Genomic DNA, 253,224 nt, shown 5'->3' with positions numbered 1-253,224 from the left:
TCCTTAGAGCTGGAGGAGAGTGGTGGCCCTGTCAAGGTGACATTCAAAATCTTAACTTCATCTGTTCCCAAAAGGGAACTCGGGTTCCGTGCCACGTGGGGCCTGCTCGGGCACTCCCCTGTCTGATCCCCCAGGCCTGCTTGGAGCTGAACCACCATGCACCTGCCCTGATGGGTGTGTGTAGCCTGCTTCCCTTAAGGTGACAGCACCCTGGCATGCTGGCTGAGGGTGGGAGGAGCAGGGGAACCATCTGGGGGGTAAGTAATGAAGGCAGGGGTGACGGGGGGGGCTCTGTAAATTGCTCTGAGATCCTCTCAGTGAATGGGCACGGCACAGGGAGGGATGATTCCCTGCAGCATCTGTGCAAGCTGCTCTGTGGAGCTGTAAAAGTCTGCTTGGCTAGTCCTCCTGCTTCCTCTCCTTTGAAGAACATCAGCTTTCCCCCTGCCATCAGGCGAGTGCTGCACAGTATAAGGAGAGAGGCCTCTGCATTCACCAGATCTAGTGATAGGGAGCAGAGGAGCAAGGAAAGCCCCCCCGGCTCTTTACCTGCGGATTAGGCTGCCCTGCTCCTTCTGAGTTGTTGGATTTGGACCCTGCTGGATCTATGGGTGTGGGCGCAGTCCCCTGTGCACTGCTGTGTCACTGATTGCCCCGCAGGGCATGCGGATCTCCCTCGTGTCACCACGAACGCCTTTGTTCTTGCATGGAGCAGTTTGGTCTGAAGCAACAACCTCTATTCCCAACCCCGCTTAACATCCCAGGGAAACTCCTGCTTGTGCTTCCCAGGGCAAATCTCCTATGCATTAAGGACTCTGTCTGGACCACGGAGCACAGGCCTGCCCAGGGCACAAGGCAAATCCCACAGCAGGTTACCAGACTCGCAGTTCAAACATAGATTCTAATCACACAGGCTCGGCAGCAGGAGCGTGGTGAGACTCCAGGCATGGAGCACGCTCCCAGGCCACCCCATGTCTAAATAGAGCAGGGGAAGGCAAGTAATGTAGTGCAGTCAGCTATTCCGCCTGTGACTTGTCACCTGTGTGTCTCCGCTCCCCTCTGTAAGATGGGAGTGATACTGAGGCATGCTGCCGGGAGGCTTTTGGCACAGAGCAGCTACGTCTGTGCAAAGCAGCACTGTACCAGAAACAGGCTCTGGGTGTTTAAAACACTTCCCAGCAAGTGCCTTGTTGCTTTCTGTCATGTCACCCCTTGAGTAGAGAGGGGCTCCCCTGGACCATCCGTGAAGTCACTGTCATCCCACAAACACTCCTCTGCACTGATGCCTGCAGATCACTGGACAGTGGCCGGCCAACTGGTGAGCAGTGACTGGTGCTGACCTAGCCAGCACCGTTCCATTGTTTCCTTGCGTTCTCCTTGGCTGTTTGTAACCACCTGTTGTTTTCAGTCTTGTACCAGGACAGTAAGTGCTTTGGAGCAAAGACTGTCCTGTCACGTTTGTGCAGAGCCTGGCACAGTGGGCTGGGGCCTCTGGTTGCACCCCTGGAGGGAGAGACCTTCTGTCCTGCGGCTCTGATTCTGAAGGCCACAAAGTGTGGGAGGCTCTAGGCTCTTTCCCAGAAGCCGTGGGGCTTTTCCACACAGCCGTTTGCCACACAGCCTGTTGATGCCCCAGGCCCCGCTCTGCCCACTGCCTCCCCACCCCGCCTGCACGTTGCCTTGTTATTCACTTTGTTAAAAACAGCCCCTTGTTTGTCTGCTCTGGTTCCTCTTGTTCCTAACATGTTGTTGGCATCACTTGCTCAAGAGACTCGCTGGGGCTGCCCCAGGCTGCCTGCATGGCAGGGCTGCCGCAGGCTGCTGGCTCTTGTTTATTGGTCACTTCCTCTGACAATGGAAAATTTTTACTACTTCTTACTCTTGCCCCAGTTGTTTCTGAAGCAGAAGTTGTTTCTGAGGCTGAGCCCAGCTCTCAAGCATGTCTATGTATAAACACAAGGGCTCAGCAAGGCGGCTGCTTCGAGAATAACAAACCATGCAGGCCTTGGCGCTTGCTGGGGCAGGCATGCTGCTACCGTTCCCTCCATTTGGGGCCACGGTTTGTCCTTAGCAGAGGCCACCCCTAAATACACCAACTCCAGCTACATAGGGAGCCAGCGTCTCTTCGCTCAGTTGGAGTCAGGTCCGCCAGGCCCGGCGAGAGCCATAGACACGGTCTCAGTGGAGGATGAATAAATCTCTCCTGTCCCCACACAATGTCAGAGCGGGGCGGATCCTCCCGGGGAGGAAACCAGAGTGCACCGAGTGTTTTTATGTCTGGACTATTGGGCAGCTCTGGGACTGGGGATGGGAAAAGGAGCTTCTCCCCTCTGCCGTTTGGGGCAGGGACCCGTGTTGTGTTTGTGCGGTGCCTCGCCCTGTAAATATTAACAGGTGACTGAGCCAGCCCGAGGCCAATGCACTGCCAGCGTGCGTCGTGTGCAGGACATCGGAGCTCGGATCACAGGCAGGTACAACTGGGCCCTGGGATGGCCAGGGACAAATAACCCTGGAAGCTGTTTGCACTCGCCCTACAGGATCCCCCTGGTGATCCTCCTGGCAGAGCTGCCCCAGTTCTGGGGATCCATGTACACCAGTCGCCCATTACCATGGCTGGGCTGTGGAGAGGCAGGATTCAGAGAGAGTGAAGGCTCCCGCAGAGAGAGAGAGAGCAAAGGGCTCAGCCACGCTGCACTCTGTCTGCTATGGGGAATGAGTCTCACCAAAGCGCCTGTGGTCTCCTTGCTTGCTGGGTCCCTGTGCCCTGCTCTGTGGTGTCTGCGGGAGCCCTGAGGGCCTTGGCGCTAAGGAAGGCTCCATTTGCCTTGTGCAAGTTTTCTCGGCTCACTGGTCCCATTCAATTGGCTGCTGCAGAAAGCCAGGGCGTCTGGCACGAGTACGATGGGGCTTTGGTTGAACAAGGAGGCAAAGCTGTAGGAATCCAAGCAATTGGTTTGGAAACCACAGCCTGGGCCCACGAGCGGAGGTGCTGATCACCAGGATGGGTGAGGGCAAAGCTTGGCTGTCTGCAGCACGCTCGGTGCGGGCGACTGTGGGCCCCAAGGGACTTTATCTCCATACTGCTGGCCAGCAGATTTTCACATAGGGGAACTCCTGCTTCCCCATCTCCTCTGCTTCTCTTCCCTCCTCAATCCCTTTCCCCTCCCTCTGCTCTTCCCACACTGCAAGGTCCTTGTGAGCTAAATTAGCTCAAGTTTGCAAAGTGTTAGGAAAGGCCAAGACAACATGATGTGTTTCAATCTGTGAACCGAGCTGCTTATATAACCTGACACTGCCCAGAACTTTATTGTGTAGAAAGTCTTTCCACTCACAGAAATGACCAGTCTCGCCTGAGGGAGAACCAGAAATGGCACTTCTGGAGGAAAGTCGAGGAGCTGAGAGGGAGAAGATCCATAGTGTAGCTGTAAATAATGATAAGGATTTCAGAGAGCTGCAGTGAAATACCCTCTCTCCTGTTGTCTCAATGGAAGGGGAATATGGCTGAAAACCTGGCACCCATCGCAGTGGGTCTCAGTCGGGTGCTCTGACACTTCACGTGATGGAGCTGGCATTCAGCACACAGGGCAGGTGCAGATGTTGACAAGACACAGCACACCTTACGATGTAGCAACAGAGCCTCAAACTGGTGGGAAATGTTCATTGCCCCAAGGTAAACGTTTCCGAGTTTCTCACAAACACAGTGAGTTTAAAAAAATTCCAGAATCATCTGACTTAGGCACATGATGTGTTGACATATCAACAGAGCTGATGCCCTCGTTAGTCTGGGTGTGCTGGGAGGTCATCGATGGCTCCTGTGGAGAGGATGCGCCGTGCAGTAAAAACTACGCCAGAGGCTGCTGCCCTAACACTGAGGGCTCTGAGAACTAGAGTCGGCATGACCTTAGCCCCTCACTGTCCCTTTTATCGCTGTAAATATCCAGGGGCCCCCTGAGGGTTGATTAGTTGCTATTCGACAGGCCAGCTGCCCCGGGCAGGCCCCTGGCAACACTGTCACTCCATGCACTGGGAGCATTGCACAGTGACATTTCTTCTGGCTTGTATCGTTTGATGCCTTATTAACACCCCCAAGGATGTAACACTCAGGACGCCGGTGGGGTGGGGTGAGTCAGGCCTTTGGTTCCCCTCAGGGCCCCCAAAGACCTGCACACCCTGCTGCAGCACCCCAAACAGCGAGAGGATCCTGGATGTGGACTGGGTGGAGCAGGAGATCAGAGGTCATGCCCCAAAGCTTCTAGCTGTGGGTCTGTGAGGTGACAAGCTGTAATGTGGTTCTTCTGCCTGTCATGGGATGTGTGCTTGTGCTTAGTACACTGTCCGTTCACTGCCTCCCCTCAGTGTCAAGCCCTCCTAGGAACTGTGAGACCATCTCATTCCGTCCGTCTCTACTAAGCGAAAGATTAATGGGTCAATGGCAGGGGAGTCAGCTGCCATATCAGGCTTTAAGGACACCTGTGTGCAGCAGGGCTGGGTGAACAGCACAAACACCTTTCCAGTAATGGATCCCCATGGCCTCTGGGATGTGCCAGCTGGGCACCTCTCCACGCGATTGGTTTGAAACCCAAAGCTGCGAACTTTACCTGGCATCCCCAGTTTGCTTCAGCAGGCAAACAGACATTTCCAGTGGGGACCCAGAGGGATAGGAATTCTCTGCAGAGTCATTGCTCCACTTCTCCCACTAGAATGAGCCCCTCTGTCACTTTTGATCTGTACTCCCAGGGATCGGGTAGGACGTGGCATGAACACGCCCTACCCCTGCTACGACGAGCGCGGCATTAACCTGCCCAGTGGAGCTCACGCACTTACATAGCGTGAGTTGGGCCCAGCAACCCAATAACACCACAACAAACACATCCACCTGTTCCTCTGCCTTTCGAATAGAGCTGGGAGATCCTGGGATCATCCCACTGTGACTTTAGCTCATTAAAATATGACCATATAGATCATTGTTGCAACCACTGTTCTATATTTGCAGCAAATATTGTACAAAGGTTGTTGAGTGAGTTGTCCATGGAAAGGTTATGACTGGCTGGTTATGATGATGCCATCTGTCTGCACGTATCATTTTTGTATGTGAAGTTATAAGTATTGGCTCCATTCTTGGATTTCAAATGTTTTTTCCTGGGGTAACGCCCACAAAGTAATTAGCCAGCACATCTTGGAGGGCCTATTCAAATTGAGTGGCCCATCGAAAGAACATTTGTGGACCATGGGAGACGCCCATTTACACTTAATGAAATTTCTTGCTGTGACTAGGTGACACGCATGGACATGTGACTTGCCCATGTGACTCCAAACTCCATCTTGTTGCTGTAATTTCCACAGTAAAAACAATGGGATGCCCTCCACATGGCAAAAGCTATAAAGGGCCCTGGAAACCCCTCCACTTTGTCTTCAATCCTGCTTCTACCTCTGGAGGAACTTTGCTACAAACTGAAGCTCTGAACAAAGGACTGAAAGACCCATCCAAGCTGTGGATGTTCTCCAGAGACTTGACTTAGGCCAGCAGTTTATTCCATCACTGCTACAAACCTGAACCAAGAACTTTGCCATTACTGTAGGTAATTGATTCCTTTAACCAATTTTAACTCTCACCTTTCTTTCTTTTTGTAAATAAACCTTTAGATTTTAGATACTAAAGGATCAGCATCAGAGTGATTTTTGGGTAAGATCTATGTTATATATTGACCTGGGTGTGTGGCTGGTCCTTTGGGATCAGAAGGACCTATTATTTGATGAGACCGGTTGTAAAGAACAACTCCTCTCTGTATCCAGTCTTTTTGGTGGTGATATAAGAACTGGAATGCCTGAGGCAACTGCCTTTATGTTTTCTTGTTAGCCAGTGTGGTGAAACAGGAGTTTATTTTTGTGGTTGGTTTGGTATATCTTATAAAAGAATAACCACCAGTTTTGAGTTGTGTTTGCCCTGTTTCTCAGCAGTTTGTCCTGAATTTGGCATCCTCAGTTGTGACCCACTAAGGCCCGGTTACACCCACACTGGACTTTTCGATCAGTATGGTGAGCCAGCCCATCTGGGGGCTATTCTGGCAGGTCCATCGGAGGGGGGAAATCGCAGAGCATGGGGAGCCAGCAATCCTGGGCTTTAGTCCTCTCTCGGTGGCCAACTCAGTGTGGGGAAACTTTCAATTTTTGCAAAAAGAAAAGGAGTACTTGTGGCACCTTAGAGACTAACCAATTAGCTCACGAAAGCTTATGCTCAAATAAATTGGTTAGTCTCTAAGGTGCCACAAGTCCTCCTTTTCTTTTTGCGAATACAGACTAACACGGCTGTTACTCTGAAACCTTTCAATTTTTGGTGCCTCAGTTTCTCCATTACCATGGGGCTAATATTTGGGTTGGGGGTGAAGTTTAATGAGTGACTGTTTGTGAGGTCCTACCTAACCTTCAGTTGAAAATGCACAGTCCATGCAGGTAGCTGGCAGGAGCATCCCTGATGTGGATTAAACGTCGTTGCTGTCACTTGCAAGGTCTGTTTTTTCTGGCCACCAGCAAGAGCAACGCGGCATGTGGTGCTGGCCTTTAGGATCCAGCAGCCTGTTGTCCCAGCCTGAGCTGGGCGACACTAGGCTGCCTGTCGTATGCTGTGATTTGTCGCAGCTGGAGAGACCTGGGGACGAGCTCTCCTCTCTGGTGCTCAGTCGATACCAGCTGGTACCAGCTGTTCGTGTGTGAAGTGCGGCTGGTGCATGCTCCAAGCTCAACTCTCTAATTCTATTTGTATTTCTCGACTAGTTTCCAATGAAACCAAAAGGCTACCAGCGGATAACACTGCAGGCTGCCCCAGCAGACAGGCAACATTTCCTACGTGAAATCCAAGGCTGTGTTTATCTGGGCTCTGTTCAACTTTTGGGTGTTGCACAAACATGTATGGTAATGAGCAGAGGTTTGTCTAGTCTTGATCAGCCCTGGCAGTCACCAGAAGGGCTGGACTTTCCACAAGGGCTTGGAACCCAGAGGAGCGTGGTGGGGGTCACATGAGGCCTTTCCCCTCTTACCTTTGGGGATATGGGACAGTGAGTTTGATTTCAGCCCAGCTCTGACTGGGCTCACCGCCGACTCCTGACTGGCTGGCTGAGACCTGAGCAACCACGGGCCGGAAGAATGGGGGGCTGCAGGCCAGACTGAGGGGCACTGGCAGAGTTGGAGGGTGAGGGGGCTGCAGTTCAGAGCTATGGGGCATTGGCAGAGCCCAGAGGGCAGCAGGGCTGGAATAGTGGAGGTGCTGCAGGTCAATAGTGGGGGGCATCGTCAGAACAGAGATGGCTGCAGGTCCGTGTGGGGGCAGTGGCAGGACAGGGGGGCTGCAGGTCAGCAATGGGGGCATTGGCAGAACGGGAAGGCTATGGGTCAGTAGTTGGGGGCAGTGGCAGGATGGGGGGCTTGCGGGTCATTAGTGGGGGGCTGCGGGTCAGTAGTGGGGGGCCTCAGCAGAAGAATACTGTGGGGCAGTGGCACAGATGGGTGAGGGAAGCTGGCCCAGGACCAGCTTGCTGTACACTGGCTCTAGGCAGGGATATCAGTCCCTCAAGCCCCTCCTTTTCCCCACCATAAAGGGCTGTTTCTTCCTCCCTAGGGAAGAACCAGGTCAGTGACACAAGGTGCCAGCAAAGGCAGGAGTGGGCGGGAAGTTTGTCCCATGTCGAGCAAGAAGAACAGCCAGTGTGGGGCAGAGGAGTGCCGGGGTTCTGTGGGGGGGACAGGGAGATGGGGAAGGGGTTCATGCTGGGCCAGTGACCCACGGCGCTCAATGCTTGCTCGCCTGTCTCCATGCTGGGAGAGTGTGTTGGGTCTGTATGTAACCAGGGCAACCTAGGGGCTGTTCGATATCATTCCCCACCCATCTCCCAGGCAGTCACTAGTCTTCTCCTTTGGTTTTCTCTGCTGTCTCCCAGATGAGCTCACTGGTGGGAAGCACAAAAGCCCAGGTGCGAGCATGCAGTTTTCCCTCTCGTTTGTTATGGTGCGAGAACTGCTGCATATCCCTCCGGGGCTGGTGTTTCATAAATAAAGCTACCCAGACAATGAGCCTTCGCCTTCAAAAACATCTTGGCCTGGGGATGTAGGGGGTGGTGAAAAGATGCTGGTTGTATGTTACAGGTGGGGCTTTGCAGGAGGCAGGAGCTTAGAACCTAGGTCTTGGGAATCAGGAGATCTGGGATCCATATCTGGCTCAGCCACTGACACTTTGGGTAGGTCCCCATCACTCTGGCCTTAAGCTTTCCTACCTGTAACATGGGTATTCTAGCACCCACCTTTGTATGGAGCTTTGAGGCTGGCAGAGTACTCTTGCAGGCAAGCCACTCACCTGGGGAACGTTCCCCTTTCTCACAGGTTTTAGGGAACATTCGGTCACAGAGCGAGGCAGCCTCAAAAGTGTTCACTGATTTGTATTACTCTATGTCCTCAGTAGGCAAATTAGCCACTGTCTGGACTCAATGTGAAGAAAAAGGGGATCGTAGGGAATAGGCAGCATTTTACTGCTCAAAAGGAATTTACTCAGCCAGGCTAATGGTGAGAAAAAGTAAGCCCTTGTCTGTGTGTATCTGTCTGTCTTTCCATCTTCCCAGGCTGTCTTGTCAGAAGAAGAGGGTGAGAGGGAATGTTTGTGGATACTTTTGACCTCCTCCTGTCTGTCTCTTTGGGTTGCTGGGTGTTTTCCAGCCACACAGCTGTTTTACAAACAATGGAATGGTGCCGGATTGGAGCACTGAATCTGGTTGCCCAGTGTGAACCTTACAGGGGCTGGTGTGACAGGGTTGGGCCAGATGGCTATAGGAGAGTAATAGAAGGCAGATATATTAGCCCCAGGCTAAGCAGGTCCCTTTTCCCTGGGTAAGGTAACAGGGAAGGTTCCAGAACAATCAGGAATCTTCTGGAGACAATTAAGACAGGCTGATTAGAACACCTGCAGCCAATCAAGAAGCTGCTAGAAGCAATTAAGGCAGGCTAATCAGGGCACCTGGGTTTTAAAAAGGAGCTCACTTCAGTTTGTGCTGTGCGTGTGAGGAGCTGGGAGCAAGAGGCACTAGGAGCTGAGAGTGAGAACGCGGACTGTTGGAGGACTGAGGTGTACAAGCATTATCAGACACCAGGAGGAAGGTCCTATGGTGAGGATAAAGAAGGTGTTGGGAGGAGGCCATGGGGAAGTAGCCCAGGGAGTTGTAGCTGTCACACAGCTGTTCCAGGAGGCACTCTAGACAGCTGCATTCCACAGGGCCCTGGGCTGGAACCCGGAGTAGAGGGCGGGCCCAGGTTCCCCCCAAATCCTCCCAACTCCTGGTCAGACACAGGAGGAGAGAACCTGGACTGTGGGTTCAGAAAAATGGCCAAGCTGAGGGCTGCCATGAAGCTCCAAGGCGAGCAAATCCGCCAATAAGTACAAGACCCACCAAGGTAGAGCAGGAACTTTGTCACACTGGGTTAATGAGTTTCAGAGTAACAGCCGTGTTAGTCTGTATTCGCAGACTAATGAGTTAATGGGTTAATGATCACATTTAGAGTTGCATGGTATTCAGTGAAGGCTTATGCTGTGAACGCTTTCCCACCCTAACTCTTCTCCCTACAACCTTTCTCTGGAGACGTGTCTGCTCTCTGTATCAGGGTAATCACACAGAATGGCAACATTCAGGTCTCAGCATGATTTGGTGTGAACAGACTCCAGCTCCCTCACTAATGTGGAAGTCAGTAAAATGAGGGAGGCACAAATCAGTCATGTTGCTTAGACCTGAGCCCATTCTGTTAGCAATCCAGTGATCTCCATGCCTGAGTTAGCCTTTAGCGTTTTTCTGGCTCTCGGGGATGTGGACATTAATATATAACTGATTAAAAGCTGCTAATGTTAGTTTAATGGTGTTCTGCCAGCATTTCTCTGCCAGCCAGTTACTGTAGCTGGATTTAAAAAGAGTTGGCTGCTTTTATGACCAACAAAAATAGCATCTGTTGCCCTGTGAGCTAAGTGCTCCTGCTGCAGGCTGTCAGATCATGGCCACAGGGTTCAGGGCAGGGAAACTTTCCTCTCCTATGCAGTGTTGCACAGCTGGCCAGGTGCATGATGGTGAATTTCGCCTTCCTGCAAAACATCAAGTGTGACCCTATGGTCTGTTCTTAGCAGCTCTGTCCTAGTAGGATTGTGATTTTAGTTAAAATCATCCTCCGAGGGTTGTCTGTCTCTTATTGTCTGATGTTCCGGATGCAAACGGTCCTCTGCTTGGACACAGTTATATTGATAGGTTTCAGAGTAACAGCCGTGTTAGTCTGTATTCGCAAAAAGAAAAGGAATACTTGTGGCACCTTAGAGACTAACCAATTTATTTGAGCCTAAGCTTTCGTGAGCTACAGCTCACTTCAGCGGATGCATACTGTGGAAACTGCAGAAGACATTATATACACAGAAACCATGAAACAATACCTCCTCCCACCCCACTCTCCGGCTGGTAATAGCTTATCTAAAGTGGCCCACCTTGATTTTCATACACATTGTAAGGAGAGTGGTCACTTTGGATAAGCTATTACCAGCAGGAAAGTGAGTTTGTGTGTGTGGTTTTTGGAAAAAAAAGGGGGGGGGGTGAGAACCTGGATTTATGCTGGAAATGGCCCACCTTGATTATCATACACATTGTAAAGAGAGTGGTCACTTTGGATGGGCTATTACCAGCAGGAGAGTGAGTCTGTGGCGGGGGGACGGGGGACGGTGAGAAAACCTGGATTTGTGCTGGAAATGGCCCAACTTGATTATCATACACATTGTAAGGAGAGTGATCACTTTAGATAAGCTATTACCAGCAGGAGAGTGGGGTGGGAGGAGGTATTGTTTCATGGTCTCTGTGTATATAATGTCTTCTGCAGTTTCCACAGTATGCATCCGATGAAGTGAGCTGTAGCTCACGAAAGCTTATGCTCAAATAAATTGGTTAGTCTCTAAGGTGCCACAAGTACTCCTTTTCTTTCTCCTTACAATGTGTATGATAATCAAGGTGGGCCATTTCCAGCACAAATCCAGGTTTTCTCAGCCCCCCCCAAACCCCCCCCAAAAAACAAAAAAAAAAAACCGCACACACACAAACTCACTCTCCTGCTGGTAATGGCTTATCCAAAGTGACCACTCTCCCTACAATGTGCATGATAATCAAGGTGGGCCATTTCCAGCACAAATTATATTGATAATAAATCAATCAGTAATTAAACAGAAGAAAGATTTCAGAGACCAACAGTGTAACTTTCCCAGTCCTACTGGAGTAAAGACACGCTGGCTCTGAACAGTCGGGCCCCGTGGAGAGTGAGGAGATCACCACCTGCCCTCCGGCCTGGCTGGCCAGCTCTGTGGGATCCTACACAGTAATTCCCCATAAGCTGTATAAACTTCAACAAACGCTTCACATGACAAAGGCTTCTTATTTGCAGTTGCTCTCAGTTGTACCTGTGTAAAGCTGCATTACATACAGTTAAATCAGGTTTCAGAGTAACAGCCGTGTTAGTCTGTATTCACAAAAAGAAAAGGAGGACTTGTGGCACCTTAGAAACTAACCAATTTATTTGAGCATAAGCTTTGGTGAGCTACAGCTCACTTCATCGGATGCATCACGAAAGCTTATGCTCAAATAAATCTGTTAGTCTCTAAAGTGCCACAAGTCCTTCTTTACAGTTAAATCAGTGGAGTTACTCTGGGATTATACCAGTGTAACTGAGAGCAGAATCTAGCTCCAGAGAAACTGCCCCCAAGAGCCCTCAGTGCTCAGTATTTCTTAGCTCCCTGTTATCTTTGGAGGACATTTCATAGCAAACCTGAGGGGAAAAAAAAACCCTGGAAGTTTACAAGCAACAATTATGCCAAGTGTATAATTGTAGGAACATTATTGATGAATTAGAGGTAGCTGCTAGATATAGATTTATGCCATCAGAAGGTCTCTTCTCCAGTAGTCCTGGAGCACTGAGGGAAAAGGCTAGCTGGACTGGCATTTCTTGTCATGCTCCCTTCAGAATGGGGCCTAGCCCTACCTGACTGAAGTCCAAGTAGGAGTGTGAAAATTTAAGAACCTAGAATTTTAAAAAATTGAGATAAGCCAAACAGCAATTAACAATGGCTCTCTTCTTTAAGTGCCTTCCAGTGTTAAAGGGCTGGATGATGCCTTCAGAAGACAAAATGCTCAGAAAACCCCCCATATTCAGACTAGATTGTTTCAAGACAGTCATTGCGGGGAGGGGCAAAAGGTAATTAGTTCCTGCAGGCATGTCCTGGGTTGTATTGCCCTGTCAAACAGAAAAACTTGGGGGCTGTATTGTTGCTGAATGTTTCTCTAAACAAAAAGTTCTGTATTGTAACAGATAATGCGGTAACTTCCGGTGCTCTTATGACAATGAGCTGTAAAAGTACTCATAACTTTCTAATGAAACCATTAGTTTTAAAGAAACAGAACAGAAACAAATCCAGTAGTATGAGCTGGCTTTTTCTCTCCCATCCCTGCTAGAAACTATCACACTCCAGTCCTGAATAGCAGACACATCTCACCAAAGGAGCTCTCAATTCTATTTACTCTGATCAGGCTGGGAAGTGTTCACAGCCAGGGCCCAGCATTTGGACACGTCAGGAGCATAATGACATGGTACCTGTTGCGGGGTGGGTGGAGGATCCTTGTATCTATAGTCTGGGACGAAAGTGGGTGATGTGCTGAGGGAACAATGCCGCCCTTGCAGGAAGATGGACTAGACCATCTAGTGAATCTTTTCCAACTCTCTTGACATCTGAGGGAGGTACTAGGGAGCTGCAGGCTGCTGTTACTGCTTTTGGATTTCCTGTAATGGTTCTCGCTGCTCTTTTCAGCGTTCGGTTTGGCCATGGTGGGTCTTTCCAGCTGCCAGTTAGTCATTGACTCAGTCAGTGTCTTCCCTGCTACAGCGGAGAAGGGTAGTTTACTGTCAACCTACCCAAGGCACCCTGCCAGCAAGAATTGTCAGTACTTCTCGGGGATTTTGCTTAATTTCTTGTATGATTATCATCATCCTATTTCTACTGGTTATGCGCTGTCAGCGTGCCCCATGACAGGTCGCCTTAGTGAGGGTTCATTTTAACTTCCTATCTGGCTGCTGGGATGACGGCGGGGAGTGATCTTTTCAGAAAGGCAGCGGCTTTTCCCTGCTGTGCTCCATGGCCTTACTGTCTGGGCCATAAGTGATCCCTGCAATAGAAAGAAAGAAATGTCGTCAGAAGGAGTGAGTCATCCGCTGGCACTAATTCTGCATTGCAAGTTGTTTACTTTTAGCCAGGGAAGGGCTTGCTTTATAGAGCTCTTCAGGAGTCATGCAACATTTTCAGGCTGGGGAACTGGAATCCCTCCCTGTTCATATGGTAAATACAGAGATTCACAAGAGACCAGTTAGCTGTTTTCCCCCAAAATAGAATTGTTTGTTAAAGTCTGAGAAACATTTATGGGGCATGGCTGCAGGAAAAGCAGGGCATATGTATAGAATCTATCAGGCTGAGAATATTCAGGTGGAGCTGGGTTATTTTTCTTCATTAGCTAAGTTTTAGTTGTGCCCAGTTGCTTAGATTTTATTTTATGCCTTGTTGGGTCCTATCTTCTTTTCCTGGTAATTCTGTGTCTTTGGTTTTGTTACTGATGAATTCACTTAAAGGGCCAGATTTAGTCTTGATACAAGTGGTTATACCACCACTGAAGTCAGGCTGAATTTGTGCCAGATATCTTTTTAAATTAAATTTTATTTAAATTTTATTTTTTTCTGTATATATATATTTTAAATAAACTACATAAACTTCTTATTATCTATTAACTATTTGCTATCTAATTGTAGCTATATGTGAAATTTAATTTTGTTATATATATGAATGGTTAAAATATAAATACAATCAATTAATTGTGTTACACAATTCAGACTAACTAAATTAGTTTATAAAAATCCAATTAGCTAAAGAAAAAATTAAGATAATGTGAGAATAAAGGCCAAATTCAGAGGCGGGGAATAGAGATGGGAAGGGAAGGAAGTGGGTAGAGAGGAGGGGAAGGCAAGGGGGCCTTGTGTATTAATAGGATCATTTGTGTCCCATCTTAAACAAACTGAGGACTGTCTAAATTTCTCTTTGCTAAGATGTGTTTTAAAGCAGCCTCTGTATATTGGCAGGACCCTTCATTCTCACTGGTTCAAAGCCCAGGGCCGGCTTCTGAGCTGTGACTCTGTCCCTTTGCATTGCTCAGGTAGTGCAAAGGAGCCAGCACACCTCCGCATCTCCCTAACCGGGTATTGCCTGGAGGGAGGAGTCTCTAGCTGGCATGAAGCAGCATAGCCAGCTCCTCCATCCCTCACTGTAGCCGCTCTGATGTGGCTGGCACTCTGCTCCTCCTCCAGTGAGGAAGCTGCTGCTGACGTCTTTGTAGGCTTCTCCCCTTGGAATCCAGCCCCAGCACGGCTGACTCGCTCTGGCAGCGATGGGTCCATGTTTCATCTGTGTCCCATCTCCATTCGCCAGCTCCCTGTAGCCCAGAGCTGTAACTTTTATCTGGCATCGACTGGTGCTTGATCTGTGTGGCTCCTGGTGGCCGGAGTTCATGTGACCCCTTCTCTACAGTTTGACACTTTCTGTTCTGTTTGAAAACAAGGCACCTTCCAGCTGAAGATGCAGCTCTGCCGAGCAAAACTAGATGAGCCTCTAGTGTTACTCATCGCGCTGGATGGTCCCAGGCGGCCAGGCTCCCAACTGTGGCTCATTCTGAGAACTGGTCTGTGGGACTTGCTGTTAGCATGAAGGCGGGTGGGTTAGGGATGCCTCATGGCCAGGTGCAGCAGCAGCCGTCTGGTTTGCCAGAGGTCAGGTGTGAATGGTAAATACCCCATCCCCTTTCTCTGCTCTAACCCAGTCTCTGTATTTACCTACCCTCAGAGCACCACAGCTTTGAATCCCAGCAGCGTTAACCCAGCCCTTCCTCCTTCTAACGAGAGCTGTATGCAGCCGAGGCAGGTCCTTTCACTGATGTATCTCCCTCCCGCCCAGTAGCACCACGCTCTGCTTCAGTCCAAGGCCTCTCCTGAGCAGAGAGAGCTGATGGGGCGGAGCTGTACCACCACGTGACAGTGTTGTGATGTACAGTGTTAAAACAAAACTACAAACTACTGTAACTCAGCTCACTTTCCCACCAACGTCACGTCTCCAGAGATGAAAGCAGTAACTCGCTGTGCTGCTGAGCGATCACCTCTCTCGCTTGAGTGAGTGCAGTTGCTATCCATAGCAACTGCCTCCTGACAGATGGATCTCATGTCTCCTCGCATGCCAGGCCTCGGGCACTCTGAAGACCTACTGCCCACGTGGAACCTGTAGACTTGGGACTCTTCAGCAGGGCTGCATGTGCAGTGTCAATCCATGACTCATTCCTGTTCTGTATCCAGAAATTAACTTCTTCCTAGGCATGGCTTATTGGATCAGACCAGACAGAACCTCTCCTGGGGATTCTTGCATGGTCTCAGCCAGTTCTAAAAATGAAGGTGAAGAAAAAAAAGATGGTCCCTGCTCATACCATTTCAGTTTAAGACAAGAGGCAATAGATGGATACAGACGGATTATTAATGATAATAATAATATTAATGATAATAATTCCTTAGATATTTTTAAGGTCAGGCTTGACAAAGCCCTGGCTGGGATGATTTAGTTGGGGATTGGCCCTGCTTTGAGCAGGGGGTTGGACTAGATGACCTCCTGAGGTCCCTTCCAACCCTGATATTCTATGATTCTATGATCTGCTACCATCAATAATAATCAGTCTTTATAAAACAACAATACTTTTTCCTTCTATAGGACAATTATTATAAAGATCTCTAAGCAAAGGTCCAGGATTCTCAGTTAGGAAATAGACCCTTTCTGGCAGAACATAGAAAAGCCGCTCAAGAGACTGCCTGGGTCAGTGCACTCAGATACTAGTGTGGTGAGTGCAGACACTCATGGATAGACACGTTAATTCAAGCTGTGATAATCACTCTGGTTTTTTGTTTTTAAACAAAATTCTGAAATTCACTGGTTAATTCACCACTAAGACACAAAAAGCCAGGAAACTCCACATCCTCGTCCTACAGCCACAGTAACTTGGCCACAGTGTCGATATGGCTAAACACGGACATGTAACACCAGCACTGCATAAATGCAAGGGGTAAGATGCAGTTTCTTTGCTGAATTTCATTTGTTGACACTTGTAACCATGGTTCATTATTGCGGTTTCTGGCAATTCACTCACATACGCTCTTGTTATTAACCGAACCTGGACTGAGATATTGAGGAAACCACTAGTGCCACCTAAACATTTTCTTTCCTTCTCACTCAAAACTTCCTGACGTGTTTGGATGAGATTTAAATGAATTTCTTTGACCTCAGAAACGAGGCACTTTGCCAGCCAGTTGCAAACTCCTATGACAACTGCTGTATCTTTTGAAGGGGACCTGTTTAACAAGCTTCTCTCGTTGTACGGCCTCACAGACAATCCATCAGGAAATGCCCCATCATAGCCATGTTAAGTGCACAGTGCAGGGCCTAATTCACCCTCTGTGATCTTCTGCCCACATGGAGTCTGTAGAACGTGAAACCCTATGCCAGGGATTCTCAATCTTTTTCTTTCTGAGTCCCCCCCGCCCCCATGCTATAAAAACTCCAGGGCCCACCTGTGCCACAAGAACTGGTTTTCTGCATATAAAAGCCGGGGCTGGCGTTAGGGGGTCGCAATCAGGGCAATTGCTGGGGGCCTCATGCCACAGAAGCCCCCACACGCCAGGGGCCCCCGCAAAGCTACATTGCTCAGGCTTCAGCTTCAGCCCCATGTGGTGAGGCTCAGGACCCTGGGATTCGGCTTTCTACCCTGGGTCCCAGTGAGTCTAATGTTGGCCTGCTTGGTGGCCCTCCTGAAACCTGCTCGCAGCCCCCCAGGGGGCCCCTGATTGAGAACCACTGCCCTTTGCTGTGCCGACCTACAACATACTCCTTCCCATTCCCATAGCCATTATTTTCTTCCTAGGCGTTACTGGCTGTACAAGATGGACCCTCTCGTGAGGCCTCCTGCATGGTCAGTCATCCTGAGAACTCTAATTTCACCTGCTTACCATGAAGGTTGAGCAGCATCAAGAAAAAAAGAAGCACCAGGACCAGACATGCAAGGCCCCCCTGTATTATCACAGGCGGATGAGCTTAGACATTCAAAACTCCCTAGAGTGGCTTCTCTTCTCCAGAGAAATATCAAACTGATGAGGCTGGATTGCTTCTGAGGTCCACCAAGTCCAGCCCTCTGCCTCCGATAGTGGCTGGTCACAGATGCTTCAGAGGAAAAGGTCAGACGCCTCAGTGTAGCAGACATGGAGTAGTCTGTCCCTTCCTTAGGTCTCCTCCTAATCTCCAAGAGTTAGCGACTGGTGTCGTAAGCCCCAACGCATGAGGTTGAATATCCCTGCCGGACAACGTATTGTAATTATAACTCTGGCCATGGAATGGAATGGAAGTGAGCAGAGGAACGTTTGGGCTGGAAATCAGGAACACATTCCTAAAGGTGGTCTCTTGGCCTAGGGAATAGCTCCTTGACTGCCACTGATGTCTCTCAAACGGATTCTCTTTTCATCGTGGGCAAGGGACTTTGTTGGGAGCCTTATGGATGAAACTTAAACAATACAGAATCTCCAGCGGGACTGACTAGGCGGTGACACTCTGTGACTTGTTCCATTTTCACAGACATTCCCCCGAAATATTGCTATCCAGTTCACACCAGTACAAACCTCTCTGAGGCCTCCTGGACACCCACTGTTTTGGTCTCATGGCCAGTTCTTGCCGTAAAGGTGGGAGAAGTAAAGGGGAGAGGCCTGTCGCCCAGCCTGGAGCCATCACCCAGTTTATCTTTGGCACACGCCGGAGGCTCCTTGCATGAACGGAGGGGGAGGCACCAGGATGCGTGGCCTTTCGGAGCTATTAATAATGTTTTACATCCAGAACTAATCACAGCTTTTCTCACAGAAATGTCATTAGCTCTTGAATGGATGAAAGGCAAAATGGTCTTTCTGCGTGGCTGGTGCTAACTCTTCCCTCCTGGCATGGACCTGGGCTGCACTGACTGATTCCTTTCTGAGAATACAAGCACACGTGGTTAGAAAGCTCTCTTGACAGTAACAAGGCCCTCTCCCAGCTGAACAGTGGATGGGCCATGGAGGCTGCACAGACATGAGCCCAGCGGCATCACAGCTAGGCAGCCGCCTCCCTGGGGAGTTCTGGGCTTAGAGCACCACTGCCAACAAGGTCAGACGCTGAATGTCTGATTATTGGAGCTTTACTGGCCAGTTTCAAGCATCCCTTTCCTAGCACAGATGAGCTCTTGGCTGCGACCTGCAGCCCAAAGCACTAACCCCCTCCTGCCGGTTAACATCTAATGTGTACCGGTGGCATCTCCTGTTTCCTCTGGGGTGTGACTTCCACCTGCCGTTGTACCAGTGGCTCTCGGTGACTCAACCCTCAAATCCTCACAGCTGGGTCTTGAACCCTTCTTGCCTGCTGCAAGGCCTGCTCAGCTCTGCCCCGTCAGCTGGGTGCGGGGCCATCAGACAGCATGTGTGTGGTGCCGCTCCTCTCTGTACAGCCAGGGTGGTGAAGGGGCAGGGCCTAGGAGGCAGGCCAGGAGCAACAATAATGTGGTTTCCTCTGGCTGGGATGCCAAACTAGCAAGCAGAAGAGCAGGGGCAGGGGCTGAATCCCAGCGTGGTGCTCAGAGACAGCAGGAGCCAGGCCTGTGCAAGATGCTCGCAGGGAGACGGTGCTCACAGGAGCCCAGAGCCATGGCAGGCAGCGCTCCGAGGAAGTAGGGCGCGTGGTGGCCACATCCCATCACAGCGCTCAGAGGGACCAGGAGTTTGGAGGAGCCGAGGTTGGGTGTGGCACTCAGAGGGAGCGAAAGGTCCTAGGTGGGGAGCCGTGTCCCAACACAGAGCTCCAAGGAAGATCTCCCTTCGTTTCCTTGGGGTATTCTACATGGCCAAGGAAGCCTGGGAGAAATTCCCTTTGCACCCCATTCGCACCTCTGCTAACGGTATGGCTACTGAACATTGCAGTGCCATCCTCCAGGGCTGGCTGGTTCCCCTGCCAGGCATAGCCAGGTCCCCTCCCCAAAGCTGGTGTCCGTGTTAATCTGCCTTGAAATGTTTTGCCACCTTTGAACTGGGTGACATTTGTCTTCACTGCCTCTCTGCAATGAAACTAAGGTGAAAGCTTGGCCCTATTGGAATCCATGGAAGTTTGGCCAGTCACTTCACTGGGGCCAGGATGTCACCCTGGGTGTAATGGATTGTGTGCCAGGAATTCCGCAAACCAAAACACCCACTTTGTACCTTCTCTATTTTAATTTTGAACAAAACCAGAAGGAAAGAGATTCAGAACAGGTCTGATAGGAGACTGACAGCAGCCTTCTGTCATGTCTGCTCCTTATTTACACTCCCCAGGGTTGGCCCAGGGTTCCTACACCCTTCCTCAAATTCCCCCATCCCCATGTAGCGAGGAATCATCTTTCCCTGCCCGCTGGCGCCCTCTATGGGAGAGTTGGTTTAATAGGCCTTTATGGAGAGGGCTCCGTGTTATTTCATGTATGTGGGAATGATTAAACAACACACAAACGTCTGCATTTCGCAAACTACCACATTGATTAGGGTCTGGATTGTCCTTCACTGTGCTGGGATTTCTCACCCTCTGGTGCCGCCATCAGTCTCATGAGCAAAAAAAAAATGAAAAGTGAAAATGAGTTTCGCTGTTTCACAGAAACCTCTGAGTGGAAACCAAAACCCGCAGCCCTGCCTTGAAAGCACAAGCTGGCGCAGCCGTGCCGGAAGGAGCCGCATCTCTGTGCAGGGCATGTGGGGCAGCCCCCACAACCTTACTTCAGGAGAGGGAAGGGTGGGGTCAGAACTGGCTGCTCAAGGCCGAGAGCTTTGCCAAATAAATTTGGGCTGGATGTCTTGTCCCCCCCCCAACCTCGCTGCTGTCGGGTCAGAGTCTTGCATTCGGTCATTCCACAGCTTCTGTATTGTAATGTGGATTCTCTTCACACACACTGAATTTTTGTTTGTGTTACAATTTGTAACATCAGCGATCCAGTATTTTGGAACATTTCTGTTGCCTTTTAACACAAATTTTTGCAGAGGAGAATCTAATGTATATATTCGTTTTGCCGAAATGATGTTCCCACTTTTCAGGCATACGTTTTGAGTACCAGGAATTCATCTTCTGTGCTGAAGATCCTGGCTGGCTTTCCAAAAGGCTGCAGTTTGGTGTAAATCAGTCTATGCTCAGTATCTTCTCTCTGTCTCTGACATCCTCAGCACAAGCCATTTGCACTTTTGTTTTTATTGGCGTAATATACGGGAATAAGTTCTGTACAAAGGATGATTAGCTAGCTAACAGACAAATAACCACTGGCAATGTAAAATCATCTATTTGCTGTTAACAGAGAAAATCTTTGTTACAGCATGTGCTTTGGCCCATCACAATTTTAAACGGAGTTGCTTAAATATGTTCCTTAGCACTTTTACTTCTCATAGCACGGTGCAAACATTGACTAAGGTCGGTGCTATCCCCCATTTTACAGAGTGGGAAACTGAGGCACGGCAAGGGATGTGCCTTGTTCACAACTGTCGGGCCAGTCTCTGTCAGAGCAAGGATAAGAGCTCAGCATTTACTAGTTTCCAGGCTTGAGCTCAGCCAGACTTCCCTGCTCTATTAACTGATTGCTACTTGTTTTATAAGCACAAATGGCTGTGATAAAACCCTTCACCATTCCAGCAACCTGCAGGCGCCCTGGTGCTCCCAGGCCAAGGCTGGCCCTCTCATTGCACAGCCTATAGTGCCTTGTGCTGAGAAAGCCTTTGCACTGATGTAACTGAGCAGTGACCAAACAGGGTGCAGCAAAAATTCCTGCTCTGAAAGCAGCTTCTCCTTATTTGGGAGCAAAAGACACAGGAAAGATCTAGATGGGGTTAGCGATGTGTCTCCCTCCCTAGGAATCAGGATCACTTCCTGCCATTGCTGGGCTGCTGCAGTTACAGCACTTCCCATAAAATAACTCCTCAAAGTTGTCTTCCTACTGCAATTGACAGATGAAATCTCCTTCGTTCAGAAGCTCTTAGGAGCCCATATGAGGCAACAGTTCAGTAGGGGAGGCAGCTGCCAGGCAAAGGGCAGGGCAGAACATTCTGCATTCTGGATGCTGCTGCATCCTTATCTCGTGATGCTGTGAAAATACCAAGAAGCCATCACAGCACAAACTCGGGGGCAGCGTTGGCACAAGTCCATGGTGGGTAGCTGCCTACAGATATCACATCAGGGGCCATGGCAGCTGCTCCAGGACTTGACAGCTATACTTGACTCCCTGGGAGTGGGGTTCTGCTGGGGCAATCTCACTGCTGAATCCCTGTCACAAAGGTAGCTCTGGGGGTATGTGAGCTCTGGGGGATTTTGTTTCTTGTGGGGGTCTTTACTGTTTGTGGATGGTAAGTTCCCCATCCTAGCTCCTGGGCACCCACTAACTGCAAGGTCCCTTGCTCCTTATCTATACCTTGGGGGAAAAAAACCCTCTCGCTGCCCTGATGCATGTGCTTTGTGCCAGACTTTGCCATTACTCAGACTGGTTACTTACCACAGAAAAAGCACTGGGCTCAGGCAGCGAATGCTCCCCCTTTCCAGTCAATTTTACAGAAGTAGATTTGAACCTAGCACTGAGTTGTACTTGGCCTTTTCCCTTCTCCGGGTGCTGCTGGGAACTGGTTTGCAGCCCCTGGAGTCTGGCTTCAAGTTTGGGGTTCAGATTGATCCAAATACTCAAGTGAAACTTGATCAAAGCCTCTGAGTTTCATGTGAAACCACAGGAAATAGCCAGTTCGGGCTGGATCCAACAGGAACCCATAGGGGGTCCCTATGAGCTGGTAGTGAAATCTGACACCAGGTGTGGTGTCAGGGGCCTTTGCAATCTTGCAACAGGCTGCATGTGATTAGACCCTAACTGCTGCAGGGGACAAGAGGGGCTGTGTGACCTTTGCTGGGGCTGGGATTGCCTCTCCTCTTTTACCAAGATGGGGGCCAAAGGTCCATGGAGATGCAAATCTGGTCCTAAAACCTTTTAGAGACTCTTGGTGGGTGTGGAGAATTTTAAAAGGACTAGTGGGGGAGGGAATTATCTAGTGACAAGACTGGGTAAGTACAGCTGTTCTTGAGCCCAAGAGATGAGGAAATCTGATAGCTGATGGGAGAGGCTGGGATTTCCCCAGGTGAGTCCTGACAATCAGTGTTGAGAACTGGTTGAAAGCTACTGGAAGCGGTCGGGGTGGGTTGCAGCAGGGCAGTGCTGAGTGGAAAACAATGACCAGAGCAAGGAGTGCTGGGTGGACGTGAGAACAATCAAAGGGGTTTATTGCCCTTCTGCTGCACTTCAAGTCAGAGCAGTTTAGATATGATGGCGGGGTGGGGGGTGCCTGCCAGTCAGTTTTTCTGCTTCCTGAAGGATTTTAGTAACAAAACCGCCAGAAAAAATAATTGGCTACCAAAGAGCTAACAACAATTAAACAAATAACCCTCAGGTAGAGGATGTTTTGGGGAGAATGATGGAGCGTGTTCTTGCTACTAACCTTATTCGGGGATCATCTTCTGGGTTTCACTGACTGTAAGGTGCTTGCCAAGCAGTGTTTTCCCCAGGAATTGAAATGGGTGTGTGTGTGTTCGAATTTACAGGGGGGGTGTCAGGACCAATGAGGGGTGAGACCGTGAGGGTGAAGGTGGCTGTACGGCACCATAGTAAAAACTGAAAAATGTTTCATGACTATTTTATTAGATTTAACTCATGTTTTAAAATCATCACACAAATTAAAGTTGGCTGCTCAAGCCTTCTGTGACAGACCCAGACCAGAGGGGTACAGGAGTCTGGTCGAAGGCAAATATACTGGCCACTGGATGAATAGTTTTCTGTTCCCTGAGTGACCAGAGCAGGGGCTGCCCTAGAGCAATCGGGAACCTGCTAGAACCAATTAAGACAGGCAAGCTAATTAAGACACCTGGAGCCAATTAAGAACTTACTAGAATCAGTTATGGCAGGCAGGCTAATCAGGACACCTGGTTTAAAAAGGACCTCCCATCAGTTAGTGGAGGGGGTGCAAGGAGCAGGGAGTGAGAAGGCGTGCTGCTGGAGGACTGAAGAGTACAAGTGTGATCAGGCTTCAGGAGGAAGATCCTGTAGTGAGGATAAAGAAGGTCTTGGGGGAAGGCCATGGGGAAGTAGCCCAGGGAGTTGTAGCTATCACGCAGTAGGGGACATTTGTAGACAGCTGCTATCCGCAGGGCCCTGGGCTGGAACCCAGTGTAGAGGGTGGGCCCTGCTTCCCCCCCATCCTCCCAACTCCTGATCGGACACAGGAGGAATTGACCTGGTCTGTGAAAAACACCAGAAGGGAGGGTCTAATTTGGAAAGGGATCTGGCCTGTCCCCGACCCACTAGGTGGGACACAGATTGCGGGGATTGTTCTGTTTCCCCCATGCTGGCCAGTGGTGAGGTTAGCTGAATGAATGGCGGGTTTGAGCCTCTAGCAGAAGTGGCCAAACTGAGGGCTGCCGTGAACCTCTGAGGAGAGCAAATCTGCCAAAAAGCGCAGGACCCACCAAGGCAGAAGAGGAACTTGGTCACACTTCTATGAAGCACTACATCTACATCCTTCTTGGTTTCTTGTTATAATTTTGCACAACTCTGTCAATGAACTTCTTGAATGGAATGCATTCATCTTTGGTGGCTTCTCGTGTGTCCAGTGCTTCCATTCCTTCAGTTGATCTGCTCATTAGTTCATTCACATGATTAGGCAGAAGGCGACTTCTTTCAGAACACGAAATTCTATTCAATGATGAAAAAGAACACTCGAAGGTAGCTGTTGTGACTGGGAGTAGCAAGAGATTAATTCCTTCATCCGGGGAACAGCACAGAGATCGGGTCGAGCCACTGGTGATGATAAAAAAGAAGTTGAAATCAAATCTTCATTTGTTCGTCGTATGAAATTCCACTCTGTGTTCAAAGTCTCTGTTCTGTCCTGAGCGCACGGCAGCCCCATGGCTGACAGTGCCTCGCTCCACTCAGCTGTCGGTGTTTTATAGGGCAGGGATCTGTAAAAGCTACGTAGGGGTTGAGTAGAATCTAGAAGTTGCTGTAGTAGATTTTTAAGACTCAAGTCTATGTACTTTTTCAGGTGTCTTAACAAACACTTCTTGTCCTCTTCATTTAAGGATTCAATATAAACGCCTTCATTAGTCAACTTCTGGACTGAAGTATTTGCTTCTTCCAGTACTTTTTCAACAGATGGCTCTCTGGTTGATCCAAGTGTAGCTTCTATTGCTGGACAAAGATCTACTACTGTTGTTGCAGACCAAACAATCACTAAATTGGCAACACTGCATGTAACTAGTTCACAAGACGGGGGGGGGGGGGGTTGGAGAAATTCAGGAGGGGTGTAGGGAAATCCCTGGTGCTTGCACTCCTTCCTTGCAAAGTGTGCATCCATGACCTACTTACCATCTGATGCCCCCTCATTCAAACGTCTGTTGCAATGAGCCTGTGAGTAGAATTCCATCAGCAATGGCTGAGAGAAGCATAGCTGGTGATGTATGTAGCCTTTGACAGAGCTTTACAAACTCACTTATCAGAAACATGAGTGGGAGAAACTATAAGCCTGGTTAAGCTGCAGTACACCTAAGAAACAGGCAGGCCTTTCTTTTGAGAGCTCTTGGGACCCATTCAGTCCCTCTCCCTAGCAGCAAATATCACACTGCTCTGCTCAGTCTAATTCTAAACATGCCAAGTGCAGGCATCTGCTGCTCAGGTAGGGGTTTGTATCTGGTTGCTGCAGAGACCAGGGCTAGAGCACTCTGGAGACCAGGAGCAGCACTGTGTTGTCTGGCAGTGTTGTGGATGCAACATGCTCATCTTATGGGGGAAAATATCCCACACCCTTCAACCAACTGGAATGCTCAACGGGGCTGCTCTCTGTGGCTCTTCCAGAGGATGGGTTGGCAGCAGACAGGACCTTTCTGGAGTGATTACATCGGAGACGTAAGGGGTTTCTGGAGGACTTCTGACTACCAAAAATAAATTGAGCTGTTTTCTAATCACATGGAAAGTCAGAGTTTTAGAGGCAACTGTTGGACAGGCTGCTGCTCAGTGCTTGAATTCTGGGGGGGCTGAAGGGGGCTGGCTCTTCTTGCTACTGTTAGGGGCTACCTCACTTCTGTCACTGTTTTAAGGCCAGCCACTTCACAGTCAGGGGCCCCTTATTCTCCCCCCCCCCCCCCCAAAAAAAAAAAAAAAGTTCTGCAGTGCTCCTGCTCCTCCTGAAAGCCGGAAAGAGCTGTCCGAGGCTGGAAGGGCCCGATGTAATCTTAGCTAAACGGTGCTGCCAGGTAAGAGTGACAGGAGAGCCAGAAGCTCTCGCCTAATCTGTAGGAATGTGAATCCTCCTGCTGGGTGCATTTACATTGCAATTATGGTGATATTTGTAGGGGAAACATTTTCTATTGTTGTGTTAGTTTCCTGATCCAGCTGGTTCAGACTGACCCAGTCTCCATCTGGTTTTGTTTTCTTGGCCGAGCCACCTCTAGCAGCCCGGCGGCCGATGATCCAGGAATGTCTGTTGCTGTGGTCACTGCTCATACTTGACATGTATGAACCTTCCCCTGCTCAGCCTTTCTGGGAGTGGGAATGAGACACTGCGACTGGTCGCTGCATCCTGGTGGTACAGAGCTGGCTTTCCCCTTCCCTCACTGCATAAAACACCTACATCTTACTGTTGTCTGTGAAAATACTCTCCCCACTCTGCCCTCTAAAGCTATGTGTGTCCGTCTGTCTAGGTGTATATGACCCTCCCCACCACAGGATCTGAACTCCGGGTGGTTCATTATCCTTGTTTTCTCCCTTTGCTGCTGCCCCTAGGTAAAGTTTCAAACCGCATCCGTTAGGATAAGAAATTCAAGGAGAGAACATGTTAGAACAGGGTTGAATTAAGACAGGATTCTCTGGAGCTGGGCACATGGATATGTCATGGTAAGGGGCAGAGATACAGCTCCCTGCTGTGGGCTGGGACTGTCCCTTGCAGGGAGGGGCCTGAGAAACTTTACCTGGAGCAAAATCAAGGAATTGGGAGTGGGCAAAAGACAAATATCCATCAGGCAAGGGGAGGGGAGAGTAGAAGACAGAGTCTTGGGGCACAGGGGAGCTCAAAGTTTCAGGTCTTTTTAGCCTTAATCACCCCTGTTTAGCAGAGGGAGCAAAATATGTTATGGGGCAAACCTCTGGAAGCAGCCAGAGCCGAATCAACAGGCATGTGTGTGTGTTGATAGGGCAGCATGTCCTTTCCTGGGAGATAATCTGATAGCGAGAGTTGGTGAGAGACACTGTGAGCACCTCCTGGGACTTTCTTTGTTTTTGAGATGGGGAGTAGAAACTAGAGTCACAGCTGTTAGGGTCACGGCTGTTTCCATAAATAGCCACAGAAAGTCCCAGGAATAAACACCAAGGCAAGTCTGCCCCTCCTGTTTTCCCTGTGTGGAGGCAACTGCTTGGCTCACACACCCTTGTTTATAATGTAACAGCTCAGCTCAAGAAATCTCCTGCTTTCCACACTGTGAAACTACCTGCCAAAGCCCTGGCTGCAGGAGCCTGATCTGTGCAGCAGAGAGTGGCTGGCTGCAGAAACGTAACTAAGGGTATGTCTACACTACGGAATAAGGTCGAATTTATAGAAGTCCGTTTTTTAGAAATCGGTTTTATATATTCGAGTGTGTGTGTGTGTCCCCACAGAAAATGCTCTAAGTGCATTAAGTGCATTAACTCGGCGGAGCGCTTCCACAGTACGGAGGCTAGAGTCGACTTCCGGAGCGTTGCACTGTGGGTAGCTATCCCACAGTTCCCGCAGTCTCCGCTGCCCATTGGAATTCTGGGTTGAGGTCCCAATGCCTGATGGGGCTAAAACATTGTCGCGGGTGGTTCTGGGTACATATCGTCAGGCCCCCGTTCCCTCCCTCCCCCTGTGAAAGCAAGGGCAGACAATCGTTTTGCGCCTTTTTTCCTGAGTTACCTGTGCAGACGCCATACCACGGCAAGCATGGAGCCCGCTCAGGTAACAGTCACCCTATGTCTCCTGGGTGCTGGCAGACGCGGTACGGCATTGCTACACAGTAGCAGCAACCCTTGCCTTGTGGCAGCAGACAGTACAGTACGACTGGTAGCCGTCATCGTCATGTCCGAGGTGCTCCTGGTCGCCTCTGTGAGGTCGATCAGGAGCGCCTGGGCAGACATGGGCGCAGGGACTAAATTTGGAGTGACCTGACCAGGTCATTCTCTTTAGTCCTGCAGTCAGTCCTATTGAACCGTCTTATGGTGAGCGGGCAGGCGATACGGACTGCTAGCAGTCGTACTGTACCATCTTCTGCCGAGCAGCCATGAGATGTGGATGGCATGCAGTCCTTCTGCACCGTCTGCTGCCAGCCAAAGATCTAAAAGATAGATGGAGTGGATCAAAACAAGAAATAGACCAGATTTGTTTTGTACTCATTTGCTTCCCCCCCTCCCCTATCTAGGGGACTCATTCTTCTAGATCACACTGCAGTCACTCACAGAGAAGGTGCAGCGAGGTAAATCTAGCCATGTATCAATCAGAGGCCAGGCTAACCTTCTTGTTCCAATAAGGACAAAAACTTAGGTGCACCATTTCTTATTGGAACCCTCCGTGAAGTCCTGCCTGAAATGCTCCTTGATGTAAAGCCACCCCCTTTGTTGATTTTAGTTCCCTGAAGCCAACCCTGTAAGCGCCCCTCCCGGCGTCAGAGCAACGGCAAACAATCGAGCATCTGAGAGTGCTGTCCAGAGCAGTCACAATGGAGCACTCTGATGGGGCTAAAACATTGTCGCGGGTGGTTCTGGGTACGTATCGTCAGGCCCCGTTCCCTCCCTCCCTCCGTGAAAGCAAGGGCAGACAATCGTTTCGCGCCTTTTTTCCTGAGTTACCTGTGCAGACGCCATACCACGGCAAGCATGGAGCCCGCTCAGGTAACCATCACCCTATGTCTCCTGGGTGCTGGCAGATGCGGTACGGCTTTGCTGCACAGTAGCAGCAACCCATTGCCTTCTGGCAGCAGACGGTGCAGTACGACTGGTAGTCGTCCTCGTCGTGTCCGAGGTGCTCCTGGCCACGTCGGCTGGGAGCGCCTGGGCAGACATGGGCGCAGGGACTAAATTTGGAGTGACCTGACCAGGTCATTCTCTTTAGTCCTGCAGTCAGTCCTATTGAACCGTCTTATGGTGAGCAGGCAGGCGATACGGACTGCTAGCAGTCGTACTGTACCATCTTCTGCCAGGCAGGCGAGAGATGAGGATTGCTAGCAGTCGTATTGTACCATCTTCTGCCAGGCAGGCAAGAGATGAAGATGGCTAGCAGTTGTACTGTACCATCTTCTGCCGAGCAGCCATGAGATGTGGATGGCATGCAGTCCTTCTGCACCGTCTGCTGCCAGCCAAAGATGTAAAAGTTAGATGGAGTGGGTCAGAACAAGAAATAGACCAGATTTGTTTTGTACTCATTTGCCTCCTCCCCTGTCTAGGGGACTCATTCCTCTAGATCACACTGCAGTCACTCACAGAGAAGGTGCAGCGAGGTAAATCTAGCCATGTATCAATCAGAGGCCAGGCTAACCTCCTTGTTCCAATAAGAACGATAACTTAGGTGCACCATTTCTTATTGGAACCCTCCGTGCAGTCCTGCCTGAAATACTCCTTGATGTAAAGCCACCCCCATTGTTGATTTTAGCTCCCTGAAGCCAACCCTGTAAGCCGTGTCGTCAGTCGCCCCTCCCTCCGTCAGAGCAACGGCAGACAATCGTTCCGCACCTTTTTTCTGTGCGGACGCCATACCAAGGCAAGCATGGAGGCCGCTCAGCTCACTTTGGCAATTAGGAGCACATTAAACACCACACGCATTATCCAGCAGTATATGCAGTACCAGAACCTGGCAAAGCGATACCGGGCGAGGAGGCGACGTCAGCGCGGTCACGTGAGTGATCAGGACATGGACACAGATTTCTCTGAAAGCATGGGCCCTGCCAATGCATGCATCATGGTGCTAATGGGGCAGGTTCATGCTGTGGAATGCCGATTCTGGGCTCGGGAAACAAGCACAGACTGGTGGGACCGCATAGTGTTGCAGGTCTGGGACGATTCCCAGTGGCTGCGAAACTTTCGCATGCGTAAGGGCACTTTCATGGAACTTTGTGACTTGCTTTCCCCTGCCCTGAAGCGCATGAATACCAAGATGAGAGCAGCCCTCACAGTTGAGAAGCGAGTGGCGATAGCCCTGTGGAAGCTTGCAACGCCAGACAGCTACCGGTCAGTTGGGAATCAATTTGGAGTGGGCAAATCTACAGTGGGGGCTGCTGTGATGCAAGTAGCCCACGCAATCAAAGATCTGCTGATATCAAGGGTAGTGACCCTGGGAAATGTGCAGGTCATAGTGGATGGCTTTGCTGCAATGGGATTCCCTAACTGGGGTGGGGCTATAGACAGAACCCATATCCCTATCTTGGCACCGGAGCACCAAGCCGCCGAGTACATAAACCGCAAGGGGTACTTTTCGATAGTGCTGCAAGCTCTGGTGGATCACAAGGGACGTTTCACCAACATCAACGTGGGATGGCCGAGAAAGGTGCATGATGCTCGCATCTTCAGGAACTCTGGTCTGTTACAAAAGCTGCAGGAAGGGACTTTATTCCCAGACCAGAAAATAACTGTTGGGGATGTTGAAATGCCTATATGTATCCTTGGGGACCCAGCCTACCCCTTAACGCCATGGCTCATGAAGCCGTACACAGGCAGCCTGGACAGTAGTCAGGAGCTGTTCAACTACAGGCTGAGCAAGTGCAGAATGGTGGTAGAATGTGCATTTGGACGTTTAAAGGCGCGCTGGCGCAGTTTACTGACTCACTTAGACCTCAGCGAAACCAATATTCCCACTGTTATTACTGCTTGCTGTGTGCTCCACAATATCTGTGAGAGTAAGGGGGAGACGTTTATGGCGGGGTGGGAGGTTGAGGCAAATCGCCTGGCTGCTGGTTACGCGCAGCCAGACACCAGGGCGGTTAGAAGAGCACAGGAGGGCGCGGTACGCATCAGAGAAGCTTTGAAAACCAGTTTCATGACTGGCCAGGCTACGGTGCGAAAGTTCTGTTTGTTTCTCCTTGATGAAACCCCCTGCCCCTTGGTTCACTCTACTTCCCTGTAAGCTAACCACCCGCCCCTCCTCCCTTCAATCACCGCTTGCAGAGGCAATAAAGTCATTGTTGCTTCACATTCATGCATTCTTTATTCATTCATCACACAAATAGGGGGATGACTACCAAGGTAGCCCAGGAGGGGTGGTGGAGGAGGGAAGGAAAATGCCACACAGCACTTTAAGCACAGCACTTTAAAAGTTTACAACTTTAAAATTTATTGAATGACAGCCTTCTTTTTTTTGGGCAATCCTCTGTGGTGGAGTGGCTGGTTGGCCGGAGGCCCCCCCACCGCGTTCTTGGGCGTCTGGGTGTGGAGGCTATGTAACTTTGGGAGGAGGGCGGTTGGTTACAGAGGGGCAGCAGTGGCAGTCTGTGCTCCAGCTGCCTTTGCTGCAGCTCAACCATACACTGGAGCATACTGGTTTGGTCCTGCAGCAGCCTCAGCATTGAATCCTGCCTCCTCTCATCACGCTGCCGCCACATTTGAGCTTCAGCCCTGTCTTCAGCCCGCCACTTACTCTCTTCAGCCCGCCACCTCTCCTCCCGGTCATTTCGTGCTTTTCTGCACTCTGACATTATTTGCCTCCACGCATTCATCTGTGCTCTGTCAGTGTGGGAGGACAGCATGAGCTTGGAGAACATTTCATTGCAAGTGCGTTTTTCTTTCTTTCTAAGCTTCACTAGCCTCTGGGAAGGAGAAGATCCTGTGATCATTGAAACACATGCAGCTGGTGGAGGAAAAAAAAAGGGACAGCGGTATTTAAAAAGACACATTTTATAAAATAGTGGCTACACTCTTTCAGGGTAAACCTTGCTGTTAACATTACATACATAGCACATGTGCTTTCGTTACAAGGTCGCATTTTGCCTCCTCCCACCGCGTGACTACCCCCTCAACCTTCCCCCCTCCCTGTGGCTAACAGCGGGGAACATTTCTGTTTAGCCACAGGCAAACAGCCCAGCAGGAATGGGCTCCTCTGAGTGTCCCCTGAAGAAAAGCACTCTATTTCAACCAGGTGACCATGAATTATATCTCACTCTCCTGAGGATAACACAGAGAGATAAAGAACGGATGTTGTTTGAATGCCAGCAAACATACACTGCAATGCTTTGTTCTACAATGATTCCCGAGTACGTGTTACTGGCCTGGAGTGGTAAAGTGTCCTACCATGAAGGACGCAATAAGGCTGCCCTCCCCAGAAACCTTTTGCAAAGGCTTTAGGACTACATCTAGGAGAACCGCAAATGCCAGGGCAAAGTAATCCTTTCACATGCTTGCTTTTAAACCATGTATAGTATTTTAAAAGGTACACTCACCAGAGGTCCCTTCTCCGCCTGCTGGGTCCAGGAGGCAGCCTTGGGTGGGTTCGGGGGGGTACTGGCTCCAGGTCTAGGGTGAGAAACAGTTCCTGGCTGTCGGGAAAACCGGTTTCTCCGCTTGCTTGCTGTGAGCTATCTACAACCTCCTCCTCCTCATCATCTTCTTCGTCCCCAAAACCTGCTTCCGTATTGCCTCCATCTCCATTGAAGGAGTCAAACAACACGGCTGGGGTAGTGGTGACTGAACCCCCTAAAATGGCATGCAGCTCATCATAGAAGCAGCATGTTTGGGGCTCTGACCCAGAGCGGCTGTTCGCCTCTCTGGTTTTCTGGTAGGCTTGCCTCAGCTCCTTCAGTTTCACGCGGCACTGCTTCGGGTCCCTGTTATGGCCTCTGTCCTTCATGCCCTGGGAGATTTTCACAAAGGTTTTGGCATTTCGAAAACTGGAACGGAGTTCTGATAGCACGGATTCCTCTCCCCAAACAGCGATCAGATCCCGTACCTCCCGTTCGGTCCATGCTGGAGCTCTTTTGCAATTCTGGGACTCCATCATGGTCACCTGTGCTGATGAGCTCTGCATGGTCACCTGCAGCTTGCCACGCTGGCCAAACAGGAAATGAGATTCAAAAGTTCGCGGTTCTTTTCCTGTCTACCTGGCCAGTGCATCTGAGTTGAGAGTGCTGTCCAGAGCGGTCATAATGGAGCACTCTGGGATAGCTCCCGGAGGCCAATACCATCGAATTGTGTCCACAGTACCCCAAATTCAAGCCAGCAACGTCGATTTAAGCGCTAATCCACTTGTCAGGGGTGGAGTAAGGAAATCGATTTTAAGAGCCCTTTAAGTCGAAATAAAGGGCTTCATTGTGTGGACGGGTGCAAGTTTACATCGATTTAACGCTGCTAAATTCGACCTAACGTCCTAGTGTAGACCAGGGCTAAAACTGTAGTCCTGATACTGAACCTTCCTATTAGAAGTGAAGACTCCTGAAGCTCCTCACCCTAGGGCTCGTGTGTTTCATTCCATAGATGGGCAGGAGCAGTGTGAGAGGTATGGGGAGCAGGCCACCGAGTTATTTTGTCAGTGATGTGGAATTGGGGGTGAGCCGGGAGATGGCCAAATTTGCAGAGTGCCTCAAATTATTTTAAAAGCACGAGGAGTACTTGTGGCACCTTAGAGACTAACTTTATTTAGGGTGGTGAAAAGTGGGGAGGGCTGTGAGGTGCTGCAAAGGGCAGCTGGGGCCAGGCAAATGGCAGCCCCAGGGCAGGTGGGATTCAAGGCTGGCCAATGTCATGTCCTCTAAGCTGCTCAGCATCCCAAATTGCTCAGGACGCTGAGCAGCTCCCAAGCACCTGTGTGTCTCTATCTGGGGAGCAGAGGGCGACTGCAAACCATAAATACCCTTTGGAGTCTTCCAGGTCCAGCACGGCCCCTCCCCCACTGGTGGTGCTCTGGCTGGAACCCCGGGGCAGGGTGATGGACAGAGGCGTGCGATGCAGACAGGCCTCTAGCCCTTATGGCCAAGGCTGAGGAACATATTTGAAGCAGGGTCTCTGGTGAGGCCAGGAGGAGAGCCAGAGCTGAGATGGGTGGGCACAGCAGCACTCAGGATAAGAGGTTGGATGCCACGTTGAACGGCTCCATGGGAAGCTCAGCCCATTGGGGATCACAGAACAAGAAGTTGGGGTGAAGAAGGGACAGGGCAGAGAATAACATGGCAGTTGTTATAATGCAACTGGGCCCCCTCCACTGAGATAAAGTGGGGATGGATGCTTAGAAAGGAAAGGAATAAGAGGGTATTTTAGAGGTGTGCAGAAAAACGTTCTGTTAGAGAGAAGATAGGTCTGGAACCCTTACTCACCCTCCATAGAACATCCCTTCTGTCCTGAAACCTATGCAACTTGAGGGCAGCAAACTTAAAGCTGATAAACGGCCAGGCGTCCTACCAGCGGGCATTAATCACCCTGTGGGTTTGGACGCCACAGGATACCACTGACACCAAAAGCTTAGAGGGATTCAAGATAGGTTAAATGTCTGCATGGTAATAAGGGATATACACTGTCCTGCTTCAGGGCATAAACCAACCACGGGCTGCCATAGGCTCCAGAGGGGCTTCCCCTCGGGGCAGGATTAGATCAACACATGGCTAAAAACACCAGTGGCCATTATAAACTAACACTCCTACCGCTCACACCACTGATGCTCGAGAGACAAGGCGGGAGAGGTAACCTCTTTTATTGGATCATCTGCTGTCGAAAGAGACTAGCTTTCGAGTACACAGAGTTCTTCGGGTGCTAGACTAACCCCATTAGCTGTCACTCTGCAGCAGCATGCCAGGGCTAAAATCATCCCAGGGCCTTTGAAAACTGTCTGTTTTCAAAGTAAGGAAGAATCTTTCCCATCATTATTGCATGGCCAGACATTGAGATGCGGAGGGCCTGCTTCATGTAGCAATACGACATGGCAGGATATGGTTTTAATACAGTTCCATTGTCAGCACTCTATCAGAGCAGCTAGGTATGAATGACTGCATTGTAATCCACGCCCTGCAGGGCCCTGTTGCAATTATAAAATGTTCTTAGAGGAAATAAACACTAAATATGTACATATGTAAGTAACTTTCCATGAAAAGAATATAGACTTGTATGAAAACTAGTCAACATTTAGTTGAAAAAATTAATTGGTTCTCATTTGTTTTTTAGCCCAGTCAATGCTTGGGATTAGGTGACTGTATTTTCAAAATAAGAAACTAGGACATTGTGATGATGTCATTTTTTAGGGTTGCAAAATAGTGATAAAGTATGTTTTGAGTTGTAAATGCATGCTGCTGTGGGTATTGCCCAACTCTGAATCAGCAGCAACAGGTGTATTTCTCAGAGGGAAGGATTTTTTCTGATAACTCGGTGTTGTGGTGTTAACATTCACACTGAGCAAGAGAACGGCTTTCAATAGTGTCTCTGCTTCTCTGACTTTTCACTCCAAACACCGTTCATCACATTGAACAGTCAAGTTGCTGGACTGTTTCTAATAAACACGGAACAAATTCCATTCATGGGTCTTGAATAAACATAGTGTAGTTGATTAAAAACAAAACAAATTTTGACTAATGAAATAGAAAAATAGGATAATTTAGGGGTCCTGGGACACTGAGATATCTCATGAAAAACTGGCCCAAGTGGGCAATTTATCTTCAGATTAGACTTCATTTGGATGCCAGAGCAGGATGTGTCTGAGTTGCATTGTCTCTCTAGATTGTAAAGCCCTGGGAGCAAGGCTCATGCCTTCTTTGTGGGTCATAGGGGACCCAGCATACTGGGTGCTAAATGAATAACTTTCCTCTCTTCTTCTTTCATCCAGCTCTTATGAGCCTTGGAATATGGTGATGAGAATGTAGCTAAAGTATGCTGTGCTGAAAAATAATTGTTATGGCTTTTTGTAAAGCCAGTGTGACATTTTGCTTTGTATATGCAAAATATTAAACATACTGTTCTGCTGTTAAAGTGGCAGTCCTAAAAGGCTGCTTTAAAAAAAAAAAAATCCTAGGGATTGATTTGTTTTTCCAAAGATTAAGTCAAATTAACTCCTTTGTCAACATCTAATTCTCTCCTGAGCTGGTTACACAGTTTACTTCACTGGATTTGTGGCTCTTTGCCCAGCAGATAATCCTTTTCTGTGTTATAGCTTGTTTTCAAGTTAGTTACTCTTTCCAATAACTATCTGGCATCAGGCTGGTCTTTCCCCTCCACCATCCACTGGGCCTCAACATAATAATATTCACTTCTGCTTTCCTATGGCTTGGAGCTAAGGAAGGAAAAACATGCTACATCGTAGGAAAAAGTCCTTAACTGCAAAAGTAATTAGGTAATGGAATGGAGGGAGGCAGAAATAGCACTCTGCCTGCAAAAATACAAGAACAGGCTAGATCAGGTATTGGTGGGCATGAGGTAGGGAGAAACCCTGCAAAGTACCAGGAGATCAGATGGAATCATCCGGTCTGGTATTTTACTATCTCTGAGTTTTGTTCTAAAGCCTGGAGCGAAGAGCTGCTTGACCTTTTGGCTGAACTCACTTCCCCAAACTGGATGGAATCACTCCTCAGGCCTGTGGTCATCAACACTTTATCTGCATTTCTTGAAGCACTCTGCAGAGAGGAGAGAGCAGACTCTACCCTTCAGGGTAGATTCTTCTCCTGCGTGTGAGAGGTTCATGTGCTGGGGAGGGCATGCCAGCTCTCGAGAGTTCAGCCTGGTTTTGCCAACACAAGAGCAAAGGATGTGAGTGTGTTGTATACAAACTTCAAAACTTTTTGCAGCGTGCCAGGACTATTTAGGAGGTGAGATGATCAGAAGACCTAGAGCGGTTTAGTAGTATTTCTGTTATCCCCAACCAGCTGCCACCCCATTTGTGAGATGGGGTTTTATTGTATTTATTTATTTGGTAGTGGTAAGAATGCTACCTGCACAAGAATCCTTCTCTTTGCATACAGCCTGGCACCTGTGCCTGGCGTCTGCTGGAAGGGAGGGTGTGCCCTCAAGCACAGGTTACTTGCAGCCTGAGGGTTGATTTTCTTTTTATAGTCAAGAGATTAATATTATCATTAAAAACATGAATCCTTGCCACATCCTTGCCAGTAGGGTGCCATTATTCCCCATGAAGACACTGACGCTGAAAGGTTAAGGGTACATCTGCACTGCAAAAAAAACCAAACCCTTGCGGCACCAAGTCTCGGAGCCTGGATCAACTGACTTGGGCTCGCAGGGCTTGCGCTATAGAGTGAAAAGTGTCAGTGTAGACACGCCCACTTGGGCTGGAACCCAGGCTGTAAAACCCGGCGAGAGAGAGAGGGGTCTCAGAGCCCCAGGGGGAATGTCTGCAGGCACTGCTAGGTTTAGCCCCATTGCGTGTGTGAGCCTCAGTCAGTTTATCCAGGCTGTGAGACTGGCTGCTGCATGGGTCTGGGTTTTTTACAGTGTAGGCTTACCCTCAGTGACTTGCCCAGGGTCTGAACCAGCCTTTGAACTCAGGGGATCTGGATCCCTTTGTTGTGATCGGGCCATGATTGGACTGTCTATCTCGCAACAGATTTTATTGACTTCCAGCTCTGCCTTGCTGCTCTCTCCAGCAACGGGATGGGGAGCAGATCCCGTTTCTGTTTCCCTCCTCAGTGTTAAATCTGTGCTAATCTTTCCCTCCTATTCCTGAATGATTCCAGACTGTAATGTTGCAAAGAGATCCTTGCACGAGGGAGTTAAGCTATTCAATTTGGCTTCTATGTTTTTAAAGGCAGTTCATTTAGGAACTGAGTCACAGAGGGCAGGCTGCTGTCTGAGAACAGAGGAAGTCTCCAGCTCCGTGACTGATTCGCACACTCGCTAGGGGCATCTGCTTAAAGCCTGTGTTCATTGGCCTTGCTAAATATGGGCTGTTGCTAAGAGCATGGCTCAGTTGAGGCAGGGTTGGCAGTGGATATCTGCATTGCAACAGGCTCTTTAGTGTGGGGCTGTTATTATTTGCTTCTGCCAGGTGTCCTAGTTGCAAATCAAACTGTGAAAACGAACTTTATTGTACTTCCTGGTTCAGAAGGCTGTGGTAAGATACAGCCACCAGCAGAACCGACTGGCTGCTAACACTTTCTAGAGACCAGAAGCCCTTTCACTGCCTTCAACACACTGACCCACATTCTCCTTCTTTGCCTGAAACACCCCATCCATGTTCACATGTATTAAATTAAGAGCCCTGTTCTGGTAGAGAGGTGACGAGGTAGCAGCCGGGGTCTTGCTCTATTGGTGACAGAGCAGCAGCCAGAGCCTTGCTTTCATTGCTGCAGGGCTGGGCAGCATGGCTCTCGTCTATAGGCGGGAGCGGTTTTCTCTTTGATGTGTCTGTCTCTGAAGCAAGATTAAAGCTGCCTACTTGCTTGTCTCGGTGAATAAGAAACAATGTAAAGGGAAAGGAGTACTTGTGGCACCTTAGAGACTAACCAATTTATTAGAGCATAAGCTTTCGTGAGCTACAGCTCACTTCATCAGATGCATATCGTGGAAACTGCAGCAGACTTTATATATACACAGAGAATATGAAACAATACCTCCTCCCACCTCACTGTCCTGCTGGTAATAGCTTATCTAAAGTGATGTAAAGGGAGACACTAACTCACCCAGGCTGCCTGTGACTTATTGGGTAGCACTTGTCTCTGGTCCAGCATCCCACCGTCCCAGGGTGTAGGTGGCTCATGCCCATGTTGACAGTACAGGGCAGTACTGGGAAGCTGGGGGTTACCTGGCTATTTCTATTGTTTATCATTTGTACTCGTGTAATCCTCCCTGAGTACACTCTGTCCAAAGGGATACAAAGACACTGTCCCTGCCTCAAAGAATTTAGTGTTGTCACCCGGTTGGTCCCAGGATATTCGAGAGACAAGGTGGGTGAGGTAATATCTTGTATTGGACCATTTCCTCCTCGGTGAGAGTGAAGCTTTCACAGAGCTGCTCTTCGGGTTCAGAAGCAAGAAAGTCTTGCTGTTATCCCACAAGGCTCCCATACAACAACCCCCGGAAGAGTGAATGCTCCCCTCATTAGCTTGCACTGGACTTCAGTTACGCAGAATCACCAGGGAGATGAGCAAATCTTTGGGCACTGATGGCCATAGGAACAGTCCTATCCGTTTGAATTGCATGGTGCCTCCTTCCTAACCTGCTAGCGGAAATGTTAACAGACAAAAGTATGATTCAGGAAAGCACCAAAATAATATAGACTAGAGTAGCGGGATTTTCTGCAACACTGGACATTCCAGGGATCTCAAAGCCCTGGACAGGACAGGCAGCAGCAAACAGAGCAGTCACCAGGTACTCAGGAGTAACTCACGCAACTTGAGACATCAGGGCCATCCCCTGCTCTTAAGAACGTGGCCAGGCAGATCAGCCACATGCCATTTGTAGGCAGGCCCTTCGTACCCTCCCCTCCATAACTTTATCAAGCTCCAGCTCCAAGACAGTTCAGTTTTTTGCCCCCACTGCTCCCCTTGGGAGCCTGTTCCAGAACTTTACTCCTGCAATGGTTAGAAACCTTCACATAATTTCAAGCCTAAACTTGTTGATGGCCAGTTCATATCCATTTGTGCATTGCAGGTAGCTCAGAAGTAATTGACTTGCAAACTAATGCCTACTCATTATTGTTTGTGCAGTTCCCAGGGCACTTTGGCACACTGTGGTTCTGGGGCTTTGGAAATTGTTTCTATGGCTGTGCAATGTACAGTGTTAGTGCTAAGTGGGCAACAAGACTCTGGCGATGGAGACAGCTTTTGATTCTGGGAAAGTTTGGCTCTTCCTGAGGACCCCTCTGGAATCGGTTCCAAAGAGCTCGTTTGACTTGCTCTTGTTGTTTGATTTCCTCCAAGTTGGCAGGCTGTGGCCAGATGGATGGAAATCATTAGCCAATCTTGATATTGGGTAATGGACCCAGCGTTCGGTTTTGTTTACTGCGTGGCTCCGTGTCTAATTTCAAACACAAACACTAGGGAAGGAGTTTTAAACTCCCACTTACTAAACCCAGGGACATGTATAAACAACTGAGGAAACTGCAGCATTTCCACTGTTGTTTACAGTCCTGATTCTAAACTGATGGGGGAAGGACCCATTTAGCTGCCCCTCCCATAATCTGTGGGCAGAGAGGCAGTGAAACAGCAGAGCTGATCTCTCTCTCTCTCTTGCAGCATGTAAGGAAGCCTGGCTTCCTTGGCTCAGAAGTCAGACTGTGTGCGTGTGTTATGTGAGGAAGCTAGAACCAGTTTGTACTGGCAGAGACAGGCTAGGAGATTCCAGATAGAGCAATTTCCCAGAGTAGACCAGAACAATTCAGAGCTAGCAAACAGTGTCTCTGTTCGAAATCTTCCCCTACAGGGCCCTTTTACTGAGAAACTTGTAACTGGAATCCTTCAGGTGTGAAAATCCAATGTTTAATAACATTGCAGCGTCACTATCATCCGATTGGGTAGCTCTGGAGTAGCCCAAACTCACTGCATTCTTCCTTCACTGACTGAAGAACAGGAATTGATGCATTTTTGGCTCATTGCTAGGGCCATTAGTAACCATCTGTCTCCTTAAAAAGAAAAAAAAAGAAAAGAAAAGAAAAGGAGTACTTGTGGCACCTTAGAGACTGACAAATTTATTAGAGCATAAGCTTTCGTGAGCTACAGCTCACTTCATCGGATGTTCCAGGCAATGGAACCCAGCACATGTCCGGCCCTCGGCTCCAATTGAGCTTCATGCTCTTCCTTTTTCGAAGGAATTTGTGAAGAAGTCTGTCTTTTACCCTCCTCATTCGTTAGTTCTTTAATTTGGATGCCCCTCCAAAAAAGGTTAAAGATACTCTCCTGTACAGAGGGGGCAGGTGCCTTGCACCTGCTTCTACGGGACTTTTCAGCTTGGAAGAGATGACTAAGGGAGGATATGACAGAGGTCTATAAAATCATGAATGGTATAGAGAAAGTAAATAAGGAAGTGTTATTTACTCCTTCTCATAATACAAGAACAAGTGGCCACCAAATGAAATGAATAGGTAGCAGGTTTAAAACAAACATAAGAAAGTATTTTTTCATGGAACACACTGTCAACCTCTGGAACTCCTTGCCAGAGGGGGTTTTGAAGGTCAATATTATAACGGGGTTCAAAAGGGAGCTAGATAGATTCATGGAAGATAGGTCCATCAATGCCCATTAGCCAGGATGGGCAGGAATGGTGTCCCTAGCCTCTGTTTGCCAGAAGCTGGGATTGGGTGACAGGGCATGGATCACTTGATGATAATGGTCTGTTCATTCCCTTTGGGGCACCTGCCATTGGCCAGTGTCAGAGGACAGGATACTGGGCTTGATGGACCTTTGGTCTGACCCAGTATGGCCGTTCTTATGGCAGACTCAAAATCCTGTGGTTTTAAACACTGCCCCAGCCTGCAACAGACTCATCTGCCTGGTCAATGGGCCTGGTTGATGAAAAAGTGAAAGAAGTTAAAATTGCTGAATGGCACGTGCCAGGACAGGGACCCCTTCTTGGGCACAAAGCCTACTCATCTGCTTTGCTGCCATTCTGAGTAGCAAACTGTCAGGCACTGTTTGTAGAGTATAACTTCCTAGCATGGGAAAGGGTGACCCTTGGTGTTCTGTAGCATTCTTTACAGAAAGGGGAAGAGCTAAGGGAGATCATCACAGAAGGCCAAATGGTTGCTAGAAAAGTCCCGGAGGCAGTCATGGGTGCCACCAACACAGCCTGGATTTGGAATCTGGAGCCACTGGAACAGGGGAATGCCAAAAGTCCTTCCTCTCCAAGGAGTCAGCAACAGCTTAGCAGAATTCCTGAGCGGATAATCAGTGACCCACCATGAATAGTCCCTGCACAGAGCATCACAGAAGTGATATTCTGTCAGCAGGATTCCTCCCCAGGATAGAGTTATTGGCCACCAAGGACAATGCTAAATGCCAGAACTTTTGCATGAGAGGAGCCCTGAATCCAGGGTCACTACTCAACGCCTTTCCCCTGCAGTAGAAGAGAGGTTTGCTGTACGCATTCCCACCAGTTCTCCGATTCTAAGAGTGACTGCCAAGATCAAAAGGGACATGGTCATGATCATTCTGGTGGCTCTGTATTGGCTGAGGCAGTTCTGGCTGATGGATCTACCACAAATGGCCATTCAGCTTCCAAACCAGCTCCTGGACCACCTGGATCTGATCTCACGGCACGCTGGCCAGATACTCCATCCAGACCCACCACCCCTGAGTGCATAGCTCTTGGGTGCTGAGCACCATGGACAGGGGACTGTGTCAGGATTTCCAGGATCTGTTGGGAGCAAAGAAGGATAACATCCATCAGAAGAACATATTCTTCCAAATGTAAAAGTTCTTGGTGTGGGCAGCCCAATGAGGTCCATACGATGAATCTTCTGTTGGGCAACTTCACAATCTTTCCCAAAGGGAAACTAATTTCATCATTTCTCACCAAAAAAAGCTGTTTTGGGGGTAGAAATGTCTGTCTGTCCTTCCCCACCAGTTCCCTCTCTGTTTTTGCTTGTGTCTCAGGTTTGTGTGTGTGTGTGTGTGTGTGTGTGTGTGTGCCTGAACCATTGTGTGTGTGGCAGAGCGGCTTCATCAGAGAAGAGAGAAAACACAAACTAAGTCATTTGGTCAGTCCGCTATTGGGTGTATGCATGGGTGTTTCATTGCAGTTCTAGCACTTTGGCTAGTCCTTTTTTTTTTTAGTGTATCTAATGAAGAGGTTCCTATGTCTTCCCTTGGGAGACTCTTCCATAGCTTAATTCCTGATTTCCCTGTTCTTAATTTCACTCAGTGCTCCTAGTGTTATAGCCTTTGGTAGAACCTTACATAATTTGTCTCCCTCCTTGGAGATCAGCCTCTTCACATATTTGTAGACTTACCAAGTTCCCTTGCTCAGCTATTGCAAAGACAATTTATACATACTTATCTCTATCTTTACTGATTGATAGTCTCTCTAGCTCCCTAATTATTCTTATTGACTACATGGAATTTAATTCCAAGATATGAAACCTCTTTTGATGATGATATTCTGAAAGCTAAACACAGTATTTCAGGTGCATTTATCAGAGCTACTACTGGTCACACAGACAACTACTTGCCTCTCTTGTGATGTCATGTGCTTAGATATGACATTCTTCAGTCTATGGTAGGCACCAAATGAACACATTCCTCCTGCCAAGTATAAGCTGAGCTCCCCTGGCTCTCTGCTACTTTTGGGGTGGCTCTCAAATGAATCTTTTAGACCAATGCACAAAGATTCAGAATGGGTCTGCTCCTGACTGGGGGAAGCAAGCAGGTCGTGATAATAGCTGCACAATAGCCTTGGTTTGCTCCTTGTGCTGGGCTCCTTTTTGTGTTTGGCCTGTCAGCGGGCAGGCCAGGGAATTAATGTTTGTCTTGCAATGGGATTTGTAAATCATTTGCATCTGCAACCAAATGCCATGTACAGTTACCTTGCTATATATAACTCGGTAATTTCAGGAGCCATTTCAATGCCATTCTCCCCACACAGAAATGCCAGACAGTCCAGTTGAAGTGAGGTCAAGGGAGGACTCGCCCTCGCACTAAGCTGCGAATTGCTTTACTTGCTTCAGCAGACTCCTGTGTCATCAAGTCAGAGCTGTTCATGGGAGTTTCATCTGGGAAATATTTCTATGAAAAGCGAAGCCCTGAACCATCTATTTGCATTATTTTGCAGGCTGAATTACAGGGCAGCCTAATTAGATTGTTACTGCATGGGCTTGTGAGGTATTCCCTACTCAGAGCACATAATTCAGGAAACAATTGGAAGCTCATAGGGACAGTGCGTGCTACCAGCAGAGATCAAGTCAGGCACCCGATGTGGGTGAAAAAGGCATGTTTTGTAAATGTCAGAGCATTGCTCTGTCCTGTCCAATGCAAGTGGATAGGGGGCTTTCCAGGAAGGGCCAGAGTTATTCTGTGGAAGAGCGTAACGTGGGCCTAAATATTTTTCTAGTTTAATGCCACATCCTGTATGCACATTAGTCTCAACCTAGAGATAGTAAGCAAGGAAAACTTCCAGTGGCTCTCTGATCAGGGGTTTCAATTTGTGTTGGAGAAATTACAGTTTCTAAATAACTTTCCAGTTTGTTTTAAAGCAAGAATTAGAAACTGCCATCCTGGTTTAAACTTTCTGATCCTGTGTTGTTTACAGATCAATTTTATTCTCACTGCATCAGTGGCACTGAAAACAAGTGAAGTGTCTTTGTACTGAATGCTTTACACAAGACACGAAATATTTCAGGAACCAGCCAACTGTCTTGTACTGTAGTGGTCTTCAGTAGTCACTGTTATAGTTAGTTACAAAACTCTTTCATTTATAATGCCCAATTTTGACTTGCTCATAACTTTCTGGAAAAAAACCCTCTGTTTAAAAGAAGCTGAACTTTTCCACACCTGGTCTCTTCTCTCGACTCCTGGAAAATTTGAGCTAGTTGTGTTTGGCCATGTTTGAGGGTGAACCTCCACCCCTACCGATATTTGCTGTTCTGACCACCAGCTATTGTCAAGTAGGTAACTCAAAAGGAGCAGAATTCTGACTTCAAACCCGGGAAGAAATAAGCCCTCACTCATGGGTTTATAGTGCCCTTCTTAGGGTTTGAACAATTCTGGATTTGTGTTCTGTGTGAAAATACTGTTTGGCGCATTTGCTGTGGGGTGTAGGAAGCTCTTAAACCTGTGTACTTAATTTTTCATGATTGTTCAGAAGCACCAATCAAGACTTTGTATGCGGTGCCTGCAGGGTCGAGCCCATGGCTGTGATGCAATGGGGCAGAAACCCTCTACATTTTGGATCGTCAAGCCATGCCGGAAGGAAGACAGGAGGGAATGGATGTGGTTTGGTTAGCTCGCTGGCAGCTCTATTTACTTAAAATATCTGGGAATACCCAGGAATAAATTGTGCAGTGCAGGTCATCATCACCGCCTTAAGAATTTCCACATAATCCTACACCTTGGTCCCAGCCATCCCATTGTTGGGACCCTGCCATCCTTCCCTTGAATGAGGTAAAAGGGGGCTATAAAAGGACTGGGATCAGTGCCCTGTGTTTCAGTCATAGAAACCCCATATTCTTCTTCCTCAGCTCCCTTAAGGGGGGGTTAGAAAAAAGAGGGCAGGGTCTCCCTGCTGTTCCCATCATAGGAGCCCCGAACCCCCCTTACTTAGTTACCCTAAGGGATGCTTTCCTTCCCATCTGTGTTGTCCAATAACTATCCCTTCCATAACGAGTACACGCCCTGGATGTCTGCCACAAGTTTTACTTACTCGGTTGTGATTGTGATATTATAACCTAGCCTCCCTACCCCACTGGGTCCCAGACCTGCTGTGGTGAAGGCAAAAAACCCCACCCCACTTGGGCAATCTGACAGTGAGGGGAAAATTCTTTCCCAGTCCCCAAGGAAACCTGGTCCTTTTGCAAATAGCGTGGTGGGTGGGCGCTCTTGCCTGATCCAGGTAAGAGCAGGCTTCTCCAGTACTGCATGGGGTATAAATATCACTCCCCTTCCAGTCAGCAGGAAGAGCACCTGGCCCAAGTGCTTCCTTCTCGGGTGAGCCTTTTCCTCCAGTACCTGTTGTCATGGGGAGGGCACTCTTAAAAAGGCAAGAACTCCCTTTTCCTCCGACAAGCCACACAAGGACCCGCCACAATAGAAGCTGCAGTGAGCACAATATCCTGTCTTTGGGATGTTTGCCTCTTCAGCCTCAGTGTACCACGGATGCTAGATGTGCATTTAAAGATACAACGCTGCACTAATCAGAATTCAGCCAGAACCCTTCTAACTTGTTCTGTTTTTATAAGGTCCCCTGTACGCTTAGGTACACAACATTGTGAGCTAGTTATCCAATTTCTGGATCCTTATATAACACTAGCATGGAGTATGCAGGCCATCAGTCTGGCTGAACTGAAGTTGCCAGATCCCGAGGCTGTTAGCAGCATGAGAGAGGTTATACAAGTTCTTTTGCTGGCTGTCTCTTCCCTTATGTGACAGCTGCCTCTGGGTCAGAAAAACATAATCAAGAACTGTCTGATACATTTGACTCAAAACCCAATAGTTGTCAAATTTGGTCTTGGTTTGAATTCGATCTGTGTGTGAAATAGCAGTGATTCATTAGAACTTTGTGTGTGTGTCCCCACAAATGATCTGTCAGAGTCTGCCTCCATCTAGATCTCTAAGAAAGTACTGGGGCTGCTGTTCCCTGGAAAATTGTAAGTTCGCTTTGTTTGATGGAGTACGTTGCATAGCATCTTCCTATAGGAGTACTACTTCCACTTCTGGTAATAGCATATTTGCCTATGTAATTGCAATGAAAATGGTAAAATTGTTAATGATAACGATGCAGAAAAGGCAGAAGTGAACAATAAATATTCGTTTCGCGTTTGGAAAGAAGCATCATGATGTACTTGTATTATACGACAATGATGAAGTATTTTCCAATCCATTAATAACTAAGAAGAATATCAAGCAATGTCTACTAGGCATTAACATTTTTAAATCCGCATACTCTTATAACTTGTACCAAGAGTCCTAAAGGAATTGGCTGAGGAGCCCTCTAGCCCCTTGATAATTTTTAATGAATCTTGGAATATTGAGGAAATTCCAGAAGACTGAAAGAGTGCTAATGTCATGACAACATTAAAAAGGAGCAACCAGGATGACCCAAGGAACTGTAGGCCAGTTAGCCTGACATCCTGGGGAAAATAATGGGAAAGATTATGCAGAATTCAATTGATAAACAGTTAAAGGATATGCATATAATTAATGCCAGTCAACATGGTTTTATGGAAAACCTGTTTTTGTCAAACAAATCTGAGTTCGTTCGTTGAGATTACAAATTTGGTTGATAATGGTAACTGCATAGATGCAATAGAGTTTTGTAAGGAATTTGACTTAGTACTGCATGACATTCTGATTAAAAACTACACTATGCAATACCTGTGAAGCACATGATAAATGGATTAAGAACTGGCTAACTGATAGATCTCAAAAAGTAGTTGTCATGTTCCTAGTGGGATTCTGCAGGGTTTGGTACTAGGCCCAACGCTATTCAATATTTTCATCAATGATCTGGAAGTAAATATAAAATCACTGCTGATAAAATTTGTGGATGACACAAAGATCAGCAAAGTGATAAATACTGATGAGGACAGGGCAGTCATACAGAGCAATTTGGATTGTTTGGTAAACAGGGCCCATTTAAACAAAATGCCTTACAGTGAGAGACTGAAAGAGCTCGGTTGGTTTATCTCCTCAAACAGAAGACTGAGAGGTGACATGACTACAGTCCCATCTGGCCTTAAACTCTATGAATTAGTGAAAAGCAACCACAGAGGGACTGGGGTCAGTCAAACCCAGATACTTTTGACGTTCAGGGTCTACAAACCGATTTGCACACACAAAACGGTGAGTCCATTTTGAGCAGAAGGTACCAAGGTTTGAGCCTGGCAGCTTTTAATTCAGTTGCAAATTGGCTGAATCATCATAAATCCCCCCATAACGTGCTTTGCAGTAAGGGTCTCTTCCAGTTCCCTTGAGTAACTGCAGGATTGCTTTTGAAATCCAGCCAGAGATGCTCTGCTACACTTTTGTTAATGAGTCGCCTAATCAGCCATGGACTTGACTTTCTCCCTTTCAAAATCCCTTTCTCTTGTGGGAAGGGGGTTCTTTCACTTAGAACAGCTTTGTAGCAGATACTCTGGGTTCATCATTTCAGAGTCACTGTGCATTTCCCCAAGAGTAACCAGCCACTGACCTTACTAAAGCAGAGGCTGCTGTCCTGAGCAGGACAAGCCAGAACACATCAGCCTCTGGCCAAGGGATATTCTGAGCTGCTTGTGACTGGAGTATCATCTCTGCTTGACACTTTCTGTTTCCCAGCTGCCTGCTGAGTCATGGCTCCAGGAATGTGTTTATCTCTTAGTCTAGGCTCTCCCCAGGTGACCAAATTCGGCTGGAGATGCCCGGCTCTGAGCACCAGCTAGTAGTAAAATCCAGTAAAACTGTGGAGTTGCCATGTCAAACAGGTTTCAGAATAGCAGCCGTGTTAGTCTGTATTCACAAAAAGAAAAGGAGTACTTGTGGCACCTTAGAGACTAACCAATTTATTTGAGCATAAGCTTTCGTGAGCTACAGCTCACTTCATCGGATGCAAACAGGTGAGGGTGGGCTTATGCCTCCCCACAAAGGGATGTACCCCAATGCCTGAGATGCCTCTCTGCTCCTTCCCTGGGCTTCTCACTGCCATCTGAAAAAGCCTGGCACCAAATACATGTCTTGGTTTTCTTTTTAAATAAGAAAAATAATCCCTTCCCATACTAGAGCTGTCCAGTGACTCAGAACTGTCATCATTGTGGCCTGGCTGGCCTCCTTACCCCCCTCCACTCTGTGTCGTGGGTACAGCATCTGCTCCCAGGGACATCCCCAGAACTCCTGAGTCCTGGTATCCTAAGAAATCCATGCAAAGCCTGAGATGGAGCCGTCCCGGTGCAGGGTCAGGGCGAGGTACGAACAGGGGCTGCTCTGGGTGAAGTAAAGAGTGTCTCCTTGAATCCCCCCCATCTGACCCAGCTGCTCAGACGCCCCTTTCCTGATGAGTTTGTGTTTTGTTCAACAGCAGGTGCTCGGGTTGGAGCCGGCAGCCTGCCTCAGGGAATGCTGAGGCTTTGTGGTTTTAAGCCTAGAAAGCGCAGTGTGAGACTGGGCCCTGCCGGCTCCTCCCCTAATTACAGAGTTTAGGAGGCTGTAATCGGAAACTGACTGCCACAGTTTGTGTATAAACGCCTAATTACAGTGGCGGGTGTGTGCCACTGGGGCCTTTGTACAGCCTGAGCAGCGAGCCAGGTTGGTCAGACACTGGGAGCGGGAGCAGGGAAACCTCGGCCCGCTGCCTCGCCTCAGAGATTACATTACCTCAGGCAGCCCAGCGGCTCCCTGGCAGGGAGGAGGGAAAAGACCAATTTTACCTCAGGCTGTGGGGGTTTGTGGCCCGGATCTCTCCGGGGGGGCTTGACCCTTGATTCCACTAGGGGACCATGATACATCCCAGCTCGCCCACCCTCCAGACCCTGGGCTTTCCTGGGCCTCTCACTGACAGTCAGGGTGGATGGGGGACCCTGTCCACCATGGGGAATGTAGCTGCCACTTCTCAGCAAGTCAAAGTAGGGACAATGACATTGCTCCTTAATGCACTGAGCCTGTCGGTTCTCAGCTCCCCCCGCTGTGTGGGTGTGCCATGAACCGGGGACACAACAGAGTCCTGGAGGGCTCCTCAATGCTACAGTAATACAAATAATTGACATTAATAATACAAGCAGGGTGCAAGTGCGGCCCACCAGGTAGGAACATGGACTCCAACATTTCAGACCCATGTCTGAGAATCTTCTAGGGAGTGAACTAGTCCCACTCCAGATATTAAATCTGTCGAGCCTTTCCAGTTTAGTTTGTTCAAAATATTACTGAACACTTAAACCAGCAACAGTGCAGCAGAACCAGCTCTAGAATAGCAAAGAAAATCCAATGAGTGAGCAGAGGCATCCTGGAGCCAGGATGATGCCATTATTGTCATGCAGGACTTGGGCCAGAGCGGCCTCTGTGGTCTCATAGTCATAGGGGTGCGCGGACTCCAGATTCTCTCTGCAAGATCATGGGCAGATTATGTCACAACACTGAGTTCTTTGGGTTCATGCAGATGCTGTAAACTTGTCTCCGATGAATGAATGTGGAATGACCACTTGGTGGCTGCCACTGCAGGCTGAACCCGGGACCTTCAGGGCTAAGGGTATGAGCCTCTGGAGGCTGAGCTCAGCATCACCCATGTGCAGCCTTTTCTTGCTCCAGCAGATTGCAGTATGACTGGAAAAGCCCTCTGCTGCCACCAGCGACTTCCAGCAAATTTCTGGGAGCTTCAGTGCTTGTGCCGGTTTGATTTGATTGTGGATGTGTTCTGTTGTGTGCTTCAAAATGCACCAAAAGGAAAAGAGCCTTGATCGATGACTGTCCTAAAACTAGGAGAAAGCCCCAGATCATAGTTTCCTCCACAGGGCAATAGTGCAGCGTTCTCTCAGCCCCTCTTCAGTTACCATATCTGCACCCAGAAGTAGTTCTAAATAGTCTCAGGTGTGAGGCACATTCAGCAATGATACTATCACAGGGTCACCTCCTAAAAGAGACGATGTATCCCCTCCCAAGGAACAAGAAAGTGAACTGAAAGGCACCAGCAGCTTTCCTGGGCAGAGAGATCCAGAACTCCTCTTTGCAATCCTGACTGTTAATGGTGTCAAATGTACAGACAAACACTTCCAGTTCAGTGACAGCTGTTAGATCTGGAAGGAATGGCACAGGGTGGGTGGGACACTTGCTGACTTGCTGTCCTGTTCTGGGAATTCGTGGTGTTATAAACAAGATGATGACGCTATATTCTAGATAAAATTGAGGTCCTGACCCTTTGTCGTTAAAGATTCCAGGGTGCTTGTCACGAGTGTGGGATGTTAACCGGGTGTCCTGCCCAGATTCCAGTATGGGCAGTCCTGTTCGGCTTCCCTGAATTCCCCATGCCACCCCCAGAAGTACCATTTGGACCCAGTGTTCTTCACTTCCTCCTCCTAATGCATGCAGGGTTGCTGTGCAGTTTAAACACGCACACCTCCTCCCCCCGGAGGGAGCTGCTCTGCAATGGGGAGTCAGATGGTCTTGTTAAGCACTTTGGGACCTTTCAGAGTGAGGGGCAATGGGGAAATCTCATGGGCTAGCAGTGAGCTGCCAGGTGGCTCCCAGGTAACAACATAGGGTTTATATGGAGCTGGGGGCGTGGTCCCCTCCTCCCCTCACTGCCCTCAGGACTGGAGGTTCATGGGAACTCTGGACGCACAACTCAGCTGAATCAGTGGGAAGATCCCCTGGGGAATTTAACATGCAGAGCCTGCCTGCTGCAGTGGGCACAGTGTTCAGAATGTCCCGCACAAACACATTACAAAAGGGGTTTCAAACTTGTTTTGCTTTCTACAACTTTTGACTTCTCACTTTAACTGTGCTACAGGCCTGGCTGTCTTCCTAACAGATTGGCCTCAGCTGATCTCCCAGTTGCCAGGAGCCGTCCCCTCTCTGCACCACCATGGGCTTGCTGAGCAAGCAAGATTCATTTACTTCCTGGCTCCTCAATTGTCAAGGCTCAGTTCTAGTTCCCATTTGCCCAGTTATTCACCGGCTCATCACTTAGCCCAGCATATTCCTGCAGGGCTGGAGCGTGAGGAAAACATGAAGCCGAATTCAGTCCCATGTAACTCCACTGAGTTGGGATGAATTTGGCCCACTTGTGTCAGTGTGCTTTCCAGGAAAGAGGTTGCGTTGAGGGAAGGGGCTAGGCTCCAGCTTTCATAGTACAATGTGCTTTTGCTGCTACCCTGTGGCCTGCGGTAGGCATGTTATGGTATTTCCAGATCACTTTCATTGCTGTCCTTGTGTGGGTGTGTAAAATTAGCCCCTCAATCCCTTGCTCTTATTCTGGAAGAGAAAGCAACAGTCCTACTGTGCGGTGCATGCTGGGCATCTTGGGGCACGCCATTCTCCCCTTTAAGACATGGTCGTTCACAGTTTCCCTCCTGATTTTACTGATGTGTAGGCTAGTGGCCTGACCACAGCACTGGGGGCCAAGAACTCAAGACTTGGCTTAACACTGACTCCCTCTGTGGGCTTGGTTGTGTCATTTCATCTCTGCTTCAGCTCCCCCACCTAAAAACCAGGGGCAATAGTACTATCTCACCGGGACATCAAGAGGATCAGGTGCTGAATGCTTGAGGAGCACCAAGAAGCTTAAAAAAACCACAATGTTTTATTTTCACTGGTACGCTAGTAATGACAGTCTGTTAAATTAAAGCTAAGAAGGTGGAAATTAATAAGGGACTCATGCTCTCTGTTGCCAGCTGATGTTGTGAATGTTACACTAGGGGTGGTGACATCCAGCTCTCAACCACTGGAGATGCTGGACCAACAGAGAATGGATCCCACTCCATAGCTAACCCATTCAAGAACAGCTTTGATGGGCGGATTTCCCTGGACTGACGTGGGGATGTTGCTGGGCAGTATTCAAGACATTGTCAGGACTGAGAGGATGTTGGTTAATCTGTAAAGAGAGGAATCTGGTCTTGGATGCCATCATCTCGATTCTCCATATTTCTGTACATGCCTTCCAATGTCACGTAGCAGGATGTGCCCTCTGCCACCAGGTGGCAGGACAGGACACGTTTCATGCTAGAATTATCCCTCAGCACTTCAAGTAATGAGCAGCGCAAAAGCTGTGTGGTCAGTGCAGGGGCCTCTCTGGATGCAGCAGGCTATGTATTCTGCACTAAGAAATAGCCCATCGACGGCTTGGAATATTAGAGCTTCTTGCTGAGAGAGAATCGAGGTGTAAAATGCTGGCTCAAACCCACCCCCTGCTCACATCTCTTTCACGCTCCTCTCACCAGTTTGAAAAGTGCCCTGGAAATCATGTAGGAATGTAAGATTCACAGCCAGATCTAGTCAGGTATCCTGTTCCTGCAGTGACCTGAGGCTTTAGGGTGAAGATGAGGGGGAGGGATAAAAAAACACCAACCCAACCACAAACACAAATGTGCAACATTACTTGTGAGAGGAGGAATCACTAGATGACCTCCTGTGGTCCCTTCCAACCCTGATATTCTATGAATCTTTCCTGACTCCTCTGGCAATCTGCTTATACACTGAAGTATGAGGTTGGATTGCCCTGGTCTGAGCATGTTCAAATTCATCCCTGGTACAGACCAAAGGGGAGTTTTGTGGTCAAAATACCCATGTTTTCCATTGACCAAATGGCAGTAGCCAGCATGTAGAAGGACAGCCTTGTGGGTAAGGCACTGGACTAGGACTCAGGAGATCTGTGTTCCATTCCCAGCTTTACCACGGTCTCCCTGTGTGATGCTGGGCTAGCTGCTTACCCTCTCTGTGCTTCAGGTCCCATCTGTCAAACAGGGAGAATTCTCCTCCTCCTCCAGCCTTGTGTATGTCCTGTCTCTTTAGATTATAAGACTTTAGGAGCAGGGACCAGGACAATGGAGCCCCAGCCAAGACTGGGGCCTCTAAGTGCTACCATAACACAAAGAGAACCTGCCTAGATGGAAATTCATCCGTATGTGCAGGGCAGCAATTGATCTTACCTGTTTTGTAAAACGCTTAGAGCTACTGATGGAAAGCGCTCTGCAAGAGCGAGGTGTGGTATTGTTGCAAAGCACTGACTGCCCCCATAACACCAGACAAAGGGAGGCTACAATCATAAGAAAATGTAGCAGGTTCCAGGGTTGCCAGCTCCCAAGCTCAGCTCCCCTTCCCTAGCACAGATGCTTAGGAAAAGGGCAACAGGGGTTGCTGCTTTGGAAAAGTTGACCTCAGCCAGCATCCCAGATCCAGGCTGAATACAGGCTGGGGAATGCTCCGCTTATTCCTTCTTGCTTGTGTTGACTTATTCTGATTCCTTGTTGCAAACTGTTCGGGATGGGGAAGACCTTGCTGACTGCAGCTTTGTTTGGTATTTTTTTATGCAAAGTCCTTCCATCAGCTTAAAGAGGGTTATTGAAAGAAGTTATAAGTTCATGAGAAGGATGAAGACCTACAGCTCCAGCCTTCACAGAACAAATAGAACATAAAGATGTTTTAAAATGCTGGGCCAGATTCTCAGCTGGCCTAAATCAGCATAGTTCCATTCATGTAAGTGCTAACTTGCACCAGCTGAGGACCTGGTTCTCAAAGAATGTAATCCAGGGGAAGGAGCTACCAATTACACAGAAGCTAATACCGAAAACACACTTCAAAACCAGGCTATAATCAGGTTGCAAAGACCTGCAGTGGAAGCAAGATGAGAATCAGCCTTAGGTGCGTGGGGTAGATATTCTGCACGTTGGTTTAGCTGAGACTCACTTATTATTTTTATTCGTGTTGCGGTTCACTCACGTCAGCGATGCTTGATGTTTATCTCTTCATTAACATCAGTGATGTTTGGTTTCGATAGATTGCACAATCAGTACATATCACAGCATCTTCTCCAAATCCCTTAAGAGCTCTCCTGTGCAGCCTCTCTCCTTGACTGTGAGTGGGAATCGTCCCTGGAATGTCTGTTCCAGCCCTCAGTTGAAAGGACCAGCCCGCTTCTAAGGCAGAAGGGGGAATTTGATTCCAGACCCAAATTATTCACTCCTTCACCTCTGCTGAGACTACCAACAAAGGAGGCCCATTAGTGGTAAGCTGGTCAGGGACACACCAACGTGTTTCACCCAGGCCACCAACTACTGTCAGATGTGGCTTCTGCAGCTGTGCAGAATTCAGGCTACCGGAGACTAGACTCAAGGAGAGTCCTTAGCAGCATCTTGTGCTCGGACCCTGTCAGGTCCAACATTGCTGCGTGAGGATGGCCGGTACTCTGAAAAGAGACATACAACTAATGCCCAGGTACTGCAGGAAGTGGTGATGGTTGTTCCTTCCCTCTCAATTAGAATGAAAGAAGTGCCCCAGCATGGGGTTAGGAGACACTCTCCAACTAGAGAAAGAAAGATAAAGCTGGTCCGGCCCAGTGTGCTTATTAAAAATCTCATGGCACTTTTCACAAACGTGAATCCTGTTAATCCTGGTGCCTTTGCCAAATTCCAGCTCTGATCATTGCATTCCAGCTCCCTCTGTTTTCCTTGGTGTTTCAGTTGGATTGAATATTCACTTCATGCTCTAAACACTTGTACACCGTAGCTGAGTGTTGTGAAGCAGCTGTCGTGTTTCGTTCTGAAGTGGCAACATTTCATTGCTGGATGAAGTGATCCATGTGCCTTGTCTGTAAAGCACTTTGTCCTCACTCAGGATGAAAGGGGCTCCCAGTCTCTAAATAGCAGAGATTTTATTGCTGTACAACTTGGAATAGAAAAAAAAACAGGGCAGGTGACTATTGATGATGATAAGGTCAGTGTCTAAAATCCATGGAAAAGCAACAAGCAAGTGAGCAGAAGAGCTAGATGTCGCATCAGGAAGTGAGAGGATGATGCAGAGTGCTGATAGGTTTCTTAACTGGCCGCTACAGTTTCAGTGTTGGTGACTGGGTGAAGAACAGACTTACTTTCCATTGCCTGGTCTAAGTGGAAAGAGTTCTCCAGTTACTTTCAAGAAGCTCTGATGTAATGCTGTCTCCCCTAGTTGAGAGTATGCCCCCGTCAGGTCACAACAGCCCAGATAAGCCAGAGGCCAGGGCGTGACTGTGATAAACGATTATAAAGACTGAGGATGAAATCCTGGCCTTGTGGGAGCCAATGGCAAAACTCCCATCTCACCCTAAGTATAACTTGGCTAAATGATGCCTGCACTCAGAACCCCACCCTCTTGGCTTGGGGAGTGCGACAAAGCGGGGGGTAAGTTCATGCTGCCAGCAGGGTGGGAGTATTTTTTACTTCCACCTCTCTCTCTCTCTTTCTCTCTGTCGGTTAAAAAGCTTCGCCTGACAATGTAGTGACTGCACCCCTCCCAGCCACTGTTGCTCACTGTTGGATGAAACAGACCAACCAAGATCTGGCAAGTGTTATCCTTAGGGCTGTTCCTGATCTGGGCTTGTCTCCAAGGGAATTTGTGAGCAATGACTGTTGCCTGGATTGTAGTGTTCTTACATCTGCAGAGATCTCACCCTGAGGATTAGTTCTCCCTCCACCCCAGGAAAACCGTTCTGCTCTGTGCCTACAATCTCCTGGTTCTTTCTAGCAAAGCCCTTGTTTATGGGAATTCCGATGAGATTGGAGCAAAGCCACACTTGCGCTCACAGCACCCCGTGGACTCCAGGCAGTGCTAGGGACTGCTGGGATCACACATGGATTCTCGGGACACAATCCCATTCCTAACACGTTTGCTTGTTGTTTGTCTGTATTCCGGTAGCACCCAGAGGCCCAGTCGAGATCAGAGCACTGCACAAACCTAGAGTAGGAGACAGTCCCTGCCCAGAACAGTTTTCCATCTAACTAGACAGAGCAAGTGGGGGAGAAAGGGATGCAACATGCAAGCAGAATGATTGTTTGCACATTATGTTAGTACCACAGTATTTGTTGTAGTTGGATTTTGTTGATTGTTGGGGGGAGCTATCTATTTTACTCTGTGTGGGGTGTTAAATGTAATCTATGGCAGGAGTGAATGAGGAAGATAGGCAAAAAGAGATTCGCTAAAATCTGGCTCATTAATTATTTATTAATAATAAATTCACCCTACAAATTCCGATCACTTTGGAGTACAGTGATGATTGGAACTGTAGGAGCTGAGCAGCGCTGCACATGCATTAACCAGTGGCATTGGGACCAGATTCACCTTTTTAGGCAGCTGGTATCTTTGCAGGGTGAGGGACAAGGCAGCCCCGCAACTGTGTCTCAGGTGGCCATGTGCCCACTGAGCCTGATTCACATGCCGCTGACGGTTTTGTGCAAAGAAGGTTGCTGAGCATCAGGTTTTCCCTGTACTTTCCCGAGCTGCTAAATGTGTTTGAACATTCAGCACGCACTGAGACTGTCTCCGAGAAATGCATCATGTAGGCCAAACCACAAGTTAACCCTAAATGCTGATTCAACCTTGCCTTAAATAAGACACGAATTACCTGCAACAGCCTAAGCTTGAAACATGAAAGCTAGTCTCTGAGCTGCATCCACAGAGTGTGGCATACAGGTGCCCTCCATGCTTCCTACTATACAAACAACTGCTGTGTAATATTAAACATGCAGGGTCCATTGGCACAGCAGTGGAGTGAACTAGCCTCTGTTCTAAAGCCTTGGCTTCAAACCCGAGAACAAGTCTGAAAGGAAGATACGTTTGTTAGTCTCTAGCTGATCCGAGTCTTCTGTGCTTAGTGGGTGAACAGAGACTTGGATCTATAACCAGCTTGTCAATTTTAGCGACCAAAGTCTTTATCCAGGAATGATTTTGTTCAGCATTCCGTAAGGAAACTCCTGCCTGCAAAACCACGACCACCTGTTATTGCCACCGTACGGAATCTCAAACAAGGAAGTGGGCTCTGGAATAATAGGAGACCGTGGCTGGACTGTGGGACCTTTTCTCGCATATCAAAATATAGAGGATGTTCGAACAGTTCATTCTTCCTATTCACTATTTCATTGTGGGACTGGGACATGTATAATAAAAGACAGTCCCTGCCGCAAAGAGTTCACACACAAAATCTGAAAGAAGACCTAACAGTGCTGCAAGGCTGAGGTCGGAAGTCTCTCAGGAGACCTGCTGAGGCTCCTGTGTCCTGCACCATGGGATCTCTGCCCAGATGGGCCTGAGCACACGGTGCCTTGTCACTGCAGTGCTCTGTCTTCCCAGGCTGTCCCAAGCTGAACCCTCATGACAAGGCTCACTTATCATGTAAACGGTCAAAGCTGCCCCCATTCTTTATTATGACAGGCTTGTCTGAGAGCAGCAAGGAGAGCTGCATCAGAGGCCGAGAGAGCCCTGTCGGCTCCATGGCAGCACCCTCGTCTGGGTGGGGCTGAGAAGGGCCTGTGCCTGCTTCAGCAAGGTTATTCTGACCACAAACAGCAGCAAATTCTCTGAAATCATCTTCTTCCTGTTCCTCTTCCGCTGGGGTCAGAAGCACCTGCCTTCTATACTCAAATGGCAGGTCATTGTCAGAGCCTGCCTGCCCCTCCTTGGCCTGTAACATCTCTGCCGTTTCTTCAGTCTGGGTGTAGAGATGCAGCGAGTGAGTCTCTGTGTTCAGGTCAGGCTCCCCTTTGTCTGACGTGAATTCGGTCACTAGCGGTTCTGTGCCGCTGACTTTCTCTGACGGCTCCACAAAGTCTGGCCGCGGCTTCACCTGAAAAGGACAAAGCACGTATTCAGTGCAAAACAGCCTGATATGGGGCATGTGTGTGTCAGTCATCTGTGTGCTGAGTACAAACCATTGTGTCGACATGCCGAAGGCAGAACAGACCCTGGTGCATTTCAGGCAAGAAGCTATGCTATTCCAAGCTCTCAGACCCTTCCAGGGCCTGCCACCAGGCTGGGAGCCTGACGCTGCTGGGACACAGGTCACATGTGTAGCACACTGGATGAGGGACTACGATCGGATTCCCTCTAGCTACTGGCCACAGTGACTCTAGGAGCCTGCTACTTGTGGGGCGCTTCCTGAACTTAGATGGGAAGAAACCTGTGTTTCTGGGGCTGAGAGACCCAGTTTCAAATCCTGCTGCTGACTGTGGGTCTGTATATCTATGGCACCTGGTACAGACCTTTTCCTCCCTCCATATTAGCCCTTTTGGGGCAGAGTTTGGGGGTCAGGTGTGCTCAAATTAATATTTTATTGGCACATTTTGCAGCAATTACATGAGAGCTGCAAAGCCTGATTTGATCGCACCTCCCCATGCAGCTTTGCTCTCCCTCAGACAGTGTTCTGACTTGTATCCCATGAGTTATCTCCTTCCCCCAGCAGACCTCCTGGCCTGTAGCTTCTTCCCAGGGGTGAGAGTTCGGGGTCAGAGACTCACCTGGCTCATCTCCTCAGCTGGGAACTTGATTGCTTCGCTGTCCATGGGGTTGGGCAGAGGCGGGAACAGCACTTTCTTGGCCCTGGAGGACGTTGGCAGAGATTGGTTAATGTGCAGGAGAGCAAAAGGGCAGGGAGAACGGGAGCAAAGTCAGCGCATTCACCTCTTTTTGCTGAAGTGGCAAAACGCAGCCAGGATAGGGACGCCTAGGAATATACTGAGGTACCTGAGGTTGAGCTTCCACTCTGCAGGGTTGGGACCTAGGAGGAAACACAGCTCTGTCTTAGAGCCCCCTGGAACCGGCATCACAAGGGACAGGGAGAACCTGCGGGCTCTGTACCAGTGACCATCCCCACCCTGCCCCGGTCCCAGTGTCCGCGGGCAGCACTTGACATTCGTTCCCAGCCAAGAAGGCAGGGATCATAGAATCTCAGAGTGGGAAGGAACCTCAGGAGGTATCTAGTCCAACCCCCTGCTCAAAGCAGGATCAACCCCAATGTACCGCAGTGAAGGGACTAGGCTTGAGCCTCGAGGTGGCCACGCTGTGGCCATGAACGTGGGTAGTCTCCTTCCCCCAGCACAATCCCTGGATGTCCTGGTTGCTTTCCTTGGCATGCCACCCTTCCCAATAGAGGCGTGTGTTGGTGTCCTGTGATTGTCCCTTGTTTATGCTGGTAATGGCACCTATGTTTGAGGGAGCTAGTTAGGGAATGTCTACACTGCAGTGGGAAGTGAGCAGCCCCGGGGGAGAGAGTGGGGCTAGCAGGGGCTCGAGCTGGCCAACTACAAATAGCTGGGTGGACATGGCAGCTCAGGCTGCAGCTTGGATCTCAGGCTGGGCGGGGGTCAGCCCGAGTGCCAGCAGCACACGCCCAAGGAGTGCCAAGGCCGTGGGTTCCTTTCCCGAGGGGTGACTTGTTTCTGTGGGGGCTGGGTGTCAGCAGGTCTTTTACTAACACAGGGTTTGGCCTCTGTCTAGCTGCTCCTGTGGTGTGTAATGGCAGATTCCAGTCAGGGAGGCTGTGGGGAGGCCAGCCCAGGCCAGGGGACAGGGTCAGGGCTTCAGCCATTCCAGAAAAGATGGTTTTGTGGTTCAGGCAGCAGGCTAGGCCTCAGGGGGCTGGGGTTCAATTCCTGGCTGTGTCACAGACTCACTGTGTGACCTTGGATAGATCGCTTAATACCATTGCGCCTCAGCTCCCATCAGTAGAAGGGGGATCATAATCCTCCCCTTCCTGCCTTACCTATTTAGACTGTAAGGTCTTTCCCTGCTTGCTGGTACAGAGTCTAAGACAGCAGGCCCTGAGCTCTGCTGGGGCCTCTGGGAGCTGCCAAAATACAAATAGAAGTACACATTCCCATTGATCGTTGGACCCCTGGAGGAAGCACAGACTTTTCTGTTTTTCCTGGTTTTGCCTTTGTGAGCATCTTTGCCCTCGGCTTCTACAAAAGCTGCATCATTCTGTTTTCAGGAGAGAGAGAGATGCCGGTCCCCGGGAGAAGAGAAACTCCCGCGGGCAGAAAGAGCCTCTTCCGAGAATCTGAGCCTCCAAGCAGCTTCTGCAACATGGTCACGTCAGTCCCCTCCCTGGGCCAAGCAACATGGGGGGAAGGATCCAGTGGCTGTTACCGAGCTTCGTGGTCTTAAACAGGAGCTGGGGGCTGCAGGACCCATCTCTGTCTGCTGTGGCTGCCTGAATCCCAACTCTGTAGGAGGTGCCAGGCTGCAGGTCCTGTAGGGTGTAGTGGGTCGCTGAGGAATTCGCTTCCTGATCTGATTAGATGATGATGGATTAGTTGAGCTATCAGCAGCATGGAAACCCCTCCCAATTCTGCTTTCTTTCTGAAACCGCTTGTCCCAGTTTTAGCTCTTAAACTGCTTACCACACCCTCCGCCTGCAGAACAGGGGCCCATCAGTCCCGTTCCTTCCTCCCATCTCTCTCTCTCTCTCTCTCTCCCTGCTCTGCCCAGCTTTTCTCTGCTCCTCTGCCAAGCCCTCCTGCACTCCTATCCCTAAATCTATTTGGCACATAGACTCACTGGCCATTCTAGAGGCAGCGGGAGCAGGAGACCAAAGAATCAGGTGTGCTCACTGGCTGATTTCTGCCCCGCTCAGTTATGTGGACTGCCTGTCTGTGAGCCTGGACATGCTGCAGCCCACTGGGGTCGGTAACGCGCTGGAAGGGAGAAAGGCAAAGTCAAGTGTTTCACACTCACATGCCGTTCTGTTGTCCTGCTCACTTGTGTAGCAGATAATGTATTTCTTCAGAATGCCGGGGCATTGGGAGAGTGGTGACGGCTTCCACAGCAGGAAAGCAGAGTTTGCTGTGATGTTCTGGATGTGAATGGGCCCATCAAAAGAAGCTGTGAAAGGAGAAGTAGGAAAGAAAAGCAGTAATTGGCTGCATGCACGTGGATTCACAGCAAGAAAACAGACCAGGAACCCATGGATCTTCTCGCCCTGCCTTATTTCGTCGGCCCATAACCTGCAACCTTCAGTTCACTTGATCACTAGTGATGAACTAAGTGGTTTAGGGAAAATAAGAACTGACAATATGAGTCTTCAGCCTTTGCTTGAACACAAACCAAACCCTTAGAGGGCTGCCCCTAAAGAATTCCTGCCTCTGCAGAGTGTGGATTATACAGGCATCTTGCTTTCCCACGAATACAGACCAGTGCTCTGAAAAGCCACCCTGCAAGCCATGCGGGTTTGGGAAAGGCCCCTTATGTAGGGCTGGGGAGGACTTCCCCTTGCATCTGTTCTCGTCATGCACTTATTGTGTGACGTAAAACTGAGATGGTCCGTTCTGCAGGGCAGGGACTGTGGCTTTGCTTGTTTCTCTGAAGGGCCTAGCACATTTCACACAGGGCCATGGTGAATAATTTCTTGCTCCCTGGGTGAGGGCAGAAGGTTGCATGGAGGGAGGGGTGTTTCGGTTCTGGGAGGGGTTATTACTACGTGCAACTGGCCAATTTTTAGAACATGAGAAAAGAATCCCTCCGTACAACAATGTATTTAAAAAGAAATCATTCCACCATCAGCCCCCTCTTCTGAGATCACATGCCCTGCCTACTCCAGGTCATCTGTGAGTCACACTCTGCCCAGCACTTGCGTGATAAAAGCAAGTTTAGTGGGTCTTGCCCTTCCCCAGTGGAAACACACCATATGCAGACTTACTGTTAGTAGCAAAGTGGTACATGGAACCAAACGTCCAGTGCTTCTCTGGCCCCCCTCCGTGAATGGCAATTCTGTAACACTTCCTGGGTTTCACTGACCCTGGAGCATAAAATCAGGAGACGTCATCAAACGTCCCCACACGACTCCTCAGATAAGGGGATGAGAGAGAGACCTTTCTGTCCGAACTGCCTGGTCCCAAGGTGAGGGCCTGGCTGCGCCACGGTGTGACTAGGGCTGGGCCTTAGCAGGCACTGAGAAAGTGAGGCCGGCTGCATATCTCAGCTGATTTCCCGGCTTCGCCAAGTCGCGTGAGTTTCCAGCATAAGTAAAGGAACCTTGTGAGAGACCAAAACGTGCACAGGTCCCAAATGACAGCTGGACTCATCTGTAAATTGAACTTAGAAAGCATGGATGGCTTTGGCACCAGATGGTACCATGCACTTGCCTCACACTGACTCTTCCTGACTTTGGGCCATTGAAATTGATGCAGAGATTCATGCTGGCTGCAGTGGGTTTGGATAAAGCCAGCTGTTACCACATGGGCATTTAGTTTCCAAACAACTGGCAGAGGGAGGAGGGTCCCAGTAGGGAGGGGTGCTGGGAGAGGGAGGCTGAAGAAAGGTATGTTAAACAGGTGGGTTTTGTCCTTGTTACCTGTATTCACATTGCTGTCCTTTTCAAAGAATTGTTTGTGGCTGCATTCCTCTTGGTCCTCCTGGGGCTCTTCCAGGGGTTGCTTCTCAAAGCAGTAGAAGGTCCCATTGGTCTTTGCTGCCCACTGCACTGTCACATTGCTGCCATCCGAGGTGACGTTCAGAAAATTCATTTCTGGGAGGAAATATAAGGAGATATTTCAGCAGGAACACGGCACCAACGGCACGAAGACATGGCACCAAATTCACGGCATCCGGGGCAGGCAGCACTGGGGCAGGGGCACAGTCTAGTTCTCTGTTCGCCAGTTACCCAAAGCCCTGATCCTGCAGTTGCTCAGAGAGGGAGATGTGGGCTCTTGTCTCGCTTTGCAGAGGCCTTGCAACATTGAGAGCTTTGGGGATGCAGTTTGTTAAAATCCCAAAGAGGGAAATAACCCAGGGAAATGGCCGTGAGTCACTATGCCATGGAACTCAATGCTCTGCCTTCAGTCCCTGTCTGAGGCCACAGCAGCAAGGCCAGCAGTGGATGGGTCTGGTTCTTTCAGGAGGCTCGTTAGGGTAGCAGCTGTTTGGAGGGACCGCTGGTCTGAGGCATGGAGGGGAAGCTGAGGTCTCTGTACCTGTGCGATGTTCTGGAGGAATGTGATACGTCCGCACAGGACCTCTCCCTGCTGGGTTAGATGCGCTCATAGAAACGTGATACTCTGCCCCAGAGAGAGCCAAGATCAGCGTTGTCTCGTCCTTTTCAGGGACCTCCTTCTTCAGCACTGTGCACCTGCACGCTGGCATGTAGACAGCTAGCGTGTAATTGACTTTCCACTGCTCCTCATGGGCTTCCTGACAGGGGGTTGGAAGGGTGACACTAAGTGACAAGATCCTGGCTCCCCTGAAGCTGTGTGTGTGTGTGTGTATAACTTGGGCAGAATTAAGGAGCCTTGCATAAATGGTCATGCAGTCTGGGCTTGTTTATAGACCTCATGCAGTGGCCAGGAAGCTGCTGTCGCAGCTGCTGTATTACTGCGGCCGTAACCACCACCAGATTGAACACACCACAGACCCATCTGGACTCTGAATTAGGGAGGATGTTGGCCCTACAGCTTGCATCCTGATTGGACCAGAGGGTCCATAGCCCTGTCACAGGAGAGTTGAGACCCCATTCACGCTGCGCCCTGGAACTACATTGTGACAGGGTCCCCGGAAGTGATGGCGTGTCTGGTGGTGGAGCTGCACCCCATCCACACACTGCATTACCTGCCAATGGAACGTCACGTTTCTCTGCCCGTTCCTCCCGAGTCTCCCCACCGTGTAAGTCACCTCTGGAATTTCTGGAATGACAGCAGGGAATTCTGGCCACCTGTTTGTTTCTCTCTGCAAAGTCCTGCCCTCTAGCTTTCCTCCCCTCAGATGCCACTTAGAATCATAGAATCTCAGGGTTGGAAGGGACCTCAGGAGGTCATCTAGTCCAACCCCCTGCTCAAAGCAGGACCAATCCCCAATTTTTGCCCCGATCCCTAAATGGCCCCCTCAAGGATTGAACTCACAACCCTGGGTTTAGCAGGCCAATGCTCAAACCACTGAGCTATCCCTCCCCTGACTTTCACTTTCCTCCCCTCCCCCAAGTCAGCCTCTCTTCTAAGCCATTCAGCCCAGAGTGAACCATGTGGAATCTCGCACCCTCAGGAACAAAGATGGATTTGCTCCAGCCGCTCCAGTAGCTGCTCCAATGGGCCGTTCTGTGCCGAATCTGGACTTCACAGGCTGCTGTTGTTTCCAAGCTGCATATCACTAAAGCAAACCAAGACACCGGGGACTGAGTGACAGAATCCAGCAGGAGTTTTCAGCTTCATATGGGCACCATGCCCTTCTGGCTAGCTGGAGTCAGTTTCAGGGAGCCTGGGCCTGGGGTCAGAGGGGCTTGGGTCCCCTGAGCATCAGAACAGAATCATGGGACACTACTCTTACTCGCTGCTGCTGGAGCTTGAGGCCACATTCCTGTCGGATGAGAAATTACCTCCCAGCAAGAGAGTTAAGGAGCAGGTGGGTGTTTGAGTGACTGGCAGTGCATGGATTTGATCAGCAGCTGTAATTCTGAGTGCCTGGAAAGGAGCAGAGGGTGGAGAGACGAGGCAACCTGGCACTCCCCCAGCTGCAGTGTGTTTCACAGAACAGAGGTTTTGCCACCGCTTTCCTCTAACAACACCCACTCCCAGTTTCTCTACCTTCAAGGCAGCACAGGCCTGTGTATCCATTCCCCGGGCGCTTCCGAGGGGGTCTTTGTGGGATGTGGGGACTCAGCACAAGGGTTTATAGGCTGTGAGCAGCCGTACAAATCTGGTTCATACATAAACCAGAACTGGGCAATAGGGGTGTTGACTCGAGCCCTCTCAGCCTCCCTCTCCCAGGAACGTGCAGTGATATTGAGAGGAACTCTTGGGCAGAAGGTGCACGGAGGGTCCCCAGGCCTTCCCGGCAGGTGTTTTTCTCACTGTGCTGGGATCAAGAGCTTCAAATGGCATTGGCTGTATCTGTGAGGGTACAGTATAATAAGCTGACCTGTTATGTTGTTACGCTTGTATTCACCTCGTGTCTGACACTCCACCTAAAAGCAAACCGGACAAGGCTTATACAAAGGCAGTATTTCTTCACACAGCACCCAGTCACCCTGTGGAACTCATTGCCGGGATGTTGTGAAGGCCAAAAATATAACTGGGTTCAAAAAAGAATTAGATGAGTTCATGGAGGACAGGTCCAGCAATGGCTATTAGCCAAGATAGTCAGGGACACCACCCCTTGATCTGGGTGTCCCTAAACTTCTGACTGCCAGATGCTGGGACTGGGCGACAGGGGATGGATACTCGATAACTGCCCTGTTCTGTTCACTCCCTCTGGCACATCTGGCACTGGCCACTGTTGGAGGACAGGACACTGGGCTAGGCAGACCATTGGTCTGACCCAGTGTGGCCATTCACATGTTCTTGTAAAGTGCTTTGGTGGTGGGGAGCCCACCTCTTATGATCCTCATGCAAGGAGTTTTCTGCAAAACAAATACAGCAGGAGAGAAAGAGCCTGAGACCATCGGAGCAAAGCTGGCGCTTTCTCAGCAGGAGCAACTCCTGCAGCTTCATTGCTCTGCGAGAAAGCTCGAGGCACCTGCTCCATCCCAGAACAGTGTGGATTGCAGTGCTAAAAAATGAGAACTTGGGAGTAAGCATCCAAGTTTTGTCCCTCTGGCCTGGTCACTGTATGTAACCCCGGAAGAGGTGGATTAAAGTCCAACAGGACAACTCTCCAATGCTATCTCCAGATGGCGTTCAGCCCCAGCTCAGGGCTCTATGCCATGACACCAGTGGCTGGCAGGGGAACCTGGGCCCACCCTCTACATTGGTTCAAGCCCAGGAACCCCGCAACCAGCGATCAGGGCTGCTCAGTCCCAGTCCTTGCTGCTGTTTCCCTGGGCTCCTTCCTGCCCAGCCTTTCTCTCTCCTTGCTTGTTTCTGGGTTTGCCACTGGAGCTTCCTCTACTCCCTGTTGCTACCTCACCCCTGCCATGCCTCTTGCCAGAGTCCTTACTCCAGGGCAGGATCTCTGGGCTTACTCTGCCCTTGGAGTCTCTCCTTGTTCCTGACATTTCCCTCATCCCAGGGATCGTCTGCAGCCTCCTTCCCCAGCAGCCCCTTTCTGCTCTCAGCTGCTTGGCTCTCCAGTGCTGGGTTTCACTCTGTTAACCCTGGCCCTCCTGCTCAGGTGAGGCCAGGAGACTAACTGGCCTCTCAGGCCCTCACTAACCCCACCCCCCTAGCTCTGGTATGGGGTGCTGGGGCCTGGGTGCTGTTGGCCGGTGCAACGAAGGGGCAATTTGTATCACATCTTTGAGAACGACTTCATTGGAAACAAACTGCAGGATTTTATTATTATTATCTGGGTTTTTCCTCCTATCTAATCCCTGCAAACAAGCCCCAGATCCTGTCAAGGGAGACAGCATAATCCATCCCTGGTAAGGGAGGGGAGACTTTATTATACAATGAAACAGATGGAAGGAGCAGCTGGGCTGCGGGAAATACGTCACCAGGGCCCTGAGCTGCTCGGGCAGTGGGTGCACGAGACGTGCTTACAATGGTAACGACGATTAACGATCATCAGCTTCCACCATCAGCGTCCTCGCTGTGGGATTACTGGGAGGAGAAGTAGTGAGCCTGAGCAGGGCTGGGGTCACTCACCTTAGCGTCCCTGCCCCTTGGGCCTTCACTTTTCTGAGTGCTGGTCACTGTGTCTGTTCAACCCACCTGTGTCCATTCGGTGTCATTCCTCTGTCTGTACCGAGCTTCCCTTCGTAACGGCTCGTATCTGACCGTCCAGGAATCTAGCTGCTGCAGTGTAAGCGTCAGGGTACCGCTGGATTTAGAGAATGTGATTCGATGAGGCAGTGGCGGATCCAATTTGACTGGAATGACAATGTGACAGTAGGCGTCACTGGGGCTTGTAACAGGCGGGGCAGATGGGTGGAGGTGGTGTGTGATTTCAACAGGGCCAAGGGCACCTCAGACACCCATTGTGTGTGCGCACACACAAACACAGTGGTGTCCACATCACACAAAACACCAGCGCAGGTGCCTCCGGCTGCCATGTTGGCAGACCCAGCAGAAAGGCCCAGGGATGAATGGCTATGGAAACTGAGCTCCACAATTCTGCTAGCCCCATCTGGGGCAGAGCTGGGATACACGGTGGGGGGGGGGACATGTGGAGCCTCCCCTGCCACTGTCGTCCTGGGGGCAGGACGAGGATGCAGGTTCCAGGTTTGTCAGTCCAGCTGCTTTCACAAGCTGTAGATTTTGCATCACAGGAAAGCAGCTGTTTGCTTCCTAAGGAGGCTCATGTGGCCCCCTGCTAACCCAGCTGCAGCATCAAGGGAGCTGGCGTTAGCCCCCGCCCCAGCAAGGGCCAGTGCTATGAAGAAAGCATACTTCAGAGGGCTGCTTACTGGCGTTCTCCAGTTGCAAAGTGATGTTCTGGGTCCTCTCAACTCTGCCTCCACTGTGGGATTCCACCCAGGCGGTGAGGTTCTGTAGGACCCGCAGTGTCCGATAAGGAAAGCTGCAGTGAGTGGAGGACTCCGTCTTGAATTCCTTGCAGGGATAGGTGCTGTGATAACTGTGGAAGGAAGAAACCTGGTTGCTGCAGTGCCAGGCTGTCCCCGTTATTGGCTGTAGCGCGTCCGTGATGCAGTGCCAGTGTGCCGCTGTTGCCCATCCGCCCCCGGCCTACCCCTTGTTAGGCAGGCCTGGTGTTGCTCTAGCCAGCCTTGCCCAGGGACCGTGACTGAGAGGAAAGCTGGAACCCCCTGCTCTTGGCAAGGCTCATTTGCTGCTGAATCTACAGAGGATGCCTTATGCTAACCAGGCTAGATCCTGAGTGTGTCTGAGCGAGGCCTGCGCTGGCTGAGCCAGGCACAGCTCAGGGCAACATGGCCAGCAGCGGTGGAAGAAAGCGAGCCAATCTTCTTCCCTACTGCTTTTGCCCCTTACTCTTCCTGCTGCTGGCACCAGAGGGCCTAACGCGCACACTTTGCAGCCCCAGAGCTGAGTCTTATTCCTTTGGCTGCGTGCTCAGGCCGCCTGGAATTCAAATATCTTCACCCATCCACATGTACAAACTGTCTGCAGGGTTCTGCGCAGGAACTCTCGCTTGTTTCTAATGCTTTTGTATGGGGTCCTGGCTGAGAATTTAGGGAGATGGATGAATGCTAAGTTCCCCACCTCCCTGTCCAGATTCTACCTACCCCATCACCTTCACTGGCATTCGACTTACCCTCCCCTCCAGTGGATTTCTGTCTTTCCATCCCCTGTCACCTTCCCTGCCTTCTATCCATCATCCTTCTCCCCAGCGTCTTTATGCATACATTACCTGACATCCCAAAAACGTACTAGTGAGTTAGTTTTGTGTGCTTTGAGATGTGCCATGAATCCTTCTCCATCACCACCACCCACTCCCTGGTGCATGATGCAGGTGGGTTTTTATTCGCTTGATCTACCTATCCATCTCTATTGTTCCCATCACCGTAGTAGGCAGACAATGCCATCACGGCACAATCCTTCCCACTCACTTGGTCCCACTGTTGGGGCTTCCGACTCACCAAAACTTAAGAGTATAGGTGACATTTCCTGATGTGGGCTTAGCTCTCCAAGTGCAGATGAAATTGCATTGGGTGCAGTTCCTGTAGCAAACCAAATCAGGATCCTCGGCAGAGCCTGCGGCACACAAAGAAGCAGTTGGAGTTGTTCTTTCCTGTTCGATTGGCTTAGCAGAGGTGCAGTGTGTGTAGGGAGTAGCAGGAGGCTGGTGCGAGTGTCTGTACAGAGCCACTTAGGCTACAGAACCTTGGGGGTTTGCCACAGGGTTGTTTTCCTTTCCACCTGCCCACACAATGGGCTACAGGTTTTCACTCCCTGCCCAGCGACCCTGCCCTCTGGAGCTGGATTCAAGGTCCAGGGCAAAACGTTACCAGGATCCATAGGAACTACCCCACACTACAATGGGCTGTGCCTATGTCAAAGAGAGAGCACAATCCTGGCACCTTTCCAGGCCTGGCCTGTGGTTCTAGCCTTGGGCTGCCTGATCATGGTAATGGGCTAAACCCTAGCACAGGGCTGAGCATCTGCAGCATGCCTTCTTCCTCTGCTCGCAGCCCATGCTGCAGTGACCCCCAAGGCCAGCTCTTACCTCCACTTCTTTGTCTGTCTTCTGGGTTTTCAAGCCTTTAGAGATATGTTCCTGCCCCCCTCCCCTCCCCCAAGTGCAAGAAAGACTATGGGATCATCTGGGGCTCTGTGGGAAGCCTGCTCCTTACCCCATCTAACCCCGTCCCCATTAGCCACAGGCTGAAATGAAGCGAGCCCCGCAGGGCCACAGCAGATCTGCCCTTCTCTGCAGGAAGGGAAAGAAGGGTTTGATGCTTCCAAACTGTGGGTGTGTCTGTCTGTGCGGGGGGGGTATGTCCAAGGGTGTATGCGGGAGAGAGAGAGTGTGTGTGTGTGAGGGACTGTGACTGGTGCATCTGTGTGCACTAAAGAACATGTGCGGGCAGTGTATGAGTGGATGAGTTTGTATGGGGCAGAGGGAGAGATTGGAGAGGTGAGAGAGAGATTCTGTTTGCATATGGAGTAAGAGATAAAGTCTATGTGGCATTTGTGTTTGCATGAGGTGTGTGGGAGGGGGGAAGAATGTGTGTTGTTTACTCGGCTCGCTTGCAAGGCTTCTATTTCCTTCTGCTCAAAGTGTTGGTGAGTACAGATCCCCAGAGGAAAATCACCTCTGTCTGAAAGGCACTAAGTAGCTACAGCCCCTATGACTTACGGGGCCACAACTCCCCAGGTGTCTCAGTGGGATAGCCTGGGTGGAAGGATAATTTTCATTTGTAACATACAATGCAATTTTGTTTGTTCTTATTGCTTTTGTAACATTATCAGGCAGGTTGTGTAAAAAAGGCCAGTAGCTGCAGCCTGTGTCCTGCTGATAATAGCTTTCTTTGAAAGGGTAATAAGCCTTGTGAACAGGGTGGAAGCGGTAGATGTGGTAAGTGACTTTACTAAGACTTGACTTTACTAAATCTTTTGATACTGTCTCACATGACCTTCTCGTAAACAAACTAGGGAAATACAACCTCAGTGGAGCTACTATACAGTGGGTGCATAACTCGCTGGAAAACCGTTCCCAGACAGTGGTTCATAATCACGCTGGAAGGGCATATTGAGTGAGGTCCCGCAGGGTTCCCAGTTCTGTTCAATATCTTCATCAATGATTTAGATCAGGGGTTCTCAAACTGGGGGTCGGAACCCCTCAGGGGGTCACGAGGTTATTACATGGGGGGAGGGGTCACAAGCTGTCAACCTCCACCCCCAACCCCACTGTGCCTCCAGCATTTATAATGGTGTTAAATATATTAAAAAGTGTTCTTAATTTATAAGGGGGGTCGCACTCAGAGGCTTGCTATTTGAAAGGGGTCACCAGTAAAAAAGTTTGAGAGCCACTGATTTAGATAATGGCATAGAGAGTACACTGATAAAGTTTGCAATCAATAATAAGCTGGGAGGGTTGCAAGTGCTTTGGAGGACAGGATTAAAATTCAAAATGATCTGGACAAACTGGAGAAATGGTCTGAAATAAATAGGATGAAATTCAATAGGAACAAATGCAAAGTACTCCACTGAGGAAGGAACAATCAGTTGCACACGTACAAAATGGGAAATGACTGCCTAAGAAGGAGTACTGGGGTAGAGCAATCTAGGGATCATAGTGGATCACAAGCTACTTATGAGTCAACAGTGTAACACTGTTGCAAGAAAAGCAAACATCATTCTGGGATGTATTAGCAGGAGTGTTGTAAGCAAGACATGAGTAATAATTCTTCCACTCTACTCCACACTGATAAGGGCTCAACTGGAGTATTGTGTCCAGTTCTGGGGGCCACATTTCAGGAAAGATGTGGACAAACTGGAGAAAGTCCAGAGAAGAGCAACAAAAATGATTAAAGAAAACATGACCTGTGAGGGAAGATTGAAAAAAAAATGGTTTGTTTAGTCTGGAAAAGAGAAGACTGAGAGGGGACATAACAGTTTTCAAGTACATAAAAGGTTGTTACAAGGAGGAGGGAGATAAATTGTTCTTATTAACCTCTGAGGACAGGACAAGAAGCAATGGGGTTAAATTGCAGCAAGGGAGGTTAAGGTTGGACATTAGGAAAAACTTCTTAACTGTCAGGGTGGTTAAGCACTGGAATAAATTGCCCAGGGAGGTGGTGGAATCTCCATCATTGGAGATTTTTAAGAGCAGGTTAGACAAACACTTGTCACGGATACTTAGTCCTGCCTTGAGGGCAGAAACTGGACTAGATGACCTCTCGAGGTCCCTTCTAGTCCTACAGTTCTAGGATAAGGGTGACATAGGATCCAGGCAGCTGGGCATCTCCGACTCAATAAGGCTGGGTGCACGCACAGGCTAGGTGATGAGCAAAGGCCCTCTCCCCCTCTGCTCTCAGGGGACTGGAAGCTCATTTCTCACTGTAAATGATTGTGAAGAATTGGAGGCTTTCCCCCAGCCAGGAGCCAGGCCTGGCACTGCAGCACCTTTGAGTGTCCCCAGGACACGATGAATGAGACGTCCCTTGGGGGGGCCTGTGCCATTGTGGGGAGATTCAGGGCAGATGCCATTGTACTCTGACCCCCCCCCCCATTTTCAGCTTGGGAAGCTGGGGGAGAAGGTCCGAGGGGCTCCCTGGAAGCACTTGGGGGGCCAGTTTCTGTGAAAGGGGACTGTTTTGTATTCAGGACTACAAAAAGGAAGGGGGAAAGCAGGGATAGGAGTAAGGCGAGCTAATCGCCTTCAGGAACTGCAGCTCCCCCGACCAGTCACGCTGCCAGCTCAGCTCAGCTCTCTGCACTAGAGACACGCAGCCTAGGAATAACTCGCCCACACGTCGCTGCTTCAGGAATTCCGATGCAGGTCCAAACGTAACAGACGTTGGCCAGAAAATACGGACTCCTGAAAAGGAGGGTTCGTCTCCTCCCAGCTGAATCAGCCTCATACTCGTTCTGGAAAAGCTGCTCTAGAAGGGCTTCTGCCCGTGGCAGAACAGCCGAAACTTCCTGACGGGGAATCTGAACTCGACGTAAAGAGAACCCTGCTCCCTTTTGCCCAGGGCAGGTTCTCAGCACTGAGCCCTTGTAATGGAATCGTGACCCTTTTGCTGTTGCTTTAGAAATAATCCCCAACCCAAAACAGCAACAATTTACTGCCAAAACCCTGGTCTGTGAGAGTGAGAGTCTGTGGAGGGGAAGCCTCATTATCACCCAGCATCGCTCGTCTGATGGTTCTTTTAAAGATATCTCTGATCTCTGTACACCACAGAACCACTTACCGCTCAGTGCGAGCGCAGCCAGCAGCAGCAGCCAAGCCATTGTCAGTCCAGTTGCTCCCGCACCATAACCGAGGGGAGCAGCACGGAGGGCTCAGCGCTTGGTGACTTTACTCCGGGCACAGTGACTGGCTCTGCAGAGTGACCCTCCCGAGTCTCACAGAGCTCCTGGACCCAGAGCAACTCGGTGACAACTCATCTGGCACGCACGTTTCCGATAAAAGGTGACAAATTTCCCCATGCATACTAAAGGTGCTCACATATTGCAGCAGAAACTGAGGTGTCATTACACGCCTCGCTTTTACCAAAAGCAAAAGAGAAACAAAAAAAAACTATCCCACTTTGAGAGGTGCATCATTCTGTTCTGTCACTTCAGGGAAGCATCACCAAAACCACAAGATCACACCACACATAGAAAGCGGAGAGAGAAGAGCAAAGTAAGCAAAAGCATTGTGTTCTTATGAACCCCACACCGGAGTCCATCTCTATCACACAGGACTGAATCTGGAGTCTTTCAGACTCCAGTCCCTGTTACAGAGGGGCAAATCTGGAGTCATTCCACTGACGTCAGTTTAGTTACTGCAGATTTACACCAGCGTAACTGAGATGAGAATCTGCCTGACACATCCAGGCGTGCATGAGTGTGTGTGTTTGGACTTCTCTTATTTCCAGAGCATGACTCCCTATGTGTGTGCGTGCGCATGTTTGTAGGGATGTGTGAGTGTGTTTGCCGTGCATGAAGAAGCTTTTCTGATGAGGTTTTCCTAGTTTTTCTGATGCTGGCATTTCTGGGCAGGATTTTCCATCCCTGGTTTATTTAGGATTTCTTAGGCAAGGTTATTTCAGAGAAAAACTAATCTCTTTAAAGAGGGGCTTTCATTTTGAGGAGAACACAGAGCTATGATTCCTCCTCTGATGAAATTGTTCCCTTAAGCCCTAGCTTCCCCTTTGATCGGATCCTGGCATGGTCCCTTGCTTATGATATCACAGCCTGTTGTAGAAATAACTGTGACTGTAATAAATTCAGCACAGTGTCTTCACTGGAGGATCCACAAGAGGAGCAGATGGGCCAGGATAGGAAAACCTTTTTGTTTAAATAAAGAAATAATTAGCAAACTTGCCTGGGGAGAGGGCAAAGCCCTCAGGAAAGTTTACAAGAACCCAAGTTTTAAGTAAGATGTGTTTGAAATTTTTCCTTCATGCCAGTTCCCTGCGTCTAGACTTGAAGCGAGTGGCAGTTACTGCTGTTCACCCTAGAAGACTCTCTCCACTCTCCTGTCTACACTGCAATCAAACAGACAAACCCCACGACAGCACCTGTCTCAGAGCCCCGGTCAGCTGACTCAAGCTCATGCTACAGGGCTAGAACTTGAAGTGCAGACGTTCCTGTTCGGGCTCCAAAACCCAGCCAGAGGGCTGGGTCTCAGAGGCCAAGCTCCAGCCTGAGCATGAATGTCTACACTGCTATTTGTAGCCCTGCGAACCCAGAGTCAGTTGACCGGGGCTCTGAGACTCTGCCGCACTGTTGGTTTGTTTTGCAGGGTAGATGTACCCTTAGAGGCACCTTCCAGCCAAGGGTCTCAAGCCCTTTACAAACATCAGAGAATGAAACCTGCCACATCCTGGCCCAGAGAGGGCCCCGGGCCAAATGAGTGGTGGTGTGACCTGGTGCACAAGGTCACAGACCCACCCAGGTTTGGCCCAGCCACCCCACCTTCCCCAGCATGACGGGGGGGCCGGGCCAAACCAGAGTGGTGCTGTGACCCCATGTGCCAGTCACAGTGCTCAGAGCAGGGAGCCGGGTGCAGCCCGTGGGGTAGGAGCCACCATTGAGGGGTGAGTGTGGAGTGGGCCTAGATCGGGGATGGGCCTATTATAGGGTCTGCTGGCTGCCGTGAATATTCCTAAGTGTTCTGCCTCTTTTGCCCATAACTAACTTCCTCACCCTAATAATATCGGGGCATCCTTAGCCTATAGGCAAGTACATTAATTATCCCAAACTTGTTAGCACATACATCAGCTGGTTACTATGGCAATCCTGCAGCTATGCACCTGCTGAGGTTGCTATCTCAAAATACCCCAAAACCAGTATCAACTGACTTCTCGTGGTTGCCAGTCAGCGTTTTATGCAAGATCACAGCAAAACTGCATATTGCACAATAAGATATTAAGGCATCTTGTGACTTAGGATCACCGCTGGTCAACTTACTTACATTAAGGCTTCTAGGCCTAACTGCCTTATGCTAATATCTGACAGGGTTGGGCCTGTAGGTTCTGTGCATTATTGCTAGAGATGAGATCTTATCTTAAGGTAGGTTCAAATCTAGAATGTACTGCATAAGCTACACCGAAGAGGATGCTAGAAGATAGGTGTGACGAAGTGCGACTGTTCTTAATGTTTCCTCTGAAAAGTGTGGGGGTGCCTCAGTTTCCCCTAGGCAGTTCTTAAGTATCTGGGGGGTGGGAAAAGGGTGTATGATCATTGCAGAGCCCTAGAGGGCAGGTGTGTGCAGGGGTCTGGACACAGACAATGGCCGACATCCTGTTTCCTGGCAACTGGTGCCCTGGGCCCTTCCCCGCTGCAAGGTGAGAGCTAATGGGTTGGAGAAAAAAGGAATCCGGTGACCTCCTGGCCTGGGAAAGGGACAAAGCCCAGAGGAGGAGGGGCTGGAGGGAGTTTCAGTTTGGGACTGGCTGGAGACATGGAGTGAAGGGCAGACGTGGTTGTCTGGCTCACTGCCCCCCAAAATGGACCAGGCTGAGGGGTCCTGTTCTCTGCACTTACAAGCTCTGGTTTAGACCCTGTTCGTGTTGTCTAATAAACCTTCTGTGTTACTGGCTGGCTGAGAGTCCCGTCTGACTGCGGAGTTGGGGGGCAGGACCCTCTGGCTTCCCCAGGACCCTGCCTGGGTGGACTCGCTGTGGGAAGTGCACGGAGGGGCAGAGGATGCTGAATGCTCCGAGGTCAGACCCAGGAAGGGGGAAGCCGGGTGAGCTGTGTGTCCTGCAGACAGGCTGCTCCCAGAAAGGAGACTTCCCCAGAGTCCTGCCTGTTTTCGTAGGGAGCAGCTCCAGAGCATCGCCCGGGGACTCCGTGACAATAGGCCCCAATCCTTTACAGGGCATCAGTTTCAGATCTTGGCCTGGGCCCCCAAACGCTTCCCGTGTGGCCCTGCCAAGGTCACATCGCAGGTCTGTGGCACAGCCAGTGCTAAGCCGGTCAAGACTCTTGTCTGCAGCTGCTTGTATATGCCCCATACTGTGCCTGGAACGGGCTCTTCCCAGGCAAGCCAATGAACTGCGAGCCTCAGGCCTCTTCCCAGCTCTTGTGCTGTGGTAGGAAACCTCCAGCCCTTCTAGGGCAGGCATGCAGTCCTCCTGCCTTCCCGCTGCCTGGCTTGTGCCCAGTGCTACAGGAGCCGCCCTGGAGGGCCCCCGGCCAGGGCTACGCTGTCCCCACAGATCCACTGGCTGCAGGGCACTGTGCACGGGCTGCTCCAAGCCGTCATGGCTGCTCCAGCACCCTGTGTCCACACGGGCCCCGCAGCCATCAGCAGGGTCCGAGCCAGGATCTGCAGCAGGAAATGCAGACGTCCCTGCTGCTGGGGCTGGAGGAGTCATTCCCTTAGCCGTGTGTATGTAGCAGGCTGGTGCAGTGGCTGGGACCAGCCACTGCAGGGAGACACTATCCCAGGCCGAGCCAGCGCTTCAGAATTAGGATTAGCAGGTGTTGTTCTGGCTGTAGTGGTTCCAGGCCAGCGCTCGCACTGATAAGGGTGTCTCTGACCAGCAGTGCCCACTTCTCCCTTTGCCAAGGATCCTGATTCCACAGGGAGGGCAGGAAGCAGGCTGAGACCCCCTGACCCTTCTCAGCAGAGAGTGCTGTGCCTGAATTAATGTCTGAGCCTGGTCGCACACCCAGCTGGACGGGAAGAGATGCTCCAGCCCCTTCAGTCCGCAGCACAGAGCAGAGTGCGCGGGGCCTGACTGCCCAGCGTGCTGCACGTCCCTTATGCTTGGCGGTGTCAGTCGCCTGACAGAGACCCTGGAACTCCCTGCGATGCCGCGGCCTTGGGCCTCCCGGCTCTAGCCACGGTCTGAGAGTCCATCCAGCCGGAGAGGAGGAGAGACACGACGTGACTGATAGCAAACTTGCTGGGGACAAGACCTGACCATGCTGGCAGCTGGAAATAGCTCAGCCCCCCAAATGGAGCGGGACAGAGGCAGGGCTCCAGCATAGACAGGGCTCAGCAGAGCAGAGGGGCTGGCACCTCCAAGGCTGGTGGGGCTGCTGCTCCCAGCCACAAGGGTGAAATTATGATAGTCTCTCCAGCTGGATTGGCTTGGGCCCTGTTTGAGTATCTCCGCCATCAGTCTCCGGTGGGGGTTGCTAGCTGGAATTAGTGCTTCAGGCTTTGGCAACTGGCTGCAGAAGATGCTAGTCACGTCCTTTCATGTTCTCCTGGAGGGTGCCCTGTTGCTGTTGTAAGATGTAATAAGATGGGCTTCCCTTGCCTCTCTGACATGGGCTGGGGCCATCGTGCTGGGCCCTGGTGCCCCATTGCTGCTTGCCAGTGCTCGTCTTGCAGCGTAGAGCACTCCCAGCCTCGCACCAGTGGGGCCAGACTCTGTTCCGCAGGCACTGGGCGATACAGTGAAACCTCCTCTTCGTAAAACAGCACAGATACCTGCAAAGGGTGGGAACCACTGACCTAGAGGCCAGCAAGAGGGCATGCACTCAGATAAGCCTGTGTCGTCCCTCCAGCAGCCCCGGCTTGGCAGGTCCTGGAGCTACTATTTCTGCAAATACTATGGTTCCCTCATCTGGTTTCCTGCGATCACGGGAAGGAGGCTGAGTGAGTTTAACTCAGGGGACAGCAAACATGCACAGCATCTTCCTGAAAGCAGCGTCCCCTTTGATGGCGTCACACAGGGCTGCAAGGCAGCTATCCGGGTACTCTGCAATTCTGTCTGAGAATTGTGAGAGAGAACCAGAGCAAGAGGAAATGTCTGCAGAAAACACAGTGACAGAGCTGCCATTCTCTGAGTGACAGAATTCACTTCCTCTCCTCTATTGTTGCGTCTGAGCCAGCAGATTGCTGAAGATTAGAATTGTAGCCCAGTAATAGGCCCAGAAAGCAAACCCCCCTTTTGGAAGGATGAACACCACCTGGCCAAGCACAGGTGTCCACTCCAAACTAAAGGTCAGCTTATACCATGTGACTGTGCTGAGCATGCTACTGGCCAAGGGCAGGCGCTAACAAGAAGAGACTGGAGGTGGCCCATCACAGATGGCTGAGGAAGACGAGAGAGAGAGAGAGAGAGAGAGAGAGAGAGAGAGAGAGAGGGCCAGTCTGGAGCCAAAGGGAAGAGCTGCCAAGATCAACATCAGAAGAGGAAGACAAAGGGGAGTCAGAGAGCAAGCAGACAAGCGCACAGACAAAGGAAAGAAGGAAGAGCAGTCGGTTACTATCCTGCCTGCAGGTGTGGAGGAGCAGATAGCCTGCCCTGCCCTCCACTTAAAGCAGGGAGTGGCCACTTGGCCTCATTGGGCTTTTCAATGTCAATCAGAGTTTGGGATGTGAAGAGCTGTGCTGGAAGACGTGTCTCCTCAGTTACCCTGGGTTATTGTTGTGATGTTCTGTATCTCAGGGGATCACCCAGCACCCCCATGTTCATCCTTATAATATGATTGTGTGGTATCCAATGCAAAGTTTGTCATGTCGGGTGTCTTCGGAAGGCTCATGATGCACTGAGCATTGTTGTTATAGTGATGTGATAGTAATTGTTGTTACAGTAATGTTATAGGTTGTAATTTCATGTATATAGTTATGAGGCTGAAAATGTGTCTTCATGGCTTAAAATAGACCCAGGCAAAAACTCTCCAGGAATAGAGGGTCAGCTCACACCTCATCAGGGCATGTATGGGACAAACCCAGCCCAGCCTCACAGGAACAAAGGATGCTGGCCGAGGCAGCAACAAAAGGATCTGTTGGACTCTCGAGTGAGTCACCCCCACTTCCACTGGTCAGCTTGGCACAGCGATGAGGTAATGCTCACCTGACTCTGAAGGGGGTGGGCAAAGCCAAGAGGGAAGAAAGGACATGATAAAAGGGAGAGATTTTGCCATGCTCTTCCTCTCTCTTCCACCTCCATCTACAGATACCACCACCCAGCGACTGAAACGCTGATCAAAGGGGAGAGCCTAGCTGAAAGGCAACCAGCCAGCCTGTGTGAGAAGTGTCTACGTTTGTAAGGGCACTGAAAGTGTTAAGATCAGCTTAGAATGCATTTTGCTTTTATTTCATTTGAACAAATCCGATTTGTTATGCTTTGATTTATAATCACTTAAAATTTATCTTTGTAGTTAATAAATCTGTTTATTCTACCTGAAGCAGTGTGTTTGGTTTGAAGCATGACAGAGACTCCCCTTGAGATAACAAGCCTGGTACATATCAATTTCTTTGTTAAATTGACGAACTCATATAAGCTGGCAGCGTCCAGCGGGCAGAACTGGTCACTGCAAGATGGAGGTTCCTAGGGTTGTGTCTGGGACCGGAGGTATTGGCTAGTGTCATTGGGTTGCACAATCCAAGGAGCAGCTTACATGCCAGAGGCTGTGTGTGAACAGCCCAGGAGTGGGGGTTCTCACAGCAGAGCAGGGTCAGGCTGGCTCCCAGAGTCAAGGATTGGAGTGACCTAGCAGATCACCAGTCCGGATAACACCAGAGAGGAACGTCACAATCGTTAATGAGGCATTCACCTGTTATATCCTCATGCCTTGCTGTGCTCCCCGCTTTCGTGGCCAGCTGCCCACGGTGGGAGTGTTAGTGTAGACAGACTCTGGTGCCTGGTGGCACTTTGCCGTCTTGTCTAGCTGCACTGGGAGCAGAGGGGGTGACAGTGACTGGCTGCTGCTGCCCACGGTGTGGCACCAGTAACAATGGTGGGAACCATTAAGAACACAGCTATGGCTAGTGGGGGCAGCATGTAAGCCCCTGGCATTTCCTTCCTGTTTCTATTGGCCCTGCGAAGCGCGGGGTCTGCTGGAGCCATGTGGACCACACAACAGCACGTGCGGGGAAGCAGGCGTTGGGTGGGATCTGTTACTCAGCTCCCGCAGATGGGCAGAGGCTGTGAACGGTTGGTGCGGCAGTCGCTGGGGCCCGGTATGGAGCGGCGTCTGGGAGCGGGCATCACGCACCGGAGACGGCTCATGGGGCCGTTTGACATTTCAGGGACATTTCACAATGACTCATGAACACGGACCAGCGTGGCTAAGCCTGTGCCGGCTCTCAGTTCGGAGCCAACAGCGCAGCCTGCCTGAATCCACCGTGGGCAGAAGAGGGGTGAGGCCAATCCAGGGCAGGGAGCGGGAGAGGCAGCCTCCCTCTCTCTCCCATGATGCTCCATTCTCACAGGGATAAACAACTGGTTCCAGGGAGGTAGCAATGGGTGTTTGTTTCCTGGGGAGGAGATGAGGCCCCCCTGCGGGTGAGGATGGATTCCTGAGATCCCAAACAGACACAATGTCCCTGCCCGCTGCGCTGAACAAAAGCCCCAGTGAGCGCCACTGCCCGGAAGCCAGCGGCTCAAGGGCTGCCTCTGAATGCAGAGCATTTGTCACAAGCCTCCCGTGTCACTGGGAGCCTGGCCGTGGGGCCGGCGCCACCACATGAGCAAGCAGACACGGGTGGTACCGGGCCTGGCACAGAGTCCCCATTGTCCAGGCAAAAAGCATCCCTTTCACCGGGATCAGCCCGGGAGGGAAGGCGGCACAGATGAGAGGGCCCTGGCCAGCCCCTGCCCCTGAAATGAAGGCTGCAGGGCTTTCTTGACATGCTAAAGTGATGAATCCCCAATCACTCCCCCAGCCCCTCTGCCCCAGTGAGCAGAGCCCAGCAGACACTGTCATTACCCACTGCCGGTTCTCCTGCCTCCTCCCATTACCCAGTCTCCCTCCTGACCTGGGAGTACCCCCCATTTTGTGTTGTGCCTTTGAAGCCACAGGGACAATGCAGGCCCCATGGGAGCTTCTCCCCTGAACGGAGCCTCCTGCCAATGTGGGAGCTGGGTCCCTTGTTGTGAGCAGTGCACCTGCTCCGAGCCCTTCTGGGGGGCCCAGGATTCACCAGCTTCTTTGGATGCTGGGCCTCATCAACCCATCTGTTCTGTTTCTCTCTCATTAACACCCACACACCAGGTGTCTCTGCTCCAGCAGCTGCTCGCAGCATTTCACATAGATTCATAGATATTAAGGTCAGAAGGGACCATTATGATCATCTAGTCTGACCTCTTGCACAATGCAGGCCACAGAATCTTCAACCAGTGGGTCCTAGCCCTTGAAAGGCAAAGGATCCACCTTTCTCCCCTCTCTCTGGGGGCACTCCCCACTCAGCCCCAGCTCTAGACAGCTGTGCAGGTGAGCATCCTATGGTCATTTGGGCCAGGCAGTCGCTTCAAGGCTGGGTTATGTTTACTGTCAAATGGAAGTCGATGGGTCTCTCGAGTGGGGCTGGGTCTCTGGAAGGACTCTTCAATCGATACTCTGTTCTTCCATGCACAGGGAACTCAGCTGGGCTCGGTGAAGAGCCATGTTTGGGTTGAAGCAGGCAAAAGGCAGATTGATGGGTTTGAGGCCAAGTCACAGCGCTGAGAGACAGGAGGCAGCAGAGAAGGAAAAGTTGCAGCAGGCCAGTCAGCCAGCCCCACTCCTGATCTCAGGATAAGATTTGTTTCTGGCCGTGGAGGCTACATCCTCCTGCAGGGACCACTAACACACGCAGTCAGGAAGTGGAGAGCTGAGGCTGCCCATCGGCCCAGGAGCGGTTCCAACAGAGCAGCCCATTCAGAGCAGAAGAACGACTGTGTGGGGTCGGACCTATAGTCCATCTAGCCCAGTGTCCTGTCTTCCCACAGTGGTCAGTGCCAGGTGCTTCCGAGGGAATGAACAGAACAGGGCAGTTATCGAGTGACCCATCCTCTGTTGTCCAGTCCCAGGTTCTGGCAGTCAGAAGCTTAGGGACACCCGGAGCATGGGGTTGCGTCCCTGACAATCCTGGCTAATAGCCATTGCTGGACCTGTCCTCCGTGAACTGATCTAATTCTTCTTTGAACCCAGTTATACTTTTGGCCTTCACAACATCCCCTGGCAACGAGTTCCCCAGGGTGACGGCGCGTCTGTTTGTTTTAAAGCTGCTGCCTGGTCATTTCACTGGGAGACCCCTGATTCGTGTGCTATGGGAAGAGGTAAATAACATGTCCCAAGTTGCTTTCTCCCCCCCCCCCCCCAGACAGGGATTTATAGACTTGCATCATCTCCCCCCTTAGTCGCCTCTTTTCTAAGATGCACAGTTCCAGTCTGTTTACTCTCTCCTCCCCTGGAAGCTGTTCCATCCCCTTATCATTGTTGTTGCCCTCCTCCGAACCTTTCCCGATCCAATAGACCTTTTTTTGAGATGGGGTGACCAGAACTGCCCACAGTATTCAAGGTGTGGGCGTGCCATGGATTTATATAGTAGCGTTATATTTTCTGTCTTATTATCCATCCCTTTCTTAACATTTTCTCAGCCTGTTTGATGGCTGCTGCACAGTGAGTGGATGTTTTCAGAGAACGATCCACCATGACTCCAAGATCTCTTTCTTAGGTGGTAACAGCTAATTTAGACCCCATCGTTTTGTATGTATAGTTGGGATTATGTTTTCCAATGTGCATGACTTCGCATTTATCAACACTGAATTTCATCTGCCATTTTTGTTGCCAATCACCCAGTTTTGTGAGATCCCTTCGTAGCTCTTCGGAGTCAGCTTTGGACTTAACAATCTTGAGTAATTTAGTCTCGTCTGCAGACTTTCCCACCTCACAGTTTACCCCTTTTTTCCCAGCTCATTTAGGAATATGTTGAACAGCACTGGTCCCAGTAGAGATTCCCCCCTTGGAGTACCCTGCAATTTACCTCCCTCTACTGTGAAAACTGGCCATTTATTCTTTTGGTCCACCTGGGTCCCCTGCTGTACTGCCTCAGGCTGTTGGTCCAGCAGGCCCCTCTCCTCTGGTATAGGTTCAGACCATGAATCCAGCTATCTGATTCCTATACTGGCAGTGTTTAATTTGGGCCGAGGCTTGCCAGGCCTGAGCCCTGGCATCTCTGGGTCTGGCAGTTCATAGCCCCAGCACCTCTGGGCTTGCTGCATCAGTTCTGAAAGGGAAAAATGCTTGAGCCCCTGTACGTCTTTCGTTACAAATTAAGTACTGCATACTGGCACCGGATGAGTCCATGCAGCTTTGGGATTCGTACCCCATTAGGGCACTTGGCCTCAGTTGTCAGTGCTTGGTCTCCACAGGGCACGTGAGGATGCTCTATATAAGGCAGCAAATGTGGATTACTTCTCTCCTTGTCTAATTCAGATAGGCCCAGCAAACATTCCCTGCAGCGACTAACATGGCAAGAGCTGCTAAGGAACCCCAGCGACTAACATGGCAAGAGCTGCTAGGGAACCCTACTCAGGTAATTGATTTTAGGGACCATTCTGATCATCTAGCCCAGAGTTTCTCCGGGGGGGGTCATCACCCCCAGGGGGTTGTCCACGTTCATGGCGTCTCAGCTGGACGACAGCAATGCAACGTACCTGGGCACGAAACAGAGCTTTCTAGGGTCCACCCCAGACTGTGGATTGAACTTCCCCAGGAACAGACTGTCCCAAACCTCCCCACCTTCCACCCCAAGTGCCAGGAGCATTGCTTGGTCCTGTCTTCTCTCACATAAATGCAGAGCAAGATGTTCCCCCCTGCAGCAAGGCTGAGAGGACAAACGACAGGTTCCAGAAGTCAGTCGCTGCCTAATGCACGGCTGGAACTAGGGCTCAGAGACTACGACGCTGCAGGTGTGTGCCAGACAAACCCCACGCTGGCCAAGAAAGCGTTAATGAGCCACTGTGGGCTCAGTCAGCCCTGTCCCGCCCGGCCCTGCCTGCAAGTCTTGGAGGGACGGGCTAAAAGCGTGGAGGGCCCCACTCAGGTCAGTGGGGCTGAACAGCTGATCTCCTGCTGATGGCCAGCCCCATGGGACTGGCCTTGGCTGACTTCGTGGGTGGTGTCTTGCCTGGGGTTTCAGAGGCCGGTGCTGGCCTGCCTGATGGGGGAGGCCGCCAAGCAACAGCCCAGACTCCTTGCAGCTGAGCTGCGGTTTGTCCTGAGCCCAGCACCGCCGCAGGTCGCTGGGCCACCCCCTCCCGCCCACAAGCAAGGGGCAGGGAGCCAGGCCGGGCCAGGTGCTGACAATGTCGCTGCAACTGAAAAGCAAAAGCAGAACTTGCTGCCCCGCCCCCATTCTCCGCTGCCCTTTGGACAGGCTCCCCGTGTTGAGTGGGGGGGTCGCTGCGCAGAGGGGCTCCCCAAAGGCTGGGAACCAGGGCGGGGGGCGCAGGGAGGCCACCCAGGGGACCTGCTCCCCGGGACCCGCCCCTAGCTGCGCTGGCCGGACCGAGGGGCCGCTGCACCGGCCGCCTGGCCCCAGCCCCCGGCGCTGCGCGGCGCCGGGCGGGGGATCAGCTGACTGGCGCAGCGCAGCGCGGAGGGGCGGGCGCGGCGGCGCAGGTTGCGCGCACCGCGGGGCCGGGAGCGCGGCATGGACGAGCCCGGCCTGCTGCGGCGGCGCGGGCTGCAGGTGAGCGCGGCGCCCCCGGCCCCGGAGCGCCCGGCCGGGGCCGTCCCCGGCGGTCGCTTCACCTGGCCGGGTCCCGGCTCCTGTCTCGGGCGCTGCGGCCGGGGGGTTCCCGGGGTGTGACGGGTGGGGGGGCTGTGTGGGGGTGAGGGGTGTGATGGGGCGGTGAGGCTGTCTGGGTGAGGGGTGTGACAGGTGTGTGTGGGTTTGATGGGGGGCTGTGTCTGGGTCAGGGGGTTGATGGGGGGCTGTCTGGGTGTGATGGGGCGGTGAGGCTGTCTGAGTGAGGGGTGTGACGGGTGTGTGTGGGTTTGATGGGGGGCTGTGTCTGGGTCAGGGGTTTGATGGGGGCTGTCTGGGTGTGATGGGGCGGTGAGGCTGTCTGGGTGAGGGGTGTGATGGGTGTGTGGGTTTGATGGGGGGCTGAGTCTGGGGTTTGATGGGGGCTGTCTGGGTGTGATGGGGCGGTGAGGCTGTCATGGTGAGGGGTGTGACAGGTGTGTGTGGGTTTGATGGGGGGCTGTGTCTGGGTCAGGGGGTTGATGGGGGGCTGTCTGGGTGTGATGGGGTGGTGAGGCTGTCTGGGTGAGGGGTGTGATGGGTGTGTGGGTTTGATGGGGGGCTGTGTCTGGGTCAGGAGGTTGATGGGGGGCTGTCTGGGTGTGATGGGGCGGTGAGGCTGTCTGGGTGAGGGGTGTGACGGGTGTGTGTGGGTTTGATGGGGGGCTGTGTCTGGGTCAGGGGTTTGATGGGGGGCTGTGTTTGGGTCAGGGGTTTGATGGGGGCTGTCTGGGTGTGATGGGGCGGTGAGGCTGTCTGGGTGAGGGGTGTGATGGGTGTGTGGGTTTGATGGGGGGCTGAGTCTGGGGTTTGATGGGGGCTGTCTGGGTGTGATGGGGCGGTGAGGCTGTCATGGTGAGGGGTGTGACGGGTGTGTGGGTTTGATGGGGGGCTGTGTCTGGGTCAGGGGTTTGATGGGGGCTGTCTGGGTGTGATGGAGCGGTGAGGCTGTCATGGTGAGGGGTGTGACAGGTGTGTGTGGGTTTGATGGGGGCTGTGTCTGGGTCAGGGGTTTGATGGGGGGCTGTGTTTGGGTCAGGGGTTTGATGGGGGCTGTCTGGGTGTGATGGGGCGGTGAGGCTGTCATGGTGAGGGGTGTGACAGGTGTGTGTGGGTTTGATGGGGGGCTGTGTCTGGGTCAGGGGTTTGATGGGGGCTGTCTGGGTGTGATGGGGCGGTGAGGCTGTCTGAGTGAGGGGTGTGACGGGTGTGTGTGGGTTTGATGGGGGGCTGTGTCTGGGTCAGGGGTTTGATGGGGGCTGTCTGGGTGTGATGGGGCGGTGAGGCTGTCTGGGTGAGGGGTGTGATGGGTGTGTGGGTTTGATGGGGGGCTGAGTCTGGGGTTTGATGGGGGCTGTCTGGGTGTGATGGGGCGGTGAGGCTGTCATGGTGAGGGGTGTGACAGGTGTGTGTGGGTTTGATGGGGGGCTGTGTCTGGGTCAGGGGTGATGGAACAATGTGTACAGTGGGGGTGCTGGGAGCCATTGAACCAAACTGCATATGATGGAAACCACTTCAAGCCAGGGGGTGCGGCAGCCCCCCCAGCACCCCTAGTTCCAGCACCGATGGTGTGAGATAGGGTGCCATGTGTATGATGGGTGTGACGGGGCTGCATGTGTTTGGGGGGATGCACGAGTGGCAGTGGTGGGTACTGGCCTGTGCATGACGGGGAACTGAGGAGCTGTGCAGAGCCAGTGTCTGCATGTGATGGGGGTGAGGGGTGCTGAGAGGCTGCATAGCACCCTGTGTATGTGATGGGGGGAGGGGTAGGGACAGAGGGATGCACAGAGCCAGTGTTGGCCTCTCTTGAGGGGGTAGGGGGTGCAGCAGAAAAGGCCTCTAAGCATGAGAGTGGCCCTGCCCTGGCCCTAGGCGGCTTGTTCCCATGTACCATGTGGAGTCATTTTGCTCCCCAGTCTATGCTCTTTGCACACAGGGGCCAGGGTGGCGTGTGGCATTGAGATGGAACGTGGGATGAGTCAGGCCACGAGCCATTGCCCGCAATGCCGGGGGTACCCATGCGTCCTATGCAGGGGCAGCCCCATGGCTGCTCTGAGATTGGCTTTCTGCCTGGCATCACCTGTAGCCTATGGCTTGCTGCATACAGCTCCTGGCCTGGTGTCTTTGGCACCAGGGAGTCCAGCAGAGGGTGGGCTTGGTCCCCTGACAACTGTCTGCCCCCAGTCCATCCTCTTGGCCCTCATGCTCCAGAGGGGCGAGGGGCCAAGGTAGAGACTGGGACTGGGCGCCCAGGGTTTGCCTGCAGAGTGATGCTCTGCATAATGCAGAGGTGGGTGGCTGCAGCACCTGCAGGTGCTCAGCACAGTGCCCTGGAGGGGAAAGGCCGTTTACCCTGGGTTACGCTGGTGAATTCAGAGCCCCACGGATGGGAGGCAGAACCTGGCCCAGTAGTGAGGGAAGGGAGAGAAGGGCCATGCCCTGAGCTGCAGCGGCACTGGGCTATGTGAGCACAGAACTCCAGTAACTTCTGCTGCGACATTGAGCAATTGCGTCCTGGCTGCTCCAGCCAAAGGAAGCCTCCCGCTGTGTGTCTATCCATTCTCCACTCAGACTCCCAGTCCAGCAGGTTGGTCCACTCCTGTCCCTTCCCCGGCTAATGTTAGGCAGTACCACTCAGAAACCTGTGTGAGTGTCCCCCTAGTGCTGTGTCTATGGCCTCTGCCTGTATGTACACCCTCCCTGCGATTGCCTGCACCAGGCCTTGCTGCAGGGGATCAGCTGGCAACTGTTTAGTGAGCAAGGTGTTTAGAGGAGATGAAGGCTGGGTTCTGCACATCCAGGGTACGCAGGACTTGCTGGTCAGACCCAGTGCCCCAGTATGGCTGTGGAATGGGCAGGCTCCTGTCAAAACTAGCTTGGAAATTCCTTGGGGCAGGGACAGTCTCTTCATTTCTTCAAGTGCCCCATAACAGTGGCTCCAGTTTGCTGTAGGCGGTATAAGACGAGACTGGGGTTACAAGCTACAGGCGTGACACACTCGGGAGCGAGCGCACGACAAACAGCAGCGTTGCATGGGCAGTGGCGAGAGGAGGGAGGAGTTAGCCACCCCACGCACTGCCACCCCCCCTCCCCCCCGGGCCCCACGGACATGTTCTCAGGGCAGTCAGGCTGGGCCGCCACTCGCTGCTTCCTGTGCTGCTGTTGCTGTCTTACTTTTAGCACGTTACCTCCGTGAAAGCTAGCGAGAGTCTGTCTCCGTGGCCTGGGAATCCCACCCCCAGGGCAGTTTTATTTGAGAGTCAGGACTCTGGGGCTCTGTTCCCAACTCTGGTTTGCTGTGTGACTTTGGGCAAGTCATGTTGTCTCTCTGTGCCTTGGTTTCCCCATCTGCAAAAGGAGCTTGTGATGACAAACCCCCTGTCAGGGCTGGTCTAGGTGTACGTGGTCCTGCCTCAGCATAGGGGGCTGGGCTGGTAGTCCCTTCCAGCCCTACGGTTCTGTGCTGCTAGGGGCTTGTGAGGTGCAATCGCTGAATGTCAGCGAAACTCTCTGGGCTGTTGCACAAGGGCACGGTGTTACTGTTATTTAGTCTGGCAGCTCCCGGGGCAGGCATGCTCTGCTGCCTGCCTTGTGTTCATCTTTCTCCATTGGAATACAGCAAGTGAAATCATCCGTAAACACCCTGCAGCATGGGGGTGGGATGTGTGGGGTTGGGGTGCATAGGGAGGTGGGGTGTACAACGGCCCCCCTCCCCCAGAAACAAATCCTTCATCAGCACAATTCATAGAATCATAGAATATCAGGGTTGGAAGGGACCTCAGGAGGTCATCTAGTCCAACCCCCTGCTCAAAGCAGGACCAATCCCCAATTAAATCATCCCAGCCAGGGCTTTGTCAAGCCTGACCTTAAAAACTTCTAAGGAAGGAAATTCTACCACCTCCCTAGGTAACGCATTCCAGTGTTTCACCACCCGCCTAGTGAAGAAGTTTTTCCTAATATCCAATCTAAACCTCCCCCACTGCAACTTGAGACCATTACTCCTTGTCCTGTCCTCTTCTACCACTGAGAATAGTCTAGAACCATCCTCTCTGGAGCCACCTCTCAGGTAGTTGAAAGCAGCTATCAAATCCCCTCTCATTCTTCTCTTCTGCAGACTAATTGCTACTCAAAGTCCTAAAATACTCTTGCCATAACCGGTTCCTTCCTCGAGCGCGTGTGACTGGGCAGGGAGGCAGGTGACCGTGTGGGGTGCTGCGCCATGGAGGGTCTGTGGGGGCATGCACGGGAGGGAGTGTTGTGCAGGGGTGCGGGACATGCACTCTGCGAGGGCTGCAGCTGTTGGGGGGCTGCTTGCTCTGTAGGAACCTGGACAGGAGCTGTTCCAGCTGTCAGCCCCCTGCAGCGTGAAGTGGCTCCTGGTTTCCTGCACTCTCTCCTCTGCTGAAGTTGGGGCACACGGCCCTTGGATCTAATTCCAAAGCGTTGAGCGTCATGGCCATCCCGATAACAAATGTTTAATCTCTAATCCCTGGCTCCATCCCCACCACAGGGCTCGGGGCTCAACGGCTCCTCCAGGGAACCTGCACAGGGGTTGTCTCCAGCCATCCGCTCCTGAGCATGACACACGGCCTCCCGTAGGCAACCTGGGGAACAGGCACCAGCCACGCAGCCCTCGGGATGGCTCCGTGCTGGCCTGTCATCTTGCAGAACGAGGGCTGCCTAGCCAGGACTCTCTGATTCATAAAAACGCTGCACAAATGTTCCCTGATTAGCCTGGGCACACAATAGACTTGTTTTCTAAACCAATCGGACTGCACCTGGTCACTGACAAACAGGATAGGGAGCATCCTGTAGGAATGATTGGGGGTGGAGGGTAATCGGGGAGGAGATAATCTGAGTAATAGGGGGGTTTATTGGGGGAGGGGATAACTGGAGTAATCGTGTCTCAAACAATTTTACTTGTTTTTTTATGCGCTATCTCCAAATTTTGCTAAATTAAAACCCTTCCTCCCTGCCCCACAGCATCCCTGACTCTTCCATGCCCTGCCCTACAGCATCCCTGATTCTGCCCTGCCCCACAGCATCCCTGACTCTTCCATGCCCTGCCCTACAGCATTCCTGACTCTTCCATGCCCTGCCCTACAGCATCCCTGATTCTGCCCTGCCCCACAGCATCCCTGACTCTTCCATGCCCTGCCCCTGCCCTTGCCTTGCCCCACTCTGCCTGCATCCTTTTGCTGCCTTATTGTTGGCCTTTGGGAGGCAGCGTGGTTGAGTGGATGGAGCAGGGAGCTGGTATCAGTGTGTGTATCAGAACATCTGCTGTCTGTTCCCAGCTCTGCTGCTATCCCCCTTCATGTCTCTGTGCCTCCTTCCCTACCTGTGAAAGGGGATACGACACGCAGTCCGCCCCCCGCCAGCGGCTGTGTGGATTATTTAGCACTGTGGAAGACATGGGTGCTAAGCCCCGCTGGCGGGCTGAGGCCTGGCACATGTGGGCGGCAGGGGGTGGACAGAGGTTGCAGCTCCCAGAGCTCAGGATTCTGTGCACAATTCCAGCTGCCCCTGCTCTCACGAGGCAGCGACTTCTCCCCGCCCCTGCCATCCCCTGAGAATCCCTGGCGCTCCTGGTGCATCACGGCACTGTGACATCAGTGGTTGCCATGGCAAATGCCTGCCTGCCTCTTGGCATCCCAGCTTTGATCTGGGAAGAGAGAAGCCTGAATGAAAAGCAAAGCCAGGGAACCCCCTTAGCCCCTGGGCTCCTGGAAAGGGCCTGGTGGGGCCGCAAAGGACTAAATGAGGCTGGAGAGCAGAGGATGGGGGTTGGTGCTGCTCTGACACGATGGCATGTACTTCTGGTGCATGGAAGGTTGCAGTGCTGCTCAGGCCAGGCTTCTGTACCAGATGTGGAGCGGCTACAAAGCTCCTTCTGAGTGCAATACGCACCAGATGTGATCAGTGTAGGATCCTTTAATGCTCTGCTAGGTGGGGCTAAGGTTAGTCTAAATAAGGTAAAAAGAAAAGGAGGACTTGTGGCACCTTAGAGACGAACCAATTTATTTGAGCTTAAGCTTTCGTGAGCTACAGCTCACTTCATCGGATGCATACTGTGGAAACTGCAGAAGACAGTCTGCATCCGATGAAGTGAGCTGTAGCTCATGAAAGCTTATGCTCAAATAAATTGGTTCGTCTCTAAGGTGCCACAAGTCCTCCTTTTCTTTTTGCAGATACAGACTACGGCTGCTACTCTGAAACCTGCCTAAATAAGGTGTTACACACAGCGCCACCTAGTAGCCGACCAGTGTAATAATTTAGCATAATATTCCATCTTCCCCTTTGCCTTTTCTACCACTGACAAAGTTTACATTATCATCACACTAGCTTTGAGGTTCAGCATGGATCAGTCTGTTACGTGTCTCTGAATTGTACTGGTTTTCTAATGACACAAATGGAACGTATAACAACTTGGCCATCTGCCTGTACATTAGTTGTCACGACTGGCTGTGGTGGGTTTGGAATCCTTATGTCATCTTTTCTGCATGCGCCATCCATAGCATTTGCTCTGTTGATTGTTCTTTCTGAGGAACAAACTGTAGATGTTGATGGTTTCTGTTGAACTCCCCACTGCCAATCTCAATTGCATATTAGCCCTGAATTCTTTTTCTATGTGACAGCTGGAGTTGTCCGTCCTTTTTCTCCATCCAGGTTGACACAAACGTGATCACCAGGTTCTAGACTCGGCAATTCTCTGAGTCACATCTGTTATAAAAGTGTTCATAATCTCTTTTTGCTTTTCTATCCGATTTGGCTAGTCTCTTGCTGTCGCCACTTTGGAGATAGATTCTTTTCCAAAGTTGGAATGGTAGTTCTGAGTTGTTTTCTAATCACCTGTGGTGCTGGACTATATCCAGGAGCCATTGTAGGTGTTGATCTGTAGCTCAGAAGAGCAAGGAAAGGATCCTCCTGCTGTAGCATTTTCACGGCTGTCTGTACATCTATCTCAGCCTCTCCATTTGCTTGTGGGTAGTATGTGCTGCTGGTAATACGATCAAAATCGTATTTCATTCAGAATGACTTAAATTCTGCTGCAGTGAATTGTGTGGCCTGTTGTCCATCACTAGTTCTTCTGGAATACCAAAGTGAGCAAAAATGCTTGTCAGTTGTTCAATAACACTGTGTCCCAGTTATGTCCTTCAAATACATTATTTCTATATGCATGGAAAAATAGTCCACTATGACCAGATGATGTCCACTGAATTGCCATAAATCCGTAGCTAGTCTCCTCCATGGTCTCTGGTGTTTGTACACTGTAGGGTTCAGCATCGTCTCTTAAGTTGATTTGTAGGGGATCCCCTTTCAAAAGTCCAGTATCATCAAATAATCCATTGAGTCCTTTCTCACTTGGCCCCTCACGGCTGCCAGCCTGCATCTGAGAAGGTCTGTTTTTAATTGTAGCTGCTGTGAAAGGTTTTTATCTGTTGACCCAATAACCAGCCTGTCCCTAATATTTTCATGTTTTGCCGTCCCCAAACCACAGTTTGCAGTGAATGTATGGAGAGCTCTTAGAAAACAGTCAACATTTTCTCTTGTTTCTTGAATTCTCTGGTGAAATAAAATGTGCTCTTTCATAAACCACATTTCTCTGAGGTGTAAAGTATCCATCAAGTGTAACCAGGACCCTTTCCTAGTCACCTCTGTGACTGCGTCAGTAAAGGGAAAAGATTTAAAGATATACTCTGCTTGCTTCACCGGAGCATCAATTAAAGAAGATACCTGAATATCATCCATTTCCTCGTGGAGCTTGGAAGCAATGCAAAGTCTTGCTTCCAGGCTGTTCACGCTGAAGGTTTGTCACAGCTGACGTTCTCCGGAGCCCACTGGAGAGGGAGAGGTTGGTGAGATCCTGCAACCATTGGTGCTTTGTTCCTTGTTGTTTCTGTTCTTTGGCCCTAGTTTACTTTTGACACCAGGGCATGCCCCTGGGCCAGATATAGACAGGCTACAGAGCTTCCTTCTGGGAGAGAGACACACCAGTCTTTTATGTTCTGCCCGGTGTGGCTGAGGTTATCTTAAATAAGGTGTGTTACACACAGCTCCACCTTGTGGCTGGACTGTGTAATACCGTTTAGCATTCCATTACTGTACCATGGGTGGGGGTTTCCCCATTCTGGGATGGGGGGAGACAGGCTGTCCAGGAAAGAGGTGTGCGGGCACACCTGCGTGTGCGTGGACGGCAGGGGTGTATGTGGTGGGGTTGTGCTTACGTGTGGCTGTGTTTGAGTACATGTAGGGAGCACACCTGCGTGTGCATGTGTCAATAGCCAGGTCGTTGGGGGCGTGTGTCTGGGGGAGCAGATGTGAGTGTGTGCAAAGGCCCTAGAGTCGTGCCAGTAACTCGGTGTGATTTCACATCTGTGTCTAAGCTGCTTACAGGGGCTGGGCAGGGCTGGGGCAGTGGTGCTGGAGAGGTGCGTTCATTAGCTTGTTGCTGGAGAGCGTGGGAATCTGTGCAGGTGTGGGGCTCGGGGTGTTAGGCCTCCGGCTGCTGGCAGAGCAGTGGAAGAAGCACCAGCCTGGGCAGGGGAATGTTCCTCCACTTCAGTGTGTGCACAGGCACCCCCACGTACAATGACACACACACAACCTGCCGTTTGTGCACGCGCCGTGCACCCCGCCGACCTCACTGAGAGGAGCCTGTGTCTCTGCCCCTCGGCACACAGACGCGCGCACCCAGATGCAGTTGTTCCCAGCACCACCCTCTGATATTCCCAGGGGCCTCCGAAGAACTGACCTTTGTCCCCTCATGCCACGCGCCAGCAAACCACTCTTGCAGAAATATGCCCGAGGGGAAAAGTAAACAGGGCTCTCATTGCTGCTTGCTGGCTGCTCCACACATGCTGTGGGCTCACGCTGGGCAGGTGCCAGGCCTCCAAGCAAAGCATCATGGGATGGGCAGCCTTTCACCCCCAGCCCAGGGGCTGAAATGCAGCTTTGCCAGCTGCTGTACAATGCCTCTGTTTTGCTTCCCTTCCTCCAGGCGTCTGTCTCCCTCCTGCATGCTGGGGTTAGGGGTCTTTGCAGGGAAATGCCACTCACTGTGCCCGACCTGGGCAAGGGGAGGGGATCCGCCAGGGCTCTGCGATTTGTTAGATGTTTGCTGGGGGTTGGGGAGTTTACAACCGTGGGAGAAGCTGAGCGTGCTGCTCCCACAGGACTCAGAACACGAGACAGGGTCATGGGGTGCTGATGTTCGACGTGGCTAGGATCACTTTAAGGGCAGTGTCTGTGTAAGCGGTGCCTCGGAGAGAACCCAAACGTGGGGAGCCCAGACACCCATCCATGCCCAGGCCACGGCGCCGTCAGCAGTCTGACCCCGAGGAGAGGTGATGGACCTGAGACGCAGGAAGAGGCTCAGCAGGGCTGCAGCTTGCCAGGATACGTGAGAGCAGAGCTGTGGGACGCTGCAGGGGGGAGTGTGCTCAGTCGGCCTGCCCTGGGCTCCCTACTCAGAGCATGGCGTTCTCAGCCTCCCCTGCTAGGCCAAGGGCTGGCTCCCCCAGACAAGGCACACGCCTCTCCATGTGGGTCTCAAAGACCTTCAGAATCCTCAGCCAGCGAGGCCTTGCGCGCCCCCAAAGAGAGAACTGTCCCAGACGTGCCCAAGGACCCGCACTGTGCCAGCTTGGGAGCGAGAAAGAGAACCCAGGAGTCCTGCCCCTCATCCTGTGTGTCAGCAGCCATAACTAGCGCCCAGCGGCGAGGCTCACGTGGTGGCACCGCTGGTTGGGAGCTGGAGGAGGCTGAGCTGCAGCCATTTGTCTCCTCCCAGCTGGCAGAGGGGGCAGGGGCAGAGCCTGTGGCGGGCTGTGGGGTCTAATGCGCTGGCTGGGCACCGTGCCTGCCTGAAATCCCCCTGGCTGCTCTGTGGCTGCAGCAGGCACGGTGCTGGCAGCAGCTGCCATGGCACGGCGGGGGAAGCGGCTGGCTGACCCCTCTCTTCTCTGCCCTCTCATTGCAGAAGGAGCTGAGCCTGCCCCGCAGAGGAAACATGTAAGTACGAGCGACGGACGCCTGCCCAGCCCTGCTTTTCAGCGTGAGCTTTAAGGTCCAACTGGCCCAGAACTTCTGGGACGGGATTTTTCCCGGGAGAGAGTTCTGGCCCTTCCCTTGTGCTGCGGGGCCCAGCTGGGACTGGAAGGCACCGTGGTCCCTGCTGGAGTCAGGGGAGGGGGGTGCTTTTTTAAGGGTGTCATTTTTCTTTGCTCAAATCATTTCCCTGCTGGAACGGGCCCCCAGGGTGCGGCGCTCCAGCGATATGCCCCAGTCGCAGCCAGCCCTGGGGCTACCCGTGTCAGGGCAAGGTCGGGGGGTTGGGTGCAGCAGGGGCTGTTTTGGAGGGCTTGGTGGTGGTTTGCTGTCTCCTTCCGGGTGGCTCCGTGCTCAGGGCGGCTCCGGCCCAGGCAGCACTGGAGGCTCTGGCCTGAGTCTCTCACTGGTACGCTGGGGAGGGACTGACATTGGAGCTGCCCACTCGCCCCGGGGCGCTTTGCTCTGAGCGGGGGGAGCCCGGGCACTGAGACAAATCCCTCCTGGCATCATGCCAGTGGGGTCGAACCAGGGATGGGTTTGGTCCTGTGTCTACAGTGGCACCTCAGGGCCGTGCCGAGGCCTCTGCCAGGAGGCAGGGAGCCTGCGGGGCCAGGCCCGTTGGACTGTGGGTGGGTTTGGCCCATTTTCCTCTGATGCAGTGTGGAAACCCAAGTGAACCTGAAGGCCAAGCTCAGTTGCCTTCCCAGGCTCAACCGCCCCTGTGGGCTCCAGGGTGGTGCCCAGCAAGGGCCGGGGAACACAGGTTAACCCTTTGCCTGCAGATCTGTGCACGTGCTTGGGCCGTGCAGCACACAGGGGTTGGGGGAAGTTTTCATGGCTGTGCCAAGGGCTCGCCCAGTGATGCCAGGACTCGCCGCCAGACAGACCTGCCATGCGAAGGCCCGTCCTGGTGGAGGGTTTGCCATGAACGTGGTTTGAGTCTGACTCCTGCCCTGACTCCCGTCTGGACCAGGGCCTGTGGATGAGACCCTCAGTGGGCTGGCAGCCTGGGACTGGGAGTAGCCCGGCCTCTCGGAGGGGGCAGATTGCCGTGGGGCTGAAGGTTGCCCAGACTCCGGGCAAAGGGCTGAGAGCTGGTGTCACGTCTGTTGCAGCTCCAGGAAGGGAGCCCAGGCTCAAGACTCAGTTGTTGGCTCATGGGCCTGTATTTGGCCCAGGCCCTACGCGAGAGCATGGAGGGGGTGGGGCAGGGGGCACCTGGACCTTGCACAGCCTTGGGCTCCCCTCGGATCTGCAGGGGCCCCTGCCACCTCGTGCCCCTGGCCCCAAGTGGCGCGTGGTGGGTGCTGGGTCTGGGACCGTCCCCTGCAGCGCCCCGGCGGGTCGGGCCAAGGCGGGTGGCGGCCCCGGTGCGCCGGGAGGGGCCCCGCGCTGCGCCCGGCCGTGCTGGGGGCGGGGAGGGGGCACGGAGCCAGCCCCGCAGAGCGCGTCGTCCCTGCGCCGGGGCGGGGGCCGCCTCCCCCTGCGGGAGCCGCAGCCCCTGAGCGGCGGGCGGGGGCGGCCGGTGCCCAGATCGCTCCAGCGAGGCTGGCGCCTGGTGCCGGCCGCTGCGCTGCTGGGAACCGGGCCGGGCGGGGCGGCGCGGCGCGGCCGCCCCCAGCCATGAAATCGCGGAGGGACCGGCTGAAAATCCCGTCTCTGACCTTGGAGTGAGTCCGGGGCGCGCAGGGTGCGGGGCTGCGCTGCGGGGGGGCTGCGCGGTCCGACGGGTCCCTGGGCTGCCCCCTGCGCGGCGGGACCGTCTGTTCCCGGCCGGGAGAGCGCAGGGGCCGCGGACCCTTCCCCAGGGAGAGCCGGGGGCAGGGCGCGCTTCTCTGCGCGGGTCCGCCGGGGCCTGGCTGGAGCCCGGCGCGGGGAGGGGGACCCGTTCCGGTGCCCCTCCTTCCCGACCCGCAGCCCCCTGCTTCCCCAGTCCTGGGCTCCCCCCAGCCCGCTCTGCCCGTGCCCCTCGCTCCCGACCCGCAGCCCCCTGCTTCCCCAGCCCTGGGCTCCCCCCAGCCCGCTCTGCCCGTGCCCCTCGCTCCCGACCCGCAGCCCCCTGCTTCCCCAGCCCTGGGCCCCCCCCAGCCCGCTCTGCCCGTGCCCCTCGCTCCCGACCCGCAGCCCCCTGCTTCCCCAGCCCTGGGCTCCCCCCAGCCCGCTCTGCCCGTGCCCCTCCTTCCCGACCCGCAGCCCCCTGCTTCCCCAGCCCTGGGCTCCCCCCACCCTGCTCTGCCCGTGCCCCTCGCTCCAGACCTTCAGCCCCCTGCTTCCCCAGCCCTGGGCCCCCCCCAGCCCGCTCTGCCCGTGCCCCTCGCTCCCGACCCGCAGCCCCCTGCTTCCCCAGCCCTGGGCTCCCCCCAGCCCGCTCTGCCCGTGCCCCTCGCTCCCGACCCGCAGCCCCCTGCTTCCCCAGCCCTGGGCTCCCCCAGCCCGCTCTGCCCGTGCCCCTCGCTCCCGACCCGCAGCCCCCTGCTTCCCCAGCCCTGGGCTCCCCCCAGCCCGCTCTGCCCGTGCCCCTCGCTCCCGACCCGCAGTCCCCTGCAATTCCAGTTCTGGACTCCTTGCACATAAACAGTTGTGCTGGTGCTCCCCTCTCCTTAGTCTCCTGGTAGTCCAGCCCCACGCCCGAAGGGGCCTCTCAATCCTGACCCTCAAGACACCCCATAGAAGCCCCACTGGAGGGTCTGTGCAGCCTGGAGGAGTGTGGCCTTGTGTCGCTGCTGGCCAGCGCTAGGGTGCATGAGGCGCTGGAGGGGGTGGGCATTTGAATTCACACTGGTCTGGTGCATCTTGCTTTACAGTTTGTCTCCAAGTAGCCAGAGCCCGACCCTGCTCAGCCCCTGCAGCCCCTGCAGCCCCTGCAGCCCGTTACTAACCCTGCATCCCTGGAGGTAAGACCCTGCGGTCCCCTAGCACCACCCAGCACAGCTGGGGCTGGGACAGAGCTGTCAGGGAGGACGGGAAAAGGAAGCAGCCCCGGGGGCGCTCTGGGGAATGCAGCAGGCTGTAAACCCTCTGGTCGCAGTTCTGAGTGGGAGCCCCTGGGTGGCAGCGGCCCCACCCTTTGCACGGGGCAGATGGTGCAGATCGAAACCCTCCTGGGCAGGACAGGCAAGGGAGGTTCCTGCTGCAGGGCTGAACGCACCTGCTGCCCTGCTCTAGGGCCAGGCGTGTCTGAGTGCTGCCGTGGGCTGTGCTCTGCCACGCAACATCCCTTGTACTGAGGGGGGCGGGGACGACACACGTTCCAGCCACGCCAGGACAGCCGGGGGAAAGCGCCCATCCCTCCTCTGCACTTGGGCCCCCAAAGGGGCCTGAACCTTCTGGCTGAGGCTGCTCGTGAATGGCCCCGGCGGGGTGGGGGAGAGTGAGTCAAGGGGGTCCAGCCAAGAAACCCACTGTGTTATACCCGGGATCGTCTGGGTCAGTGCGGGGCTCAGTGCCTTGCTGCACCCCACTGTCACTGTGCAATTAAACTGCCCCTCCCCTCAAACAGCTGGACGGGGCGGTGACAGCGAGGGGGGATGGGGAGGGTGGCTTGGAAGCCTGCAGCTGGAGTCATGATGCAGTGTATGGCCCATGCTCCTCCTGCCGGATAACGTGTGGAGCTGCAGGAGTTTCCTAGCACTGCCTGTCAGGACCGGGCACCGCAGGGCTCGGGTGCGAGGGGCCCTCGTCTGGACTGGCTGCCACCCGCGCTGGTGGCAGGTGACCTTGTTTCTCTTGGTATGAAACGGGGCCAGTGCCCGAGTGCCAGCACCTTTAACCCCAAGCAGGCAGCCTCCCAGCCCAGTCTCTGCATCTCTGTCATGGGGGACAGGCTGCACGGCTGCCTTCTCCAGCCATTTCCGCTTGTCAGTGACCCCTGCTCTGAGCACTCCTGTCTCTGAGGCTCTGCGGGTCGGGCTGGGGGTCCTGAGTGGCCTGGCTTTGCTCATGGCTGTGCGGGTTGGGTCTCTCAAGGCTGGGGGCGGGGATATCTCTGTGGGGGGGTTGGCTCTCGGCTGTGTGGGTTGGGCCAGGCTGGGAGGGGCTGGCCCTGTGGGTCAGACTGGGGGGCCCCGCTCTCGGCTGTGTGGATTGGATTGGGCTGGGGGGGGGGCAGCTGTGTGCATCGAGCTGGCGCAGGGTCTCAGCATTACGGGCTATTAGTTCACCTCTTCCCCTTGTCTCTGGTTCCAGCGGGGAGCGACCGTTAATGGGGCAATGGGAAGGGTTTTGTCTGACAGGTTAATTCCCACTCGGCTCCTGCTCCGTCTGCAATGGGGCATTAATGCTGGACTCCAGCTGGAGGGGCAGGTCCTGCCTGCCCCACACACATCCAAGCAGATCCAGAGCCAGGCTCCTTCTGACCGCGTGGCTGTGTGCTGGAGAGAGACCAGCTGGATCTGAGAGCAGTCGGACCCCGTCTGCCATTAGCCGGACAGGCACGTATGTGACAGCGGGGAATTGTACCCTCTGTGTGTCTCTGTAACTGTGCCCATGGCTCCCTGAGATGCCTCTCCCAAAGCGTGCCCAGCAGCAGAGGGGGTGAGGGCATTTCTGGTGGCAGGGACTCAGGGAGCAGGGTGTGGGGAGACGCTAGGCAGCTCCTCTCGATGCCAATGTGTCTGTTTGCCCCGCAGGACGCAGCCTTGTGTGGAGAGGGCAGAACGTGACCTGGGTGCTGCAGAGCTGTCATGGCAGCAGGGAGGATGCACCCAAGACTTGGGCAGTTTCCCAGCTGTTTGCTTTCTCTGGCTTGGCTGGAGGAGGCTGGCGCTGCTCAGTGGGGGGCCGCACAGGTGGGCCCCATGGTTCCCAGTGGTTTTCAGGCACTCCAGGGCCCCACTGCACCAGGCCAAGGGCCTGTGGCTAAGCCAGTGGCGTGGTGCTCGTCCCCAGGCTGCAGGGGGCATTTTCTGGAGCCAAGTTCCCTTCCCAGTGGCCGTGTGCCCCTGGGGAAGGCTGGGGGTTCGCGCTGTCTGGCGGCAGCTCCTTCGTCTGAGCCGGCAGGGGCTCCGTGGGAGTTGGGAACATGTCAGTGCCCGCTGTGTCTCGCGCCCGCTCCCCCCCCAGCTCACAGCCCCCCCAGGGAGGGGCTAGGGTTGCCAATTCTCTAATCACACAATACCGAACACCCTAGCCCTGCCCCTTGTGTGAGGCCCCGCCCACTGCCCACTGCATTCCCCCTCCCTCGCTGTCTTGCTCTCCCCCACCTTCACTCACTTTCACTGGGCTGGGGTAGGGGTGCAGGAGCGTGTGAGGGCTTCGGCTGGGGGGGCCAGCTCTGGGGTGGGGCCAGAATTTAGGAGTTCAGGGTGCGGGAGAGGGCTCTGGGCTGAGGTAGTGGGTTGGGATGCGGGAGGGGGTAAGGGCTCTGGGGTGGGGTTGGGGAGGAGGGGCTTGGGGTGCAGGAGGGGGCTCCAGGCTGGGGCCGAAGAATTTGGAGTGTGGGAGGGGGCAGCAGGTTGTGGCAGGGGGTGAGGGCTCTGGGGTGGGGCTGGGGAGGAGGGATTCAGGGTGTGGGAGGAGGTTCTGCGCTGGGGCAGGGGGTTGGGGTGAGGGCTGTGGGGTAGGGCTGGGGATGAGAGGTTTGGGGGGGCTCAGAGTCGGGGCAAGGGGTTGGGGTGCAGGGGGGTGTGAGGGCTCTGGCCTGAGGGTGTGGGCTCTGGGGTGGGGCCGGGGATGAGGGTTTTGGGGTGCAGGAGCGGCCTCTGGCTCAGGGCAGGGGCTTGGGCGGGGGCTTACCTCCAGCGGCTCCCAGTCAGCGGCACGGCGGAGGGGCTGAGGCAGCATGCCGTAATGTCAGCATGGCCAACTCGGGCGAACCTGAGACTGAGCCTCTGGCCATGGGCTGCCCTGCCCTCGGGTCCCTGTTTTCTGGGATTGAAAGTTCTCTGGTTTCAGGGTGGCCAAAAAGGGCGGAGAAGCAGGGAATGGCCAGTGGTGGGAAGGGAGCTTGCAGGCTCAGGGCTTGAGAGGCTGCGTTTTTCCTTTGCAGTCTAATAAAGAGGCACTTTCCTCACTGAGCATCAGGCTGGGAATGAGAAGACAGCGTCCTGGGCAGGCCGAAGATCCATGTTTCTCATGAGGTCAGATCTGGTGGCAGCAGAGACGAGGGTCTCAAAACCTTATAGCTGCGCTGGGTACTTGTTTACAGCTAACGGGAACACTGTGTGCGTGTACCCACTCTGCTCTGTGTTTGCGTGTGACTTTATTCTGTGCATCCTGGTGTACACACCCTATCCCAAAGTGCTTTGCTGAATTGATGCGTTTACCGAGTCTAACTAAGGACAGGTGGGAAAGAGGGAGAGAGGTTTGGGGCAGGGCCAAAGAGAATGGGGCTGTGTTCGGCTGAGATCTGCTGGGGATCAGAGACGTAGGGAGGTTGATCCAGATGAAGCCTGCTCCTGCCCCAGTGATGGTGATTGCTGAGTGAACAGAGTGCGGGAGGAGGGGCATGGAGAGACACAAGATCCAGAAGGTGTAGCTGTGGTGGTGAGGTGGGTAGGACCCTGGATCCTGCACACACTGGATGGAGTATGGGGTGCTGGCCCGGGGCAGGCCTTAGTGAATGGCTGGTCTGCACCAGGAGGCTGCATGTGTGTATCTGTTACACTTGGTGTTATCCTTTTCCAGACAAACCTATTGTGATCCCCAAATCTGGATTCTCTGAGATCAGCCCAAGGGCCTGGTTCACTGCCTAGGCATTAGGACCAGGGCTCTGAAGCCCCTCCCAAAAGGCGTCTCTCCTACGTTACAGGGGCAGGTACCTGGAGCCAGTGGCACTAACCTGCGAAGAGGGTCTGAGTGGCACAAGGCATGCCATGTCACAAGGGAATCAGCCGAAAGGCTCATGTTTCTTCTCACCAGGATGTTAGCCCGGTTCTGGAACCCTTCGATTCCTTCCTCTCCCATTAATTAGACTTGAGTGCATATTGAGCGCAGTCAGTTTGCTCTGTGTGCTTATTTGTGCTTGTGTGTGCCATGACTGCGTGTGTGTGTGGCTGTGCAGACTCCATGTATGCGCCCAACCAGCCCAGCATATGGTGCTGATAAACCAGAGGCTAGAGACTTTTTTTGGTTGGGTGCATTTTTACATGCGCAAAGGTGGGGGGTCCATAATGCTTTGCTCTCTCATGGTCCAGCAGAGGGAGTTCTGCTGGCTTGCACCACCCAGCATCTATCTGGGGAGCTGGGAATTGACTTGCCATTTTCCTCCTGGAGGAGTCTCCCAACCTGTAAATCCAACCCCCCAGCTGTGGACTGACTCTTCTCTTGGGAAGAGCAGGTCTGGGAGTGCAGGGAGCCCTCAGAACATCCTAAGAAAGAAAAATTCGAAGCCTTCCCCAAGCTGAACCCAGGAGAGACCCTGGGGTGCTGGTGGCTGGTCGATTGACTGTGAGCTTCTAAGTGGTTTGTGTTTCTCCATTAGTAAGCTGGCAGTAGGGGCACCAAGGTCTAAAGGGATGAGCTGCCATATTACAGAGAAGGAATTCATTGAGGTAACTGCACAGAAACAGTCAAACTAAGAATCACCTCTTCTCTGCTGAGCTTAATTATCCTGCTAGAGAGTTTGATTCTGCTTCATCATGGCCCAGAATTATGCAGGTTCTTTCTCCCGTAGTTATTGTTCTTTCCAGAGGGGAAAAGATGCACTAAACCAAACCACACTGGGGAGATGCTGCAGTGCCGCAAAGCTCATTCCAGATGTCGGTCGCAGTTGGGGACAGATGTGTGCATTCAATATCTCTCCAATTTCAGAATACACTGCAGGGAGGTGGGGACTCACAGACTTACGGTCAGAGGGGACCATCGTGATCAGCTAGTCTGACCCCCCACACATTGCAGCCACGGAACCTCACCCACCCACCCACCCACCCCTGCAGTAGACCCCTAACCCCTGGCCGAGTTCCTGAAGTCCTCAAATCATGGTTAAAGACTTGAAGTTACGGAAAATCCACCATTTACACTAGTTCAAACCTGCAAGTGACCTATTCCCCATGCTGCTGAAGAAGGCAAAAAGTGTTGCTTTCCTGAGTGAAACTTCTATAGGAATAGAATCCTGGGGTGGCAGGTGCTTGTTTTTGAGGATTTTTTTGCTGATGTTTAGTTCTTAGGCCTGTTTGGTTTCATTCTTATACAGGTAGGATTATGAGACCAAATTATCTTAAATCGGTGGGGTTGCACCTGTTTACTCAGACAGAAAATTTGGCCTAGGTAATCTGCAAGCAAGATAGTAGTTCCAGAATGATTCTTCAGTGTTTCAGGCCACGAGCCTGACCTTTCATGGCCAGAGAGAACTCCCTTTAAAGTCTCTGCCCTGCTCTACGCTGCAGAATTAGGTAGATGGAAGGCAGCTTATGTCGACCTAACTCTGTAAATGACTACACCAAAATTTCTCTTCCACCAACAAAACTTGCCTGCTATATTGACTTAAGAACTCCACCTCCATGAGAGGTGTAGAGTCAATGTCGATGTAGTTAGGGCAACATGGTGAGAATGTAGACACTGCATTGCTTACATTGACTATTGCTGGCTTTCAGCAGCCGTCCCACAATGCCCTGCACCGACTGGTGCAAGCGCTGCTGGTGAGGACATGCTCTGCCGATGCAAGGAGCAAAGTGTAGACGCACACAAGTAATGTAATTGCTGTGGCGGCTGTATGACGACATAAATTAGGTCAATTTAATTTTTGTAGTGTAGACATGGCCTCTGTGCCTACAGAGATTCAAACCATGCTGGAAGCTCTCTAGAGAACCTCTGACACTTAACTGCTCCTGTTCACACTTTCCAGATACTTGCCCTGTTTGCTGCAATGTTTTGGTTTTACAGTTGCCGTTTAAAAGGCTTTAGACTGTGCTTTTCAGGCAGCTGTTGTACACTTTCTGAAAACGTGATAACAAGCAATTTACACTTGTGATCACTTAGCACCTGCCCTACTAATCAAGCCAGGAGAGGAATTAAAACATAGGGGGATTATATCTCTAGGTTTTTCCTTTCCCTGTTGCAGACTTTCCAATGTTACAGAGATCTCTCTTGATGAATATAAATGCCTGAGAGAATTCTCCACCACAACAAGTATGTGATACTGTGCCCAGAAGTGGCTGTACAAGACAGGGTGAGTACAGGAGGTCTCTGATGATAAGTCTAGAAACAAAATGACCCCGCCAGCCAGTCAGCAACCAGTTTAATCATAAATATAGCAAGAGTTGTCTAAACTGCACTTTGCAGGGCATGAATGGCTGCGGCATGGAATCTGTCTGGTCTCTCTGGCCGTGGGAAAACAGCAAGCCTACAAATCTTTTTTCTTTTTTCTGACCTCCACTGTAATCATCAGATTCATGGGTCTCAGGAAGGACATTTATTTTGCATACAAAAAGAAACTTTCTGGGCATGACGATAAAATAGCCACTTGCTTTCTGCACAAAGGCGGGGCCGTGTTTAGCAAGGGTTGGCCTGGGCTGCAGAAGGGCAGGCTCTAGACATGTCTACGCTAGGGGAATTCTGTAAAGATTGCTAAAGCCAACTCAGTGCCACAAATGTTCGCACAGCTGCCTGGGAGCCCAGTGTGGATGGCTCTGAGTAGGGCTAGATTATATGGTGCTTAAAACTCTGGCTGGTTATGTAGAATCTTCTGAAGGACATGAACAGGTGTTAGCAATGGTGGGAGATTCTTGCAAAATCTCCCCAGTGTAGATAAGGCTTAGGAGCCATGTTTTCACAGTGTGGGAGGACTCCCTTTTCTAGGTGCAATTTAATCCAGGTACAGTACTTGATCCTCTAGCTACCTAATTGCAGGGGAAAGAGTGGTGGTTGGAAATTTACTTTGAAGGTTTTTGCAAAAAGAAAAGGAGGACTTGTGGCATCTTAGAGATTAACCAATTTATTTGAGCATAAGCTTTCATGAGCTACAGCTCACTTCATCGGATGCATTCAGTGGAAAATGCAGTGAGGATATTTTATACACACAGACCATGAAAAAATGGGTGTTTATCACTTCAAAAGGTTTTCTCTCCCCCCACCCCACTCTCCTGCTGGTAATAGCTTATCTAAAGTGATCACTCTCCTTACAATGTGTATGATAATCAAGGTGGGCCATTTCCAGCACAAATCCAGGGTTTAACAAGAACGTCTGAGGAACGGTGGGGTGGCAGGGTAGGAAAAATCAAGGGGAAATAGGTTACCTTGCATAACGACTTAGCCAGTCCCAGTCTCCATTCAAGCCTAAATTAATTGTTATTGAAGTTAATTGAAATTGAAAGTTTTGTCCTCCTTGAATCCAGCCCTTGGGCAACATACATAAAAAAAAAGGCAAGCTGAAGGCCATAAGAACGGCCACAGTGGGTCAGCCCAAAGGTCCATCTAGCCCAGTATCCTGTCTTCTAACAGTGGCAATGCCAGGAGCTTCACAGGGAATGAACAGAACAGGGACTCATCAAGTGATCCATCCCCTGTGACCCATTCCCAGCTTCCGGCAAACAGAGGCTAGGGGCACTTCAGAGCATGGTTTTGGATCTCCCAGCCGGAAGCTGGTCAGATCATCATGTCCTAGTTGTTCGCCACTAATAAAAACCATCCGATGCTTTCCCAGTGTGACTGCGGAAAACACATTGCTGGCCCTTAGGAACATGTCAGTTGCAGATGCTCCTTTGTGCATTCCAGCTCTAACTGCAGCACCAGGAAGAGTGAACTAGAGGAAGTTGTCATGGTGACGCAGTGCTTCTGGCACAAAGGATCTTGCTGGAAGCATAGTGATGACTGGGTGGGGGAGGTGGCTTGCATTGTACAGACACAGTGTGGCTGAGCTATGGATGTCTTGGCAGCCTTCAGAATGCCCTTGCTTTAATGACTGTGTCTCTTATTGTTTGCATTAATTAGGCTGCACCCATACTATCTTTTGCTGTGATCTTGTCAGCTCTCCAATGAAGCAGGGCTGGGCCTAGTTAGTACTTGCATGGAACCCTCCAAAGCACCCAGGTTCAAGTGTGTATTTCCCTTTCCTGCAGTCATGAACAGATGCTCCAACATGCAAAGTGCTGGTGGGGGTGCTGTTTTGGGGATAAGATGTAAACTGCGGTCTTGGCCACTCAGAAAAAAGAAAAGGAGGATTTGTGGCACCTTAGAGACGAACACATGTATTTGAGCATAAGCTTTCATGAGCTACAGCTCTCTTCAAATAAATTGGTTCGTCTCTAAGGTGCCACAAGTCCTCCTTTTCTTTTTGCTGATACAGACTAACATGGCTGCTACTCTAAACCTAAAGATTCAGAGGCACTCTTGGTAATTGTTGTGTGCTGGGTAAATTCCAGCATGAGTAATTGCTTCCTGCCTCCCTAAATCCCCTGTGTCATTTTCCTTGGCTATGGTATTCATCTTCATTTCCTGTCCTGAAAAGTTGTGTAGTGTTGCTCTGTGTTGTTAAACGGGTGCTGTGTCCTGTTCTGGAGGAAACTGCTTGTCAGTCCGGGGCAAAGTAATACCTATAGGCCCTGATCCTGCAGTGATGTCGGCATAGGTGGATTCGAGCTTGCTCAGAGCACCAGTGGGGCCGTGGACAAGCAATGGGGTCTGTCCATGTGGTCAAGCCCGTCAGGAGAAATTTGGGGCCCTGGTGCATCGTGTTCACTGCAACCACTTTCATCTTCACCACAGTCAGATATTTTGGGGGCCCTCCTAAGTGTGGGGTTCCAATACAGTTGTCCCCCTTTCTCCCCATTTCTTCAGCTCTGCATGTGGGTCACACTGCAGAGTCCAGTCCATGGTTTGTAAAATGCACTGAGAGATCCGTCTGGCTGAAAAGCACTGGACACTCTTAATGATTAGTTATTAATAATTATTCAAGATTATTCAGACACCGATATTGTGTGGGATTGGGAAGAAGTGGATTTCTCATTATTGTAGCTATAAGAAAGCTGAGATTGGGTCCAGGTTTCTCTCTCAATTTAGATTTCTAGGTACTAAACTCCTGGTTGTGTAGGAGCTAAACTGTAACAAAGGAAGAGACTGGAGGCTACAAGTGTTAATTGTAAAAAGGGAACGGTTGGAACGGACAAGACTCGTAACTGGAGAGCCAGACTCGCTTGGCACTAAGCTTCACTGTCACGCTGATCTCTGCCAGCAGGGCTGAGTTTGGCTTGTTGCATGGGGATTGTGATCATCTCACGGGTGAACTGCAACAAGAGCAGTGGGAAATTCACGGCTTTCTGGAGGGCTTGTCTAAACACAGAAGTGGCACCCCGTTAACCGTGCCAGTGTAGGTAAAGCAGAACAGCTCCCTAGTGCAGACAGCATATTCCCTCTATGCTAATATAAGCCCCTTTTTACTGGCATAACTGTGTCCACACAGGGACTGCACCAGTATCTCTATTCCACACCTCTAGCCATAGTCACAGACTGGTACAAACGCTGTGTGTAGACCAGGCCTAAGAAAAGAACGTGCAAAATCTGTAACGTGCTGGCTGGAGCTCTTCTGCCAAGGAAGGAAGAAGCTAGGCACATTTTTGCAACGTTAAGACACTCACGCTATGTGACCACAGAGCGGAAAAGCCTCCTGCTCTTGCCCAACCCAGTTCCCTCGCTGTGGAGGGGATTGCTTTCCTGTGGCTCTGGGGTTCTGTTCCCGCAACAACCCTTTTGCTTAATGCCTCCTTCACTGAGCAGACATGTGCTTAAAGGAAGCTTTTCATCCCTGGCAAGCCCAAAACAACAGAACATTTATGCAAACAGCAGTTTAACTTTCTTGTAACTTTTGGTCTCCTCCTCCTACCTTAGTGTTGAAGATCCTTCAGTTGGCCCAGATGGGCCGGCTTCTCCTGTGGGATTGCCTGCTGCGTTGAGTGTTACATCAGACGGTTGCTGTGGAGACAACTGGGGTGCCGCAGATTCAGTATTAATTAGGACTTTCAGGAGAGGAAAAAGGGAGATTGGGATTAAATTCTCTCTCTCCCAAGTATCTTCACTGGCTAAAATCCAGGCCCATGCTGGGGCCAGCTGAGACTGCGTGCAATTCCTGTGGGTGAGATGATTCCAATTCCTCGATTGTTTTGATGTGTTTGTGGTCAATGATGCTTCAAATGACATTTTGGTTGTGTTTGTATCATGTCCCCTGCACTGAGGGGCTGAGGTGGACACTGAACGGTAGAGATACGAATGTTATAGGCAAGGCAGCAGAAACACCTGTGCTTAAGGTTCCTTAACATGACCTGTTCTAAGTTTTCTAACCCTTTTTCAGTTGCTTATAACTTTAGCAAACTGTTTAAGTTGAAATTTTCCAGGCTTGGTCTCTGCTTCAAGTTGAATTTTTTGTTTTAAGGTTTTTGAAGTTTTGGTCAGTTGTTTTAGAGAACAAGGTTAGTGGAAAATAGGGCTCCGTGTGATAGACCAGTGCCCTTTGGAGCCGCTGGAAAGCCTTCCATTGGGTTCAGTGGGAGTTGGCACACCCTAATGGGCCAGGATTTTCAGATGGGCCCAGTATCCACAAATGGGCCCAGATTTTCAGGAGCTCCCACTGAGAACAGTAGGCATAGAGTGTTTTTGAAAATCTGGCCCTCGAAGGCAGCACGTGGTTGCCCGGGCGGTCTTCATTCTGCCGTTTCCTAACTGGAGTGCTTGACTTTTTTGCACTTGTGGCGGTTTTCCTGTCCCATGGTAGTTTGTCTGGAATTAATGTCTGTCTGTCAGGCGGGAAGGGCCCTCTTTTGCAGGGTGTCTGCTGGTCCTTGCTGCACAGGGCTCTGTGGCAGAGATGTGCAGGGGAGCTGCATGGAGGCTGTAAAATCTGAATGCACCCTGCTGGGATTTCAGTGGATTTCCACTAGGCCCCGCTGCTGCCTGGGCCTGGCCAATGTGACGAGCGCTGCTTGGCTTTGCCATGGTACGTCTACAAAGGTCTGTATTTATATGTGGCTTAGACAGCAGGAAATACCCAAACGCCACACAGTGACCATGACAACTGCTCTGGCCCTGCACACACCCCAGCAAGGTGTCTACAGCCCGTGGGGCAGGATGGGTGCGGGGTTCGCAGACAGCGCCTCCAGTGACCCCACTTGCCAGCACCCCCCTTCCACAGCCCCAGGGGCAGTGTAGCCCCTCCTGGGTGGCTGGAGCGGCAAGCATGTTACCTGGGGGCTGGGAAAGGAAGGGGGGATTAGATCAGCCTGGGGGCAGGAAGGGGGCCGATGGGGGGTGTGGGAGGGAGGCTCTGGAGGGGCTCGGAGGGGGGCAGGCTGCGGCGGGGGGGTGGGGGAGGCAGGCTCGGAGGGGGGTGGGGCAGGCTCTGATGCGGGGAGGGAGGCTGGCTGGCTCCAGGGGGGACAGGCTTTGGCGGGGGGGCTGGGGGAGGAAGGCTCCGGGAGGCTCGGGGGGGGGGCTCGAGGTGGGGGGGGAGGTAGGCTGCAGGGAGGCTGGGGGGGGCGGGCTCCGATGGGGCTCAGAGCTCGGGGGGGGGTAGGCTCCAGGGAGGCTGGGGGGGGGCTCCGATGGGGCTCAGAGCTTGGGGGGGGATGGGCTTCGGGGGGGGGAGGTAGGCTCCAGGGAGGCGGGGGGGGGCTCCGATGGGGCTCAGAGCTTGGGGGGGGATGGGCTTCGGGGGGGGAGGTAGGCTCCAGGGAGGCGGGGGGGGGCTCCGATGGGGCTCAGAGCTCGGGGGGGGGGTAGGCTCCAGGGAGGCTGGGGGGGGGCTCCGATGGGGCTCAGAGCTTGGGGGGGGATGGGCTTCGGGGGGGGAGGTAGGCTCCAGGGAGGCAGGGGGGGGCTCTGATGGGGCTCAGAGCTCGGGGGGGGGTAGGCTCCAGGGAGGCTGGGGGGGGGCTCCGATGGGGCTCAGAGCTTGGGGGGGGATGGGCTTCGGGGGGGGGAGGTAGGCTCCAGGGAGGCGGGGGGGGCTCCGATGGGGCTCCGAGCTCGGGGGGGGGATGGGCTCGAGGTGGGGGTGGGGGAAGGTAGGCTCCAGGGAGCCGGGGGGGGCTCCGAGCTCGGGGGGGCGGGCTCCAGGGAGGCTGGGGGCGGGCTCCGCTGCGGGGGGGGGCGGGCTCTGACCGGCCGGGCCCAGCCCCGGGGCGGGAGCGGCCCGCGCGGGGAGGCTGCTGGGCCCGCCGCGCCGCGCTCTGGGGCCGGCTGGGCCCGGCGGAGCGGAGCCGGGAGCCGGCGCCCGGCGGCGATGTCGGACCCGAGCTGCTGGGGCGCGGCGCCGCCCGGCTACCGGGGCCAGCGCGGCCAGGGCGACCTGCTGCAGCGCTCCAAGAGGTGCGGGGGGGCGAGCTGCGGGGGGGGCTCTGTAGGCTGTGGGGGGGTTACATGCAGTGGGGGGGCTCTGTAGGCTGTGGGGGGGTTACATGCAGTGGGGGGGGGGCTCTGTAGGCTGTGGGGGGGTTACATGCAGTGGGGGGGGGCTCTGTAGGCTGTGGGGGGGTTACATGCAGTGGGGGGGGGCTCTGTAGGCAGTGGGGGGTTACATGCAGTGGGGGGGCTCTGTAGGCTGGGGGGGGTTACATGCAGTGGGGGGGCTCTGTAGGCTGTGGGGGGGTTACATGCAGTGGGGGGGGCTCTGTAGGCTGTGGGGGGGTTACATGCAGTGGGGGGGTTACATGCAGTGGGGGGGGCTCTATACACGATGGAGGCTACACATAGGTTCTGGAGTGAGGGGGGGCTGCTGCACCCCCTGGTTTGAAGCGGTTTCCATCAGATCCAGGGTTTACAGTTTGGTCCAATGGCTCTCAGCACCCCCACTGTAAAAACTGTTCCAGCGCCCTGGGGCTACATGGCGGGGGGGGGGAGGCTCTACGCAGTGGGGGGCCTGTATGTGGGGGGTTACATGCAGTGGGGGGGCTATGTGCTGTGATGCGTGTCTGTGACTCAGGATTTGGGGCCCCCTGGTCCTGCCGCCCTGGGGAGAGGATGTTCCAGGTCTCCAGACTCAAGGTCTGGCTCTGGCTGGGCTCCTCTCCTGCTTGGAGCTGCTGAGCTCTGGGCTGGAGGTGAGGGCCAGAGCAGTGGAGGTAATTGCAGGGGGGTTAAAGTCACTTCAGAGAGCCCCAGTGCAGCGGCAGGATGGAGCTCAAGCTGGGGCGTTGTGCTCTGGAAGGGGAGCCACCTCGGAGTCAGGCCAGGCCCCAGCTAAGGAGTCAAGTAGGAGGATTCAGCGGGGGCGGGAGGGGGCATTTGGTCTGTAAGATCTTTGGGGTTTCCCAGGCAAGGCCTTTGCAATCCAGGTCCTGAGCACACTCCAGCTGGGGCTGTGCTAACAACACCAGCGTCTCTGTCCTCATTGTCCAGAACAGATCTCGGTTCTTGGGACAGGAATTCCTGCCCAAAGTAGGCTGGGTTTAAAACTAGCCATTAAAACAGCCATTGCTAGCGAGTTCCTGCCATGCGGATAGGGCCCGAGCAGTGCACTGCTCAGGGCAGGTCAACGCTTAAAATGCTGCGTCAATGCAGCTGCTGCGCTTTAATGAAGACGCTGTACGCCAACACGAGGGGCTCTAGTTAGCCCACCTCCCAGAGAGGCAGTAGCTGTGCTGGAGGGAGGAGAAGCCGTCCCGCTGACACAGCCTGTCTACATCTGGGGTTTGGTCAATATCACTATGTTGCTGAGGGGTGTGGATTTTTCATACCCCTGAGTGATACAGGTCTGTAGTGCAGACCAGACCTCAGTTTTGCAAGTATTACCCGTGTTCTTGCTCTCTCCCCCAGCCAGAAACCAGGCCAGAGCATTTCACCCCTCTCCTACCAAACAGGTCTTGTTCCCAGACCAGGGGAGCTGTGTTTGCCCAGAGCAGCGGCACTAAACAAATGGCTGCTGCTGGGATGGCCGGAGCTCATTTTTTCCAAAAACATTAATCTTTTTCTGTTGTGTATTTTCTGATTGTTCCCAGGACTAGCCTGTGTGAGGGCTGAGTGGCTGCACCGTCTAGTTAGACAAGCTAAAAATGCTTCCCTAAAAACATGGAATCCAGCTTTTATTTAAATTCAAGAGGGTGATTAATCTACTTTTTAAAATGTTTGCTCCCTAAAAAGGGCTCTTATTTATTATTTGCATTATCCTAGTGCCTACGAGCCTTAGTCAGGGGCCGGGACCTGGTGTGCTGGGAGCTGTACAAACACAGAACAAAAAGGGAGTCCCTGCCCCAACAGTCGGAGCATAAGCCAAGAGACATGTGGTTACAGGCAGGGGAGTGCAAGGAAACAATGCAATAATAATGGTCAGGGCGACAGGCAGTGATATCCGCATGCCAGCAGCCTAGCCACTGCCAAGTTGTTTGTAGCATCATGGCAAAGGAGAGCTTTGGGAAGGGGTTTAAGGAGAACAGTGAGGGGGCTTTGAGGGTGTGTACAGGGTGTGAGGGGCAGCCTGGGGGAAAGCACCAAGGCACGTGTTTGAAAATTTAATAAGTGAGCAATGGGGGCAACATTTTGATAGGAGTGAGATTTGAAATCTCTGATTCCACGTTTAATCCAGGAGTGAGTGTCTTTGATATCTTTATATAATGTGAGTATTTAACTCACTTGCACACAGACTGATACACAACTGTAAAACTGCCTTCCTCAGTCTCAAAATGTCAATGCTTTTTATTATAAAGAGGAATAGGAGAGTGTATTTTCTTAGCAAATTCATGGATCCATCCCCTTCTTGGGCCCAATCCTGCAAACCACAGCTTTAAAGACTTTGTCCCTTTGACTCACATGTATAAAACTTAATGAGTGCTTGCAAGTTTGGGGATGAAATGTCACAATTAAATGGCAGGCGGGGGGAAGAAGAATTTCTGGATAAAATGTCAACTTCAGTTGTATTGGTGGGAGTATGAGTGGCACCACTGTATCTTGTATAATAATAATTGTACTCATGGAAGCATATCTGTGAAATGAATGTTCCGTGAAATGACTTTTTAAAAAATACACATAATCAGTGTGATAATCTAAGGAGTCGTGTGCATCCAGCGGAACCTAAAGAGGCCGTAATTCTCCCCAAGGGCTTGGGCAATGCTCTTGTGGTTCATTAGTATTGCTAGAACCCAGAGATGGAATTACAGTGCGGTGTATTTTATAATAGCTAAGAAGCATACAGTGTTGTTTGGTATGATGAAGAGCACTGTAATGTATGAGGAATCCTAGCTTCCTGCCGCGTGGCTGTTGAAATGGCTGGTGCAGAGCTGGAACAGCTCAGCAGAGTAGGATGGAGCAGCCTCTGAGTGATCTTGATTTATCTTGATATTTAACTGACCCTTTCTTCCTGCATGGGTGTCAGACCTGCATGTTGTTGGTGTGACGACAGCACTGCACTCTGACCTCAGCCTCTCTCACAGCAAAACCTGGCTATCGCATCTGAACTCTAGTGTCATGGGCAGATGGCTGCGAGATGTTCAGTAGTGCCCATTGGGTTAGGATGGGGTTTAATTGATTAAGGCCTCCGGACTCAGCAGCAAGTTTAGGCCCTGATCTTGCAAGCACTTAAGCCTGTGCTTTAGCTTTTGTTCAAGTTTCTAGCTGTCGTGGTTGCAGAGAAAAGCTTGAAAATGTGACCAAAGTGTGACCTAAAGGCTCTCCCCCCGCCCCCCAGTTAGTGCAAAGAACCTGAAACGCATTCGTTTTTAGAATCTCCTGAGTTTTAAGCCCATCTCGTGATTTTGGGGGCTTCTGGCTCATAACTTTTGGACAGTTGGGGTGGGTGATGCTGCTGCCCGTGCTGTGCTGTACTCCATTACGTTGCAATAGGCCGTTCTGAAATTCTTTGACAATGCAGACTGTTAAAAAGTAAAGAAGTCACTACGCGAAGGGAATTGTCTGAACCCATTGTTGAGTTAGAACAATGTAGAGAGGAGTGTGTGATTGGGCGGGGACTAAACATGTGCATCACAGCTGCTGTCTGTAAACTGATCTGAGGTGAGTGGCCCAGACAGCAGGCCTGGGTAAGCCCGCTAGCATCTTTCCAGTGAGCTACAGTTCGTGCTAGAAAGCGGCTGACTCTTTCCCTGAATGGTGTAGACAGGGCCTGAGAAATTGGTTAACAGGGCCAGCTGAATTATACTGTCCTCTTGAAGGCAATAGTTTGGTTGTGGCTGACAGCGCTTTGCAGTTGTTAGCCCTTTAAACCCTGGTGTACACTAGCAAAATTACTTGTTGCACCCTGATCTGATGCCAGTTTCGTTTTAAAAAATGAGTGCTACTTTACCTTGTGATTTTAGTCCAGCAGTCTCAACGCTTTTGACTTGGATGTTGCCATTTAACCATTTCAGAAGTGAGGAAACTGAGGCACAGAGCGGGGAAGTGACTTGCCCAAGGTTTCACAGCAAGTCAGTGCCGGATTCGGGAATAGAACCCAGGAGTCCAGACTCGGCTCCTTGTCTCGTGGTTACAACGTGACCTGTGGCCTGCCTACTTATTGAGATCCTGTTTTTTAAAGAAAGGTGTAATTCTCCTGTGTTATCAGACTGGATGTATTGAAAATGTTCCTGGGTGACTTGTGTGGTTTGTATTATGTGGTCTGCACTGTCCCATGCACCTCTGTGGCGCTCAGAGGGCGAGGAGATTGGGCTCATCAGGGTGGGGGCATTGCAGGGAAGCAGCTGGGATTGCATTGCAGTCCTCATCCAGCAACAGTGTGCCCTGTGCCTGCATAGTCTGCACTTGGGTCTGAGTGGACTTGCTTGGCCCCTTGCGTGCCTTTTACTGTAGCTAAAAATGTTTGGGTTGAATTGAATGCTGGTGAAATCCTCCACTCAGAGTCAAACTGGGCAGCCGCAGTGCAAGCTTCGCTCTCTGCCTCATCCTGCCCTGGCAGGGCCACCGGTGCGGGAGTTCTGTTTCCAGGCTATTGGACAGACTGGGCCTGTTTTGAAAGTAGGTTCCTTGGATCCCTGGGGAGCTGGGCTAGACCATCCAGTCATTTTCCATAGGCCACCAGACAGCTCATAACAGCTGGTCACCTTGTCACCAGGTTTTGATTTGAGCCCATGTCCAAGGCAAAGGGGCCTGTGTCCCATTCCTCAGAGCCAGCCTGGCCTTGTGGTGCCCTGGAAGGTGTTTGTAACCAGATGCTTATTTCTCTAAACATTTAATGGAGAAATGTGATAGGCCCCTTCTTAGGCCTGGTTCTGTAGGAAAGGCACAAGACACCTGAATGCATTGTGCCCTGATGGTAACGCTTTGGTCGAAAAGCCTTGTCTACGTGTTCTAGCTCTCAGACTCTGCTTCCTGTCTCTCTTGCGGGGCAGCCTGGGGTGGGATTGCCTTGCTTATATTCATGAAATAAACCTAAGACTGATACTGTGAGCCGCTGCCAGGTGGAATGGCCTGGGGTTGTGATAATGAGATAGGTCAGATGATGCAGTTCTCAGCCTGCTGTGGTGTTTACTTCCTGTCTTCTGTAGCAGGCTTTCTTGTGCTGTCACAGGTTGTTGTGAGGGGCTTTTGGGTCACAGTTGCTGCAACAGTTCCCTGATCTGTGAGCGTGTGCTTGAGGGTGCGATGGTTGCTCTGGTGCTGCTGGAAGGTGACTTTGGAGATGTGCCGCACTGAGGGTGCGTTGTCACATTCTTCTGTAAATAACCTGATCTTTGCTGACTGCTGGTTTCCACTCCATTTTTGGCAAAACTTACAAATGTAGGATTAGAGCCAGAGCACTGGGGGCTGGGTTAGTGCCCCTCACTCCTAACTTTGAGAGTAAGCAGCCGTTTTTGCACAAGGCTTACTTATTTTGGAGGAAGGGAGCCAGATGCAGCTGATGCATCGGGCAGGGTTAAAATGGCGCGAGATAGCTGTAGCACCGAGGGTGGAGTGCGCAGGAACAGGAAATATTATCAGAATCTGTCTGTATAGAGATTACGGGAACTAACCTAGCCAAACGTTTGTGTTCACTTTAAAAATAAACCTCCTGAGGGGGAGTGTGCAGGGTGGTCGTGTCTCTACAAAAAATGATGCATTGTATTGCAGAAATCAGTAAGCTGCACCAAGCTCTTCAGATTTTTACATGCTGCCGTTCTAAAGATTATTTTGGGGAAGTCCTATGGCCTGTGTAATACAGGATGTCTGACTAGAGGGTCACAATGGTCTCTTCTGATCCTGGGATCTATGAATCTATGGAAGACGGCCGTGGTGTTCTGCACATGTTCGCTGTCGTTAATTATTTACCATTTCTCTAGAGCTGACCTCTTGACGTGGGTTAACGAGGTGATATGAGAGCTTGCTCGTTTATTAATCAAAATCACTGCAAAACATCCATTCAAATTTGTTTGTTCATTATTCTTGGGGTATCTTATGTATGTCAGTCAATCTTCATCTCAGTGTAGCTACAGATTAGCATTAGAAATTTGCTAACATGGAATTAGAGTAGAAGTGAATCCTCACCGGTCCATGGGTCAGTATTTCAAACGCTTGGGGGTCAGAGGGGAGGGGTTTGCTACTGTAGATGCTATACCTTGTTTAAAAAAAAAAAAAAAGTCAAATACCAAAACAAACCCACTGGAGTGGGCCAGGAAAAAATGATGGTGGAGGAAGACTGGAACTTCTGGAGTACCAGTCTGTGGCAATCCCTAGCTGCTTTGGAGGAAGGGCAACACACCTGGTGGTATAGGGTTCCTCCAAGGCTGGTTTTTTCTTTACCCCTGTTAATTAGAGGTCCGCTCATGTCTTGCAGCAAGAGCGGAAGAGCCATTCCAAACGTCCGATTTTACCCGTATTTACTGTTGTAACTCTGGATGTTCTCGTTATCCACTCAAAGGTCCAATCATTTTCTTGCATTCTGCTGAGCTCTTGGCCTCCTGGAGCTCTGTGTGGGCTCTGGAAAATGCCTTTGCAGCCAGAGGAAACAACTGTCTTTCTAGGCCAGCATTAATATGGGGAGCACTGGGGATACAGCTCCAGCAGGGTAGGTACCAGAGAGACTGCAAGCCCAGTCATAACTGCAGCTGAGAAAAGGCTTCTGTTGCCCCACGCGGGGTAAAGATGAAAATGCTTAAAGACACATATCTAACCCTTGATTTAAAGTATTTCCCTCCTTCCATCCTTCGCGGCTGGTGCTGCAGCATTGCCTCTCTATGCTGCACAGTTCCATCAGCTGGGTAATTAAAATATGGCCTCTAAGTAAACGACTTCTCTGATAGGAATGGCAGGCACCACAAGGGATTTGCAGGTGAGAAATGAGGAGAGGTGTGGGAAGTAGGAAAATTGGTTAGAGCCTGTGGAAGCTTCCTGACATCCTCCAGTGGCTAATGAATATGCCCTTGATGAGCACAAGGTGCGGGCTCACCCTCAGCAAAGGGGACTATTCAGAAAACAATGAATGTGCATGGAAAAATGTTCACACGCTGCTGTGTGGGTACACTGTGTGTCTGTGTGAAGCCACGCCAGGCATTCCTCCTGCCAGGGGGGTGTTGGGGCCCCCGCGTGGCAGGACAGACTAATGCCCACGAGGTGACTGGGTCAGCCGCTGACGTTCATTTAGTGCAGTCGGTAGCAGGTTGTGCACTGATGCAGTGAGAATCCATACAGCAGTTATAGAGGGTCTGTGTGGGGGTTGTCTGGAGCTAAAACATTGTATTGCCTTACTCCTGGTGCAAATAACTTTTCTGAATTCATAATTAGACCCCACAGAGAGTCTTCCCAGGCTCCTTGGTTTTCTTTTCTTTGATTTGAAGCTCTGAGCTAATGTGGGTACCTCATGATGGTAAACTGAGTTGTTATTTTTAGTGCCCATGCAAGGGTTTCTGTTCCCAGCTTTGAATGGAAATTCTGCACAGCCTTTTTACTGAGCAGTCTAGGATTACAGCAATCCAGGAGACATAGTTTGACTTACTTTATTTAAATCTGGCTCTCGGGTGTATTCTTGTTTTCATGGAAGATGTGCCTTTGGTCTGACATCTATGGAAATCTCCCCTAATTTTAGTTTGTGACTCTGTAGATTGTGTTTTCCTGCTTCTGGGGTCTGCTCTGAGTGTTTGCTACTTTTTATTCATTGTTAAATAATAAATATTCGGTGTGTCCAGAAATATGGCAGGCAGTCTCACTAGCAAGCAGACACGGGCCTGGCCCCCAAGCACTTACTGACTCCGTTTAATGGGAGAGGAGACTGGAACAATTTTTCAGCCGAGTCTGTTTCATTATATACTCGTCACATCAAGCATCTCTGTCAAGGCACTGAAAGGCAGCTTTTTATACTGGCCACGCAGGTCTGTGACGCAGCGAGGCGTTTGAAGTTACGGATGCTGAAGGTGAAACTCGTTCTCCTGTGTGCAATAGACTATACTGGGTTTTTATTAAAAGCTATTTGCAAGGGAACATCTGCAAAGATCAGAGGCCTGTAAGTCCTTTGCTCAGAGGAGCATCTTAACAGTTTGTGCAGCGAGAGGCACATTGCACCAAGGATAAACTGTGAATTATAATTGGAAACGTGAGATTAAAATCAGCAGTCTGGAGTCTCATGCGGCTGGCACCTGTTGTTGCTGAAAAGGGAAGTTATTTGTTACAGCAGATCCTGAAGGAGGAGACTGAGCCAGATCCTGCAAATGGATCCTCACAGGCCCAGCCCTCTTGCTGTGTTTACTATCCTGCTCTCAGTACTTGATACACTCAGATGTTCAGCCCAGCACTGATGGTGTCTCATGTGCCCCTTTTCAGCAAAATGGAGGGAGGCCTGGAAGGAACCACTAATTATAACTGAATTTCAATTTAAAAAATTGACAGCTTATACACTGCAAGAAATGCTTAAGGCTATGAGAATGGCTTTATATCGCACTGTGCAGAATTTATATCGCAACTTTTTAAAAAAAATAGAATGCATTGGTCGATTGTTAGTAGGCACAGACAGGATGAGTGTGAGTAATTGTATCAGGAATCTTGTGATAATTGGCATTCAGACCCCAGCTGCTAGAGTCATGTAAAATTAAAAATATATTTTTTTAAACAAGTACATTTCTAGCCCTTACAGAGAAAAGCATGAAAATGTGACCTCATGTATCTTAAATACTCAAAAACCTGACCTCAGACCTTACTTCCTCCTGTGCTGCAGTCCAGTTCCTCCCCTGGTTACGGTCAGTCACTGGTTGTGATACTTCCTCCCAGATGATGCCAGTGTCTTCAATATCTTCTGGCACTGTCTTCTGCTAGTTCTCCCCTGACCTTTCTCTTTCCTCCCTCAGGCACCCAATTCAAGGCTGGCTTAGCATGTCTCCCATCTTCTATGTGGGGTACGTGTCCCAACGTCCTGAGCCGACTTTCTTTGATGATATTTTCTAACACGTCTGGCTCTGGCAGCTCCCTGACTTCCCTTTGTTGTTTTGTCTTTCCAGGAAATACGTAGCGTCTTCCTCAGCCATCTGTGATGGGCCACCTCTAGTCTCTTCTTGTTAGCGCCTGCCCTTGGCCAGTAGCATGCTCAGCACAGTCACATGGTATAATCTGACCTTTAGTTTGGAGTGGACACCTCTGCTTGGCCAGGTGGCGTTCATCCTTCCAAAAGAGAAGTTTGCTTTTCCTGATCTCTGATGCATATCTTTATCCCAAATGTCATCGCACTCTACAGAGAGAGGGACTTGGACCTGTTGGATTTCATTTCCATCCACTCTGTCAGGAATCAGGGCCTGCAGCAGAGCTAGTCTCTGGGCAACCTAACACACCCAGCTATCCTGTAGTAGGCAGCTGGATTTGGTCCCCCACCCGATTGGTGGGAGGGTCAGCATACCAGCTCTTGAGCCAAGCAGCAGCAGTTCGGCTGTGTTAGCCTGCTGGTTCCCAGCCTTGCCCCTTTCTTGCTGCACTTTAGGTAACCTGGCTCTGACCGTTGGCTCTGATTCCTGACCTGTCTCCAGTTCTGACCCTCTGCTCTGATTCTTGACTTTTGAGTCTGGCTCTGACACTGGATTCCTATTCCTTGCTTCCGACTCCTACGCTAATCATAGATTCCAGAGGAGACCCCAGTGATCATCTAGTCTGACCTCCTGTATAACACAGGTCAGAGAACAGCCCCAAAACAATTCCTAGAGCAGATCTGGGAACCACTAGGCCTGACCACCCACAACCCTGTCTCTGACACATGTTAACCTTTGCATCTGTTCTCCAGTTTCCTGCCTTCATAATCTGGGTTTTCTCTACATTTACTTTCAGTCCAATTTTTGCTCCTGTTCTCCCTCTGATGGAAGGGCAGTCGTTCTGTTCAACGTCATGCTTTGTAAAGCAGTGTCATTGGCAAAGTCTACTCATCTATGCTAACCGATTTTACCCCTTCAGCGATGCCTGTTGTCTGCTTTATCACCCAGACCGTCGATAGTACAAGGCAAATTGATAACAGACACCCTTGTCTAAGTCAAGTCACAATATCGAAACACTCACCCAGGACTGTATCTGATCCTACTGCATATTTGCTTCCATCATATAAACTCCTTATTATGTTGATAGCTTGTCTGGTATCCCCTAGCTTCTAGCAATATTTCACGGGTCTCTCTATGGACACTGTCAAACTCTTTCTTAAAGTCAGTGAAGTTAATTAAGATGCCTTTTGCCAAGCAATAGCTTTTTCAGTGATCTGTTGAAGAGCGAATATCTGTTCACAACATGATCTACCTGGACAGAACCCAGCTTGCTCTTGTAGTATGGCATCCACTGTAGTCTTCATTCTGTTCAGCTGATGGTAGCCGATACTTTGCCTGGAATTGATAGCCTTACAGTACCTCCCCTGTTCATGCACTAAGATCCCCCCCTTTTTTGGCAGTGCCACCATGATACCATCTTTCCAGTCTGGTGGCACTTTGTCTTTCACCCATGTTTGGTTACTTTTGTTAGCTGCTCAGTCAGAATATTGCCTCCTGCCTTCAGTACTTCTACTTGAATTCTGTTAGTCCCGGGAACTTATACCTGTTTGAGGACTTGGATAGCTGCTACAAGTTCATTGGGTGTTACTGGTCCTACTTCTATTTGTGCATAATCATCAGCTCTGAGCAGTTTAATGTTCTTTCCATTGTTTGGCTTTTTCTTCAGATGTTTTCAGCATCTGTCCATGAGAGTCCCTGAAGGGCATCACAAGGGATGGTCTGGTGCTTCCTGAGAGGTTTTTCACTGTTCTGTAGAGCTGCTTGAAAGTCTCCCTTCTGTGCTTCTGCAACCTCCTGAACCCAAACATTTCTCTCTTGCCTGCATCTCTCCTTTATTTCTTTATCCCTGTCTCTGTCTTTTGCATCCACCTCTAAGAGTTCTGCCTGTCTTGCACTGTTCCTTTTTTGCCTTCAGAACCTTGTCAATCACTGTTCATGTTCCAGATGTAATCCACGCGTCTTCCTTCTGCCTCCTTCAGTGGCCCATTACTTCCTCTGCTGTCTCAGCTACCATCTTCTGTCAGTTTGACCATCTGTCTTCCAGGTTTTCATCAGCCTGATCCTGTAAAACACCGGAATGGTTGCTAAATGCAATCTGATCTGTGTTTCTTTGTCCTTGAACTTCTCGCTTGCTGTAACACTCCTGTTGCCTATCTTTGTGATCTTTTTGAGCATACATTGTAACATGGCAACTAAAAGATAATGATCTGAGCGAACATCTGCTCTTCTGCTGATTCTGATATCTTTCAGAGAAGATGCCCATCTGTTAGTTATACACTCATGGTCTATCTGATTGACTGTCACATTGTCTGGTGGTCTCCCTGTGAGCCTGGGAGTACTATTGTGCTGGAAAAGACAGCCTCCTCTTAAGGGGTTTGTGCCACAGAGATTCAAGAGCCATTTGCCATTATCTTGGATGTCTTCTGCTACTGTGCCCATGACTTCTTCCCAGCCAGTAGAGTTGTTGCCACTTTGTGCTTGGAAGTCTTGCCTGTCATCAGCTTGATGTTGTGGTTAGGCATGACACCCAGGACTGCTGCACCTGCTTGTAGACTATCCTTTTCACTGTTGCTTGCTGTGCATTGTTGGTGCATATCCTTGGATTAATGTTCCCTTGACATGTCTTGTTTCAACCTGGTTGTTAGTCTGTCTTTCACTGGCTCCCAAGCCAGCAGGATTTTCACTGTGATGTGGTCCAGCATAATTCCTACACTTCTTTTCTGTGTTCCTCCTCCTGAGTTGACGGCTGTAGCGCCTTCAGATATCATCTTCCCACTCCCTGCCCATCTCGTCCCACTATTACATCAAGTATCATCAGATGGTATTTTTTCATTTCTCATGTAACCTGTGCCAGCTTTCCCGCACCATACAAAGTATGTACATTCCACCTGCCTAGACTTGTTACAGCTTTGGTCATTAGGATTCCATGTCTCAAGATCTCAGGTTCCTTTTGGCTTTCACTGAGCTCTGTCAGATTTGGGTTTTGAGTGTCCTCTGCACCCACTGTCCTCAGGTTTTGATTTAACTGTTTCTGTTGCAGTAAAGTTTTAGCTGAGGGGGTCGCAAACCTAACTGCAGAACCCTCCTCTTCTGTCCAGGCCTGGGACCAGCACTCTGGCTAACAGTGGCAAAGTTTTCAAAAAGAAAAACAGCAACAACAAAAAGAATCCCCACATCTATGGCTTAAAAAAACATGAGATTTTGTTACAGTCTCATGATTCTTGAAAATTTGGGGTTGGAGACTCTCTGCTAAGGGCACTTACGGGGGGGTACCAGCACACAGGGACAGAGCCCATGGGTCTGATTCCAAGGCAGTGAGCCTTCCTCGGTTTGCAGGTTGCAATGCCCTCCTCTGTGCTGTAACAGCTGATCTAGGATAAGTCAGAAGATTGGGTTATCCATGGTTATAACACAGTGATTCCTTTGCTTGGATTGGATTCTCAAATAGCTTTCCAGCTAGCAAAAGGTTCTCTGCTCCTTCCTGGCCCTGTTGCGCCCTTGGTTTCTTGCTCCTGTTTTCCACATCCTTTGTTTAAAGAAGGCTCTCCAGGTTGAACCTCTGGCCGGGGAGGTAGTCACCAAAGTCCTAGTGTTTGAATACAGACATGGAGCACAGCTGAAAGGGGAAACTGATCCTGCAGCTGTCTTTTATGGAGCAAAAGCCAGCACAGTTTCACCAGTGGTGTCTCTGCAGCTGTGGCAATAGGGCATGCTCGTCCATTCGGGCTCACAGGTATCAGAGCAAAGTGGTTTAAAGTTAGACCATAAACAACAGTGATTTACTGTATTATTTGGTTACGACGGTGAATTTAGGAACCAGAGGGCCTTTTCCATCAAACTCTCGTTTATGGGCATGAAACCACTTGCCAGTTTCTTCTTTGCTTCCACTTTTTTAGGTCCTTTTGGCTCTTTTCTATTCTTATTTGCTGGATATTGGCTGTCTGTGAGCTCCATCCTCCCCTAGGTCCAGCTGGAACTGGAAGTCGGACCTGGGCGAGACCAGTTTCCTGTTAAATAAAATCATGCCAGCCCTCTTCAAAAGCATTCAAGAGGCCACGCTCTTCCCTTTTGCTGGGCTCCTCATGCTCTGTTCTGTTATACCAGAGGTGCTGAGCTCTGGGGCTGGCACTCCGGTGGGGCTCTCCTGCATGAATTGGGGGTGCTACAGTTGTAAAGCAAAGCACTTGGAGTGTTGAGATGGTTTATAAATCCCGAAGCCTTATAAACTTCCACGCCCCTTTGCTTTGGCTTCTGGGAACCATGCAACAATGACACTCTGTTTTCCCTTTCTAGCTGCCGGAGCAGTAACAGGAAAAGCCTGGTGGTGGGAACGCCGTCTCCAACCCTCTCACGGCCTCTCTCCCCGCTCTCTGTGCCGACAGGTAGGGAAGGTCTGAGCTCTGGGGAGCAGGCTATGCACCTGCCGTGGTTTTATCCTGGTTACTTTGGAGGGGCAGTGCGTGGCCCTAAGGTATCTTGAAGGCAGCTTGCTGACACCTTCAGTCCCTTGCAGGATCCTTTGTTGGAAGGACTGGAGGGGCAACACCAGGTTGCCCCTGTGGGTTTTGTTTTTTTTTTATTCAGATTATTATGAAATCCCTTCTCAGTGGTGTATGTGCTGTGTGAAGATGCTGTGGGCCAGAAGTGTTGATTTCTCTATTTTAGCAGTAAGCCGAGCGTCAGCCCCTTGGGACGGGCGTGTGTGTTAGACTTGGGGTTTGCAGAGCGGCAGCTGCACAAGACATGGGTTAATAAATAAAGATTGGAGTGGGGGAGGCCATGTTTTAACTTTGTCCTCGTAGCAATTGCGGTTGTCGTGACAGTGACGGGGACAGTTATCTCCCCACAGGATGTCTCCTGTCTTCATGGAATGGGTTTATTTTCCAATAGGAATATAACAAATCTTTACAGCACAATTTACTTTGTGACTCTTTAACCTTAAGTAACCTCTGCTGTCAGAGGTGAGATCCCAGACAACAAGCCAATGGGCTGGATCAGAAGTTGCATTAATTTCTCTCTCTCTCTCTGTCTGCAGCTGGGAGCAGCCCCTTGGATAGCCCACGAAACTTCTCCACTAGCACGTCTGTCAACTTTCCCTTTGCTCGCAGGTAAACCGGGGCTTGCTTTCTCCTTCCCTCTCCTACCCCCAACAGAGAAAGTAAATACCAGCAGACAGGGCTGGACTGAGAGAGAAGTGAAAGAATCCACTCTCATTTACAGTATTGTTTTCATGGCAAAAGGTGGCGCAGTGGGTAACTGCTGGCTGCTGCCTTTCACCTCCAGAGAGCAGTGTCCACATGGTGCATGTGCTCATGGGTGAGAATGTGCTTGGGGATTTCATCATGTTCTTTAATTAATCCATGTCACATTTCAGTGTGATTATCAGTCTCTGTTCAAGAGTTATCCATGGCTGGAGAAAAAGGGCCAGGGGGATTTGCAGGGCCTAGACTGAGAAGGTCCAATGGCAGAGTCACTGCGCAAACCCTGCCTGGTTTGCACCTGACTCAAGCCAGAACTAACATAACAGAGGAAAACTCACTTCGGGTTGTGGGTGGGTGTTTAGAGACAGCCCCAGCTGGGTAGGAAGAGGAGGCCCTCTTTCCTGAGTCCCTTCATAAATTAGAGCACAGCCCAAAAGGGCTTCAGAGCACTTCGTTAGCTGAAGCATTTGTCCCCAGAGTTCTGCTATGTGCAGATTTTCCCTCTTAGCTCTTTGGAGACTGGGTGAGCTGTGATGCCTGCTAGAGCTGTCAGTGTTCCCACAGACAGAGAGAATACGGTAACCCGTGAGCCTAGGAAATGACAGCAAGCCTGGGAGTGTTGTTCTCGGTTACCGTCTTGTTCTTTTTTTCCTTCTTTCTGTTTGTCTCTTTCCTCTGCCACTGTGTCTCGCTCCCTCTTCCTGGCTGATAATCTCCCACCACCCTGCAGTCATGCTCCTCGGACTGACAGGTAATTACGAGAAGGAACCAAGCCTTTCCAGAGAGAGGTGCGGAATGGAGGGGGCCTGTGTTCAGTGGGTAATGCCTGCTCCACTTTGACATGTCCCTTGTCGCTGTGTGTTCGTACCTCGCTTGTCCTGAGCGTAACCCCCATTGTGGCAGTGCCGGATTTAATCAGTCTGTGACTGGCCTCCATAATTCTCTGCGGCTCCAGGCACAGACACGGCTCTGTTCCCCTCATGCTGCAGTTGGCCAGGAGTTCAGGCCCAAATTCTGCCCCACTTTCACACTTCTCACCAGATTATAAACAGTGTCCTGGATTCTAAACAGCTGCTCCTCTGAAATCTACAACTAGGTCACCAGGAAAAATCGCCAATGCGTGTGCAGGGTGGAGATGGGAACAGTGCTCTCCAGGCCCTGCTGGGTTGATGCCGTTAGCCTCCCTGGTGTACGCAGGCAGAAATGAACAGGAGGTCAGGTTTAATTTCAAGGATCATTAGGGAAAATGGGGAGTGTTAACTCCTTGTTTGCCAAATGGGAAAGAGCTAGGATGGAGCAAGTGACACTTTATTCTCAAGCTGCTAATGATGGGAAAACAGAAAAATGATAATGCAAGCAACTTACGAGGTTGAACCAGCTCCTGATGCGAGAGTCCTTGGCACTGCTAAAGGCCTTACTGTGGGGGCTTAGCCAATTCTCGTAACTTATCCCGGCGAGCTGCTGGGATAAAGCGGGAATTTTCTGTAATATTTTCATGAATCCTATGTGTGCCTCAGTTTCCCTGTGTACTTTGCATTGCTACCCTGTGAAGGGAAAAGGGTCAAGTCTCCTCTTGGGGACAGCGCAGGACACAAGGTCCCCTTGCTGACTGGGCTGTAGTGAATAGGCTCCTTAAGAAACTGGTTGAAACTGACCCAGATCAACAGAGGGTCCAGCAGGACAATGGAAGCCCCAAGGACTGAACAAAGCTCTGGGACGGGGTGGGGCTGAACACAGCATGGCCCTGCCTGGAGACAAAGGACTGGGAGGTGACCAGCAAGGGGTAAAGAAAAGGCTTCTGGAAGAAGCTGGCTGCTCTCACCTGGGACTGGCTAAGGAATCTGAGAGAGACAGAGCCTGCAATGGAATTCAGTGCAGTTTGGCTGGTGGATTGCTCTGGCTTGGCTGGAATGAACTATTTTCACCTTTGTTTCTCTGTGCTAATCTAAGGACTCCCAGTGCTGCATTCCAGTTGACTAATTAACCCTACTCTGTTTGAAAAACACTGCTTGGTGTCCTGCACATCCTGGCTGCAGTGCCGCACCCCCTGGGGCATGTACAAGTCTGGAAGCAGGAGTCTCTCAGTTGGACTCCCTGAGCAGAAGTCACAGCACGAAGCAGGCTGGCTGAAGCCCAGAGGCTCAGTCTCAAAGGCAGTGGGGCTGCATGGCCTTTCCTGAAGGAACAGTGAGAGCCCTTGGGGGTCTGCATTATGAAGGGTTCTCCAAGAGACTGGTTAAAACAGGGGTGGGCCAAGTTTTTCGCCAAGGGCCACATCTGGGTATGGAAATTGTATGGTGGGCCATGAATGCTCACAAAATTGGGGGTTGGGGTGTGGGAGGGGGTGAGGGGGGGGTGCGGGCTCTGTGGTAGGTTCAGAAATGAGTTCAGTGTGCGGGAGGGGGCTCCAGGCCTGGGCAGGCAGTTGGGAGGGCGCAATGTTCCCTCTCATTTTTGACAGGCTGTGTGCACAAAAAATGTGTTCTGTGCAAATTGTTGTGCTTCTGTGTAAATTTTTGTGAGCGTGGTGTTTCGCCGTGTGTGCGGGGTTTAGGATCTGTGCACGCGCGCACAGCTTAGAGGGAACAGTGGGGTGGGGCTCTGGGGTGCGGCTGGGATTAAGGGGTTCGGAGGGCAGGAGAGGGATATGGGCTCGTGCAGGGACTTGGGGCATGGGAGGCGGTTGGGGTGCAGGCTTCAGGTGGCACTTACCTCAGCAGCTCCCAGAAGCAGTGGCATGTCCCCTCTCCAGCTCCTATGTGGACGTACAGCCAGGCAGCTCTGCACGCTGCCCCGTGCACAGATGCCGCCCCTGCAGCTCCCATTAGCCATGGTTCCCAGCCAGTGGGAACTGTGGGGGCAGCACTTGGGGTGGGGGCAGCGTGCCGAGCCTCTTGGCTGCCCGTATGTGTAGGAGCCGGAGAGGGGTCGTGCTATTGTTCCGGGAGCCACACGGAGCCACGGTATGCAAGGAGCGGGGCAAGCCCCCAACTCCGCTCCTTGCCTGGAGTGCCGGAGCGGAGCAAGCCCCGGATCCTGCTCCCTAGCGGGAGCTCGAGGGCCAGATTAAAATGTCTGAAGGGCCGGATGTGGCCCCTGGGCTGTAGTTTGCCCACTCCTGGTTTAAAAGCTGGGGCATAGCACCGGTCCTGTGGATCCATGACAGCTGGGTTAGGCAGATGGGGAAGCTGAGGCCAGACAGGTGAAGTGACCTACACAGTGAGTCAGTAACATAGGGATGTAGAGCCCTGGGCTGGGCTCCTAGGCCCTTAGACTACTAGAAAACACTTCCAGCAAAAATATCCTTCTAGGTTTTAAGTTTCTGGCATCTTGTTTATTGCAGGGGTGGGGTGGGGGCATGTCCATTGTGCGTGTTCACTTTCATACGCCCGAAGGAATCATGCTGTTCTGTAGAATAAAACCCCGGGGCCCAAATTTGACTCTCATTAAAAATCCCACCCTAATGGTTTTCCCCTTCCCTAAGTGGATTCGTTCGAGCGCAGCTTGGAAAGAAGCCAGGATAGAGCTGTCACATGGCTGCAGCCACTTCCGAGTTGTCACCCCGCTCACTGACTGAGAACAGCACCAGTTCATAGGGACACGTGCACCAGTTTGACCCTCTGCTGCAGCAGGGGACAGAGCCTAGTTTCTAAGATTCTAGCATTACATTCCTCTCAGCCATAAAATTAATTGTACAAAGTCGTTTTTACTTACATGAAGTGGTATCAAAATACATTTGGCATAAGAGGCGTTGGATTGCAGCTGTCTGGGCCAGAGCGAGGTGCCTGTTCCTGCCCACAGCACTTCGACATTCATTGTTCCTTTGTCTGCATTTAAACAAAGTTTTCTCTGTGTGATCCCTGTGTTTCCTGTTGCAGGGCTGATGGCAGAAGGTGGTCACTGGCTTCACTACCCTCGTCTGGCTATGGGACTAACACCCCCAGTTCCACTGTCTCGGTAAAGCTATCCAGCCGTCTGTAACAGGAGAGGGAAATCTGAAATAGTGGCCTGCCCGGTGTGCCTGCCTCAGTTTCCCTTTCAGTTGTTCTCAGAAATAATCTAAAAGCTCCTTGAGTATAAATACAGCCCTTGGAGGATTAATTTAATATGAACAAAAGCTCTTTGTGCACAAACTGTAACAACACAAGTCCCCACAGTCCATCCATGAGAAACCTCAGCGTCTCTCACCACGCTTTCCTCTCTGGTATGGTGCTAGTGTCCCGCAGCCTCTCTAAGGTCCTCTGGCTTCAGCTCTATAGCCCAGAGAACCAGCAGGCATCTGAGCCTGCAGCCCTCTCCTGCTTTCTTTGGCATGGGAAGATCAGCAGCCTAGCCCCATCTGGTCTTCTCAGCTTCCCGGCTCTGGTTCTCTGGCACCGGAAGGTGAGCTGGGTGGCCCCCTCCACTGGCTTCCTGACCGTTCCTCCCTCTTTCGCGGGAGGGCCTCATGAGCCCGGAGACCTTCTCCAGTCTCCTGGTCCTTGTTGCCTTCACCTGACTCACCCAGTCTGTCTCCTCAGGCCCAGGTGCCTCTTTTAAACCTAATTGGGAATCAGAGGCTCTGGACTTGCCTCCCTCTGAAGGGGCCAGTGCCACCATGTCCCATGGGGTTTAAATTTCCCCTGAGCTCCATAGTTTCCCTTCCTCAACATCGCATTCTCTGGGGCTTCTCTGCATGGCCAGATGTTTTGTTCAGATGTTATTTTTACAGTGTGCATCTGAGTTAGCTGCAACACTTTGTAGATGGCGGGTTCTTTTGTCGCAAATTAATACTGGGGGCTGCATGTCTGGGTTGGGGTGTACTGTGGAGCTGTTTGGGGAGCCCAGGGCTGTAACAGAAGAGGATGCTACAGACTGGGACTGAGGAGCAGCTACAGAGTTGTTCTGTAGGGAGCTAGAACAGCAGAGGAGTTGCAGGTCAGAGTTGTCTGGGGCAGCTGGCGGTGCCTGATCTCATGGTGTTTGGGGGCTAATGCAATGCATTTTTCACACTTATGTGCAGCGGATTTGGGAGTGTTTGTAAAAAGCAAGGCCCCCAGGTTGCCTGTCAGGATTTCTAATCTATTAAAGGAGTGTGAGGCAGCTGTTTCTAATGAACTGTTTCCATCCTGCTCCAATGGAGGAATTTAGCTGTCTCGTAACTGCTTGCATTTGTTGTTCTATCCAGTCGTCTTCATCCTCTCAGGAGCGTCTGCACCAGTTACCATACCAGCCCACCCTTGATGAGCTGCATTTCCTCTCTAAACATTTCCGCAGCACAGAGAGCGTCACGGACGAGGAGGGGCGCCGTTCACCCTGCCTGCGGCCACGATCCAGGAGCCTAAGGTATCCAAAGCCTCTGGCTGCCCCTGGGCTTTCCACAGTGTGTGTGTGCGTACATGTATGTGTGCACACGTGCATGAAGTTGTGTGTCTGATGCATGTAAAAGATGCTGGTGAAGGAGGCATTTCATTGTCATAGGCATTGCCAGACTGGAGCAGGCCCATCTAGCCTGGGATCCTCTGTCTGACGCAGGCTGGCTTGCCGCTTCAGCGGAAGGTGCGGGAAGCCCCCTAGTGGACAGTTATGGACTAGCCCTGTCACAGTTTGGCTGTACCAATAATGCTGACCACCAGTCTGATTCTCTGCTCTCCGTGAGAGTCTGGGGGTGTGAAACTTGGTATTTCTTGTGCTTTACTACACAGACCGTGTTCTACAGAAATGCCACTGCTTTCCCTGCAGCACTTCCACGAATGGAAAATGGCGGGAGTTTAATTCCAAAGCACAGTGCAATAAATCTCACGCTAATCCTGTCGGCACTCCCTGCCTCTCGGGGGGCTCTCCTCTGGACTTGCAGTACAAGCCATACACAAGTCTGCTAGCATGAGGCTTTTGTTGCTGGAAACTGTTTACGCCTGAAATGCAGGCTCTTGAGGCTGAGATTACAGAAGCTTTGTTTGAAGCGCCTTGTTATGTTGTTTGTTTTTGTGTCCTTCAGTTGGGACTCATGCCTTCACGCTGATCCTTGGGTGGGTCACAGCAGATTGAGAGGTAAATTCTCAACTGATCCTCAGATCAGATCAGGGCATACCTGATAGTCTGTCGTTGCAGACCCTGCTGCAGGTTGGGATCTAAGTCAAGAGGCCAGGAATCAGACTTACCCTTGAAAGATTTAAAAAAATCTGTTTATGTAACTGGATCTAGAAGCATTATGCATATTAAATAAAAGCTAGGTGCTCTGAGTACATCTGTTTGCAATGCCTTTTTTCTTCCCTCACCCCTGTTCTCCCCAACCATTGCTTTTTCAGACCCAGGGCCGCAAGCAGGTGTACAGCATTCTCAGAGATTTCAGACATGCAGTGTATTTGTGTGTAGCTGCATCTGTCTGTTCCCTTCTTGTACATAGGCACATTGCATGAAATTCACAAGAAAGGTCCAGCATGGGAGTGGAGCAGAGAAGTACAAGCAAGAGTGCCTGGCAACTCCTCCTCAACTTCTGCAACTGACAATAGACTAAACATGCAGACCTCCTGAATTTGACAGTGCCCCTTCATAAACTCGCTGTGCATTGGAATGTCGAGTTTCCATTCATTGGTTTGTTCTCCAGTTGTCAAATGCAGCAAGTGTGCATCCTTACAGGGAATATTTCAGTTAAATACTTTTTCCTGTTGTGGAATGTGTTTAGAGGCCTCATTAGTAGGGCGAGAGCTGTAATTGGTCCTGGGCTTTGTTGCCTGAAATTTCATTAAAATTAGATTAATTATCTCAAGGGCTTTACAAGTGGATGAATGTTTTACCAAAGAAATGCTAGTTATATGACTGCCATCACTTGTACTTAGAAAATACAAAGAGTCCCTCGCTAAGCTGTGGCTTACTTCTTAGTTACTGAAATGAGAATGGGGGGAGAGTTGAAACTGGTCTTGATCTTGGCATTTGTTATATCTTGGTTAACAAGTAGGTGCTGCTCCCTGTATCTGGCTTTGTGTAACAGGATTAAGATTCCAGTGGTGGCGCTGTGGCCAGGGGAGAAAGAAGGGTCCGCTGAATTCACTGGTGGGCTAAAAAAGATAAACAATTCATGTGAAGATCTCTCTGTGCCCTGCAAAGAACAAAAATCAGTTGTTTTGCTGCCAGTAGTGAAAAGACAACTATATCAGCAGATCGAGAGGCCCTGGGTGTCAGGCATGCTGGCCTGCTCACAGTTGGCTGTGGTCTAGGCATCTCGCCAGTGGCATTATAGTTTGCTGTCTGTAATACTGGCATTAGGGTGGGGACTGGGACAGAAATTATAACCCTGAGGGAAAGAAAAAGGACAAGCCCTTTCTTTAATGGACACATTAGTCTCTCAGCTCTGGAGATCTAGATTCAAAACTACCTTGGTTTATAAATGCCATGAGTCTGGAGGTCGGAGTAGCTTATTGCAGACAATTATTCAGCTCAGACAGCTGCCAGGCAGTCTCTTCCGTCGACCAGTCTCTCCTCCTGGAGACTAACAGCTAGGGGTGCAGATTGGGAATGTGGTGGGGGATGTTCTGTGAGTCAGGAATGACGAGCAGTTCCAGAGGGGATGCTTCAGGGCAGCAGTGAGTTGTGTTGCTGTTGGTGGGAGGGTAGGGTGGTGGGGGAGCTGCAGGCAGCCATTGAGGTGCATTGGGGAGCTGTATTTGGGGGTGACGGTGCCCTGGGAGAGTCACTAACTGTCAGGATGCTGAGTGCTTGGTGTGAATGTGCTTTAATGGCTTGTGAAACGTAGCAGTTGAATAGAAAACAAAGTGTGATGAGTCTCCAAAGGCACTTAAGACTGCACAAACCCATAATTACTTGGTTTTCTGAAGATAAACCTGTTTTTCCCCCCAGCCCTGGACGAACAAGTGGAGCTTTTGATAATGAGATTGTTATGATGAATCACGTCTACAAGGAACGATTCCCGAAGGTAACTGCCCAGAGCTCAGAAAGATTATTCAAACATAACGTATCTTTGGCTTTTCAGCAATTTTGTCTCCAGCAAAATCATTTCTGTTCTTTATCCTGGGACAAAAGGTGTACCTTACAGGGGAGGTGTGTGAGGGGGCTGGAAACCTGATAATTCACTGGGGGAAGAGCTGAAGATTCATAATGTCCTCTCCTGGTCACTGTGGAGCATGTGTTACTGCAGCAACATAAAACTCTCATTAACAGTCTCTGGAGACCACTTCTTGGTTAAAACAATGTCCGTGTAAGCACATGAATATGGTGCTGAGATTTTCAAATGAAACAATATCAGTGCAGTTACAGCACAGTCTAAAATAGTGAGACATAATATCACAAAAGCAGGGAAATTCTCGTGCCGGCTGTTTGTACAGCTGCAGTGGTCCTAGGGTGCCATGACACAGCTCAAAGTCGCATACATAAGAGGAACATTCTTTCCAGCACATCTCTAATGTGAGGATCAGTACAATTATTTTGTATGCCGCTGGCATGCTGCAGTCATAAAAGACAGCCCAGTGCGTGCCAGGCTCCGGTTCTGTGCGAGCTGGGATCCAGGCTGATGTGCTGCATTGCTGGGCACAGCAGCTCATAGCTTCTGGCAGCAGGTTTTTCCATTTTGTCAGCTGGCAATTTCCTGGCTGCGGGCCTGCCAGGGGTGACAAGCCCCTCTGTTTTCATCCTTCCTGTGGTTTCACATGCTTCTACTTAAAGGTTTACGGGAGAAAGAGCTGGTAAGTGCTGAGTGCCAGATCACTTGGAAATTACCAATCTCGAATGCACTGTCATACTGAAACGCCTGTCCTGTAGCTAGGAGTGTTTGGACCACAAGGGTCTACTCTGCAATCTTCTTGGATGTTCAGGAATATGTGTGTGTAAACCCCAGGGCCAGAGCATCAGCTGGTGTAAACTGCCATAGCTCCAAGTTCACTCCAGCTGAGGACGTAGCCCCTAGTGTAAACATGCTGCACTTGTGTAGGTCCTGGCTTGCCCCAGGGCAGCGCACTTGCAGTAGGAGTTTGCACTGGGTCAGCTGTGCTGATGGCTAACACCCGGATGTAGGCTCAAGGTCTCAGTCCCACTGTAGTCATCTCCTGCTCTGCCCTGCAGGCCACAGCGCAGATGGAGGAGCGCCTGCAGGGGACCATCACCAGCTGCTCGTCGAGCAGTATGCTGCCCCTTGCTGATGGCGTGCTGGGGTTCATCCACCATCAGATCATTGAGCTGGCCCGAGACTGTCTGGCCAAGTCCCAACAAGCTCTCATCACTTCACGCTACTTCATGGAGCTGCAGGAGAAACTGGAGAAAATGCTCCACGATGTGAGTGTTTGGGTGTTCTCGCAATCCCCCGCTCCTCCCAACCCTGGCTCCCCACTGACAATGGCTGTTTGGTGACCTCAGCATTCGTCTCATTCTCTGCAGGCCCAGGAGCGTTCAGAGAGTGAGGAAGTGAGGTTCATTGACCAGCTGGTCAGGAAGCTGCTGCTAATAATATCCCGCCCTGCCCGCCTTCTGGAGTGCTTGGTAAGGAGTACTGCGTGGCCTGCCAGGCTGTCTGCACGTGCAGGTCTGTCATGGGTATGCCTCATTTGGAAAGGGAAGTGCTCATTACTCATGGAGTAAATTGGAAAGAATCCCTTCGCACAGAACAGCTCGATCTACGTTCGTGCACCCAACAACTGAACAGCAGTGCAGCTCCTCTGTCGCGTACGCAGTAACTGAGTAACCCTAACACAAGCTTCACTGTACTCGCTAACCCAGCCACTGGGCTTCAGACTCACCGTTAGGGAACTTGGTTAGGGACCAGAGAGAGACGACGAAGACAATCAGATCTTTAGATCCATGTGTTAAAGAATATTACAGTACAGGATGGGAATTACAGTGAGGTGGGAATGTCTAATCTGTTTTCCTTTTCTTGTCCATCTCTAGCTTTTATCCGTTACACTTAATCTCCAACACACATTCTCCTTTGGTTATTAATCCACCTTGAAAACCTAAAGTTTTCAGTGGTGTATTTCCAAATCTCTCTCAGTAGGGCTAGTCCGAGAATTATTTACAGCCAGAAGGAATAGTAGGTATGCCAGCTCAGGCATACAGCCAGCTTGCCCCCTGAATTCTGGGACATGGGCACATGGCTGGATTTTTCAACCAGGGGGGATTACACTGGAAAGGCAGACACAAACCCAAGATCAGGGGAGCTATGGTTCTCCTGCAGAATTCTGATGCCCACGTAGCATCCCGTAACTCCAGAGCTAAAGGGAGCCCTATCATTACAATCTACGATAGTTACTCTAATTCCGTTTAAGAATATGTACATGCCTGTGTACTGTGATGCCTGTGAGTTGTGGTGGGGGAGGTGCTTTTATTTAAAGACACAAAGGCAGAACTCACTTCTTGACTGCACTTATTCTCCTTTGGCTAGGAGTTTGATCCTGAGGAATTCTATCATCTTCTGGAAGCCGTGGAAGGACATGCTAAAGTAGGCCAAGGAATAAAAACTGATATCCCGCGGTACATCATCAGCCAGCTGGGGCTTGCCAAGGACCCTCTGGAGGGTAGGGATATTTTACAGCTCTTGGACTGTGTCTCGCTGAGTGATCAGGCAGGGGATCAGGAACAGGAGAAGGAGCCTCTTGCACATGGCTGCTGCCAGTTAGTCAGAGTTAGCATGTGTTGGAAGGTCTCTGCTACTCCCAGGCTAGGAGCTGCCCAAATCCGAAAAGTCACCACGGCAGTTAATGCTAGTGTCAGCTTTGCTGACATTCTCAGCCAACGGAGAAGGACTGAACAGGCTCTTCTAAGGGTGGTCCCTCCAGGGCAAAGGGGTGGGGGGTGGCATGGCAGCCTGGTGTGGAGAGATTTGTGCTGCCCCTGCCTGTGCTGAAAGTGCTCCACAGACAGACCGAGAGCTTGTCGCTCCAGCACACCTTGCTGCTGGGCAGAATGACAGAGATGGACCCGCACTGTGAAATGAAACCAAAGCAGATGCGGCAGGACTGTCAGAAATCACTATGCAGTCAGCAGGTCAGGTCTAGGTAGCTGTTGGTGTATCCTCTGGGAGGCCCTTTCCCCTCAACTCTGGTGAAGGTGCGTAAGGCAGTAACCCCCCTCTCAGTCCCGCAGTGCAGGTGACTACTGCAGGATGGGATTTGTGATTTCTCCCCAATGGATCTTGCTCTTTGGTAAGTGTATAAACATTGCATCACCAAATGTTAATTGCCCAAGTGTTAAGGTTCCGATAGCATCGTTAACTCTGCCTCCTGTTCCTTACACATTGCATTGGAATAGATGCTTATGAGGCCAATCAGGAGATCTCTCAGACCAACAGGTAACTCTTTCTTCAGCAAGTTCTGGCTGATACTGATTGGAATTAGCCTTGAAGTTGTTGTTGGAAATGTACCTCTCTAGATGCTGTGGTAGCAAGGGTTCAGATGGCATGATTGCCTTTGCAAGGATTAGCGCACAGTACTGAAGCAGTCTGTGCAGGGATAAACGTGCATCAGCTTCCAAACCCACCCATGCTTGGACTGTGGTAGTGGAGTGAGATGTGCATTCTAGGACTGTATCCAAGTCTCTCTATGCCAGAACCAAATTTTTCTTCATTATCGCTTGCTACATATTAAATATTACTTTCAAGAACACTTAATCCATGGGAAGCCAAGGCCTGTGGGGGAATCATAATCCTTCAAGAACACTGAAAGGATGGTGCAGAGTAGATAGAATTGTATAAATGTTTAACCCCTTGACGCCAGGACCCTGAATTTCCCAGCAATAATGGCTAAAACAAAAACATACAGACGTTGTGTGGGCTCCAGGCAGGCAGACATCAAAGAAACATCTGAACACAGAGCGCGGTATGGATGGTGACACTTTCTACTTTCAGCATTAGTTTTTGTTAGTGATGAAGGCCTCAAAGAGCCTGAAGCTTCCATTCTGACAGATATCTGTGAGTCAGGCTGCCCGCTGCCTGCCAGCGGGCTTCCTTGTGGTGTTTTGGTGCTCCCAGCCCTGGGAAGAACTGATCCTGGACTTGCAGAGGAATGGGTGAGAGACCAGAAGTTAGTCAAGCACTTGAGGATGGCAGAGGCTCGATGTGGGCGAAGTTTTGTATCTGTTCTTCTTTATCCAGACCAGTTTGCTGATCCCACATATATAGCAGCCCATCACATCCCGTTGAACAGTCAGAATATTGGCTGCAGAGGGATTGTGTGTGCAGCAAACCCAGACAATGTAGTGGGAGTAGGCCAGGAAAAGCATCTCTGCAGCTTCTGGTGAAGTTGGCACCCAGTGCAGGTTGCTCAGTGAACTTGTGCAAGGCATCTTGTGTGTAGACGGCACCTTCTGCCAGCCTGATACTAGCTGCGGCAGCAGGGTCAAGCCTATGTCTGGAAAAGGTGGTTAATTTTCTAACAAAAAACTTCCCCGGAAGGGAGCAGTGTGCAAATCTCAGTGGAGTTCCTTTAATCCAGGATAGACGGGTTTCAGTTCCTCCTCCCTCTGAAACAGCAGCAGCGTGTCTCTGTGGTCTGTTGAATTCCTGACGGCTAGCTCTTTCCGTTTTTCTGCAGAAATGGTTCAGCTGGATCATTTTGATAGTGGGAACACCATGACCCCAGAGAATGACGTCTCCCATGAGGTAAGACCATCCAGCCTGAGTTAGTATTCGCATTTCCCAACCAGCTTCTCTGACACTTAGCAAATTAACTCTTGGCATGCCATATAAGGCAATGCCAGGAGGCTGTCTACATTCCCAGGGAGCTTGGAGTTTGAATTGTCCATCCATGGAGGGTTGCTGAAACTGTGTGAAGTTTTGAAGGTACATGTCTCATGGACACCTCTATTCCTGTACATGGACCCTCCAGTTGGCACCTGGACATGTGGAATGGGCATGTGCTTGAGGCAGTTTTGACTTGACAGTTCACAGTTTGCAAAGTGCAGTTGATTTCTGATGTGGTGGCTTCTAAGGATGCTGAGCAACAGCAGCCTCCTTTGAGTGTAGGTCTAGGTTTGCTTTTACTGGTCGGACTAGCCCCTTGTAGCAAGAAAGCGTCCCTTCGTGTGATGGGTACCATAGGGGTAGGGAAGGGTGGGCAGGAGTGTTTCCCAGGGCTAGTGAATTGTGGAGGGGAAGCATACGCAGTATTTACAGTCACAGCACTGGGATGTGAAGAAAGATCAAAACACCCCTTTGTGTATGTCTCATGCAGAGCCGGGCCTCAGCTGCCACTTCTCGGAGGAAACCCTGTGAGAGTGACTTTGAGACCATCAAGCTGATCAGCAATGGGGCCTATGGGTAAGTTGGAGAGAGCCTCTGCTTCAGTGCAGGGCGCTCAGGAGCTTACAGGCTTGGGGCTGCGCTGAGCAATCCACTTATGACCGCAAACATTGGCTTCTTTTTGCAAACGATCTAAGTGTGAACTAATCATCTTAGTGTTGGGCCTGGCCTGAGCAAGACCAGCTCCCCTAGAAAGCAGGCACAATGGTGGCGAGTGCAGAGAGACACAGAGCAGGCCAGGTATCTCACTTACTATATCAGTCTTGGCACTCCAACGCAACTCCATTGAGTGTGTCATTACAGCTATTGCACACAAATCCTCCTGGCGAGGAGCTGCTTGCCACGTCTGACAACGGCGCCTGCCTCGCTGCTTGGGTTGTAAATAAGGCCAGTGTCCAGTAAGACAGATGCAGCTGGCAGCCTGCTTGGAAAGGCCCATTGTAATTGACCTACTTGTCAAATTCACCCTTTGCACATGGGGAGCACAGTGCTTGGCAGGTTAGAGGCTAACCTCCAGAAACCCCATGCCAGAGTCCTGAGTGAATGCTCGCTCTCACTGGGAACTACTCTAGGTGGTGGGAGATGCAGGGTTTTCTGTGCTTTACAAGTGTTTTGAAGCAACAAGACCAGCTCTTCTGGTCGATAAACTTGACAGCAGCTGCTGGAGCCCCATGCACTCAGTAATGAACCCTGCGGTGCCTGCAGCTTGGCGGGTGGTCTCATCGCTTTCTCCCCTCCTAGGGCCGTGTATCTGGTGAGGCACAGGGAGACCAGGCAGCGTTTTGCTATAAAAAAAATTAACAAGCAAAACCTCATTCTGCGGAACCAGATCCAGCAGGTGTTTGTGGAGAGGGACATCCTCACCTTTGCCGAGAACCCCTTTGTGGTCAGCATGTTTTGCTCCTTTGAAACCAAAAGGCACCTGTGCATGGTGATGGAATACGTGGAAGGTGAGAGCCAAGCTGGTCACCCAAGGGCTGAATGGTGACTTTACACTGTGGTTGTTAGAGCAGATTTTTAAACCTTAACCTGCTGTCTTAGGGTAGGAAAACAAAGATCCCCAACATGAAGGTTGCGGCCTGAGAATGCTTTTAGCTCTCATGGCCATCAGGCCCCTCGGTGCTGAATGTCTGTGTGATGTCCTGTGCGAGCACGTCACGCTGCCCTCTGCTCCCCGTGCCTGTCCTGTTCCTGCAGGAATGGAAAATCCTCCTTCCTTCGCAGAGCAGAGACTCAAAAACCATCTGCTGCCCGTTGAGAGAGGAGCTTGGTCTGTGCACACAACTTGGAGACAGGTGCTCCTTGTGTTTCCCTCTCTCTGCCTCCGTTTCCCTCTCTGTAAAATTAGGTGGTTAATACCTCCTCTCGGGGGGGAGCAAGGATTGTGTGTGTTAATGTCTCTGGTGTGTTCCCTCTGCCAACCTCTCCTGTTCATCTGCATCCAAACACGTAACAAACATGCATTCACCAGGTAATCGATGTCTTTGAGCTGCAACAGACCCTCCTTGCTGGAGTGCCCTCCGATATGTCTCAGTCTTAGACCTGCTGTTCTCAGCTTGTACCAATGCAACATCCCCAAAATTGGAGAGCCAAGTGCCACCTGAAGCAGCAGCAGGGCCTGGCAGATGGGTGGCCATCCAGGTTCAGAAAGAAACGCTTTTCTGCCATATGCAATTGGCCAGGTATAGCATTGGGTTGCGGCCACTCTGAGGCAGTATCCAGGACTTGACAGCTCAGGGGTCTGATTTGGTGTAGGGAGGCCTACATTCCTGTTAAGAAGAGGTTGCTTGAAATACTTCAGGATGCTCTCAGCCCAGTCCTGCATGCTGCACAGTTGCCTGTGGCTCATGGAGAGTTTGTATGTTTCTGTAGGTGGGGACTGTGCCACGCTACTGAAGAACATGGGTCCTCTGCCAGTCGACATGGCCCGGATGTACTTTGCAGAGACTGTCCTAGCTCTGGAATATCTTCACAACTATGGGATTGTGCACAGGGACCTGAAGCCTGACAAGTAAGGACAGAAAGGGGGCTCAGGGTTGGAGGAGCATGGACAAGAGGCTGTCAGATTCTAAAGCGGGGAAGGAAGGAGGGGTTTCCTTTGTGTCCCCTTTCCCCATTGAGAGTGGTGGGAGTTGCTTCTGGCTGAGTGATCCCAAGTCAAGACCATGGCATGAGCAGAAAGCAGCCAGCCTTTTCAATGTAATTCTCAGAGCGGGGCCCTGCTTCTGCTCTCTGCTTTGTACCAGGCTCTGCTAGGGAGTGAGCCAGTGAGATTACGCATACATCTTCTCTCCTGCAGTTTGTTAATCACTTCGATGGGCCACATCAAGCTAACAGACTTCGGCCTGTCAAAGATTGGGCTGATGAACATGACCACAAACTTGTATGAAGGGCACATTGAGAAGGACACTCGGGAGTTCATGGACAAGCAGGTACATTCAGGATCTTGGTAGGCTCAGATCCCACGCTGTAGTGGGTGGGGCCATTGGTTCAAACCATCTCTCTTGGTCCCTGGGGAGAGGGTGGGAATCCTGTATCCATCTCTCCCCATCTCAGGGAACCAGCATAGTTCTGGGCATGCTGCAGCAGTACCTGGGCTGCTATAGAGAGCAGAGGTTCCAGTATGACCGACACCTCTTTGAATGCAGGTGTGTGGCACTCCCGAATACATTGCGCCAGAAGTGATCCTCATACAAGGCTACGGGAAGCCTGTCGACTGGTGGGCCATGGGCATCATCCTATATGAGTTCCTCGTGGGCTGCGTCCCCTTCTTCGGTGACACCCCAGAAGAGCTCTTTGGGCAGGTGATCAGCGGTAGGTCTCTAGCAATGGTCGATACCCTGAGTCCATCCTCTCGTCTTCGTTCCAGAGGCTTTCTGGGTCTGAGAGTTCCTAGCCCTTCTTTGTCTTGGGTTATATCAGCACCAGGTCTGGGGCGTTTGGGTATTCGGGTTAGTGCTTCTGGCACACTGAGACTCTGAACCATGCGGGCACCGCTTCCTATTATAGGCCGCAGAGCACAGCTCATCTGCGTATTAACAATGATGAGATTTTGCCCTTCTCTAGCCTCTTCTATCCGTGGTCCTCGAAGGGCTGTACAAACGCTTACCAATGAACATTTGCCTGCAGGGGTTCGTGGGCTTCTCTCACGACTATGGCTGGGCGTTGGCGCAGCCCTGGCTTTGTGGCAGGTTAGAGTGCGCAGCTGGCTCGCAGGTGGCAGGCACTGGGCCAGGCGTTTAGTCTTTTGAACTGATTCAGTGACCCCAAGGAGGTTGGGATCCTCTAAATGAACAGATTCCTTTTTACTCCTGCCTCCGTTTGACTCCAGGCGAAGGAGGAAGGACAATGTATTCCTTACCCAGGACAAGGTGAAGGGTACCCAGGACAAGGTGAAGAAAGGAGAGATGTTTAGGAACTGGCTTAGGAGAATGCGCAGCCTAACTGTTGCCTGCACTCAAATGCTGTTCCCTGGAATGAGGGTTGGGCCACAGGGGTGTTTCATCATCTGATTTAGACATGAGTGTTCTCGAAGTGTAGATGGGCCATGTCTAGTTGGGTTTCGCTTCCTTCCTAGGCTTTGGGGGAAGCGTGGCTTGCAGGGCTGTCCTTGTACAGCTGTCATTTCACTTTTCTCTTTTGATTGCTGCTTAATATTTCTTTTAACAATAACTCTTCTGATTAGGTTGTTGGGCATCACCCAGGTCTTGCAGCATCCTCACCTTATGATTAGTGAGTCAGAAAGATAGCTATGATGTAGCTTTAGAGTCACCGAGTGTGGACATGGGACTCTTCGCTTTCCCAGAGTTAGGTGACTAGCATACGCTTTGCAGTTACTCTGTGGCATTTTTCTTGTGCAAAAATAACTTCCCTAGCAAAGGTACTTTGCCTTAAGGCCACAAGTCATAATGACCTTTCTTCAACTCGCTCCTAATTCTGACCCAAGTGGGATGCTCCCTGAAGCCATAAAGGCAGGAGACCTGAGGTCAGAGCTGCTCATCATGAGAAAAATAGGGCATGAACCTACAGCTTCCTGCCCCCTCCAATCCCAGCCACTTTTGGGGTGCCTGTTGGATGGAGTCCCAGACCACAAGCTATGGGGGCCCCAGGCAATAGTGCAAGTCACTTGTGGAGTGGACAGTTACAAGTCTCCAGCTGGTGTCTCCATGATCCGCTTTTGACCCTGGCTGTTCTTATGCAAATGGCCTTTTGCTCTCAAGGGAAGGGGTCACCTCATGATTTTCCATTTTCTTCCAGATGCCGTTATGTGGCCTGAAGGCGATGAAGCTCTTCCTGCTGATGCTCAGGATTTGATCACGAGGTTGCTAAGGCACTGCCCACTGGAACGCTTAGGCACCGGTATGCGCTTACTGTACCCTACTTTTACAGCTTACATCTGCCAGGCAGCACAGGGCATGGTCACCGGTGAGATGGCTGGAGTGGCTCCTGGCTGATTTGCATTTGTCTGTTCAATTGATGTCTGTCTCGCCTTTGAGATGGCTTCCTTAAGCAATTAGAAGTGTCCCTAGGATGTTTATAAGAGCTCTTCTTTAGTATCTGACTTGTGGGCTTTGCTCTCTCATGTGGTACTGCTCATCTCAGCCTTGAGCATAGCTTTTCTACAAACTGTATTCTGCCATTGGGGTAGAAACATTCCCCTCCACTCCAGATGTCCGCATCCCTGGAGAATCTGGGCAGTGCTGACTGCATGATGGCACCCTATGTGGATAGGTACTTGATGGGATTAAAGCATGCTCCTGATGCCCCGTGGCCACCTGCAGTTGGAAACCTACAGCAGTGCTTAATAACCCAGGGCTCCTGCTCCTGGCTCCTGCAGGTGTTGAAATGTTAGTGGCTCTGTCCTGAAGAGCCCTGGTTCTCCTTCTGGTTCCCACCTAGCTTTTTGCTTGCCTTTCATTTCACCTTCAGCCTCCTGCATTTGCCGGCTTAGCACGGTTGCTACCTCTCTGTTGGTATATACAGCCCAGGGCATAGCTATGGTTCTGTGCCACTGCCGTTTCCGGCTTTAGGGTCCTGCTGCCTCTTCCTGCTCTAGCCATTGCTCGTTGTTCTCTGCTTGGCTAATGAGAAAGCGCCAACAAACATTTTGGCAGTAGGCCAGATCCTATCTCTGTTCCTGCCACATAACTCTGTAAATGTCAAAAGATTACTCTGGATTTCTCTTTGTTGGTGTAACCAAGAGCAGAATCTGTCCTGTTGTTGGAGACGTGCTGGGGATGCCAAGGCCAGAATTTGGTCTTGTGAACTTTGTTGGGATTGGCTTTGGGAACCTAAATCCAGGCTGATTCCAGTCTATCCAAGCCATCTGCACTGGGGGTCAGATAAAAATAAACTTGTTTCCAAAGTGAGAGCGCTTCCTGGGCTGAGGGGACAGCTCTAAGACCTGAAGTCATGCCTGCTCTAACCTACGTGATTCTGTGCTGGACACCAGGTGGCGCCCATGAGGTGAAGCATCATTCCTTCTTCCACAACCTGGACTGGAATGGGCTGCTGCGGCAGAAGGCTGAATTCATTCCCCAGCTGGAGGCTGAGGATGATACCAGTTACTTTGACAGTAAGGCCAATTCTTGCTTCTCCTCTTTGATTCCATTGTCCCAGCAGTGAGTCTGGGTAGAATTACCCAGAACAAAGAAACTTTCTCCAGGAAGCTGTGGGCAAATTTCTGACAGTGACTTTGCTGTAGAAAGGAATGATCAAGTCATTGCTGTGTGAAGTGAAATTCTCCTGGTCATTCCGCAGGTGGCCGTGCCTCCAGGTGCACCAGCTCCTTCGATTTGCTCGTATAAGCCCTTTGCTGATGGTGCCCCTGGCTCAAGAACCTCCTTGATGCGCTACCTGCCAGGCACAGCGGGAGGGACTGGCAGATCAGACTGAGTGCAGAGGGCTGTGGCCGGAAGAGTTCACTTGTGGGATTTTGCATACAGACTCTGGTGCTGCAGATAAAACTAAAATCTGGCACCAGGGTGATAGTTCCTAACAAGCAGTGAAGGGGCTTGCTGGCTGCACCTTGCTTTGCTCCCCTCAACTGCTTTGGGAAGTGGAAAAGAAACATCCATGCAGGGAAACCCCAGCCCTCAGCGATGTGTCTCGAGGAAAGCTCCTGTTGCTCTGCCCTGCATGCCTGAAGGCATTGATTTCTTGTGTACCCACATAGCTGACCAATGGTGCATCAGGGGTTAAAGCTGGAGTTAAATGAGTGTGCAAGGCTGAGTGCACGGTAACCTGAGGCTCACTGGGGAGCACTTTGGGGGTTGTAAAATGCATGGTTAATTCCCCCACTCCTGCAAGGCTGTGATATAGGTGACCTAATTACTTAGAAATTTGGTGTGTTTAAAGTTTGTTCTATTCACACGCTGAGAAACATAGGACTTGCTGGACCAGATGAGACCCATGGTCCATGTACTCCAGGAGTCTGTCTGTCATTGGTCAGAACCAGACACTTCACAGGAAGCTGCAAGAAACCTAATCCCTATTATCTAGAGACTGGCGTAAGCCCTGAAGCATGAGCTTTAAGATCTATTCCAAAACTTCCTAGCATTAGCAAAAGAAAATAACTTTCACTTCTGTGCCAGGGCTTCCCTGGGATTTAAACCTTGGCCCTCTGGCACGGTAAGCAAGAGGTCTACCCCTGTGCCATTTGGCCATCAGGGCCCCTCTGAACTGGTCCCCATGTGACAGTGATGGTATCCCTGCTTCAGCCTTTATTTCTGCGGTGAGGGGCTCTGGCAGACAGTAGGAGAGATGTTATTATTTTCTGTAAACAGTGAGTGTGGCCAAGTTGCTGGGATTGTAGCTCCCTGGAGGATTGACCCACCCTCATGGGAGGACCAGCCCTGGCTGCATTATCACTTCTTGCTTTCAGCTCGCTCTGAAAGGTACCGTCATTTGGGCTCCGAGGATGAGGAAACTAATGATGAGGAATCATCTGTGGAAATCGGCCAGTTCTCATCATGCTCTCACCGCTTCAGCAAGGTACTGGAAATGCCCCTGTGGAACCAAGTGGGCTTGGGGGTTTAGAGAGGCCTTCCCCCTCTGGTAGGGCCAAAGCCCCCAGCTGTCACTCTCTGCCAGAACACAAGTTTTACTAGTGACCTGAGAGGGGCTTTCTGAGCTCTCAGGCAAGGGAAAGCCCAGGGAGTCGGCTCACCTGCTGCAGGAGCACCATTGAAAGCTCTGCAGGGAATGCTCTGGGAAAGGCTGCTGGTGATTCACGGGAGGGGTGCTCTTCCTTCCAAGTGAGCACTGACCCAGCACCCCAGCCTGGTACTAAGGAGGGAGATGTTGCTAGAGGTGCTGCCCTTCATGACAGCTCAGGTCTGGATCTTGACTTTTCTGGGATAAGGATCCCATGGCACCATGCCCCAGGGTAGGAGAATTAACCCTGGAGTGTTCACCAAGGTCCCATTTGGCTGGTTGCTTCCTAGAACGCTCCTGGATTTATTATTCTTCACTCTGTCCTGAACTGTTATGTGGAGTTGCTGTGAGATGTGGTAGCTGTTTGACCTCAGAGGTGGCTGCATTTCATTGGTGGGTGGGTGATGCCTGTAAACATGTAGTCAGAGTCTCTGCTTCAGTAGTTCAAGTGACTTTGGTGGAGCCATGCCGGCAGAGGCTGGCCTGTAATATGTAAAGTTCCTGGCTGAACTCCACCTTCTGCTGGCTTCTAACATGTGGCCTCTTTGTTGCAGGTTTATAGCAGCTCTGAGTACCTGGCAGCTCACTCCAACTTGAGCCTCTCATCCTCTGAGCGCAGTCAGAGTGAGGACAAAGAGGACAGAACAGAGCGGTGGGACAGGAGCTCAGGAGACGAAGAGAAGAGCCGGCTGTCGGGCACAGAGACCAGGTGAGCTGGGTGGGACGATGCTGCAGAGACCTGGCTGAACCTCCACTGGTGCATGCTCTCCAGATCTCCCTCCATGGAGCACGAGCCTCCTGTGCCTCTAGGGCAGTGGTTCTCAAACGTTTGTACTGGTGATCCCTTTCACACAGCAAGCCTGAGTGCGACCCTCCCCCCCCCCATAAATTAAAAACACTTTTTAATATAGTTAACACCATTATAAGTGCTGGAGGCAAAGCAGGGTTTGGGGTGGAGGCTGACAGCTCGTGACCCCCCAGGTAATAACCTCACGACCCCCTGAGGGGTCCCGACCCCCAGTTTGAGAACACCCGCTCTAGGGGAAAGCGGACTCCCGAAGGCAGCAGGGATGAGCAAAGTGTGTGGACCCTCACACCATTGTTATGGCTTGGCAGCTCAGCCAGCCCTGGGCACTGGGATTTGCTCCCAGCAGTCGCCTGACAGAGGGTGGGGGAGTCCCCTTGCTGAGGGGGCGGCAGGAGATCCAGCAGTGGGTGAGTCCTGCTCCTAGAAGACTGGTTTGGAACCCCAATGAGATGGTGAAGTCCCCATAGCAGGGTCCTTGGCTGCTAGCAGTCCAGTTAGCCCTGAAGTTGGAGAAGTGGCCCAAGGGGACCCTATGGTATGGTGCTGGTGCTGTGTCTGTCCCCAGCCTCGGTCACTCTCTGACCATCTCTTTCCTCTCAATAGGCTCCGATCGTGGACGTCCTGTGGCTCAACGGCCTACTCCTCCCGGCACGAGCGAAGCTGCAGCCCTGCCACCCTCACTAGCACCTTCAGCCTGGAAACCATGCCGAAGTTTGCTTTCTCCTCCGAAGAGGAGAGCCCCTGCCCAGGCTCTGTAAAGGCTGAGAGACCAATGTTTGTGCTGGGGGACCCTGAAGCAGGGGCAGGAGGAGTGGCGAAGTCCTCAGCGTTATCAGGTACATGGGCTGTGGATGGCGGAGCTGGGTATTAAGGATACTGCAAGTGTCACCTTTTGCCATTTGGCAAAGCTCTGTGCTAAGTGTGGGACACAGCGTTGTGTCTGGCCTTCTGCTGGGGAAGCAGCCTGTATACATTGTGCAGGGCATTTACGCTGGATTGGTTGGTAGAGGCCCAGGCCATTGGGAAGCCTCCAGGTAATTCTAGCTCTAGGGTTCCCTGTTACTCCCCAAGGTTCCAGGGCAGGTGAAAGACCCTCTGTATTTATGCCCTGTTGGCACGGCATGCAGACTCTACGCTCTTCTGTCTCCCCCATCATTTCCCTGATGAGTACAGTTGGAGACCTCCGGAGCAGGTGTGTTACGCTCTGAACATCCTGCACTGTGCAGAATGGCTGGGCGTTCAAGCTTGCATCACTTGGTGGTAGGGGGCTCATCACGTGCCTCAAGGGGACGGTGATAGCTTCCCCGGTGTGTGCTGCTCGTCTCTCCTTTACCCCTTTGGGGGGGGTGGCGGCAGCGTGTGTGGTCTGTGAGGGTGCTGAGGGTGCTACACCCATGCCCCACATGTGCCCTTGAATAGGCACTGACAGGCTAGGGAGGGAGCAATTGCTGGAAGAGGGAGCCAAATGGGGGATGGGGCTTCTGGGGAGACAGCCATGTGTGGGAGTAACCACTGGGAACAAGATGGCCCTAGCTGGGCATTTGCTTAGTAGCAGAGTCTAAACCTTGCCAGTTCCTGTGGAAGGAGGTTACCTATGAGCAGGGGGAAGTGACAGTAAGGGCAGTGGCTCTTAGACTGGATACTGTTCCAGTGAATGATTCAGGATCATCCCCAGCTGGCCAGCAGCAGAATGGCTCTGCAGTGGCATTATTGTGCCTAAGAAGTAGCCGCTTGCTGACCCCCTTCCTCCCTCTTTGTCCAGCTGATATTGTCAGTCTGAACCGCGTCCGCCTGCGGAGCAACAGCACTGGCACCAAGAACTCCGCCCCGAGAGCCCTGGAGCCTGGGGTGGGCCGCAGGCTGGGGAGTCCGAAGAACGCTCCAGAGAAGCAGAGAGTGTCTTCAGGAAGTAGAGTGCCGAAATCTGCTTCTGTCTCAGCCCTGTCCCTGATCATCACCTCAGGTCAGTGGGAAGCAGCTAGTGAATCTGATGCCCAGCGTTAGCTGTGTAATTAGCAAATGCATGTTTCAGACTGGAACATCTCCACCGTGCACTCCTGCACCTTGGCCCCAGCTGCCCTGCCCCACAATGGCAGCCCTTTGTAGCTTTTATTGTCTCTGTTACACTTTCAACAGCTTGAGCATTACCAAGAAGGCTTCCCAGGCAGTTCCTGCTCAGTTAAGCCCTCTTGGGTTCCTCTGTGCCCCTCGGCAGTGGGACCCATGTAAGTGATAACACTGAACAAGAGCCAGAAAATGGAACTAGCTTTTGATGAGAGGGAAGCTGGCAAATCTTCAGAGTAGCAAAGGGAGACAAACTGTACAGACAGTGGTAAGGAAGTGAGATTTTTAGGCTCCTTTGTGGAGCGGACTGAGGTGCTCCTCACTCGGACAAAGAAGTTTCTGCATATGGTTGTCTGCCAGGCCAAGTCCTGTTAATAACAGCAGAGTTTGGCAGCCCCATTACTCTTTGGTGTGAGGGGACTGACTCCCCGCTGCGCAGTGCTGGCAGGCACGTGGGATCCAAGGGGAAACGGACACTGTCTGTTGTTTGTAGATGACTCTGGCAGCGGAGCCCTCATGAGCCCCATCTCCCCACACTCTCTCTCTTCCAACCCATCCTCTCGGGACTCGTCCCCGAGCCGGGATTCCTCCCTCAGCATCACCAGCCTGCGTCCACCCATCATCATCCACAGCTCTGGAAAGAAATATGGCTTCACCCTGCGCGCCATTCGTGTGTATATGGGGGACAGCGATGTGTACACAGTGCATCACATGGTGTGGGTAAGTGACTGACTGGCTGGGGAGTCTGCACATGAAGGGAGCAGTGTTGTGCTGCATAAGGCACGGTGCTCTGCATGCTGAGCATCAGTGGTGTAAAGGGACCAATGTTCTCTGAAGAGGAGAGGGAGGTGGCACCAACCGGCAATGAAGCCTAAAAGCTGTGTGAATAATCCTGAGGATCTGCTTAAGTAATGTTTCCTGGTTCTTCAATTCCAGAGCGTGGAAGATGGGAGCCCTGCCCAGGAAGCTGGGCTGAGAGCTGGGGATCTCATCACACACGTGAATGGAGAGTCTGTGCTAGGGTTAGTTCACATGGATGTTGTGGAGCTGCTGCTGAAGGTAAACAGCTTGCTCTGGTTGTAAATGTGCCACCGGGTGCTTTGCTCTTTGTGGAGCTCCTTCTAACACTTTGCTCCCTCTGCACATGCCTCCTGAGCCCCCGGGAGCGAGCTGCTGTTCAAGACTTTGAGCAGCAAACTTTTTGTTTAATTATCTGAGAGAGAGAGGGAATTCACAAATCAGCAGGAGTCCAGCGATAACCCCTCTCTGTTGTGGCTTGGCTTTGCCCTACGACAGTGTGGCTCTGACTCACATGCTGTGTCTGCTCCCCTGAAGCAGAGTTCTCAAACATGGGATGTACAGAGCGGGCCAGTCACTGGGGCCTGGCTGCTCCTCCTTGCTTCCCACTGCCAAATTCTATTAAAAGATGCTGAAAATCCAGCAGAATGTAGTCTCCCATGTAAGCTATGGTTGGAATTGGCTTAAGGATTTTATGAGATCCCAAATGGGAGGGGAGGTGGGTGGGGCTGCATGATTGCGAAGGGGTGGCCCCTCTGGTCGCTTGCTGTTCCCCACAGGTGTCGGGGCCTCATGACTTTGCCTATCCCAGGGTGTAATTTCACATTTCTCTCATTCTTAGACTTGGCCCGGGCTGTAGTATCCTGTGTACGGACCAAGCTTAGCCAGTAGGTCCAGTAGAATTCAGACACCCGGGTTCTTTCCTTCAGGACTGTGTGACCAAACAGCCTTCTTAAACCTATTGCTTATTTTAACAGTAGGAACAAAGCTTCTTCAGAAAAGAGGATTTTAATTCAACAAACAGTATCCATGCATGTCTGTGGCTTACCAGCCCAACAGTACTGTAGGCAGGACTAGCTTCTTCAGACACACCCAACAGGTGTCTGAAGTCTGGTTCCCCAGAATAACTACCCTTCTCTTCGGAGTGTGTCCCTTTTAAACTTCTGTAGTCCTTTTGTTGTTCTATGTTCTTGGGCTTTGACCCTTCTGGACAAAACCAGTCCTGTAAGCTCAGCAGGATATTGAGCCTGAGTCCTCAGAGCCAATGGAACCATAATAGCCCGCAAGTGTTGGCTGAGGGGAGGCTTATCTTGAGCCATTTTTTCCACTTCCTGCTTCTTTTTCCTTGCAGCCCCCTGTTAATCTAGACCAATATGTGTATACAGTAATATCCCAGTGACCAGGTCAGCATACAGCATTAATACATTATTGCAGAACAGCTGCATATCCAACACAGTGCCATCTAGAAACGCTGTGAAGAAGTTTGAGAACCCCCTTGCCCTAGAGACCACATGGCGGAAGTGCAGTTCTCCCTGTGGATGCTGGCAGCCCAAAATGTCTCTCTTTTCAAAAGGCAATTCTCCTGGGGTGGTTGGGACCTTTGTGTTCCACAGACTGGGCCCTGAGGAGAGAGGGGGGTCCGCTCCCTTATAGTCCTGTCTCCTCACTCAGTGACAGTGAGACAAGCATATGTACGTACAGTGGCCCACAGACGATCTATTTTTAATGAGGTTTACACCCTTCCTCAGTAGGGTTAATTACGGGGGGACCCTCAGGGCAGTGGTGCATTCCATAGGCTGAGCTGGAGACTCAAGCTTCAGTGTGAGAGCGCCACTGGAATGGAAGCTCAGCCTCCTTACTACCATATGCCATGAGTGAGGCATGATCTAGCAGTCTGAGCAGTGGACTGGGAGCCAAGACTACCTGAGTCCTGATTCCAACTCTGACAGTGACTCCTGCTGTCGGCTTGGTGGACCAGGTCACTTATTCCGCGGGAGGTCAGACAAGATGATTCTGATGGGCCCTTCTGGCCTTAGAATCTGCTGTAAACAGGCTCATGCCGTATGCGTCACAACAACTCACTTGGTGCATTTCACAGAGTGGCAACAAAGTAGCGCTGCGAACCACCGCCCTAGAGAACACATCCATCAAAATTGGTCCTGCTCGGAAAAACAGTTCCAAGACCAGGATGGCCAGAAGGAGTAAGAAAAGCAGGAAAAGGGACAGTCAGGACCGGTGAGTAGAAATAGACTGGGAACCGGATGACTTCTGTTACTGGGCATCTCTGTGTAGTTCTGAAGAGAAGCTGGCGTGTGAGCCCTGAAGTATCTTGGGGAGCTTTGAGTTTATTCACCTAAGATAGGGAAGGAAAACGTCTAAATGCTGCCTCCACCAGGGAGAAGCTCTCCCAACTAGCAAATGCTACTTAGTGTTAGCCAAAGAGACCAGTGCCTTCTGTACTTACTCTTGGGCCAGCATCCTCTTGCTTCACACAAACAGAAGGGGTGAGAATTTACTCAGCTTCTTGAAGCCACAATGCCTGGTAGTGCCATGTTATAGCATGCCCTGGGGAACACAGGTTGAAGGCTCAGTGAAACAGGCTGTGGATATCAAGGGCAAAGAATAGAGATTTTTCCTTTAAAAATTCCATGGATGTTAATGGCTGCAGTAGCTTTTAATGGTAAGGTTCCTGTATGTGCTTGTTGGCAGATCTGGCTCTTTGCAGCTTGCTATAGAATATTTTTATAAGGCATCTTTTGTCTGAAATGGTGATGCAGTAAATTCCTTTCCCCATTGTTCGTAGCATGCAGAATCCTGAAGTGTTGAGTTCTTGGCTGAAAACTCAGCCTGGAGTTGTAGACCTCCCTAGAAGACAGACTTGGGAGAAATCTTGTTTTTTAATGCCCAAGGGGAATACAAAGAGGTTTTGTGAAGTTTGTTTCTAATGGGCCCTTCCATGTAAATCCTGCCCCTGGGGCTTTTTTCATCTCAAAGGAGAAAGTGCCTTTTCAAAAAGATCTCCAAGCAAACGACTGTACTGCACACCAGCCGGAGCTTCTCATCTGGCCTCCATCACTCCCTGTCATCAAGCGAGAGCCTTCCAGGATCTCCCACACACAGTCTGTCACCTGGACCTACAACTCCCTGCCGCAGCCCTGCTCCAGACCTCCCACTAGGTAGGGGTTAGTTCTGATCACTCACCCAACTACGGCTTCTGCTACTTGTGAGGTGGCTTGCCCTGTGCTCTGTCCATTCCATGGGTGGTGTATGTGGCTGTAGAGCGTGTGCTCTCAGGCTGTTCCTGCAACAGGATCAAGGCTGGGAATGCGACTGTGTCTCCAGGGTTCACTCGGGGGCTTGTGGACACTCTAAGCCTGCTCCACTCAAAGGAGAACACTATGATAACTTGTACAGATGGGTATCTCTGTCACTCATGCGTTTATGGCAACAGTGCTTTGTGCCAAAGGGCTTGTCTGCCCCAACTGCTAACTTGCCTTTCAAAAGGTATTTTGACATGTTGAGGATCATAGTGGCTCTTGGGAATAATCTTCCAGAGTAAATGAACATTTCCCTGTAAATTCACAGTACGGGGCAAGGACGGAGAAACGCAGTGTATAAAAACACAGGGTAGAATGACAAGAGGGAGCACTAGGTCAGCTGCAGTTGCAGCTGGGTTCGTATGCAGTGATTGGAACCTGTGGGTCCCCCTGTAACTTGCAGTGCTGCTCAGAGTAAAGTAGCCAGGTTCCAAATCATTCATGAAGTGCCTTGATTTGGCGGACATCTCATTCAGGCCCACCATATGTGAGACTGATGCTGGAAATGCTGACCTTGCCCGAGCCCTGTGATGTGTAGGGAATGTGAGCATAGTATTCATCTTGGGTGAGTTGATCTCTCTCTCTCTCTCTCTCTCTCTCTGGCAGATTCTGTCTCCCCACAGAGCACCTCCCCATCCTCTAGCACCCCCACCTCTCCTGCAGGACACATCAGACCGAGCTCTCTTCATGGGCTAGTGCCGAAGCTCAGTGGTCAGCGTTACAAGGTGGGGCGCCGCAAGTCCACCAGCAGCATCCCCCCATCTCCCCTTGCATGTACTCCTTCTTCAGTCCCACAGCCACCTTCTCCTCAGAGGTCCCCATCGCCACTACCAAGTTACACCAAAAACGTTCATTCCTTCCAGGGCAAGACCCTGTCTCCCCCCACCATTGTCAGGCAAGTGTCTCGGCCCAGGAGTGCCGAAGGCCCCAGGTCCCCTCTGCTAAAACGAGTCCAGTCTGCTGAGAAAATAGCTACCTACCTAGCAGAAAAGAAAACCATCAGCAGTCGGAAGCTCACACTGGAAATGCCTCCAGGAGACGGGATGGGGGAGTCTCTCGGGGAGCGGGAGACTCCTATCCAGGCGGGAGAGCTCTGTGCTATGGCTTACCCAGGGACCCCCCGAATGAGAGACTGGACAGGGGAAAGGCACGACCGCGACCAGGAGGTTGTTGTCATGAGGAGGTTGAACCTGTCAGAGCGCAGGGACTCCTTTAAAAAGCAAGAAGCTGTCCAAGAAGTGAGTTTCGATGAGCCAGAGCTGGTGCCTGTGAGTGAGGATGGCACGAAAACAGAGGCCAAGCTGGACAAGGAGCATGCGCCATGGAGACTTTCCCCTCATGCAGCTTCCTGGGTGGAGACCAGACCAAGTTCAGTATTTGGTAGCTCTTCAGAGCCCCCAAACCCAGAGCAGATGCCTACTGTGGTGCCCCAGATAGCAGTTCAAGGGTCAGAGAGCGATGAACAGGAGACTAACACAGCTGAGTGGGAATGCCAAGGGTCCTACCCTATCCAGTTGATGGCCAGGGTTTATACTGAACAAATGGATGGAACTACAGCAGTGGAATACAAGAGTGTCTCCTCCCAGTGTAGAGAGAACCGGGGGCAGAGAGAGCTCTGTGCGGGGCAAGAGCCCTCACCAGCTTCTGGGTCCCCGCATAGGACATGTTGTGGTAAGGGCATGGTGGGCTCACCCCAGCTGAGCAAAGCGCCTCCAAGGCTGAAGTTGTGGGGGAGCACAGGAATGCAGGAGCATGAGTGCACAGAAACTGAGACGCCCAGCGCAAATCAACAAAAGATGCATGATCAAGCTCGTAAAAAAGTCAAGGATGAGTAATAGCCACACGTTTAGCAAAAGGAACTGCTAAAGGTGAACAGTCAACACAGTGACAGGGCATCTTCAACTCTGCATGAACTCCACAAGGGATCAGCTTCCAGAAAAAGCAAATCTGCGCTGGAGACTGGCACACCATCCAGCTGCTGAGATGTGCTCTTCAAATTACATACCTGCGTTTTGTGAGAGTAAATGCACCTGAAACATTTTTAACATCAGACCTGGCAGGGGTGGGGAATAATTTGACGAATTTACTTACAAAAGGTTTTTGTACTAACTGGAAAGATGTTAATATTTTTGTAGAGCTAAGGAAGCTGCTCTGTTGTGATGGCGTTTCCTCAGTAGGACCTAAACCGTTGTAAATAGAAAGGACTAGACGTGAATCCTTCTAACTAATTTATTACCTTTATAAGCTAAGAAGAGGCATCTGAGGGCATCTCAACTGACTTTTGTGCTAGGGGAAGCATTACCGCTATTTTGTAAATGTTTATAATCCCACCTCTGAAATGCACTATATGTTCTATCATTTCTAAGAACCATTAGTTTTGCCCCTTTTGTTATTGTCAGTTTCAAGAGGCAAGGCACAAAGAAAACAGTTAAGAGCCAAGCTTTAAAATACCGTTTTTGGTAGGGATATGCACAGCAGGGTATGTCTTGGTGCCTTGATCTTCATACAGGTGTCTTATTCTTCCCGGAAGAGCTGGTCTTCATTGAAGGTAAAAGCAGTAACTTTATAATGATGTGATTCGTGTTCTGGAACAGACCAATGGTCCATCTAGTCCAGTACCCTACTCTTGCCAATGCCAGATGTCTCAGAATTAGGCATAAATTTCCCTCTCCCCAATATGTTTGTTTGGGAAGAATTTTTGCTTTGGTGTTTTATGATGCTCCTGGGCAGGGGACACGCGTGTGATTGATGCCCACCAGGAATGTATAAATCAAGTATTACAAATCCCAGACAAACGTTGTTGAACAGTTTCCATATCCTGGCCTTGTGCTGTCACTGGCATTGAACATTTCTCCCCCAGAATGTTGTGTATACATCTCAAACACCAGCTCCTCTTTAGTGTGTGCGCTGAATCATTACTCTTCCACTACTACTTCTTTGACATGTTGACTTGGCCAATTCTAGGACACAGTGGTACTGATAAAGGGCAGCAAGGTCTCTGTGCGCATTTGTCAAGATGGGACTGATTTTAAGAGTGAGAGTGAGAACTCCCTTGCTGTGTGTGGCCAGTTCCCATCTATGTTAATTGATGCTGCATATAAGCCAGGGTGTTTGGGGTGGAAAATGAATGTTTTAGTAACCTACAGAAGTTCCCTCCAGTTCTTTCCATGTTGCGGTTATCTTTCTTGGGTGATAACAGATTCAGAGCCTTCCAGTGTCGCTGCTAGCTCAGCCAGAGGGGTTTCTGCAGAGTGAGGTGAGCTGCTCCCTCCTAGGTGCTAATTGTGTTTCCTCCCCACAGAGCAAGAGACTCTGCTGAGAATCTTACCATGCCTGCCTCATGGAAATGAGAAAAGGAGGACTTGTGGCACCTTAGAGACTAACAAATTTATTTGAGCATAAGCTTTCATGAGCTACAGCTCTCTTCATCGGATGCATTCAATGGATCCGATGAAGTGAGCTCTAGCTCATGAAAGCTTATGCTCAAATAAATTTGTTAGTCTCTAAGGTGCCACAAGTCCTCCTTTTCTTTTTGCAGATACAGACTAACACGGCTGCTACTCTGAAACCTGTCATGGTAATGAGCATCACCAGGCTGGCTCATCAGGAGTGATTTAATCATGTTAGTCTTAGTTGCAAGAGATGGCGCTTGGGGATCTCCTGGCATTTGGTGATTGATCAAAATTGCTATTTAGCAGCTGAGGAAATTGAGGGATTTTCACTTGAGGTGCTGCTGGCAAGGGGGGATACACCAAGGGATTAGACTCCTTTAAATCATGTGACAGAGATATGTGATGTATTGGGCTAGAATATGTCTTAGTGTGTCAGTTTATAAGACACTCCAGGATTCCATCTTTTGGAATCAAGATGACACCTAAGAAGCAGTTTGACAACAGCTAAAGAACCACAAAGCTGGGATTAGTCTATGAGCAATATCTATCCTCCTCTTGTCGCATTGTTAGGTCCTGTGTTCCCTGTCTTCATGCACCTTCTAGTTCAAATCAGAGGACTAGATGTGATGGGCAAGGAAAGTCTGGACTGGCTGATGTCCCTCGGTGCTTTCTACCTTTCCTTGAATCTGCAGCATGTGAGGACTGTCATTGTTCAGCTCAAGGCCCTGTTGTAAAGGGTGAGCCTACAAACCCTGCCCACTGGCTTTACATGCTGAATAAGCAGCCAAGTGCAGGTTACCTCTTGGCACCAGATATCTAACCTTGTTTAACTGTTCCTGTTTTCCAGCTGCTCTTGGCTAGCCTGGTCCCATTCATATTGTGCTCCCATGTTAAAGGGAGACAAGAAAGGCTATAAATTTGACTTGACAAGAAGCACCTTCTTAAGATCTTTACTATGAGTAGAACCAGGAATGGAGGGAACATTAAGAGATTTCTTAAGAGGAACTTGCCTATTTTTTCCATTTAAAAAAAAGACTTGAACATCTCTCCTCCCAATCCCTCATTCAAACCTCGTCACCAACAAAGATGATGTAATTATTTAATGTGTTCTCTACCCCAGGTATGTCCTTTTCCTCTCTCCCATATAACCGTGCTCTCCATGGCAGCTCCTAGGAGTAGGGTAGGGCAGTACCACCTGCCAGCCTAGCTTTTCCAAACTGAAGCTCTAACTCATTTGGAAAGTGTATATTCTTTAATAAACAAAACACAAATAGACTGTATCACTGGCTGTTTCTATTGTGTCAGCCTTGTTCAGGGGCTAGAACAGGAACTCAGCCCTCAAACAGAAAATACTAGTTGGGGTTTTGCATGTTATGCTGGGTTTCTAGTGTGGGGTTCTTTTTATGACATCTGGGCAGATTATGTGAGCTTTCAAGGACTCAGTGATGCTCCGCTGGCACTTGTGCATTCCTGCCACATTAACAGCATCTCAACATTTGAATATTTATAACTTCCAATATTAAACTTTTTAAAGGAAAAGAAAAAGTAGAATTCTCGTGGTCTGACTTCCAAAGACTGTTTGAGCTTGGGCACACTTTTAAATGTCCATGCGATGGTCAATTTGTACTTTTAGACATATAGGCAAAACCTAGATAGTTGTAGAGGTTTGTAAGAGTTTGTGTGAACACCCCATCTTGTATCTCATGCATGAGAACTACAGCACTGTACTGCCTATGCCTATCCTCTGAAAGTATTTGTTTTTTCAGGCTTTGTGTGAGCAATAGGATTGCCAGTGAAGATGTAATAAGTAGGCAAGCTAGGGGTTTGATAGATCTGTCAGACCTCAAAGCTCATTCAGGGACCTGTGTGTCTGAACCAAATGAAAATTAGCTGAAGGGTTACTAATTACTTGTGACTATTTAGAATGGGGGTGGGGGGAGAGAGAGGAACTTTTTTTCAGACCGCTTGTTTTAGACAAGATTGAATTTTATAATCGTATAGAGGGTTTTTGTTTCTGTTTAATGCTTTTTTTTCCTTGTAGAGAGAGATTTAAATACTTCCGAGCCAAAATAAATTAATCAGTTTGATCTTCTTTTCTGAGATGTTCCACATGAGACAGAGTTGGTTAGGAAAAGCACAACTGGAATTTATCCATCTGTTTCCCTCCTTCCCTGGGCCAGGTTTCAGAATATTCATGCAAATATTGAGTTTTTGTTTATTTTCAGTGATTTGCAGTTTCTCTGCTGTATTCTGCATAAAGCTAATTTCTAAAACCTTCCCCAGGATGTGCTTTCAGAACATACAGACATTCCACAGAGGCTTCTGAGTGAACGGAGCATTTAATTAGAGCTCTACCTTTTTATTAAAAATGTAATAAACTACACTGTGTTGTCTCAGTTGTCTTTAGTTGTAATTTCTGAATTCCCTTTCCCTCTTGTGCTGGTGGATTTTGTATGAAGAGTCCCTCTGGCATTTTCCAGCATTTCTAAGGTTTTATATGATGTAAATGTTTACATTTGATAATGCATGTGTGTTTTTTCTAACTGCAGTGTTTGCAGAAACTGACACAGTGCAAGTATTGGGCTTTTATGTCAAAACACTTATTTATATCCTTCCCTGTACAGTTTGTATGGCGATGATACCTAACCATGTGTGCAAAGCTGTCAGAATGGTATTTTTTTATTATTATTTGTATAATGCTAATGTCTATGCCATTTTGTAGCACCAATCCCACCGTAAAGTGATTCCTTTTCCCACCCCAGACTTGAGAGTAACTGGTGATGCTAGCTTTCTATTTTGATTGCTTATTTAAGCAGAATTTGGTTTTTTTACGTTTGTGTGGCTGTTTTAAATTGACTGCTTCTCCTGTGTTAATCCTTGTAGTAGTTTACCCAGAAAACAAGCAAACAATCATGTTGGTGGCCAAGAGCATGTATTAATTCCACATCATCAGCCTGTGGAGGCACAGAAGCACTTTCTGGTCTTGGGGTTTAGTGAACAAAATGGTTCTTTGCTAGAAGATGATGCAGAATGAAGTGTTTTTGCTTCTGAAATGATGTTGCCAACAATTACTCTCTGTTGTAATCCTGTTTCTGCGGAATCACTTGTTTCCTTTTTATTTTATTTTTTTTACTTTTTAATTTTTTTTGCATCTCTCTTATTTAGGATAGGCTTTCTGCTTGCTTCCTCTGCCTTCTCTATTAACCACTCAGGAAGTTAGCATTGTTGTTTTGAAAAAAACTAAAAATGGACACCTCCTTTACACTGACCAGCTGTAAAAGGGGATCAACAGGACAGTGGCTGAACTAGTATTTAAGAATAAAACTCTTGTTTCAGAAGTTGTATTAAAAGGATTTTTATGGAAAATGTCTTAAAAGTAAACAGGACTCTGTCTTCCTGTATTATACTGAACACTGGTCTTGGTATGAATCTATTCAGAAAAAGTTTCATGTTGTAATAAAATTGTTCCTTGAGATGGAGCTGAAGTTCATAGCCTTCTGTTCAAGGGGGGAGTACTTAGTGCAGAACTGCTGATACTGAAGCTTGGAAAGAACATTTTGGAAATAGATTTCTTATTACTCCTGCATGTTCACTACCCAATCTTCCTGATGTGTAACACGAAGTAAATGGCATGCAGTGTAACAACTGCTTCAGTTCCTTCCAGATTTTGCAATTCCATGCCTGTGACTACACTGTCAGTTTGTTCCTTGGTGTGAAGATCTTGTTGAATGGCAGTTCACATCCCAGCTTCATCCAGTAGATTCTAGAGTAAAATCCTGAAATTAGCTGAAGCACTAGCTGATGCTGTCAACTCAGCCAGCAGGCTCAAGACCAGGATTGCATCTGTGGCATTGACAACTGGTCTAATCAAGTAAAAGGATGCACAAGAGTGACCAGCCCAAGGAGCTAAAGTATAGTACCTGGGACCACCAAATATTTCTCATTCATGACCTCCTTCCCTTCCTTTGCTCTGCCTGTGACAAGTTCACTGCAACCCATGATCTACATCAGTGATGCGCAAACTTTTCCAGTCATGCCCCCTTTACCATTGGTCACCCTCCCTCCCCCACATCACTTGTAGTCTGAAGTAATCCTGCTGACGCCCGTGCTGCCTTCAGGGCTGGGCGGCTGGAGAGTGGCTGCTGCCAGCCAGGGCATTCATATTGTTTGCGGTATGGGAGAACTATTTTTTTTTTTTAATCCCTCTCCTGTCCTGCTCTGCAATACCCACTCTTTTTATTCCACTCCCGCTATTATGGCAGTGGGTCCTGTGGGATGCACGGGATTCCCGTTTCTGTGCGCCTCCAACCTCTTGTGCATGCCTCCCCAGTTTGTGCCCCATTGACCTCCATCTCACTTCTTTTGTCTCCTCACGCTTTCTGAAAGCCAGTTCTCTGCCTCCAACCGCAGACTCTTTGCTCCCCTCAGCATCACTGCTGTCCAGCTTCTTTCATTTCCAGCTATTGTCCTGTGGCATCTTCTACAACCCAATCAACCTGCCTCACTCTTTTGTCCTCCTCCTCTGGGTGGCTGCCATATCCCCCACCCCATCCTCCAACCTCTCTGATGTGATGTCTTTCCCTTTACTCTGCTGAACTGCATGAGGCCTCCCAATCATGGCCTGGACTGACTAACAATCTTGGTGACTCACTTGACGTGGTCTTCAAGCACTGCATGCTCTCTCTTTCCCATCTCCTCCCCTTTCATTTCTGTTCCCTTATTTATTTGTAGTGTCGTTGTGCCTAGAGGCCCCACTCAGGGATCATGGCACAAGGTGCTGCGCAAACAGGAAGATGGTCCCTGTCCAAAGAGTTTAATCCCTTTCTCCACTCTCTGATTTCTTTCAAAATTGGGCACACTCTTCCACTTCCTCTTGCACAGTTCTGTGACCTCAAGCCTATTGAACTCCACACCACTGACCCTGTCACTTCCGTCCTCTCCTGCCTTGTTCAGAGGACCTGCGCTACTCCAGCCTTCTTCAGTGTGTGAGATCTTGTCAACCACTTTTTCCCCAAACCTAAGGAAAAAACCTTCCTTTACTGCCTCCTACCCATTTCCTCTCAAACCTCTTTGGGAATGCTATCTGTGCCCTCTGTCCACTTCGTTCTGGCTTCTCTCATCAGGGACAGCACTGACCACCTGGACAAATCAGAAAGCCTGGTCTCTATTCATTCCACTCTAGATATTTGAGCCATTGTCTTCCCAGCTTACTCTGTTTATGACTGGTTGTCATCTGTGGGAGGCCTGAGTCACCCTTTGATCTGAAATTAATTTAGCATGGACAAACTGACTCTGGCAGCACCCTGGATCCTCAGAAACTTGCATAAATGACAAAGTGCTCACTAAACATGGGCCAGAAAATTGGATTCTGTATTTACCCTGGACAAAAATAAAACTGTCTCCATTTTGAAATGTATTTCCAGTGAGCCATGTCAGCCAGTTGCCAAATCCAGTGTGCTTCGCTGGCAGGTGAGCAGCATCTCATCAGCACCCATTTAAACATGGAACTGGGCCTGTTCTCACAAAATATTTAAAATATGCTTTAGCTGAATCTAGCTGCTCTGCTTTCCCACCCTGCAAGAGTCATCAGCTAGCAAAAATGTGCAAGACTGGAAAGACAAATCTTCCTCTTCCATATGTACACAATTACCTGTCTGACACCTACCAGCTGAGATGTGTCTGCACAAAATCACGCTTCCAGCTGCCTGTCTCTCATTGGCATGGATTGCAGTACAACAGCAAAAGAATAAAAGACAGGCTGCTCCCACTGCCACCATAAAGCTTCCATTCTGCGGGGAAAAGATGTTACTTAAACCTTTTGGAGCTAATCATGTGTGTCTCTCTATTTTCCTCACTGCCTTCTGGGATGGTAGCTGAGCCGGGCATGGCAAGACCTGCTGCCATAAGCATCAGTGCTGGAATTAGGCCAGAGCTGAGCTTCAGTAGATTAAGGAGGAGGTCAGACTAAACAAGAGCCCCAGTATCTCTTGGGCAAAGATGACAAGTACATAAGAACGGCCAGACTGGGTCAGATCAAAGGTCCATCTAGCCCAGTATCCTGTCTTCTGACAGTGGCCAGTGCCAGGTGCCCCAGAGGGAATGAACAGAACAGGGAATCATCAAGTGATCCATCCCCTGTTGCCCATTCCCAGCTTCTGACAAACAGAAGGTAGGGACACCATCCCTGCCCATCCCGGCTAATAATAAGTGATGGACCTGTCCTCCATGAATTTATTTAGTTCTTTTTTGAACCCTGTTCAACTTCACAACATCCTCTGGCAAAGAGTTCCACAGGTTGACTGTGCATTGTGTGAAGAAATACTTTTATTTGTTTTAAACCTGCTGCCTATTAATTTCATTTGGTGACCCCTAGTTCTTGTGTTATGAGGAGTAAATAACACTTCCTTATTTACTTTCTCCACACCATTCATGATTTTATAGACCTCAATCATATCCCCCCTTAGTCATCTCTTTTCTAGGCTGAAAAGTTCCAGTCTTTTTAATCTCTCCTCATATGGAAGTTGTTCCATGGCCCTAATCATTTTTGTTGCCCTTTTCTGAACCTTTTCCAATTCCAATATATATTTTTTGAGATGGGGCGATCACATCTGCATGCAGTATTCAAGATGTGGGTGTATCACAGATTTATATAGAGGCCATGATATTTTCTGTCTTATTATCTATCCCTTTCTTAATGATGCCCAATATTCTTTTGTTTTTTTGACTGCCGGTGCACATTGAGTGGATGTTTTCAGAGAACTGTCCACAATGACTTCAAGATCTCTTTCTTGAATGGGAACAGCTAATTTAGCCCCCTTCATTTTATATGTGTAGGTTTTCCAATGTGCATTACTTTGCATTTATCAACACTTAATTTCATCAGCCATTTTGTTGCCCAGTCACCCAGTTTTGAGAGATCCTTTTGTACATCTTTGCAGTCTGCCTGGGACTTAACTATCCTGACTAGTTTTGTGTCATCTGCAAATTCTGCCACCTCACTGTTTACCCCCTTTTCCAGGTCATTTATGAATATGTTGAATAGGCCTGGTCCCAGTACAGACTCCTGGGGGACATCGCTATTTACCTCTCTCCATTCTGAAAACTGACCATTTATTCCTACCCTTTGTTTCCTATCTTTTAACCAGTTACCAGTGCATGAGAGAACCTTCCTTCTTATCCCATGACAGCTTACTTTGTTTAAAAGCCTTTGGTGAGGGACCTTGTCAAAGGCTTTCTGAAAATCTAAGTACACTATATCCACTGGGTCCCCCTTGTACACAAGCTTGTTGATCCCCTCAAAGAATTATAGTAGATTGATGAGGCATGATTTCCCTTTACAAAAACCATGTTGACTCTTCCCCAACAAATTATGGCCATCTATGTGTCTGACAATTTTGTTCTTTACTATAGTTTCAACCAGTTTGCCCGGTACTGAAGTCAGATTTACTGGCCTGTAATTGCTGGGATCACCTCTGGAGCCCTTTTAAAAAATTGGCGTCACATTAGCTATCCTCCAGTCATCTCGTACAGAAGCTGATTTAAATAATAGGTTACAGTCTACAGTTAGTAGTTCTGCAATTTCACATTTGAGTTCCTTCAGAACACTTGGGTTCCATCTGGTCCTGGTGACTTATTACTGTTTAATTTATCAATTCGTTCCAAAATGTCCTCTAATGACACCTCAATCTGGGACAGTTTATCAGATTTGTCACCTAAAAAGAATGGCTCAGCTGTGGGAATCTCCTTCACATCCTCAGCCGTGAAGACAGATGCAAAAAATTCAGGTAAAGGGAAGAGCCTTCTGTCCACCTGGGAATATTGAGAAGGCTTTCCCTGCCTTTTAGTTTGCTGATCTGAAAGAAGATGGGATCTTTAACTCTGCCCTTTAAAGTGACTTGTTTGGGTGAGCCTTGTGGAGCATGCTTGAGGCCCAAAATTGAGCCAGTAAAAGCTGTATTCCGCCAGGCCCCAGTGCAGTGTGAGTGGTCCCATGTACTGTGGGAAGTTTGAATGTGTCTAGCTGTGTGTGTCTGTGCAGTGCTGCCAGGGCTGGTGGCTTTTTTTTTTTAACCAGTGAAGGGATTTGCTTGGGGCTGGAGCAAGGCCTCCGACACACTGAGATGTTCCAGGCTCCCAGGGTGCTTAAGACCCCTCGTTGGCTGTCTTGTCCAACTTGCCTGCTTTCTAGGACAGAAAAACCTCTTAAAGCTGCCACAGGCAGCGCTCTCTCCTCATCAACTCCAAGCCATTCTCGCAGGAGGGGGGCCAAAAGCCTAGCAGCTCAGGAGCCTTTTCCCTTCCCCTCCTGCAAACAAGGGGCACAGATGGGTCCTCTATTTCTCCCCCACACACCTAGGAAGGAATGGGGGGGGCGCCACTGCAGCCCTGTGGGGGAGGGGAGTGAGCCCCAGGAGGAGTGGGGGTGGGGGCTGAACTGGAGTGGGGATGGGTGGGGCTGAATTAGTAGCTGGGCAGGAGATGGGGAGAGAGCACCTGCAGCAGGGACCAAACCCCCTTACTCAGTAAGTTTGGGATAGGGGCAGGGCAGCACCTGATAGACCAAACACACATGATTGTAAAAAACTCACCATGACAATTTGGGTCCCACACGTGCGGGTTCGGTGCTGGTGTGTCCATACTCCCTGCGGGGGACAGGAGGAGCTGTCAGCATCGAGCTGCCCCAGGCCTGTTGGCTCTCTGGATGCCTGGGTGTGATGCAGGCTGGAGAGCAGCCATGGCGCCCCTCAATGACAACAACATCACAGAGAGGCAGGGTGGGCACAGGGGGGGTGTCTCAGAGGGAGATGATGGGTGCTGGGGGGGTCACTGAGGGGTGCAGCTGGGGGGGGGCTCTGAGGGGCGTGGAGGATGCTGGGGAGGTAAAGGGGCTCTGAGAGGCGTGACAGGTGCTGGGGAGTGGTGGTGGGGTCACTGAGGGGAGTAGCTGGGGGGCTGTGATGCATGATGGGTGCTGGGGGGGGTCACAGGAGAGTGGCCGGGGGACTCTGAGGAGCGGGGTGGGAGGTCACTGAGGGGAGGTGCGGATGCTGAGGGGGTCACTGAGGGGAGCGGCCTGGGGGGCGGTGGGGGGGTCACAGGGGAGCAGCCAGGAGGGAGGGTTCTGAGGGGTGTGATGGGCTATGGGGGGTCACTGAGGGGATCGGCCATGGGGGGGCCCTGAGGCGCAGGGTGGTGGGCACTGGGGGGGTCACTGAGGGGTGCAGCTGGGGGGGGCTCTGAGACACAGGGCGGTGGGCGCGGGGGGGCTCTGAGGCATGGGACGGCAGGCACTGGGGGCCTCATAGGAGAGCGGGGGGACTCTGAGACGCAGGGTGGGGCGACGGGCGCGGGGGGGTCACAGGGGGGCGGGGGGGGCTCTGAGGCGTGGGACGGCAGGCACTGGGGGCCTCATAGGAGAGCGGGGGGACTCTGAGACGCAGGGTGGGGCGATGGGCGCGGGGGGGGTCACAGAGGGGCGGGGGGGGCTCTGAGGCGTGGGACGGCAGGCACTGGGGGCCTCATAGGAGAGCGGGGGGACTCTGAGACGCAGGGTGGGGCGATGGGCGCGGGGGGGTCACAGGGGGGCGGGGGGGGCTCTGAGGCGTGGGACGGCAGGCACTGGGGGCCTCATAGGAGAGCGGGGGGACTCTGAGACGCAGGGTGGGGCGATGGGCGCGGGGGGGGTCACAGAGGGGCGGGGGGGGCTCTGAGGCGTGGGACGGCAGGCACTGGGGGCCTCATAGGAGAGCGGGGGGACTCTGAGACGCAGGGTGGGGCGACGGGCGCGGGGGGGTCACAGGGGGGCGGGGGGGGCTCTGAGGCGTGGGACGGCAGGCACTGGGGGCCTCATAGGAGAGCGGGGGGACTCTGAGACGCAGGGTGGGGCGACGGGCGCGGGGGGGGGTCACAGAGGGGCGGGGCGGCGGGGTCACAGGGGAGCCCTGAGGGGCGGGGCGGCGGGTGCTGGGGGGGGGTCACAGGGGAGTGGCCGGGGGACTCTGAGGAGCGGGGTGGGAGGTCACTGAGGGGAGGTGCGCTGGGGGGGGGTCGCTGGGGGCGGTCACAGGGCGGCGGGGGGGCTCTGAGGGGCGGGGCGGGGCGGCGGGTGCTGGGGGGGGGTCACAGGGGAGTGGCCGGGGGACTCTGAGGAGCGGGGTGGGAGGTCACTGAGGGGAGGTGCGCTGGGGGGGGGGGTCGCTGGGGGCGGTCACAGGGCGGCGGGGGGGCTCTGAGGGGCGGGGCGGGGCGGCGGGTGCTGGGGGGGGGTCACAGGGGAGTGGCCGGGGGACTCTGAGGAGCGGGGTGGGAGGTCACTGAGGGGAGGTGCGCTGGGGGGGGGTCGCTGGGGGGCGGGGGGCGCTGCGCTGGGGGACCCTGCCCCGGGGGGGGACCCGGACCCACCCCGCCCCCGCCCCCGCCCCCGCCCCCGCCCGTTCTCTCGAATCACCCTCCTGCCAAGGGCGGGAGCGCGGCGGCCGCTCGCAGACGGACACGCCGGTCTGGGTTTCACCCCCGGAAGCTTGTGCCCAGATCGGGGTGTCCGTCCCCGGCGCCGCCGGGCTCTTTTCGGGGTTCAGGCGAACCCGGCTCCCGCCGCCCGCTGACACTTTAAAAAAATGGATGTGACGTAACGGCGGGGGCGGGGGCGGGGGCGGGGGCGGGCGGACTCGGGTGTTTCCGCCCCTGCTCGGGACTCGCCGTTGGCTCCGGGAAGGGGGCGGGGTTTTCGCTTCGGGTGTCTCCGCCTTCGCTCGCGGGTTTTCGGGAGCGGGCTCGGGTCGTTCCGCGGCACCTCGGCTGTTTCCGCCGGGCGGGGCGGGGCGGGGCGGGGCGAGCTCGCCGCTGCCGGGCTGAGGCTGGCGGGACGTGGGGCTGCGGCGGGGCGGACGGGGCTGGCGCCGGCGGAGCGGTGGGTCTCGGGCCCGGTTTGTGCGACGGTCGCAGCGTGGCTGGGCAGGCGGCACGTCCCCCAGCCGCGGGGGGGTTGTGTGCGTTGTACCCCCCGCCCTGGGGAGGCGAGCGGGGGGGGGCTATGTGCACTGCATCCCCCCCGCCCTGGGGAGGTGGGGGAAGGCGAGCTGGGGGGGGCCTCTATGTGCACTGCGCCCCCCCCGCCCTGGGGAGGTGAGCTGGGGGGGGGCTATGCGCACTGCACCCCCCCGCCCTGGGGAGGTGGGGGAAGGCGAGCTGGGGGGGCTCTATGTGCACTGCACCCCCCCCGCCCTGGGGAGGTGGGGGAAGGCGAGCTGGGGGGGGCCTCTATGTGCACTGCGCACCCCCCCCGCCCTGGGGAGGTGAGCTGGGAGGGGGCTATGCGCACTGCACCCCCCCGCCCTGGGGAGGTGGGGGGAGGTGAGCTGGGGGGGCTCTATGTGCACTGCACCCCCCCGCCCTGGGGAGGTGGGGGGAGGTGAGCTGGGGGGGGCTATGCGCACTGCACCCCCCCGCCCTGGGGAGGTGGGGGGAGGTGAGCTGGGGGGGGCCTCTATGTGTACTGCGCCCCCCCCCGCCCTGGGGAGGTGAGCTGGGGGGGGGGCTATGTGCACTGCATCCCCCCCGCCCTGGGGAGGTGGGGGAAGGCGAGCTGGGGGGGGCCTCTATGTGTACTGCGCCCCCCCCCGCCCTGGGGAGGTGAGCTGGGGGGGGCTATGTGCACTGCACCCCCCCCGCCCTGGGGAGGTGGGGGAAGGCGAGCTGGGGGGGGCTATGTGCACTGCACCCCCCCGCCCTGGGGAGGTGGGGGGAGGTGAGCTGGGGGGGGCTATGCGCACTGCACCCCCCCGCCCTGGGGAGGTGGGGGGAGGTGAGCTGGGGGGGCTCTATGTGCACTGCACCCCCCCCGCCCTGGGGAGGTGAGCTGGGGGGGGCTATGCGCACTGCACCCCCCCGCCCTGGGGAGGTGGGGGAAGGCGAGCTGGGGGGGGGGGCTCTATGTGCACTGCACCCCCCCCCGCCCTGGGGAGGTGGGGGAAGGCGAGCTGGGGGGGGGGCTCTATGTGTACTGCGCCCCCCCCCCGCCCTGGGGAGGTGAGCTGGGGGGGGGGGCTATGCGCACTCCACCCCCCAGCCCTGGGGAGGTGGGGGGAGGTGAGCTGGGGGGGGCCTCTATGCGCACTGCACCCCCCCGCCCTGGGGAGGTGAGCTGGGGGGGGCCTCTATGCGCACTGCACCCCCCCGCCCTGGGGAGGTGAGCTGGGGGGGGCCTCTATGCGCACTGCACCCCCCCGCCCTGGGGAGGTGAGCTGGGGGGGGCCTCTATGCGCACTGCACCCCCCCGCCCTGGGGAGGTGAGCTGGGGGGGGCCTCTATGCGCACTGCACCCCCCCGCCCTGGGGAGGTGGGGGGAGGTGAGCTGGGGGGGGCTATGCGCACTGCACCCCCCCGCCCTGGGGAGGTGGGGGGAGGTGAGCTGGGGGGGGCTATGCGCACTGCACCCCCCCGCCCTGGGGAGGTGGGGGGAGGCGAGCTGGGGGGGGGCTATGCGCACTGCACCCCCCCGCCCTGGGGAGGTGGGGGGAGGCGAGCTGGGGGGGGGGCTCTATGTGCACTGCACTCCCCCGCCCTGGGGAGGTGGGGGGAGGTGAGCTGGGGGGGGGCTCTATGTGCACTGCACCCTCCCGCCCTGGGGAGGTGGGGGAAGGCGAGCTCGAGGTGGCAGCTGTGCATTGCAACCTCCCATCTCAGGGTGGGACAGTGGGGGGAGAGGCCGTGTCCATTGTATCACGGCTGGGCACGTTGTACCACTACACTTCAGGGAGATAGTGCGTGCATTATGCCAACCCATCTCCTGGAGTGGGGGGAGGGTGTAAAGTGACTGCTGTCTGCAGGGGCTCCCGATGCAAGGGGGTGCTGTATGCGTTGCAGCCATCCCAGAGGAGTGCAAGAGCCCCCAGTGCTCAGAGGAAGATGTCTTGGATGATGATGCTCTTCCCTCCGGGGGCCATTCTCAGTTTGCCTGAGGAGGGGGCTGCAGGACCTTCCCCGTTGCTGTCAGTTGGCTGCGGGTACAGGGTAGGCTGGACTGGTTACAGGGGGATTTTGAATGTAAAACCCCAAACTCATGTTGACTCCATCTGCCTGGCTTTTTACTTCCTCAGAAACCATGGAGTGGGTCTTGACTGAGCCTGGCAGTCAGGAACCTGGCCCTGAGAGGCAGTGCATGTGGAGGGTGTTTCTGAAGCCTTGTTCCAGGCTCTGGCTGGGGACAGGCCGGCCCTTAGCATAAAGTGGATTTGAAATGGCTGTGAAATGAACTTGGAGCGCTGCCCAGGAGAGGTGTGCGTGTTGGTGATGTGAGCGGTGCCAAAGGCCCCGACTGGGATCTGGACCCCACTGGGTTGGGCCCTGTGCAGATTTGGAAAGAGAGAAACCCTGCTGGGGCTTAGTGTCCAATGCACTGAACAGAGCATGGGGATCCAACAGACAAGCAAATGAGTGTGGTGGAGACTTGGCATGGTCCATTGTGGCTCTGGAGAGAAAGTTGGTGGAGCAGGCAGTGACATTTGCCTGCAGAGGCCTAGTTTGGGGAGGAGGATGGGATCCTAGTTGAGCTAAATGGCCTCTGCATGCAGTCTACATGGAGATTGCTGCTTGCAGCTCTCTGACTTTTGTTGTCATTTTAGAGGCTGGCTTTAACCCTTTGTGTCAGGCATGATAGTGCAGCTGCCTATAAATGGGGATTGTGGGCATCCTTTTTGCATATGGCAGATACCTGGAGCCTGATGATAGGAATTCACTCGTTCTGGGGGGTCTCCAGGCAGAAAGCCTCTTTCTTTGGCTTGTCAGCTGTATTCTGGCCTCCTGTGTATTAACGACTGCCTGGCTTGGTTTCTCAGTCATGTCTGTTTGGAAAGTTTAACATTTTTTAAAAATGGGAATAATGGCCGGGCTGGGAGAGGGGCGCCTCTCTCCCCATCTGTTTGTGTTAGCAGCTGGGCCATTTTGCGTGTGCTACCCAGAAGTACTGGGACCAACTTGAAATGATTTTGTAAAATGAAAGCTGAACCCAGGAAGTTGGTGGAAGGAATTATTGCTTTGATATGGACGGCTACTGATGAACACTTCTTAAACTCATTGCAGCTGGAAGATTGATCCAAAGGGATGAGAAATGTAGCAATTTCTCTTACTCTAAACCCAAGCAGTCCTCTTCCCCATGTAACATTACAAAGTCCCAATCTATGCATCATAGATATCTGCCTTCTAAAAGACAGGGGCAGACCTGCAGCAAATCTGACCTGTTTATAGTATATTTTGCAGTTTTATTTATCAGATTGCAGGGACACTCTCATTCTCTTTGGGAGGAACTTTCTTCTGTGTCCACTGACTTCCAAGGCTGATGTTTAACACTGGGGTGGGGAATAAAATCTTGTGGAGTTGCGTGGGATTTGGCTAGCTGAGACCCTTCTATAACTGCCCCAAAATGAGCTCCCACAAAGTGAGAAGGTGTGAGGACCCTGAAATGATATGGCTGCTTGCTTACCTTTAATGCTGACGCTGTCTCCTTTGGATGCTAAGCAGCCTTTCTAGTGACAGGAATGGAACAGTGGCCTCCTTTGCTCCCCCGTTAATATATACAGCATTATTTCTTTTATTTTTAGGGCAGTTCTCAGAACCACCAGGGATTTCACTCTGTGACTCTCGCTGCAAGAGCAGAGAATGAAGACAGCTGAGTAAATACAGCCTAAATAATTTTTCTACTCTTCCCCCTCCCTCCCCCCTCCAAGTTTAACATGGGAGGGTAAAGTAGTGTGTTAGCCCATGCTGCAGTCACTAATATCTCCAGGATGTGGGAAAGGTCCGGTGATAGTTTGGTTTCTTTCGCGATTATCTATTTGTACTCTGACCTGTTGGACTTGCTCTCAGATCCTGCTGCGGAATTCAAAGTAGCCGTTACTGTGTCCCCATCTCTTATTTCTTAAGATACTTGCATCTTGGGTACTTCTAAGGGTAATTACTCCAAACCCCTTATTTTGAACTCGGAACAACATTCATCAACTTTGCTCTTAGAATGGGAAAAAATCCTGCCTCCCTCAGCCAACTCTTGTTGGACCAAAAACTCTGGGTTGTGAGAGAAGCCACAAATCAAAAGGAATCCAATGAAGAATGGACCTGGCTGCATCAGTGCCTCCGTTGAGGAATTGATGCATGTTTCCAGTGGAAAATATTTATCATATTGGAGGCTCCCTTAGTTCCTGAGAGAGGATCTGGAGCGGCTGCTGCTTGAAGCCGATGTGATTTGAGTAATGGGAGATAAGCTGAGAAAGGAAAAATGAACTCTGAGTTAGACTCTAGCTCCCTCAGCTCAGTAACTTGTGCATAATTCCAAATATTTCAGGGAACAGATAACATTATTCCCAACAAATGCCTCAGCTGAAAGAGTGGCTACAAGCTTTTGAAAGATTTTCTTATTGGCTTTGGAATTGTAAGTGATGAGTGACATATCCAAAATACAGTTAGCCTTTTACTTCTGAAATTAGGTATTCCAGGAAACCAAACATGCAAAGAAGATGCTTCTAAAATGGGGGTGATTTACTCTGGCTACTCAGGGATCCAAATTAAGGGATAACTGAGCAATGGGACAGTTCTAGCAGGGGCACTTTTTTTTTTATTCCTTTCCAAACATTTCAGATACCCCTTCATGCCCACGACTTCAGTAACAAATCAACTGCAGAATGCTGCATTAACACTGCAGAAGTTCAAGCAGGAAGCAGCCTCCCCTTAGCATACACACAGAGTAACAGTCATGGACAGGACGCTCGTGATCCTTTGCGTCCATGCTCTTGGCAGGAGGAGGCAGCCAGGTTCAGGAAACTCTGTCTATGAGTATATCGTCATTGCAAATGAAAGGTGTGTTCCTAACTCGGGTTAGCAGCTTGAGTTCATTCGAGCAGCTAATCTGAGTTAAAAGCTGAGTTGCTGGGTCTACACTGCTAGTTTAACCCGAGCAAAGTACACACCACTCTTTGCAGCGAAGATACTCGTAGTCTCTGGTGAGAGATTATGTGAAAGCAGCCAGCGGGCCGGGACTGCAGCCCACACACAACAAAGGCATCCAGAGGAAGAGGCGCTTGTGGTGCTTGGCAAGGAGTACTCACTGCAAAGGCCACTAATCCTGAACCTGGGTATTTCATGTCACGGGGGACCAAGGAGGCCCCCCAGCATGCCTGGGAGGGTCATGACTGTCACCTGCCAAGAAACTGGAGAACCTCAAACAACTTTCACCTTTCAGTTCCCACTTCTTTTCTGTGGTGAGAGCCAGTAATTCAGTGTATTGCAGCTTCCGTCTGACTGTGCAGATACTCCCCAGGTAAATGTTTCTCACTTTCACTCAGGTCAATCCCTCCCTCATGCTGTGCCCATCCCAGAGTTCTCGCCTTGCCTGCTGTCATGTCACATCTTGCTCAAACTCTCCTATAAAGGGGCTCTTTCCAGTGAGGCCTCCCTGGAACCTCACCCTCATGCTGTGATCTCATCCAGCCTCAAGCTAAGCAGGGTTGTACCTGATTGGAACTTAGATAGGAGACCTTGGATGGGAGACAGCCAAGGGAAATCCAGAAATGGTGTCTGTGAGTGGTGCTCTTGTGAGTCAGTACTGAACCAGTGCCTGGGGATGGGAGCGCTGTACTGTTTGGTATGTTATCATTAAGACAGTCATTGTTTGTCTGTGTTGCAGTAACACCTGTAGGCCCCCATCAGGGCTCTGATTCTAGGTGCTGTACAGACACAATGAAAAGATGGTCCCTGTCCCAAGAGTGATGGGAGTTAGTCTGCTTAGGTGCCTGGTGGGATTTTGGTGCCTAAAGACCTTTGAAAACGTGGCCCCATGACCATCAAGTGTTTAGAATGAATACTCTCCCACTTAGTTTTCAGTCCTAGATTGGAATAAAGGGGGGAACAAGCTCTCCTGCTGCTTCAGCTCCCCGTTGGTTTCCCAGCTTTGAAGGAACTAGTCCAGCTGAAGACACAGCTCTCAGGGCACTTGCTAGCTAACCTGACTCCCAAAGGAAGTGAGGTGCAAAAGCTTTTCCACACAGCAAACTGGAAGTGCTCCCAAAGGGAAGATGTAAATACCAGCGCTCGTGCTATTGTAGTGACCGAAAATAAAACAGATGTGTCCTGCGGCACGTGACATAATTCTGGGTCCGGTTCTGTTCAATAGCTTCATCGCTGATTTAGATAATGGCAGAGAGAGTGCACTTATAAAGTTTGCGGATGATACCAAGCTGGGAGAGTTGCAAGTGCTTTGGAGGATAGGACTAAAATTCAAAATGATCTGGACAAACTGGAGAAATGGTCTGAAATAAATAGGATGAAATTCAATAGGGACAAATGCAAAGTACTCCATTGAGGAAGAAACAATCAGTTGCACACATACAAAATGGGAAACGACTGCCTAGGAAGGAGTACCAGGGTAGAGCAATCTAGGGATCATAGTGGATCACAAGCTACTTATGAGTCAACAGTGTAACACTGTTGCAAGAAAAGCAAACATCATTCTGGGATGTATTAGCAGGAGTGTTGTAAGCAAGACATGAGTAATAATTCTTCCACTCTATTCCACGCTGATAAGGGCTCAACTGGAGTATTGTGTCCAGTTCTGGGGGGCCACGTTTCAGGAAAGATGTGGACAAACTGGAGAAAGTCCAGAGAAGAGCAATAAAAATGATTAAAGGTCTAGAAAACATGACCTATGAGGGAAGATTGAAAAAAAAATGGTTTGTTTAGTCTGGAAAAGAGAAGACTGAGAGGGGACATAATAACAGTTTTCAAGTACATAAAAGATTGTAAAGGAGGAGGGAGAAAAAATTTTCTTATTAACCTCTGAGGATAGGACAAGAAGCAATGGGGTTGAATTGCAGCAAGGGAGGTTAAGGTTGGACATTAGGAAAAACTTCCTAACTGTCAGGGTGGTTAAGCACTGGAATAAATTGCCCAAGGAGGTGGTGGAATCTCCATCGCTGGGGGTTTTTAAGAGCAGGTTGGACAAACACCTGTCAGGAGTGGTCTAGAGAATACTTTGTGCTACCACGAGTGCAGGGGACTGGACTCTCGAGGTCCCTTCCAGTTCTGTGATTCTAAGATTGAGACACATTTACGATATCTAGCTTGAGCTGACTTCAACAGCTAGATGTTTTCCTGCAATTCTGTAATTAAAAGAGCAGCAGCACCCTTTAACTCCTTAGAGCTGGAGAGAGAGCTCATTGGCGCAGTCTTGGTTTTTGTTTAAAAGATTTTAGGAGATTATAGGAAGTTTAGGCTTCAACGTAGGTTTTCATAGTTTCAAATTTAACAGTAAACAGATTTATTTTTAAAAAGAAACATGTTTACATAACTGATTTAAATTAAAAAAATCCAAATATGTTTGTTTTATCTAGTGTTATAGTCTCCCACACTGTGTGGGGTTTGGGTGGGGACTTTGGGCCCTGGGGCTTTGGAGACTGCTTGCCTGCTCCTGATTGGGGTATGTAGGCTGGCTTGGTGAAGAGGGGGCATGATGGGAAGTTGAGCTTTGGTACCCGGGTCCGGGAGCCCATACTCTGTGTGGCGGCCAGGAGAGCAGAGTTGCTCCATCGGCTGTTGGGGGTTTGGGGCTGGCTATTCTGGAGGTGAGGGGATTGGGGCGTGAGGAGACCCTGGCCTGGTGGTCGTGGTTGCAGGATGGGATAGACCCTCTCCGAGCAGAGGATCCTGGTCTCAGCTCTTCAACAGCTGATGCTGCGGTGTCTCCCCTGGCCTCCTGGGGCCCGTGGTGGCTGGGCTCTTAATCACTGTGGTGTCTGCACCACCCCTCTGGCGGGACAGGAAGCAGCAGGGGCAGTCTGGGCTGCAGCTCACTGTGAAGGAGTCAGGCCCCTTTCCTGGCCCGCCCCCTCCAGGTTGGGATCACCCCACTAGCCACCCCAGCAGAAGCGGGGATGCCCATGTCAGCCTCCCTGCTATGGGACAATCACAGCAGTGCGGTGGGGGCTCACTGGCCATGCATGTCTCTTGACATGAAACTCAAACGTCCACCCAGGACACTGCCAGGAATTAAAAAAACAAACCCAAAACCCATGCAATTTTTGCAGGGCCTCACCTTTGGGACCTTTGTGCTGTGGCACGGAGTGGCTACTTGTGTGCTCTCCAGGAGAAGCCTGGTGGTGAGGGAGGCAGTCAGTGCATGTGTTCAGAACGGGCTTCCACCTCCAAGTCAGTGGGGGATTCTAGGGACTATGGGTTTTTTGGGGGCCGGGGAAAACAATCGCTGTCTTTACGCAATGTTAAACCACCTCCATGCTGAGGGCATGCCCCTGGGACAGGCATGTGCATGGCCCCTATCCCTGGCTGACTGCCCTGCTGTGGGACTTCACTCCCAAGCGTTGGAGCTGCTGGTACCCTCCAGATATCTGTTTATGGGATTTGGCACATAAGCCCCATCCCTTAGCACAGATTCTGTCCTCTGCTTTCCATTGGGCGCCAAGGTTTCCTGATCTGTGGTTGCCGCTGCGCGCACGCAGTTAAGCTGCTTTCCTGGATGTGTGGCGGGATGTAGAACAACTGTTTCCCCTGCAGAGGACAGGTGCAGACACCGGAGATGTGGGCTTGTTTGCTTTGAATAGGCTTTACCTGGCCCCTGCTGCACAAACGGCTGGGTTGGCTGAGCCAGGAGAGCAGGCTGGTAAGGGGGTTGCTTTAGCACATGTCTGAATTCAGTTGAGCTTTACTCTTGTGCATTCGAGCGAATGCGTTGTTGTCGGAGGCTCTGTGGAGGGGAGGCAGCATAGAACGTGGTCTCCCTCCGAGTGTGTGTGTGTGTGGGGGTGTTGTGGGGGGGCACTTAGATAGCGCACCACTGTGGAAGAGCAGACACCCAGGCTGAAGGGAAGATGTCAGGGTAAGTCATCTGGTTAACGGCACCCCCACGCCTTACCCTCATGGAGCTGTGGGATCCTCTGTCCGGAGAGACTCCTTGCACCACTGTTGGTGTTTGCCTCCTTGCATCCCCTTCGAAAACCAATGGGGCATGTTTCTCCCTCCCCCATCCTGACTCAAGCATAGAGGTGCTTTGTTGTGCCTAAAGCTTTGTGCTGGGATTCCCGGGGATGTGGTAGGTGCTTTGTTCCCCTAACCCCAGTGCGCCTGTTCTCCATGCTGCTCCAGGGTTCTCTGCTGGGACTTACCCTCCACGGCAGAGGAGAAACTGGCACATTCCTTGGCAGCTTGCACCCTTCCTGGCATGCAGCAGCTGCACGGCGCTGCTCAGACCCCCTGCTGCTGGGGCACTTGCCACCGCTTTGCTGACTCTTGGCTGTCCACCCACATCAGGCAGAGTTCAGAGGGGCGAGGGGCAGAAAGCTGAATTTAATCCTCTCCTTCTTTATGTTGTGGAGTATGAAGTAATATTTTCCTGGCTGGAGCTGGCTGAGTTCTGGAAGCGAGAGCTCTGTTCCGCTCGGCGGCTGCCATGCCAGGACAGCGTGAACTCGCGGTGCCCTTGCCTGGGCCGCAGCACTGTGGTTTGAGATGTGCCTTTCCTTCCACCGTACCACCGGCTTGCTCACATTCATCGTGTTCTTCTGGCATCGAGATTCTGGGATCCAAAACAGGTCAGAGCTTCTGCAGTTCTCAGTGGCGCTCCAAAGTGGCTCCCATCCTATAGCTTAGGATTTCTTGCAAAGTGGGGCAATTTTAAACAGTTTGCTGTAGCCCCCTCAATCAGAGAGGAAGGAGGGTGCCGTGGTTCGGGCTTATGCCCTAGGACATGGGAGACCTGGGTTCCAGCCCTTGCTCTGCCCCAGACTCCCTGTTTGACTAAAGCCGCTCGGAGCACTGGGGATAAGGACACTGATAAATACCTTGCAGATTGTGAGGCGCTCAGATGCTGCTGTAGTGGGAGTCAGGTGGGGCTGGACAGCAGTTTCCTCACCGCCCCAGTGCCGGGGCTCAGAGGAGGATTTCACTCTGGTGTTTTAAAGGTGCACTTTTATCGCAGTAGCCCCATAGGGGCCTCGTTGGGCCAGGTGCTGTTCAGACACATAGTACAGGATGGTCCTGCCCAAAGAGCTCGTGGTCAGTCTGTGCAGATTACGACCTGCTGCTCACCTCACAAAGCTGCCTGTGCAGGGGAGCTTTCTGTTCACGCTGTTTCACAGGGACAGCAAAGTTGCAGGATTACTGCAGGCTTCACTCTGCAGAGGCCTCAAGCAGCAGGTAGGGAGTCTGCACTTGGATATTGTGTGTGCTGTTTAACTGCTCTGGGTGTGTGACAGCCTCCCCGGCCAGAGGGGAATAGGGACTGCAGGCACGTCAACCAGTGGAGGGAAAGGTTCGCTGTATCCTCCACTGAAATGCTGCTGTGCAGCTCCGTACCCTGCACCCAGGGGACTCACAAGGGCTCTCCCTCTGCCTGCCACGGCGCCCCAGGGAGCTTCTCTTCCCCTTCTGCCGGGGTGGAAACACACTGGTGTGTCACAGGGCGGCTGTGCTTAAAATGCAGTCCTGGAAATGGCCTGCTTCGTGGTGTGCCGGTGGCCTGGGTGTGAATCTGGCACCTAATCAGCAGAGAGATTCCAGAGGAAGTGCCTCCCTGCAGTGGGTTGTCCCCTCCCACACCACCTGCATGCACAGTCTCCCAGGTCCTAGGTTTGGAGCCAAAGTTCTGGCAGGACTTGGCGCCTTGGTTAAAGTCACAAGCCCAGATCCAAACGAACCGGGGAGCCTTGCAGTAAGGCCAGTCTGCGTGGCTCCGTCACTACCCGCATCCAGGCTGATGGCAGCAAGGGATCCCCCACCATTTGGCGCTCGGGAGATGCCCATAGGGATGGGGTATAATGGGTGGCCCGTGAGGCCAGAGCTGAGGAGGCCTTAGGAGAGCCAGCCGCTGCAGGGGCACGCTGTCTTACCACTTCGCCCATGCCAAGGAGCCACTGTTGGGAATTAAACCCAGGAGGGCAAACCCAGAGCGCCTCTCTGGAGTGAGAGGTGTCGGTCCTGTGACAGTCTGTGGTTTGATTGGCTTAGAGGGCCAGCCTCAACCAATCGGAAGGCCCCCTCGTTTGGAAGAGGAAGCTCCTTTGTAATGAAACAGTGTGTTGTGAATTGCCCTGTCGCCCCATGTCTGGGGCGGGGGGGGCTGTGGATGCCACCCCATGGCCCTGTGTCTCGGGTTTACCAGGTTGTCATGTGAGGGGTCACAATGGGAAGAGGAATGGGCGGTGCCAGCAAGCATCCCTTGGGTGGAACTAACGATCCCAGAGGAAGAACTTGCAGTTCTGGCATGAACCTGGCCTAGCTGCAGTTAGGATGAGGCTGGCTGTGGTGGAAGCCTCGTTTGGGGTCCTGGGACAGATGCTGCTGGTTGGTGAGGCCAGCTGTAGATGCAGAGTGTCTTTTGCGTGACTTTTGGCCACTGGTGAATCATGAGCCTGTAGTCACAGAACTCAACAGCTAGGGAAGAACCGGCTCCTTCTAGGACCTGCCCCTGGGCGATGGTATGGCTGGGGTTTGCATGGAACATCATCGGCCCCTTTGGGGGCATCAGACTAGGGCAGAGCTTTGGGGGCATGAAATCCTAGACTGTGCCATGCAGACCGGGAAAGAGTCTCGGGGCCAGACGTTAAGGAAGGGAACGTCAGGACCCGAGGGTCCCAGAGCCTCAGCTCTGCACCAACTACATTAAGAATTCGCCCAGGTTCCCATGTGGGGGAGAGTTGGAGGTTTTGACAGGGGCAGTCTCCTTCCCCCAGCTGCACTTGGTGCGATGCAGTGGGGTTATCGCTGGGGAGGGTGGCACTTTGTCAGCCTGGTTCAGGTTTTGAATCTAACAGAACTCGCAGGTACCCAGCTCCTGGCTGAGAGGAGCCTTCACTTTGCTTAGCGGGAAGAGGGTGCAGATCGCTGCCAGACAAGTGAACTCATGGTTACAGACATTCTCCCCCTCACCTTATTTGCAGAGTCTTTCATGGCCATCACCTTGCTGTTTCCTACCCATCGTGTCTCCTCCTTGTGCGTCAGAACCCTGTCTGTTTCATAACCTGTTGGCCGCCACAGGTCTGATGATACAAAGTGGGGGGGGGCCTTATAGAAGGTAGAAATGGGGTCTCTGAGCTGCATGCCCACTTGTTCTTGGGTCTGTGGAAGCTGGTTAACCTCTCTATAGCTGTCCTCGTCTGTGAGCTGCTGTGTTAACTCCCAGTCTGTAAAGCACCCTGAGACCTGCACGCATACAGAGGGGTGCTCCAAGGCTTCAAGCCAGTTCCCGCAGGATTAGAACAAAAGCACCAGCAGCTTTCAGTGGGGCTGGCATCGGAGTCCAGAGGGGGGATGTTCAGGGTTTGAGATGTCCTGGGTCCTGGTGAACGTAACACAGCTGTCTTGTCTGTGTACCAACATGGAGCCTTTGGGTGTGAGTAACTGAGTGGTTTGTCATTCTTTCTCCCAGGGTTCCCAAAGCCTGTGTCAGGAAAGCGCTTGGATTTGGGCAGAGAGCTAATGCTGTTCTGGGGCTGGAGTGGAGCTCATTGCTTTTGAGAGCAAAGGGGAAATGGGGTGTGGTGCTTGGAAAAAGGTGTCTGTAAACACCCCCCTGCCCCAGTGATACCAGATATCCAGGGTGCTCTTGCGGCCGCATGACAGTAACTTGGATACTCTGTTGGGCGCAGAGGCTGAGTTGTCTTGGGGAAGCTGGAGGCAGCTGGTGTCTGGATAAGTCCCACATGAGTGAGCACAGAACCCTGAAGGGGAAATGGTAAGAGCTGGACGTGGGACTGGCGCAGTGAGGTCTGACTGGGCCCATCAGTCTGACGAGCTCCTGGGATCAAAATCCTGACCCTGAGCGGGACTCTTGTGGGTTCAGAATGAGCTTTCTGCTCTCACCAGGAACTTGGTAACTGACAGACACTTTGATGTTACCACATCATTCATTTGGTGTCCCTGCATACTAACCCAGCCCAGCTGGGGGCCAATGGCCAGCCCCAAACAGACCCATCTCTCTTGGTCAGTAGCAGCTCTGCAAAAACACATGGCTTTCTCACAGGGCAAATTTAAAACATCCATGCATTTCTAATTATGGGACGGAGCCTCCTCGTGCCTCCATCTCAGCAGCGTTTGTTTACTCCTAAAAATAGCTCTGGCTTTTGCTAGCTGGGTTCGTGCTGGGGGCTAATCAGATGCCCGCTGTCGAACGGGCTGGTTCCTGTGACCTTCAGAAGTGCTGCTCCGAATGCTGTCAGCGTGACTCCATAGAGACGGGGATGTGCCATCTGAGCGCACCTCGCACAGTCTCCACTGCTCCTGTAGCACCCGGAGGTTCAGGCAGGGTCAGGGCTCTATTCTGCTGGGCACTGGGTGAAGGGAAAAGGGGGTGTGGAGATGGTTCCTGCCCGGAACGCCCTGGGCCAGCACCGTAGCCATTCTGCACTCCCTCCGTGGCTGGCTTCCAAGCTTGTGCGCGTCTTCTGCCTGCAAAGAGAACTTGTCCGACGCCAGGGTCGGAGGGCCAGTGAAATCTGGAACCCTGGCAGGAGCTGGACTCAGTGCAGATGGTGAGCAGCTGGAGGAGCTAACTAAGAACAACAGCAAAGGGAACAGAAACCAGAAGTAATGCAGAAACAGAAGCCATGCAGTAATGTCCCGTGGGAAGGCAGGGAGCCCTGTCACTTGGGACACAGACTGCTCAAGACGGCCCCTAGGAATAGAGCGAGCCTGCACTACGGTGGGGGGAGGGGATGGGCCCTGCTAGGAGTCCTCCCTCTCCAGGTTAGCTAATTCAAAAAGCAGAAACCTCAGCAGCCATAAATGGGGGCTAGTCCCTTCCCCAGCACAGTAGCTGGGGGCCAAAGCTACCTAGTGGAGCATGGCGATTAAAGGGCCAAATGTGCTTTAGCTGTGGGGACGCTGCTGGCTGCAGCCCATGTGCCCTGCCACAGCATATCTGGTCTGCAGTGCAAATGTTTGCAGCTGTCAGATGCCAACAGGCTGCAGGTGGGTGGCTCCAGGCTGCTCCTGCCTCCCCTCTGCATCCTGAGAGCATGTGGGTCCTGCAGGCTTTGTTCTAACACACATCTTACGATCGGCTTAAAGCCAGATTAGTTAAACGTGTGCCGGCTAGCTTCATTTAGCTTGTGCCAGGAAACGTATTGATGCAAGGACTCAAGTGGTTATCCCACTTACTGGGTAGCTGCCCCTCTGTCCCCTCCCACCTGGAGCACACCCCCTTTGTGGTGGGATCCCATAATTCTGCCATGCTTGGCCAGGGCCTGGGCTGCAGTCCCCTGCGATCGCTGGCTGAGACCCTGCAGCTCTCTTCCCACCGGGAGCACTGCCCATGGTTCATACGGTGGCCAAGCACAGCGGTCCTTAGCTAGAACCAAAGCATTTTGAAGCCACCAGACTGGACACGGAGCTGTTGCCTGGCCCCTTCCTTGCCTGAGAGGGGCTTTTAACCCTTTAGGGTTCTTCTGTGTGCCAGGCTTCCAGCTTTGGCAAAACCAGCCTTGTCAGAGGCAGGATCCTTGATGCTAACAGCTGCCCCTTTGTCTTTCAGTTGGGTGCTGAAGGATGCTTATCTAGATCTGTTGTGTTGCTTTCCTGTTTAGGTAGCTCAATAACGTGGCCAATACGAACACCCCTGAGTTACACAGGACTGTAACTTTACCTCCCTGCCCAGGTTGTGTGCATGCAGATAACCTGACCTGCTCCTGGGGGTGGCTGCAAGAGGAAGATGGAGCTAGTGTCAGATGGCTTCTGGCATGGACCTCTCAAAAGCAGCTTGAGTAGCTAATAGGAATGGCATCTGGAATTCCCAAAGACATTGAAGACTGGAGGAATTCCGATTTGAACTGCTCTCGGTAGCTGCAGACATTCTAGTGCCACTATCGGTTTTGATTCAGCTGCATGTCCTGTAGAAACGCTGCGTCTTACCCCGAGGGAAGCGGAGTCAAATGGGAAGCTTGGGCACAGCTGGTTGGAAGTGCTGTACGGGTGTGTGGGCATGCCATCGTTTCTCATTGGACTCAAATGATTGACATCTATTCTCTCCAAATTAAAATGCTGTTAAAAGTTTGTTCCTTTTGGCTGCTTTCTGGGTCAGGCAGGCCCCATGTTCTTCTGCTCTTTGTATTTTTGAATCACTTAAAGGCAACTGGTGGCTCTCAAATTTGAGTAGAGTTGAGGGCGTTAACAATTCATTTCTTCCTAACTCCCTCCCCCCTCACCTCCCTCTGTCCAAGAAAAATCTCCTCTCCCCCACATCGCAGGCACTCGCCTGCACTAGGTATCCAGCAGCAGAAGTGGTTTTGCTTCAACCTAATCTTTGAACCTCTTCTGTGTGGCAGCTGCCAGGCATTTGCTGAGCCTGTAGACTACAGGTGCAGAGACTTAGGCCACGTCTACGCTCTGGACCCTGCAGCTGGACTGGTGTAGCACCCTAGCGTGGTGATGCCCGACGGTGATGAAAGGGGTTTTTCCATCACCGGTGATGATCCACCTTTCCAGGTGTTCGGTGGAAGAATTGTTCTGCTGATACAACCCCATCTGCACTGGGGGTTAGGTTGGCATAGCTACGGCTGTGGCTATGTCGATGTAACTTTTCTGTGTAGGCCAGGCCTTCGTGGTGGTGATCTCCAGAGATTTCTTAGTGCACAGGAAAACATACATTTGTGAAACGTGTATTCCGTTTGACACAAGAAGGAAATTTGGTGTCAGGTTCTGGGTGGCTTGGAGGGCTCCTTTATCTGTTTGTAAACGTTGCTGTGTAAAAGATCATGCAAACAGGAAAACAATGAATTACTTTCCACAAAGTGCTATCAAAGAGAGCAAACTGCAGACAGGCAAACAAGGCCCTGTGTTCTCTTTGTCTTGCAGTTACCTTGGGGTTGCAAGTCCCAGGCAACAGAGTGATCCTGCAGTGAGCAGGGGCTTCTCTCATGCTTTTGCAGTTTATGGAGCAAGTCAGTCCCATGCTCTGATGTTCCTGTGCTTGGGATCCAGGTGTCAGTAAAGGACTGACTTGATTGCCTAGTGCCTGGAGTTTGTTTTACTGAAGTGGTTAGCATGGCGGGAGCCGTTTGGATGTTGGGGGCATGACAGGAAGGGCCATGCTCTGGAGCATTTGGCCATGACCTAACAGACCCTCGTTCTTCCCCCTTCCAGGTTCTGGAAAGAGAAGCGGGAGCACACACCATGCTTGGCTGGAAACACGCTGTCCCCTCGCCCTACGGACCCTGACACACCTGCCCCCTTCTAGGACTGCAGAGCCCTGAGCTGCCCCTTTCTTTGCTGCATGCCCAGTCACGAGTGCTGGATTATGTTCGTCGCATTCTCCCTCTGCTCCATCATTTGGTTGAATCGTGGCTTCAAGTTAAGGAAAAGGGGCTGCACTGCAGCGTGCGTGGGCGGGGCTGTCCTCACCAGGCTTTGCTCATCCTGGCTCGTGCAAAGATGTTAAACCCACAAAGAATGGTGCAGGGCGAGAGCAGTGCCTGAGCCCCCTCCCCGCCTCTCCACGTCCCGAGCAGCTGGCCCCGGCACCAGCTGCCCTGTGCAGCAGAGAAGATGGGCAGCACCGAGGGCTTTCAGTACCGCGCACTCTACCAGTACTGCAAAGAGCGTGACGAGGACATCGACCTGCTCCCCGGGGACGTCCTGGTGGTGAGCAAAGGAGCCCTGCAGGCCCTGGGCTTCAAAGATGGAGACGAGCAGACGCCCAACCAGATTGGGTGGATCCCAGGCATCAATGAGCGCACCAAGCAGAAAGGGGATTTCCCTGGCACCTATGTGGAGTATATTGGGCCCGTGAAAATCTCCCTCCCTTCCCAGAGACCCAGGGTGCAGAGACCGCTGCCAGCGACTCCTGGGGCCAGCACCTCCCGCATGCAGGAGGTGCTGGAGCAAGGTAAGCCCTACCCTGCACAGCAGGGTCTCACTAAGGTGAAGGTATAAGGAAGTACGGCTTCTCTGCCTCCTCCTGGCCCGCAGAGGCTCCTCCTCTCCAGTGAGGTTGAGAGTGGAACATGCTGTGGGGTGCTCTAGTGGTTAGAGCAGCAGGCAGGGGGCCAGGACTCCTGGGTTCCAGTCCCAGCTGTAGGCCCTCATGTGCTCAACCCCCTGCCCCGCCCCTCCTTAGCAAATTGAGACTGCGCCTTCCAGGGCTGCTGAGGGTTAATCCGCTTGTGTGGAGCCTGCTGGAGGTGCTGATCGTGTAGATGCATTCGTGATAAAATCCCCACCTCTGGGGAGGTGTGGGCTGGGCCCCCCCTGCCGCTGTTGCTCAGCTGCGGTTTTACTCTCACAGCTCAGGCTGGGTGGTATCATGTGAGCTCTTTCCCTCACCCCATGGCCTCTAATCCCAGACAGGCCCAGAGATGCAGGCATCCAAGGGGGGCTGTGTCAGATGCAAGTCCTGGGATGGATTTCCATCCTGCTGAAGCACCCTCCCTCCCAGTGCTGCTGCACCTGCATCCCATGCCAGCCACAGGAGCCGTCGTGTGCACCCAGCCCCCGGCCTTGAGCTTGTGCAGGTGCTAAATAGCCTCTCTGACCAGGCTGTCCTGAGTACGCTGCCCAGCCAGTCGTGAGTCACCCCCCCGTGGTTTTCAGCTGCGTTTGAACTTGGTCAGCCGCAGTGTGCCCCAGCCACCCAGTGCAGGGCAGTTGGCCAGCCCCTGGAGCCCCTAGGCAGCATGTCCTGCCCCATGCGGTGCTGTCTGTGTGCGAGGGCCCTGCACACGAGGACTGTGATGGCACACTCCGGGCGTGGGCACAGTGTGCCTGCCCGGGCGTGCAGGGCTGTATGACCTGACCATGCTGCTCTGTGTCTAGCCAAGAGCACAGAAGGAAGTTTTTCTGTTAATCCTGGCGAGGCCCCAACTGTGGGGGTGGGGAAGGCGGTGTGGGGGGAGGAGGATGGGGTAGATGGAGGTCCTGCGGGGGGGGGAGGTCGGGGGTCGGGGGGGAGGACAGGGAAGGTGCGGGTCCAGCGCGGGGGAAGGCGGTATCGGGGGAGGACGACAGGGAAGGCGGGGGTCCGGTGGGGGGGGGAGGTGGAGGGGAAGGTAGTGTAGAGGGGGGAGGACAGGGAAGGTGGGGGTCCCGCGTGGGGGGAGGAGGACGCGGAAGGCGGGGGTCCGGTGGGGGGGGAGGTGGAGGGGAAGGTAGTGTAGAGGGGGGAGGACAGGGAAGGTGGGGGGTCCAGCGGGGGGGGGGAGGATGGGGAAGGCGGGGATCCGGTGTGGGGGAAGGAGTAGAGCAGCTGTGGGCCCCCATGGCGCAGCAGAGCATGTCTCGTTGGGGAGAGGGCGCAGCAAGGGGCATGGGGGACAACACCCCCTGCAGCAGGAATTCAGGTTCCCGCTGACCCTCGGAGCGCTGCCTTTCCGTGCGCTGGGTGCTGCCCCGTTCCGCGAAGCTGCTTCTGTTCTGCCAGCAGCGCCTGTGTGGGCAGGGGCCGTGCGGCTCTGGGTGGCAGGAGAAAGATCCGTGGCCCGATGACTCCTGCTCACAAGCTGCAGGTCCACGGGCTTCCCTCCAACCCAGGGCTCGTTCCACATCGGGTGTGCTGGCCTCATTGGCCCGCAGGCCTCGCTCTCCTCGTGAGGCAGCGCGGCCTCCCTGTCCCCAGCAGGCCTGGCGGAGGTGCGCTCGGCCAGATGGCCCTTGCGCTCCGCGCTGGACGAGCAGGTCAGCCCAGGGGTGCTGGCTGGGGCTGTGCGATGGGGTGGAATGTACGGGACCAAACTCCTGGCCTATTCTGGCTGGAAAAGGGGCCAGAAATACGGCCCGTGCCTCCAGACCGGGGAGTGCTGGACCCTTTGAGGACCAGGACTCGGCCGGCGCTCTGACGCGTCCCCTCGGGCTGGCCCCAGCCTGTAGCCAGAAGAGAGCGTGTGCGCCCAGATCCAGGGAGTTCTGGCTGCTCTCCACATCTCAGCATGGGGCTGTATTTGAGTTGAAACAGGAAGGTGAAGGAAGGTCCGGGGAAGCAGCTCTGAAATTCCTCATGCACTCTAAAGGGGCCGTTCATCTCCTCCTCCTCCTCCTCCTCCTCCCCTGGTGAGCAGCTCTGCAGAGGGAGACTCATTTCAGACTTGCGAGGGCACTTTATGCCCAGCAGGGCGGGGCAAATGGTTGGAGATTGAGACAAACGTCTTGTGAGAAATCCGTCTTTAGGAAGAGGCCGTGGTAGGATTGGTCTGTCGCACGCGTCGCATCACTGCGGAGCCCCGTCGTCTGCTCATTAACCATCTCGGTAATTGTACTGTGGGGGGCTGGAGCTGGGGGCTCGGAGCCGGGATTCCTGGGCTCTGTTCCAGCTCTGCCACTGGCTCAGGGTGGACAAGCCCCTTACCCCCGCCCCCCTCCTTGCACCTGTGTGAGGCGTGCCTGTGGGGAGAGGGTAAGTGACTGGGGGTGAAAGGCGCTCATGGGCACAGGGGCTTTGGTGGTAGCAAGGAGATAAGGGGGCTGTTTTCATCACACTGCATCTGGTGTGAGCGGCAGCCCCCGGAGTGAGGTGGCTTAGCCGGTGTTTGCGGTCTGTGAGGCGCGCGCGTGCGGAAAGGGTACCTCGGGAATGTTTCCGCTGCTGCCGTGTGAGCCGCCGTGGTCCCTCCCCAGCCTGGAGATGCTGGCGGCTGCTGCTTTCTGAAGCAGCACACTCCAGGCCGGCCACGTGGGGAGTCTCTGCAGTTGCCCTCTGGAGCCCTTCCAGTCGCTCTGGGAGCCTTGTGCAGTCCCCAGCAGCTCTAGGTCTGGCTCTCTCCGGTAGCGGCCTGGGCTGTGCCAAGCTCCCCAGAGTCCGATGGCTTCCGGCCCTGAGCCGTGCTGCAGCCTGATGCACATTCCTCCTTAGAGCGCCTCCAGAAGGCCCCTCAGTGATGCAGCCCTGTTCTTAAGCCATTTGATGAGATTAATAGCCCCTGGGCGTGATTCCCAGTGACGCCATCCCTACACTTCAGTGGGGGATGGGGGCTTTAACCTGCCTTTCACTTGCTCCATGTATTCTATGGCTGTGCAAGGCCTGACCCCCCAGTAGAGCAGCCCCGAGGGGGCTCTGAGTTACACTGCTTTCTGCGGCCCATAAGTGCCTAGGGGAGCAGAGAAAGCTGCAATGCAGCAGACTGTGGCTATGCCCCCTATGCTGAGGGCTGGGAGCAGAACCCCTGCACCTTCTCCATGCAATTGGGGGAGATCCCTGCGCAGGGATGGCCTTGGGGAGCTGTGTGTACCCACTTTAAGGCTCCTTTGTGTTGCCTGATCTCCACTGCAACTCTCCCTTCTTGCTTTTCACTCACCCTCACATCTGGGATTGGGAGCGTCAGGGACTGGAATGTGAGCACTGCATCCTGTCTCCTGAGGCCTGCCCCAGAGTGGTGGGCTCGGTAACATTAGTGGGGTCCCTGCAAGATTCACAGCAGCTTTGGAAACGGTCAGGTGCCAACAAACCTCTCCGGGGCACATTGGACTCTTGAGAGGATTCCGGCACGGGCATGACGGTGGAGACGCCTCTGAAGTCTGCGTATCGGGTCTAGTGGCACCATTGGCAGCATCCTCGTTGTGAGTGCAGAGGGTAACCTGTCGGTGTCGCAGGAGTTCAGGTGTTGTGGGGCTGCAGAGCAGAGCCCCCCCTGGGGTCACCACCCCAGAGCCCACTTAGTGCCACCCAGCCTGGGCACTTGGTCTCTGCCTGTCCCACGTTCTGTCGTAGGCAGCTGGCAGGACTGCAGTGCCCTCCTGGACTGAACTAGCCCCTTACAAAGAGCCCTGCAGAGAGACAGTACTGAGCGACTGGAGAGCTGCGCTGACCTCTTTCCTGAGAACACCGCGGGCATGGTTGGGGGCTGCCCCTCTCTCCCCTCCTGGCCTTAAAGCTTAGCCAAGGAGCCCAGATGAAGGGTCACAAGCAGTTCCTGGTCTGGGGCGAGGGACCAGTGTCTGAAATGGGCAACCAGGTGACAAGTGGCGGCCACCCCAGGATCCTCTAAGCAGCCGCTCTGCCCCAGGTGAATGCCCAGGGCTCAGTGTGGCTATGTCCTGGCGGGCAGTGAGCGTTTCTGGCTAGGGACTGTATGTGGGAGTGCCCCCCTCCGCCCTTGCTGCAATGCTGATGGCTGCAGGAGGCGGGTCCTCAGCCAGCCAGGACCCACCGCCTGGAAGGACTCCAGAGGGAGGGGCCTTGTGTAGCTTGGGCTCGGAGTGACGCTGCAGCTCTGGACCTACCTGGTGACTGCTTCAGCTGAATGCAGGGAGCCTGGGTGCCCAGGAGGGCCAGAGAGACGAGCCCTACTGTGACCCTGCATTCATAGCTCCTGAGCATGAGAGCTTGTAGCCAGGAACCTTGAGTCTCTCTCACATGTGGTGAGTTGCTGGGTCTGCCTGCATCTCACAGGCCAGGAGCTGAGGGCAGGGCTTGCCCTGGGAGAGTCTCTGCAGCAGCCCCAGGTTGCAGTCTGGATGGCACACTAATGGGCATGGCTTAGCATTCGTGCACAGAACACACTAGCTTGTCTGGGACTGCCAGTAACCCTGGCCCTGGGGCCGAGGCTGGTTTGGCGCCAGCAGCATGTGGGTGCACTGAGGGAAGGCGGGCAGTGCCTTAAAGCCCCTACATCTTGCAGAATCCAGCTTTCCCATGGGTCTAAATCTCCCATTTCTAGCCCTGATGCTTCCCGGGTCCAGGAGTGAGGAGCCAGAGAGCTCTGAGAGCTGTTCATGGAGCTCGTAACAGTAACAGACTGGGTGAAGCCAAGCACTAGCCCCCATAGTCTGGATGGGCTGGGAGCCTGTGGAAGTGTGTTCGGGTCTGGCAAACATCCTGACACACCCAGGTTCTGACTCAGTGACTGTGATGGGCATGTTCCCAAATAGTCACTGTGTTCTTCATCTGTAACCAGCTTCGTTCCCAGAGCCCTGCCCATGGGGCCTTTTCTTATGTGAAGGAAGAAGCCCTACGGTAACGCACTGTTTGGCCCTGGGATGGCTGTGCCACGCAGCTGCAGGGCCTGCAATTCAGCAGCCTTCTGCTTGCATCCCTGATGTGGCCGGGAGGTCCAGCACCACTGCAGGGCCCAGCATGCTTGGGGATTTCACGCTGAGACCTGTAATCTCTGTGGCCTGCTTCCACACTGAAGAGGGAGGTTCCAGACATCAGTTCTCTGGGAGCTGGCAAATTGGCATGGTGTGACCCCTCTGCGTACCCAGCAGACATCGCGATTAACGTGCCCAAGCATAGCACTGGAGCAGGGTTTCCTGACTCGCTGCTGAGCATGTGTGTGGAGACAGGCTCCTGTTAGCTACAGTCCAGACACTAAGCAGAAGCAGGGACAGTCTTGGAACCCTACAGTGCAGCCGTGGCCTGAAGCAGGGCCTTGGTGTGTGTGTAGCAGTCGTATGATCAATTGGTATCTGCGGTCAGGGCAGGGGGGTGGGGGTCTCCTGACTGATCCTCCAGCCTCTGGGAAGGGTGAGGGGGGACCTGGGCCTGGGTCTCTGCAGGGAGTGCTGAGTAGCAGCTCCTGCCTGCAGGAGGCAAAGGGCCAGTTTCCATGTTTAACAAGCAATCAAGGGCAGGAATGTGCTGACATGGCATTCTCTCTGGATCTGAGGATTAAGCCTGGCTCCCTGCAGCCAGCTCCTCCCCCCCACTCCCCAGATCCGCCAAGCCCCCCCTTAGCAGCCAGGGCCAGGCACTAGATCTGGGCCTGGAAGGTTTGGATGCTGCATTAACCCTTCCTGTGCCTGGTTGGGTCAGTCTGGCAGGAGTTCATGAGTTTCTCTCCCCCTTGGCTGGGACTGGGTTAATTCTCGCAGGGCAAGTGGCTCTAAGGAGTGAAGTAGGGGAGGGTTTTATCCTTCCCCAGTACGTCCCCCTCCCTCCTGCCATTGCATAATTTTGCTAGATTAAAACTTCCCACCAGTGAGCCCTGGCTACCGGGAGAGACGCAAACCGCACCCTGAGGATCAGCTGGCCTGGGGTCTGACCCAGACCCAGCCTGGGCTGTGCTTAGTCGGCGACACAATGGGGCTGGTTCCTCTGAGTGTCTGGTCCAGTCCGGTTCTGTCGCGGGGTGCGTACGTGCCTCGCCACCGCTTCCTAAACGCCTGAGCTTCAGGAAATTATATCCCTGCTTGCAAAAGAATTGTAGCATTGCTCTGCCAGGAAGAGGCTGGAGCAGCTCTGGCTCCACATGGCCCCTCTCTCCACCCCCTGCCCCAAGTCAGCCTGCCCTAAGTGGAAAGTAACTTAGCCCTCCCCTGAGCACCAGCCCCACCCTGGGGGCCCTCCCTGCCATCCTTCCCCCAGCCCTCCATCGGCGGGCGGGGGCACCTCCCAGGCCCTTGGCTCACTGCTAGCATGAGGCCAGCCAGAATCAGTGCCTGGTTGCGCCAGGTCCTGGACAGGCAGGAGGAGAAGCTCCCTGACCCAAGGGCTTGCCCCCAGGGCACTGGGTTGGCTGTGGTACCTTGGCTTGCTGAGTCCCTGCTGAACGAGCCAGCTGCTGACCTGCTCCTGTGTGCTGGAGTGTGGGGGCTGCCCCTCCCCAATGGGGAGGCAACCTGGCTGCGGGCCCAGCAAGCCTGTGCGGTGGGTTGGAAGTGAGCCAGGCAGTCAGAATCAGTCCTGTGGCCTCAGCCTCTGGCTGTCAGGTGCTACATGGGCTCTAACTGCCTGCTCTCCCCTGCTGTCTCCATCAGCATGGCTCCTCCCGGACCTGGCGGAGCAGTTCACCCCCCCTGAAGTCGCGCCCCCGCTTCTGCTGAGGCTGGTGGAAGCCATTGAGAAGAAAGGTGAGAGGGGAGGGGAGGGGGCTGGTGTCCTGAGCCCCCGTGTGAGGTAGCAAAGGGGCAGCATCCATTGTTAACCCCTTCTCTGCCAGGGCTCCCTCCGGGCACAGCTACTCCACTGAGCCGCTGGAAAGCGGGGCCAGGAGTGCCTGGCAGGCGGCAGGGAGCCGTGAAGCCGGACACGCTGGCAGCCTGGCAAGTTCTCGTTATCAGGATGGGTTTAGTCTGTGTCCTGTCAGCCCGGCTGGTGCCACCTCAGCATGAACTCGCCATGGGACTAGCTATACGCAGCAAGTTCAGGCAGTGACCCTTGGCCCACCTTGGCGGCCGCTGGCCCAGGAACCCTGTGCTAGTCCAAGGCTGGCAGGTGGCTAGTTGTTTGGAGGCCAGGACTTAGGCTGGGTTTCCTAACGGATTGTGCCATCACCTCGGGGAAACAGCAAATGCTCTGTCTCTGGAGTCTGTTAAAACAGCCTGATCCAAGGCTGGTTAGCCCTGGTTCAGCTGACGTGAGTCAGAGTCTGCAGATCAGGACATGGCTGGTGGGCAGGGAATGGAGCTAGCGTTCCTGCCGCAGGGCTGTAGCTCCCTTGGGTTAATAACTGCTGTGGCTGCAGCTCAGAGATTATCAGCACTGCTGAAGTGGCTGCCTCTATTCACAGAGCTAACATAAACCGTCCTGCACTTCCCACAGGCTTAGACAGTGAGATGTTATACAGGACGTCTGGCTCGGAGTTGAGACAAGCGCTGAAGACCGGTAAGAACCAGTTCTGTACGGAGGGGAGGCGAGCTGGGTCAGATGGATGAGATTAGTGGACGTGACCGTGCCAGCAGTAATGAAATGCAGGCCAAGCTTGTCTTCTGTCCTCGGCAAGTGGTAACTCCCCAGCAGCCGGTGAAGGACGGGCCCGTCTTGCTGTGTTGGTGTCATTGCACGTAAGGGAAGCCAGCAAGTGTCGCTTCCGAGGCGGTTGCACTTTCCTGCAGTTTGGCAGGAGGAGGAGGAGTCTTGTGCAAGGGAACGTGGACACGAGTTCTGCTCTTTGGTTGTGGGGCATGGAGCTGACGTCGCAAGCCAGCTCCTCCTGGATCTCCTGCTACACACTGAGTGTGGTGAGCCCGGTCCCCTCCCCAGTCAACTCCGTGTTGATGGCCATGCTCCCACGCTCCCCTGGCAAAGGGCTAAATGCTGCTTCCTCAGCTCCAGGCTGTCCCAAACCACGAATAAGCCAGAGATCAGCTCAGCCATGTCACTTGCGTTTGCTCACTTCCTGCACGTGCAGCTACCATGGCAGCTGATCTCACTGTGCCGGCTGCCCTCTTGGCTGGGCCCTCGGAGTCCTGGTTTCAGGGAGACAGTTCCCTGCCCTCCGCCGGACTGGGGTGCAGCCACCTGGAGGTGGCTGCTGCTGTGTTGCCCCAGGGCTGCCCGATCCTCCTCCTTGTGGAGAGGTCTAAAAATGCAAAGGCCCTAAACCAGCTGCGGCAGGGAGTCTCTGGCCTGCCCAACGCCCGCTCCCTGCCGAGCAAAACCAAGCTCCAGGGTCCTCTGGTGTGAGAGGAGAGTAGCGAGCCTTTGTGCTCATGCCAGTGGAGTTGCACTGGGCCGCGTGGGATTTGCAGGACTCCTGTCAGGGCTGGGGCGGGGCTGCTGCAGTCTGCGTCACAGCGAGGCCTGTATGCCGCGGGTCCCTGGGGATGGGAATCAGAGAGCATGTCTGTCCTTGGCAGCTCTGCCCTGTGCTGTGCCCCAGCAGCAGCCACTGTTGTGGATTCTGGGGTGTCTCATGCCCCCAGGTTCCACGCTGGGGAAACTCCAGATACATCCTTCAAAGCTGAGCTGGCCAGAGAGCTGCCAGGGGCTGCCGTGTGTGAGCCCCGGCACCCGCTGGAAGGGTCTGTTTGCTCTGTGCAGATTGGGTGCTGGGTGACGTGGAGCCATTCGACGTGCATTCCCTGGGTGAGGCGCTGCGAGGCTTCCTGCAGGATCTGCCTGCTCCTGTGGTCCCGACATCTGTGCATGGCGAGATCCTGTGCATCCTGCAGGGTAAGGGCTGTGCTGCAGGGGGTGGGGAAGGGCATTGATGGGCTCCAGGGCACAGTTGGTGATAACCCTGGTGCACAGAGGCAGGTGGATTACAGAGCAGCCCGTATGCACTGGGAGCACTGGGGAGTGAGGCAGGCCTGGCCCCTGCCCTTCCAGCGTGTCTCTTGCTTCTCTCCAGAGATCCCACAGCCAGAGAGCTGCAGGAAGCAGCTGCTGCTGGCGCTGGAGTCTCCTGCGGTCCCTCTCCAGAACCTGCTCACCTTGCAGTTCCTGCTCCACCACCTGGGGAAGGTGTCCCAGCAGGCCGAGAGCAACGGCCTCCACCCTCGGGCCCTGGGCGAGATCTTCGGCCCTCTGCTGCTCCGGCTGCCTGGCACCAGGTACGCGGGCTGGGGGTTTGCGTCTCACCAGAGGGCAGATGGGTGAGAGCAAGACATGGCTGGTGGTGCTCTGCCCCGGGAGCCAGCCTGCCAGCTCAGCTCACGCTGCCGTGGGCCAGGTCTCTGAGCTAGGGGTGTGCAGGAGCCCAGAGTGTGGCTGAGGGCCCTGTACTCGACGTCCTGCATGGTGACACTTTGCAGACAGTGGCCCCTGACCTTACTCTGTCACACCCAGATCACGCTGCCTCCTGCACCAGCATCAAGGGGAGACAAATGGGGTCGGCCCCTCGCTGGTGGTCTGTAAAGAGACCCTGACTTAGCCCCGCCGGAAATAAACTGCTGGTATGAGCAAGGGGCGCAAAGCCCAACTGTAACAGCCAGTGCCTCCCCATGGCCTCTGGCAGCTCCACCCCGCAGCTGAGTACCTGTTCAACCCTAGAGTGGGGAGCTGGGGCCACAGGTTGTAGGCAGAGTTGGGACTAGAAAGTGGGGCAGACCCTGCATCTGTCTGTCAAGGAGCACCTTGCTAGCTTGGTGAGTTGGGGACAGTAGAATGAAGTCCCAACCCCCCACCCCGGGGTTACAGGCTGTCCGGATAATGCAGCATGCTGCACTGCTCATCTGAGCGTGCACCCTAGAGCCTGGGGGGGGTGCTGGGGCAATGAACCCCCATCCCCCTCTGGCTCAGTACCTGCCGCGATGCCTCCTTCCCGGATCTGTTGGCATCTCTCCCGGGTGCTGATTTCCAGTCCCTGTCTCCCTGCAGTGCAGAGCTGAGCCCCGATTTCTCAGGACTCTTCCTGGAAACACTTCTGCAGGTGAAGGACTCGGAGCCAGAACAAGTGCCGCCAGGTACTGAGCCCCACAAGCTGCAGCACCCTGGGGCCCTTCCGGGCTGCTGCTCACTTCCTGTGTGACTTGGGAAGGAGGAGGCTGTTCAGCCTCCGCCAGGGCTGTGTGTTTGGTTCGTTCCCGTCGGCCCCCGTCACAGAACGGGCACTGAGCGGGGCACTCGCTGAACTGGCCCGAGTTGGGACGGGCGCAGAGATGGTCTCTCCCGTGCACGGGGAGGCGGTTGGGGGGGGCACTCAAGGGAGTGGGTCCTGCCTGGAGGATGCTGCATCAGGGCTCTCGGGGTGGCACCTTCAGCACCCCCAACACCAATGCGGTTCGACGCCCATTTGGAGCTGGGCCAGGGCAGCCCAAGCCGGGCAAGTGGCACGGTGCTGGGGCTGGTGGCGAGCAAATCCTGGCCGGAGCAGGGCCCGAGCGCAGCCCAGCTCCAGTGCTCACCTGGCTCTCTTGCAGCTCTGCCTCCGAAGCCCTCGAAGCCGAAGCCCGGTGGAGCCAGCCTGGCCAATGGGAGCAGCGCGCCCCTGCAGGAGGCGGAGTGGTACTGGGGCGACATTTCCAGGTACCGGGCTCTTCACACCGTGTTCCTCTGGGTAGCGGGCCAGCGAGAGCACCCCCCGTGCCCCCTGGGTAGCCATTACACCCTCAGGAGCCGCTAAAGGCGTGGGGCCCCCCTGTTTGGGGATGTGTGGGGCTGGGGCCGGGCAGGGTGAGACTGACTAATCCCTACACTCCAGCCCCCCACGGGCGAGGGTGGGTTCTGTGGGTCGTGCCCTGGCGGCTGTGACCACGCATGCCCTGTCCCCTCCCCAGGGAGGAGGTGAACGAGAAGCTGCGCGACACACCAGATGGCACCTTCCTGGTCCGCGATGCCTCCAGTAAGATCCAGGGGGAGTACACGCTCACACTGAGGTAAGGGCGCCCAAGCCCCTTAGGCAGGGCCACTAGCCGTATGCCGAGGTACGCGCCTGACTGGCCGGGCTCTGCCCACTGTGCGCGCCTGGCTTGCGGCGGTTCCCTGCCCCAGGACTAGGGCTCTGAGCCCCAGTGTGGCGGCAGGGCTGCAGCACCCCCGAGCTGTAGAGCACTGATAGCCTGCCGGCTTCCAGACCAGACAGGCTCCCCCGCTGCCCCGGGTGTCTGTGAGGGGCTGGGGGGAACGATGCAGTGAGGGAGGGGAGGAGTGTGGCATCTGCAGAAGGGGTGGCAGTGGGGGGGCTTATCCTTGTCCCGTGCCCAGCCTCCATCACTCCCTGATGCTGGACTGAGGGGATGCCCGTCGGCCAGGCTTGTGCTGGGTGCTCTGAGCCCCACAGTGAGTGTGAAGGTTGCCATGGCCGGAGCACGGGGTGTCACGGAGTCCCTGGGCGATGCTCTGGAACTGCTCCCCATGAAGCCAGTCAGGACTCTGGGGCAATCGCCTTTCTGTGAGCAGCCTGTCTTCAGGACACACAGCTCACACTGCTTCCACCTCCCTGGGTCTGACCTCAGAGCATTCAGCATCCTCTGCCCCTCCGTGTGCTTCCCCCAGCGAGTCCGCTCAGGCAGGGCTCCTGGGGAAGCCAGAGGGTCCTGCACCCCAACTTCGCAGTCAGACGTGACTCTCAGCCAGCCAGTAAAACAGAGGTTTATTAGATGACAGGAACATGGTCTAACACAGAGCTTGTAGGTGCAGAGAACAGGAACCCTCAGCTGGGTCCATTTTGGGGGGCAGTGAGCCAGACAACCACGTCTGCCCTTCACTCCATGTCCCAGCCAGCCCCAAAACTGAAAATCCCTCCAGCCCCTCCTCCTCTGGGCTTTGTTCCTTTCCTGGGCCAGGTGGTTACCTGATTCCTTTGTTCTCCAACCCTTCAGCTTTCACCTTGCAGGGGGGGAAGGGCCCAGGCCATCAGTTGCCAGGAAACAGGGTGTTGGCCATTCTCTGTGTCCAGACCTCTGCACACACCTGCCCTCTAGGGCTCTGCAATGATCATACACCCTTACCCCACCACCTAGATACTTAAGAACTGCATAGGGGAAACTGAGGCACCCCCACAATATTCGGAGGAAATATTAAGAACAGTCCCACTTCGTCACACGGGGGCAGGTCACTGCCAAGCTGGTCCCCTGGGGATGTGACAAGTGGGTCTCTGCCTGGCGCTGAGCTCGCTCCCTGCTCCCACTTCCGCCCCGCAGGAAAGGTGGCAACAACAAGCTGATCAAGATCTTCCACCGGGAGGGGAAGTACGGCTTCTCGGAGCCCCTGACCTTCAGCTCCGTGGTGGAGCTCATTAACCATTACCGGCACGAGTCGCTGGCCCAGTACAACGCCAAGCTGGACAGCAAGCTGCTGTACCCCATCTCCAAGTACCAGCAGGTCAGGCCTGGGCTGGGGGGTTCTGAGCCCCGCGGCTGGTGCTGATACGGAGGAGCTGCCCCAGCCCTGCTCCCCACGCTGAGCGCCGTCCATGTGAGCATAGGGCCCAGCCATGGCAAGTGGCCGTGCCAAGGGCTTGTGAAAATGCTGGATTCCAGGTCCCTGGCGGAGCTGGCAGCAGATCCTCCCACCTCCCTGGAGCGTGCGAGGCCCGGCTGCCCAGGGGACGCTCATTGGCCAGGGAACCAGCAAGGGGAAAGGGAAGCCACGTTTGCATGGCGTCCTGGGACACGCTCCTCCCGACCTAGCTGCATCCCCTGAGCCATGGGGGACTCGGCCCCAGCCTGACGCTGATGTCCAAGGGGCCGTGGCCAGGGTGGAGGAGCTGGGGCTGCCCAAACTATCCCCTGGGCAAGAGCATGGCCTGGAGAATGGGACACTTGTCAGTGGGGTCCATGCGACAGGAGGGGCAGGGGGCTGGGCCAGGCTGCTGAGGGGCGCAAGCAGGGATATGTGGGCAGACCCTATATTCCGGGGCTGTCCATGGGGCCTCTGGGTGCCTCCCGCTGCCAGGTAATTCTGTCCTGTCCACAGGTGGAAGAGGCGGGGCTCGGTGCAGGCAGGCACAGGGCCCCACAATGCCCTGCTGTCTCATCCTTCCTGGTGCCCTGGGAGCTCCCCCGAACCTGGCCCTACCCCAGGCCTCTCTCCACCTCCTTCCTATGGCCCTCTCACTCCTGGGCAGCGCTGGCATGGTGGGCCAGCCCCACGTCCTGCAGTGAGAGTACAGTGGTGCCCGCATAGCTGGTGGGGTTGGGTGGGAGGGCAGTGCCAAGCTCTGACGTGCCCTGGGGCCTTCTGTGTGGCAGGACCAGCTGGTGAAGGAGGACAGCGTGGAGGCCGTGGGGGAGCAGCTGAAGGTCTATCACCAGCAATACCAGGACAAGAGCCGGGAGTACGACTTGCTGTACGAGGAGTATACGCGCACCTCGCAGGTACCCCGGGGCCATGCGCCCCCCCCTTCCCCTCGCGGGTCCCCCGGGGCCACACGGCTCCCTCGCGGGTCCCCTGGGGCCACGCACGCCCTGTCCTCCACTGCTGTTCTACCTGGCACTCCAGCCAGCACAGGGGTGTAATACCTTGCACGGCTCCTCGCTGCCAGTGGGGCCTGAGCTCTGGCTGGCTTGCCCTGCTCTGTAGGTGATCTGGGCCCTGGAGAGCCCTGGGGGAGCTGCGCTGGGGTGCAGATACCCAGCCTGCTGGTGAAGGGGGAGGAATTGGCAGAGTCGCCTCGCTGAGAGGCTGTAGGACCTCAGAAGACGGTTCCGGCTGGGGGCTGAGGCGTGGCTGGGAGGGCTGGGCTGGGGATCAGACCATTGCTGGGCAGCCCAGGGTGGGGTGCAGTTGGGGCGTTGCTGGGAAGGCAGGGGACTGGGCTGGGCCCCGATTCTCGGCTCTCACTCAGAGTGCCCCCTCCCCCCAGGAGCTGCAGATGAAAAGGACGGCGATCGAGGCCTTCAACGAAACCATCAAGATCTTCGAGGAGCAGTGCCAGACGCAGGAGAAGTGCAGCAAGGAGTACATCGAGCGCTTCCGGCGGGAGGGCAATGAGAAGGAGGTGCAGCGGTGAGGGCCCAGCCTGGCGCTGCCAGGGGCACAGGCCCCAGGGCAATCTCCACCCTAGCTGTGGGTGCTCAGATGCCTCGGGGATGGGCGGAGCCTGAATGGAGCAGGGCTAGTTCCTTTGCAAGGCAAACTGCTTGCCTGATTTTCCTGTCACCCCGCAGCCCTACCACACTGCAGCTGCTCCCAGTCCTTCCCCCCCCTGCCCCTCCACCAGCCAGCTCCAGCTGCCCGGCAGCCCTTCCCCTTTGGCTCCGGCATCAGGCCCAGGTTCCCCTCCCCAGCTCGTAACTCCTGTGCCCTCCCCGGCAGGATCCTGATGAACTCCGAGAAGCTGAAGTCCCGCGTCACTGAGATCCATGACAGCAAGATGAAGCTGGAGCAGGACCTGAAGAAACAGGCCTCAGAGAACCGGGAGATCGACAAGCGCATGAACAGCCTCAAGCCGGACCTGATGCAGCTGCGCAAGCTTCGGGACCAGTACCTGGTGTAGGTGCCGCGGCCTGCCCCGTCCCTCTGCCCCAGCTCCCGGCTCTGGCCTGGGAGTGAGGGAAGAAGCAGCCCCTGGGCCCTTCTGTGGCCCCAGTTGTGATCTGTCCTTGCTGCTCACTGATCCCGGCTGGCTTCTGGCTGGGCGTCCAGCCGTGTTTGGGGCTCTGGCCCCGGTACGCCCTCCTTGTGCCCTGTGGGGCTCAGCTCAAGGGGCAGCTGGGCCCAATCCTGCCTGCTTGGCTCATTCCGTGGGGGATTCTGCCCCCTGGTGGATCAGTTTGTGAAGGAGGCCGGAATGAAAAGCTGCTCCTCTCCCGCCCTGCAAATCGCTCAGTTCTCGTCTTCCTCCCCCAGGTGGCTGACGCAGAAGGGGGCCCGGCAGAAGAAAATCAATGAATGGCTGGGCATCAAGAATGAGACGGAGGAGTAAGTGTCCCTCCCCACTGCGCCCAGCGCGATGGGGCACTGCGGGCTGCTCGGAGAGCCCTTCCAGCCTGGCCTGGCTTTGAGTGGAGGAGTGGCCCGAGCATTGCTTCCCCCTCGAGGCCTCGCTCTGCTACTGCAGTGCAGAGCACTGCACACACGGCTAGCCCCCGGCGCCGGGTCCCAGCCCCGTGCTACGGAGGGCGGAGCTGAGATGCAGAGCGGGGCAGGGACTCACGCAGCGCGACGATGGCTGGGCTGGGCTGGGAGCAGGAGCTCCCGGTCCCCAGCCCTGTGCTCTCACCAGGCTGGCTGTAGAGCTCCTCCTCACGGGGTGTTGAGACATGGGGGAGATGCAGCTGCCTGTGTTTCAGGGGCTTCTGTCGGCACTGACGTTGCCTCTGTGCTGGTGGCTTGTGGGCTGCAGGGGCCGAGGACTGCGGGCTCAAAGCTGGTACCAGGCCCTGACGCTGTCAGCCTCCCTCAGGTTACCGTGAGAGCTCCCTGGGTGCCTCGGGTGCCTGGTGGAGCAGGGGACTGGGGACTGAGCCATGGGGAAGGGTCAAAGGCCCAGGGGGTATTTGGGAAGGTGCTGGAGCTGGGGAGGCACTGCTCTAGGCTGGGGTCTCCTGCATAGCAACGTAGCTCTGCGTGTGGGAGCGGAACTGGCCTGGCCTCCCCCAGCAGTGGGCGCATACCCTGTGGGGGAAGGGTCTGCTCAGCCCCGGGCTTGTCTTGCAGCCAGTACTCCATGATGGACGATGAGGAGGAGCTGCCGCACCATGAGGAGCGCACCTGGTACGTGGGGAAAATCAACCGTGTGCAGGCGGAGGAGATGCTGTGTGGCAAGCGCGACGGCACCTTCCTGATCCGCGAGAGCAGTCAGAAGGGCTGCTATGCCTGCTCCGTGGTGTGAGTTCCCTCCCCCTCTGCAGGGCCACCGTGGGTCTCCCTCGGACTGCCAGCCCCAGCCCGGCTGGGGAAGGCGGGCCGGCCGAAGCAGGGTGTGCAAGGGACTGCTGGGCTCTCCCATCAGGGGAGAACAGGCTGATTGGGCGCAGGCGTGATGCCTGGAGCAGGCTCAGCTCCCGACACGCAGGGCTGAAGCTTCTCTGCTAAGTTCGCAGATAGGCTGGTCGATTCCTGCAGGGACGTGGGGGTCTCTCGTCCCCCGCGGGCCGCCCCTGGGAGGCGGGGAGTGGCGGGCCTCTCTCATCTTGCATGGCTTGTGGGAGGGGTCCCCGGCTCCTGACGGCAGCCCCGGTGACTCGTGTGTTTCTGCTTCCCCGGCAGGGTGGATGGAGACACCAAGCACTGTGTGATCTACAAGACGGTGACCGGCTACGGCTTTGCCGAGCCCTACAACCTGTACGCATCCCTGAAGGACCTGGTTCTGCATTACAAACACATGTCCCTGGTGCAGCACAATGACTCCCTGAATGTCACACTGGCTTACCCGGTCCTCTCCCAGCCACCTGCCAGATGAGCCACTGACGCAGAACACAATGGCTGTCTCTGGCTCCTCCTCAGGCTCTGGCCCTTGTCTAGATGAGTCTCCTGCCCCTCCAGAGCCTGTGGGATGTTGTGACCTGCTCCTGGTGTCCCGCTCGCTCAGCAGTAGAAACCCAGCTGGACGCTGGCCGACGGGGAGGCAACGCTGGGCCGTCGGCTTGGGATGGAAAAGCCGCTCGTGACTTCAGCCTTGCTGAGGAGGAGTCCAGTCGCAGGCTAATTGCTGTGGGGCTTTGTCTCTCCCTTCGCAGTTCCCACTCCCCCACTGTGTGTCGCTGTACAGCTCAGTTCCTAGGTCCGGGGTGCACCGTGGGGTCGCCAGCCCAGCGGCCCCGTCTCGCGTATAACTCTGGTGCTGCCCCTGTCCCAGAGCGCTGGTGGGACCAGCCCTGCGGGGACGGGGCAGGTAGTGCTCTTGCCTGACCCCCGAGTGGTCGTTGCTAAAAGCATTCTCGCCTTTCCCTCCACTTCAGTAATATTGTGGACTGGAGTGAGCGCTGGCCTTTGGTCTGCGGGGCACCAGCCTCACCCAGGGAGAGCTAGAAAAGGGGGCACTTGATCATTGAAGGGCTTGGCGAGGGCACAGCACGCTGGCTCCTTGGCGGAGAAGCCAGGTGTTGGCAGCACATTCCATGAAACCTCTGTGTGTGGCTTGCTGGGGGGGCCCCATTAGATTAGTTTGTTACTAACCCCCCGTTTCGCCTTGGTTGTGCCAGCTAAGCTGTGAAATCCATGTTGGTACCAGTGCTTCCCTTGGCTGCCCCTGGGGGATGCACAGCTGTGCTTGTCCATTGCTTCTGGGAAGTCTCCTCAGTGTCCCTGATCACAGCGAACTGTAGCCATGTGAATACGGTTATTTTATAATCAGCTGCTTGCTAGTGCTCATTCGTATGCAGAACCCTTGTTATGATATGCAAGCCCTGGGCAGCGACAGACCGAGCACATCCCCGGCCCTGGGAGAACGTGAAGTCAGAGGTGCCTGGAATGTCTGATGCTGCGAGCCCTATGCAAAGAGAGGCCCTCCTGCAAGGGAAAGGTGTGGACTCGGCCGGCCGTGCCCCTCCGGCCCGGGGCTTCAGCAGGGAGCAATGTGTATGCATGAGGTAGAACTATGTATGCAAAGCCAACTGTTTCCGAAGCACTTCTAATCCTGAGTACTGTAGGGAGCGGGCATGGAGCTTAGCCCTGGGGAAGGAGCTGGGGATTTCTGTAGTATTTCCAATCGTGTCCGTTTTAGTACGAGGGAGCAGGAGAATTGCTGTGTGTTTCCTAATGATGCCTGAGCCAGGCAGCAGTGCAGGGCATAGGTCTGACTGCTGTGGGGCAGGGGCCAGTGTTACCTACTGGGTGAGACGGGGGGTTCTCTTCGACCGAGCAAAATGGTTTGGGAAGCTTCCTGGGTGGGATGTGGTACCTCTCCCTCCATGTCGGGCCTCAGTAGGCACCAGCCCCTTGCAGTGCCTGCCCCTCTGCCCCAGTGTGGCTGGCAGTGCCAGGAGGGTTGAGGGGTGATGCTTGGTATCCCATGGCACTCTCCCCTTGGCACTGTGCCTGCCCAGCTCTAGGGAGGTGCTCCTCACCCCTTGGTCTGTCTCCAAAGGCCTTATGCTCCCTCCCAGCTGGAGGCAGACGCTTGGTCTGTGTCAGTCGCGGCATGGTTAGGTGCGAGGTGGGCGGGGGAGACCTCAGCTGGCAGGGTAGGGAGCATGTGTGAGATCTGCTGGGGCGGGGAGTGCGTCCCGTCGTGCGCATGCTGTGTGTGGGCGCGCTGGGGCGGGGAAGAGTTTTGGATGCGCTTCGTTGCCACGACCACGCTACTCCCCGCACCCTTCCCACCCCTGCACCATCAGCTCTGCTGTTCATGTCCTGCTGCTGGGGCCTGGTTTCCTCTCTAGCTCCTCTGGAAATGGTGTGGGTGGAGCCCAGTGCGGCCTGCCCTGGGCTCTCGTGGCACTGGGAATTGCAGGAGCTGATGTGGCCCTACGCGTGGCGGCGTGAGCATGGGTCTCTCTTCTCCCCCCCGTCCACGTGCCCTGCGGCACTGGTGGGAACGGACTCGGGGCTCAGCGAGCGAGTGCTGGCGTCTCCTCGCTGGGTGGAGCTCGGCTGTCTGAGCTCCCTGGACTCCGCCAGTGTCAGCCAGTGGAGCGAGGTGGCTGGAGGACTCGCGGCTGGGTCCAGCCACGTGCTGGCCAAAGTGAGCCGCATGTGTGGGGCAAGAAGGGAGTTAGCTTCAGGCTGAGGTCAGCAGCCACAATGGCTGCTGCTCCTTCGACCCCCTTGGCACAGGGGGACACTGAGGACTGGATTTGGGGATCTCTGGGCAATGAAGGGCAGAGCCAGTGAGTTTAGCCCAGTGTGGCAGCTGTCAGTAGGTGGGAGGCTCAGGGAGGTAAAGCTCCCTCGGGAGAGGCCTAGGAGATGGTGACTCGATTGGTCAGGAAGATCACCCCCAGCTTTTGGCTGGTTGGAGTCCATGTCCCTGCGCCAGGAGGCAGCAAAGCACACGAGACCCCCTGAGAAGCTGGGGCAACCCTACCTGCTCTCCCAAAAGCTGACTTGCTCCTTGAGAAATTAAGCCATAAAAACTGACCCCTCTATTGTACATATTAGTATTAATACTTAGCCACTTACTTCCTCGCTGGCCTTCCCCACACCTCAGTGTGGCGACTTGGCTCACGGCGCCTGTCTGTGCTGCCAGACAGCGGGATTGTTGGGGTAGGGTACAGCACCTGGGCGGGGGGTAGAGGTGCTGCTCTGTCCCTGGGGCACACGGGCTGGCAGGTGTTACATACACTACATCCATTGCACAGCTAGGGAGCTGGCTGGGGATGCTGTGTTCCGGCTCCTCAGCCGTCCTGTGTTTGGAAGCACCTTGGTAACTCCGCCAGCATTGTGTGTTGGGATCCTGCTGAGATTAGGAAAACCTCTCCCCTCTGCTTCTAGCCTCACCCTCCTCTCGTTGGTGGGCTCACCCGCCTCTCCCTGCATGGACGGTTCTAGCTCCTTGGGGGAGACTTGCCCTCTGCCCACTTGGCCTGGTCTGTTGCTGCCTGACCCAAGCCTGCTTCTCCTCAGGGGAATTTGAAATTCCCCCTTTGCTCCCTGGGAGCTGAGCCAGCTCCATGTGAATGCTCTGACCAGTGGTTGCTTTGCTTCTGTGCATCTGCTAGCACGGCCCTTTCAGAGTGGCTAGAACACTGCTGAGGATGGAAATGTGGTCAGTGGCTGCATCCTGTGCCTGTTGCAGAAGGAAGGCTCTGCTCTCCTCAATCCAGTACGCAATGAAGAGTTCCCCCCCGCCCCTCGCCTCCCCAGCTGACTTTCTCTGATGATGCCTGACTTGGCTCTTAGAAACTTGGCTTTTTCTCCTCCTCCAGTGGAAGAACAAGGCCCTTGAATGAATCTTTCTTTCTTTCTTTTTCTTTTTTTTATGACATGACTCCTTTGGAATAAGCCAGTTGTGATTTGGGCTTTGCTTTAGCTGTTGCTGTTTACGTCTTCTGGGTTAATCCGTGAGAACACTATCTTTGGATCGCCTTGGTTGTGCTCTGCTGTCTGTGATCTCATCTGCACCCTCGGTCAGGATGTGAACCAGAACCTCTTGTGATTCTAGGCCCATCTTCTGCGTGTCCTCGTCCCACCTGGCAAACGTAAAGCCGCAAGCCAGAGAGTCGGCTCGTTCTGCTTTGCACAACTCCAGGCTGCCCAACATGAAATAGCACCCAGCCAGCCTTCCCCTTTTGTCTTGGCTGCCATGTGGGGGTGGAAGAAATTGACCTAATATCCTTGAAATGGGGCTTTGATTTGAGACCAAGTGCCCAGTTCCTGGCCAGGCCCTTTGCTAGTTCCCTTCTTGTTTCTCTCCACTCCTCCATCCACTATGGGCCTGGTGACTGCGCTGCCAGGGTTACTGGGTAGGGGGGAAAGTGCAAATCTTCCCCCTGGCATCAGGGCAGAGGAGATGTGGGGGTGGGGAATGGGCAGTGTCACAAGGGGAGGGGGGAAGCTGCTTTGGGGGGCCTGAGCCACTCCTGCTTCCCGGCTCCATCCATCGTAGTTTGTGCAGCACGCGGAAGCTCGGGGCAGGAGCACACATGCCAAATGCACGGGGTCACCGCCTGGTTGGGAGGACAGCAAAGGAGGCCCTGGTCTAGAACCCCCCTCTTGGCCTCAGGACCATGTGGCTTTGTGCAGGATGCTGAAATTCTGCTTGTTCTGCAGGAAGCTCTGGGCTGCATTAGTCAGAGGTGGTTTGTTTTAAGCCTGCAGCCTAATTTCATTGGAGGAAAGAGCCCGTTTGGGTTGTGAGCAGACAAGAGCCTGATTCCTTGCATGGGTCCCTGCCTGCTGGGGGGCGGGCTGACATGCTGGGATTTGCACTCAGTCTGAGAGGAACTTGGCTGGTGAGCACTCCTGAGGTTTTAGCTCTTATGAGATATGCAATAATAAATACTCTAATCGCCATGTCTTCTGTCTGTTAGCAGAAGACATTCTCTGTGCTCTTTCTGTGTACGTTTACTAACCTAAGCCCAGGATTTGTTACTGTCAGATCATTTTTGTACGGTACTTTAAACAAAGGAAGAAATAAACTGAAAGAATGAAGCTGCTGGATGAGGGGAGGGGTTAATTCTTTTAAAATGTTCTTGTAAGTTCAGGAGTGTTTTTTGTCTGACTTCTGCCTTTTCCCCAGAGGGTTAAATTATCTCGCTGGGGAGCTCTGGAGCAGGAGCCGGCTGGTTATCTGTGCTGCAGAGAACAGCAGGTAAAACTGGGCCCCGTGTGGGAGTTCTCCACCGCTCACGCTCTGGCAGGCAGCACCCACCGCCTCTGCAGGGCTCCAGGTGCCTCTGGCAGGGAGAGGCCTGTCCAGTTGTTTAGAAGGTGTCAATTGCCAGACAAAGACCCTCCCACCAGGGTCCAACTGCGCTGCTCCAGGCCTGCCCACAGGAGGCTGCAGTGCATGGGGGACCCATGGAGGGAGCATGTGACCCCAGTAAGACGTGACTCTGGGCCCCCATGGCAGTGGAAAGCTCTCTTGCCCAGCCAGCTTGTGATGGGGTGGATTTCCCATCGCGTCCAAGAGAAAGTCACTGAATCTCATGCGCATTAGGCCCTGGATCCCTAACTGGGGGCTGCTGGTGTCCCAGGCTCTCCCTACTGAGCAGGGGGAGATGTGGACCCCGGGGAGACAAGCTTGTGACAAGCTGACCCCCTGACAGGGCAGGAAGTGGCCATATGTTGTTTTTCCCTAGAAAAGGGAAGTTCCTCAAATCTCTCACATCAGTGTGGCCAGCAGATTTTTGTGCCATGGGAAGTAGCCAGCACTTCTGGGACTTGGTGTCCTCGGGCACTGTTCAGGGTAATGCAGGGGGATAGGGGCTGTTGGCTCAGCGTGGGGGTCATGTGTAGAAGTCTCCCCATGGCCATTGGGGACAGTAGCTTGTAGCATTTTATCTATGGAACCGGCCGTGGGAATGCCACAGGGTGTCCTATGTTCACCCCAGCATAGACCTGCACCCAGGGCTTGCATGGTGCTTTCCACTCTTCCCTCAGCAACTGCTGGCCACCCGCCCGCCTGGGGGCTGGACAAGTCGCACAGGGAGCCTGTGGCCAGGGTGCCAATGCAAGCTGTTCTGCCCAGGCAACATCCTGAGCCTCTCGACTTCTCACCAGTTCAAAAGGGCCTCCCCCAGGTAATGCCCAAGGCCATTGCCCTGGCGTGCCAGTCGGAGCAGCAGGGCTGTGGTGTGACCTGCCAGCAGCCAGGAGGCCATGCGTGGCGCTCGCTCAGTGTCTGCTGGGGCCCAAGGAATGGTGTGTGCGCAGACGTGGTGGAGCAGGCAGCCAGTGGGGAGGGCTGGGGAGGGCGCTGTGCATGTGTAGCCCCTTGTCCCTCATCTAATTGGGAGGGGTTGAGCCTATGGCTGTGCAGACCCCTCTCCTGCCAGCCTGCCCCCAATGTGAAGCAGGGGGGGCTGAGAGCCTCCGGGGCACTAATTCCCTGAGCTGCCTCTGAGCCTGCCTGCCCCACGGCACCTGGGAAGCAGCCTTGGCTCTGGGGGCAGCAAGGGGCCCTTTCCCCAGGGGGTGGGTTACAGGCCGATTCACCCTCCTGTGCAAATAAATCCCCCATTGAACTGCTGGGAAGGGAGCAGGCCCCAGCCCAGCCCTGGGAGCCTCCTGGTCTCCGTGCGTTCCAGGGGGACTGCTGCTGATTTCAACAGGCACAATGGGGGCCAGGCAGCTCCGAGCAATGCTGCCCTGGGACAGAGGGAGACCCTCTCTCTCGGTCTCCGCAGCGCCACTGTCCTGTCCTGCCAGCCTGCTGCCTTCACCTCCATCCCACCGCTGCCTCACCTGTTCCCCCTTGTCCTGCATGTAGACTGTGAGCCCCTTTGGGAGGTTGTACAGCACCTAGCACCCTGACCCCTCCCCGGGGTTTGGGGGTGTTACCCCCATACAGTGAAAGGTGTGTGCAGGAGGTGGTCAGTGCACGGCTCGTTCCGTCCCACTGTCCCCTGCCCCCTCTCTGGTGCCCAGATGTGATTGCTGTTCCGGGTGTCAGCAGGGGCTGAGCTGGAAGGTGGGGCAGGCACAGGAGGAGGAAGAACAGGCCGAGTTGGGCGGGCAGGCAGGCAGGCAGCTGAAGGCGGGACCAGAGAGCGTTGAAAGTCCCAGCTCCTTCCCCAGCTCTACTCACTCTGGCTCCCCTCCAGGCTGATCGCACCATGAGCCGCTGGCTGCTGGCTGCCCTGGCCCTCTGGGCTGTGAGCGGTGGGGACTCCCTGCCAGCCTGTAACTACCCGCCCAGGCTCTTGTGCAGCTCCTGGAAGATTGCCATGGCCTGCCAGGTAAGGGGGACGACTCAGGGCAGCCTGTCCTTGGGGAGCTCCAAGCAGGAGCTGGGGAGCTGGCATCTCGCCCTGCTCTGTCCTGTGGGTTTGGCAGCAGCTGCTTCCTCTCTGGTCTTGGGAAAGCGGAGAACCTGCCTGGTCCTTTCACAACAAGGCTGAGCTGAGCTTCCCCCTCAGTGACCCTGACCGCAGAGAAACCGGCTCAGACCCCTGGAGACTCGGGGGGAGTACATGTACTCACTGATACTCCAACACCAGTGTTGCCTACGGGCCCCCTGTGAGACACAGCAAATCCCTTCCCATCCCTTGTCCCCTCGCTTTCGCAGGGGCAAGGCTGGGTAAAAGGCAGACAGTGCTGACTCCTTCCCCCTGGGGCTGGGGCCTTGCAACCCACTCAGCAGGCACCCAGCCTGCCCCGAGCAGACTCGCAGGCCACAAGCCCCTGGGCTCCTGGCTGTGGATGTGTCCATAAGAGGAGGCGTTCCTCGGGCGCTGTGGGGAAGGGAGAGAGGTTTGCCTCTAGGGGCTAGCCCCCCTCAGCTCTCCACTGCAGCAGCAGCAGCCCTATCCCCATGAGCTTCAGGATAGGGGCAGAGCTGGGAAAAATAAGCACAAGGCGGAGAAAGAACCCCCCACTCCCCCAGCCTGAGTTCCTGCCTGCCCAGCGTAGAATTTGTCCATCACCCCAATATCTAGGCACCAGGATCCAAGCTCTTAATTGTAATCTCCTGTGCCTCACTGGGAGCAGCGCAGACAACGCTGTGCCTCCCCCCCCCCCCCCCGCCCCCACAGGGGTTGTACATGGGACCCAGCAAGCGTCTGGTTCCTGCTCTTTACCCTATGATCCAGGGGTAGCAGTGCCCAGTGCCAGTGACTGCCTGTGGCCGTGGCCCCAGGCCTAAAGGGGCAGCACGCTGCAGCGCCTGGATCCTGAGCTCTTCATGGTGCTGAACAGCCTCCTAGCTCCGGCTAACTCCCCACACCTCCCTGTTCCTTAGTCACCCCCTGAGCCGAGCCCAGGCCTTCAGCGCTGGCAGAAGCCTCAGGCTGGGGGAGCCCCGCCATTCGGACCCTGCGCCTCGCCTGGTGGCTCAGAGCTGCCCCTGGCCTCCCTGACGTGGGCAGGCTCAGGAGAGAGCCTGCAGGGCAGGGGGAAGCTGGCCCCTGTCCCTGGCTCAAGAGGGAGCCAGCTGGGGCCCTGGTCCATTTGCCATCCCCATGGGAGAGCTGCGCTGCCGTGCAGCTCCTGACCTCCGTCCCCGCACCCTTGCCACGGCCCAGCCTGCTCTGCCCTCACCCCATCCAGCTGTGTGGGGGTATTGGTGATACTTCTGCTTTTTCTGCCGCTCTGAGCACAGCAGCCATTAATAACCCTCCCATGACGGAGCGGGAGCGGGGCCTGAAGCTGCACAACCACTGCGTGGGCTTCAGAGTGCGGGGCTCAGAAACTGGCAGCCCTGACCAGACGCTACTCCAAACTCTCAGCTTCAGTCCACCCCGCGGGCCCGGCCTGGCGACAGGAGCCCGAGCCCCGGGGGTCTGTCCCCGCGGGCCCGGCCTGGCGACAGGAGCCTGAGCCCCGGGGGTCTGTCCCCATTCGGGTGACCAGACAGCAAGTGTAAAAAATCAGTGGTGGGGGGTTATAGGCACCTATATATGACAAAGTTCTGAATATCGGGACTGTGCCTATAAAATCAGGACATCTGGTCACCTAGTCCCCATGGACCCCACAGGCGCAGCCTGGTGATGGGAGATAGAGCCCTGGCCGGGGTCTGTCCCCATGGGCCCCACAGGCCTGGCCTAGCAACGTGAGCCAGAGCCCCAGGGTCTGTCCCCATAGGTCCAGCCTGGCGATGGGAGCCAGAGCCAGAGCCCTGAGCTCTGGCCCCATGGGCCCCGCAGGCCCGGCCTGCCAACGGGAGCCAGGCTCTGCTGCGTGTGTTGCTTACAGGCTTGTCTGCTAATGCCCCAGTTGCTGGGTTGGATTCTGCCCATTGAACAGAAGCCAGAACTGGGTCTGATGGGACGTTGAAGCAGGAGAGAGTCTAGGGGCCCGGATGTGCACTCGGAACCAGAAGGAAAAAAGCCCTTGAGTGCTCTGGACCTGGATGTTTCCCCCACCCCCCAATCCCTCCGTGGGGTGTGGACTCATTTCGCTAAGCGTTTGAAGTGCACGTTTGAACCAAGTGGATTGAGAAAATCCCCTTGGAAAGCCCCAGCAGCTGTTTGGTGTGTGGCAGGCTCGGCTGCAGCTCCCCAGAAAGCCCCACTGAAAGCCCCGGCATCCTGTTTCACTTCCCTTCTGGCCTGGATTCTTGGGGAGGGCTGGCAGGTCTCCCAGCTGTTTCCTCTAAAATACAAATGAGCTGGGCTGGAGGCAGAGCACAGTCCTAGGACAGGGACCCTCCGTGCACCTGTCGGCACCAGCTCACTTGGTTGCTATTTAAACACGACTCCGGGTGGCACCCCCATCCTGTCCGTCAAGCGCCTCTGGGGAAGGGACTTTGTCCCCAGGCCCCTTGCTGGCTGTTGCATAAACGGGTTGAGCAGAGCAGCTGCTGCAGCACCCTGGTGGCTCCCAGCAGGGTCAGGTTTCTCCTCCACATGCCCCAAGAGGCTCATGACTCCCTTGTGCACGCCCGGTTTGCCTGTGACCGAGCCGGAACCAGAGCTCAGGATGGCCGGGTCCCAGCTCGCTCTTTGGGGCAATGGGGTCTGTGCCAGTCCTGGTTCTGCCGGTCCCAACCCTGCTGCTCATCCCCGCTCCCCGTATCTTTCACTGCCCGCAGGTGGAGAAGCAATGCACCAACTTCTACCGCCGCCCCCAGGCAGCCGACCCTGTGTCGCTGAGCCTGTATTACGAGAGCCTGTGCCCGGCCTGCCGCGGCTTCCTGGTCACCCAGCTCTTCCCCACCTGGGTGATGCTCAGTGACATCATGAACATCACACTGGTGCCGTACGGAAATGCCCAGGTAAGCGGCAGAGTCTCTGGCTGCAGAGGGGGGGGGAAGGGCCCTGCACCCCAGTTTGAGCCAAGGGTAGGGACTGCATGACTGTTCTGTCCCCATAGCCTGGTCTTCCCTCCCCCCACTGCCCTGATCCTGGCAGGGCGTGTGGGGCACACGCTATGGGGCGAGGGGGAAGTGTGGGGGAGGGGTAGTGTTATCTTAGGCTCTGACTCGGTTTCCTTTGCAGGAGAAGAACGTCAGCGGGAAGTGGCAGTTCGAATGCCAGCATGGCGAACCAGAGTGCAAGGGGAACATGATTGAGGTGGGGCTGGCCCCAGGCATGGCATTAGGATTGAGGGGGGGGGGGTGTGCTGTCGGTGGAATGTGCAGGACAGCGGGATGGAAGGAAACAGTGGCTCCTGGTTAGGTGATGGGACCCCCCACACTCCGCCCCACCCCTGTGTCACTGAGCCAGGGGCGACTTGGACTCACTAGCTGTGCTTGGAGTGGGGGAGGAGGGGGCAGGGCTCCCTCGTCCCTGGCCCGGAGGTGGGGCCCATGGTGAGAGCCGCAAGGGCTCTGCTATGGGACTAGCCTGGGGTGGAATTAGGCCCTGTCCCACGTGTGGCCTCAGCACAGTCACCATGTGACACTCGAGTTGCTGAGTTTCACATCCTTGCTGGCACAAGGGAAGGAGCAAGGAGGCCCCTGGCCCCACAGGGCAGAGTCCAGGAACCACTCAGGCAGCTGTGCTGGCATCGGGAGCCAGACCCAGGTGTGATCTATGGGGGTGAGCCAGGACATCTCGGGGTGAACATCAGAGAGCAGCAACACCTTCCCCGGGGCCTTCCACAGATAGCGGATTCGGGGGGGTTGCCCCTCAGCTGCCTCATTATAGGCCTCTCAGCATCATCCCACCTTGGGGAAAGGACTCCATAGGACTCTCCCAGTTGACAGTGAAGTGTGGGGCTCCCCCTGCAGCCATTCCTCTCTCCCTAGGAGGAGAAGCTGGTCATGTTAGGCTCTGCCAGCTGGAGAACCCCCGGGGCACAGCCTCTCTGGGCTCTTCAGACAGGGCTTCTGCTCCTGGGTATGTTCCCGCTGGGCTCAGGGCACTAACACTGTGGCTTGCCCTGCTCTTCCAGACCTGCCTGATGTACCAGCTGAAGGACTTTGATCAGTCTTTCCCTGTGATCTTCTGCATGGAATCGGCGGGCTCTGTGGTCGAGAATCTTGCAGCTGTATGTTGGCAGTGCTGGGCGGGCCCAGAGCTATAAAACTCCGTTGGTTCAATCAAGTCCTGGGGGGAGCTGCCTCAGCCAGCTGGTCTCTGCACCCACCCCACAGTAACCCCCCTTCCACTTGCCCCTTGTTTCCCTGCCCAGGTCCAATCAAGTGTCTTGACCCAACGCCCAGAAGGGCTGGCATTTCCTGCCAATCTGTGCCTGGTGGGACATCCGGCCTTGGCCATTTGCAGCTTAGTGACAAGGACAAGGCCATGTCCATTTCTTGCCACGCCTCAGCCATCCCATGTGGACTGCGAGGACGCTTTCCCCTCCGTGCTGCCACCAGGCACCTGCCCTCACTCCAGAGGTGCTCTGCAGGAGTGAGGCCCAGGTGGCAGGTGAACTGGGACATGCTCTGGAGACTCTAGCATTATGCAGGCAGTCACGGGGGTTGCCCCTGGGACTGGCTGAGTCCCATGGCCCGTTGTGCTTCCAGCCTGCACTATGAGTTAATGAGTTCAGAACAGATAAGAGCCCCTGGCCTCAGCCTTCCTATGTGGTGGGGAGTTGGGTAACCAGCTCTCTGCACTGGTTCTGACTACTCCTCTCCTCGCAGTGCCTGCAGGTCTATGCCCCAACTACCCAGCTGGCTGAGATCACGGCCTGCGTGACAGGAGATCTGGGGAACAAGCTGATGCACCACAATGCTCAACTGACAGATGCCCTCAACCCACCCCATAACTACGTGCCATGGATCCTCGTCAATGGGGTAGGAGACATGGTGCCTTGTGGCCTTCCTGCTGAAATGCTGGCAGGGCCCATGGGCATTGCCACACAGTGAATCAGTGGGCAGCAACCAGAGCCAGAAGTTCAGTGCAGCGTCCATGTGCTGCAGATAATAGACGTGCATGGGAAGCACGGGCTAGAACCTGGGACCTTCAGCTCCAAAACCCAGGCCTATTGCCCTTGAGAACACTGAGGCAGGGCAGTCGGTGGGTCTCGTAGCCAGAGGGTCAGTCTCTTGCAGTCCCACACAGAGCTAGGTGTTACAGCATGGGAGCACCAGCCACCTAGCATGTGAAATACGGGGGGGCGTCCCAAAGCACATGCCTGTTAATGCTATGGAGCCCATGCACCTGGTATCTAGCTCTGGTAGGTGACTTGAGTGCAATGCATTGTGGGATTTGGGAAGAATGAACGGCTCTCAGAAGCACCCACAGAGCCTGTCTTTGTGGTGAAGCGAAGGGTGAAAGTTGTTGCAGAGTTTTTGAGGAAATGCTTTATCTCAGCAGCCAGGCCCTGCCGCTGCATGAGCCTCATCTGGCTGCCCTTGGTTGCCCTGCAGTGAAGACAAAGGGGCAGGAAACATAGGGGCATTGCCAACAGATCAAGGGATGTGATCGTTCCCCTCTATTCGATCTGGAGTACTGTGTCCAGTTTTAGGCCCCACACTACAAGAAGGATGTGGATAAATTGGAAAGAGTCCAGCGGAGGGCAACAAAAATGATTAGAGGACTGGAACACATGACTTATGAGGAGAGGCTGAGGGAAGTTTAGTCTGCGGAAGAGAAGAATGAGGGGGGATTTGATAGCTGCTTTCAACTACCTGAAAGGGGATTCCAAAGAGGATGGATCTCAGTGGTAGCAGATGACAGAATGAGGAGTAATGGTCTCAAGTTGCAGTGGAGAAGGTTTAGGCTGGATATTAGGAAAAACTTTTTCACTAGGAGGGTGGAGAAACACTGGAATGCGTTACCTAGGGAGGTGTTGGAATCTCCTTCCTTAGATATTTTTAAGGTCAGGCTTGACAAAGCCCTGGCTGGGATGATTTAGTTGGGGATTGGTCCTGCTTTGAGCAGGGGGTTGGACTAGATGACCTCCTGAGGTCCCTTCCAACCCTGATATTCTATGATTCTATGAACATCCACTTGCTTTGGGGTGAATCTGCTCAGGAAACTGAATCCAAGGGACTGGCTCCAGCCAGGTGCAGTGTGAGCTCCCTGCATGCAGTTCTGCTGTGTCCCCTTGAGCCCGTCCTGCTTGAGGCGTGGCACTCCCCTGCCTGACACCACGTCGCGTCACTTACACCTGGGCCACGTGGGGGCCTGATGCTGCTGTTCTGCTCAGGTGACACATTGTACCCACTTGGCCCAGGTGTGACCGATGTCCCCCATGGGTGCAATGATTTGGGCCTTGGGCCGCAAGGGGATTTCACACTGACTTTCCCTGGCGGGCTGCATGTTCTGTACCCGAGCCATAGCCCCCAAGAGGCTGCGCTGTGCTCAGACACAAGCCCTGGTTTTGTGCTGACAAGAAACACACCCATTCTGCAGCTGCTCAAACAGGGACCCCGGTGAATGCTGAGGGCACCATGCAGGTAGCGACTGACGCAGTCAGGTAGCACCATCCGATCTCACTCCATCTCGTCCTGTGCGTCCGGAGCAAAGCGCTGCAGAGCTGTCGCTTGTGTTCCAGGCAGCAGCCCTAGCAAAAGGCATGTCTAGATTCCTGGAGGAATTACTGAGCACCTGCCTGCCTTCTCCAGCCAGAGGCTGAGCCCTGGAATGGGCTTGTCCAGTTGCTGACACCGATTTGTCCTCTCTCTCTCCTGCTCAGAAACACACAGACGCTCTCCAGGAGCGAGCGCAGAGTGCTCTGTTCAAGATGGTTTGTGAGATGTACACGGTGAGTGGACCCTGGCAATGCATGAAACCCTGTGTGGGCAGCTGTTCCCAGTGCACCACGCTCACAGCGCCCTGCTCCCCAGGCTCTGGGCAATGAGCTGCAGTAGCACCTTGGCCAGCTCATGCCCAAAGGATGCCCACTAGCCAGATTCGGGGACGCCCCTCTACTGGTGGAACTGCTGGAATAGCTGTTGTCCTGCCTGCCCAAAGAACAAGCAGCTCGAGCCTGCCTGCCTCCCTGGCAGGGTGCCCGCTGGGGCTAAAGGCCAGGGCCGGCTGGGAGGGGAGCAAGGCAAGGGCAGGGGCCGAGGCTTAGTGCTCCAGCAATGCGACTGCAGCCATTTCCTCTCTACGCCCCTCCCGGTGTCTGGAATGTCGTGAGGGTCCCTGACTGATCTGTGTCTTTGCAGGGTGAAAAGCCAGATGCCTGCAAAGACGGGGGGGCTGAGTCCCAGTTCCTCTGAAGACCCAGTCTCTCTGCCTGAATTAACCCCCAGCCTAGGGCAGCTCCCTGCACCCCAGCTCCTGGCCTTGCAATTGGGGTGACCAGACAGCCAGAGGCAGCAGGGGATGTCTTTTTGCCTGGTATGATGTCAGCTCTGGGCTCATGCCCAGTAAACTCTGCTGCAGGTGGGGGCAGTTCAGTTGTGAGGGGGGGTTGATGGGAGAAAAGGCACAAGATGGTTTGAATTTGGACATGGGAATTCGAAGCATCTCTTCACGCAGGGTGTCTAGCACCAGGAGCTGTGCTAGGGAGAGCCCAGCCTTGTAATCAGGAAGAGCAGCAGCAGGAGCCCTGCAGAGGTCAGGGAGCAGCACCAGCTGGAGAGTCGATTAAAAGAGCAGGTTCTGCTGGAGAGAGGCATCTTGTCACCCTGACTCCAGTAGGCAGCCTGGCTCAGCAGCTGGGCAGCATGGGCCTGGAAGGGCTTCCAGATATCTCGGCCAGTGTGTGTCGAATACACCGTATTGAAAGCGCAGGAGCAACTATCCACATCAGGGAACTCCCTGACCCCCTCGGCTCTTCCCTCTCCAGATCTGTCGAGATGACATAAGGGAGGGTACATTCCGGCTCACTCTCCGAGGAGGTGCCCCATCCCTGGGCTGGAACCTGCGTCTCTCACAGCAGACAGTCCAAACCAGGAATGGGGCCCCACACCTGCCCTGCTTTGCCCCAGCCTTGGGCACCAGCAAGACTGGCTGAAGATCTTGCTTTATGCTGCGCAGCTTGCTGGGTGCTGTGACCAGAGGGGGACAAGCCTTAAGCACAGCAAATCTTGGGGGACACGCTACATTTGCTTTGCTGATTTGGTGCCTGACACCTGACCCTTTGCCCGTACTGATGCCTTATGTGAACTAGCTCCACCGGCCCCTCCAAATGCCGACATCTCCATGTCCTCTACCCACTGGCCCCTCCAGGAAATGGTTCTGTGTCGCTAAGCCCCATCCTCCTTCCACGCAAACAGACCAGTGCCTTACCCTCCCAAGCCTGATGTACACTCCCTTCTACTTGCTCTAATTGTGTTGATGTCACAAATGCAGATTTTTGGGACTCAGGGTAGGAATGCCCTTCCTGCAAATGAATCTACTGAGTAACTGCCTGGCCTAGTTCTCTCTCATTTTGGGTCTCTCCTGCGTCTAGCCCTGAGCCCAGGATGGGGTGGGGTGGGAGGAGGGGTGAGGGGCAAGGCTGGTGTGGGGATGTTGGTGCCATGTCTACACTGGGGAAATGTAACAGTCCCTCTGGTGCAGCTGCTCTCACTTCACCCACTGGGTAGGGATGGCACCTTGCTCACGGTTATCTCAAACATGGGCATTAGCTTTCAGCTAAAGAGGGGCTCTTGGACGCTCCTCCCCTGGGGAGATGCTCTTCTCTGTGCCATAGCCAAACAGTGCTGTAGGAAGCCTGGACCAAATTGGGGGGAGGGGTAGAGACCTAGCTCTGGGGGCCAGATGCCTTCTCTGTGCCTTGGGGAACTTCCACTGGACTGAGCTCAGGAAACGCTCAGTGTATTTAAGTGTTGTCACGAGTTCCCTGTGGTTTTACTGCAGTAGCCTTGCATTTGCCTAACCCCTGATGTGGTAGCTGCTGAGCCCAGTCCTGGCAGCAGGGGCCCATGGCCTTCTACGGGGCTCTTTGCAAGGTCTTGCAAACTGCAGTTAAGCTGCTGACAGGCTGAGGCCCTTGCACTGCCCAGCTTAGCTGGGAGGATCACCAGGACAGAGGGGATGTCCTTCACCTCCTGAGCGGGACCCACGGGTACCCCTTTGGCTCCTTGCTTCCCCATCCAGGGCCACAGGAGGGGAAGTGAGAAGTGTTCCAGAGGGGGTGGCCGGGAGGAGAAGGCACTCGGCAACCCAGGAAACGGTTACAAGAGGGCAACTCAAATGGCACAGCCTGGAAGGAAAAGCTGAGCACTTCTTGGTGACTCCAAAGCACCCGCTGAACCGCATGGTCAGGTGCCTTGCCTGGCTGGGTGTGGGCACAGGGCCCACGGGATGGGCTGCTTGGGTGGGAAGAAGCGCAATCTCTTCTGCAGTGCGGTGATGTCCTGTGACCGCCCTTGGCGGGGCGAAGCTGACTCCCTCGCAGACGGCCTGGTGTGCACCCAACCAGCCGCATGGGCAGGCCGTGAGCCCACGGGCACCAGAACGCTCAACAGCAGCTGCCCAGGCTCCGCGCCCTGCTGGGCTGGGGGCCCCTAGCACCCCTGTCTGAGCGCAGTGGAGGGGGAGTGGGCGGGGAGGGGGCGGAGCCAGGAGGGGTCACAGAGCTCCTTGGGGAGCGAGGGGGGGCAGGAGCCGGGACAGGGGGGTCACAGAGCCCCTGGGGGAGCGAGGGGGGTCAGGAGCTGGGAGTGGGGGGGTCACAGAGCCCCTGGGGGAGCAGAGGGGGGCAGGAGCCAGGAGGGGAGGTCACAGAGCCCCTGGGGGGGCAGGAGCAGGGACGGGGGGGGTCACAGAGCCCCTGGGGGACCCGGGGGGTGCAGGAGCCGGGAGGGGAAGTCACAGAGCTCCTGGGGGGGGCAGGAGCCGGGAGGGGGGGTCACAGAGCCCCTGGGGGGGCCAGGAGCCGGGACGGGGGGTCACAGAGCTCCTGGGGGAGCGGGGGGGCCAGGAGCCGGGAGGGGGGGTCACAGAGCCCCTGGGGGAGCGGGGGGGCCAGGAGCCGGGAGGGGGGGTCACAGAGCCCCTGGGGGGGGCAGGAGCCGGGAGGGGGGGTCACAGAGCCCCTGGGGGAGCGGGGAGGCCAGGAGCCGGGAGGGGGGAGCAGGAGCCGGGACGGGGGGGTCACAGAGCCCCTGGGGGGGGCAGGAGCCGGGACGGGGGGCGGCCGAGAGCCCAGTTGCGCCGCCAGGCCCGGTACCGTCCCCGTGCTCGGCGCTGCCCGGCGGCTGCTCCGGCGCCGGTGCCACAGGCGGGAAATGGCGGGAAGCGGGGGGGCGGGGCGGGGGGGGCCGTTAGGGTTACCGGCCGCGGGCCCAGGGCACTTCCGCCTCGGCCGCCGGGCCCCGGAAGCGGAAGGCGCAGCGCCGTCACGTGACGGGGCGCGGGGCGCGGCGGGAGCCGGCAGGAGCGAGGTGCTGAGCGGAGCCGACCCAGGAGACGGGACCCTCCGGGGTCAGGGGGCGGGGGCGGGGGCGGGGGCGTCCAGGGCCCTGAGGTGGGGCGGGGGCGGGGGGGCGTCCAGGGCCCTGAGGCGGAGGCGGGGCCGCGGGAGCCGCCCGGATCCGGCTTTGAGCGACCCGCCCCCCCCCGCGGCGCCCCCCCCCCCCCCGCGGTGCTGCCTTTTGCCCCGCGACTCCCCGCCCGGGCTGCACTCCGCACCTGGTGGAAATGGAGACGTTTCACACACCGGGGGGAGGGGCGGGGGGTACAGGACACGTGGGGGCGGCATGGGGCTGTGAGGGGAGGGGCTGTGGGGGAGGGGCACGGGACACTTGTGGCAGGAGGGGGCCACGGGGCTGTGGGGAGAGGGGTACAGGACACTTGGGAGGGGCCATGGGGCTGTTGGGGGAGGGGCACGGGACACTTGAGGCAGGAGGGGGCCACGGGGCTGTGGGGAGAGGGGTACAGGACACTTGGGAGGGGCCATGGGGCTGTTGGGGGAGGGGCACGGGACACTTGAGGCAGGAGGGGGCCACGGGGCTGTGGGGAGAGGGGTACAGGACACTTGTGGGGGAGGCTGTGAGGGGAGGGGCTATGGGGGAGGGGCACGGGACACTTGTGGCAGGAGGGGGCCACGGGGCTGTGGGGAGAGGGGTACAGGACACTTGTGGGGGGAGGGCCTGTGGCGAGGAGGGGGAGACGCACTTCGGGCTGAAGGGGGCGTCCCAAGGCCTGTGTGGCCCTGCAGGCTGGCGCTCTGGGGTGCAGAGCGGGCGACGGGTGGGGCCCGGCAGATCAGGGGAGCCCCCCGCCCCGGGGTTCGTGTGGAGCTGGGTGCAGGGACTCGTGGTGGGCGTGTGGGGCACAGAGCTGGGGACGAGCAGGCCAGGCTGCCCAGGGCAATGGCAGCGGTTTGGCGCAGTGCCAAGCACCCCGACGTTTTGTTTCGCTTTGGCGCAGGCACAGCTGGTGCAACCTGGTTGCTGAGGGTTTGTTGCTGAGCAAAGGATGCTGGCCCGTGGCAGACAGATGTTCGTTGGCTTCTCGGGGTATTGGAAGCCTTTTTTCAGAGGCCGGTTGCTCCTGGTTACAAACACTCTGAGCTGCGGGGCTCTCCTGGCGACTGGCGACACCGTCCAGCAGACGTGGCAAATGAGGAAGGACCCGGAGCGGAAGCGGGAGCTGGGCCGCACAGGTGTGTTTGCTGTGTGCTTGTTTGACAGCCAGCTGTTGTGCCACAGGAGGGGTGGGCACATACCACTCACAGGGCTCTAGTGTCTCCCTCTGCCTCCGGAAAGGACCCACCAGCTGCCTCTGATCCATTTAAATGAAATGAGGGGCATCTTCATGCCTGGCTCTGCCCAGCCTGAGAGTTCTCCTGCTGTTTGGCCTGTATTGCCAGCAGCATTGGGTGGGAGTAGGGGGCTGGAAACAGCATGTGGGGGTCTACTCTGTTATTTATTATGTGTATTGTGGTAGCGAAGGGGCTCCACTCTGCTGGGTAAAGCCGCATACACATAGCAAGTGAGAATGTCTGCCCTGAAGAGGTCACAGCCAGACAGAAAAGGAAGATGGGCACCGAGGCCCAGAGAGGATGAGGTGAGTTCCCCAGCATTGCTTAGTAGTGGTAGATCTGGGGATCATACCTACTCTCTGCCTAGTGCTTATTAGGTCAGTCTTCCTTCTGTGCGTGAACCGTGGCAGCTGTCTGTCATCTGCTGGGGCCAAACTTCCCAACAACATCCGACCCTTGGGGAACTGCTGCGGTTTTAACCATTCTGTTTTTAAGGCCATTTTTGCAGGGAGTCAAAGCAACATTCAGAATATTCTAGACTGAAATCTGCCATCATCTCCATGCGTCTCTGTGTCCTTGTGTGAGGCAGGGTACATGCACCTTTTGTAAAGGGACAGATATTCTTACAGAGCTGTGTCAATAATGCATGATGGCATTGTGCTGGGCATTTGTATTTATTAATAAGGTGGCATTTTGTTGCAGTTCGGATGTTTGCTATTGGCTGCAGCATGGGCCCGTTAGTGCATTACTGGTATCTCTGGTTAGACAGAGCATTTCCTGCAAGTGGATTAAAAGGAATTAAAATTGTCCTGAAGAAAGTCTTCATTGACCAGATAGTAGCATCTCCGGCCTTTGGAATCTGGTATTTTCTGGGTAAAACTTTTAATATCACTTTCTCATGTAAATGTTACTAATAGACTATTCAAACATGTGCCCTCTCCAACAGTCATCAGTCGGGGAGCATTGAAACCCTTCTGCACCAAGCAGGCCTGCTCCTTCCCCCTGAAGTGTTTCCCTGCCTTGGCTGGGGAGTGGGTGTAGTGCCCAGGCTCTATTCCAACATGTGCATTAAGCAGCTGCATTTGCAATGACTCAGAGAGCTCACTCTCCTCCAGCCAGTCCTGTTTTCCCGTTTGCTGGGGCATGGGGGGGTTGTACTGCCCCATGGAGCTGAGAGGGAGAACAGAGCCCTTGGGAGGCATGTTCTGTCCTGATAAACACAGAGAGCTCACAGCAGGTATGGGTTAGTGGCTGCCATACTAGATGAAAGCACGGCCACTGCCTTTTCTCCCTGCCTTACTAAGCTCCCCATATAGCTGAGCCAGCAAAGTCCCTGGCCTGCTGAGACTAAAGATCACACTCCCTGGCTCAATGACAGGTTTCAGAGTAACAGCCGTGTTAGTCTGTATTTGCAAAAAGAAAAGGAGTACTTGTGGCACCTTAGAGACTAACCAATTTATTTGAGCATGAGCTTTCGTGAGCTACAGCTCACTTCATCGGTTGCTACAACTTTCGGGATGACCACTAGGGGACAGGAACAAAGGTACACTAGTAAAGCAGGGGGCCAGGGCTGCTCGCTCACTCACCGGCAACCAATTGTGCCTTGCACAGGGATGGGGTTACTGGAGGGGCAGAGGCTGGAGGAAAGCTGGGACGAGCTCAGAGAGAAGTTCTGGGAATTTTACAAGGTATGGCTGCTCCGAATCCCTGATAGCTTCCCTGCCCCCTCAGCCTTTTCTCCCCTTTCTTAATACTTGATTCTCTTTCCCAGGCAGACTGGTGCATCTGGCCAGCAGCTCAGGTGATTAACTTCCTGTTCCTTCCTCCCAAGTATCGGGTGATATATGTGAACGTGTTGACCTTGGGCTGGGACACATACCTTTCCTATCTCAAACACAGGGTCAGTATTACCCAGACAGGCCATTGCAGGCTGCTGTCAGCTCCCCAGCCACTAACCCCTTGTGCTGGAGCCTTTGCTGCTCCAACAAACATTTAATGAATCATGGTTCAGTCAATTTCTTCTCTTGCGTCTGTAGCACAAGCAGCCACTCGGTGCTGAGGCTGAGCTGAAGAGCAGTACTCAGCCCCACCGCACTGGGGTGAAAACTGTGGGCTGACAAGCTGTTTGCAAGGATGGCTGCTCTGTTTCCATCTGTTCCTGGGGGAGGGAGCTGGCTCCCATGCAGACCAGAAAAAATAGCTTGATCAAGTGAACAAAATGCTTCCTGGAGACAAATCACTACCGTTGTCATGTGGCTGACCTATCCTGATGGGTGTGGAAGAGAAACATGAGGGGGTCTCTCTCTGAGTTAGCATTTAACTCGCTAGCCGCAAACCCAGTGACTTTTTAAAACGAAGAATCATGTGTCAACAGGCTGCCTAATATAACTAAGTTTCTTATTCTTCCACTGACTTCTGCGGAAGTGGGGCAGGTGCTGCACATTACTGTTTTGCACCTGAAACCAAGGTGCCAGGCATCCCTAAGTGAGCCAAGATCCTTAAAATAATCCCATGACTTGGAACCAACTTAATTTATTCTCACTGTGTCTGAAAACTGTATTTTGCTAGAAACCGTGATGTACCAAAATGTCACTTAAAAAAATAATTAAATGAGACCTTAATTATGTAGCTTGTCTTTTGAAACAGTAACTGTGTCCCACAGTGGGAATTTAAAGCTCACCCGTTGGGAAGGGGGGTGGGGAGGCTACTCACTTAAAACTAGAACCATGGGATTGGTGAATGTTAATTAAGAAACCAGATATTTGGTCTTCCTTGCAGCCAGGTTGAGTGTCTGAAAACACTGATCTAAGCTTGGCCTCAGCAAGGCAATCAGACGCCTCAGGCTTGAGAAGGGACCCTGGATCAGTCAGATCCAGCTTTGTAGAAAGAGCCCCCAGTCCAGGCTTAAGGAGTAGATGGGGTCCCTTCCCGCCACAGACTAGAGTGGGCTAGTCCCCGTTAGGCCTCGCAGAGCAAGGACGTTCCAGGACAGGTGAACTAGTGCAGTGGTATGGTGCTCGGGCACCTCTGCTCTAGGACTAGCTCCTGACCCTCACCCCATGGGGCTGCGGAAAATGAGCCTGAAGGACTTGTGATTAGCATTGATTTATTTCTTCACACCAGCTCTTGGATACAGTGATCTTTAGGAAATTTTACTTTGACACTTTTGACATTTTTACAGTAAACATCACAAAAACAGGAGGCTGGATGTGCGTACCTGCGAAATAGAGAGAGTTCGCCAAGAAAAATAAATAGAGGGAAGCAACGCACCAGGTTTGGGCATTGATAGAATTCGATCTACTGCTTCACAGTCTCTACAATAACACATTACTATAGTAACAGACAAGGAACAGCGAGGCCTGTAGCAAACTAGCACCCTTCAGCTGCTAGTGCGACATCCTGGGGCAGGTGGGGTGTCAACCCCACCCCCAGCATGGAATGGGGCAGCAGTTCGGTGGCTTGTTTCTTTGCTTGAGGCAAACCATCAAAGTTTTTCCTCTAGCATGAGGTTTCCATTGGTCATCCACCACCGGGCTGGGGCTAGTTTGGTACAGGAGTGCCTTGGCCCTTACTCAGCTTTGTTTTTAAATAATAGATTTAAAAGTGATATTCACAAGCAGGTTCATACCACACTGATAAAATAAATACATCTGCACAATCACAGCACAGCATGTCACACCATGGTCACTCACTACTTCTATTTACAGGAAGGTTGTTTTTATGTACAAGGAGGAAGACAGCAGGAGCATAAATTAGCATCTATTTATACAATAGTCAGGAACTAGCCATCCTTGGTGGGGGAGAACAGAGCAGCAGAGGAATGAAAGTCAAGCGGCTCTTCAGCCAGTCAGCGTTATCGGCCAAGGCCTCTGTGCTAGCAAGGAGAAGTTAAGGGGAGGTGTAAAGACAGGGCTGGAACACATCTCTATGAAGAACAAACCACCTGCACTAATGCCTTACTGGGATCTAGACGCACCGTTTAGGAAGTGATTGAATTGTCAAGGTTAAAATCCACATCTGCCCCGATGCAACCCCAGTGTGTCACCCCCTCAGCAGCACTACAGTGAAGGGAGCAGGTCTCTGGTTCCATGGGGCAGGGCTGTTTGTTCAGGACCAGGTGGACTCTAGTCCTTTAAGCTGCTGTCCCCTGAGCAGGGCTCCTCCCACCACCCAGCAGCAGGGATCCAGCTGGGAAGGAAGGAAGGAAGTAAGGAACACATTGGCCAAGCTGAGTCAGCTGGTTAATGCAGGATTCTGCAATTAACCCCTCCCCCCCTTCCAGCAAGATAGACAATTATCTATAAACAAGGGGGCACAATCAGGAAATAGTTAAAAGCAAACAACAAAAAAGTTTCTCCTACCATCCCAGGTTGGAAAACTGGAGGGCACGGGGAGGGCAGGGTGACGCCCCACGGAACCTGCAGACTCTGAGAGGGTGGCCAGAGCCCTTTCAAATCCTGCCAGGTGAGAGTGGACAGACAACTCCTCGCTATGGGCCATCCCACCAGACCTCGTGATTGGGGTGTTCAAGTGGGAGCACAACTGAGCGTAACTAGGGCACTGGTTACTTGGAGGGGTGATGTGGCCTACGCGGGCAGAGGGGGCCGTCCTGCAGTCTCTAACAGGCACAGTCCTGGTGGGGGGGTGCTTGCTGGTCAGTCAGCTGCGGCCCTTGTTTCGCACCAGTCACTGCTGGGTCTGCCGTGTCTAGGGACTCGGACATCTTCTCGCAGATAATGTCGACGAGCCGCTCGAATGTCTGCTTGACGTTGATATTGTCCTTTGCGCTGGCTTCGAAGAACTCAAAACCTGCCCAAAGAGAGATGGGAGAGTGTGAGACTGGCAGCCGGGAGGGACTTGGGGCAAGGCAGGGCCTTTGCTCACCAACAGGGGCCCCTGCAATGCACCTTACCAAACGATTCCTAAGCCCTGGGAAGTATTTTTAGCTGGGATAATTAAAGACCCTGGAAATTAATCTGTCCCAGGTAATTACTTTTACATGGCCCCAAATGTTCATGGAAAATAACAAGGCAACCTCAGCAGCAGGCAGGGGCTGCATAGGCAGCGTCAGCAGCCGGGGACCATCGCTCTGGCCAGCGAAGTCACCCCCCGGCTCTGTTAAATGGCCCGGGATGTTCAGCTCAGACTCCTGCTCCCCATCACAGGAGCTGCTGATTCAAGCTAACTAGGTCAGTCAGGGGAAGGCATTTTTACAAGCTTTGCATCTCTGACGGCAAGAGCCGAGATCCGGGGCTGGGATTCCACCAGCTTAGAACCAAGTATCAGTGCTCAGCATCCCTAGAGCTGAGTGTTTTCTGTGCAGCCAGGTGAGACCCACATGCAAGGGACCCCACCTTACAAAGCCCAGCAAATACCCACGCCTCTTTGATCAGCAGTTGGGTCTTGACTGACCGTTTAAAGATGTGGGGTGGGGGTAACTTAACATTGATTGCCCAAGTCCCGTCCAGGTAGGTGACAGAGTCCATGGCCGGGGCCACTCAGGCTCCTGCTGGCTATAGACAGTTCTCGTCATGTGCATGATAAATATGGAAAGTCTCTGAATTTTTAAGGGTTTTACAGCTCCTCCTCTGGGCTGTTAAATTTTAATGGCACACTTTGCAGGGAAAAGGGTTTAGTTATAAATCCATAAACTCGCCCCACGTTCTAAACTGGGTTCAACCTGCTGTTCAATCCACCCAGGCCGACTGGTTTTCCAACCACTTTACAGCAGTAAACGCAGGGTTTATACGGTTGTGATAATAACAGATTATAATAGAAACAGTTGTCGAAAACACTGGCGCTGGCTCGGCAATTACAGTTTTGTTAGAAGACAAGCCATGCTGCTACTTAATGACAGGATTATGGCAAGTGCAATGAGTCAATTAAATTACTCTACAGGAAAGAAACAGACACACAGGTCCCCTCTCAGGGTTACAGCCCCTGTGCCTGCCACACAACCGCACCGCCTCCACACGCGCGTGTGCACTCGCACAGACAGGTCCCCTTGCAGGGTTACAGCTCTGTGCAGCACCCCCCATCTTCCCCACACCTGTCAGGCCCCTAAAAGATGCTGCCCAGGCCTGCAGGGCACCGTTACGGCTATCTCTCAGCACAAGGACGTCCAGATGCCTTTTGGGGCAGCAAATGCTGGTGCTCAACTGACCAAAGAACCTTCCCATGCCCAGGACTTACCCACGGTGCTTCTGACCTGCTCTTGTGCAAGGCAGCGCAAAGCCCCAACAGCTCGGCAATGCCTGGAACCCTCTCAGATGCTCACATAAGACTGAATCCTGAAAGGGCCCGAGCGGCGCCAACCGGAACCTTGCAGGGTCGGCACGTTACCTAGGCTGGGGCTCAGTGCACAGCACCCAGCACTTACCCAGGTGCTCCGCCAGCTGGCGCCCTCTCTCCGCCGCCACAACTCGCTCATCCTCCATGTCGCACTTGTTACCCACCAGTAGCACCTGTGCATTATCCCAGGAATAGGTCTTGATCTGGGTTGACCTTAAAGCCGCAATAGGGGAACAAATAATCACAATATTCAGACAGCAGGGCTGTGGGCAGCTGGTTATAGACAAAGGCCCAGATTGTCAAAGGTGCTGTGCTCAGCGTTGCAATGCCTAACTTGATTTAGGAGCCTTTAGCTCATTTTCAAAAGTGATTCACACATTAGGAGCCAAAATCCCATTGACAGGTAATGCAATTTAGGCTCCTAAATCAGTTAGGCATTGCAGTGCTGAGCATAGCAACACATCAATACTTTTAAAGACTCTGGGCCAAAAGTCCCAGATCCCAGCCAGAGACTGAAGCCAGGTTCTCTGGGTCAGTGGCAAGAGGCCTTCACCCCCCAGCCTCTTAGCAGAGAAGTTTCGCCTTCACCCCATTTCAATCAAGCCATCAAAGCCAGACTGCCAGAGGGCATGTCAGAGATCCACCACAGCTGCAGCCACAGAGTGTGAAGAAACCAGCAAAGCAGGAAGAGACCTAAAGAGAGAGCTAATGGGAAGAGAAACCAGTAGCAAGATGCATTGGTGGTCAGTGCACAGAGAACAGGGGAGCAGAGGAAGTGGGGAGAGGGGGACAGCAGAGATGGAAAAGCTCAACCCCAGTGCTGGGGCAGGGGCCAGATGAGCAGCCTGGACACCCCATGGCTAGCACAGAATAGACAGCAACAGAGCAAGCTGGGCTCCCCTCCTCCCACAAACCACTCTGCGACTTGCCTGCCCCCAGCCCTAGCGTGCCCAGCTGGGGTGTCCAGGGCTTCAGCTTCTCTGCAGAGACTGCCATGAGGGGCATGCCTGGGGGGCTGCGTGCGAGTGTGCTGAAAACACGCCACCTGTTCTCTGAACCAAGTGCCAGGAAAGGATTTCGGTCACTGCCCATCCGGGAACCAGCCTCCTAGGGGGAGAGCTCTGGACGCCGTCACCAACAGCCAGAGCCAGGCAGCCTACCACCAGCAGCGCGAGATGCACGGAACGGGCTGGCAGGGCCCAGCACAGGCTCAGTTAAAGGCCAGGAACTCTGCATGTACGTGGGACTCTCCAGCTACACAGCAGGTCTGGGCAACATCGGGGAGGGGAGGGCACTAGGGTGAATTTCTGAGAGATTCCCAGTGATCCAGGGCTGAAAGCAGAGCCTGGGGAAGTGGGAACCAGGCCACGCTAGACTGACAGGACCCTCTCTGAACGCACTCGGGGGCTGTTTCGGTCTTGCATTGGGGAGGTAGTGGGCGGCCCAAACAGCCAGCCAGGCTCAGTGCCAACGGGACACGTTCCAGCCCGGATTCCAGCTCTCGCACTTGGAGCCTGGACTAGTTCCACGGACATGGCCCGTCAGTGGCTGCTTGGGGCACCTTGGCACCTGGCTCAGGGCAGCTCTCCCAGCCTGCTGCAGAAGTGTTCCTGGGGGCTCTGAACTCATCTCGCTGCTGTGGGCTGGGGGAGGAGGCGGCTCCTGGCCCAGAATTTCTGCAAGGGCTGCACTTCGTTTGGCTCAGGTGCAGAGACAGCCCACGCGGGCGGGTTATTAGCCAGGCTGCTGACAGCACAGTACTCAAGGCTGGGGACCACCCTGTGGGCGGAGCCATGCTGGCTGCATTACAAGCAGCCCCTGTCCCCTCAAACCTGGGCAGAGGCCAGGAATCGCAGTGCACAGAGGAGGGAGAAGCTCCAGGCAGCAAACCTTGCCCTGTCTCTGGGCGACAAGAGCTGGGGGCATCGCAGGCCAGGCCAGCTCCACCCCGCAGAGATGTATTTACCCAGATGTAGGAAACACCCACTTCAAATGGGGTGGGGGCCGCAGCGGAAAAGCAGCCAGCAGCAGCTGTGCAGAGTCCAAGCTGCAGCCCTAGGAGGAGGCAGGGGGTGCAGGCGCCAAATGTGCGTGTGGGGGGAGTTTCCTTAGCAGAGGAAGACTGTAAGTGGGGGAACATCTTGGCAAGCTTCGAGAAGACAGCAGCCCCTTAGGAGCACGGCTCTGCAGCGGAGCAGGCCCTAGAGGGCACCTGGTGACCAGCTGGCAGCAGAGAGAGTCACACGCAGGGAGTGCTCCCAGCGGGACCACAGTCCGTGGGCATGCAGACATGGCCTGGGGGAGGGGTCCCGGCTACACAGTCCAGTTCGGGACTGGGGCTGGGCAGAAGCGCAGTTAGACATCTGCTGAGTGGCCTGGTTGCCGGGTCCCAGCATGGCTAAAGTGACGGCAGTGAGAAGCTGGCTCTGCACGATGGAGAGGCTCCCTCCCCCTCTCCCCCATCCTCACTGGCTCTGCTAACGAGACGCTGGCCCCGTCTTGGCACTGGCCAAGGCTCAGTGTTGCTTTCCCTTCCCGGTGCCCTCAGAGCCACCCGCTCACCAGTCCTGCACAGCGTTGAAGGACTCCTCGTTGGTGATGTCGTACATCAGGATGAAGCCCATGGCCCCCCGGTAGTAGGCGGTGGTGATGGTCCGGTACCTCTCCTGGCCCGCGGTGTCCTGGGGAGACCAGAGCAGGGTCACTTGGGAGCAGCAGGAAGCATGTGGGAACTCACCCTAACTTCTGTGCACCCCCCGCCCGGGCCCCGGAGCTCCAGCACTGCGAGACGGGAGGAGACGGATCCTGCCTCTGAGATTTAAAGAAGGAAAATCCAATGTTTAGCCAAGTCTCTGGAACTTTCTCCCAGGGCTGCTGACCCCCACCCAGAATGATCTAGGGCACGGGGCCAAGCCAGTGCGCCCCCCTTCCCCATTCGGCGTCTCCTGGGCTGGGAGAGTGCGGGACACGGCAGAGCGCCTCTCCCACACATCCCCTCCCAAGCCTGGCAGTGAGATCACACCCAAGCAACCCTGCGTGTGCCATGGGGGTGGGGAGGGGGACGGGGCCTCCAGGGAGCCCTGCCAAGGAGCAGGGGGAAGAGGAACCGCGACTCCCTGTCTCTGGGGTTTCCCAGGACAGCTGGGAGGCTCAGCCAGGCCTGCAGTGGAGCTGCCTGCGATTCACCATGGCAACCTGTCCCCGTGCCAAAGGGAGCCTTGGTCCCACACTGTGCGCCCAGCTCCAGGGACAGGCTGTGGTTTGCCGCCTCTTGCGGGCAGCTCTCGCACCCAGAGCTGGTGGGCCCAGGCCCTCCCTTCCCAGCCCTGCATGCGGCTGCACCAAGGGCAGGGCTGGGGCCCGGTCAGTGTCAGAGCGATGCCTGCAGACACCTCCTCCATGGCCCCACGGACCCCCACCGACCCTGCCCCAGGCCTCCAGCCACTGCTGATGCATCCCAGACACGTGTGCTTCGGGACGCCACAGCTCCCCCCGCATGCACACGCCTCTTGCCAAAGTGCCCCGCCCCTGCATGCACATGCTTTCGGCTCCTGCACTCCCTCCAGCCACTGCGGCGAGCAGAGCGGGGTGCAGCCGGCGCAGTGGCTCCGACCTGCAGGAGTCTGGCTCAGGGCCAAAGCGGCGTGCTCAGTTTGGGAAGAAGCCGGCCGGCCCCGGGCCCAGGAAAGAAGCCCGGGGTCTGAGCAGGGCTGCGAGCCACAGCACCCACCCTAGACATTTGGCCAGACCCTGCCCTGGGGATCCATGTGGAGGGTGCCCTGCCCCAGACCTCCCCGCAGGGACAGGCAGAGGTGGGGAAGCACCTCACAGTCTGGCTTTGGCCCCCTGGTTCCTGGCAGCAGGAGTCCCGAGTGGCCCTACCTGGGCATTTTTTGCCTCCTAGCAAGATCTGACCCAGAGCTCCCACAAGTGCTGGTAGGGGCGGGGGTGGAGGGCAGGATCCAGGGAGTTTAGTCATCGCTCCGCTCCGTTATTTGGGACCCACAGGCCCCAGGAGCTTGGCAGAAGCCCCTGCTTATTTGCCTGGACAGTTCAACCCAGTGCTCCGGAGCAGTGCAGGGCCTGGAAACCCCCGTGGCTGTCGGCCTGCGGAACAGGTGCTGCAGGGCAGGCCATGGAGAGGAGAAATCCACCCCGAGCACTGAGGGCAGTAGAAGCAAGATGTTTACCAGCCGGTAAAGCGACACCCGTGGGCAGCTCCAAGCACTTCAGACAATCACCAGCCCCGACTCCTCGGTGGGGGTGGGAAAGATTCCTGCCCATTTCACAGATGGGGAAACAGAGTCAGAGAGGCCACATGAGCCAAGTGAGTGGCAGGGCTGGGAACAGAACCAGGGACTCCTGGGTAAGTCCCTACTCTAACTACTAGGTAACTAACTGTATAACAAAACCACCCCAGTGGCTGGCCGACTGCAGCGCTACTGTGCCAAGTAACTTGCCATCCCCACCCAGGGGTCTCTCGGGTTGGAGGAGCTCCCCGTCCCCAGTGGGCAACCCTGGACCAGCTGAAGCACACGAGGCAGAGACGGGGACTGGCAGACCTGCCATGGCATCGCTGCTCAGGAGAGGAGAGGTGTGTTAATGGAACCCGTCTCTCTCCAGGGCTGGGTTTCAAGCAGATGAAGGGGGAGACTTTGGGGTGGATTCGCTAAGAGTCTCAGCCTGGCCAAGAGACCGGTTCCCGATTTCCGCTCTGATCCCACTGGAATCGCCATGTCTCTGGTTTTATATTTGAATTATTTTATGATTCTTCCAATCAAAGAATTTCCAAATTCTCTGCAGATCTACCCTTTCCCTTTGGGCCACCCCTGGCTGCAGGGCATGCTGGGAGGCACTGACAGCAGATGCCAGCTGCCTTGCCAGGATCATGTCAATGCCGAGGAGCAGGACCCAAGCAGGGCTCAGCTGCAGAGCGGCCAATAGGGGCTGGGACTGTCCTGTCTCAGGGAGGCCTGTAGGGAGAGGCAGGCCCAGGCACTCCCGACACACCAGCTTCTCATTCGCCTGCCGTTGAATGGGAAGGGGGAGCCCTTCGTTTCAGATGAGCCTGTGGGAGTGGGGTGCCTGGCGATTAGCCACATGTCTGCGTGAACAGCCCAGCTCACCGAGTTTGCAAAGAGCAGCCTGAAGCAAGGCTGGAGAAGCCCCTCCCTACGCACCCTGACAGAGGACAGACGGACCAGAGGAGCCCAGGGAAGAAAACAGGAAGCCACAAAATTTACAGGGCAAAGCCCAGCAGGCAGGGGCAGGAACACCCCCCGCGTGCCCCAATGTTCAGACAGCCGCCCTGAAGCGGTTCAGTGTCAGACAGGGGCTCCCCTCCCAGCAAGGGACCGTTCTGCTGCCTTCAATGCTACCGGGGGAGCTGAACGCAGCCCCAGCAAAGAACCCCGAACTCGGCTCTCCTGAAAATTAACCCCCACTCTGCACTCCCAGGCAGTGGCTTCATTAGGCTGGGAACTGGCACGTGTGCCCAAGAGACCCCTCCCCGCTCTCCAAGAGTCACCAGGCTCATCGCTTCTCTGGTTCCACCACCCAGAGCCTTTCATCGCTGCGGCAGGCAGCTCAGAGCCACGAAGCTGCATTTACATCCCACGGGAACGAGGGCAAAGCCACCGCAGCTAAATCTGTCACTCCGGCTACTCCCTCATCTCTGCTGCTGAGACTGTTCTGGGCGCTTCTGTGTTGACGCTTTGTGCCCAGGGAGGCAGGGAGCCTGTCAGCACATGGCGCTGCGGAGCGTGAGGCCACCTCTGAGCGTTCTGGAGCCAAGGCCTTGGGCTAATGGCTCCTTCCAGAGGCTGTGTGTGTGTGAGAGTGGGGGGGTGGAGGGGGCCAAGGTGAATCAAGGTGGAGCTGACAGCCTGGGTGCAGAGCAAGGGGCAGCCCAGGCTTGCTCTGCAGCGGCTCGGTGGAGGAGCTGGGAAAGGCCATGCTGTAGAGCTGGGCTTTAGAACAGCCCTGAGCCTACGCGGGGTGCTCAGGTTCTAGGAGACAGCATGGCCACAGCCACCACCCGTCCAAGCCTCTTCTCACTGCCGCTGTCCCACGCGGACCACAGTCCCAGGGTGTACACAGCACACCAGGACCCCTCTTCTGAGGGCCACTCTGCCAGGCCGCCGCGGGGCTAGCAGCAGATGCAGGATGCTCACACTTCGTGGAAGTGGTTAGTTAGCAACCTGTGTCCTGGGGGGAAAGAGCGTAAAAGAAACCAGAACCGGCATCACCCATGTGATGTCCGACCTTCGGAAAACACTCCGGGCTGGTTATCACTTCGTGAACATCTCCCCCAGCAAGCACCGATCCCATGGTGCCCACTGACGGCCTGGGGAGAACACACCAGGCACACCATGCAGCAGCCAAGGCCGGAGGGCCAGTCTAAGCCACAGGGAAGTTGAGGGTGGCTGAACAGGACTCCCCGGACTGAGGCCTGGCTAGGACTCTGGGTTATCACCCCAGCCCTGGAGCAGCTGGCTGGGCCAGGGAGGTTTCAGTGCACATCTCCTGTGACATACAGCAGCACAGAGCCCCCCTCACTGCATCCCACAACCCCCAGCACCTGCTGCGACCACAGCCCCTACCCAGATCTGCAGCTTGATGCGCTTGTCGTTCCTGTAGATGGTTTTGACTTTGAAGTCGATGCCCACGGTGCTGACGAAGGCGGGAGTGAAGGAGTCATCAGCGTACCGGAACAGGAATGAGGTCTTCCCCACGCTGCTGTTCCCGATGATCAGGATCTTGAACATGTAGTCGAAGTTCTGATCCGAGGATTCCTTCTGGCCATAGCGGGAGTCGGTAGCGGAAGCCATCTGCAAAGGGAAGCATACGGCAGAGCTGGGCTGGGGGCGTACGTGCTTCCTGGGGGATTCAGGCATGCTCGGCCCCATGGAGTCACCAGGGTGGCTGCTCCCCGCTCAGACCCAGAGAGACCCCACCACCAGCTTCTGGGAGGTCAGAGCGAGGCCACGTCATGCAGTATCGCAGCCCATCACCCCTCTGGGTGCAGTAACATGGGCGGGCACCGTGAAGCACCAGAAATGGCACCCAGATATGCCCACCCTTTCTGCCCTGCAATGGGGAGGGGGGAGGCTCATGGGGGTGCCCTTCCGGTGGGTCATATCTGGTGTCATTCGCAACGGAGTACTGCAGCGTCCAGCACCCTGGAACGAAGGTACAAGGTTTCTCAGCGAGGGCGGAGTGACCAGAGAGCTGGGAACAGAATCCAGGTCTACGCATACCCAGAACGGATTGGTCAGATTTTAAACATGCTCCTCTCTGCCATGCTGTTTTAGGATAACCCTGAGACCGCAGCCCTGCCTGAGCCTGGGCCCTGCCCCATGTTTCCCCACTGGCAGCTGGGGGTGATCACAGCACATGCCACCCACCAATGCGGCTGATGCAGGAAGTTGGACCCGGCAGAGGACACCAGCCCCAAGCCAGCTGGGCTCTCTGATCCAGCCTCTCCCAGACCTAGCTATTCTACAGGATCTCCCTGCCCTGTTCACAAGCCGGAAGCCACGAGGCCCAGCAGACCACAGGCCCGGGCTTTCTGTCCCGGCACATACCCGGGGTACGTTACACCCGGAAGTCAACAAGGGGGAAGAGGCCCATTCCACCCAACCCATCACCCAGCCAGCACAAAGCTGCTCCTACAGCCTGCTCCCCAGGGCAGCACCCAGAGCAAGGCTGTATGACTCCAGGCACAGCTCCCCTCATCCCGCCCTGGAGAGCCCCATCACGGCCTAAAGCCTTCCTGCTACCCACCTCGAGTCTCTGCATCTTCATTCCGTCCCTCTGGCCTTGCCCTCAGCAAAGCGCCCCATCGAACCCCGTGGGCTGCTGCTGCTTGGCCAAACTAGGCAGAGTTCCTTCCCGATCCCCTCAGAGCTCAGCCCCTCCAGCCCCCCAGGCAATGCCCCTGCTCTCCCCAGACCTTCCTGCACTTTGTCTGCAAAGGGCCGGTACGAGGGGCCTAGACAATACTGCGTTTCCCCCTCGCCCCTTTGACTTGGCCAAAGGCTCAGGCTGCCCTTGCTGTGATCCTTGCAGCCCCTGCCAGGGCTCATGAGAGGTGCCGTGTGGGGACAGTCCTGAAGACTGATGCCCTTTGATTACCCAGTGACATGGGCAGCTGGTGTCCGCTATTCCCCGCACCCCCAACCCTGCTAAGGGGAGTTCGAGCCCCACAGCCCATTCAGGCCGGGGCCCTTGGGGGGATGGGCAGCACGGGGGCCAGTCCGTTCCAGGTGTGGCAGCAGTTCTGTGCCAGTGGAAACAGGACCGAGCCCCACAGAGCCGTCAGGGATCCAGACCCATGATGACGTTTCTGAAGCCTGTTGCTGGCAAGCGATGGATATTCAGGGTCTGAACAGCTGCTGGAGACACAGCAAGCAGCATCTGCGAGTGGAGAATGCCAGGTCCGTAGCACTGGGCACAGCCTCTGGGTGTGGAAAGAGGCGACTCTGCTCCCCAGGTTCAGTGGGGCAGGAAAGAGACCATTGGGAAAATGGAAGGTGTGACAGACAGGCCCCCAAACAGCAGCCCTTTGCATGGAGCCCCTGTGGCTCACACTGGAGGTGGGACGGCTCTCTGCAGCCCCCATAGCTGCGCTCCGAGTCCTAGATGGAGCAGGAGCCCAGCTCGCAGGAGCCTTACGGCTACCAGCCTGGGGAAGCCACACGCGTGTGGCCAGTTCCTCCCTGGAACGCTGCTCTCAGCCGTGCCTGCACAAGGGCCTCTGCTTCCTCTGCTCATCACCACCTTTGTCTCCCTCCTTCCCAGCTGCTGGAGTGAACTGGAGCAAGGCACCAGCCAACACTCAGCATGCGCCTCAAGTCCTGCTTCCTCCCCAGCGTGGAGGGGCTAACCCAGGGCAAGCTCTAGTCCAGACTCCTCGGCTGAGAGTCCACCCAGCTTCAGCACAAAGCAAACTCAGGTCTCTGCCACAAACTCCTCAACTGCTAATGTAGCTGTGAACTACCCCAGCACATGCGTCAACCAAAACAAGGACCCCTCGGGGCTTCTAACGGAAATGGCCCCCCCAAGGATCTGTACGGGGACCAACAATGTTCAACATATTCATAAATGATCTGGAAAAGGGAGGGAACAGTGAGCTGGCACAATTTGCAGACAATATAAAATTACTCAAGATCGTTAAGTCCAAAGCTGACTGCGAAGAGTTACAGAGGGATCTCACAGACCTGGTGGCTGGGCAACAAAATGGCACCTTGAGACTCAGTCTAAGTGCAAAGTCATGCACATTGGAAAACATGATCCCAACTGTACATACAAAACGATAGGGTCTAAATGAGCTGTCACCACTCAAGGAAGAGAACTTGGCATCATCCTGGCTAGTTCTCTGAAAACATCCGCTCAATCTGAAAAATCAGCCAAAAAAGCAAACAGAATGGTAGGAACCATTAGGAAAGGGATAGATCATAAAACAGAAAACATCACAAGGCCACTTATAAATCCATGGCACGCCCACACCTTGAACAGTGCGTGCAGTTCTGGTCACCCCATCTCAAAAAAATATATGAGAATGGGAAGAGGTACAGAGAAGGGCAAGAAAAACTGCTAGGGATGGAACAGCTTCCATGGGCGATTAAAAAGACGGGGACCGTCCAGCTTGGAAAAGAGACGCCTGAGGGGGGAACATGATTGAAGCAAAGAAAACAGGACTGGTGTGGAGAAAGTGAATACGGAAGCGTTATTTATCTGTTCCCGTCACACACAAGCTAGGGGGTCATGTGTTGAAAACAAACAAACAGACGTACCGCTTCACACGGCACACCGTCAAACCATGGAACCACCCATGGTCATGGCCCGGAACGCTGTGAAGGCCAAAAGTAGAACTGGACTAGAGAGTTAGATACTTTCATGGAGGACAGGCCCATCAATGGCTGTTAGCCAGGACTGTCAGGGATGCAACCCCACGCTCCAGGTACCCCTCAACCTCCAACTGCCAGAAGCACCTGGTACTGGCCACCGTGAGAGACGGATATTGGGTTAGATGGACCATTGGTCTAACATCAGCATCGCTATTCCTAGACCAGTGGTGCCCAAAGACACAGAGACCGTCCCTGCCCAAGACAGGCACATGGCGGGAGAAAGGGAATACAATCCCCATTTTGCAGGTTGGCAACTGTGCCCAGAGGGGTTATGGGCAGGATTATCAGTGGCCAACTCTCCTGGGTTTTCAATGGGAACTGGGTGCCTGAACTCTCTCAGCTGCCTGTGACAGCCCTACCCCAGTGACACTGGACCTCTGGGGCAGAGCAAGGAACCAAGCCCAGATCTCAAGACTCTGTCTAGAGCCTTCCCCACAAGGCTACGCGAATGTGGAGAGGCATGTGGCTGAAGGAGCAGGGTGAGAGCGCCCTGGACAACCCAGAGCAAAATTCCTGAGAACTAAGGGCAGGTCTGTGCCTCTAGATTTTCCAGGGACATAGCAGGGCAGACAGCACCAGCAAACACTGTTGCTCTGGGAGGTCCCAAGAGCTTTGAATGCAATAGATCCAGGAGGTCTGTATTTACTAGGTCCTGAGACAAACTCCTTCCCCCCAGAAATTAATGCTCCCTGTGAAGTAACAGTCCAAGTGCACCATGGTGTTTTTCCCATTATATAAGCTTCCTCAAAAGAAACCCTTGAAGCGAACAGCTTGCATGAATAGATAAGGTTCCAATTTCCTTCTTGAGGCAGCCAGCCAGTGCGGGCCTTTGATCCATGCAGCTGTGATGTTCCTGCACTCGGTCTGAACCACTACAAAGCCAGGCCTCCACTACTGGGTCTAACGTGCATCCCACCGGCCTGGGTGCTGGCAGCAGCCAAAACCATGCAAACAAAGTAAGATGTTTTAACATAAGAACGGCCACACTGGGTCAGACCAATTGTCCATGTAGCCCAGTGTCCTCTAACAGTGGTTGGGACAAGACAGGTCAGAGGGAATGAGTGGAAGAGGGCAATTAACCAAGTGATCCATCCCGTCACCCAGTCCCAGTGTCTGGCAGTCAGAGGTTTAGGGATACCCGGAGCATGGGTTTGCGCCTTGACCATCTTGGCTAATAGCCCCCCGATGGACCTATCCTCCAGGAACTGAGCTAGTCATCTAGAGATTTGCTTTGTTTTACAACAAGCAGCATGAAAAACACTAGTGAAGTCAGTACAAACTAAAATTTCATACTGAAAATGACTTGCTTATACTGCTCTATATCCCATGCACTGAAATGTAAGTACAATATTTATATTCCAATTGTTCTATTTTATAACGATATGGTAAAAATGAGAAAGTCAGCCACTGTTCAGTAACAGTGGGCTGTGAGACTTTTGTATTTCCATGTCTGATTTTGTAAGCAAGTCGTTTTTAAAGTGAGGTGACACTTGGGGTACGCAAGACAAATCAGACCCCTGAAAGGGGTACAGTTGTTTGGAAAGGTTGAGAGCCACTGCTCCACACCATTCAGGACTTTACAGACCTCTATCATATTCCCCCTTAGTCGTCTCTTTCCTAGACTGACGAGCCTGTCTTTTTACTCGCTCCTTATAGGGAAGCTGTTCCCTCCCCCTGATCATTTTTGTTGCCCTTCCCTGTACCTTTTCCCTTATAAACCCAACTGTGCCTCCTACACACCCCCTTTTCTAAAGTCATACCAGCCCCAATATTAGTGGGTTAGGGTTAGAGCCAAGGTAGAATTTCCCCCCCAGTTTACCTGAATTGGATAAGCAGCTCCCAAATTATGACATCCTAAAAACAAAGGCATTCACTGAAGCTCATCAAGTCTATTATTGTGCCACTTTGTAACAAAAGGAGCGGATTCTCCAAGCTGAGATCTACCCCCAGGTCTGAGATGACTCGGTTGTGATCAAACATGAAGAGCTGTTAAACATTTTTTAACACGGGCACTCTTGTGAATCATCAGCCCCAACAAGCACTGCGCAGCACAACTTGTCAGCGAGAGACCAAAGGCAACATTGTCAAAAGGGCCCAAGTGGCTTAGGAGCCTAGGCCCTATTTTCAAGTGACTTAGGCACTTGGAGCCTAAATTCCATTCGCTTCCAATGAGACTTAAACTCTCAAGGGACTAAATAACTTTCAGAAATAGGACTTAGGTGCTTCTGAAAACATTACCCCAAAGCTCTCGTTGAAAAGCCACCAAGGGTAGGTCTGCCCTGCAGCTGGCAGTGCGATGGCAGCACGGGTCCGCACGACCATGCCAGCTTGAATCTAGCAAGCGCAGCTGGCTACAACAGCCATGACAATGCAGCGGCAGGACTTCGGCACGACCTGTGCAATGCACGCTGGGGACACGCTTGCATTAGCTGGCCCACACTGAAGCTCGGGCTGCCATTTCTTCACTGCTATTTTCAGCCATGCTTGCTAAGTTAACGTTAGCACAGGTACGCCAGCGTGTGCTGCATCACACCTCACAGAATCATAGAATATCAGGGTTGGAAGGGACCTCAGGAGGTCATCTAGTCCCACCCCCTGCTCAAAGCAGGACCAATCCCCAATTAAATCATCCCAGCCAGGGCTTTGTCAAGCCTGACCTTAAAAACTTCTAAGGAAGGAGATTCTACCACCTCCCTAGGTAACGCATTCCAGTGTTTCACCACCCTCCTAGTGAAAACGTTTTTCCTAATATCCAACCTAAACCTCCCCCACTGCAACTTGAGACCATTACTCCTTGTCCTGTCCTCTTCTACCACTGAGAATAGTCTAGAACCATCCTCTCTGGAACCACCTCTCAGGTAGTTGAAAGCAGCTATCAAATCCCCCCTCATTCTTCTCTTCTGCAGACTAAACAATCCCAGTTCCCTCAGCCTCTCCTCATAAGTCATGTGTTCCAGACCCCTAATCATTTTTGTTGCCCTTCGCTGGACTCTCTCCAATTTATCCACATCCTTCTTGAAGTGTGGGGCCCAAAACTGGACACAGTACTCCAGATGAGGCCTCACCAATGTCGAATAGAGGGGAACGATCACGTCCCTCGATCTGCTCGCTATGCCCCTACTTATACATCCCAAAATGCCATTGGCCTTCTTGGCAACAAGGGCACACTGCTGACTCATATCCAGCTTCTCGTCCACTGTCACCCCCTAGGTCCTTTTCCGCAGAACTGCTGCCTAGCCATTCGGTCCCTAGTCTGTAGCGGTGCATTGGGTTTTTCCGTCCTAAGTGCAGGACTCTGCACTTATCCTTATTGAACCTCATCAGATTTCTTTTGGCCCAATCCTCCAATTTGTCTAGGTCCTTCTGTATCCTATCCCTGCCCTCCAGCGTATCTACCACTCCTCCCAGTTGAGCTTCTCACACTCAGGCCTGGGCTACGCTTTAAATGTAGGCTGACATGGCTACAGCGCTCCTGGGTGCGCACTTTTCACCAGGCTCTGCAGACCTTACCCCTCTGCATCTACGCTCTGCGGCTATGGGCCACAGCTACGTGGCTGCCGCCCCCCAGTGCAGACGTGGTCTCACTCTCTCTTTTTCCTGCAGAGCCAAACTGCAAAGCTTAACTCGACTCTCCAGGGGTTGTCGTTTGCAATAGCACCTACCACAACAGGACCCAACCTGGCTGTGGCCTTGAGGGACTATTGCAATGTAAATGTCACAGAATCATAGAATCTCAGGGTGGGAAGGGACCTCAGGAGGTATCTAGTCCAACCCCCTGCTCAAAGCGGGACGAATCCCCAATTTTTGCCCCAGATCCCTAAATGGCCCCCTCAAGGATTGAACTCATAATCCTGAGTTTAGCAGGCCAATGCTCAAACCACTGAGCTATCCCTCCCCCCAAAACACCACAACAGAGAGGACAAAAAGCCCTGCAATACAAAAGTGAAGCAGAGAGGCCATTTGTAAATTCAGACATTAAGAATTGGTGGTCGCCACGGCTAAGCTTCAAACATGTGATCGCCAGACCCCAGTGGGAGGACAAGAGACAGTTACCTTCACTGGAGTAATCGCTCTCCTGGGCTGAACAGCTCCCGCCCTGCTGCCCAGCCCTAGGCCCCTGTGCTCCCCACACACACTCAGGACCCCTGCTCCTCTCACCGTAGCAGATCTGTGGAGGACTGGGAGGAGAGAACAGATGATCAAGATTGGCTGTTTTGCTAAAATAATTTACTGGGAATGATTCTGGGGAAGTCCTGGGCCCATTTTCAACAGAGGGAGACACTAGATGTCTGCAGTAGATTCCAAGGCCAGAAGGGCCTAGGAGGGTGCTGTTCCCCTCTGCTGTGAGCTTCTTAAGAGGGAGAACCTGCAGCAAGCCTTAACAGGCTGATTGGAGACCCCCACGTCTCAGAAGGTTCACCAGGGACCACCCCTTGACCCCTCTGTAACCCTTAGTAGCTTTTTTGGGGGGGAAAGGGGAAGAAGATAACCATAAACTTTGCAACTTGGAGCAGAGTACGAACGGATACAGGAGCATCTTCCTGAATCTGCAGACAGACCTTTCCATTGCCTCTGCTGCTGCAGGAAAGAGTTCTTTTCAGCAACAGCATGAAATTAGTTTCAAGTATTTAGTCTCAGCACCTCAGGGAAACTCAAGAACCATGTCAACTTCAAGTTGGGCGCTCCAGTCATCTGCAGTAGGGAAGGCACAAAACAAGATGGCTGTGGGAAGCAGCACAAACCTCCTCTCCTTGCCATAGGCAGGAGGTTCTTCAGACAGGCAGATCCTTCTCCCTTCCAGCAGCTTGACATTTATCAGATCCCTACCACCCAGAGCTGAGAAAGAGCCCTGAGCATGGTCCAGGGGCAGCTCATTGGTAAGAATCCCAGAGCCAGGGAGGGAATGGGGGTTGGCTACTGCTTCACACCAGGGAGTTGCCCACATAACCTGCAGACGCCCACCTTCTCAGATTTGCAGGCTGGCCCCGGCTAATCGTTTCAAATCTCCGGTGACGTTTCCGAGCCCTGTTTATAAAGCACAGAGACTAGATTCGGCTTGATCTGAGTTGTACCAGGGTGCACAGTAGCATGAGCTTTTAGCTCCAAGATTTAAGTACGTGGGATATTGCTTGCACCGGGTATGCTGTCTCCCTTTACCGCCAATTGAAGCTGGCAAGGTGGGTGAGCTGCATCTTCCCTGTTCTAAGGTCACCCTTTGCAAAGGAGAAACAGAGACTCCCGAGCCACAAAGTACTTTTTTCTCTTTCTGTGAAATAATATCGGGAAATGCGACCTTATAACCTCATTCATAGTCACTACTGTGCAGACTCCTACTCTGAGTCTCTAATCGCACTTCCTGAAAAATTGTTGTACCTTTGTTTTAGTCTCTGATCACTTAATATTCAAGCAATAAGGTGACAGGCAGAGTACACGAGGCAAGCGTGTACGCAAGGCGGTGTACGCACGATGCACAAGGCAAAAGGTTGAACAACTTCAGTTTTGAGTGCAAAACTCACCCAGAAATACATGGCCACTTTCTGCTTCCCTTTATCAAACTGAATTTACAAACAGCCAGGAGGAGGAGAGTTTTTGTTTTACAAGTGCTGTCCCCAGTCCAAAGGCACCTCAAATAAGGAGCACTCGGACGTACTGGACAGTACAGTTATGGTCATGCCATTACATGCCGTCAGGAAGCTTTAACGGTGCACCGAGCCGAACGCCATTTCCTAATAAGCTGCACAATTCAGAGTTTGGGGGGAAAAAAAAATCAAGAGAATTTTCAGCCTCTGAGAAATCAGCCCTGCTCCATTTCTCTAAAGCCAAACAGAAGAAAACCTCCGAACACGTGTATGAATAAGTATGTATCCGATTAATAAGTATGCATCCACAGTATGCATCCGATGAAGTGAGCTGTAGCTCACGAAAGCTTATGCTCAAATAAATTGGTTAGTCTCTAAGGTGCCACAAGTCCTCCTTTTCTTTTTGCGAATACAGACTAACACGGCTGTTACTCTGAAACCATGAATAAATCCTGTTTACATGGCTAATCTGCCAGCAATCCAGATCCAATGGGAACTATACAATCCAGCAAGTCACTTAGGCCATTTTAACAATATGCAATTTAACTCAAATAATGGGTCTCAACATAATATTAGTCATTTGGCCCTTGTGGACCAAGTTCATATTTAGAGAAACATTTTATTGCTACATTAAGCCAGCCACTTAGTGAGCTAACTCCTCCAGTGCATTTTAATTACAGTACTCTTAATACCTACAGGCAGCTTTCCTGTATACTGTCTCCAAGCATCTGCATTGAACGAGGAACACACACCTCCTCTGACAGGCACATGGAGACCCCAGCAATGAGCTAGCGCTCCAGCAAAAGGGAGGGCGATTCCCCACTAGCCCTGCTGCCCCACGACTTAGTGTTTGCCACCCAAGTAAAGGCATCTCTCTTCTGCCAACGCTCAACTAAGACACATGACCCAAGCCGCACCGTAAGGGACATAAGAGAAGGGACCGTGCAGATCAGGCTGGTGGTGGGCTCCATTTCTGCAATGCCTTTGGACAGGGCAGCCCAGTCCTGGCCTGGCCGAGCCCTCTATTTTTCATGAGTCTATGGCAAGATTCTTCGTAACCTCACAGCGTCCTGGTGTAAAGTAACGGACACTAGTGACCCTGCGCTAATGAGCAAAGCTTGGTGTGGAGGCAGATTTGGGTTGGTAAAGTCAGATAATTACACTGACCTAGGCAAGGCATGTTGTGAGGAAGAGGGTAACAATGAAGCGGGGCTGTACCTAGGACCTGGGCAATGAGTGTCTTTCATTAGCTAGGGCTTTTCTGAGGGAGGGAGCAGTTTTACTCTGTAGAGAGGAGTGTAGAGATAGCAGGACTGAAAAGGGTTCGTGGTATGTCTGCACCAAAAGCTTCTGCCCTAGCAATGGGCGCTCTTCTCCTGTGTTCTTCTGGAAATTTCATCCTTTAATATCACCCAAGAAACACAAAACACCCATCATTGTAGGCAGATCATCTCAGTCACTGGTTTGCCTTCACCATGCAAATGTCACTGAGTGCACAGATGCCAAGGCAAACAATCACTCAGGCCCCCACATCCATTTTGCTCTCTGTTTTAAGAGCAGCATTAGGCACATGTGAAGTTAGTTATAACACCCATCAAAAGGAGAGCAAAGCAGTAACCTTATACACCACCGCATGGTACAGCAGGAACCAACTAAGCTGCATGCTTGGTTGGATGTGTTAATAAATGATCGTCACTCAGAGACCAAGGGGTTGAGTGGATGCAGATGGCTTCAAGCTATTCAGTTGTCTGTACCATTCAGCCCTCAGAGTCCCCGCCCTGCTATCAATCATTCATATTAAAACATCCTTAACCAGCTCAGTGTTCTTTTATTTAACAGGCTTTCTCTGGATTGCATCAGTGAGCACCCCCCCGCCCCAACACTGGCAGAAAAGGCTGCATGCACAGCAAACATCACGTCTATGTTATTCTTGAGGCCCAGCCAAATCTTCTGACCTGGCACCAACCAAGAGAAATGTCTCACCTGGGGCCGAGAGAGAGAAATATTCAGTGACCCTGTTTGGTCCCCTGAACCTCCATGTTTCCCCACGTTACCAGCCGAGAAATCACATTTGCAGAGCCTGGCAAATCACTGGAACGGATTCAGCCTTCGGTCCAAAAACGACCCTTCAATATGTTTTATACAAATCCCTAAAATGCCCCATCACCCCCACTCCAGGTAGGAGGCCAAGGAGCTCCCGTGCACCCCAGCTCCCCTCAATCCCCCCCGCCAGACAGGCAGCGTAGGTGGAAAAGGGGGGGGAGCGGAAGCTCGTTTGCTCTCCCCCCCAGGCCGGATAGAGACGGACATGGATGCAGAACGCTGACCCATGCACCCCCCACCCCCGCCAGCAGGTCTGTGTGCATGCATCACCCAGCGGGGTTTGTGCACACCGCCCCCCATTGCTCTGCCATGCGAGGGGCGCCCCCCAAGCACACAGCCCCCCTCCCTCCATCCTTCAGCAGGAACCGAGCCCCCTGCTTGCCCCCCCCTCCCGTGCAGCCACGAGCCCCGCCCGCTGCATCATCATCCCCCCGGGTGTCAAATGAAGGTTATCGCCCTGCACGCGGGAGGCCGGGCGGGGCTGCCAAGGGGGCCGGGGGGGCGGCCGGGGGGGGGCGCGCGCTCACCTCCAGATCGCGCTCCCCAGCCTTCTCTTGCACCAAATGCAGCAGCACCGCGCGCGGCCCCGGCAATTGCAGAGCCCGGCTGACGTCGCCAGCATTCCGAAGGGGCGGGGACCGGTATGCAGATGAGAATATGACGTCAGGAGGCCGGAGACGATCCATTCTGAGCTATTCCCTCAGACTCCGGAGGAGGCGGGCTTCTACCCAATCTTGCGCGATGATAGGCTCGCGCTAATGATTGACAGCATGAAAGCACCACCCATTCGACGCTTTCGTGAGCTTTTGAGTGACAGCCTCGAGCTCGAGCCTCCTTTAGGGCGGCCAGCTGGCCTGGTCCCTCAGGGGTGGCATAGCCCCCTCAAGGCAGTGGCTGTTAGTGGCACGTGACGTGCCACCCCTCCACACCGTAGGGCAGTGGTACGAGCCAACACTACCAAGATATATGCCACCCCCACAGGAAACAGTGGTATGAACTGGATCTCCGCCTCTCCCCTGTCAGGACATGGCACCATCCTGCACAAGGGCCCGCACACGTCATCTCCCCCGTCACAACAGGTTTCCCCCCAGTAGGGATAGTGGTACAAGCCACCATATATGCCCCCTCCTCTGTCACAATTCCCACCTGCCCCCAGAGGAGCTAGTGGTATGAGCTGCTGCATGCTAGTTTCCTGCCCCACATGTCACCCCCCATGGGTCGGTGGTACGATCCACTCCAGGCCATCTCCCTGGTCCCGACATTTCACCCCCCATGGGTCGGTGGTACGAGCTGCCCCAGCCCGCTCCCCTGCCCCACATGTCACCCCCCATGGGTCAGTGGTACGATCCACTCCAGGCCATCTCCCCGGTCCCGACATTTCACCCCCCGAGTCGGTGGTACGAGCCGCCCCGGCCCGCTCCCCTGCCCCATATGTCACCCCCCATGGGTCGGTGGTACAATCCACTCCAGGCCATCTCCCCGGCCCCAACATGTCACCCCCCCCGAGTCGGTGGTACGAGCCGCCCCGGCCTGCTCCCCTGCCCCACATGTCACCCCCATGGGTCAGTGGTACGATCCACTCCAGGCCATCTCCCCTGCCCCACATGTCACCCCCCATGGGTCGGTGGTACGAGCTGCCCCAGCCCGCTCCCCTGCCCCACATGTCACCCCCCATGGGTCAGTGGTACGATCCACTCCAGGCCATCTCCCCTGTCCCGACATTTCACCCCCCGAGTCGGTGGTACGAGCCGCCCCGGCCCGCTCCCCGGTCCCGACATTTCACCCCCCATGGGTCAGTGGTACGAGCCGCCCCGGCCTGCTCCCCTGCCCCACATGTCACCCCCCATGGGTCGGTGGTACGAGCCGCCCCGGCCTGCTCCCCTGCCCCACATGTCACCCCCCATGGGTCGGTGGTACGAGCCGCCCCGGCCTGCTCCCCTGCCCCACATGTCACCCCCCATGGGTCGGTGGTACGAGCTGCCCCAGCCCGCTCCCCTGCCCCACATGTCACCCCCCATGGGTCAGTGGTACGATCCACTCCAGGCCATCTCCCCGGTCCCGACATTTCACCCCCCCGAGTCGGTGGTACGAGCCGCCCCGGCCCGCTCCCCTGCCCCATATGTCACCCCCCATGGGTCGGTGGTACAATCCACTCCAGGCCATCTCCCCGGCCCCAACATGTCACCCCCCCCCGAGTCGGTGGTACGAGCCGCCCCGGCCCGCTCCCCGGTCCCGACATTTCACCCCCCATGGGTCAGTGGTACGAGCCGCCCCGGCCTGCTCCCCTGCCCCACATGTCACCCCCATGGGTCAGTGGTACAATCCACTCCAGGCCATCTCCCCTGCCCCACATGTCACCCCCCATGGGTCGGTGGTACGAGCCGCCCCGGCCTGCTCCCCTGCCCCACATGTCACCCCCCATGGGTCGGTGGTACGAGCTGCCCCAGCCCGCTCCCCTGCCCCACATGTCACCCCCCATGGGTCAGTGGTACGATCCACTCCAGGCCATCTCCCCGGTCCCGACATTTCACCCCCCCGAGTCGGTGGTACGAGCCGCCCCGGCCCGCTCCCTGGTCCCGACATTTCACCCCCCATGGGTCAGTGGTACGAGCCGCCCCGGCCTGCTCCCCTGCCCCACATGTCACCCCCCATGGGTCGGTGGTACGAGCCGCCCCGGCCCGCTCCCCGGTCCCGACATTTCACCCCCCATGGGTCAGTGGTACGAGCCGCCCCGGCCTGCTCCCCTGCCCCACATGTCACCCCCCATGGGTCGGTGGTACGAGCCGCCCCGGCCTGCTCCCCTGCCCCACATGTCACCCCCCATGGGTCGGTGGTACGAGCCGCCCCGGCCTGCTCCCCTGCCCCACATGTCACCCCCCATGGGTCAGTGGTACGAGCCGCCCCGGCCTGCTCCCCTGCCCCACATGTCACCCCCCATGGGTCGGTGGTACGAGCTGCCCCAGCCCGCTCCCCTGCCCCATATGTCACCCCCCATGGGTCGGTGGTACAATCCACTCCAGGCCATCTCCCCGGCCCCAACATGTCACCCCCCCCCCCGAGTCAGTGGTACGAGCCGCCCCGGCCCGCTCCCCGGTCCCGACATTTCACCCCCCATGGGTCAGTGGTACGAGCCGCCCCGGCCTGCTCCCCTGCCCCACATGTCACCCCCCATGGGTCGGTGGTATGATCCACTCCAGGCCATCTCCCCGGTCCCGACATTTCACCGCCCATGGGTCGGCAGTACTAGTCGCCCCGGTCCGCTCCCCTGCCCCACATGTCACCCCCCATGGGTCGGTGGTACGAGCCGCCCTGGGCCTCTCCCCTGCCCCACGTCACCCCCCATGGGTCGGTGGTACGAGCCACCCCGGCCCGCTCCCCTGCCCCACATGTCACCCCCCATGGGTCGGTGGTACGAGCCGCCCCGGCCCCATGTCGATGACCGGTTTTCGGGGGCCGCGCCCGGTCGAAAAGGGAGCCTGGTGGCTCTGGTTGACGCTGCCAACCGGGCCGTTAAAGGTCTGGTGGGCGGCGCAGTGGGAGCCCAGGGCTAAGGCAGGCCCCTGGCTCCGTGTGGCTCCCGGGAAGCAGCCGCCAGTTCCCTGCGGCCCCTAGGCACATGGGCAGCCAGGGGGCTCCGCTCACTGCCCCCGCCCTGAGGGCCGGCTCCACAGCTTTTATTGGCCAGGACAACCAATGGGAGCTGCGGGGGCGGCGCCTGCAGGTGTGAGGGAGTCACTGTTTCCCAGGAGCCGTGGTAAGCACTGCTGGGACCCCGCACCCCAAACCCCCTTCTGCATCCCAACTCCCAGCTCCAGCCCGGAGCCCCCTCCCGCACCCAAACTTCCTCCCGGAGTCCGCAGCCCCCCCAGCCTCTTGCCCCAGCCCCATCCTGCACCCCAAACCCTTCATCCCCAGCCCCACTCCAGAGCCCACACCCCCAGCTGGAGTCTGTCCTGCCCCCCAACCCCCTGCCCTAGCCCAGAGCCCACTCCTGCACCCTAAACTCCTCATTTCTGGCCCTATCCATAGCCCACACCCCCAGCCCAGAGCGCATACCCCCCCTCCCCACACCCCAACCCTCTGTCCCTGCCCGGAGCCCTCTCTCGTTCTCCAAACCCCTTATCCCTGGATCCACCCTAGAGCCCACACCCCCAGCCGGAGCTCTCACCCCCTCCCACATACCAATCCCCTGCCCCAGCCCAGTGAAAGTGAGTGAGGGTGGGGGAGAGTGAGTGATGGAGGGAGGAGGGATGGCGTGAGCAGGGAAGGGGCCTTGGAGAAGGGGCGGGGCCTTGTTGCAGGGGCGGGGCCTCAGGTCAGGGTTTCTGTCTTGAAACGAAGGTTTTGTGCAATTAGAAAGTTGGCAACCCTACCCCAGCTGCCAAGCCCTAGAAGCCCAAAATTAAATTCTAGCCCAGCGAGCCCAAGATGCCTTGATCCATATTATCCCAGCGATCGCTAGGGATGAACCCTAACCCCAGCCTGGGGAGCCCCAGCGCCCCAAGCCTAAATCGAGCCCAACCAGAGTCACCAGCCCCAATCTCAACCCTACCCCAGGGAGGCCTATGGGCCATGACCCTACTGCTAGCCTGGGAGCCCAACAGGCCCATATCCTTGCCCTAGCTAAGGAACCTCCCCAGCCCTGTCCTGCACCCCAGCTTGTGCAGTCCTACAGCGCTATCCCGAACCTGGGCAGCCCTATGGGACCCACACCTAACCCTGGCCCTGGCAGCCTTCCAGACTCAGCCCACACCCTAGTCCTGGGTGTCTCAGCAGCCCCGATCCTAAGTGCAGGCCCAGGTGCTCTACTAACCTCAACCCTAACTTTAGCTCCGGAAGCCTCACCTGCGCCCTGGCTTGGGGAGACACCCCAACTCTCACCCAAGCTTGGGGAGCTCTACCAGCCCCAACCCTAACTTGAACCCAGGGAGCTCTATGGGGTCCAACCCTAACCAGGGGAGCTCCACTGACTGCAACCTAATCCTACCCCTGGGGGCCCCACACATCCCCACCCTGCCCATAGCCAGGGAGCCCTACCCCCAACCCTCTCTCTAGCCTGGGGAGGTCTATGGCCCCTAACCCCAGTCACCTCCATTTACACGAACCTGAGCCCAAGGAAGGCGCTGAGCCATTATTCGCGCGAAGGCTGCACGCTGACGTCCCAGCAGCACTGAGACCCCTACTCCAACAAGCAGCAGTGCCTGGAACTAGGTCTGGCGTCCCTGGGGCCCGGCCAGTGCCCTGTCCCAAAGGGCTCAGGCGATTGGCTTGGGGGATTAGGTGGAAGCACCATATGTCACAGTCGCACACGCGCTGTTGTTTTCAGCCACAGTGGCTTCAGGCGTTAAAGCCCCTGCATGCAGCCCTGAGGGCACAACCCGTCTCACTTTACCTGCCCAACAGCCGGTCACAGCGACCCACCAGAAAGGCGGCCCTGAGCTACCAAATCTATCCAAGGATAATTTCATCAGTTGCTGAAGCATCAGCCGGAGCTAAGAACAATCCCCAAAGAACACGGGCTGGGCAGCCCTCAGCAATATGCCCAGAAAGCAGGTTGTAGGGAACAGCACTGCACAGACCCCAAAAGCGTGGGCTGCCCCAGACCTGGTGGGGCCTTTCTGGTCTCTAATCGCTGCCGTTGATGGTGAAATGTGGCTCAGAGCAGCAGTGTTGGCGGTGAGGGGTCTGGCACACTGACGGCGTTCCCCCACGCTGTGGCAAGTGAGCGTAGGGAGCGGGCAGGGAGGGCGAGTGGGATGGAAACATGTCACTGCCCGAGTGAGGGGGTGGGCGGAGTCCCAAGCTGGTGAGCACGGTGTATGTGACATGTTTTGCCCCTTCCCAGCCCCCAGGGAGGAGATGGACCCTGGGCCTCAAGCCCCGTCGTGCCCTGGGCAGAGGCAGTGATGGAGGCGACGTGACTGACCTACCGGGCATGGCTGGGAGAGCCCCCATCCCATCCCCCAGCCGGCTGGCAGCAAAGGCAGGGCAGCAAACCTCTCCCCAGCCCTTGCAGGGTCCTTCTGGCTAACTCATCTGGCCACTGGGTGGTGCCATTGAACCGTTATTGGGAGCATCGTGGAGGTGGGGGGCAAGGACAGGTGGCTTCTCCTGCTCTGGGTGCTCAGCCCCCGGGGGTAGCCGGCCCCACCCTGTGCGATCTGGTTCCGGGCCCTTAAGGCCAGAAGGGACCCTCGTGGTGACTGGTCGGATGCCCTGCGGGCACGACCAGCATGAGAGTCAGAGCCCGGCAGCCCCAGCAAGGCACTGGGGGCTGAGCAGGCGCCTCCCAGGGGAGTCTCACAGCCGGCAGCCACACGCAGGCGGGAGGGCACCAGGGGCTCCCAATCTGCCTCCTGCCCTGGACTCCACGGCCCCCCACTTCAGCCCTGCTCCACCCCCCGGCCTCAGCTCCATCCACTGCCCTGCAATGGGAGGTGGTGGCTGCTGCTGCCCAGCTCAGTGCTACAGGGAGTTGGGGACCTCTCCAGGGCCCTACCCGCTCAGGGGACCCCAGAGGGCCAGGGAGAGCTGCAGGTGCCATTCCTGGGTGGGTCGGGGGCTGCACCCAGCTTGCAAATTGCCTGCGTCCTTTACCCTGCTGACACAGCACCGCCCGGACCCTCACGGGCAGGGGAGAGCCAGTCTGGCCTAGGCCACTCGCCTCCATAGCACTGGGGGCATCGCAGGCAGGCAGCCTGCGCGGGAGGAAATACCCACCTAGCAGCAGTGGCTAGGATGAATCTCTGCAGCTCACAGCAGCCAGCAAAAGCTACAGCCTGCCCCCCATGCCCTGCCCTGGGTCTGCACTAACTCAAGCCAAGGTGCGGTGCAGGGAGCAGCCTGGGTGTGGCTAGGGGAGCCAGTGATGGCTAGGTGGGTGGACAGTGCCAATGGTGAAGCGGCATGCTGGAGCACGTGCCCAGCTGGGCTGGGCGTTTGGCTTTCTCCCTGTGAGGCTCCCCTGGGGAATGCAACGCACTTCCTCTGCCTGGGCCTGTTTCCCATCAATCCGCATAGAGCACAGGCTTCCCCGGTCACCGGAGGCCCGGGGAGAGGATGAACAGCCCCCCAGAAGTCAGGGATGATGCACTCCAGAGCCCTCTAAAAATACACTCGGCAGGCACATTCTGCGCTGCTCCCTCCCAGCCAAGCCATGGAGTTCGGGGGCCCCGAGCTGCCGGTTCCTTTCCTCTCTCGGCCCTGCCCATGCATCCCCGGCTCCTCAGCCACCTGGCTGGACAACGGGTGAGAGGAGCCTTTGAAGCCAGTGCTTGTCATTCTCCCAGGGCCAGGGCTGGCCATGTCACCCCTGGGAAAGGACACAGCTACTCTGGGTGCCCCAGGCTCCCTTGGCTAGTCGGCAGCGCTGGCTAAGGTCGCTCTGGGGCAGAGATTAGTTTTAGGAGCTGAGTTTATAGCTGGCTGCTTCTTTCAGTTAAATTTGTCAAGGCCCCAGGGGGAGCCCAGCTCTGCACCCTGCATTCAGGACATGGGGCCCTCTCCCTGGGCTGTGGCATGACAGCCAAATACTCCAGGGACAGATCAGCTCTCAGTGGCAGCCAACCACTGTGGGGAAAACTCACTGTCCAGCCCCAGATGCCACCCAATTGCCCTCCATCAGACCCTGCCCAAATCCAAACCGCTGGAGCGGGGCTATACAGAGTAACATGCATAAACCGTCTGAGAGCGACCAGGCAGGTGTGGAGCAGAGCTGGCCGCAGCCTCCTCCCACCCTCCCATTTGCACCTTGTCACAATCCCAGCTTGCGAGTTCCCTCAGGCAGGGCCTCAGTCATATGTGCGGTGGTACTGCCCCTGGCCCGGCCTGGGTCTCTGCCTCACCTAGCACAGTGGTGCTGTTGGGGGGCCCCCAGGTGCTATTGCCATATGTAAGAATACAGAACCACGGGTTTGTGAATTCTGTCTGCAGAGATGCTCCATACCCAGATCCGGAGGGCATCCGGTGCCCTCTCTAGGCAGGTCCAGGGATGCCCAGACCTTGACCCCTGCATTCGGTTCTGGGCTCCTCGGCCGCACAGTGGCTGGGAAATCTGAGGGGGATTCGGAGGCACACAGCTAGAATGACGCAGAGGCGGGAGGAGCAGAGGGCTGAAGTCTGGTAAATAAGTAAGTCCTGCTTTTGAGTAAGAGGAGAGGGGGGAGGAGGCTAGGCCCTGTCGGGCAGGGGGGATGCAGAGGGGGGAGGAGGCTAGGCCGTGTGGGGCAGGGGGGATGCAGAGGGGGAGGAGGCTAGGCCGTGTGGGGCAGGGGGGATGCAGAGGGGGAGGAGGCTAGGCCGTGTCGGGCAGGGGGGATGCAGAGGGGGAGGAGGCTAGGCCGTGTGGGGCAGGGGGGATGCAGAGGGGGAGGAGGCTAGGCCGTGTGGGGCAGGGGGGATGCAGAGGGGGAGGAGGCTAGGCCGTGTCGGGCAGGGGGGATGCAGAGGGGGAGGAGGCTAGGCCGTGTGGGGCAGGGGGGATGCAGAGGGGGAGGAGGCTAGGCCGTGTCGGGCAGGGGGGATGCAGAGGGGGAGGAGGCTAGGCCGTGTCGGGCAGGGGGGATGCAGAGGGGGAGGAGGCTAGGCCGTGTCGGGCAGGGGGGATGCAGAGGGGGAGGAGGCTAGGCCGTGTCGGGCAGGGGGGATGCAGAGGGGGAGGAGGCTAGGCCGTGTCGGGCAGGGGGGATGCAGAGGGGGAGGAGGCTAGGCCGTGTCGGGCAGGGGGGATGCAGAGGGGGGAGGAGGCTAGGCCGTGTCGGGCAGGGGGGATGCAGAGGGGGAGGAGGCTAGGCCGTGTCGGGCAGGGGGGATGCAGAGGGGGGAGGAGGCTAGGCCGTGTCGGGCAGGGGGGATGCAGAGGGGGAGGAGGCTAGGCCGTGTCGGGCAGGGGGGATGCAGAGGGGGGAGGAGGCTAGGCCGTGTCGGGCAGGGGGGATGCAGAGGGGGAGGAGGCTAGGCCGTGTGGGGCAGGGGGGATGCAGAGGGGGAGGAGGCTAGGCCGTGTGGGGCAGGGGGGATGCAGAGGGGGGAGGAGGCTAGGCCGTGTGGGGCAGGGGGGATGCAGAGGGGGGAGGAGGCTAGGCCGTGTGGGGCAGGGGGGATGCAGAGGGGGAGGAGGCTAGGCCGTGTCGGGCAGGGGGGATGCAGAGGGGGAGGAGGCTAGGCCGTGTCGGGCAGGGGCTGTCACTGAGTGCGTTTGCCAGTGCTAGTTCAGTCGCACAGTGGGCCCCGGGCTGGCGCCTCTTGGGCAGCAGCTTTATGAATAGCACTAGGTGAGGAACGTGCCTGGGCATGGGGGGGTTATACTGTGACAAGGGAGCAGCGGCCCAGGGACGGGACTAAAAGCAACAAGCTGGAAACTTACGCCGAGACTAGGGAAAGGTCAGCGGTGACACAGCCCAGCAGGACTGGCTCAGCCCGGTGCCCGCAGTCCTTGCATGGAGTGGGCGCACATTCGTGTCCAGCAGCCTGGCTTGCCCCGGGGCGTCAGCTTCCTCGCAGTGTCTGGGGCTGGGCTGGCGGGGGCGGCGGGGCCCAGGCTGGGGGGATCTGGGCTGTGGGCGGCAGGCAATGCTGGGCTGGAATTTGGAGTCGACGAGAGACGAGCGGCAAGGCCGGAGCCTGGCGGAAGCCTGCGCTCAGGGATAAATCACGCAGGCGAGCGCCAAGGAGGAGACAGGCGAGGCTGCGGGAGGGGAGCAGGGCTTGTGCTGCACTGCGCAGGGGCCAGGCTCAAGTATTTACTTTAGCTGGGTCGGGAGCATCAGAGACAAATTCACGTTTCCTGGGGAGAACCCGGCCCTGCTCAAAGGAACGGAGCTTTTCTGCGGAGAGCGAGCTGCGCTGACAACATGAATCCCCGCTGCCATGTGCCCGGCCACTGCCATCACCGGCCTCAGGTCTAACCATCCCAGGGCTCATTCTCCCACAGGCGGCTTGGGCCCAGGAGAGAGGAGCTGCTGGGGGGCATGGCAATGAGGGACTCTGGGAAATAACGGCTCTCTTCCATGGCCCACGCCCAAAGGGACTGGCTGAGTCCTGCAGTGGGCGGATGGCATGAGCACTGACTGATCGGAGGAAGCAGGTGTCAGGATCCTGACAGGGCAGCTGGGACCAAGGGTCAGAGCAGGGCCAAGCCTGAGGCTGGGAAGAGCAGAGGAGTTTTGTAGGCAGGTTCCGGCCAGCGTCGATATCCGGGGGCCGAGTGTGAGTTGGGTTTCGGGGGCTGGGTCAGGAGGTGAGGTCCAAACCGAGGGGAGGCCGAACCCAGGCGTTTGGGAGCAGGGCTACGAGTGGCAGCTACAGGAGAGCCACGCTGCTGCGTGGACACTGACTGCAAGGCCCCTTGGGCTGGGACTTCCCATAGTCTGTGTGTGTCCACAGTGGGTCATGGGCAGTGGAGTGCAAGCTGGGTGCAGCCTGGAGATGCCAGCAGCCTGGTAGTTCTGCAAGCCCACCCTCTAGACCAGTGGGCCCGACCCACATAAGGCAATAAGACAGGGCGGAAAATCAGGGAAATGAGGCTGTTGCTGGCAGGCAGAGACCAGTCCCTGCTGCAGCTGGCCATGCGGGATCTGCCTCTCACTGCAGGAGCAGCATCCCCCAGACCGGCTCTGTGACCAAGGCTGCTGCTATTTAACCCCTGAGGATGCATCTCACCTCTGGATGCTGGGGAGAGGGGGGCTTTATTCTAAGGGACAAAACCCAGACATGTGAGAGCGGGTGGGGGGGTGTCACGTTATTGACTTGAACTGGGACCATATAGAACATGGTTGCAACCACGGTCCTGTAGTGGCATCTAATAAGGTGTCTCACACAAGGTGATGGTTTGCTGGTTATGATTGTGCTGTCTATATGTGTGTATCATTTTTGTAGTTGAAGTTATGAATATTGGCTCTATACTGTCTGTATTTCAAACTTATGCTATTCTTCTGGGGGACACCTCAGACAAGCTGGTGACAGCTCTGCCTAGCCTGCTGGATGGCCCATTAAGGACCATCAGCTACACAACTGACCCATTGAGACAAGGCAGACACGCCTTGGGACTCAGCAAGGCGTGCAGGGACCTGCCCATGGACCGAACTCTGCGGGTTTTCCAGGCCGTGTGATGGACAGCTTGTCCTTGGGACAAAGAAAGACAGACCACATAAAGCTGCTGCAGCTCCTCTATCTTCAATCCTGCTTCCGACCTCTGGAGGGACTTTGCTACCCTGAAGCTTTGAACCAAGGACTGAAACATCCCAGCTGGGGATGTTCTCCAGAGACTTGATCTGAACCTGCAGTTTATTCCATCACTGCTACAAGCCTGAACCAAGAACTTTGCCATTACTGTATGGAATCGATTCCATTTCACAATTCTAGCTCTCGTCTCTAGCTTTTTCCTTTTATGAATAAACCTTTAGATTTCAGATTCTAAAGGATTGGCAACAGCATGATTTGTGGGTAAGATCTGATTTGTATATTGGCCTGGGTCTGGGACTTGGTCCTTTGGGATTGAGAGAATCTTTTTTCTTTTACTGGGGTATTAGTTTTCATTCATCCCCTTAATGAGTGGCTGTCACGGAGTCCCTGGGCAATGCTCTGGAACTGCTCCCCCCAAAACCGCTCCTCTCTGAGCCTTCAGCACGCCTGGTCCTCATCATTCCCCCTTTGTTTTACTGCTCCCCTGTCACTTACTGCAGGAAGTGCCATCCATGGGGTGCAGTACATCCCACCACTGCCACCAGTTGTCACGGAGTCCCCGGGCGATGCTCTGGAACTGCTCCCTACGAAGCCAGTCAGGACTCTGGGGGAGTCTCCTCTCTGGGAGCAGCCTGTCTGCAGGACACACAGCTCACCTGGCTTCCACTTCCTGGGTCTGACCTCGGAGCATTCAGCATCCTCTGCCCCTCCAGGCGCTTCCCACAGCGAGTCCGCCCAGGCGGGGTCCTGGGAAGCCAGAGGGTCCTGCCCCCCAACTCCGCACTCAGACGTGACTCTCAGCCAGCCAGTGAAACAGAGGTTAATTCGATGACAGGAACATGGTCTAACACAGAGCTTGTAGGTGCAGAGAACAGGACCCCTCAGCTGGGTCCATTTTGGGGGGCAGTGAGCCAGACAAGCACGTCTGCACTTCACTCCTCGTCCCCAGCCAGCCCCAAACTGAAACTCCCTCCAGCCCCCCCTCCTCTGGGCTTTGTCCCTTTCCCAGGCCAGGAGGTCACCGGATTCCTTTGTTCTCCAACCCTTTAGCTCTCACCTTGCAGGGGGGAGGGGCCAGGCCATCAGTTGCCAGGAAACAGGGTGTTACCTGTTACCCGTGCTACCTGACGCTTCGCTTTCCCCATCCAAGCTGTCCGGAGCTGGAGGGAGGGTCCCGCTGAGGGCATTTTGGCTCATGCGGGGTGGGGGGGGGGCTGCTGAGGGCTCTGAGCTGTAACCCCTCACACACACCTGGCTGGTCCTTGTCTGGCTCTCCGCAGGAAGGGCCCCATGCGCTTTGGCTGCGCAGCACCATGGGGCACTGGTCCCTGGCGGCCGGGGGTCCTTAGCTGCCCCCCAGCAGAGTGATGCTTAATGTTAACAGTGCCCCCCAGCAGCAGGCCTCCACAGGCACAGCCGTGTCAGCCGCGGGGCTGCACGAAGCGAAGCCTCCGGAGCCAGGAGAACTCGCCCCCCCCGGGCAGCGTGACCCCTGGCCTGGCTGCTGCCAGGGAGCGGGCAGGATGGCGTGTGCTCTGCCCTGCCTCCTCTCAGTGGTCCTGGGTGCCTCTTCTCAGCTCTGAGGATGACACGGCTCAGTCTGGAGCCTGCCCTGTGCC

The 253,224-nt window shown here is 53.7% G+C and overlaps 6 protein-coding genes and 1 long non-coding RNA gene across 28 annotated transcripts; 4 read left to right on the top strand and 3 right to left on the bottom strand.

Moving 5' to 3' along the window:
- Window positions 1-56,502: 56,502 nt before the first annotated feature.
- On the bottom strand, window positions 56,503-71,505 carry IL12RB1 (interleukin 12 receptor subunit beta 1). The gene is made up of 15 exons (XM_073324325.1): window positions 71,466-71,505; window positions 67,686-67,800; window positions 66,534-66,703; window positions 65,839-65,996; window positions 64,109-64,154; window positions 63,230-63,340; window positions 62,807-62,880; window positions 62,176-62,392; window positions 61,557-61,730; window positions 60,903-61,001; window positions 59,942-60,088; window positions 59,354-59,497; window positions 57,887-57,983; window positions 57,724-57,805; window positions 56,503-57,053 (listed from the first exon to the last, which is right to left on the bottom strand). The coding sequence occupies exons 1-15, from the start codon at window positions 71,503-71,505 to the stop codon at window positions 56,592-56,594; spliced, it is 2,136 nt and encodes a 711-aa protein (XP_073180426.1). The 3' UTR covers window positions 56,503-56,591.
- Window positions 71,506-83,056: 11,551 nt separating this feature from the next.
- MAST3 (microtubule associated serine/threonine kinase 3) lies at window positions 83,057-152,621 on the top strand. Of its 12 annotated transcripts, none has more exons than XM_073324477.1 (29): window positions 83,057-83,128; window positions 93,168-93,199; window positions 96,043-96,132; window positions 121,816-121,904; window positions 122,558-122,630; window positions 123,454-123,474; window positions 126,602-126,680; window positions 127,891-128,048; window positions 130,560-130,635; window positions 131,778-131,987; window positions 132,090-132,191; window positions 133,090-133,222; window positions 135,236-135,303; window positions 135,875-135,960; window positions 136,684-136,892; window positions 137,815-137,953; window positions 138,242-138,374; window positions 138,591-138,756; window positions 140,200-140,301; window positions 141,395-141,517; window positions 142,826-142,935; window positions 143,652-143,806; window positions 144,509-144,741; window positions 145,668-145,868; window positions 146,463-146,689; window positions 146,906-147,028; window positions 148,866-149,002; window positions 149,762-149,943; window positions 150,691-152,621. In XM_073324477.1, the coding sequence occupies exons 1-29, from the start codon at window positions 83,090-83,092 to the stop codon at window positions 151,917-151,919; spliced, it is 4,725 nt and encodes a 1,574-aa protein (XP_073180578.1). In that variant the 5' UTR covers window positions 83,057-83,089; the 3' UTR covers window positions 151,920-152,621. The 12 variants fall into 12 exon arrangements, with proteins under 12 accessions (XP_073180578.1, XP_073180577.1, XP_073180583.1 ...); XM_073324476.1 differs by having other exon boundaries at window positions 132,069-132,191; XM_073324482.1 differs by lacking the exon at window positions 96,043-96,132 and having other exon boundaries at window positions 132,069-132,191.
- A 4,115-nt stretch (window positions 152,622-156,736) lies between these two features.
- LOC140903144 (uncharacterized) lies at window positions 156,737-162,490 on the bottom strand. The gene is made up of 3 exons (XR_012156162.1): window positions 162,065-162,490; window positions 159,142-159,265; window positions 156,737-157,239 (listed from the first exon to the last, which is right to left on the bottom strand). It is a non-coding gene; the product is annotated as an uncharacterized lncRNA (long non-coding RNA).
- Window positions 162,491-164,299: 1,809 nt separating this feature from the next.
- On the top strand, window positions 164,300-202,532 carry PIK3R2 (phosphoinositide-3-kinase regulatory subunit 2). Of its 5 annotated transcripts, none has more exons than XM_073324589.1 (17): window positions 164,300-164,385; window positions 173,846-174,061; window positions 180,606-181,347; window positions 188,145-188,237; window positions 188,929-188,991; window positions 190,150-190,281; window positions 190,460-190,661; window positions 191,428-191,513; window positions 191,970-192,075; window positions 192,327-192,425; window positions 193,692-193,872; window positions 194,742-194,867; window positions 195,356-195,498; window positions 195,808-195,984; window positions 196,342-196,413; window positions 197,152-197,322; window positions 197,704-202,532. In XM_073324589.1, the coding sequence occupies exons 3-17, from the start codon at window positions 181,008-181,010 to the stop codon at window positions 197,894-197,896; spliced, it is 2,184 nt and encodes a 727-aa protein (XP_073180690.1). In that variant the 5' UTR covers window positions 164,300-164,385; window positions 173,846-174,061; window positions 180,606-181,007; the 3' UTR covers window positions 197,897-202,532. The 5 variants fall into 5 exon arrangements, with proteins under 5 accessions (XP_073180690.1, XP_073180689.1, XP_073180688.1 ...); XM_073324588.1 differs by lacking the exon at window positions 173,846-174,061 and adding an exon at window positions 168,074-168,145; XM_073324587.1 differs by lacking the exon at window positions 173,846-174,061 and having other exon boundaries at window positions 164,306-164,385.
- Window positions 202,533-202,603: 71 nt separating this feature from the next.
- Window positions 202,604-213,238, top strand: IFI30 (IFI30 lysosomal thiol reductase). 4 transcript variants are annotated; one of them, XM_073324595.1, is made up of 9 exons: window positions 202,604-202,687; window positions 203,479-203,618; window positions 204,642-204,776; window positions 207,569-207,751; window positions 207,975-208,049; window positions 208,873-208,968; window positions 209,570-209,722; window positions 211,570-211,638; window positions 212,048-213,238. In XM_073324595.1, exons 2-9 carry the CDS (start codon window positions 203,547-203,549, stop codon window positions 212,099-212,101), a joined length of 837 nt encoding a protein of 278 aa, XP_073180696.1. In that variant the 5' UTR covers window positions 202,604-202,687; window positions 203,479-203,546; the 3' UTR covers window positions 212,102-213,238. The 4 variants fall into 4 exon arrangements, with proteins under 4 accessions (XP_073180696.1, XP_073180697.1, XP_073180693.1 ...); XM_073324596.1 differs by lacking the exon at window positions 203,479-203,618 and having other exon boundaries at window positions 202,617-202,687; XM_073324592.1 differs by lacking the exon at window positions 202,604-202,687 and having other exon boundaries at window positions 203,439-203,618.
- Window positions 213,239-215,151: 1,913 nt separating this feature from the next.
- MPV17L2 (MPV17 mitochondrial inner membrane protein like 2) lies at window positions 215,152-219,168 on the top strand. Of its 2 annotated transcripts, none has more exons than XM_073323678.1 (6): window positions 215,152-215,218; window positions 216,207-216,441; window positions 217,243-217,413; window positions 218,152-218,228; window positions 218,312-218,440; window positions 218,577-219,168. In XM_073323678.1, exons 2-6 carry the CDS (start codon window positions 216,255-216,257, stop codon window positions 218,655-218,657), a joined length of 645 nt encoding a protein of 214 aa, XP_073179779.1. In that variant the 5' UTR covers window positions 215,152-215,218; window positions 216,207-216,254; the 3' UTR covers window positions 218,658-219,168. The 2 variants fall into 2 exon arrangements, with proteins under 2 accessions (XP_073179779.1, XP_073179780.1); XM_073323679.1 differs by having other exon boundaries at window positions 215,209-215,258.
- Window positions 219,169-219,629: 461 nt separating this feature from the next.
- RAB3A (RAB3A, member RAS oncogene family) lies at window positions 219,630-241,063 on the bottom strand. 3 transcript variants are annotated; one of them, XM_073323676.1, is made up of 6 exons: window positions 240,952-240,997; window positions 240,305-240,428; window positions 229,434-229,661; window positions 225,394-225,512; window positions 222,920-223,044; window positions 219,630-221,349 (listed from the first exon to the last, which is right to left on the bottom strand). In XM_073323676.1, exons 3-6 carry the CDS (start codon window positions 229,659-229,661, stop codon window positions 221,159-221,161), a joined length of 663 nt encoding a protein of 220 aa, XP_073179777.1. In that variant the 5' UTR covers window positions 240,305-240,428; window positions 240,952-240,997; the 3' UTR covers window positions 219,630-221,158. The 3 variants fall into 3 exon arrangements, with proteins under 3 accessions (XP_073179777.1, XP_073179776.1, XP_073179778.1); XM_073323675.1 differs by lacking the exon at window positions 240,305-240,428 and having other exon boundaries at window positions 240,952-241,063; XM_073323677.1 differs by lacking the exons at window positions 240,305-240,428; window positions 240,952-240,997 and adding an exon at window positions 236,796-236,861.
- Window positions 241,064-253,224: the final 12,161 nt, after the last annotated feature.

The sequence above is a fragment of the Lepidochelys kempii genome, chromosome 25, assembly GCF_965140265.1.
Source record: "Lepidochelys kempii isolate rLepKem1 chromosome 25, rLepKem1.hap2, whole genome shotgun sequence".
NCBI classification, from domain to species: domain Eukaryota; kingdom Metazoa; phylum Chordata; order Testudines; family Cheloniidae; genus Lepidochelys; species Lepidochelys kempii.
This window is presented reverse-complemented; position numbering and strand designations above follow the sequence as displayed.

Excerpts from the sequence above, each read along its gene's own strand:
- IL12RB1 (XM_073324325.1), bottom strand. The coding sequence starts at position 71,505 with ATGGCTTGGCTGCTGCTGCTGGCTGCGCTCGCACTGAGCG. Across the intron at positions 59,498-59,941 it reads GCAGGACAACAGAACGGCAT|ATCAGGAAGCGAATTCCTCA; the intron begins GTGAGTGTGAAA and ends TCATCTAATCAG. Across the intron at positions 57,806-57,886 it reads TGCCACTTCAGCAAAAAGAG|GGCCAAGAAAGTGCTGTTCC; the intron begins GTGAATGCGCTG and ends AACGTCCTCCAG.
- MAST3 (XM_073324476.1), top strand. The coding sequence starts at position 83,090 with ATGGACGAGCCCGGCCTGCTGCGGCGGCGCGGGCTGCAG. Across the intron at positions 147,029-148,865 it reads TTGTGGAGCTGCTGCTGAAG|AGTGGCAACAAAGTAGCGCT; the intron begins GTAAACAGCTTG and ends TGCATTTCACAG. Across the intron at positions 149,003-149,761 it reads AAAAGGGACAGTCAGGACCG|GAGAAAGTGCCTTTTCAAAA; the intron begins GTGAGTAGAAAT and ends TTCATCTCAAAG.
- PIK3R2 (XM_073324589.1), top strand. The coding sequence starts at position 181,008 with ATGGGCAGCACCGAGGGCTTTCAGTACCGCGCACTCTACCAGTACTGC. Across the intron at positions 190,282-190,459 it reads GATCCTGTGCATCCTGCAGG|AGATCCCACAGCCAGAGAGC; the intron begins GTAAGGGCTGTG and ends GCTTCTCTCCAG. Across the intron at positions 195,499-195,807 it reads AATGAGAAGGAGGTGCAGCG|GATCCTGATGAACTCCGAGA; the intron begins GTGAGGGCCCAG and ends CCTCCCCGGCAG.
- IFI30 (XM_073324592.1), top strand. The coding sequence starts at position 203,454 with ATGGTGCTTTCCACTCTTCCCTCAGCAACTGCTGGCCACCCGCCCGCC. Across the intron at positions 208,050-208,872 it reads GCAAGGGGAACATGATTGAG|ACCTGCCTGATGTACCAGCT; the intron begins GTGGGGCTGGCC and ends CTGCTCTTCCAG. Across the intron at positions 208,969-209,569 it reads TGGTCGAGAATCTTGCAGCT|TGCCTGCAGGTCTATGCCCC; the intron begins GTATGTTGGCAG and ends CTCTCCTCGCAG.
- MPV17L2 (XM_073323678.1), top strand. The coding sequence starts at position 216,255 with ATGCTGGCCCGTGGCAGACAGATGTTCGTTGGCTTCTCGGGGTATTGG. Across the intron at positions 216,442-217,242 it reads GCGGGAGCTGGGCCGCACAG|TTCGGATGTTTGCTATTGGC; the intron begins GTGTGTTTGCTG and ends ATTTTGTTGCAG. Across the intron at positions 218,229-218,311 it reads AGTTCTGGGAATTTTACAAG|GCAGACTGGTGCATCTGGCC; the intron begins GTATGGCTGCTC and ends TCTCTTTCCCAG.
- RAB3A (XM_073323675.1), bottom strand. The coding sequence starts at position 229,661 with ATGGCTTCCGCTACCGACTCCCGCTATGGCCAGAAGGAATCCTCGGAT. Across the intron at positions 225,513-229,433 it reads GCATCAAGCTGCAGATCTGG|GACACCGCGGGCCAGGAGAG; the intron begins GTAGGGGCTGTG and ends TGGTCTCCCCAG. Across the intron at positions 221,350-222,919 it reads CCAGCTGGCGGAGCACCTGG|GTTTTGAGTTCTTCGAAGCC; the intron begins GTAAGTGCTGGG and ends CTCTTTGGGCAG.